The sequence below is a fragment of the Sturnus vulgaris genome, chromosome 8 (genome assembly GCF_052056855.1).
Source record: "Sturnus vulgaris isolate bStuVul1 chromosome 8, bStuVul1.hap1, whole genome shotgun sequence".
In the NCBI taxonomy this organism is placed as follows: Eukaryota; Metazoa; Chordata; class Aves; order Passeriformes; family Sturnidae; genus Sturnus; species Sturnus vulgaris.
Window position 1 is genome coordinate 37843626 of NC_142250.1, and position 245663 is coordinate 38089288.

Below are 245663 nucleotides of genomic sequence, written 5' to 3' on the forward strand. Positions count from 1 at the left end.
GGGGGTGGAATATCCAGAATATCCATGCCCTCATTTCCCAGGGCCTGGCACGTGGCTGCTGAGGTTGGCAGGGCACTGGTGTGGAGCAGGGCACTGGGCACTGGCAGAGCTCAGCACCAGTCACTGGGCTAGCTTATTATAGATGTATTTTTGTGTGTGTAAATAAATACAAACACATATAAAGAGCTGTGTTTGTGTGCATGTCTGTGCATATCCACATGTATATAGAGCTCACTGTGCTTTCACTGAAAAATGGGAGAGCTCCTGCCCACAGTGACTTTGCAATTTCAAATACACCTGTTCAGAGATGGAGGAAATAATAATGGCTAATTTGATGGGAGCAGAATGGGACTTGAGTTTCCTGCAGGAGTTCTGGGAGTCAGGACTGGCTCAGGGGTCTGTTCCTGCCCCTGCAATCCACACTGAGCTGGTTCCGACCTGGGAAGGAAAAATCACCAGTGGGAACCTGGGCACCGTCCCAGTGTGTCTCCTTCCCAAGGCCAGGGTCTGCAGCATCAAATAACCCCAAAAGCAAATAACCCCTAAAGCAAATAACCCCTAAAGCAAATAACCCCTAAAGCAAATAACCCCTAAAGCAGAGGCACCTCTTCTGCTGTTGGCTGTCAGCGTTTCTTGCTTTCCTCATGCAGAGCCCTAGAAATTCTCCATTGGAGCCAAAAGAATTCCAGGCTGCTGAGAACACTCCTGCATTTTGTGGGTGTGGGAACCCAGGGCAGAACCCAGTAACTGCTCACCCATCGGGGAAAATCTCTTGGATCACCATAACTCCAGCTGAGGGAAGCCTCAGGCTGTGCTGGGCTCCCCTTTTCCAGACACCCTGGCTTTACAAATGCCAAGGATCTGATATTAATTACGGAATCGTGCTTTATAAGAGACACGAGGGGAGATGATTCCTGCCTTATCTTTCAGCTTGAGAAATAATTGCTTCACTTAGCAGATGCTCCCCTGGGATGCACTGGTGCATTTCCATGTGCTGCAGCTGCAGGAAAGCCCAGCAGCCCTGGGGGACTCGGGGAGCTCTCACTGCGGGGCTGGGGGCACTCCCTGCCTGCCGATCCCCTTCACTGCCCCGAAATGATCCTTGTACCAACACCCTCGGTTTAGCTGAGGAAGCCTTGCCTGCGCTCTTGCTCAAATCCCTGCTGTGGGGGAGCCCTGGGCGCTGCCCAGGTGAGGGCAGTGCCAGGTGAGGTGTGGCTGGACAAAGGTCCCCGTGTGCAGGGGAGCAGCTCAGAGCCCCGCGGGGCTGAGAGGGGCCTGATGCCCTCAGGCCAGCCCGGGCACACGGGCAGGGCTGTGCCAATGTGACCAGAATCATCACAGCTGGGTGAGCGTTCCCCTGGGGAGCTCATCACAGACAGAGGGGGGCACTGACCGTGACATGCAAATCGGGAGGAACCTGAGCTGGAGGAGACGAGCCCGGGCTGCTGCAGTGCAGGGGCTGCAGGCACCGCTGCTGGGGCCGGGGGGCTGGGACTGGGGGGCTGGGCTGTTGGGGTTGGGGTGTTGGGATTGGGATATTGGGATTGGGGTGCCGGGGTTGGGGTGTCAGGGTCGGGGTGTCGGGTTTGGGGCTGGGCAGGATGAAGTGAGGCAGGGTCACCAGGAGCATTCTTCATCAGCTCCACATAGTGAAGATGTCTCCTCCATCCTTTGTGTGAGGACCAGGGGGGCTCCTGCCTCCCCACCAGCTCCTACCTGATGGTTTATTGTCCTGCAAGGAGCCATTGCTCACTGTGGGTCTCCACACCGGGAAATGCAAATTTCATTTCTTGTGGGAGACAGTTAAAAAATGCTCCCCAACAGTTACCCTTGTTAATAGCTCTTTAATTCCCTAATGAATATTTATGAGCAGTTGCCTGAAAGCAATGAACCTTGGACTGTATGGACTGATATTGATTGTGTTTGAAATTAAAAGAATAGTGATTTTTTTCTCTTTTGGTGGAAAAGCTGAACATGAGGAAGGCAGCCTCAAATTCAGAGTGGGGTTTTTAAATTATGGCAGGAACTGAATTATTGAAACATCTCTTACCAGAGAAGAGCCCTAAGGACGGGAGGTTGGTGGCCCATCAGCAGCATTTGCTCACTTTGGGGACACAGTTGTGTCCCTGCCCGTCGTGGCAGTGGCACCCCCAGGCAGCCCCAGTTCCCCCACAGAGACCCCTGTCCCTGTCAGAGCCCTGTCCCTGTCAGAGCCCTGCCCTGCAGGGTACCTGTCACAGCAATCAATCCTGAGGGTTTGGCCACCAGGGCCCTGCCTTTGTCATTTGTCACTCAGGGTGTCTGGAAATGGGAGGGTCCCTCAGCTGGGGTCACCATGATCCGTGAGATGTTCCCTGCCCAGGCAGCACCATGGCCCAGCCCAGTCACTGATGGCTGATTTTACAGAAATAAACGGGAAATTCAACAACCTCTGCACGCTGCCTGAGCCTGGGGACTGAGCACTGACAATGGTCCCCGAGCAGCAGGGACAGTCCCTGGCTGTGTGTGACACCCAGCAGGGATTGCTGGCCCAGCCCAGTCACTCCCAGGGCTCTGTGGCCACCGGGCTGCACCTGGTCTGACCCAGGTGAGTTGAGCACAGCACTGCTGCACGCACAGTTTGTCACCTGTGCCCACTGTCCCCACTGGGGACACGAAGGTTTCCAGGCTGGTTTGTCCTGGGCTGTGTCAGCTCTTGCTGTCCCTGCATGCAGGAATGCAGGGCACTGCAAATGCAGGGCTTTGTGCTCCGGGAGACATGGGCTGCAGGAGGCAGAGCTGCTCCAGGGTCTTCTTGATCTACTACCAAATTAACTAAAAAATTATTAAAATAACAGATCAGGAAATACAAGTGCAGGAGTTGCAAATTCTCTGGAACCTTACCAGGAAAATCTCCTTTTGCTTTCAGGCTGCAATGCAGTCCAGTGCCTTCTTGGAAGGGCTCAGGGTTATAAGGAAGCCCTTGAGCAGCAGATTTCTGTTCAGAAATCATGAAGGCTTCCAGGGAGGCATCTCAGGGGGGTCCCAGGAACTGAGGGATGGGATGGGATGGGATGGGATGGGATGGAGCAGGGACAGCCCCCCCATGTCCCCACATCCCAGCACTCCCTGCCCAGCTCACAGCTCATGCTGCAGCAGTGCTGTGCCCGAAGTGCTGCTGTCTGCACATCCTCATGTCGGGGATAATCCGAATGTGCTGATGAACTGGAAAGCCCTGGGTCAGGAGCCCTGGATCAGGAGCCCTGGGTCAGGAACCCTTCAGGGACATCTTTCTGAAGCAGAGATCAGTGTTTATAAGCACCTGACAATATTCTGACCCTGAATGGGGGTCCAGGTGTTTCAGTTCTCAGGATGGAATAGAGACACACTTCAGGGAGAAAAACAAACAAAACAATCAAAACACCCCAAAATTTCAGAGCAGCTGTTGGTAGTTTAGTGCTGGTATTTTACCTGCTGGATTCTGCAAAGGGTGCAAGGAAAGGACCCTGTTTTTATAGCATCATGAGGAACCTCCCTCCCCCTTGTGTTTTCTGAGGGTATTCAGCTTTTGCAGATGCTTGAAATCAAGGGACTGTGGCAAAGGCACAAGGTTGGTTATTGAAGGTTTTTATCACTACCAGAAAGATCTGTAGAGTGAGAATTTGTCTCACGAAATTCATGGTGCTCTTTGTCTGGGAAGGAAGGCCAGCCCTTGGGATTGAAGCCTGGGTCAAACTGTGCTCCTTCTCCAATTTGGTGCAGTAAAATGCTAAATATACTAAAAGGCTCCTTATCATGGAATACATGACATGGAATACCCCTCCAATCCTGTCACCCGCTCTGTCACTGTCACCATTTCCCAGAGCTCATCTGGGTCACTCAGAGGTTTCTGGTGCAGGGAAACATCCTGTTTTTCCTTTCAGCTGGATCACTGGAGGGTTTCCAGCCTGTCTGGGAGTTGGATGGGATGTGAAATGGGGGTTTCTGCTGCGTGGACTCTTCCTTGATGCTGGAGCACCAGGAGGCTGCTCGGCTTCAGGTTTGCTTTGCAGTGTCCTGAAGGCATAAATCAGAGTGCCCTGGGTGCCTGGCTGCCAGAACGGTCCTGCCAGGCTGTGCATAACCCGAGCATCCTGAGCATCCCGAGTATCCCATCCCCTGACTGTTCATCCCATCCCCTGACCGTTCATCCCATCCCCTGGCCGTTCATCCCATCCCCTGGCCGTTCATCCCATCCCCTGACTGTTCATCCCATCCCCTGACTGTTCATCCCATCCCCTGATTGTTCATCCCATCCCCTGGCCGTTCATCCCATCTCCTGGCCACGGCTGGGAACAGCAAGCAGGAGAGCTCGGCAGCCTTGGGGGATGCTGCAGGAGAGCAGACTCCAGTTTTTTGTTCTATTTGCACAGAACGTTAATCCTTTGGAAAATGCCGGGGTTTTTTTGTAGAGAGGGAAGAGCGGTTTGACTTCCCCATGTGACTCACAGGTCCTGGAGAAGAGCTCTGGAGCTGTCAGAACGCGTCCCTCTGGCCGAGGATGCTGCAGAGCTCGGGCAGGGCCCTGCACACGGGAATTTCTCTGTCCTGGGAATTGCTCACAGCAGCAGAGCTGCAGCTGGAGCCCGGGGGGCGGTGGGGACCCAGAGGCAGAGGCAGAGGCAGGTATTTCCCGAGAGGGTGTCCAGGAGCTCCTGGGGAGGAGCAGGCACCTGGGGCTTGCAGCACCGGGGCTCTGCTGCTGCCCGGAGCCGTGGCCAGCTGGTGACAGTGGCTGGTGGCCGTGGGGTACCTGATGTCACACATGGCAGCTGTCAGCAGCGCTCAGGAGGTGCTGAGGCTGAGGTGGTGCCAAGGCAGCACCTTGTCCCTGCAGCCCCTCAGCGGTGCCCTGCAGGCTGCAGCTCACTCTGAGCTCATGGGGCCGGGGAAAACTGCACTGTACGTGGGTGTCCTCACTGCCATGACTTTGCTCGGGACTATGAAGTAGGAGCAGAAATAACTCCCTCAGGAGAAAGGGAGAAATAACAGAAATAACTCCCCTTTCCTATTCTTCAGGCATGAGTCTGCAGCCACAAGGCAGAGCAGATAATTACAAAGGAGCTTCTGCAGGCAAATGAGGCACTGAAAGCCACTAATTATGTGTCTCCACCCAGCCCCCCCAATGTCCTGCAGCCGAGTTGCAGTGGGTGGCTCAGGACAGCCTCTGTGGGGCACTGACCCCTGCCAGGCACACCCACAGACAGGGCTACAACTGCCCAGACATTCCGGGAAACCCAAAGACATCAAATTACACTTGGAGGCGTTTGCAAGAGGAAATGGGGAGGTTTGAATCCACAGCAGTGTCTGCTGTGGGGGCACCGCTGGAGACTGGCACAGGGCACTGCCCACACACAGCACTGCTCCCATTCCTCTGCTTTCTGATCCCAGGGGCTTTGGTGCTAAAACCTGTGTTCTCCTATGTTCCTGTGACACACAGGACTGGAGAGCTTCAGCGAAATTCCATAGGGGGTGTCAGGTTTGAACAAGGAGCGCTGCCTTGCCCGCAGGGTTTGCAGGCAGCAGAGGACTCGGGGAGCTGTGAGAGCAGCTCTGGGATCGCAGGGACCTTGCTGCCCACACCTGTAGCACAGACAGCGGCACCAGCAGCTCCCAGGTGGCTGCAGGGACCCACGCCGTGCACTGGCTGTGCTCAGCAGCTCCTGCAGGCAGGATTCCTGTGGTGCCATGGATGTGGACCTGGGCAATCCTGGCAGCAGGCAGCACCACCAGGGCACAGCCTGCCAGGAAAGTCTCCTTGCACAGAAATGAAGTTTATTAAAATCACTCTGCCCACGGGACACCAGTGTAGCCGGGGGAGATGCAGAGTCCGGCTGGCCCCGGTGCTGTCCACAGGTGGGAGCAGCCAAGCTGGCCCTCAGTGCTGGGCCCACAGAGCCGGTGGCCCTGGGGACAGTCTGAGAGGCTGGCTCCAAGGGCTGCACACGCTGGGAACAGAAGCAGCAGAAGGAAGGGTCACTTGCCCTCAGTGTGCTGTGTGGCCCTGGCTCAGGGATGGCAAATCCCCCCCTGAAGCTGTGCAGCTCTGCCCGCACTCCCTGCTCACTGTGCCCCACGGCCAGGCCCTGCCCCGGGCTGGCAGCGGCTCCTGAGGAGCTGCCCCCGCCTGTGTCAGCTGTGAGCGTGGAAAAGGGCTCAGAGCTGCCCTCAGCCACGGACACACCGAGCTGCCAAGAGGCTCCTGTGAAATGGGACCCCATAAAGAACATTCCTGGGCAAGCACGGAGCTGCTTCCCAATGGAGCAGTGATGGAGAGCCCCAGGGGTCACTCGGGCTGTGGACACGGGTGGTCACTCGGGTTGTGGACACGGGTGGTCACTCGGGCTGTGGCCATGGGTGGTCACTCAGGTTGTGGACACGGGTGGTCACTCAGGCTGTGACCATGGGTGGTCACTCGGGCTATGGACACGGGTGGTCACTCAGGCTGTGACCATGGGTGGTCACTCGGGCTATGGACACGGGTGGTCACTCAGGCTGTGGCCATGGGTGGTCACTCAGGTTGTGGCCATGGGTGGTCACTCGGGTGTGGCCACTCCAGGGCTGCAGGAGCAGCAGCAGCTGCTGGGAAGGGCAGTGGGAGCAGCAGGAGCTCCCTTCAGCACTTTGGAAAAGGCCTCTGCTTTGAGATGCAGCTCCAAACACTGAACATTTAAAATTTTCTTTCCGAGTTTTCTTCTTAATAATGGTTTTCTAAAACCCATGGGAACACGAGCTGGTACTCCAGAAAAAGGCTCAAATGAATAAGCATTTTAATAAGAATTTTATCTCGTGTCATAAAAAGGATTACATGAAAACCCCACCGGTTTATGTGCAGGAACTGTATTTACTACGGGCAATTGAAGAAGAAATAAAATTCAACTTCAACCTCATTTCGATTTGCAAGTTATGAGAAATGTTTCTGGAAGGAGCTAATAAATGTGATGAATGCGCCCAGCGGTAATTGATCATTTATATAAAAAATTCTGGCAAACATTTAATTCCACTATTCATTAAAATGTTGCCCTTGCGAGACATAATCCATAAAAATGATCTATTTAATAACCAAGATGTCAGGGAGCTGAGATTGAGGGTGAAGGTAACCTGGGATTGCAGGAGGCAAATTCCAAACGTGATTCCCTGGTGGGTTAATGCAAGCAGTGCCTGTGCCTGCCCAGCCCAGTGGAACAGATGAGGAGCAGCCTCTGTCCCCTTGCCTGAGTGCATGATTTTTAAACGTGATTTTAAACATGATTTTTAATCGTGATTTTAAACACTTCTGCACAATGTAAGGTTTGTGGTGCTGGGACAGCAAACACAAGTGCTGGACACGTTTTTCCAGGGCAGCTGCATTGTGAGCAGGGGCACGTCCTGCTGCAGCTCTCAGCGTGTCCCCAAGCCCCCAGTGCAGCCCAGCGTCACCTGAGATCCCCAAAATCGTCTGATTTCAATAAGTTTTTGCTCAATTTCAATAAATTTTGTGTCTCCGGGCAGATGGATGTTCACTTCCCAGGGCACTGGGAACTGGCAGCCCTGACACAGAGATCTGTCCCTGGTGTCCCTTGGGCTCGTGACAGCACAACCAACCTGCAGAAAGGTGAATTATTGCTGGGTTTGATATTTTCCAGTGAGCACAGGTCCCCACTGTTAGCCAGCACGGCAGCGGGGGGGGGAGCGAGGTGAGCACAGCCTGAGGCAGGGACAGGGACCACCCACCCAAAATCAGAGATGGAATCATCCCCACCCACCCCAAATCAGAGATGCAATCACCCACACACACCCAAAATCAGAGATGAAATCATCCCCACCCACCCAAAATCAGAGATGCAATCATCCCCACCCACCCAAAATCAGAGATGTAATCACCCCCACCCACCCCAAATCAGAGATGCAATCACCCCCACCCACCCAAAATCAGAGATGCAATCATCCCCACCCACCCCAAATCAGAGATGCATTGGGGTAATGGCTGAGGGGCTTGGGGGGCAGGACTGGACGGGCAGGTGGCAGAGGGACAGGAACTCAGAGATGCTCAGAGGAGCTCAGGGGTTCTCAGAGGTTTTCAGTCTCCAAGCACACCTTGAGCTCTGCCCAGATGGGCCTGTGACCATGTCAGTCCTCATTTCTCCTTAATGAGAGGGCAAGTTTATTTTAACAGAATTGGTTTTTTAATTCCGTTATTTAGAGCTTTATGAAGAGCTAACATGACTGCCCTTTTGAAGCCACCATTTATATCATTGTGCAACCGTACTGCAGAGCTGTGGTAGAGATTTGATGGTTTTCAGGACAAATCCTCCCATCCAAGAGACATGCATTCCCCAGAAATGTATCCGTGTGAAGTTACAGTGTTTTCTGGAAAACCTCAAGTCAGTTATGACGATTAAGTGGATCATTATCATTTTGAAGCACTGTGTGGGATCAAGGGGTGTAAAAGACATTCTCTGAAGAAAGCTGAATGCTGGGGCATTTCAGGACGAGGTTGCAATGAAAGTTGACCTAATTAGACAATTTATAGATATTCAGTTACCTAATTTAAATTGGCTGCAGTGCAAGTGCCAAAAAAAAAAAAAAAATCCCTTTATACCTCCCCTTGCCAAGTCTTCTCTTTGGAAATTTATTATGTTTTAAAACACCACTAGAGCAGCATTCCAGGTTTATTTTTCAAGGCTCCTTCATTTTAAAGCCATCACAGTGTGCTTCAAACAAGGTGGGAGTGCAGTCCCACAGAGATGTTTCCAGGGAGCAGCTGCCACAGCTCACCCTGAGCTGAGTGAAGACCTGAAGGCACATCAAGGGGTCTCAGGGATTGATTGTCTTAAACCCATTTCATTCAAGGATCCCATGGAATTCCAGAGTGGTTTGGGTTGGAAAGGACCTTAAACACCACCTGGTTCCAAACCCTGTCATGGGCAGGGACAACTTCCACTAGACCAGATTGCTCTGAGCCCTTTCCATGAAGAAATGTTCCCTAATAACCAACCTAAATGTCCCCAGCCCAGCCTGGGGCCGTTCCCTCTCCTCCTGTCCCTGTTCCCAGATCCCAAATCCCCCCGGCTGTCCCCTCCTGCCAGGGAGTTGTGCAGAGCCACAAGGGGCCCCCTGAGCCAGGCTGGACCCCCCGAGTTCCCTCACCCCCTCCTCACCAGCCCCAGACCCTTCTCCAGCTCCTCTGGGCACAGGTTTGGGATCACGTTAGCCCTGGGCTCCTCGCCAGCTCTGCAGCTGCTCCATTAACCCGTTCAGTTCCCGTCCCCAGCCTCCTCTCATTTGTGATGGGGGAAGTGAGTTGGAAGTCAGGCTGGCAGTGGGCATTAGAGGGAGCAGTGAGATTTGGAAGTCCTGGCAGACACACTCGATCCTGTGAGCTCAGTGGGTCTGGGTGGTTTCAGGGGTTTTGTGCTCAGCACTGTGACTCCTGTGACCTCCTCAGGTCAGGTGTGTGCACAGGGCACACGAGAGGAGGTGACCCAGGCAGTGTCCCCGGGGAGCAGCGTGCTGCACGTGTGAGCCATGTGCCTGTCGTCAGTGTCCTCAGTGGCCCTGCTGAAAACCCAGCCTTGCTCTCAGCAGAAGGAGCTGCTGGGGCCGAGCACTCACTCTGGCTGCATTTCATTCTGAAAAGTGCCTTCCTAGCTTTCATTTGAGGGCTTGGTACATGGCAGCCCCTGTGGAAGAGCTGATTTAGAAAAGACCTGGAAATTTTGCTCTGTCCTTCAGCCCTGAAGGAGGTTCCTGTCTGAGGGAGCTGAGGCCAGTGGGACTTGCACCCCGTTGGGCAGAAGAGCAGGACACAGAGGGAGGGAACTAAAAGCAGGCTCAATGCTGCAATGTCCAACTGGTGTTTTTAATGTGCAGTGCATTACACTGATCCCCTGAGCAGTGGCTGGGACTGTGAAACCTTTATGTAACTCTGGAGGAAGCATTTACCCCTGAGTGGGGCTCTGCCCCAGCCCCAGTACCAGGCACTGGCTGGGTGATGTGCTGGGGAAGGAAACTATTCCTGTAAATCTATTGAGCTCTCTGAAAGGGTCAGTGGGAGAGGGGGGCTGTGTTCAATAGAATTCACCTGGATTTCAAACAGCTTTTAGTGGTTCTGCAGCTGATGTCAGCTGTAGCTCCCAGTGGGAAGAGAGAGTTGGTATTAAAGGGAAAAAGGCAAAACAAACAAACAAACAAAAATCCACCAACCCCCAAAACAAAACTACAAAAAAACAACTGTAAAAGAGTGGGAGTGAGGTGCCACTGCCTGCTGCCTATAACACACTCGTATGGGTACCAAGTAAAACAAATACTGAGGAACTGCTCAAGGTGGGCAAAAAGAGGCAGAGGACAGGAAGATGAGAGGAGTTAGAGGCAGCAGTGGGTTGTGGGATGGTTGTGGCCAGCTGTGGAAGAGGTGTTGGCATCTCTGAGAATGTTCTGGCAAACACCAGCTGGATCCTGAGCCATCACTGCAAGGGCAAGGGAAATGCCAGGGGAACACTGGCTGGGGGGGAGCTCCAGGACATCACAGGGTCACAAAGTCAACAACTGCTTTTCTGGTCTGGCCTTCAAAATGCTGCTTTTTATCCCGAGGTGCCAGGCCTGAGGCACAGTTTCTGTCCTGTGCCCAGCCAGGGGCTCTGTGCCATGCACTGATGCTCACACGTCCTTTTGTCCCCTGGCCTGGGCCATCCCCACCCCTGTGATCGTGCTGAGCACTTCTGGCAGAATCACCCACACATCGTGCTGGAACTCGTTTTGAGGCCATTCTTAACAAGTTTGCTCCTCATGTACCATGTCCCAAGTCTGTCACTTCCTAAAAGCCTGCAGGACACTCACAGTAACTCACAATAACTCACAGTAACTCACAATAACTCACAGTAATTCATAATAACTCACAGTAATTCATAATAACTCACAGTAACTCACAGTAAATCACAGTAACTCACTCCCAGTAACTCCCAGTAACTCCCAATAACTGGTGTGATCCGAGCCGAGGCTCTGGCACACCGCGGGGCTTTGATTTGGGGACACCGTTCCTGGACACTCCCCAGTGACAGTTTTGTGCAGGTCTGTGCAGGGGACAGCAGGCACAGGACTCTGTCCTGTATGGATGGCACAGCTGGGAGCAGGGGCAGGCAGGGACAAGGGATCTTTTCCAGGAGATTGTTTGTGTTCCTGCAGGCAGAGGGAGTCTGAGCCTGCTCGGGACTGACTCGCCTCCTTGCTCGGCGCTGATTCCCCGAGACTTCGGGAGGAGGAGGAAGAGGTTTGAGAACACAAACTCAGCCCAGGATCAGCCGTGCAGGGAACAGCAGAGCCCGCGGACCCGAACTGGTCACTGCTGGTCACTGCTGGTCACTGCTGGTCACTGATGGTCACCGTGCTGGTCACTGCTGGTCACTGTGCTGGTCACCGTGCTGGTCACTGCTGGTCACCGTGCTGGTCACTGTGCTGGTCACTGATGGTCACCGTGCTGGTCACTGCTGGTCACTGTGCTGGTCACTGATGGTCACTGTGCTGGTCACTGTGCTGGTCACCGTGCTGGTCACTGTGCTGGTCACTGATGGTCACTGCTGGTCACCGTGCTGGTCACTGTGCTGGTCACTGATGGTCACCGTGCTGGTCACTGCTGGTCACTGTGCTGGTCACTGATGGTCACTGTGCTGGTCACTGTGCTGGTCACCGTGCTGGTCACTGTGCTGGTCACTGTGCTGGTCACTGCTGGTCACTGTGCTGGTCACTGATGGTCACTGCTGGTCACCGTGCTGGTCACCGTGCTGGTCACTGTGCTGGTCACCGTGCTGGTCACTGTGCTGGTCACTGTGCTGGTCACTGATGGTCACTGTGCTGGTCACTGCTGGTCACCGTGCTGGTCACTGTGCTGGTCACCGTGCTGGTCACTGTGCTGGTCACTGTGCTGGTCACTGATGGTCACTGTGCTGGTCACTGCTGGTCACCGTGCTGGTCACTGTGCTGGTGTGAGCAGTGGGTGCTGAAGGGTCACTGCCATGGGATGCTCAGAGCACTGCACCGACAGCTGAGCACAAACCATGGCAGGGCTCCTGTGCCACAGACAAGGAGTGGGCAGTGAATCGCCAGTCAGAGCAGCTCAGCTGTCCCAGCAACACCTCTGTGATTCGGCTTCTCTTCTCTTCTGAAAGAACAGCACATTTTATCTCCAAGGATTTGCCCTCTGTGCATTAGGGGTGTGCAAATGGTGAAGGGGTGAAGGGAGGGGGAATCAGTCACTGCTGGCAGAGCCCACCCTGACCCCTCGCACTGGTGGGAGCAGGGAGCAAGTGCAGAGGGCACAGAACAAGTCCCAGATTTCCTCCCAAACCTTGGCTGGGGACAGGCCTCGTGCTCAGATCCTGCAATGTCCCCGACACTCCAACAAAGGTGTGACTGAGTTTTCCTTTCACACACTTGAAGATTCTTTTTCATAACTGTAAAACGCAGCAAAAAACATAAATAACACCATAAACTCTAAGTGTGGGCCATTAGTCATCTGAAAAGTTCTCCCCCTGGAAATACAGTGGAGATTGTGTCAGCAGAACATTTTGAAGCGATACAAATAGTGATGCCAATTCTTAGCATGCAAACATCGATAAAATACCTTTTGTCTCTATATCAATATTGATAAACATGTCTTGAAAAGCTATAGCACTAAAGGTTAAAAAGTAAAATTAACTTGTGCTTATGAAATTCACTTGTTTTAATTTATGTTTATTCTTTAAAAACAGCCATAAAAAGCTTCTTGTCATAATTTATTCTGGAAATGAGCATTGCCTCTAAAGTTTCCATAGTTACAGATGTTTCTGGGTTTGTAATGTTTGCACATTGACATTTACTGCACAGTGAAAACCTCTGATTGATTTTTCTACCTGGAGAGGAGAGCACGAGCGCTGGGTGATACAGGGGTGGCCAATGGCCACGTTCTGGGGGCTGGCGCCGGGACAGCACGGGGCAAGTCCCATAAAGGATGTGACAGCGCCCAGGTGAGATGGTCAGCAGAGAGCAGCGGAGAGGGGGCAGCCGGCACTGAGCCCCCCAGCCCGGGGCTGCCAGCACTGTCCCCGGGGTGTGGCATTGCCACAGCTGCCACGGGCACCGGGCAGTGCCATGGCCCTGGGCTGGCACCAGGCACTGCCCCCACACCTGGGACTGCCCCCCACACCTGGGACTGACACCCACACCTGGCACTGACACCCACACCTGGCACTGCACCCCACACCTGGGACTGACACCCACACCAGGCACTGCACCCCATACCTGGGACTGCACCCCACACCTGGGACTGACACCCACACCTGGCACTGCCCCCCACACCTGGGACTGCCCCCCACACCTGGGACTGCACCCCACACCTGGCACTGCCCCCCACACCAGGCACTGCCCCCCACACCTGGGACTGCCCCCCACACCTGGGACTGACACCCACACCTGGGACTGCCCCCCACACCTGGCACTGCCCCCCACACCTGGCACTGTGCAGCAGCGCTGTGCTCCAGCCACCAGGGTGCCCAGCTGGACTCCCATCGACATTCCCAAGTTAAGGATGTACATCAGGGATAAAGGAAATGGTGCAGGGAGAGAGGGAAGGAGGGAGCACAGGGAAGCCCTGGGAGGTTCCTGCAGCCCTGGCACAGCCCCGTGGGCTCAGCCGTGGCTTCAGGACCCTGCTCCCACCCTGCTGGAGCTGCGGGCTCGCTGTGGGGGGAGAAATCCTCCCGGAGCTCACTCAGCATGGCTGGGTGTTTGTGAGGATGGAGAAATCCTCCCGGAGCTCACTCTGCATGGCTGGGTGTTTGTGAGGCTGCTGGGAAGCTACCCTGGCATTCCAAACAGGGTCCAGCCCCTCCCCTGCTGGTCCAGCCAGCCCTGTCCCCATGTGGAGTCTGTCCCTGTCCCTGTCCCTGTCCCTGTCCCTGTCCCCTCTGCTCCCACACAGCCAAACAGCCACTGCTGCTCACCCTCAGGTACGCCCTGTAGGGAGCTCAACTGACCAAAAACACTGTCAAAGAAAAACGTCTTTTCACTATTAATTCTTTTAAAATGTTTTTTTTCAAGTGTTGGCCCTAAGCTAGCTACATTGACAGCAATCTCTAAGTCGTACAAGTGAAGATATGGATATACAGTGCATTAATTTTCTCACTTGCCTTGTTCCATCTCCAAAATAACAGGAAATGATGACGCATGTTGGGGATAACAGCCTCAATTTATACTGAGCAAAGTAAATCCATTCTCAGCTGCTGTAACTCATGGGACTGTTCCTTCTGTAAAACATGGGAACTCTTTTTTTTCAAATGTAGTCCCATTTTCTAAAAACGCCTCTCACTAGGATATTCCTCTTCCTTCTTCCCTGGCTGTTTGATTATTTTCAACTACTTCTAATCAGGCAACAAGGAGATCAGCAGAGAAGTATCTGCAGGAGAAAAGGTGGATTAAAGCATTAGGGCTGTAGCAAATCAGAAAAGATGAGGAATTCCAATTTATAGTCCCAGAGGTTAATGCTGCTGAGAGCTGCAAGAGCAGTTTAATGGGCTGATGTCAACGCCATCAGCTTAAACTTCTTGTCTCCCTAAATCCCTTTTCCTCATCTCATTGTTACCCTGATACTACTATTTTTTTTCTGTTTTGAGGAGATTCAGACCATGAGATAAAAGCACATTATGTAAAGAGACATAGGGTGTGTTTTGGGGGTCACTGCTGTTGGGAGGATGCTCAGGGTTGTTCTGGGCTCCAGGGGCTCTCAGGGTGTCCTGTCTGTCAGGGGGTGCAGCCCTAAAGATTCCTCAGCCAGCCTTTCCCACAAACCTTATTCCTGTGCAAAGCTTTGATGATTACAGAAATTCCTTAAGAAAACTGAAATTACTTCTGAAAAGTATTAAATATGGCTGGAAAAGTGCACAAACCTGAGCTGGATTCGAGGGTACTTTAAGAATTAAAAAGCATTTTTCATGGAATGGTGACAGAAGCTTGTTTACTGCATGGAGAGTTTCCTGGGAGCCCACAGGGCTCATGAACTCAGTGGGGTTGGATATTAACCATGACCTTACAGCCTGACAGAAGGAATGGGGAACAGCAGCTGGACTAAAGGTGTTCCCACAGAGAGCCCCGCTGGAAAGTGGGAAAAAACAACAGAAAACACAAAAGGTGATGGGGACTGAGTCTGTGTGACTTGAGTGTGGGAGCTGAGGGCAGGGTGAGGGCTTGGGGCAGAGTGAGCAGCACTCGAGTTTGATGTGGGGAAAGAAGAGGAGACACACAAGGGAGGGGCAGGAAAATTGCTGTCATGTCCTGGGGCCTTTGGCCACGCTGCCCTGTGTCAGACCCCTCCTCAGTCCCTTCAGTGTGTAGCTCAGAATTCAAACTCCAGAGTAATCAGCAGCAATATTGCCAATAACAGTCAGGGCTAATTAGGATTCTCCTTTTCTATTAATTTCTGTTTTCCAGCTCCTACACTTTAATTATAGCTGGCAGTTCCACAGAGCAGGGGTCACTGCTGGGCTGGGAAGGAGCCCAGGTGAGCTGAGAGCAGCCCCTGTGGCCCCCTGGGCTCACAGCAGTGCCAGCCCTGAGCCAGGGGAGCAGAGGAGCAGCCCCAGCACAGAGCCCAGCCGGGAGCACATCCAGGGGACTGGCAGGAACCACTCACCTGGCAGCAGAGAAATCACATTGCAGGGGACTGGCTGGAATCACTCACCTGGCAGCAGGGAAATCACATTACAGGGACTGGCAGGAATCACTCACCTGGCAGCAGGGAAGCCCAGCAGTGGCTGCTGGGGCAGTGCTGGTCCAGGGGCACTCTCTGCTCCATCTGTGCCCTCCTCACACAGGGCACAGGGCTGTGCTCCAGCCAACAACGCCTGGAGCATCTCCAGTGCTGCTTTCCCCACTGTTTCCAGCCTCAGATTTCAACCAGTGTTTATTTAAATTGCTTGGTCATAGCAGAGTTAATTTGTTTGAACGCCGAGCCAGAAACTCTTGGCAGCTGGACAAGAAAATCTCAAACAAACAAACAAAACCTCCTTAAACCGTAGGCATTGCTTAATTCTTCAGTCCTAAGTACAAAACACCTTCGAGAAATGACCATTTCTGTAAGAGTGACGAGGCCAGAGCTGTTCCATCCCAAGACACAGCCTTGGGGATTGGGTGGTGGCTGCTGTGGGCACAGCACTGAGCTGGCACCGAGTGCCACAGAGCCCCGGGCACCTTCCCCAGGGCACGGGGCAAGAGCTGGGGCAGCCACACAGAAACACAGAGCATCTTTTCCTCTGCATTAATAAGAAGAAAAGAAAGGAAAAAGCATAAGCAGCACTCTCGTGTGCATTGTGCAGGAGCACAGCCCCGTTCTGGCGATGGATGTGAGTGTGCACAGAATCCAAATGGGAAACCAGGAAGGGAAATTGGCCGGCAGAGAACGTTCAGTGTTTCCTTTGGAATGCTTTGTACACAAATACCCAGCTCGTGGGTTTCATGCCGATTTGGTGACTGGTGCAGACTGAGGTCGATACCCTGAGGAGATGCTGCAATAGCCAGTGGGCTGGGGGAGCTGTTCAGGATCCCCATCTCTGGCAGGGCAGGATAACCCAGGTGGCTCTGGGCACTCCGGGGGCTCTGGCTGCTGCTGCAGGCTCAGCAATGCCTTGGTGCCCCAGACTGTGCTGCCCTGCCAGGCCAGGACCAGCCCTGGCCTTTTACCTGCCATGTGCCCTGGGAATATCCAAGAGTGCAGACACAACAGAGCCCCTGGAAAGCCGGTGCTGCCTTCAGCTGAACTTGCTCTGAGTTTCCTTGTGTGTCAACCCAACCTTTCTTGGCCAGGCTAAGCACACTGGGTTTGTCCTCAGGCTGCAGAGGGAAGCCCTGTCCCTGTCCCTGTCCCTGTCCCTGTCCCTGTCCCTGTCCCTGTCCCAGTCCCTGTCCCTGTCCCTTCCTGACACCTGTGAGTGCTCCAGGCTGGCAGTGTCTGCTGTGGTGGCTTTCAGCCCCAGCAGCCCAGGTCACTGCCTGTGGATTCTGGTTATCATCCACCCTGTCCTGGGGACTTCAGCCCTGCTGCCCTGCCCTTCTCTGCCAGCCAGTGGCCGTGCAGGGGACAGGGAGCAGTTCCCCCCTGCCCAGGGTGCTCCTGTGCTGCAGTGATCTGCTCTGGGGGTGCTGGGGACAGAGGGGACCCTGTCTGTGCAGGGAGGGCTCCCTGGGAGTGTCCCAGCACTGAGCAGTGACACCCCAGCCTTGGACTGCCTGGACACGGCTGGGACAATGACATGTGCAGGGTGGCACCAGGCATGGCCAGTGTCCTGCCATGCCACCACATCCTCCCCACACAGCTCTGTCAATCCTGCTCCCCACACGCCTTCGGGGAGAAAACTGCTGATGCTGAGAAAGCCCCGCAGCACTCGGTGGTGCAGACAAACATCTGTCAGGATCCAGACTCAGAATCCCAGTCTGGTTTTACCTCAGCCCCGAGACACTTGAACAAAGTTTTCAGAAGGAGAAGACTAATAAATCAAGACCATACTTCTGCAGCCCTCCTCGAGGGAGCTGGTTAAAATTAGCAAGGAATGTGTGCCGGAGGAGCCTCCCTCAGCCCAAGGCTCGGCGCCGCCAGCCCAGCCTGGCTCTTCCAAAAAAGGCCAGAACCAGTTCTGGGCCCTGTGCCCCCACATGGGACAGGTGCTGCCCTGCCCACCCTGCCAGCCTGGCGGGAGGCTGACTCCTATTTAAATATTGGGAAAGGGGTGGGATGAGGCATGCCCGGGTCCTGGTGGGCTTTAGGGTTTTCTCTACACGTCACTAAATATGAATGGATCATTGAGCCCAAACAGGTGAAGGGAGACTGCTGAGACTGCTCCCTGCATCCCATGGTGATGGAAGGAGCACCTTGGCCATGGCAGCAGCCACAGCATGCAGAGAGCTCAAGGAAATGTCCTCTGGATGCTCCAGAACAAGGTCCTACAGTCCCAAGCATGCAGCAAAAATCAGGGCAAAACAAGTTATGGCAATCCTGACAGAGCCAGCAGCAGGTCTGGGGGAGGCAGGGACGGGCTGGGTGCTCACAGAACCCCAAGACTCCTGCTCCAGTGCAGGGAGGGCAGGAAGGGCCCCCAGAGGCTTCCCAGGATTTACTGCTTCTGCCAGTGGGGAATCGAGCATGGGGAAGGGTGTCAGCCTGACTGCACTGTGCTGGCACGTCCTGCTGGGCACACAGCAAAGCCACTCCAGCTGCCCCCATGTGCTTCAGGTGTCACAGAGATCACCTCTGCTGAGCAGATACCTGTTTCAAAAACTGCATGCCAGATAGTCCTGCTTGTTTCCAGGTAATCAAATAATAATTTTTAAAAAAATCTTCCGTTCTTCTTAAGCAAAGACACTGATGGTGGCACGTTCACCAGGAGGAGTGTCCCAGGCCAGGCTGGACAGGGCTTGGAGCAGCCTGGGACAGTGGAAGGTGTCCCTGCCCGGGGCAGGGGGCTGGAATGAGATGAGCTTTAAAGTCCCTTCCAGCCCAAACCCGTGTGTGATTCTGTCACTGATTCTATGTCAGCCAGGTGGCAGTGCCAGCTACTCCATGTCTGCCACCACGTCACACAGCCCACCAGAGAGGGGAGAAACGCTGAGAGGGGAATGAGACCAGGACCAGCTGCTCCATCCCTTCCCTGTCCTGCTCCTGTGTCTGACCATGCAGGACCAGCTGCTCCATCCCTTCCCTGTCCCTCTGCTCCCTGTCTGACCGGGCAGGAGGTGGCACTGCCCTTCCCCTGTCCCACAGGGTGACGTGGCTGTCACCCCACGCTCCAGCCCTCTGCAGCCTTGGGGTTTGCCCACGTTGTCTCCTCCAGGAGTTGAAAGCAGGAGCCCTGGAGCAGGCAATGCCAGGAACCCCAGGGCTCTCTCCACTATTGCCTTTCTATTTAAAGAACAGCAGATTATTGTTAATACATTTCTTGTGTTTGGTTTCTATCAGAGTCGGTTTGTTTAACTAATAGGCAGATTTATTTACTGAAGGGAGGAGGAAAGCAGCAGTTAAAAGGATACGGCAAATCCAGCCAATATTAATCTTGTCCCCAGAAAAACCACTGGCAGCACCTTGGAATCTCTTCAACTTTTCTACAAGGTCTTTAGATTGTAGTCAAAATAATGCCTTAATCTGCACATTCCCAACTCCAAGGTCTGGAACAGGAAGGGCTTGTGCTGAAGAACAGTCTTTGCTGTAAAATGCAATGGAATTCATTGAGCAACTCAGGAACGGGTGCCAAAAACGTAATTCCCATTTATCTCAACGGGAGATTCCTTACTGCTGCTCAGGGCCTACGGTATAGGCACTTTTCCAAAAGTCTCCAGCAAGAGAGGACAACAATTCCAAATTAATTTTATCTGCTCACTTTTACCAAACACAGCAGTTCCACTCTGTTTCTTGGAGACCACTAACATGAATATTATTCTGAAGCTAAAATTGCCACTGACAAACTTTGACCATCCTGACAGTCTGACAAGAATCAGTCAGACTGTGGATGTGATAACACACAATTACTGTAGTTTATTTGGGATGAATGGTTTATAGAATCACACTCTCAGAATTTGGGTTTGAAGCTCAGCTCATTCCAGCCCCTGCCATGGGCAGGGAGTTTCCAGCAGCCCAGGCTGTTCAGAAGCAGCTGTACAGACAGGCACACGATGTTTACCTGCCTCCTGTGTGAAGGCACAAGGTGTGAGCATCACTGAACCATCCCTTCTGTCTGTGCTCACACATAGGGTCAGGGAGGGCTGGGACACTTGCTCACTTCCTTAACCATTTCCCTCCCGAGTGCCCCAGGACACAGCTCTGCATCTGGCTCAGCATCCAAGAAAAGTGAATTAATTTTTTCAGAACATAGAGCAGCCATTTCTTTGCTCACAGAATTTGTCAGTGAGAGCTGCCTTTCTCCTTCATTTGCTTTACAAAATGTTAATTTTGCTTAGCCACCAACACACAACATTTTATAAAAGAGAGCCATTTTATCCTCATTACAATGTTTATGTTAAGAAGAAGAATGAGCAGCTTTGTGACAAGAAAACATCTGAATTTTCCAAAGAGGAGAGGAAAGCTGGCTGTCATTGCTTTGCCATTCTCCTGTTTGCATGTCAGCGTGATCTTTGTTCAAGTTTGCAGATGAAACACTCGAGATCCGTTTTTAGAGCCCAGCTGAGGGCAAGAAACCCCGGCCAGGGACACCGGGGGGCAGGGGGACACGGTGCCATCCTGCTCAGGTGCCATGGGCAGTGCCAGGGGCTCCCCCCTCCCTGCTCAGCTCTGAAGGAAGCTGCAATCTGTGGATTTGCCCCAGCCCATCCTGTTGTGGAGGTGGAGCTCGGCAGCTGCCTGCTCTCACCTGTCCTAACCTGTTCCCAGCGCCCCTGCTCTGTCTCACCGCAGGTTTTCTGTCTGCTGGACTGTTCTGCTCCCTCCACTGAGAGGTTTTTCCAGGAGTGAGCTCCTCCCACTGCCCTCCCCAGCCTCGGGAGCAGGTTTGGGATGCAGGGAGCAGGTTTGGGATGCAGGGAGCAGCTCCCCTCCTGTGGTGACTCAAGGCACTCCATGGGGAAGTAGATGTGGAAATATTCCTGGCACCACGGTGGAGCCCAGGGCTGCCCACCCAGCAGGGCTCCAGCATCACACCCCAGTGGGGATAAACCCCTCCTCAGCCTCAGTGCATTCTCAATATCCACCTCCCCCAGGAGCTCCAAGAACCAGCCTTGGGCTGAGTTGAGTTTCAGGCTTTTTTCTTTTATTCAAGCCAATAATTCTTATTTCTTTGATGCTGCTCCGTGCTCATCTTTTGTACATTCATTTTACCCTCTTTCTGTTTTATATGTTCCCTAAAGCCCCCAGATCAGAGACACGATGGATTTGCTGAACCCCAGTCTTTCTTGCTATCTTCAGGACCCAACAGTTTCTCACCAAAAAGCTGAAACGTTGCTGGTCCTCAGCCCTCACCCTGTGCTCCCCATCCTCACAGGATCCCTGCTCCAGAGGGACAGGATTGATGCTTTCTCCTGTCACCTACACCAGGCCCCTGTTCCCAGAGCTCCAGGCACAGCAGGAACTGTAAAACCCTGTCTGTGAGTCAGGATCAGGCCTTGCTCCTTCTTGAACCAGCTGATCATTGAAGGAGACTTTTTAATCGAGACACATCCATGATTTGAGAGGTGAACCATCTCCTCATGTCAGCACAGAGCAGCACCTGGGATCCCTCCATCTGGAACGTGATGGTGCACTGATCTCCAGAAACCCAGGACACTCTCCTGGGAATCCTGATTATCTGCTATTTTGAGCTGCATTTTTTCTGCTCTCTTTCACCCTCTTTATCTCCTTGCACCCTTTACAGTTCCTCTCCATCCACTGTGCTCCTCTCCCAGGAAGGCTGTGTTGGAAGGGCAGATTAAACCTTCACACAGGTGGTTGTGAATAAATGTCTGGGAGATTTTCCAGCAGCTTTAGCACATCTCCTGGGAGGTGATGTCTGTGTGTGAAATACAGCAGGCTCCATCTCAGCTGATCCAGCAAACTGCCTCCATGGAGAAGCCACCTTCTTTCTGTGAGTGCATTGAGTCCTCTTTACATTGGTTTTTGTTTGCTTCTTTTGTTATTTTGTTTTCTTGTTTGCTGATAACAGGCTGATAACTCTGAAAATCAGCTCCTGAACAGCAAATCTGGCAGGGCTGGTTGTCCCTGGTGGAGCCACAGCACGCAGGCATCAGCCATGGCTCTGCCAATGCCCAGCACTTCTCTGGGGAAAGGCATCTGTCCCAGCACTCTGGTTAGCACCCCTTCCAGCAGAACATCTCTGCAGAGTTTTTTCAGGCCTCTTTCCCAGCAGCTCTTTGAAGCTGAGCAGTGGCTGGATGCAGAGCCATGTGAACCAGCCCTGAGAGTGCCAAAACAAACGAGCTCGTGCAGTGGGAAAGCTCAGGCTGCATCCCAGGGGTGAGCCCTTCCCTCCTCCTGCCAGCAGCACACGCTCCTGCAACTCAGTTTGGTTTGCATTCACTCCACGGGATGCTCTGAAAAGCCAGATTCCAACACTCAGTGCAGTTCACTCCCCTCTTGCTTGTCCCCACCTCCTGAGAAAACACAAATCTGAACAGAAAGGAAGGTGGTAAGGGTAGGTATATGTTTATGCATTAAAAAAAACACTCAGGAAAAAGAAACAACATGAGTCAATGGTGAAGTAGTTTCAGAAAAGAGCACAAAAATAATCTCCATGACAGTACCAACATCAAAGGCTGTGTGTGACAGAAGGGCACAGAAGGTGCCATTAGACACAGGTGAAGGCACACCTGGGAAGGGGAGACAAGGGAAGGCAGCAGGGCTGGGTCCCACGGCTGGGGAGGTGTCTCCCGTGGCACTGAAAGCCTCCTTGCTCGGGCAGCAGCCACAGCACGAGAGCAGGCAAGGCTGAGCTGCTGCCTCCCCCTGCCCGAGGCAGCTCTGCACGGCTCCCATGGCACAGCCATGGCTGAGCTTTTGGTCCTGGTGGCACTTTTGTGCCCCATCTGCCGTGGAAAGCCCCAAAGGAGCAAAGGCAGGAGCCCAGAGTGTGTCACAGCGAGGCCCAAGCCCTGCTGGGCACCTCTCTGGGGCTCCCTTGTCTGAAGGCAGTGCTGCAAAGCCCACACCTCACTGCATGAGGATGGTGATGCTGCTCACAGCAACACGGGGCTGGGACACAACACCATTGTTTAAAGAATTTCTGCTTTATATAAGTCCGAGTTAAAAAAAAAAAAAAAAAGAAAAGAAAAATGCAGAAGACCAGTTATATTTGTTGACATCAGCGTAGAGGTAAGTGTGGGAAAGAAATGGCATATCCAAGGACTCAGGGGAAGGTGGGAGGGGCACAATCTAGGAATACGGGGATCTTTTTGCCAGAACCGTGGGTTGCGTGTTCCTATTTAAATATGTTGTTAACGTCTTTATATAATTAATTTCTAAGTTGGTCACCATGGCAGCAATGGCAGACTCACATGAATGAAAATAGACTTCAGCACAGATGAGACCAGAGAATAGCTGGATGTTGTTTTTGCCATCTCTATTGGTCTTGGATCCACTCGTTCCCAGGAGAATGAGTTTCCCCAGCCAGGGCTGGTTCCTCTGCCAAGCTCCTGGGAGCTGGGCACCCTCTGCCTGCCTGGGATCACCTCCCAGCATGGCACAGAGCTCTTTTTCATCACACTGAACTGAGGACCCAGGCTCAGCTTTACTGCCATCTTCCCAGGTTTCTTTGATCAGCAAAGACAAATCTGCTGCCACAGCAACACCAACCCCCTGCCTGGTTTGTTCAGCTGGCACCTGTGTAAGGAGGAAGTGAGCCCTCATCCTGTATCCTAAATCCAGAGGGCTGATAGTCCCCAGGGACATCCCCCAGCACTCAGAACATCATTTCCAAACCCTTCTGCCGGGGATGCCAGAGGAGAACAAGGCAGGAGGAAGCTGATGAAGGCACAGGGCCGTGGGCTCAGCTTTGGCACTGGCCTCTGGCCCCTCAGCATCACCCCTCCCCATCAGCAGGGTCAGCCCTGTCTGCACGGGTGCAATATTCACAGCTGGAGAGGGGGCAGCACACACACCCTTTGGGACAGCTGAGTGGCTGGACATGAATTAAAACAAATCTGGGGATATTAAATTATCTGTGACTGGTTAATGACACTGCAGAGAGCTCGCCAGTGAGAGAATTAGAATGTTGCCATGGGCTTGTGGCCCTGGCAGGGACAGCAAGAGCAGACATGGACACCGGGAATTCTCACACCTAAAAAAAACCCCGAGATGTTCCTGGAGTCGTGTAGGAAGGGTCTGCAGTGCTGGGGCACCTGGCGGGGCCACGGAGGGGACACCTGGAGCCTCTGCTGACACCACGGGGGGAGTGGGGCTTCCTCTCACTGCCTGCCCTGACCCTCCTGGAGGGAAATCTGGTGGAGATTCACGAGTCTGTGAGTGCCAACACGGAGTGGGACAGGGAGTTTACACCAAATGCAAAGAGCACTTCTCCAGAGGGGCTTTTTGCTGAGGCTCGGGTAAAGGAAGCAGCCGTGCTTGGCTACCCAGGGAAGGTGCAGGAGGGAGCTCTTGGCTGGGGGTCACACGGGCACAGGGTGCTGGGGATTTCAGTGCTGCACCCAGAAAAAATGGATTGAGATCAGACTCATTGGGAATTAGGTAAATAAAGTGCTTTCCTGTTCTGCAGAGAGAGACTGGGCACCCAGTCATTAGGCAGAAGGGAAAAAAACAGCTAAAAAGGAAGGTGGTGTCAGCCGTTCATCCATTCCTAAACCACAGGTTCCCAGCAGCAGCAGCAGCATTTCTGGACTGTCAAGGATGAGTTTGGGGATTATCTCAGGATAATTTATTGCCAGTCCCAGGGCCTTGTTCCTGGCTGGGCTGGGCAGCTGGGGGTCCATGGAGCACCCTGCTGATCTCTGGACCCCGGGCTGATGTGGAGGGCAGATTTTGGGGCTCTCTGGGGGGCACTGCAGCCAGGTGAGGGCCAGGCTGTGCCCCCCATGCCAGCAGCCACAGAGCCCCTCTGGCACAGGCTCCACTCGTGCTCTCCAGCCCCCCGGGGCTGGGATTCCCTCCCTGCTCCGTGTCCTGGCAGGGGTGCACACACCAAATCCCCAAACAGCCAGCTCTGCAGCCAGGCAGGGGGAAAACCAATATTTGTTTATTCCACATTTTTAAACTTGTTTCTAGGAAATTGGAACACAGCTTTCATCAGAGGTAAGTTTGCTTCCGTGACCATGAAGGTTTCTGCCACAGGCGAGTGCTGCTCTCCAGGAAGGGAAGTTCAGCCAAAGGCTGCTCTGGGCTGCCTTTGTTTCCAGACCCTCTGCACTGGGGCTTTTGTTTCCAGACCCTCTGCACTGGGGTTTTTGTTTCCAGACCCTCTGCACTGGGGCTTTTGTTTCCAGACCCTCTGCACTGGGGCTTTTGTTTCCAGAGCACTGCTCTGCATGGACAGATGGACACTGCTCTGCATGGACAGATGGACACTGCTGTGGACAGAGGGACACTGCTGTGGATGGACAGATGGACACTGCTGGGAATGGACAGAGGGACACTGCTGTGGACACACAGACACCTCTCCAGCAGACAGACAGCCAGCCAGTGCTCCCCAGGCCAGGCTCAGTCCTCGGGCACGAGTTCCTGCTCCAGCCCTGCTGCTCCTTTCAGAGTGCTCAGGGATTAACGAGGTGATAACTTGGGCTCCCCAGCACAGGCTGGGCCACAGCCCAGCAACACAAAGTGAAGAACCACACTATTTATGTTCCAGTTCCTACAGCTATTTTTAATAGAGCTTCAGAGACTTGCTGTATTATCCTGCCTTTTTAGTGTCTGCTTCTTTTCTTAATCTCATTTCCCCTGCCCTTTCTTTATCTTTGGATCAATTTATACCATCCTTTTTATCATGCTCTAATCAGAACACACTTTATGATTTCAGATAAATGTAGTCATGGTAATTTTCCACTCCATTTAGGTCAAGTCAGGATGAAACAATTTTTTAAAATCTTATCTAGTAACCACCAGAAATGGCTCCTTGTTAAACTAGCTGTCCCCTTGCTTTTCTAACTTTATTAGAGTTTAATGTCAACTGTCAGTCTCCTTTTTTGGGTTCTTCAGGAAACTGGTTCTGCACTGAAATCCAACCTGTGAACCCTGGAAAAGGCAGGGTGTCCTTTTTCCTGGCAGGGCTGGCTGGGGAAGCTCTCCCATCCCTTTGGGCCCACAGGCACAGCCTCCCCTGCTCCTGCTGAGGCCACAGCAGCCGTGTGCCATCAGCCACGGTGCCCATGCTGGGCTGGGCACAGCTCCTCACCCTCCGGACCTGCAGGAGAGGCAGCGGCCGGGGGAGGGATGCAGCAGCACTCTGGAGATCTGCACTGACCCACAGGGACCTGGGGTCATCCCCACACCCCCTCTGGGGATGGCCATGCCTGCGTTTATCCTTTTGGGGTGCCCGGGAACTTACAGCAGCTTTGGGAGCAGCAGCACCGGCTGGGCAGGAATCCCATGCCCGAGCTCTGTCCCAGGAGCACAGGGCCAGGTTCTGGTGCCATCACTCGAGGGTGGGGCTGGGGGCACTCCTGGGGACCCTGCCTGGGCTCACTGATGGTGCCAGGACTGTTGGCACGTCCTGTGACCTTGCCTGGGGCTCCACTTGCAGCCAGCTGGAATCTGCCTCGCTGCTCTGAAGGCTTTGGAGCAGGACTTTGTCAGCTTTGGGTGACACGTGCTGTCTGAGGTTTAATAACATCTCTGAGAATGATATCACTCAGCTTTGTGCAAGCTCTCAGAATGTTAACAATCATTTCAGTCCTTATTGCATGATTTCAGAAGTATTTATGTGCCAAAGTGTCACACTGCCCCTCTACTGTGTCCTCGGAGGATGCCACTGGCTCCAGCTTTGAAGAGCAAATACCAAGCTCAGAGCTCCCACTTGCACATTTATCAGCTGCTCCTGGCTGGCCGGAGACAGGGAGGAGCTGGGCACTGGGATGGGGCTCTGGCACAGCTCAGTCCCAGTTTGGCTGCAGGGATTGGGCACTGGGATGGGGCTCTGGCACAGCTCAGTCCCAGTTTGCTGCAGGGGTTGGGCACTGGGATGGGGCTCTGGCACAGCTCAGTCCCAGTTTGGCTGCAGGGGTTGGGCACTGGGATGGGGCTCTGGCACAGCTCAGTCCCAGTTTGCTGCAGGGGTTGGGCACTGGGATGGGGCTCTGGCACAGCTCAGTCCCAGTTTGGCTGCAGGGGTTGGGCACTGGGATGGAGCTCTGGCACAGCTCAGTCCCAGTTTGGCTGCAGGGATTGGGCACTGGGATGGGGCTCTGGCACAGCTCAGTCCCAGTTTGCTGCAGGGGTTGGGCACTGGGATGGGGCTCTGGCACAGCTCAGTCCCAGTTTGGTGCAGGGGATTTGAAACTCTGCTGGTTCTGTTGTCCCCTTGCACTCAGCTCATATTCTGTTCACATCTGAGGAGCTGCTTTATCGAATATTGTCGTTTTTGGCAAAGATATGTTTGAGACCTCTGAGCATGTGTGAAGTGAGCACAGAAGTATTTGGGATAAACATTCCTTTTAAACCTCAGTGTAATTCGGGTAATTAAACATTTTGACTTTAAAATCACAATGGCACTTTTGGCCTGGGTGTTCTGAGGATGGACAGTGGGGCACAGATCCCCTGCAGATGAGGGGCTGGACAGAGTTTGGGGCACCAGGGGACTTGGGCAGGGGACAGCTCCTGTTCCTGGGGACCAGGCACACCTGGCCCAGGTGGGTGCAAGGCAGGGGAAGGAGGCTCCGTTCTGCAGGAACAGTTTTTGTTTGTGGGGAGCTCCAGGGTGAGCTGGGAGGATGCAGCCCCTGGCTGTGGGATGGGGATGGGGCTGCCCCAAATGTGTCAGAAATTCTGAGATGGTGTTTGAAGGGCTCATCACAGTCAGTGCCATCATCTCTCTGCCGTTCACCTGTGTGAGCTCCTCTAGAATAAAATAACACCTGTGCTGCCCAGTAGTCTGCAGAATTTAAATTCTGTGGGTTACACCACAGATATTGCTGCCTAACAATTAAAGGTGGCAGCACTAGGCCCAGGAGTGCTAAAATCAAAGGGAAGCAAAAGGGAAATTACTTGCTAATGCTTTTATTGGACTCTAACTGCTGTCAAACCATGGCATAAAAGGCTTAAACTGTGTAATTGCTACTTTCAAAATGAAACTGGACTGGAAGAGAACAGAGTGGCTCAGCATTAATCTCTTGTCTTTCACTGAGCTACCTGAGACACAGCAGGACTCAATGCCACAAACTCCCTTTCAGGGAGCCACCAGCCCCTAAATGATGGAGTCCTGTGCCCCAGAAGGGTCAATGAGGTCACTGAGGTCATTTAACCCGAAAAAACTCTCTAAGATCCTCGAGTCCAACTGTTCCAACCAGCAGTGCCCCGTGTCCCCAGGTGCCACATCCACATGGCTTTCATGTCCCCCGGGGATGGTGACTCCACTGCAGCCCTTCCCAGACAGGAATTTTCCCTGATATCCAACCCAAACCTCGCCTGGTGCCACTTCAGGGGCTCCCCTCTTGTTCTGCTGCTTGTTCCTTGGGAGAAGAGGCCAAACCAGCCCAGGGCTTTGCCAGCTGGGATGGGGACAGGTTTGTCATTTCTAAGACATTTGTGATTACCCAGGGAAGGCAGCTGACATACGAGGGGATGCATCCAGCCCTTGCCAAGTTCCCGTGTCCTGCTTTTACAGAAAGAAAAGATAATGCCAAATGTCCTCATGGCTCTCAGCTCCTCCTGCCTCAAGGGTGCCACTGACACTTAAAGGTGGAAAAGCCTCGTGCTGAGCCCTCCTGCCCAGCTGTGGTTACAGCAGCAGCAGCAGCTCTGTGGAAACTGCTCTCCTGAAAACTGATTTAATGAGTTTGGAGCAATTGGCTCCTTGTTTTGGTCTGTGCTGTGACAGGGGACAGGGGAACTGTTCATTTGAAGGTTTGAAGATTTCTTCTAGGTACAAGTTAGGAAGTAAACAGTCTAAAGACGAAGTGAATGTTATCAGGAGTATGGTGCTCTAATTATAATTGCATAACTCATATTTCAATTTTATGGGAATATTAAAAGGATTCCTGGGAGAATTTTGAGCAGTCTAAAAGTGCAACAGCACAAAACCCAATAAACCTTGCCTTCTTTTGGAGGACATTTCCTTAAAGGGCCCAGCTCAGCTGCCAGAGCTGCAGTCTGTGCACAACTGAAATTTCCTCAAACTCCCTAAAAGATAAACTGCTTCCACACTAGAATTTCCTCCCCTCCACGCTCTGGAGTAATGATAGCTTTGGCTGTCAGGGGCTGGAATCCAGAGGACTGTGTGAGTGGATGCAGTGTATAAATATTTTCAGTGCATGCTGATTTGTATAGAATGCAAGATGTATTTATAGCCCTCATGAACACAAGATGGATGTGAGCTGAGGGGAGCCCTGTCTGTGTGGGCAGCAGCCCTTGCTGACCTCCACAGCAACTTCAGAGGGGTTTCAGGGGAAGGAACACCATCCAACCTTTGCCCCTTGCCCTCCTGGAGCTGCTGGTGGGTCCAGTCCCCACGGGCAAAGCCAGGACAATGAGGAATCATTCTGTAAATCTGCCTGTCCCTGAGCTGTGCCTGCACATTTGGGGTGAACGTGGCCTCATGTGGTTCACAGCCCAGCACACACCCCAAGGACACTGCTGGCCCTGTCACACTTCTGGCCCTGTCCCTGTCACACTGCTCCTCCTGTCCCTGTCCCTGTCACACTGCTCGCCCTGTCACACTGCTGTCCCTGTTCCTGTCCCTGTCACACTGCTGACCCTGTCCCTGTCACACTGCTGGCCTGTCCCTGTCACACTGCTGTTCCTGTCCCTGTCACACTCCTGACCCTGTCCCTGTCACACTCCTGTCCCTGTCCCTGTCACACTGCTGACCCTACCCCTGTCACACTGCTGTCCCTGTCCCTGTCCCTGTCCCACTTCTGGCCCTGTCCCTGTCACACTGCTGTCCCTACCCCTGTCACACTGCTGCTCCTGTCACACTCCTGTCCCTGTCACACTGCTGACCCTGTCCCTGTCACACTGCTCGCCCCTGCCCCAAGCACTTTGCTGCTGTGGGGTGATAGGGAGCACAGTGTCATGGGGTGAGGGGGAGCAATGGGGTGCCCAGTGTCATGGGGTGATGGGGTGCCCAGTGTCATGGGGTGATGGGGTGCCCAGTGTCATGGGGTGAGGGGGAGCACTGTGCTGCTCACAGGGAGCACATCTTACAGTGAGATCAGAAACCTTAACCAGCCCCTGTTTCCCTCCTTGTTTCCCAGCCCTTGTCTCCTGTGATGTCCAAGCACTGCCCGTGCTCCCCAGAGTGGCAGAGCTGTGGGTGAAGGAGGGAATGAAGGGGACGAGTCCCAGCTCCTACAGCCATGGCCTGGCAGCAAAGGAGCTGCAGTCCCCTGATCCCATCTGGTCCCCAGCTCCCCTAAGATTCCACAGGTCCTCAGTGCCCCATCCACCCCTGACTTCTTCAGGCTTAGCACAGTGAGAAAGACAAAATGTGGAAGCTTCATTCTAGGAAATAAAAAATAACCTTAATATCTGGGCTGTCATCATCTTTTAGGTCTTCAGACACTGCTATTTCATGACTTGGGTATTTGTGCTCCAACTGCTTCAGACCCTGAGGCACTTTCTGAAAGGAATTCATTTGGGAATCCTCACGAGTAGGGTCTGCTGGCATGAGCGTGGGAGGAGACCAAGACACCTGAGCAAATACCCTGGCTTTCTTCACAGCTTCCCTGCTAACAGTTTTCAGGGTTAAATGAATTTTCTGCATCTCTAGTTATTGGTCTAATGAAACTGCAACATACTTTCTGTGTTATTCATCTCATTCTCCACGTACTCCCAACCCTGACTCAGTCACAGTGGCAGCTCCTGCAGGAGAATAGGAACTCGATAAAAACCATGCTCTGAGATGGTAAGCCTTCCCAGGAAAGGATTAAGCCTTGCCTACAAGCAAAATTACATGTAATATTAACATGTTCGTTCTGTTGTGATAAATTTTAGACAAAATAAAGCTCAATGAATCAATTTGTGTAATACAATGCAATGCTCAGTTTTATATACTGAGAACCAGGGGATTGAGTGGGAACTGGGAACTGATCTGAAATGTGCACTTGTGTGTAAATGCATGCAGTCAATAGAGGCACAGATTTGGGCATTTGAAAACATTCTGTGACCTTTCCTGTTCAGACACATCCTCCCAGTGTGCAGCTCATGGCTCCAAGCACAGCTCGGCCGGGGCATCCTGCAGGCAGGGGATGAGTTTTGGGTGAAGTGGCACAAAGGGAGCCCTCCCCACCAAAATGCTCTCCCTGGAAATGCCCTGAGCTCCCAACAAACTGCAGAGCTGCAGAGCAGACACTCCCCCAGCTTTCTGTGCTGTGCCAAGGCATCCATGCAAACCCTTGTGGACAAGTTTCCTCTGTTTCCTTTCCAGAAAATTTCTAGGCTTGCTCAGCCTATGCTAAGCTCAGAAATGAGGAGACAAATTAACCCTAGGAGATGGAGCACAAGTGTGGGTGCAGGGCCAGAGGAACTCCCCAGTCCATGGCAGGGGGAGCCCAGCCCTGTGCTGATGCTGTGGTGTGAGGGGTGGCTCCTGTCACAGCAGGAATGACTCAAACACCGAAGCAGCCCCAGCTCAGGGCCTGGCTGCAGGCACTGCAGGATCTGGGGTCCCTCAGGGTCACAGCCTGCCTTGTGCCAGGGCCGTGTGCCTGTCCCTGGTGTCACAGCTTTGGGAATCCTCAGGTGCCACCAGGTGAGACACTGGTGACAAAGTGGGGCTTGTCCCCTGCACCTCCAGGGCCAGGCTGCCTTCCCCCTGCTACCACAGAGGGGCAAATCCTGGCAGCTGAAGAGCACTTCTGCCCGAGAGATTGTGATTTAGATTAACTATTTTTAGCTGGATCTAGTGGGAGTTGAAGAAGGAGAGTGAATTCCAGGAGATGCAGAGTACCACGCTATATCGGGCGCCAAAATCGGAGCACATGCTTCCAATTACACTTAATTCACCTCAATTAGGGAAAAAGGGAAAAAAAAGAATTATGGTTACACTAAGAATATCCTTTCTCTGAAGTTACAAGTGTTTGGCACTGCAGACTGTCCGTGTTGAGGAGCAGGGACACTGTGACACAGTGTGAGGGGTTTGACTGACACACAGCCAGCCTGGGAGCAGCTTGGGACCCTGCACATCCTGCTGCACTGCTGCTGCATGGCTGCACTGCTGCAGTGCTGCATGGCTGCATGGCTGCACTGCTGCTGCTGCCCTGGTGCTGCCCCAGGGCACGGTGCTGGCTGCAGGGCGTTTTCACGTCGCACTCCCTCTGTGGGACCCTTTATCCAGGGGCTGTTTCCCTCCCCAGCCAGCCCTGTGGTGCATTTGCACGTCCTGGGAGAAGCGTTTTGTCAGAGCTCACATTGTAACATGGTCTGGTGCTCATGCAGAGCATGTTGTGCCTGGTGGCAGCACCGTGTCACCCTGCCCAGGTGACAGGGGCTGGGACCACTGGAACCACAGCCCAGCTGGCCTCAGCACAGGCACAGCAAACAGGAACAGTCTGTAACGTGCTTGGGGCTGGGAGATGCTCCAGTGCCCACGATTCACACCTCCATGTCCTGCTTGGAGAAGAAGAGCTCTCCCAGGTTCCTGGGGGCACCCCAGGTAGGCAAGGGGCTGGTGCTGGCACCCTGTGACTGGGCTGGGATGGCTCTTCCTCAGGGCCAAGCCATGAGTCACTTTTTCCTCTGGCTTTTCTCTCTGACAAACTGTTTCCTCCAGCCGTGCTGCCCTGTTTATCAGCTGGAGACAGACCTCAGAGCTGGGGTTTGCCCCCTCTCCTCGCTCCCCAGGGAGGGCAGGCAGCTCCAGCTCAGCCCAGGCTGTCCCTGCTCAGCTCAGAAAACAGGAATCAGGAATTGTCTCCAGAGGCTGCCAGGCACGAAGGGTCCCTGGCCACCCTGTGTCCTGGCACACCCCACCCAGGACTGTTCCTGGGCCCCCATCCTTGTGCTGCAGGCTGGACAGCATCTTGACATTTTGTCAGACTTAAAGGGGAAAAAGTCGTTCAGTCAGTGCTGATTTCCTAATTCAGTGTAACCTTTTCATATCCAGGCTAAGGACAGCTTGACATTTCCTCTGCATCCCAGGGAGAGGCTGCAAAGCCTCTCAGCTCTGCTCCTGATGCTGCTGCACATCTCTGTGACACACTGTGCATTGTCAAACGTTTGGAAAATATTAAACTAATTTTTAAAGCCTTTGTTCACCCACTTGAGTCACTGTCATGGAAAACCTGCAGGGCATTCCACTCTGCTCTGGCCACTCCTCCCCAAAATCCTCCAACTTACATCTTCCCTGGCAGGGTGGGCAGGGCTGGCACAGGGTGCCCAGAGCAGCTGTGGCTGCCCCTGGATCCCTGGCAGTGCCCAAGGCCAGGTTGGACATTGGGACAGTGGGAGGTGTCCCTGCCATGGCAGGGGTGGAATGGGTGGGATTTGGGGTCCCTCCCAACCCAAACAATTCTGGGATTCTGTGATTTTCTCTAAAACATCAACAGAACCTTTCCAAGAGACAAAGCAGGACAGAGATGTGTTACTCTTGAGGAGGTCAGGCCACTGTGCAAGCCCTACAGAAGGGAAGGGAAAGCCATGGAAAAGCACCAATCTTGGCTCCCTTTTCCAAGCTTCCCTCCAGCAATTTAACACATGGCCAGAAACTGCTTTGTCCTTACCTATTGCTCTGCTCAAAGGCAAATGTTATTTAACACGGCAGAGAAGCCTTTGAAAATAACATCTTGGATGAATTAACATTTCATCTCTATGCCTGATTTGTTGTCCCTAGATAATGTAACAGGAACGAGCTTTTGCCAGGCTCTCCCATGGACCCTTTATGGGATTGTGGGAACTTTTAAAGCCTCCCTTCATCTGAAAGTTCTGCAGGTGGTGTTGTTATAAAAAGCAAAGGTATCTGTCACCGTTTATTAAATCACCATGTGGGAGATTAAAGGACAACTTTTCTTCCACGTTTCTGACATCCCTTTTTGTTCCAGAATCAGCCTGTGTCCTGTTCCCAATTGAATAAGTAGATCTTTTTCCAAACCTTACAATTTGCAGAGAAACTTTACAGGCTGATTGTCCCTCAAACTGGCTGGAGTTGTTTCTCTTTTAATAACCATTTTTCAAGCTGCCAGCAGCTCTTAAAAGTAGTTTTGGATTAAAAAGAAGGAAGACATCCCAGGACTTCATGTTTCTAATTATGCTCCCAGAGAGCCTTGAAATGACTTTCATGAATCTATACCCAGAGCAGCCAAGTCTCTTGCTGCTCACCATGTTTCTGTCCTGATAAAAATCTCTTCCCTTTAATGGGACTATGACTGTTTTTAAAAGGTTTACATAAGGGTGAGCCAGTGGGTGGTCTCCAGCTCATACCTCTTCCCTGGTTTCAAACAGCTCCTGGAGGAACGAAAGTTAGTTGGTTAAAACAATGCCAAAAAGGCTTCTGCACGTGTAGAAAGGGGGGCAGCAGACACCCACCCATTGCCCACCCTTGGTCCACAAGATGAGATGGGCTCTGTTGAGAGCTCTGAGCCTCCCGAAGCCAAACATTGCTGGGGGCTCAGGATTCCCATTCCCTGCAGCTCCTGGGTCCACCCAGTGCCTGGAAAGGGAAGGGAAATCCCATTGGCCATGCCAGGCTGGTCCCAGGGCTCCTGAGCAAACCCACAGGAGCCAGCTGGGTCAGTCTGGAGAAAAACGTATTCCTGAGTAATTGTCTGTGTTTACAATCAAGGGAGTGGTGTCCTTATAACAACTTTTCTGCTGAAGGCTGGACTTAGAAAAAGGCACTTTGCACTTAACCACATGCAGGTCTTGTCCATTCCTGGACCTCTCTGTGCCCTCACCAGTAACGTGGGAAGTACAATTAGTCCATGCTGGAGACTGATGCCAGCTCACCAGGTAACCTACAAATATGATGTCTTGCAGAATTTTCACGTGAAGGGAAGCACTGGATATTATTCTCAGATTCACTTTCCTCGAGGCTTCTTGGCAAAAGTGGAAACAGGATCATGAGAATACTGTTCATCTGGTTGTTCTGTCTCTTGACAGCTACTGAAAAAGAAAAAGAAAGCTGTTTCTTTGAAATTGCAAACAATTTTGGCTATGAGAGGGACACTAAACAATACAGGTTCATAAAGAAATGGAAATACAGCTCTGCAAATAAACCCATGGTGAGGTGTATCTGTGGATGGTTTCTGGAGAACAGGGAGGAGGAAGGAAGAATTCACTGAAAATAACCTGTGTCTTGCCTCGCAGTTACTGCAGTTCCTGTTCCTAGCTTCCTGCTCTCGTGTTCTGGAGCAGAAGAAACAGAAGAGTGGTGCCTGCATCCCTGCCTGTGCCTCCAGCCCAGCCTGGGCTGTCAGAGCTGCAGGGAGCTGCCCGTGTCAGCCATGGACCCTTTGTGAGCAAGAAACGTGCTCTGTTCCTCTTCAGGACACCGACAAACTTGTCAAAGCCATTTCCAAGGGTTCCTGTGGGGTGGAAGGTCCTGCTGGAGAGGAGCTGCTGCTGCAGTGGCAGCCGAGCAGAGCTGGATTTGGGAGCTGGGCTCGGGCTTTGCTCCCACACTCATTCCCAGGGGCTGTGCCTGCTCAGTGGGGCACCCGAGGGACAAGAGGAGTCCTGAGAGGAGCTGGCTCTCAGTATGAAATGCTTTTGTTTTGGAGCATTCCTTTGCTCCCTGTCAATGTAACCATGTGGAAAGTCCCAGCTGGAAGTGCTGGACCTGACCTGGCCTGGACCTGGCCAGGAGCTGCCACAGGATCGTGTTTGCTGGCTGAAACACAAACTGTGCTGTGCTGGAGGGGCCCAAAATCCACTGCAAGGGGAGATGCTGCTCCCAGCACTGACACCCCGGCACTGCCATCCCACGACCCTGGGACAGAGGCAGGGGGACCCAGCCCGGCTGGTGGCAGGGGAGCAGCCCTGGGGCACCCCGGCAGAGAGCAGAGACTGCCCGGGCAGGGTGGGAGCCCCTGGGCATCCCTGCCTGCCAAACGAACACCCCACAGCATCCCAAACATCCACGGGCCAGCCCAGAGCTCGCTGCTCGGGGTGCAGAGTGGCACATCCACAGCCGAGGCTCCTGCCCTCCAACGAGTTCTCCCGTGGCCACGAAACAGAAAATGTAATTGATACAGGAGCCCTGGCTGTGCACACACCACAACCTTGCACAGTGTGGAGGCGCAGGGTGAATAAAACCCTCACCTGGTGTCAATGTTTGCACACAGGGAATTGTAAGGAAAGCCCCACGCTGACTAATGGCACAGGTATTGAGGACTGGGGCAAATAGCTGTGAATGCCGATTGAAGCAATCCATTGTCTCCACCGTAGGCTGAATAAAGTTCAGCTTTACCTCACTGTGAAGCTGTCATACTTTAAATAAAGTGGCACTCTTGAGCCCGAACAATTCATTGGCATTTGTTGTCAGGATCACTGTAATTCTGGTTTGGTTTTTGTTTTTTAGGAGATCCTTGCTGTCCAGCTGCGGTTCCCAGCACAAGCAAGGTCTGTAATGTGAGGTTTGGGGTCAAGAACAGCAGCTCCATCAAGCAGGAGTCGCTCTGGGCTCCCCTCCAGGGCACGTTGCCCACTCAGTGCCATTCACTGTCCTGTGGGGTTCTACAGGTGTGAGTGTCCTCAGCTTCATCCCCAGCTTCATCCTCAGCTTCATCTCAGCTTCATCCTCAGCTTCATCCCCAGCTTCATCCTCAGCATCATCCTCAGCATCATCCTCAGCTTCATCTCAGCTTCATCCTCAGCATCATCCCCAGCTTCATCCTCAGCATCATCCTCAGCTTCATCTCAGCTTCATCCTCAGCATCATCCTCAGCTTCATCTTCAGCTTCATCCTCAGCTTCATCTTCAGCTTCATCCTCAGCTTCATCTCAGCTTCATCCTCAGCTTCATCCTCGCCTTCATCCCTGGCTGTGCCTTCAGCTCAGTCATTTTTGGAAGACCTGCTTCCTGCTGGCTGCCCAGCTCCCCGCTATTAACAGGATTTAGCTAATTAGCTGTGAGCAGCGCTGTTCTCCCTCACCAATGTAAAGGGTTTACTATTTTTATCTGACTCTGGATGTTTTTGGTTCCTAGGGGATTAAGGTCATAGGGCACATATTTATTCAGATGCTGGAATTCTTACATCGTTTTTCCATTACTCAGTTGGGAAGGAGGAGCCTCAGCCTTCAACTCCCTCTTCCTCCCCGCTGGCTGCTCGCCCTCCTGCCTCCCTCCCTGCTCTGCATGGGAAGCCATTTCCTCTGAAACAAGAACGTTCTCTACTTTCACTAGTGGTACAGAAACCAAACAGCTTATTTTTAAACACAAGTGGTGTCCAAGAGAGCGACAGAGCCGTGCAGCCACTCCATGCAGTGCCCTGTTGTTTATCTGCAGCAGGAGAGGTTATTCCAAGCATTTTTGAAGCTATTGCTCCCATGTGCTGCTGTAAAACAAGGATTGTGCCTCGCAGGACAATGCTGTTTTCCTTCAGGAAAGCTCTCCCTGGGTACAACCCCAAAGCCCCATGCCCTGAACTCCCAGTGCTGGTGGGATTTCAGTGATTTCAGTGATCCCAACGCTCCTGAGAACATTCCTGATGCACACACACCTTGGTTAGCTGAGTCCCACCACGCCCTGAGCCACACTCAGCAAAGGAACTTCCCATCAGCAGCTTTACCAGCAGTGGAATCACAGCATCATTTCAGGAGCTGCCCCTGCATGGCTGCTGCCATTTCAGGCAGCTCCTGACTGTGCTTTGGTGCATGAGGGACTGCCTGCTCCCTGCTGCAGCAATCACACGTGTGGGGGGCATTTTCCTCTGGTGTGCAGCATTCAAACATCCACGGGGGATGTCACAGCACCCCAGTGAGCAAGGCAAAACCACTGACACTCATGGGGAGCCTCAGATCCTGCCGGGATTTCTGCAAGAACCTCGAGCTGGTGCTCCCAGTTCTGCTTTCTGCTCTTAAGTTAAAGCTTTCCAGGTCAGCATCTCTTTTCCAGACGAGCAAAGCTCCTGATCATCACTTCCCTGCACATGCCCTGACCTGCTGCTGTGCTCTGCAGGGCCTTGCAAGGAACAAGGAGATCCTGCTTCGATGGAGGCTCCCCAGAGCCTCTGCTGACCTGGAGGGGCCGTGCTCCTGCACCCCAGCCATGCCCTAGAGCTCATCTTAGGTACAATTTCCCACTGATGGCTCTGGCCTCAGGGAAGCTGTGTTGCTGCAGCTCAGGTGAGATGTGTGTGTTCCACATCTTTGGCTGAGGATCCAAAACCTCACCAGGTTATGGTTTACTCCTGATTTTCTGTTCATGCTGAGCTCATCTTTTATGATAAAATAATTTACAAATGATGGCCCATTTCCTCCCATCTTCCCACACAGTGGAGGCCAGGCTGGACAGGGCTTGGAGCAACCTGGCCTAGTGGAAGGTGTCCCTGCCCACGGCAGAAAAGTGAATGAGATGAGCCTCAAAGTCCCTTCAAAGCATTCTGTGATTCTGTGATTTTATCAAAGAACACAGGTTGTTGGTCTTTAAAGCCTGCATCAGCTCTGAGTCTTCTCTCCATCTCCTTCACACTGGAAAGTATACCACAAGATGAAAATGATTGGGCAAAGAAGGCAGAGAAATATGGTACACATTTAACAATAATGTTTCTATATAGAATTCCATAGTGTATTGTATCTATTTAATGAGTTTTCTAGATTAAGTAGAAGTCTGGGGAATTTTTATTATAATGCCATATCCCACAAAAATATCTATGGTCCTGGGAGAACAGACACCATGTTAATCTATTTCTTTAATGCCAGGTGATTAGGTAATAGCCTTTCTGCAGCAATGATATTGACACTGTTACTGCTTGTGTAATTCAGTTGAAAAGTTCTGTTCCTCTAGGCCTTCTCCATCCCAGCCTCAGGGCAGGGGAGAAAGGGTGAAGGTGCCAGTGGCTGTGCAACCCACAGGCTGCAGACCAGATGTGTGGTATCCCCCATTCTAAACTGCATCCAGATGTTTCTATTTCTGTGTATTTTATGTGGGCAGTTCAGGGAGGGATGAAGAAGCCCTGGGCTCCCTGGCTCTGTGGGGAGGCACATCCCAGGACCTGCCCCTCCTGCAGGGGTCCCAGACCCCAGCAGGACTCTCGGTGCCCACCCCTGTGCCTCACCCACACTGCCTGAGGGTCTCTTAACAGACTTGAGGGGAAATCGAATTTCTATAAAAAGTTGGGTGCAGAAAAAGAACTGGAGTCATTTTGCTGGAGACAGCAGCTTTGGTCTAATCACAGGGACAGGACCCAAATGACCTCATAATTCTTGTTTGAAAGAAACCAAATTCGAGAAACAGAAAGTGGCTTCAATTGCAAATTAGTTTCTTCCATGTGTGAAGGATTTGCTTATGAGATGGGGAATTTCCTTGTCATGAGCCTTGGGAAGGGGCTGGGGCAGCCTCACAGATCTCTCACCAACCACTGCTGCCACCAGCAGCACCAGAGCAGGTCCTGGTGCCCCCGTGCAGCACCTGCAGGGCTGCAATCCCCAAATCCCTGCAGGGCTGCAATCCCCAAATCCCTGCAGGGCTGCAATCCCCCTGTCCCTGCAGGGCTGCAATCCCCACATCCCTGCAGGGCTGCAATCCCCACATCCCTGCAGGGCTGCAATCCCCAAATCCCTGCAGGGCTGCAATCCCCACATCCCTGCAGGGCTGCAATCCCCACATCCCTGCCCCTGGCCCCAGCTGCACCCTCAGGACAGTGAGACCCCCCTGCAGTGGGGACCCTCAGGGTAATGGGGACCCCTCAGGACAGTGGGACCCCTCTGTGGCACCATCCCCCGTGTTCTCCCTTTGGCACACAGCAGGGTCACAAAGCTGCCAGCCCTGCTGACAGCCGGGCACCAAGGTGCCTGAGAGTCCTCCAGAGACATCCAGAAACAATTCAGTAAGTTGAAATGGCCAAAGAAGGGTTAATTCTTCTTATCGTGAAAACCAACGGCCTTTAGGGAAGAGGGTTTTGAATTTTTTCATGAGGAAATTGCTCAACATAAATTCTTAATTCCCTTCGTGTGCCACTATGCATCTCACAACCCTCCCATGGTTTCCTGTTTTTTTCTTTATTTTTAGGGAATTGTTTGTTCTACCAGGTATAAATGGGCAGTATAATAAATCCAGATTTTCACAAAATAGTTTATAAATATTGTGATACCTGCTGTGTGAATATACTCATGCTCAACAACATGGGCTTGGTGTTTTTTCCTTATTGCTTTATCTGAAATAGAGGTATTGGTACCACGGAGCAGAACTGGGCATTTCTTAACATCCCCTCAAGTCCCTCTTTGCTTTCTGGTCGAGTCAGCTGAAAGTCCTCAACTTTTCTTTTTACACTCTTTTCACTCTTCACAAGAGATGGAGGAGCTGGTGCAGTTCACACCTTGTCTCACAGGTTGCTACTGGGAGATTGTTACAGAATGATCAATGCTTTGCTCTTTACATATCCTGCTTTCTCTAATCTCTTCCATATATTTATGAAATTTTCCATTTCACACCTTTCTCTACTTACAGCGTTTTTGCAACAGGGACTAAACTTCAGCCAAGAACAAACAGAGACAGCTCATCCCCAGCTGGCAGAGGCCCAAACCCAACTGTATAGTAAGTTTTGAATGCTCTCAGCAGAAAATCAGGGTCAGAGCTGCCCCGTTGCTCTGCCAGGGAATGGGCAGGTAAAGGTTTGCTTTGAAAGCCCTGTGTCCTCACTCTTCTACCACAATGCCAATGGTTCTCAGGCACTTTCTCATTTTTGTATCAACAAAAGATCCAGGAGACAGAACCCGAGTTTCACACCCTGCCTGAGAGAGCAGGGATGAAAAAGGAAAAGCAAGGAAAGAAGAGCCAAAGGTTTTCCTGCTTGTGCCAAGACCACTCTGGCTGAGATGCTGCACTCACAGCAGAGTCCCTGCCCACCCTGCAGCCCGTGGCAAGGACAGACGGACAAAGGACAGACGGACAAAGGCTGCTCAGCCGAGCAGCCATTGCTTGGTCCTGAGCATCCGTGCCCTCGAGAGCTTCCTGGAGCAGGGCAGGGTCAGACTGGGGCACTGCAGCAAACCCAGGGGAGGCAGAGGAGTCCCAGGGTCCTTCACCAACACTCTGTGTGCTGCCACAAACCCCCAGTGGTGACACTGCCATCCCCATGGCTGCTAGGGACACTCCCCAGCACCCTGCTGTCCCTGCTGTCCCTGCTGTCCCTCCTGTCCCTCCTGTCCCTGCTGTCCCTGCTGTCCCTGCTGCCCCTGCTGTCCCTGCTGTCCCTCCTGTCCCTGCTGTCCCTGCTGTCCCTGCTGTCCCTGCTGTCCCTGCTATCCCTCCTGCCCCACTAGGAAAGCTGAGCTCAGGGGAGCTGAAATCCACCGTGGCAGCACCACATTTATTGTTGTATTGTAATAAATCACTGCTCAAGCCACATTTGTGTTGAACAGATAAATGGTGCTGCAGCTTTCCAACCTTTCCCCGTTGCTGGTGCTTGGGATGTGGATTCCTGCTCAGCAGGGTGAGCAGAGCTGGGAATGGCACGGGAGGTTTCCCAGGCACTGCTCTCCTACCCAGCACTGCTTGTAAAGGGTAGTGGCTTGTGAGGAGCAGTCCAGGAGCAGCTGCACCTCATCCATCTACAAAACACCCCAAAACAAAGCCTATACAATGCTTTAGGGTTTCTCAAGGAGTGTTTGCAAGGTGTGACTCTTTATGAGCTGTAAAAAGTAAATATTTGGACAGCATTTAGCAGACCAGAAGGATCCATCTGGGGCTAAATCCTCATAAGGGAAAGAACTGTGAGAAGAGAATAAATATGAGAAACACAAAGAGGTGGAAGAATGTACAAAAAAATATTTTATTCAGCAAAATGTTTAAAAACGAGAGCAGCAAAGAGTTTGGGGGTAGGGCTATTGTTTGGTTTCTACAATAATGCAGCTTTTGGCTGAAGTTTAAAGGCTCGAAGCTTTCTGTTAATCTTTATTTGGTGAGTGACAAACACAGAAAGAACCCTCCTAAACATGTGTAGGTTTCCTTTTGCTGTTGGAGGAATTACTGTAAGTTTCATTTGGATGCGTGAGTTGCACTAAACACTGAAATAACCATCCTAAACATGTGTAGGTTTCGTTTGCTGCTCCAGGAGTTCCAGTAAGTTTCGTTTGGGTGTGTGAGAACACAACAAAGGCAGCCAGAGACAAGGACCCAGCAGAGCCCTGCACGACAGCACCTGGGATGGCCAGCAGCAAACAGCAGCACCACGGCAGAGCTAAGCTAAGCTCTCCTCCAAGCCAGGCTCAGTCAGCACGCTCAGCCTTACTGAGGCTCCAGGAAATGCAGGGACGGCCACGTCAGTGCCCGTGACCCAGAGCTGGGCTCCACACCCCACTGTGGGCACCCACCGTGCCACTGACCTCCCCTGCTCATCCAGTCACTGGAAATACGTTTTAAAGGGTGAAAAAACACTGACGTGTGTGGGGTGCCTGTGTCCAGTGACAGCAGCCACGGCCACCAGAGCTGGGCACCAGGAATGTGACAGTGACAGGGAGGCAGTTCAGGTGACTGAGGAACAAGGAAAATCATCCCCACCCCGACCCACAATGGGCTTTTGGCAATTTCTCTGCAACTGCCTGCACTTGAGAGTGACAAATGTGCATCGTGGCCACTGTGCAAGGAGCACACACCCCCAGGCACCGGGGGACAAGGCTCGACCTGCATCCTCCCAAAACACCCGGAGGGAAGAATGGAAAGCTGATATTACTGGTGTAATTAAATCTTTACTGAAAGGGTGGTCAGGCCTTGGCAGGGGCTGCCAGGGAGGGTTGGATCCCCATCCCTGGAGTGTCCCAGGAATTCCTGGAGGATTCTGAGTGCTCTGGGACAAGGTGAGGATGAGCACAGGCTGGACTCCATGGGCTGGCAGGGCATTTCCAACCAAATGATTCTGTGATTCTGTGAGTACAGCTGACATAGCTGATTATCAGTGTGAACTTTCCTTATTCCTCAATAGACTTTGGACACGGGCCCTTCAGCAAGCTCTGTGCTGCTAAAAGAAGCCACCCGACGGAGCTGATGGCAGCAACGCCTCCCGGGGAGCGCCGGGGTTATTGCTGCCTCTCTGCCTCCTACCCCGATACACAGATGCTCACCAGCGGCCCAGGCACCACCATCCTGGGGACTGCATTCTGCTTCTCACAGAGTGCTCAGTGATGCAGGAAACGCGACTGAGACCCTGCAGGGGCACTGTGCTGAGCTGTCACAGCAGGGGATTTGTGAGCCCTCAGGTCTGTTCCCATGTGTACCAGTCCTTGTCTTTAGGATCCCTTTACCCGTGGACTTTGTCACTGATGGTGACAAACGCTGACACAGCTGCCCAGGGCAGTGAAGGTGCAAACTTCACCCTCTGTCCTTTCCCCTGTCCTGATGTGGTGTGCAGTGGGATGAGTGCTGCTCCCCAGCCTCACCTCACTGCAGGAGCTGCACCAGGCTCCACTGGGCTGCCTCTGCCAAAGAGCAGCAGCAGCAGCATCTCACTTCTTGAGCAGCTGAAATCTCACTGAACACACCAGCCTGTGATGTCCTTTCTGGCCTGATTCACTCCTGTACCCTCAGCATAAAGTGCATCACATCCTACCCCCTGCCAAAGTCACAGAAGCTCAGAATCGGGAGGGACCCCCCTGCCAGGGGCACGGACACCTGCACCAGACCAGGCTGTTCTGTGCTCCACCCAACCTGGCCTTCAACATTTGCAGGGATGGGGCAGCCACAACCTGTTCCAGTGCCTCACCACCCTCAAAGTGTACATTGTCCCTCCTGTAAATCACCCTGGCTCTAAACACAGAACAGAAACATCCACATCGTTTCAAGCACACTGGGAAACATTGTGGTGCACCTGGAAATTGTTTTTGAATAACAAATTCAGTAACTATATTTTATTTATTTGTTTTAAAGGAGTGTTTTCAGTGCATAGCATGGACTGCCACTGGATTCAGTGCTTGCTGGGGTAAGGGACATCCACTTCAGGAAATACAAAGAATCTTCTCATCTGTGTCGCAGACCTGATCAAATGAACATTTAAAAAAAAAGAATTTTAGAAAAAGAAATGGCATTTGTAGCAGTTGTGGGAAACAGTCGATGTCTGTCAGAAGTTACATTTGTCCTTGTTGCCTCCCTCACGGCTCGGAGTGTGAGCAGACAGCGCTGGTCTCTGCCGTGCTCCAGACACAGAACAGGCAGCCCCGGTGTGCTGGGCTGTGAGCAGCTCCGCTGCCACCAGCGCAATGTCAGTGCAGCAAAAGGCGTTCAATGCAGACGGCACGACAGGTGTGGGACACTGAGACGGGAGTTTCACCCTCAGGGAAAATCCCGACAGCTCATAGGAACAATCCTTAGCGATGCTTAAAGGTATTTGGGCTCCGTAGCTCAGCCAAACCTGCAGACAGTTTCCCCCTCCTTGTTACGAAGTTCCTTAGTAAAAACTCCCCCGATTCTTGAGCTCTCTTGCTCAATCTTAGCATTCAAGGCAGGCACCAAGACTGGAGATGCTCAGACTGCACGGTCTGGGTTTTCAGCACTGGAAAACGAGGAGCTGTGACAGGAAAGTCGGGCAGCCCTGGCTAGCAGTGTTTTCCCTACAGTAACACACCGAGCACTCCCAGCGGCCTTCCAGCTCCGTGTGGGGAGGAGGAGAAACATCCTGACCTGCAGGGTCAGAGCTGGGGATGCTGTGGGCACGGCTGGAGCAGCCTGAGCCCCTGCTCACTGAACAGACACACGGTGCCACTGTCACACTTAACCCCATCTCCCCACCCTGACACTGTGCCATCCCCTCTGGGACTTGTCCTCTGCAGGATGTGACAGAAAGCATCAGCTCTGCAGCACCCACTGAGCTTTAACATTCACATCAGGACACTTAACTCAGCCCTCACCTTTCATGAGTGCTTTACTCACTGCTCATCTCCCCATTGCCACGGGCAAACTTTCATATTCAAACGGATTTGCCCAATTATTTTTTTTCCCACACAGCACAGGTACAGATCTTGTTCATCCAAATTTAACAAGTACCAAACTATGAGCCCTGCACAATTTGCCTTGCAAACCAGCTCATGTCCCCCCTCTCTACCCCTTCCATCATGTTTGTCCCGGCTCCTGGAGCAGCCCAGAATCCAGCTTCAGTCATTCCTGTCATGGCTCACTGCTGGAGCTGCACGTCTGGGCTGCTCCTGTCCCTTTCCCCGTGGGGATGGGGGATGTTCTGGGATGTTCTGGGATGTTCTGGGATGCTCTGGGATGTTCTGTCTGGCCTGTGCCTCCCCACACACAGCCCTGCTCTCATGTACCACTGCCGCTCACTCTGTTCAGCACTCCTTGCTGTTGGAAACAGCTTCCATGATAATCCCTCGTTGGATAAAGCAGGCTCTCGGGAACTCATCTGAAAATGCTTTCTCTGAAAATACTGTGATACTTTATGCTCCTTTACCCACTCCCCTCAGTGCAGAAGGTGTGGATTCCCAGCCCTCAGCCAGGCATTGGTCAGACACTGCTGTTCTTGTGTGCAGCTCTGACCCTCTCACACTGCAGAGCTTCCTCTGCCCAAGAAATTGCCAAAGTCCCTGCAATCGCAGCGGCGATTCCTCTCTGGGTTCTTTTCACTCTGGTTTCCTGTTCCCGAGCACTGCCAAACTTTTCACCTGGATGCCATATGGCCTGGGATCCCTTTCCAGCTGGTGTAATCTGACACGGCTCCCTCCAGCACAGCCTTGCCTGCCTTTGATGTAATCGCTGCTGGCCGAAAGCTGCAAGACCGTGCCAAAAACACAACAACAGCAAAAGTTCCCTCCCCATTTTATTTTCTTTTTCCCTGTCTGTGAATATATGAAGGCACACCAGGATGGTGTATTGGATCTGCTCACTTTTGACAGCTCTGATGGCTGCTTCCAGGTAAGATCGTATCTACAGTGCAGCTTTCTGCAGTGGTCTCAGGAGCTGCACAAAACCTTGGAAAAGATTTTCCAGAGAAGTCCAGCACTGTTCGTGTCTCCGCATTGCATCTGTCTGTGTGCCACAGATCACTGGAGGTCAGCAAGTATCCCATGGATGAGGCAGAATTCCAGAATTTCAATATCTTTTTGATTTAATTATATATTTAATTTGTACTTTCTGACAAAGAAGGCCGGTGCTCTGGATCTGGCAGAGCTTTTGCCATTCCAGTTGCATCCCTGCCTGATGAAGTTTGCCAGAGAGGAGACTTGAGAGGACTGACCCATGGGTTCAGCGTGGCTTAGGCTGTGCCCAGGGTGCCCAGCTCGGGCACGGGCTCGCCGCGTTGTGTCCCTTTCTGGGACGGCCACAGGGGATGCTTCGCGCAGAGCAGCAGCGACTGATCTGTCATTTCTCAGGTTTCTTTGGCAAAGTTACCGGGGAGGTTCCTTCCGCAGCGGGGGTTGCCGTGAGCTGCGGGAGACTCTGGGGTATCCACGGGCTCTGCACGGATCCCCAGAGCCCAGGGCTCCGCCCCGGGGGTGTTCGCTGCCGGGGGAGCGGCGGGATGCTGGTCCAGCATCGCCCCCGCCACTGTTCCCTCCCGGCACGGCCCCATCGCCGTGCGCTTCCCGGAGGAAGCTCCTGGGGACACCGCGGGGAACACGGGCCGCCATCCCCGGGGACAGAGCCCGGGACAGAGCCCGGAGTGCCCGGAGGGGCCGCCGGCCCTGGGGAGCCGCTCCCCGCGGGCGGCAGCGCCCGCCCCGGCGCAGGTTGGGCACCGCGAGCACCGCCCGGTCTGCGGGCAGCGGCCCCGCGGGGACACGGGGACATCCGGTCCGAGGGGACACGGGGGGACACGGGGGGACACGGGGGCACACATGGACGCGGGGACAGCCGTGCCGTGCCGTGCCGTGCCGTGGGACAGCGCCGCCGGGCGGGTGCGGGTGCGGTTGCGGGTGCGCTCGCGCGCCGCTTGGCGTTGCCCTTTTAAGAGCGGCGCGAGGCGGCCGTGACGTCGCGCGCGCAGAGCGCTATCCCGGCGCGCCCGCCCGCCCGCACAGCCGGGAGCGGCGGCGGCACCGCGGAGCGCCCGGACCCGCCCCGGCAGCGGCACCGGCCCCGCCGAGCCCCGCACGGCCCCGCACCGCCCCGCCGGCACCGCCGCCCTGCCATGCGCCGCGGCCCGGCGCCAGCCTCCGCCGGCGGGAGCCGTCCCGGCAGCAGCAGCAGGAGCAGCGCGGCGGGCGAGCGCTGAGCCGCGGCCCCGCAGGGCGCGGATGTTCGCGGGCTGCCCGCGCCGGGAGCTCTCGCTGCGCTGACGGGGCGGGCCCGGCGCCCCGCTCGCCGCAGCGCCCCGCGCCCGCCCCCGGGCTCCCCGCAGCGCCGCCGCTCCCGGCCGCGCTTCCGCCCGCGCCATGGCGGGGAAGGCGGCCGCGGCCGGCGCCGGGGTGCTCCTGGTCACCGCCAACGTCGGCTCCCTCTTTGACGACGTAAGTACCGGGGCACCGGGGGGAGCGGCGGCTCCGCGGCCCGCAGCTGCCGCCCGGAGCGCGGTGCCGGCGGCGCTGCGGGGCCCGGCGGGCGTCCCGGCCGTGCCCGGCGCCTCCCGGGGGTGGGACGGAGCCCGGAGCCGGGGCTGGGGCTGGGGCGGCGGCGCAGCCGTGGGAGCGCCGGTGCCGTGCCCTGTCCCCGGGGTGACACCGTGCGACACCGCCCGCAGCGTTCGGGCCCCCGGAGCGCCCTGCCCGGCTCCGGGCACGGTGTGACGCGAAAACGCAGCGTGGTTTGTGTCCGGGGCGGTGTGCGAACAAGCCTCGGAGCGTTTCTCATCGCGGCGAATGGGGCAAAAGCCGCAGCGGCACAGGCGGGCAGGGCGAGGAGCGCTCGCTCCGGTTCGGTTCGGTTTGTGAATGAAGGCAGGCGGTGCTGCCAGGGCCCGGCTCCCGCAGCCCGGACACTGCCCCGAGAGCCGCTGAGAGCAGCCGAGCCCCTGGGCCCGAGCAGGGCAGGCACATCCCGCAGCGCGGGGAGCGCTCCCAGGGCTTTGCTCCTTATAAATGCACATCTGGCACAGAACTGGGTCCAGGCTTGCGCTGTGTGTTAGGAGCCCCGGGATGCAGTAACGCAAGGGTTTTTGGTCTGGTCTTCAAAGTCTGCTTTGCTTTTTTGTTACTTTAAATGCTGTTCTGATGTTCACACTTTGATTGTAACTACAGTAGTCCAATGATACAGTTCACCTTTTCTTCAAGTTAAGTAGGCTTTTACTATTATCAGCACAGTTAGTTTTACGCTGAAGCGTGCTGCTTTGTATTAAATGAACGCGGTCAAGTTGTTAATTTCAGTGAGTGCCGTGGCCTTGGCCATGTTTATGTGTGAGTGATGCCGGTGTGTTCAGCGGGGTTTCAGCAGGTGGTTCCTGCCTTTTTCCTCCTGCGGGGCTGGAGCCCCGGGCTGACAGGTCTGTGTCACCCCTCGGAGCGCGGTGGGAGCCGTGTCGGTGCAGGAATGCCCGGCTATGTCCATGTCCAGCCATTTCCTTCCTGCTCGTCCCTGCTCGGGCAGCGTTTGCTGGAGCCGAGGGAGCACACCTCGGTTCTAGGCTTGCCGTGAAAAACTGGGCTTTCTAAGCGACAAAAGCGGGCTCGTTTGGACCAGTGTCACTGCAGGGTGGGAGATGGACAGAGTGCTCTGCACATCTGGGGCTGTGGCTGCCTGCCCGGGCCCCTGGAGTTACATTGGTGGCATTAACTGGGTTTGGGGACTTGGCTCTCGAGCTGTGTTTGGGAGCTGCCAGTGGCTGTTGTGCTTGCGGGGCCCTTCCCCTGCAGGCGAGGAAGATGTTTCTTTGCTGTGACCTGGAATGATTTCAGTCCTGAACAAGGACTTGCTTTGATGGACTGCGCCAGAGCTGGGCTGGAAAACCGTTTTCCATCCCTTTAAGTCACGTTTTCTCTTTGTAATTTCAGTGGGTGACCCGTAGTGTAATTAAACCCTGCGCTGTCAGTCGGGCGTTGCCTGGGCTGGAGGCAGCGTGGCAGTGAGTGCTGGCACAGGGCAGTGCCAGGGCCAGGTACCCCACGCGGGGATCCCGTGTGCTGTGGCCACAGCCCCGTGGGGAGCATTCCCACCTGCAGCTCGGCACAGGTGCCGGTGGGAGAGGGGGCCCTGCAGGGAGGGGCTCCTGCCCCCTCCCGCCCAGCGAACCCCGTGCTGGCTCTGGCTGCCCCCTCCAGGTGTCCCTGAGTGCTGTGGCAGCACTCCAGGTGTGCTTTGTTTGTGCAAATGCTCTCGAGACCAGCGTTTTATAGTTTTAAAGGCCTTTGGTAGGCAGGTTTGCCTGGTGGGACAGCCTTTCCTAGATCTGTGGTGCTGCTGACCTGCCTGTACTTTTGCAAAGAGGATAAAACAGCTTTTTTTGCTCTCTGGTTGCCAGAAGCAGGTTATGATAAAACATGGGTTTGCTCCTGCCAGCCATCCCCATCCACTAATTGCCTGTTGCAGTGGTGACCTGGGAGCTCATGAATAAACATGGCAAAGTGAAGAGGGACTGAGCTGGGTTCATTTCATTCCTCTAGTAGTTTTGCTGCTTCATTAAAAATGTTAATGGAGTATTAGATCTTCAAATATTCTTCCAAGTTGCATGAGTATGTGCATCTCATGAATATGAATGTGTATGATTTCTGGTATCTTTGTGTTTACTTAAGCATTTAATAATTTTCTTCCTATACAATCATTTCCTGGTTTTGTCACAGCATACACAGTTAAAAAAAGATGGAGTTCAGGCTACCCATGAGTCACTCTTTCTCTTTTCTCTCTCCTCTGATGCCCCTGCCTGTGGCAGGGGAATTCATTTAGATGATCTTTAAGAGCTCCTTCCAACCCAAACCTGTGGTCCCATCTTCTCCCTCTTTCTCTCCCTCTCTAATTCTTTGCTTCCTCTCTCTCTGCACTGACAAAATTTCACCTGTACCCTGTGATGAGCTGCGTGCTGTGGTGGGCACAGAATCCATTTACCTGGCACTGCTCTGCTTTTGCTGTACAGGGGTTTAATTTCTGTCCTGAGGCTTTTCCCAATCTGCTGTATCCCTTTCATTCTGCTCAGTTGCTTCTGAGCAGCTTGGTGCTGCTGTTTTTGCTGAGCAGGGGAGGTAGGCACTGGGCACAGCTTCCCTCAGCACATGGCCAGTGCAGAGCAGGAGCTGGGGCAGGTGACATCTCTGCCTCTCTGTCACCTCTGTGGCTGCCCCACAAGTTTTGTTACCGTGTGTGTTTGTCTGGGTGCAGGCACAAACACTGGAAAAGCTCCCTGGTGCTCACACCTGAAAACCAGGTCTGCCTGCAGATCAGCTCCAGGTGACTTGGGCACTCTGAGCTGTTAATTGTCTCCATGTCGACCTTTAGGGAAAGGATTTCTGAGCTGCCCAGCTGATGTAGCTGTACAGGTTCTGACATTTCTCCCCGGGTTGGAAAAGAGTTCATTTGTTCCAGTTGTCTTCGAAATTGCAGTGTGAGAGCTTCTGAAACCCTTCCATCTTCATGCACTGGATGTGTGCAGTTCGTAAATTCTCAGGGCAGGTTTAGTCAGAGCAGGTGTGCAATGATGACAGGGTAGGTGAAAGTGAACCAGAACGTGTTAATTTATTATTTTACAGGAGAAGCTGGGGAATTGCTGTGTGCTGCTGATACCCAGGGTTCTGAAGGACTAACAGCATTGCTGCCCTACCTGTGCCCATTCCTGGACTCTACAGAGCACTGGCCTTCATGTGACAGTGCCATGGCAGGGCACAGAGCTTTGTGCCAAGGTGGCCTTCACCTCCCCACATTTGGGTGAATGTGTCCCTTTTTCATACAGTACACAGAGGGCGTGGATGGTGTTTCAAGCCCTGCTTGTGGTATTACCATGAATAAACTCGTTCTTTAATTCTGAGTATGAACTTGAAGTATTCTTTACTTCTGTTAAAAGATGAAGTCTATCAATTGAATTTGAAATAGTTCCCATAATAATTTTTCGAAACAGCCTTCCTTTCTGATGGATGGTGATCACAGTGTAGTCTCTCTTTATCATGTCTGATGCTAATTTTCTGATTCTGAAGCAGTGGGTGTAAGTTTGTTTTGGTATTGGACATCTGTATTGGTATTAGCTGATAACTAGAAAAGGTTTTTTGGCTTTCATTTTGATTTTTTCTATTTTTTTCCCCCATGAATAATTATTTGAATTTTGTGGAACGTTTCAAATGTTTTGATTTTTAAATAAGCATTAAGAGTAGCGTGTTGCAATTCAAGGCACCCCCTCTTCAAATTGCAGCTATGGGATTGAGTGAGAGGTAATATTTGATTCATTGTGACTTGTTAAAATAAAATCGTTATTTCACTGCTGTCTTACCCATGGGTCAGGCAGTGCTGGTGTTACCTGGAGTGGAAGATCAGACCAGCCCACCTTGTGCAGGTCAGGTGATGTTTCTCTGGGATGCTGCAGTGTGGGGGAGCATTCCCACAGGTGGGCTGGGCTCTGGGCAGGTGAGGCAAGGGCAGCACTGGGGACAGGAGGGAGGGGAGCTGGGCTGGCTCACAGATTACCCAGACTCGGGGTTTTTGTCTTGCTCTCTTTGGTGCTCGCAGCTCAGACTTGCATTTGAGGGCTGTGTACTCACTGAGCAGTAGCATAGGAGCCAGTGGAGAGTATTTTCCAGTATTCTCTATGATGGGAACTGCAGAAAGAAGTGAACTCCAACTTCTCTTTATCTGACTGTGCACTCTGTGCTTTCTAGTTTCTGGTCCTTTCGGTGTCTGCTTTCAGTTTTTTTTTGTTGTGGGAGGGGCCATGTTCGTTTCTCAAGTATTGTTGCCGCCTTCTGTTTGTTTGCTTTTCTGTGGCAGACTCTGATGTTTTTCTTTCAGTTTCTGCCATCCTCGTGTTTATGTTGTGTTTCAGGGGCTTTCTTGTTTGACTCCATTCTGCACTCCCTGTGTAAAGGTGGAACTTTGGGTAGACCTGGCTGCAGAATAGCCCAGGCTTTGTGTGCCCTGTAGAATGATGTTCTGGAAAAGGATTTTGGTTTGGAATTCCTTCTCTGCTGCCCGTGTTGAGCGCTGGGGTGAGCTGGGGGGTGGGCAGTGCAGTGCCTAGGCTGCCCTGTGCCGCACAGGTGCCTTCCCAGGTGCCTTCCCAGGTGTCTGGGGACAAGGAGCCGGTGCTGGCACCTGGAGCAGCCTGGGCTGGCTGAGGGCTGCTGCCGGGTAAAACTCAAACTCCTCCTTGGTTTGTCTTGGGAGGGTGGTGCAGCTCCCCAGGGTCAGTGTCCATCCCTCTCCCTGCTCGGAGGGGAGCTGAGAACTCGTCCTGGCTTACAGGTCCCGAGGGCCAGCTCCCAGGGCAGGCTCCTGGCACCCCCGGGCAGGCTAAGGACACCGGGCAGGGGGTTCTGGGGGTCCCGGGTGGCCAGTGGCAGGGGGTTCTGGGGGTCCCGGGTGGCCAGTGGCAGGGGGTTCTGGGGGTCCCGGGTGGCCAGTGGCAGGGGGTTCTGGGGGTCCCTGGTGGCCAGTGCCCTGCTCAGAGCATCCCCAGCTCCCTGCCATGGCCCAGGGTGTGTGTCCTGCTCGCCACCACCATCCCCTGCAGCCCCGGGGGTGGCTCAGGGTCACAGCTGAGCAGGAGCTGCAGAGAAAAATTCTCCTTTAGGTGCAGTGAGGAGCAAGACCCGAAGCAGACGTGCAGTAAGGCAGTGCCAGGTCGTTGTGCATCCACATAACTGTAAAATTTGAAGCTGTAATTTGCTGAAGGTGACTGGAGCACTCACAGTACAGGCAGCACAGAGGGTGCAGGTTTCCTCCAATAGTTGTATGTACTTTTTTCTTTAGCAAAAAATCCAGCACTTTTTCTTTCTGGCAAATAGTTTTACAATTGTTTGAGCAAAAGTTTCCATTAAGAATGGGTACAGTGTTTAGCCTTCCTTAAGGAAGATGCTCAGAGGTTTATTTTATAGGCTGTCTTTTTTTCCATTGATGAAGTGTTATCAGTGACAACAGGAGCAGGTAATAGTGGCAAAGTGCATTGTAACTACACCTTTCTTTAAATGTGGTTTTATAGCAGTAGAGTTGGCATTTTGCACCTTCTTGGGCTTCCACAAGTCACCAGTGTACAGTGTGAGGGTTTAAAAGGACTTAGTTCCTATTTTATTTCATATTTGAGTGTGAAATTATGCAATGTGGCTTGGAGACCACGGGAAGAAAGCTTTACATGCAGGTTTGATATTTTTTTTTGCTTGGACGAGTGCTAGGCCATATTTTACAGGTTTTATTCCTATTCCAAAGTTCTCGTCAGTTTTCCTACCACAAAATTTGTCTTCAAAGACAGCACACCAGTCAAGCCCTCCGATTTCATGATTTACATAAAAAGCTGATCTGTTTTTTGCTTGCTATTTCTCTTTCCCTTTTTCTGCTATTTATTTTGTCATGCTTTTATATATTCTACCCCATGAACGTATTTCTTTTTACCTCGGACATCTTCTTTCCCTTTCTGGTACCGTGTGTACTCAGCTTCCTCTGAAAGCTCTTCCCTTACCCCTCGTTTATGATTTAAATGAGTCATTGAAGGGTTTTTTTGATTTGCAGGGTGGGAAGAGCAGATGCAGTGGCTGAAGGACCCTGGCAGCCTCAGCCTCGCTGGCTGCAGCTTTGCCCTGTCCTCTGCCCCAAACTCCTACCTGAAACTGGGAGGGAAAAAAAGTCAGGCAGCCAGATGTGATGCAAGCCAGTTGTATGCTAAACATCTGTGTTAGTGCAGGTTAATTTTTTTTTTTATATTCTCTAACCTTCTTTCATTCTTCCTGGAGAACAGGAAGTGGTCACGGGAAAAGAGGATCCTCTGACTTCAGAGGTTGCTTGAATGGCCTGTCAGAGTCCTTTAGCAACCTTTTGGCATCTTTATTGCTGAACTGGTATCTTCCCCTGCTGAAATTCCCATGAAATTTTGTTATTTTTCATATTGTGGATAAGGTTACATTAATACAATAATCATTATTCTGGGGAAGAGCAAATATTAAAAGTAAAACTTTGGCTTCTTTTCTTCCAATGGTGTGTACTAGTTATTCAACACTCTAACACTACTATCAGCACACCATTTTAAAATGTAAATATTTTATTTAATCACTTTAATTTCTAATACTTTTCCTGTTATTGGCAGAAGTTGAAGAATGTATTGAAGCAAACAAAAGTGTTCATTGTTCTTATATGATATTTGAAGTCAGAGATAATTGATGGTTTTCATTAATGTCTCCAAGTTGTTAAGCACTCATCTTCATGAGTCAGTCAGCTGTACCCACTGATATCCTTGAGAGCAGAGCATTAAGGAAAGCAATTCAGCTCTGCTGGTGTCCAGGGTTTGTTCTCTCCTGGTGCCTTGGGGAGGCTTCCAGCAGCTCCTGGGGTGTGGCTGGCCCTGGCACCTGGCTGATCATTGCCCTGCAGCTCTGGGCTGGGCTTCATGGCACCCCTGGCCCAGGGATGTGGTTCCAGCTGCCGAGGGGGAGCTTTCCTTTCACTGGTGCTTTGTCCCTGGAAGGATTTTCCCTTCAGCTTTTGCTTTGTCTGCAGTGAAGCAGCTTCTGATCTTTCCTTGTGCTGTTGTTTCCCAGGCTGGTGGAAAGCTCTCCCACCAATATTCCTTGCCAAATGCTGCTGTCCCTGTCTCTTCTTTTCCCTGGTTTCACCTTGGTTTCTTTTCTAATGCAGTTCTCAGCCAGGAGCTCGATTCAGGGGAGGCTTTAATGTCACACGCAGTTGTAGCAGAGGCAGAAGGAAGGGATGGGTGATGTGTGGTGTGCAGGGCTGCCTGCCCTGGCCAGAGCCCAGCCCGGGCTTCTGCTCAGCCACAGCTTTTGGATAACGTGTGGGTAAAGGAGAAGAAATCCTGCCTTCTCACACACAGGCTTTTTTCTGACACATACACGTGGTTTTGCATTTGCCTGCTTCCTGCATCCATGCTGGAGGCTGCAGGCAGCTGGCTCTGCACCCACCCTGCCTGGCCTGGGCTTGCCTGCTCCTTGCAGGTCACTGACAGCTCCAGAGGCTCTGGAATCATGGCATTTGCTCACATCCTGCTTGTGCTCAGTCTTTGAAAGCCAGGAAGAAAAAAATGTTGGTTTGGGCTGGTTTGCACCTGGAAGCCGTGCACTGTTCCTTTTAGACAGTGTACAGGATGGTGCTGGAATGGGGGGTTTGGAGGTCTTCCCTTGCAACAAAAAATCTGTAGTGTTAAATTAGGCTCAAATTTGGCACCCATGGTGTTGGACTGCAGCACTCATGGCTGCAGATCTCTGTATGGGACACCAGTGGCAGCCACAGTTCAGACAGGGACTGTGTCCCTGTGCTGTGCAGCAATTGCCCAGGACTGTCCAACCCTCAAAACAACCTGGAGAAAAAATACCTGGAGAAAAAATACCTGCCCGGGGCAGAAGGTGTGCTCCAGGAGGAGTGCTGGGCTGGGCTCTGGAAATCAGGGCTCAGTTTGCATTCAGCCAGGAGCATCCTGCGTGTCCCCAGCAGATGCCCAGACTGCTGTCCCTCCCCAGGGACATCCCCACGCTCGGGACAGGCTGTGGGCACGCAGGGCTGGCTCTCCTGCCCCAAAGGGGAGCGTTTTGGGGGAATGCTCTGGAGGGTGTGAAGTTGAAGCTGGTGCAGTGCAGGGCTGTGGTGGCAGCAGGTGAGCAGGGCTCTGCAGGTGTGCAGGCAGAGCTGTTGGCAGGGGCTCGTTCCTCCAGCTGGGGCTGAGACAGCACAGCCTGTGTGGGCAGGCAGCACCCTGCCTGATGGGAATGCTCCTGGCCAAACAAAGGCTCAGCTAGTCAGGGCTCTGAGAGCCTTCTGCTCAACTGGAGCTTCTTGGCTTGCAGGAGCTCAAAGCAAGAGCAGCTCCCCTGAGCTGTGGGAGAAGTAGAGGCAGGGAGGGATGCTCCGTGTGGCTCTGTGCCCTGGGGAGCTCACAGACACTGTTTACAGGATGTGCAGAACGTCCCCTTCTCTAGAACGTGCACCTTGGTACGAGGCCTCACTCACACAGTCACAGGCTCTGGGTGCCCTGGGAACACACGGGACCCAAAACCTGTTTGTTGTGCCTCACCTGGGGCAGAGCTGCCTCTACATGTTCACTCCTCACTTTCCACTGCGTTCTTGAAAAGAAATTTTTTAATTGTCCTGGAATGCCTGAGTGTGTGGGCAAGGCACTGGGTACTATGGCTGGGCTCTTTGGAGCACCTCTGTACCAGGCTGCTGGCACTGCACTGGCTGAGCAGCGAGAGGCACACAGCATTGGCAGCAGCACCTAATGCTGGATTCTTTTATTAAAGCTTTTAAAGTGATGTGGTGGGAGTTTGCTTTGAAGCTTCTTGTTTTCCTGGTGTGGCAAACTCTCTAAATTTAGAGGCTTTACCAATCCTTTTGGAAAAGCAGAACCAGTTTTTCTGTAGGAACGACTCAGTGTGCTGAACTCTGTGTATCAAGTGAACATGAAAAGAAATGGTACAGAAATCACTTGAGGCAAGTCTGTATTTATAAAGTACCATCAGCCAGCATTAGCTCTGTTTTAATTACTTCAGAATTTTTATTTAAGGACAGAATTTTTGCTTTTCTCAGACTGTCTGGGCAGAGAAGACACTGCACTCTTGGGCAGACAGCTGTCCTTGGGTCCAGCACTGCAGCAGATTTGCACAAAAAGGTTCCCTTGGACAGGAGCACTGGTTGTTTGTGTCCCTGACCTGACCATGCAAAATGTTTTTAAAAACCATCTGTTCAGAGTGAGAGTTTTGATCTAGAATTCTTATTGTGCTTTTTATTGGAGGAAGAAATTGAAAAAGTGTTTGGGTGTTTTTTATATTTATTTTTAACTTCAAATGCCGCCAGGCACATGAAGAAGTCAAGAACTGGGTGGGACAGTGTGATAGGACCAACCCACGCACTTCAGAGAACTGGATGTGACCCAAAAATCTTCTGCTAAGACAAGTTTATTTTCATGAACTGGCAGTGTTGTTTTTCTGGGCTGGGAGCACAGGCCTGCTCCTGGCTCCACTGCTCACCAGGGCTCTGAAGCCAGTTCTCATTTGTCTTGTGGGACAGCCTTTTAGCAAAAAGGGAACAAACCCTTTTCTCTTCAGCTGTCCTAAATATTAAAGTATTTGTTATTTATGACCATTGTGCACCTTTTACTGATCTCAGAAAAGAAAGATCTGTAGTTCCTTTCCTGCCTTTTCGTAAATTATATGAATGTTGTGTGGATCTGCCTGTTCTTGCAGGCATTGTAGTGTCACTGGGGTGTGTGAACAGAAGGCTGTTTCCCAGGATGGATGAAGACAGAACTGTATCAGTCAGGTGAAGGGACATATCCTTGATAAGCAGGTGAATTTCAGTGCAGAACTTGCTTGTGTTCCTTAAAAAGAATGAACTTGTGTGAGCATTGTGTTGTATAATGGAAGTGCACACTAAACAGATGGAGCTGCTGCACTCGGAGCAGGAGGTGCCAGAGGTGGTGATCCCTCCATGTCTGGAGGTGCTGGGAAGCCACTGGACAAAGCCCTGAGCAGGGACGGGCCCTCCAGAGCCCCAACACCTCCTGTAGCCACTCATTGTAGTTTTACCTTGGTTTTATCTCTGTTGCTGATGCCATTGCCCGATGCTTTCCAGCCCTTGCTAGGATGAGAGCAATCTTCTCTGATCAGCGTTTTGTGGCAGATCCTCATTCCCTTTTTAATGTGCATTTGCTGTGGATGTGGACCATTTCCAGATCCTTTGCAGAGTGACTGCTCCAGGAACTGGAACATGTGCGTGCTTTCCTAAAAATTGGAGGAAAACCATGCATGTTGTCTGTCAGCTCGTAAAGTCTCTAAATATTGTGAAAGTTTCCTCATGCCCTCTTAGTGTGTGGGAACTGGAATCTCCAGGTCAGGCTCGCAGCTCCGATGGGTTTTGTTTGTTTGCTTTTCTGTTGACATTTCAGTAGCAAATAAATTCGCTGTTCCCAGTTACTTCAGAAGTGGGAAAGAGCCAGAAGAGCATTCCAAGAGCCGGGGCCAGTGCGGGCAGTGGGTCCCAGGGTTCGCTGGCAGCTGATGCGATATTTACCCCAGAATGAAGCTGCAGCAGGGACCCGTGCTGGGAAGCGATTCCAAAGCACAGGAACCGCTTCTCTCTACGTTTCTTTTCGCTTTAGCCCTGTGTTTGCAGCATTGCTGGGTTTTGCCTTGAGCGTGATTGCTCCAAAGAACTGTGCTAAGAACCGGGACGGACATCACAGGATAGAGAGTGAACAGCAAATATTGCCCTTGCTGCGCGTTTTTGTTGATCCCCGAGTCACGCACAGCACAGGGGCTGCCGCTTGCTTTGGGGCGATTCCCGGCACAGCCGGAGCTTCTGCCGGCGCCGGGAACATGGACCGGGCCGGGCCGGGCTGGGCAGGACCGGGCCGGGCCGGGCTGGGCAGGACCGGGCCGGGCCGGGCTGGGCAGGACCGGGCCGGGCCGGGCTGGGCAGGACCGGGCCGGGCCGGGCTGGGCAGGACCGGGCCGGGCCGGGCTGGGCAGGACCGGGCCGGGCCGGGCTGGGCAGGACCGGGCCGGGCCGGGCTGGGCAGGACCGGGCCGGGCCGGGCTGGGCAGGACCGGGCCGGGCCGGGCTGGGCAGGACCGGGCCGGGCCGGGCTGGGCAGGACCGGGCTCGCCCGCTGTGCTGGCGATGCCGCCGGCGGCCGGGCAGGTTCAGACCCTTCCTTGCCTCTGCCGGGAATTCCAGGGCTGAGCCCTGGGGTGGCTCCCGCTGCCTTGGCGCTGTTGCCTGAGCCGGGGCTGGCTCTGCGGGGCTGTGCTCCCTGCGGGGATGGGGATGGGGTCGGGGTGCGGAGTTCCATGGTTCCGTGGCTCCATGCCGGGGTGTTGTGCCGGGTGTCCCGGTGCACAGGGGCTCAGGGCTGGGGTCGGGCTGTGGAGCAGGGGTCCCGTGTCTCCCTGCCTGGCTCCCCGGGCAGCAGGTGGCTCAGGTGCAGCACAGGTGTGCAGGTGTGTGTCCCCAGGGGTGACAGCAGCTGGCCGGGCTGGGGGGGCTCTCGGGGCCGTGCTTGTCAGCACTGCTGTCTCCCCATGTCCCCAGACCCTCTGTGCGGGCAGAAAGCAGCAGTGTGAGTTCTTTGCTGGAGGAGTGTCTGTCTGTCTGTCTGTCTGTCTCATCTGCTGCTCGAGGTTTATCCTGAAAGGCTCTGCAGGGTCGTGTCCTGGGAATGGGGAGACCCCCCTGTGCCACACACCATAAATGCACGGGAGCTGCTCAGCTTTGAGTAGTTTGTGACTTTTAGGTTCACCTCTGCAGTGGGATCCAGAAATGGGAACAAGGACTGGAGCAGAAGAGGATGGGCAGGAATCACAGCAATCTCCCTGGGATGTCACACACGTGCTGAAATATTAACGTATATCCTGGATAAGTTATTTAAAAAAGGTTTTAAAAACCAAACAAATAAAACTCAACCAAGAAAAACCCCCAAGCAAATCCTCAGACAGTTAAAAGCGAATGTTATGTAGCCTCATACTTGGCAGGAACGTTGTTACTGTTTTTTCTTCCAAACACAAGAATAAGCCAATGGTGCATCTGATCTTTAGTGAAAAGCTGGCTTTGCTGAGAGCTCTGGAAGTGCTTGGGTCATGTTGCTGTGTTCCTTAGAGCTCCTCAGAGCTTTCCTTGAGAGCTGGAGAATGTGTCAGACAGCGTTTTGTTTGCATGACCTGTGCTCATGCTGACACTTCTGTGCATCACACGGTGCTGGAGGGAGACACTTCCAGCTGCCCAGCTTGTTCAGAAGGTTCCGTAGTATTTTAATTAATTGAAAAATGTGAGGCATTTTCCTGAGCTTTTGGCAGAACTGAAATTCTTGCTTTGTCTTTGCAGCACTTCTTCCAAAACCTCTTAATTAAATCCATGAACCTAAAAACATTAAGAAAATTAAAGTTCTCATTAAATGGGCATGTAAAAAAGTTGGGAAACTTACAACGTTGTTTGTTAAAGTAGTAATTTCCGATTTCTGAAATGTGACATTCACAAAGACAGCTTGTGAGACTATTCCATGTGTTCTGTTCTGTTTTTTCATGCTTTTTTTTGTTTAAAAAAAGGGTGGTTTTCCTTTAGTACCTATTTTAAGGTAAAGAACAGGAGGTGTGTGGTGTCAGTGCTTGTAGAGGAGAGGTGCTCACACCTTCCCAGGCTGTTTGCCTGATTTTTCAGGGCAGTGCACATTTCTGTTGTGTCCCAACCTGAGGTGTGTCACTGGGGGTAAAATCCTACATCCTATAAAAAATCTGTGGGATTGTGCAAGTGTTTCTTCTGTAGAGCATAACCAAATCAAAATGTGAGAATGCAATAGGTGGATTTGCCAAAACCCCATCTGGAATTGGGGGATTTACTTTGTTTCACTTTTGTGTGTGTCTCTATGCATTAGCTGTGACTTGCCATGGGAAACAAATGAGTGCCTTTTCCAAATAATTTAAGGAACCATGAGCTGAAACAGCATTTTGGAAATAGATGTTAGATCTCTGGGAAGAGGGAGCAGAAGCTGCATTCTTCCCACAGCACTCAGTTCTGTGTCACAGGGAAGATGCTGGCTGGAGGTTTGTGTTTGCAGCACTGAGAGCTGGGGATCAAAGCCCTGCTGGCAGCTCAGCTGCTCTGGAATTCTGGTTTTGGTGGAGCTGTGACCCTTCCTTGTTCCTGGGAAGGCTCTGAAGGCTGAGGGGCAGCTGGGTGGGTCTTTGCCCCACTTCTTGTGAGTGTCACATCTTCCCTCTGATCCCTGAACAAGGCATCTACAAAGGCAAATTGGCCTTTATAATAAAGTGAGCTTGTGCTAAGCCATAAAGATACCTGGGAAGGTGCTTGCCTTGTAGCTGAAGGGGGTTGGCAGAGCTGTTGGAGCAGTCTGCACTAACCAGGCCGAGCTCTCTGTTCAGGAGACACTGAGCTACAGGGCTGGCTTTGGTCCTGGTTCCTGTTGTGGTCAGTGGGGCTGGGGTGTGCTGCAATGGCCTGAGATGTAGAAATAGCCCTGAGCCAGCCCTGCTCTCTGCCTGGGCACCCAGTGCTTGTCCATCAGTGCCTTCAGGTGTGCTCCAGCTGCATTCCTCTCCAGGGTTTGAAATGCACTTGGCTGGTTGTGTGACAGGGTTTTTGTTTCTTTGTTTGTTCACAGGGTTTGGGGTTTTTATTGTGCTGGTGGTGCTTTTATTGTTTTGTTTTGGGGGGGGGGGTTGTTTGTGTGGTTTTTTTATATTTTGAAAGGGACTGACTTCTGACAACGAACTTGAAGAAAATGTGATGTGAACAGGTCACAGTAAATACTGCCCCAGTGAACTGGGCTTCAAATGAGTTATTAGAGGTGGTAAATCTCTTTGGTCCTTTTAACCCTCTCCTGGGATTGTAAAGGTAACTCGGGCTCCGTGGTAGTGAGTTTTCTTGGAGCAGTGTTCTCCCTTCTGTCTGTCTTGTACCTTTCTCCTCCTTTTATCATTGCCTGTGCCTCAAAGACAAATAAAATGGGTTTGCTGTGGATGGGGTGAAGGATTCCAGGGCAGCTCTGGAGATGAGCACACAGCTGGGTTTGCTGTGGATGGGGTGAAGGATTCCAGAGCAGCTCTGGAGAGGAGCACACAGCTGGGTTTGCTGTGCAGGTGAAGGATTCCAGGGCAGTTCTGGAAGAGCCTGTGCTCCCCATGGCACTCTGGAATTGGCTGTGCTGGGGTTTTATCAGCTGCTGTGCTGATCAAGTTGAGCTCTCTGGAGTGTCCTCTCTCCAGACTGCCTGACATTTGCTCCTCTGATAAATTGCAGAGCACAGACCAGGGCAGGGAGCAGAGCTGTGCTGCTTTCACTGGAAAGTGCTTCAGACTTTTGCTGGAATTTATGGCTGCATCTTGTTTACTTCTTTGAGTGTTCTTTGCAAACAGCTGCATCGGATTTGGCCTTAAAAAAAGGAGGCAATGTGCAATTTCTGTTCTACCTCGTTTTGTTTAATTGAATGTTTTTTGAAATGTGTCTGCCTCGCTTGCTTGGCAAGGCCCCCTGAAATCTCCAGCCACAAGCTGTGTGTGCCATGTGTGAACTGGACATTGTTGTAGTTTTCTTTCTCAAGTTGCTGTTTTAAACTCGGCACAGCCATTGCCAGCACTGGGGTTTGTGAGAGCAGCCGTTGTGCTGCTGGCAGCCTCTGTGAGCAGAGCCCAGAGCTCTGCTAGGAAAACATGCCAGCTCCTGGATTTTTACCAAGTAACTGCTAGTTTTGGTAGTTCAACAGTGTTTAGGACTAGCATGTCTAAAATAGGCCTTTTTTAAATTTGTCAGGTAGAATGTGTTATTTTCAAGATAAACCAAGTTTAATACTCTGCTGGTTTATAAACCTGACAGATGGCTGAAGGTAAAAACCCCGAGCCCAGTTGCTGCATTCTTCCTTTGGGAGGATTTTTTGGTTGGTTTGTTGCAGCAGTGTGTGTCTCTCGTGCTGATGTCAGTCCTTCCTGCCTGTCAGGGAGATGAATGTCACATCTTTCTGTTTAGTGAGCAGAAGGTTCAAGTGCAGTTCTCAGCCGTGTTTTGAGCCTGGTGTGTGGTGTTTTAGAGCAGGAACCTCACAGGGGGACAGATGGCTGAGGTGGGGTTCCTGTGCTCCTGCTGCATTCCTGGGGCACAGCCCTGGGTGCTGGTGTGGCCCTTGGGTACCAGGGCTGGGCTCAGGGCTCTGGGCTCAGCTCAGGACTTCTCCAGGTGCTCACCTGACTGATCCCTGAGAGCATCAGAACTTGGTCCTTTGAGTGTTCGAGTGAACTGTAATGGCAACCTTCATGAAAATGATGTGAAATTATTTATGCAAGTTTTGACCTTGGCATGGCTGCTTCTCTTTCTTGCATAAATTACTGGGTTTTCATTAAATATCACACAAAAATGTGATTGTGTACAAGGGAAGACAGGAGAGGGAAGATGACAGGACCAGTATCTGTAGTATCTGGTCTTACTGGCTTATCAGCCCTATTTATTTTTTTTTAAACTTGGTTGATTAGCATGATGCTGTTACATCTAGGAATTTTTTTTTGATGGGAGATTTCCTAAGGTTTATCTATGTAAGTAACTTCAGTGAACCCTCAAGCCTCTTGATGCAAAGAAAACAAACAGGATTTTCCACAAATACAAGCAGCTGAGGATTGGGCTGGGGGATAAGGTGTGCATTATTCAGGAAGGAAGCATTGGAGTGAAGCTGTGTGTGAATTCTCTCACTCTTCTGTATAAGGATAACCCACAGAGGTGATGTTTTCCTATATCTGCAAATATTTATTATATTAGATGGACTGATGTTTTAAACAAAGTAAAGCTCTTCATGAAGTTTAGTGTAAATTTCCATATGGAAACTATGTCAAATATAATCAAAGCAGACAGGCAAGCTATTAATAACTGTGCTTAGCAAATCTTTCAAGGTTTTGATGAGACCTTTATGTGCTATGCTTCTTTTTCCAGATGCTCACTGAAATGACTTTTTCTTCTCAAGCTGTAGTAATGGCTGGAAAAGTGATTGTGTGAAAACGATCTCCTGCATCAGTGGCTGTAAAGGACTGGCCATGTGTGTTTCAAACTCTGCCATTCCATTCCCACGCTCCTTGGGAGCCTTTCCCGTGATGTTCTGACTGCAAATAATGTGAATTTCCAGCTGATCCTCAGGCATGAATGTTGTGACTGCAGTTAACAGCTGCCTGAAAGTGCTGCTGGATTTTAATTTTTTTTTCCCTGAACTATCTCCTTGGACAGCCTTCCAAAAATTGATAAACCAAGTTTTATACTCTAGTGCAATATTTTTATTGTGTTGTGTTTGTCTTCATCAAGTATTGTCTCGACTGAGAGCTCTGTATATTCAGGTTAAGGCTGTAATGACAGAAACGTGTTTGTGCCTCCAGAGATGGAGAGACTGAGCAGAAGGCTGGGTTTGGAGTACAGGGTGCAAAGTTTACTAACTCTTACAGAGGAGCTTTTTCCCATGGACTTCTGTAATGTAATTCAGGTGTTTTCAGTGCAGGGAGATACCTAGCAAGATAAAAACTGCCATTTTGGGTTTTTTTTTCATCTTTCACAAAGGTCCTTTTGTGCCAAAGGGCTGAAATTCTGATAAATCCTTCTCTTTGGAAAGTGGTTTCAGCAGCAGCTGTCTGTGGGATGTGCTGCATGTTAAGAGATGAATTCTGCAGTGAAATTATTCAAAGCCAGAGCTGCAGGTCAAGGCTTTGTGGCCAGGTACAGTGAAGTGTGTGGGGTGCACAGCCCCTCCATTCAGAGTTTGTCTTCATCCAGTCCATTTGGACGTGACCTGATCCCTGCTTGTTTCCTCTTCCAGCCTTCCTCTGGCTTCTCCCTTCTCTGTGCAGCTTTGCAAACACTGGTTAGAGCTGTGCTCTGCAGGAAGATCCTTTTCTTTTCCCTTGGCATCACATGTGGCCAAAGCACAACAACCAGGGTGGCACAAACAGAACGGGGGCAGCTGTCTGGAACTGATCCAGGCTTCATCCTGAACGTGCAGATTCCCATGGCAGTGAAGGAGGAGCAGGAGCTGAGCTTTGACTGAGGGGGATGGTGGACAGGTCACTGTGCTGTCCTTTCCTGGGAAAGGATGGCTTTTGGGGGATGGTGGACAGGTCACTGTGCTGTCCTTTCCTGGGAAAGGATGGCTTTTGGGGATGGTGGACAGGTCACTGTGCTGTCCTTTCCTGGGAAAGGATGGCTTTTAGGGATGGTGGACAGGTCACTGTGCTGTCCTTTCCTGGGAAAGCTCCCACTGAGCAGCTTTCTCTGTGCTGGTGAAGGGAAGAGCAGACTGCACTTGTCCTACAAGCTGTTGCCAGTGTTCCCCACGTGCCTGGCTCCCAGGTGCCTGCCCAGCATGTTTTATTCATGTGTTTTGGGGCTGAGCTCGATTTCAGGTGTGCCAGCAGACAGGCTTTGCAAAGCTCTTCAGTGTTCCTCCCCTTGGCTTGCAGCAAAGCCTGTGGGTTACTTCATGCCATCATCTTCATTCCTATCTCACCTAATTAACTCCCAGGCATTGCAGGAGCCCTTGGCAGTAATGATGCTCCCAGCTCTCCTGGCATCTGCTTTCCCTCAGCAGTCTAATCTGCTGAGAATAGAAATATTTAATTTAAAAGTTCCACAGCCAGTGTATGGGAATGTAGGTGAAATTTATCAGAGGCCAGCTGTGATGTTGTGGTTCCTTTGGAACTCTGAAAGCTATTGCAGAATGTTTGTATGTACTGACAGGAATGAGAAATGGACGGGGGGAGGAGAGGCAGAGACAGAGAAGACTGCCTGTTTTAAATTATTCAAGAATGAGAACCTCACAGAAACAGCCTGCCGGGGTTTTAGAATCTACAGAAAACTCCTGTTAGTTGGTATCATGTGTGAGATTAATTGGAAGATTTATATGAAGTTTGGATTTAATGTCTGGTTCTGGCTGCTGAGTTTAAGCCAAGCTTGGCTCTCTACCTGTTGGGATTGGTGGCACAGTTGTGTGGGCAGGGTGGGAAGCACTGGGATGCCAAGGAAAGAAATGATGGCTTGGGGTGTGCCCTGAGTGAGGGTTACCTGTTGTGCTGGGACAGGGGACAGGTGGCAGGGAGCAGACAGGCACTGTGACCCTGAGCTGTACCCTTGTATCCAGACAGAGTCACAGTGAGGGCTGGGATGGAAGTGACCTCAAATCTCATCTTGTTCCACCCCTGCCATGTCAGGGACACCTCCCCCTGTCCCAGGAGCTCCAACCCCAATGTCCAACCTGGCCCTGGGCACTGCCAGGGATCCAGGGGCAGCCACAGCAAATTTCCAACCCAAATCTGCCCTCTGGCACTGGGAGCCATTCCCTGTGTCCTGTCCCTCCATCCCTTGTCCCCAGTCCCTCTCCAGCTCTCCTGGAGCCCCTTTAGGCCCTGGAAGGGCTCTGAGCTCTCCCTGGATCCTTCTTGAGTTCTCCCAGTCTGGCTCCAGCCCTGGGATAGCAGAGAAGCCTCCTCTGGCCTTCTCCAGTGTTTGACAACACTGACTTTTTAAAGGTGAACTCCTGCTTCTTTTCCTGTCCATGGAGTATCTCATGTGTCCTCAGGAATTCATCATGTGGTTTGATTGATTGCATATTTTCCCCCTTTTCCTTTAGATGTGGAAATGTACAGTAAGCTTTTTAAGCTGGAGAAATTAATTGAAATTGCCACTCTTGTTACTGATATCCATCCTTAAAACTGGACTGATTAAAAGTCTTTTGAAATCAATGAGTTTATTGAACCCAGGTCCAGTAAATGGAGATAATATTCTTTGTTCTCTAGAATTCAGGGCCTGGATGGAGGGGTCTGTCAGCATCAGACAGGGGGGTCTGACCTGGGATATCCAGCACTCAGCTGCTCAGGGCCATGGGTTGGAGGAGGGTGCTTTGGCTTTCTGTTCATTTGCTTTTTATACTAAGGATGTTCTTGGGAAATTTGGTGGTTTCTTATTTCAAAACCACCCTGTTGCCTGGTCTTTTAATATCTCTCACTGATGGTTGGAATATCAAGCTTTCTGCAAGTCTGTGCAGAGAATGTATTAATCTGGGATGATTTTTTGTTAAATCTTCTATGCAGGGATATTTTTTTTTCTCTTTTTGTCTAGGTATCTTCTTTTGTACATGTCCTCATTTTTACACCCTACCATCCTTTCTCTTAGCATTTTCCTGCTGTTCACATATCAGTAGAGCATTAATCAATCCGTTGTACTAAAATAAGGCAAATATTTCAGAAACATTCCAGTGATGCTTTCTTCTTTGAAAGATTCAAAGCAGGCTCGGCTTTGCTTCATGAGGATCCCAACGTCTTGTAGGGTTTGTTGGGAGCCTGGTGGCACAGTCAGCAGGGCTGTGTGCCTGCAGCGTTCCTGGCTTTGAACAATGGCTGTGCTTGATGGTAGGATAGGAAATGGAACGGGTTCCTAATAATTGTCCCATCCACCAGGATGGGGTCGTTCCTAAGCAAGGTCGTGTGTGGATGAGCTGGTGCTCAGGTGAAGCTTTATGGGGTACCTTGGGATGTAGGGCAGTGGTTTCTGTGGGTGTGTGCCCTATAGAAAAGGACTCTCCTCCCTTGTTGCTGTGCTCTGGGGCAGCTCTGGGGCCGGTCCCCAGCCCCGCAGCCCGGGCAGGGGAGGAGAGCTGGCTGCAGCCGTGATCTCCCGTCCATCCATCAGGAGGTGATTTCAGGGCTCCATGCGCTCCTGCTGATGTGGAGGGATCTGTGGGGATCCGCTGGTGCCATCCCTGTGGTAACCACGGCTCCACCTCCTATGGAAAAGGGCTTTTTAGAAAGGAAAGTATTTTTAGCTTCCCTGACTGAGCTGCAGCAGCTGGGAAGGTGGAGGGGCCAAACCAGCACTGGGAAAATCTTTTCAGGATTGACCTGCTCTGGGTTTGAGCACGCTGGTCCCAGCACTGCAGTGCCTCTGCCTGGGGCCAGCTGTGCGGCCTTTTGGGGGCCAGCTGTGCGGCCTTTTGGGGCCCAGCTGTGCGGCCTTTTGGGGCCCAGCTGTGCGGCCTTTTGGGGCCCAGCTGTGCGGCCTTTTGGGGCCCAGCTGTGCGGCCTTTTGGGGGCCAGCTGTGCGGCCTTTTGGGGGCCAGCTGTGCGGCCTTTTGGGGGCCAGCTGTGCGGCACATCAGCCTTCGTGCTGGCTTTGGCGGGGCTCGGGTTGGCTCCAGCAGGAGCACGAACTGTTTGGCCGTGAGCTGCGTGCTGGTGCTGCCATGGGGACGCTGCTTCCCTGCTGAAAACAGGGCTGAGGAAAATCCTGTTTAACTTCAGCTCAGGCTCTCCGTGTGCTTACAAACTCCAGCTCTGTCCTGTTACATTCATGTCTTGCTCTTGTACAGAGGATGAGTGAGGGAGATGCTGCTGCCTGTACCAGGGAACAGATAAATCATCCCTGCTGGGGCAGAACTGAGGGCACTGTGGGGGATGCTCCTCCAGGAGGTGTCTGGGCACATCTGGCAGCAGCTGGCATTGGCTGGCAGCCACTCTGAGGCTGTGCTGGCCCCAGGGCCGTGTCTGGGCAGTGCCTGCCAGGGCAGCCCTGTGCCCAGGCTGCACATCCCAGCACAGCTCTCCTGGCATCCTGGGCAGCAGCACCAGGGACCTCGGTGGCTCTGTTCAGTGTCAGTGCTGAGTGCCTGGATAAACCAGCTCAAAAGTGTTTTCACAGTTAGGAAGCCCAGGTAGATGTGTTCCTGTTTTCCCTGTGGAATTCCTTTAGATACCAATCTCTGCTGATTAATGCACGGTTGAGGACCTCTTTTTTTCTGGTTTGGTTTCAAATACTGTCACAGAAATGGGATTTGCTCTAGAGAAAGACACTGGGCAAACTGGGGTGGGGGCTGAATTTAGGGCAGGTGTTCTCAGTTCATGACCCCCAGTGTGTCTCTCTTCCCCCACCACCCTGCTGAAAAGCTGAATTCCTGGTTTTTTGGGGGCCCATGAGCCTGGGTTACCTCTGCAGGTGAGGCAGAGCTGAGTCCATGGGGAGTCAGGGCAGATGTGCAGTGCTGGGAATGCACTGGAGTGACAAAGGTGCTCCTTGGCTGCTCCTCTGCACCCTCCTGTCCCCCTTGTGCAGGGTGGGGCTGGCTGGGGCACCTGGCACATCTCAGCCACCCAGGGGAAGGGACAGTGGCAGCCGTGGGGCCAAGCCGGGTGTGACCTGTGTGCAGGGCACAGCTTGGGATGAGCTGCCAGCTGAGAGAGTGGGATTTGTGACTTAGAGAAAATTCCAGCATTTCATGAGATCTGAAGTAGGTGAGGGACGTGTTTGGGGGTTAATCCTCTCTGAGGAAAAGCAGAAGCTGCATCTGGGGATGTTTTGTGGCTTGCATTTCCCTGATTTCCTGGGTGGAATTCACATTTCCTGGATGGAGTTCACTGCTCTGCAGCCTCACAGAGCTGTCTGCTGGGGGGCAGCAAGCCCGAGTTCAGCATCTGCTCTGGCTTTGCCTTGGGCACTGGTGAGGTGTGCTGAGTGCTTGGTGTCTATGGGAAATAATGTACCTTGGATAATACCAGGATGGTGCAGGTTAAAATGCTTCAAAAACTCCAAAATGCACTGGAGAACAAGTCCTCAATATTTTTATTGGTGTTTAAAAATTTAATTAAATTGGTGTATTTGCTCTGTTTCCTGTGGTGGAAACGTCTGTTTAATGTTTAATCTCTTACAAGATATGACACTTCGTTAAAAACTCTGTCTTTGCACTTTTATACTATTTGGTAACAGTGCTTTTGGGAAGTACTGTTGATTTTGAGCAGCAGTGTTCAGACTACCTCCAGTTTGATCTTGTGGGCTGAATACCTGTGTAAGGCTGGAGTGCATCACTCCTGCTGGTTTCCTTTAGTGAAAATTCAGCAGGCTCACTCCTATCAACAGCAAGGGGAAGAAATCAGGATTTTGTTCTTGTTTTGTCAACAAGAAATCGATAGGAAGGAATGTTTTGGGATGTGAGAGCCTTCTGGAAGGGAAGGAAAACCATGATGAGATGTTTGCACAGGTACAGGAGGCACAAAGGCGTTGTGCTGTTGTTTGCCAATTATTTACAGTAGATGCAAGATTTGGCCAGTGTGGGAACAATGGTGCTTTTCTGTCCCTGTTCCTTTCTGCTCGTGGCTGGAGTGTCCCACAGCCCCACTGAAGAGCTCTGAGGAGCAGGCACTTGCCTTCAACAATGCCCTTGTGTTCTGGAAGCCTAGGGCTGCTTCCAGGATCACCTCTGATGGAATTACAAGGTATTTCCTGAGGAACCTTGACTCTGAGTGAAGTGGTTTTGTCTCTAGTTTTGTGATTGTGTTGGAACTGCAAATGAAGCACTAAAAAAAAAAATTATCCATAGTTATCCAAGTTTTCTAGGAAACTCCTTAAAAATACTAATGAAGCTGGGGGTTTTTGCAATTAAAAAATGAAAATATTCTCTTTTGTAAATATGGAATGATGCTCTTAGAACCTTGCTGCTCATACTTTAACCATGTAATAATCCAACCTGAAATGGCAGCTAATTGGAAGTAAAATGGATTTAATTAACTTCTGACCCTATCAATTTGCTTGGCTTTTAAAAGTCAGTGAAATCTTCACCTTGGTGCTGGCAGTGCTATTTTGGGTACACACTTTTTTGCTGCAGGGTGTTGCTGTGTCCCCTCTGTAATTAATCCCAGCAGCACCAAGGGCTGCCTTGCTGTTCCAGCAAATCTGCCAGTGCCAGAGTTTGCACCTCAAGGACTTTAATTCCTCACAGCAGGTATGGAGGTGGATATCCAGGTGCACACCCACCCCATATGTGTAGGCACAGTGTTCCTTTGGGGTCAGTGCATTTGCAGGCTGTAGCTGGAACCCAGCTTGGTCCATTCCTACCAGTCTGTAGCTAAAATCACGGTTCATTAACTCATGGTTAATTTTATCTGTGTGGCTGGGATTTGAGAATCTGCCCATGTACACTGGTGCCATTGGGCTGTAAATAGAATTTCTGAGCTGTGCACTCTGGGTCACTCACTGCCTGCCCCAGTGTGTGGGATGGTGCCAGGGAGAAGCCCAGGCTGGAGGATGCTCAGGGAGCCCCAGCTGGGCTTTGGCTGGGGTTCTCTTTTCATCCTGAGCGTTTTCTGATGTAAAGCTGCACAGAAGGGTGTGCCCAAGGATGGCAGCAGAGCTGTGCTGGCCCTGGCTGTGGGACAGGGACAGTTCCCCACAGGAACAGGCTGCAGAAACCAAATTGCTGCTCCCTGGGGACGTGCCTGGCTCCAGAAGGACACAGGTCCTGTGGCTGGGTTCCTTGGCACATCCCTGATTGCTGTGGCTGGTGGCTCTGGAGCAGCACGTGGCAGCCACACATCAGAGAGGTGAGGAGACCCAGAGCCCTCAGCAGTGGTCACAGCTTCATCATTTAATGTCTTCTGCACTCTGATCAGGATGGACTGTGGAATGATCACCGTGGCTCATAGCCTCTTGTCAATCAAAGACTGGAAACGAGAATGGGAGGAAAATTCTGGAGTTCTGACGTGGTTCAGACATCTGGTGTGCCTTTAAGGATGTCTGGCAGGCCAGTTTTGGTTGAGAACAAGGGCAGGTCTGTTTGGGTGTGTGAAGCTGTGCCCTGTCACTGTGAACTGTCTGGAAATAGAGTCAGTGGCAGAGCAGGTGAGCTGGCACTGAGCTCCAGTGTCAGCACCTTCGTGGTGTACTTGGCACACACACACCTGTGCTGGCAGCTGGGGGCAAAAATGAGCTCCTGGGCCCCAGGAAAAGAAATATAAAAACTTGGTTTTGCTGTGGAATTTGGGAGAAAGTTTGAGGGTTCTGTTTTGATGTGACTCTGATTTCTGAAGTTGGACAATGTACAGGGATGGATGGAGCTAATCCCAGTGTATCAAACTTTTCAGTTTTTAGTAGAAATAGAAAACAGATATATGGCAGCCTGTATGTACCAGATACTAACTAAGAGTACATTAATAAATAATTCCAATTAGTTTTATTAACCTGTATCTGCAGTTGAGTAAATTTTGTGTTTTTATGGAAAATATCTGTGTGAAAACTTAAGAGGGAAACAAAATCCAGTTGGGTAGGTAGGAAGGGTTATAAGCACAGGGCAGGAAGAAAATCTTCACTTATTCAGTTGTTTCCTTAAAATACCAAGTGAAGTGCCCTGATTTGTACTTCACTTCATGAACAAAGAAAGTGTTCCAGCAGTCCAGTCCAGGTCTTTTTTGAGGGAAGAAATTCCATTTCTCGGGTGCACCTGAAGTTTGTCAGCATTCAGGTCACCTATGAAAACTGCTCCTCGTCCCTCTGTGTGTCAGGGGGGTTTGGGGGGAACCCAAACACCCTTTGGCTGTGGCCACTGGTGGCACACTGGTGGCACTGGCTGCTGGGGTGGCTGTGTTGGTAAATGTCCCTGCTGCTCTTCCAGGAGGGCTGCAATTGGTGGGAGACCAAGTTTTTAGTGCTGGGCTGCTCTGAGAAATGAAATCCGTTTCAAGGATGGAAACAGTTGCTATTGTTTAAACTGAATTAATGTGAGGGTGAATTATTTGCTGGAGGTTTTGAGAGTTTCCATAACTCTTTTCCTGTGGAATGGGCTGTGGATTGTGTTGGTGCCATGAGGTGCAGAACAGTTTGTCCATGTAGAGAGTGTGGCACAGAGCACAAAGGACAATATAGAGAGTGATGCACAGGGCTGCTCCATTCCCCCATTCCCCTCCTCCTGTGGCTCTGCTGGCAGCAGCAGCTCCAGCCTCAGCACTCAGGGCAGTTTCCAGCCCAAGGGAATGGCTGTTGGCCTCATCATCCTGATTCTCAGTCCTGAATTGAAGGACAGTTTCACCCTTGCTTTTTAACTAAAATTCAGGTATTTCAGCATAATGGTTGATATATGGTTCAGTTCAATATATGGTTCCAGAGCTCTCCTAGAGAAGCAAATAAAAGCATGTCCAGCTGTCCTTGTGAGTGTGTCCTGAAGTGCATCCTCAGGCCATGATGAGCCCATTGCAGTTCCATCTCTTTCAGGTGATCAGAGCAAACTCAAGGTGGCTTTTCCCAGTGTAACCCACAATTCATTTGGGACATTTCAAAATATGAAAAAAAATGTAATGGAGAAAAGTAAGGACAACTTCAGTGACTCTTTCTCAGAGTTTAACTGAAGCCTGAAGCCCATTTTCCTAAACAGGAAAAGAACCATTCCAGCACCATGAGGAATGTTGATACTAGGTGAAGTGCACTTCCTTGTGACAGAGAAAAATAGAGGTGTTACCTCACTGCAAACAGGATATCTCTGAATAGTCAGGTTTAAATATACAATATTTTCCATAGTGGCTTTGAATTTCTGGAGCCATGGGGACAGGATGAATTTTGGCTGCTGTAGTGTTACTGCTGCTTCTGGGGGGGTTCCACTGCTGCTTCACAGAGACACACATTGGGTTTTAGGGTCAGGCCTGGCTGGATAAACGTGTCCACAGCACGTTTGTGGAGATGGGGTTTTGTGCTTGGCTTTTTAAATTTCTCGTGCATAGAGCAGGGCTGTGACAGAGCTGCAGAATGTGCAGGGGAGTGCAGCTGGAGTCACCTCCCTTCCTGGGGCCATCCCTGTGCACACTCAGCCTCACTGCTGCTTACAGGGGCCCTGGAGATGGAAAGGGAGTTTCCCAGCTGAGGATGTCTTCCCTGTGTTCCCTCCAAAGTCTCTTGTCGGCAGCCGTGGATGGTGAATGCTGTGTGACAAAAGGGAGTGGTTTTCTCTGGAACATTTTCTTTTTGGTAAGCAGGTCCCAGAGCCCGTGCTCTTGCAGTGCTTGACTTGCATTTTAATTTTCAAGCATGTGCTTGTTCAAGTCCAGTGTGCCAGAGTGTGTGTGTGCAGGCTGGGAGGAGTTCAGTAGTTCAGGGGAAATGGATTCATCAGTTCTCTTGCTGCAGTCTTGTCTCTCATCTGAGCAAGACTTGGTTACAGTGATGAAAAACATTCCAGAGATGCAGCTTGTAAATTGGAAGTGTCTATTCCTGGCTGTGTCATGAATAATTTTGTAAATGGATGTGGAAAAGCAAAGTGCTATTTAATGAATTGGGGGGAAAACATTTCTAGGTGTTTTGTTGTTTTGTTTTGTTCCTGTACCTGTGGGGTTTGTATAGTGCTAAGCCTTGTCATTTTTGTTCTGCCCTTTTTATCCGTGCTGCTTTCTGCCAGTAGCAGCTTCCCCCTGAGCTGCAGAATCTGCCCAGGAGTGCCGGGGTGCCTCTGCCAGCCCCGGTGCACACAGTGTTTGTCTGGGCTCTTGTGACCTCGCTGTCCTCTCGTGGGACGTGCCAGGCTCATGCTCAGCCCTGCTCAGGTTCTTGTTTGCACCTGGTGCTGGGGAGGGCTCTCCCCACCTTGTGTCCCACCTGTCCGGCCTGACGGATTCTGTCTGTCACGTCTTTGCTCCTTGCCATTCATTCATTCATTCCGTGCACATTCCATTATTTTGAGGGTGCCTCACTTCGTGTAAAGCCCCGTGCCTTGCTCAGCCTTGCCAAGACATTTTGTGTCAATAGTGGGAAACTGACTTCTGGTTGCTCAGTTTATTTATTTGTTTTTGGCCAAAGTTTCCTGTCTCGATTGCTCTCACACTGGATTTGCCAGGAGATGTTTTTGCTCTATTGTAGGACAAAGCCTTGTGGAAATGTACAAAACTTTCAGGGGGACACTGTAAAAATCTGAAAGGATTAAACGTTTGTGTTCTTGAACAGCAGCCTTCTCTGCTGGCTTCAGCCTGCTGAGCTCCCTGCACTCTTACATTCTTCACAGTTAAAATCATTTTAACATATATTTGCATATATAAAAATGCATGTATGTGTTTATGGTTAAAGAATCAATTGGGGCATAGGCTGCAGTGCCCGTGCTGGGTGTAGTGCCTGGCACACCGGGTGCCACTGTGGGGCTGGCAGCTCCTCCTTGCTGTCCCAGGGATGTCCCAGGGACCGTGTGCTGGAGTGAGAGCTCCCGTGGCAGATGCAGACAGGAAAGAAGCTGCCAAGCATTCACCTGTGGAATGCAGCAGGAGAATGTGAGCCCCACTGCAGGGGATGGGGGTGCCATGCATGGGGAGCAGATCAGAGCAGCCTTGCAGGAAAGGTGCCCTGGGCACTGGGCTGGGTGGCACAAGTCTCCCTCTGCCCGAGCAGTGAGGCTTTGTTGTCCCAAGCACGGACACTTCACATTTCTGCCATTATGTGTGGAACTTGTGCAGTTTATTCTTGTTTGTCCAGCTCACTGCCCTGCTTCACCCTTTGCTTGTGTGAAACTAGCGCTACTGAATGTCAAACACGTGTAAAGGATGTTTTACCAAGCTTGGCAAATTAATTTGCTTTTGTTTTTTACAAAAAGGATACTTTGAAAAGTAGTTTTGCAGCCCCTGGGTGCTTTGGAGCTGTGCAGTCTGTCAGACTGCAGTGAATGGAGTTTTGTTTTCTTTTCACACCTGGGGCTGGAGTTTGAGGTGTTCCTGTCCTTGCCATGGCATGAGCAGGGGCAGCTCCCAACCCCCAGCCTGGTGCTGTAATTGGGGCAACAAACCTGAGATCAGGAGATCTGAGGTCTTATAAATTTGCTTTCTGTTATTATTCCTTAACAAAGGCTGGACTCATGTTTTCAAGTTCTGTAGCCACAGAGAGAAACTGGGAGAAGTTCACATTGTCCATAGGAATGATGTCTGAGGTACTCACCTGGCCATTGGAGTTTTCTTTAAAAAACAATTTTAAAAGGTCTAAATCACAACCACGAGCAGAAGTTGAGGGTGCTGAGGCAGTGGATGAGCTGTAGCAGCTGCCTGCAGGCTGCACTAAATGCCTGTGAAGGAACCTCAGTTCCCAGGATGAGCTCCTGCTTTGCAGGTACCCTCAGCAGGTGTGCTCTGAAAATGTGCTCTCATTTCTGTGCTCTTCACTTGCTGCCTCTGTGACCCTTCCCCTTCACCAGTGTTCAGGAAAATCTGCAGAAGGGAGGTTTGGGCACTAATTCTGCCACACATAAGCATGGGGTTAGCTGTGGGACAGGGGTGCTTTAGCTCAATGTCTGTTCTTGTTTTGCAGAGTTACATTGAAAATTGTGGAAATAGCACACATTATTACCTTCGTTAATATCTGTCCCTGTTTTCAGTTAGTTTCAAACAAAAAGCCTCTTGCCTGAAGCCTGGAAAACTGTACAGGAAATGCAGATGGGAAGTGATGGAAGCCCAGCAGCTCTTCCAAAACTTGCTGTGACAGCTTTTCTCTTTGCAGTAGTTGTGGTAACAGCTACCACTTTGGTTTTCAGCAGCCCCTTTGCAGCCAGGAGGGTTTAGATATTAAATACCTTTTGCATCTCTAAGCACTGGTCACAGGTTTAACAGTAACTGAATGAATCAATCTGTTCACAACTGTAAATGCATATTACAGGTAACTTTATTGAGGTGGAGCTGGGCCTGTGTGTGCTCTGAGAGCTGGGAGAGCTCTGGGGGTGGTCACGGCACCTCTGGGCTGTCACATCCCCAGGGGTGCTGGGGAGAGGATCCCTGTGGAATGCTCTGTCCTGCTGAGTGTCACGGCTCTGGAACAGCTTCCCTGGGAGACGAGTGGCAGTTGGATCAAAGGCACCAGCACTGTGTGAAATGAGGGCAGATGTGGAGCAGCTGTGTCAGGGACAGGAGCAGGGAAACATCTGGGCTGTGCCCTGAGCACAGGGCTCACCTGGCCACTCACAGCTGGACCAGGGAACGAATCACAGCTCCATCTCTTGGCCCTGCTGTTCTTGGATAAACTTTATTGCAACACTTCGGGCAAAAGCAAAGACTCTTGGGCTGGGTCTTCAATTAGAGTTTGTTGCCGTTTGTTTTACACAAGAAATGTGCTCTGTTGGTTTTGTTTTCCCTGTCTGGGGATGCTGGCACACAGAGCTGGGGGTGTGGGCCAGGCTGGAGGAGGCTGTGCAGGAGGGAGGGTCCCTGCAGGCAGTGGGGATGTGCCTGCACTGGGAGCCCAGCGCTGGGGCCCACTGGCCAGGGCCAGCTGGTGCATGGGCGAGCTCCAGCATCCTCCTTTCCCTGGCACAGGTGTGAGTGGAGATAATGCCAGGGCTGCAGCAGCTCCCAGTGTGGTTCCAGTGCTGTTCCCTGTGTCCTGGAGCAGCCCATGGTTTGCAGGCACGGCTGGAGTTGGATGTCCCTGTTCCTGTCACATGGGGCTGGGCACACAAACCCCTGGGGCTGTGTTTGGGTGTTCTGAGTAAGGTTTCACTTTCCCAGGGAAGGATGTGGGTGATCAGTGGAGAAGGGGCACCAGGGAGCGTTTGCTGTGACACTTCCCAAAGTAAAACAATGTACAGGTTTTGAGAGCTGAGCAAAGTCCTCGTGCTTAAAACCATAAAATACTTGAGTGAATGTAAGCATTGGTGTGATCCTGTGGGGCTGGAGTGCTGAGGGTGTCTTTCTGATCTGTGCATGATTTTGTTGCTTTGGATATTTTTTAAAATTTATTTTCAGCCACGGTGGATTTTTTTTTCCCCCTCAAACTCAAGAGAAGCTGTGATCTCACTGTTGGTTATTCTGGAGGTTTTGTGCTAGCAGAGTGTGTTCATCCAGCACTGCACACTGACACTCCTGGCTGCTGCTGTCTGCCTGATGTTTCCTTCCTTCAGAGTCTATATTTAGTGTTAAACTGTATTCACTGTGGCACAGGGCTACAGGCAGTTTGCTTTCAAGCCAAAGGAAATGGTTCTCTTTAAGGATAAGAGTGAACAAGGGGCAGGATTTCCTGTGGAAACGCACCCACGGGAGAGCTGACTTTTACTTTGAAGTTAATGGCAAAAAGGCAAAGTGAAACCCTGAAGAGTTTGTGTGCACAGGAAGGATTTTTATTTTGCCTGGTGAGGAAGGGTCTGGGCAGGGGCTGCAGGGCCAGGGATGCTCCAGCCCCTGCCAGCCTGAGCCCAGCCAGGTGTGCTTCCAGCCAGGTGTGCTTCCAGCCAGGTGTGCTTCCAGCCAGGTGTGCTTCCAGCCAGGTGTGCTTGCTGCCCCTCCTGGTCCCTCGGGAGTGCAGAGCTGTGCCCATCAGTGCTCAGTGCACTGGAGGCTGGCTCAGCTCCAGAGCTGCCAGCAGTGCAGCCTCTCTGACACTGCAGTGACCTCAGGAATTAATATGATGTTGCACAAATTAGTTTGGAATGTGCTTTTTGTTTCATCTCACGTGTTTAGTCTTTATTTCCTTCTTTCATGAAAGCTGCCAAAATTCCATTTTATACCATAAAATGCATTTTTGTCTGAGGGATGAGGGAACAGGAGAATATTCTCTTTCAGAACGTACTGTGTTTGGGATTTTTTTTTTTTTTTCCACGGTAACAAGAGGATCGAGACCTGCTGTGTTATTGTAAGGTGTATTCTGGCTGAAATCAGAAACACTGACTGTACATCCAGTTTCTGTGTGTAGAAGCCCAAGGACTTTACAACTGTGAATGGATCCATGTAACAACAGACTCTTGTCTGTAACGGGGGCCCAAACACAATCCCTAAGATTTATCTACTCAAATAAATATGTGGGGATATCTGCATTCCAGACGTCTAAAAATGCCTGTTTCATTATTGCTTATTTATTTATTATTTAGGTTTCCAAATGAATATAAATGCCAGATTTAAATGTACATCTATTTTAAAAGCAGTACTAATGTTTCTGTGCATTTCATTTGAGATTTTGCTTCTGGCTGCATGAAACACTTCACAAAGTGCTGCACACATCTCTGCCAATTGATTTCTTTTTAAGCTTGTCTCTCTGCCAGATGTCTGATGGGCTTCTGTGGAAACTTAAGGGAATATTGAGGATGGTTATTTCCAGTTGCATATATCAGTTCTGGTGCTTTGGCTTCCTTGAAACTGCATCAGCAATGTTTTATTAATCGAGCAAAACTGTTTTCCTTTCAGGACTTTCTCTAAATTGTTTTTTCTGAGTTGTCCATGTTTTTGAATATTCCTATTTCTCCTTGTATGCTTTATTTTTACCATAAAGAATCATCTAGATATTTTCTCCATAAATTTTTGCTCTTATAGCAACAGCATGTAAAGTGCAATTGTAGCACCTAAACCTTGTTCTGGGCATCCCAAGGGTGTAGGAGGGAAAAGGATTTCACTCCTGAATAAGCAAGGTGTCAGTAATAACAACACACATGGGACAAGGGAGGCTTCCTGTGTTCACTTGGTTTGTTGGTGGGTGCTTTCCCCCCATCCTTCCTGTGTGCAGCAAACCTGAAAGCCTGGCTTTGCTGGAGGACCCCTGGCTGTGACAGCCAGCAGGAGGAGGTGTTTGTGTCACCTGTCAGGAGAGCAGGGCTCAGCTCCCTTCCCAAAGCTGAGCAAGCCGTGCCCACACTGCTGCCCTGGGCATGGCTGGTGCCAGCCCTGGTCAGCTGATGGGGCAGCAAGGCACAGACCCCTTCCCCCGGGGAGGGCAACTGCAGGGGCCCTGCAGGGTGCCCCGTGTCCCCCCCCGGCCCTGCAGGGTGCCCCCCATAGCCCTGCAGGGTGCCCCGTGTCCCCCCATGGCCCTGCAGGGTGCCCCGTGTCCCCCCATGGCCCTGCAGGGTGCCCCGTGTCCCCCCCCGGCCCTGCAGGGTGCCCAGTGTGTCCCCCCATGGCCCTGCAGGGTGCCCCGTGTCCCCCCATGGCCCTGCAGGGTGCCCAGAGTGTTTTTTTCCAGCCTCCACAGAGCTCAGCCCAATGGAAGAGCTGTTTGGGTGTCTGGCCTTGGGTTCCTGGCAGCTGTGAGTCAGGGTGCCACTGCTCCCCTGTGCACGTTCCTGGACCATGCAGATTTAAAGAACAGTTGTAGATATCACCCGTTCAACCTGGGGAGTTCTAAAGGTTTCACTTAAAACAAATACAGAAAGGAACCCTACCAATACACAGGACAGACCATGGTGGTGGTTGTGAGTGTGAATTTTACCAGAGATCTATTTTATCTATTCACATCAAAAGCAGATTAATTTGATTTAAACTCTTTCAGTTCTCCCGCTGTCACTCAAAAATTAGGACACAAATCAATGGGAAACCTGAGCATATTAATGGGGTTAATCTTGCTATTTGCAAACAATTAGAGTTTGTGTGGTGTTGGATTAACTCTCGTTAATGCTCTTAACATGTTGGTTATTCAAATATCCAGGAGCTTTTAAGCTTTCAGTGAGATGTCAGTAATAGAAGTTAAATTTGAAGAACATGGGCAGGTCCCTGGGGTTAGCAGGTTGTGTCATGGCAGTGTGGTTCAGCCCTGTGCCAGGGCCAGCCCAGGCTGAGCAGAGTCTGTGCTGTGCACCTGCAGCAGCCCTGCTGCAACACAGCCCAGCTTCCTGCCCTAGGGCTGTGCCCCTTTGCCATCACATCTGCTGCATCATTTTCTACACCAGCACTTCTGAAAAGCTGCAGCTTTTGCTGCTCCATCTCAGTGTAATCGAATGTAATGCTTAAGAAAATTACCTGTTATGTAAATTCTACTAAAAATGTGTATCTTCAATTAACTGTTCTGTGGGAATGTTATAATGGAAAGCTGAGCTCCATTAGTGCTGAGAGAAGTATTTTTCTTTTGTTCTGTGATACTGGATTAGCCAAGAAAGGAATAGACTTGGGACAGACATGAATACTTTGTTTGGAATATTGTAGAATCACAGATGGATTGGGTTGGAAGGGACCTTTAAAGATAATTTCATTCAGTCTGGGACACCTTCAGCAGAGCAGGGTGCTCCAAGCCCCGTCCAGCCTGGACTTGGGCTCCTGGTGCTGACTCTAAAGCTCCACAGCCTCAAGGTACTGGGAGTGCAGTTTTCATCTTTCTGCTTGGGAGTTAAAATCTTGTGTTACGACCTTGGGTATTGTATGTGACTGAACCTTCTGAGATTTAGTTGTTCTTATGAATGGCAGATTGCTTTTATTCACTGCCCTGAATAATCATGTATTAGATGCAAACATTGTTTATGCTGAATTAGGTGACAGTTTCAAGTTTGTCATGTAAACTTCACTTTTTTTCCATTGGTAATGAGTAGTTTTCTGGTTTTATTTTTTTCCTTTCCTATTGTCTTTGAGGGATATTTTTGAGTTGGCCTTGTTCCTTTGTCTCTAGAGTTTAGTTGGGGCTCCCAAATATCCACATTGGGAATCTGAGGCAGAGCTGCTCAGATCTTGTTGAACAAGCAGCGTGTTTGTGGTGTTCCCTCCTCACTGCCCTGCCCTGTCCTGCCTGCAGGGAGCTGCTGGTCACCCCCTCCTGTCACCCCCTCCTGTCACCCCCTCCTGTCACCCCCTCCTGTCACCCCCTCCTGTCACCCCCTCCTGTCACCCCCTCCTGGCACTTGTCCCCACTGGGCTCAAGGTTGCAGGGCACTCTACATCCCAGCCTCCAAATTAAACTAAACTGGTGACACTTTTACAGACCCAGATGTTCTTTATCAAAAAGCATTTGTTGTTCTGACCCATTTTTTCACTCCCATGCCCACAGGAGGATGTTTCAGGTGGGCTCAGAGCGTGTCCTGTCCACCTCAGCTCTTGGCAGGGGTTTGTGGGTGCCCCCAGAGTTGTGGGTGCTTTAAGGGCAGCTGTGGCATTGCCGGAGCTGCTGTGAGCTCTGTCCAGCCTTGCTTTCGGGGCCATCTCGGTGGCTCTGTGGGTGTTTTAGGGTCTTAAAACATGCAGGGGTGGTCAGCGAGGCTCTCAGGGTTAGAAAGGTCCTGTCCAGGGGGGAGTGCTGCCAGCACGTGCTGCCTTATTCTATAGACACTGAAGACACTGAAGACAGGCAGCTCTGTCCCTGCCCTGTCCTGGGCTGTTTGAGGAGTCACTGACTGTGCTTGTGGTATGAATGTATGATATAAATATATTATACACAGTGTGTGTAACATATATAAAATATATATATGTGTTACCCACACGCTCTCTATATAATATATACGTGTGTTACCCACACACTCTCTATATATTCCATATATATGTTACACTCTAATATATATAATGCATGGTGTGAGTGTGTAGCATATATATAATATGTTACACACTCTATATAATATATATGTTACACATGCTCTCTCTATATAATATATATATGTTACTCACTCTCTACATAATATATGTTACACACTCGCTCTATATAGTATATATTGCACACTCGCTCTATATATTAAGTATATATATTACACACTCCATATATTATATACATATTGCACACTTGATCTATGTATTACAGAGCGAGTGTGCAACATATATATATACACTATATGTTATATATATGTTGCACACATGCTCTGTATATTATATATATGTTACACACTTGCTCTCTCTATATTATATATATATATATATATGTATATAATGTTGCACACACTCTTGCACCTGTGTGTGTCTGGGCACTCAGCTCTTTGGGAGGGTTCAGCACTGCCTGCTCCCCTTGGCTGCTGTTCCATTGTTCCCGCAGCTCTTTGGGAGGGTTCAGCACTGCCTGCTCCCCTTGGCTGCTGTTCCATTGTTCCCGCAGCTCTTTGGGAGGGTTCAGCACTGCCTGCTCCCCTTGGCTGCTGTTCCATTGTTCCCCCAGCTCTTTGGGAGGGTTCAGCACTGCCTGCTCCCCTTGGCTGCTGTTCCATTGTTCCCGCAGCTCTTTGGGAGGGTTCAGCGCTGTCTCTCCCCTGGCTCCCTCCAGCCCAGTGTGTGTGTGCTCTGTGTGCAGGTGCAGCTCCCGGCTGTCTCTCACAGCCTTGGCTGTTGCAGGAGCTGCTGCTCTGTCCTGTGTGCCCGGGCTCAGCTCACACACCCCCCTGGCTGTGCAGAGGCACGGAGCCTTCGGGTCTCTCAGTGTTTAATAAAAATTTGGGTTTTGAACAATCTGCACTTCTCCTTCGATGTTTTTTCTTGAACTCAGAATTCTAGTTTTCCTGGTTGGTTTGTCTCCATGGGCTTTGAAATGTTGTGAACTGGTCATGTGAACGGAACATGCAGATTATCATCTTTTTGTTTGTCATTTAAGAGTGTGAAGTTGGTACAAAACTCACATTAATGGTACCCAGCTATGGGAGGGTTTTCCAGTGTCATCTGTGTAGCTCAATAAAGCATAGCAACAGCCATGCTTACAAGCCTATCTGAAAATAAAAATAGATTAAAATCCCGTGGATCTTTGAATATAAATGTCTAAAGGATGCCAGTAAATTTACAAAAACAATATAAGAGATCAAAAAATCATGGTATAAATAATTCTGCTGAAACAATTGTGATGGTCACTCAAATTGACAGACTCGACCGAAGTTTTTAGGAAGCCTGCTGCTGCTCAAACAGAACTTGATCAAACGTTTTGCTTTTCATTAAATAAGCAGAAAATCAAGTATAGTAAAAGCAGGGGGAAATAGCCTGTATTTGCTATTTTTCGTGAAGGTTAGGATGAAAAGGCTCGGGGTCCTGCCTGGGACTGCACCCTGGCACTCTGTGACTGCTGAGGGATGCCAGGAGATTTCTGGAGCTCAGCTTCCAGGGATCCCTCAGCCCATGGGGGATGTTGGGGCTCTTTCAGTCAGGCTAGGGTTAGGGTTAGGTTAGTATTTGTATATTTTTTTTTTTTAGTAAAAATTGGGGTTGGTTGTGCCTTGTGAGTTCAGGCAGTGTGCAGAGTCCAAGTGGCCACTTGTCCTCTGATTCATTTTGGAGCCCAGTTTTTACAAAGTGAGTCAAGATTTTTTTTTTCCTTTTAGCTTAAAAAATGAGCCTATTCTTTGCTAAAAATAAACTTCACAAAATAGAACCTGCTTTCTATAATTCATGGGCTTTCTTCCATTTCCCTCTGAGCAAAGCTGAAAAGAAATTTTCCAGGCTGTTAATTTAGCTTCATTTAGTTCTCTTCCCTTTTTCCTTTTGAAGGAAAGGCTCCTTACCCTGTCTAAATATATATTCTTTCTCGTTTTTTTGAAAAGACTCCTTCCCCATCTGAGTATATTTTTGCAGCAGGGTTAAAGCTTTCCTGTTGGCTGTGGAGTATAATTTTGTAGGAAATAGAAATAGTGGGGAGAAGAGGGACTGCTTGTGTGCTGGATTTGAAAAGCCGTTTGTTTTCAGGCTGTTCCCAGCTCGTGTGGTGTTCATGTGTCCACAAGCTGACTGGCTTTCCTTAGAAAGCTGACCATTACAGTGACCAGTGTGACATAAATAGGCTTCAAGTGGAGACTCCGCATGAAAAGAGAGAGTTTGAGTGGGATTTGGAATTCCAGGAAAAGGTCAAAACTGTTTTTAATTGCAGGGAGCAGTGCAGGCAGGACGCCTGTGCTGGTTTTCCATATGGATCCCATGTGGAGCTGCCTGGGTGCTGTGCCTGTTTGAGGGGACAGTTTCTATTTGTGGCTCGGTGGAGTCAAGTGTGAGCCTGAAGGCTGGGATGGAAGCAGAGCTCCCGCAGGCTCAGGGAATGGCAGAGTTTGAGGAGGAATTACCCTGAGGAATCCCTGCTGACCACACCTGGTGTTGCCAGGGGAACACCTGGGGACACACCTGGAGCAGAGACTGCGGCTCCTTGAGTGGCAGGAGAGCTGGAGAGGGGCTGGGGACAGGGATGGAGGGACAGGACACAGGGAATGGCTCCCACTGCCAGGGGGCAGGGCTGGATGGGATTTGGGGCAGGAATTGTTCCCTGGCAGGGTGGGGATGGAATTCCCAGATTTGCTGTGGCTGCCCCTGGATCCCTGGCAGTGCCCAAGGCCAGGTTGGACATTGGGACAGTGGGAGGTGTCCCTGCCATGGCAGGGGTGGCACTGGGTAGGATTTGGGGTCCCTCCCAACCCAACCCATTCTATAGCTCTACACATTCCTACCAAAATGTTCATGTCTGTGGGTATTTTGCTGGGGAGAAGGACTGGATTCAGCCAGCAGGAGCAGAGCTGGAGGTGGGGATAGCCAGAAAGAAAGAGATTGAAAAAGTGGGGCTTGGATTAGTGACCCAGCAGAAATTGGTTCATTGGTGAATGGGTATGAAAGGATTTAGCATCAAAGAGGACAGAGAAAAGATTAATTTTCATTATGTTACAAAAAGAATGAGATAATTTAATGAAGGACAGAGTGTGGAGGGAAAGGATAGGAAGAAGTCTAAAGCCTGTGGAAGACATGAAATATAATGTGCCTATTTTTAGACAGAAAAATAAGAGGAAGATAAATTATCTTTCTACTTGATTGTTATCTCCAGTCCTTCAAAACTTCATGTTGTTTCATTTATGTGAGGTGGCTGGAGAGGAGGCCGAGGGCTGGGTTACAGAATTGTACCACGGAGTGGGGGCAGTGGAAAGGAAGGATGTGGTGGTGCCAGAGGAGCCCTGCTGGGCTGTGGGCACGGGGCCAGGGGCTGTGCCAGGGCACAGGGGTCGTGCTGGCAGCCCCAGAGATCTCCTTTGCTCCCTCTCTCTTGGAACTGGTTACTGAGCAGCTGAGATGGGCACCTTCCAGGGCTGCTCCAGCTGCTCCAGGTTTGGTTTGGAAGTTGGATCCAGCAGTGAAAACAGCACACGTGATGGGGGAGAGAAGTTTGGTGCCTCTGGGCACTTGGTGTCACAGGCTCAGGGCTGAGGTTCTGGTTTTCAGTGAGAGCTTCTGCTGCCTCCCTCTGATGGCTGCCACTGCTGTGACAAGGAAGTCTGGATTGTTATTCCCCCTTGGATGAGAAATTATCAGAAGTCTTGCTGAAGATAAAGCTCAACAGATGAATTCTCTCCCTCTGTGATCACATCTAGGCTGGGATCTGTTGCAGTTTTGCTGCTTCAGTTTTCATAACTTCTGCAGCAATCTGGAAATGCTTCTCCCAGTTTGTCCTTGGCAGGTGTGGTGGGATGAGCATCCCCAAAATCACTGTCATCCCTCTGGCCCGTGCTGTGAGGAAAGGGGGGTCAGGAGCCCAGGGGCTGGCACCTGGGCAGGTTCCTGATGCCCAGGTGGGGAATGTGCCCTTCCCACAGGCACAGTTCAGCTGTGCCATTGCCTGAGACGCCTGTGGGCACAAATGCTGAGCAGTCCTGGACAAAATGCACTTTTGGTGGCAATCAGGGGGGAGCTGGGAATGAAAGGTGAGGTCTGGCCAGTGGCATCATGGAGGAACATCCTCCTGTTTGTACTTTGTGCTTTAATTGGGAAAAAAGCTCCCTCCTTGAGTACACCGAGGAAAGCAATGAGATCACAATACTGATGTAAAAATAGATTTCTCTTGTTCTTAATTAATTTTTTTGCCTTTTGTTTTTCAGCCAGAAAATTTACAGAAGAATTGGCTTCGGGAGTTTTATCAGGTAAGGTAAAGTTTATTTTCTCATGGAGTTCTGTGCATCTTTGTTTATTGACCTAATTAATAATGTCAGCATCTTTTGCTTTGTGAAGTGAAATTACAAATTATTTTGTAGTGATTTTATTTTGTAGTAAAAGACAGCCCTGAAAAATATGTCTCTTTGTAGATTTTTAAGTAGTCATTATAAAAATCCAACATATATAAGCACAGTTTGTTGTCATCAGCAATTATCTGCCTAAAGAAATATATTCAGGTTTTATAAAATTGGCTTCAGTTTGGCATGAAATGGTCTTTCAAGTCTGCTGAGTAAGATACATATTTGAGTACTTCTTTAAAAAAAAAACAAACCTGTTTGGAAGTCTAATTTACCTTAAAATTGAAATATGACAATTTTGGGCATTGGTTTGCAATAAATCAATCCTGTGTCTGCTCTTTCTCAACAATTTTCTTGTTTGGTAATGTGAAAATATTGGCGTTGAGCCCACGTTATAAAATGTGCTGTAACCTTCTGGTGTGAGGGGTTTTTGAAAGTGTAGAAGCCCCTGTCCCCCCCGTGTCACAGCAGTAGGGATGGGCAGGGAGATGCCATCCCCGGGAAGCAGTGGGAGCTGCTGGCAGAGCTCAGGGACTGCCCGGTCCCACCCCGTGTGCCCTGGAGGGACCTGGAGGGACCCTGAGGTCCCTGGGGAGCCGCCCCGTGCCAGGGGCAGGGACTTTGTGCCACAGCAGCTTTGAGTGCCACGGCATTGCTGTACCCAGTCCTGCAGCTCTTACACAAAAACAGCTCCACAACAAAGTTGTGCTCTTCGAATTTTAAAGTGAAACTGTGTGCAGAAAATATGATCAGCAGTATTTCATCGTTTGCTTCTGTAAGTGAAAGCATCCCACGAGTGTTTTACATGAGCCTGTGACCTTTATTACACTGATGTAAAATACCATTCACTTTTACTGGCAAATGTAAGAGATCTGCAGAAATCCAAGGTGCAGTAACCACTCTTAGATTCTTTATTATCTGCCAACTTCACGTTCATCTCTGTCGTTTTCTCCCATGCTGGGTGGTCACTGCTGTGTGTACATGCAGTGTGTACACGGTGCCTGCACTGATCACAGCTCGCTGTGATTCCAGCCCTCCACAGCTTCAGGAAAAACTCTTCCTATGCTGGAAATACAAATAAACAGAGAGAACTCTCTTCTTTTTGGTTGGTTTTTTTTTAGATGGCTGCATGTTTTTCGTCATCACATTACTTACATATCTTTATCAAGGAGACTCCTTCTGTGTTCATTGTTTACTGAAGTGGGATGAGCACTGCAGAAACACTTCAGAATAGTTTGTGGAAAACAGGAAGAGGAGGGGAAGAACGAGCTGCTGCTATCTTAGGGCAGGGAGCACTGACACGTGGCTGAACGTGGTCTGTCTTGGGCCCAGTAAATATTATTGTGTGTGCACAATTCCAAAGAGGAATAAAATTATCCAGGAATTGCAGGCTCCAGCCCAGGTGTTGCTGAGGCAGAGCAGACCCCAGCCCATCCATCAGCTCGGGGCGTTCTGCTCTGCTCCCTCTCCATACCTCTGTCCCTGCATATGAGAATTGTATCTTTAAAAAGAGAAAGAAAGGAAAAAGAGGCAGAGGCCAAAGCTGGCAGTGCCCATGGCTGCTGCTGGCCTGGTCCTGTTTCCCCTCTGGGCTGGCTGCTCAAGCTCTCCGAGGCAGGGGGTCGTGGGGCAAAGCTTGGCACAGAGCTCCTTGGGGAAAAGGCAAACCCTGTCCCCAAAGCCCCTGAGCGCGGCTCAGCAAGCGCCCAGCCCAGGGGATTATTGTGTGCAGCCCTGGGGGAAAGCTCTGCCAGCTGCAGCCTGGAAAACGCCTCTGTGTGCTCCTGGCAGCTCCAAACCAGAGAAACCACAGGCGGCAGTTTTTCCATTCTTCTGAGGAATTCAATTTGCATATGCAGTTGTGTCAGGGCAGTTTGCATAACTTCTGAGGATGAGGTGCTTGTGTAAGCAGGCAAAACGCTCTCCACAGAAAAGGAAGCACCATTACCTCTCTAAGTTTAAAATGTTTCTAGAAATAAACCCCGTCATGAACGGATGTCGAAGAGCATTGTGTGGACTTGTTTCTAAGTTGCACTAAGTTACAATAAGGGGTTTTATTTGCTGCCATGGGAGAATACCAGTCACTGATGTGTTCCCGTGGACTGACGTGCTGCATGCATTTCCAAGGACAGCACAGCATCCTGCCCTTGGCCTGGTGCTGCTCAGGCTGTGCCATCCACCCTGTGCTCTGTGCCACCCTGTGTGCCACAGGTGACACTTCAGCACCTGAACCTGTGTCCCATCAGGGATAGAAGCAAGCACTGTGGGGGGAAGGTGCTGCAAATCCCAGAGCTTTCAGAGGTGGCTCTGGTTTCTAATGTTCAAAGCAGAAAGTTGTATTTGCAATTGAAGACAATCTGCTGGAATCAAAACCACAGGAAAAAGGCTTTGTGAGCAAGTGTGTCACAGTGTGGCCCTGAGAATTGGGAATTGCACTGGATGGTGGAAAAGCTGCTTTACAGGGAGGCAGGATGGAGTCCTGGTGCATCTCCTAACTGCAGACAGGTGCTGGTGCCTTGGGTCTGAGAGAGCTGAATTTGGACTCTAGTTCTCTTTCCAGGAAAAATTCTCTTACCCCAGAAACCTACACTGGAAACAAGGAGGGAGAGGGATTGTTGGGACAGAGTGGAAGCAGCCTGAGGACAATGTTTTGGAGTGTTTAATGTGTGACAGGGAAGAGTTCAGTTCTTACCCAGAAATGGGATGATGGATGATCTGGATGTTAGTGCTTAACAAGCAGTGGGGTGATTTGGGGAACTGGCTGCCATGCAAATGAGAATATTCACAGAATGTGCACATGGGAGTTTTGTCCCACTCGTGCCAAGTGCCCATGCCCTGGTTTGCAGCCTCTGGGTCAGTGCACAGGAAGAAATCCGGGGGAACGAGCTCCAGGAACGTGAGGGAAGCTGTTGGCAAGCAAAGGCTGTAGGAGCACAGAGAGAGGACTTTGGCTTATTTCTTTTCTTATGACCCCTTTCCCTTCTCACTCCCTCTTTCCCCATCCCTTGCCCTTTCTCCATCTGCCCTGGGTCTCATGTTTGGGGCAGCAGGAATTCAGGAGCTGGAGCTGCTGGAAATCTGCACTGATTTCAGTAACAATCTTCTTGTGTCACATTTGTGGCACATGGTCATTTTAGATGCAAACTTGGAGCCAGAGGGTTTTTTCCCCTAATGCAATTTTCCATGTTGCCTGATGTGTTTGAGAGTATTTTGAGCCTTTATTTGTAGTAATACAGAAGTTAAAAGTTTACCTAATAGCTAAAGGTCATCTTGGTATAGCTGCGTGGGAACTTCGTGTGTTACCCTTTGCAGAGAAGGAAGGAAAACAAACAAAAAAAGGCCAAAACCAACCAAACAAAAAAATCCCAAAACACAAAAAAACCCCACCCAGCCACTCAAAGCTTGTTTAATTATTTTAGTCGACTTAATTTTTTAATTAGAGGGGGTGATTAAGTTTTTTTTTTAACTAGAGGGGGTGGAAAAACTCTGCAGCCCTTCCAGGCTGAAGTCTCAGCCCTTTTCCAGATGATGTTCTCCTCAGGTGGGGCTGTTTGGGCTGCTGGTTGTTGGTTTGTGTCCATGGGCTGTGTCCAGGGTAGGGGATGCTGGTTCTGGGTGCCTGCTCCCCAGGAGGAGCCTCCTCCTGGAAACTGGAAGTACTTGAAGTGCTTTAGGACCACATTAAATTGTGCTAAATTGTATTTCATAGCCCAGAAGGAAGCTGCAGCTCGTATTTTGCTATTTTTTAAGCAATCCTATTTACACAACATCAAGGCTCAAGCTGCTCTTCTCCACTCCTTGCTTGGGTTGAGGTCCAGCTCTGGTGCCCCTGTGTCCTCGGAGGGAGGCCTGGCCAGCAGAGTGGGCTGTGTCCTCTTGTGGCTGCTGGCCCAGTTCCAGCCCAGCCTGGCCCACCCTGCCATCCTTGGGGCCCCATCCCCATTCCCCAAACAGGCAAACACCTGCAGAATGAGATGTCAGCCTTGTCCTCTTCACCAGTTCTGTGCTGGAGCATCTTGCTTAGTTACCACATCCCCCAAAATAACCTCCTGATTGTGGCTTCCTTTACACTGTTTTTGCATATCCAGAATTGAAAATAATGCCCAACTTTGTAAATACATTGTGCTGCTGTGGATGCAAATTCATTATTTATGTGGTCTCATATATGATCTTTAACCTCTGGCAACTGGGAGTTTTCAGCTCTGAAGCATTCATTACTCATTATTATGTACTGTTTGTTCTCCCATAAGAGTAGAAAACTAGTAAAAGGTAATGAAGCAGAGCCAATTTGCTTTTAGTTGGAGGGTACTTACTATATGAGAGGACATAACCAATATTCAGGTATGTTCTAGTGGTTTAACCTGCAAGGAATGCCACAAGGACCTCACTGCTATTAAGCCAATGCTGTTTCCCCATTAAAAATGACATCATTTTTTTCCCTTTTTTTTAATACCAACTATGATTTCAAGTTCTCAAGGATTTGTATGCAAACAAAAAAACCTGTGTCCTGCATCTCCAGAGGCTGGAAGTGTTTTCTGGTGCTGCTTCAGCACAGTAGAGTTGTTCTCCAGTGTTGTCTCCCTGCTGGACTCCCCATTCAGGGCTCCCCGTGGTTCATGACTGTGGGATAGTTTGTGCCTAAATCTTACTTGAAATAGTTCATTATGTTTCTGTCTTATCAGTTTATATTTTCATGAGCTGTGTGAGAAGAGCTGTTACTGCAGCAGTTATTTAATGAGTGACAGATTTAATGAGTGACAGATTTAATGAGTGATGGATGCTCAGGGTGCTGCTGCCTGTGCTGCCCTGGCACAGTGACAGTGGCAGTGGCTGTGTTGGCTTAAAGGGTTAAACACTTCGAGCTGCTTTCTGGTGATGCTGACTTCAGAGAGCTCTCCAGGTAGACAAGATCAGGACCTGGAATCTAGAGCTGATTTGACCAATGAAGCACAATGGAGAATTGGGCTGGCCTGGGGTTAGGCTTTGCAAACAGAATGGCCCAGGCAGGTAAATCAGTGCTGCCATTCCCTGCTGCTGGCTCTGATAGCCAGGGCTCCCGTGGGCAGAAAGGAGCACCTGGGCAGGGACACCTTCTCAGCAACTGTGCCTCAGTTGTTTGTAAATCTGTGGTAGGAAATATATATATATCAGAGGAAAAGCATGTCCCAGTTAGTTGGGTATCATTTCTTGCATTTCAGGTATGTTTTTAGACATCTAGTCTGGCACCTGATTTTTTAATTACTGTTTTTATTTTTTGTTCTTTAATTTTTCTCCCCCTCCTTCCCCCCAGTTAAACTTACTGTTGGGTCCTGCTCTGGTTCATTCTCCATCCCTACCGATGATGGCATGCTTTAAAGCAAATTGCTAATAGCTCTGTTGGCAGAAACCCGCATTAATAATCTAATGGAATCTAATCAAAATTTGCATTTTCCCTTTACCCAGTAACACTGCCAGCAGCTCACCTCAGACTGTTCCCCCAGGCAGGTCAGTGCCAAGATGTTCCAGTGACCGGGAATCTGAGGTGCAGGGGAAGTGACTGCTGGAAATGACTCAGGAGCCCACGGCAGGACATTCCCTTCTTTCTGCAGGGCTGGCTGCCGTGGGCTGGCCCTGCTGCAGTTCCCTGTGTGCCCTGGGCACAGCAGGACACCGAGTTCTCCTTGCCTTTGGTGTGCATGAACCTCTGCCAGGCTTCCCCTGGCCGGGCTCCACAGCTGCAGTCCTGAGCTGGTCCTGAGCCCCCTGGCCACTGCAGGAGCTGTGCTGGGCACTGATGGAGAGCAGAGTCCAGAAATGTCCCTGGGGAGGCAGGGACACAGGCACTGATGGAGAGCAAAGTCCCAGGAACTAAGTCATAGCTTAGAAAAGGAAATATTAGTTAAGAATATTTAAGATGATAATTGGGTATTATGATCCTTTCTGTGGATAGCAAATGATGCAGTCACCTCTCAGGTGGAGCTGCCTGTCCTGATCACCTGGATCTGCCGTTCATGCTGTGTGCTGAGCCCTAAAAGTCGCTTTTCTCTCTGTTCCAGGTTGTCCATGCACACAAGCCCCATTTCATGGCTCTGCACTGTCAAGAATTCGGAGGGAAGAACTATGAAGCTTCGATGTCTCATGTGGACAAGTTCGTGAAGTAAGTGGCATAGCCTGGCCCCCGAGCCGGGGACAAGGGCGATCAGTCAGCGGAGAGCCATGCCGCGATTATTTATTCCCATGTAATTAATTTGTAATTAATTTATAATTAATTGATCGCGCCGAGGTTGGCGGGGTCGGAGCGAGCCCGGGGCAGCGCCCGCGAGCCGCGCGCGCCCTCTGCTGGCGGCGGCGGGAACGGCGCGAATCCCAAATTCCCAAAATCCCAAAATCCCAAATCCCGGGAAACAAAACCCTGTTCCCTTCCTTTCCCAGTCCTGTCCGAATGGCACCGGAGCGCCAATCCCAAATCCCGGGACACAAACCCTGCGCCCTTCCCAGTCCTGTCCTGTCAGGATGGCGCTGGGCAGCTCTCACCACGCTGAGGATGCTGTGCTGGGGACACTGGGGACACTCTGTCCCCGGGGGGACACTCTGTCCCCGAGTTCCCCCGAGGAAGAGGAAGGTGCTGGGTCCCTCTGGGTGATGTGGGGATGTCACAGCACAGAGCAGTGCTGGGGCAGTGCCGTGCATCCGTGCCTCCCTTTACATGTTCTGTCTTCCCTTTCTCTTTCAGAGAACTGTTATCAAGTGATGCAATGAAAGACTACAACAGAGCTCGAGTTTACCTGGATGAGAACTATAAATCACAGGAACATTTCACGGTAAATTTCTTTATTTCACTGGTGTAGTTTAACCGAAGGTCAGTTTCTTCTGTTTGGGATTTTTGACCCATGTGGGGCTGTGAGCTGTTTCCATCTGATGCTGAGGATGTTTTTACTATGTTGTACTACTAGCAGTGTTTATTCTGTGGCATGTGTGCATGCTGATTTCACAGAGCTGCATCCATGTAAAATGAGCAGAATATCAGTGTGCAGACAGTCTTTTGTTTAAATTTGTTGTCAGAGTTGTTCTTTCCTCCCACAGCCAGCTTTGGTGGCTCAGAGTCACCTCCCATTGCCGAGCCTGGCAGTGTGAGGTGGTGCCAGCACTGGGTGTGATGAGCTGGTGAGGGCTTGGCAGGGGCTCAGGGTTTGTGTAGAGGATCTCCAGAGCTGGCTCCCAGCGTCCCTGGCCTGAGGCATGGTGACAGCAGCCACAGCACAGGTCTGCATGAGCACACCAGTGGTGTCCAGCACATGCAGGGTGATGGTGGGGTTGGGTTCGGGTTTTTCCTGCAGAGCACAAAGGCTGGCGAGGTCGGTGCCAGGGCTGGGCACTGTGCCAGCACCTCTGCTCTTTGTCCCAGTGATCCCTGCTAGGTTGTACAGCAGCAAACAAGCCTTTGGAGGTCAGTCAGTGACATCTCCCAGGGCAGAAGCTTCCTTGTCCCCCAGTGTGCTGCTCAGTGGCAGTGGTGGCTCGGAGGAGCCAAAAGCAGCACCTGGAGCACAGTGCAGACAATAACAAAACCAACTGCCCAGCTTGGAGGCATCTAAGACAGCTAGTACCAATGTTATGGAATTATGGAAATAATGTAACCAAAATAATATGGAAATAATTATGGAAATAATATAACCAAAACCATGTTCTTGTTGTTTGGTTAAATTACCCTCTGTTGAAGTGGTGACTTTAAAGAAACAGAATGGGTTTACAGAAGTGTTTGATGTGTACTCCACATGATAGGCTGTTTGTAACCCTTAAGAACCTTCTAGAGCTGAATCTGCTTAGTGTGGAAAAGGCAGAACCCGAAGGAAGAGCAATTACTCAATGATGTTTTGTGTTCCTATCACTGGGAGGAAATGCTGAGTGCTAGAGGAGTGTTTTATACCTTAGACTGTAGTAGTGGCTTGGAACCAAAGCCCAAAACCCTGGAAAGGAGAGAGGGTGAGCTCCTTAACCCCTGGCTTGTTCGAGTCTGCATTTTGGCACTGAATGCTCTCAGTCCTCACTGACAGATCCTGGCAGGAATCAAAGATTCACAGAGATGGGTTTTCCCACATGTGATTTGACCTGGCACGTGTCCAGCTCCTCTGCTCAGTGTGTGTGACTGTGAGCACAGGTCTCACATGTGCTGTGTCCATTTAGGGTAAAGTTTGGCTCTGATCTCCAGTGTGGTTTGCCTTGTACCATGTCATGTCTCCACGTTTCCTTGTGAGTTCTGTTTGACTGCAGAGTTCTGTAACTTCTGTGGGCTTTTTTCCATCCCTTCTAAGGCACAGACTTGGCAGTAGATGCCAGCTTGGTCGTTATATTATTACTCTGAAATAGAAATGTTTATCATATGTATTGTTGTATAATGCTATTTGCTTTAGAAAGGGAGAAGCCCAGGTAGTTAGAGTTTGGCTAACCCTTATCCCTGCTGCTCTCACGTCCCCTTTTTTACCAGTTTTGGCATCACTTCCTCTGTAAGGCTTTACTTGGCTTGGCTCCTGCAAAACTCAACCAGATTTTGCTGCCCAGTTACTGAGCTTGGCTGCTGGCACTGTCAGCAGCCTCTGAGTCCAGCTCACAGCAGCACAGGTGCAAATTCCACATGAGAAATAAGAAACCAGTGATAATGAGGTGTCTCTGGTGGAGCAACTTGGTTTTAAAAACTAATAATCCACATAGTATTAAGGATCAAAATGGATCATTTTGCATCATCCCAGACATAAAGCTTAGTATCAGGATTTGTCATTTATGGTCACATATACCAAATCTGGTGTAGGAGCAGCTGGTTTAGGTCTGGGATTTGTGGGGAGCAGGGCAGGTGCTGTGATGAGGGAGGGAGCTGTGGTTCAGTGGATTGTGTTTGTTCTGCCAGCAGTGATGGTAGGGTGAGACTGCTGGGATTTCCTGCCACTCAGAACTTATTAAACACATGCACAGAATAAACCCAGAGCAGTGAGAGCAAGGCTGGGGAAGGTGCTGGGACAGCAGGTCCCTGTGCCAGGGAAGGGGTCAGGGTGGCAGTGACAGCTCTGGGCAGGTCCCTGTGCCAGGGAAGGGGTCAGGGTGGCAGTGACAGCTCTGGGCAGTGACTCCTGGCCCAGGGAAGGGGTCACACTGGGATTGGCAGCTCTGGGCAGTGACTCCTGGCCCAAGGCTTTCATGAGGGCCAGGCAGGGGTCACAGGGGGCACAGGGCACACGGGGACACAGCAGATGCTGTCACTCTTGGGAGAGGCACAGCTTTATCCCATTTTCCAGTGACCTGCAGATGAGTCTCTTGGCAGGGAGCTGCTGCCTGTCAGCACTGGGAGGTGGCAGTGCTGGAGCTGCCAGCAGTTATGGATGAGGTGACATGCTCCACTGGGTGACATGCTGGGTGACAGCCTCCTCTGGGCTGACACTGGCTTCCCAGAAATGCCAGATTAACTCAACTGGCAGCTGTGCTGCTGTTCCAGCTCTGACTGGAAATACCCAGAGCAGTGGAGTGTGGATAAACTGGCTCATGTGCTACACTTCAGACACTCAAATCACTTGGCAAAGCTTTGTGAAACACAGCCTCCTGTAGAGCCCTGTTTGAAAGCATGGTACTTTCTTTTGTTGTATGACATGTTATATAGATCTTGATTTCTGTCAGAGAATGTATAATTAATGAAAAGACATATATAAGAAAATATCAGTCAGAAATACATTGATGTTTTCATCAGATCCATAACTATTTTTATATAAAAACATATCAGTATAATCAGTGGCATTTTTATTGTAATTAGATCAAGTCTAGTTTTGCTTTGTGCCTTGTATTTATTGATTTTTGGAGTACTCAATTAAGGTCTTACATTGCTTAGCAAATCCTTGGCTTTTCATTGTTCAGGGAAGGCAGAGGAAACTCCAGTGTAGCTGAGAGCTTTGTGGCTGTGTTGGCCTCGTGGTTTCTGTATAATCTCTGCTGGAGTAAATCAGTGCTGACCTCCAGGGATGAGCTGAGCTGCTGTCCCGAGTGTGCAGGAGCTTTTGGGAGCTCCGGGCTTGGCACAGCCCTGGGCTCATGGCAGAAGCCCCTGCACAGTGGGGTGACTGCTCCAATTCCCAGCATGGGTTTGTTTTTAAAAATAAACAGAGTCCTGCACTGTGTGTGTGCCTGTCAGGCCCACGGGTGACCTTGCAATGAACAGATGGCCCTGGGCTCTACGTGAGATGTGCTGGGGTTCACCCTCCTCCTCCTCCTCCTCCTCCTCCCGATAACGGTGCAGTCAGTTCATTGGGTAGCAGCCTTTCATTCAGATTTTATAAAACCAGAACAAAAGGCATCCTTTCAAAAGCAGCATTTCTGACATTAGAGAGATGTGTTTAAACACCAGCAGAGCCTCAAGCTGCAAGCAGAATTTTATCAATAGCAGTGGATTGAAGGGGAGGGGTTGCTGTGCTCGCCCAGCTCCCCGCGTTGAAAGGGTGAGACAGTGATTGAAATGAAACTTCCCTGCAGTGACCACCTGGGGGGACAGGGGTAAGGTACAGATAAACTAAACTGTACAGTGAGTTACAAATAAACTGTACAGTGAGTTACAAATAAACTATGCAGTGAGTTACAAATAAACTGTACAGTGAGTTACAAATAAATAATACAGTGAGTTACAAATAAACTGTACAGTGAGTTACAAATAAATAATACAGTGAGTTACAAATAAACTGTACAGTGAGTTACAAATAAACTATGCAGTGAGTTACAAATAAACTGTACAGTGAGTTACAAATAAACAATACAGTGGTAACGGGTAAATTACAAATAAACAATACAATGCTAACAGGCATTTTTGTGACGAGCTTTCTTCCCACAGCCCTGCCCATCCTGAGTTTCAGTAGCTGAGGCTGAGGTTTGGGGTGCTGGAGGTGGCAGAGGCCCCGCGGTCACTCGTGCCCCTCACCCCGGTCCATGGCACGGTCCTGGGGGCGTGGGGAGCTCAGTGTCCCTGTGCCCGTGTGCCCAGGCTGTGTGTCCCCAAACCATGTCCCAGCCGTGTCCCCAGCCGTGTCCCCAGCCGTGTCCCCATGCCGTGTGTCCCCAGCCGTGTCCCCATGCCGTGTGTCCCCAGCCGTGTGTCCCCAGCCGTGTGTCCCCATGCCGTGTGTCCCCATGCCGTGTGTCCCCAGCCGTGTCCCCATGCCGTGTGTCCCCATGCCGTGTCCCCAGCCGTGTGTCCCCAGCCGTGTCCCCAGCCGTGTCCCCAGCCGTGTCCCCAGCCGTGTCCCCAGCCGTGTCCCCAGCCGTGTCCCCATGCCGTGTGTCCCCATGCCGTGTCCCCAGCCGTGTCCCCAGCCGTGTCCCCATGCCGTGTGTCCCCATGCCGTGTCCCCAGCCGTGTGTCCCCAGCCGTGTGTCCCCAGCCGTGTCCCCAGCCGTGTCCCCATGCCGTGTCCCCAGCCGTGTGTCCCCAGCCGTGTCCCCAGCCGTGTCCCCAGCCGTGTCCCCAGCTCTGTCCCCATGCCGTGTGTCCCCATGCCGTGTGTCCCCATGCCGTGCAGCCCCCCGTGCTCCCCACTGCGGGTGGGTGGCACCAGGCAGTGGAGCACTGAGGATAAAGCCAGAGCAGGCATTGCCAGGGTGTGCAGGAAAAGGCTGTGCTTTCTCTTTTCCCCCTGGATTGGTTTTATTTCACACACTCTGTGGTATTTTTTCTCTGTAGTATTTTTTCTCTGTAGTATTTTTTTCTCTGTAGTATTTTTTTCTCTGTAATATTTTTTCTCTGTAGTATTTTTTCTCTGTGAAGTGGCTCTTACTCTGGGGTAGATAAATCCCTGGTAGCCTGCAGCAGCATCTAGGGCAGCCCTTTGCTCCAGCCAGTGTCCTCAGGAGCAATAACCTGAGGCAGCAGATGGGGAGAGTGAAGCTGGGAATACAGATGGACAACACGGTATTCGAGTGTGTTATTGTACCTTAAAATTATATCTGCTCGTTACTGAGAGAATAGTAAAGTTAATTTTTGTTAGATTAATGATACTTGAGTAATATTTTTGGTTGAGCTGAGTTCAAATAATCGGCCATTAATTGAAAAAGGAAATTGAAATGAATTTATCTTACACATAAATCCTGTCATAGTTATTAATGCATCTTAGAAAATATCGTCCTGTTCCCAGAAATGGATGGTGTACACTGATTCTCCCGAGCTTATTAGCTCTGTCAATTTAGAGTTTGGTTAAGTAAAAAAGATGATTTAGGAAGAGAGTTGTAATTGAATTGAATATTGAGGGAATTCACATGGTGATGAGTTCTCAGCCCACTTCTTCATTATCAGTTTTACAGAATGCCCAGGCTTGGCAGGAATGCAGGAATGCAGGATTTCCCCAGGAGATGGAGCTGCAGCTCCAGGCTGCAGTGGGGCAGCTCCAGGCTGCATTGGGGCAGCTCCAGGCTGCAGTGGGGCAGCTCCAGGCTGCACTGGGGGAGCTCCAGGCTGCATTGGGGCAGCTCCAGGCTGCACTGGGGCAGCTCCAGGCTGCACTGGGGGCAGCTCCAGGCTGCATTGGGGCAGCTCCAGGCTGCACTGGGGGAGCTCCAGGCTGCAATGGGGCAGCTCCAGGCTGCAATGGGGGCAGCTCCAGGCTGCATTGGGGCAGCTCCAGGCTGCAGTGGGGGAGCTCCAGGCTGCAGTGGGGGCAGGTCCAGGCTGCACTGGGGCAGCTCCAGGCTGCAGTGGGGGCAGCTCCAGGCTGTACTGGGGCAGCTCCAGGCTGCAGTGGGGCAGCCCAGAGAAGGAGGAATTTGTCTGAGTGGTGCAGCAGCTGCATGGCACAGGTGTGATGATCTCTGATCTTCTGTGGCATCAGGTGATGCAGGTGGTGCCACAGAGGAGCCAGGAGTGTCGTTCAGACTCTTCCCAAATTAACTCCTGCGAGGTTCATCCAGGGAACAATTTTCTGGGATGGAGAAAAGCCCAGACTCCTTTCCAAGAGGCACAAATGAGAAAGCTGCAAGTGCTCGGTCATCATCAGTCTCCCACATCACTCCTGTCCCACTGTTGCTTTGTTTTCCCTAAGTGATAAGTCAGTGTTAATATTTTTAACCAAATCTTGCTCTGCCAATCCTTTGGGATGTTTTTGTTGGTGCTCAGGCACATGTGGAAGGCTGGTGGCAGCAGGAGGCTGCCCGGGTGCAGGGCTGTCGTAGCCTTGGGCAGAAGCTGGCAGCACAGCTCTGGTTGTGTGCTCGTGTGATCTTTACACTCTCCTCGCTCCACCATAAAAGGAATAAAACCGTTTTAAAAACATGATGGTATTCCTTCTAAAGGCCCTAAAATGCCCGAAGCAAATCTCCAGCCATGCACAGAAGTGCTTCTAGCGAGGTGTGTGTGGTAGAAAAAGGGAAATGGAAAAAGGAGAATGTTAACCCTGTTTGCAGGGAAAATGCAAAGCGGGATGGAGCCTCGTGGTGGCAGTGCCTGCCCGGGATCAGGCTCTGCACATTTCCCAGCAGCTCTTACCTCACTGTGTCCATCCTCCTCGTGTTCACCATCAGCTCCGAATCCCTTCCCTTTACAGCCTCCTGCTTTTTCAGGAGTTTTGGTGACATACACAGTTGGGAGCATCTTGAAATGTGTGTCACAAAGTCTGACCTCTTCATTGTCTTCTGTCTTCTTTTAATTGAACAGAAGCCAGTCCGTGATGGAAGTTGGTGAATGTCAAAGTTAATCCTACAGCTTCTGGAATATCCAGGAAAAATGCTTGTAGAAGTATTGTCATGCTGTGGACATTTACTTCCATCCCTGAGCAGTCTGTCTCTTCCCCAGCCCATCCCTGAGCTGCTCCTCACTCTGAGTGTTTGGATTGTGCTGAGTTTGGCACACTGGGAGCACGTGTGGGGCACTGCAGTGCTTGGAGTGCATCCCCTGGCACCTGACCCTTCCCTTGTACCCACAGGGATCCTGCAGCCCTGAGCTGGGGCTGTGGGGCAGCGCTCAGCATCCCTGTCCCGTGCCATCCCTGTCCTGAGCCATCCCTGCCCTGAGCCATCCCTGTCCCGTGCCATCCCTGTCCTGTGCCATCCCTGTCCCGTGCCCAGCATCCCTGTCCTGAGCCATCCCTGTCCTGTGCCATCCCTGTCCTGAGCCATCCCTGTCCTGTGCCATCCCTGTCCTGAGCCATCCCTGCCCTGTGCCATCCCTGTCCTGTGCCATCCCTGTCCTGTGCCATCCCTGCCCTGTGCCATCCCTGTCCTGTGCCATCCCTGTCCTGAGCCATCCCTGTCCTGAGCCATCCCTGTCCTGAGCCATCCCTGTCCTGAGCCATCCCTGTCCCGTGCCCAGCATCCCTGTCCTGAGCCATCCCTGCCCTGTGCCATCCCTGTCCTGTGCCATCCCTGTCCTGAGCCATCCCTGTCCCGTGCCAGCCCCGTGGACCAGTCCCCATCCCCATGGGCCAGTCCCCATCCCCATGGGCCAGTCCCCATCCCCATGGACCAGTCCCCATCCCCAGTGGACCAGTCCCCAGCCCCATGGGCCAGTCCCCAGCCCCCGTGGACCAGTCCCCATCCCCCATGGACCAGTCCCCATCCCCACGGGCCAGTCCCCATCCCCACGGGCCAGTCCCCATCCCCACGGGCCAGTCCCCATCCCCATGGGCCAGTCCCCATCCCCGTCGACCAGTCCCCAGCCCCATGGGCCAGTCCCCAGCCCCTCACTGCCCCCCACTGCCCAGGCTCCTCACAGGGGCTGAGGGCTCAGGGAATTTTGAGGAAAGGTTTGCCAAGTGCTCAGGGATGGAGCATTTAATGGAAAACAGTGTTACCTGCTGAAGTAATTGAGGATCTAACACCAATAATACAGGAAATGCTTTAAATTGATGTTTTCAAAGCCCTCCATGGTGGTCCTCTTCAGAAATTTGGGCACCTAGTTCCCAAGTTTTGTCTTTTTACAGAAAAAAAAAAAAAAAAGCCTAATGACTGTATGGAGCAGTCAGAAATGCTGTTTGCATTTGTATGTGGTCGGGTGAGTTACACATTGGTCCAGCAGAGCCTTCATGTTATTAACAGCTGTTTTCAGGTAATGCATGTCTGGAATTTGGTTTGTGTGACAAAATGTTTGATTTGGAATAGCTCTGGCTCTCAAGAAAAGATGTGAGGTTGGAAAATACGAAAATAATTGCTTGAGAAATTATGAAATGCTGCTTAAGGCACTTGCTAATGTGTTTGTCTGAGGCAGTGAATTAATATTAAATAAGATCAGTGTGGCTGTAGAAAAATCAGATGTGTGGTGTTTACTGACAGTAATTAATGGGTTTATTAGTGTTTGAAATAATGTTATAGTGCAGCATTTGTAGCCAAAAAGAAAGCAATCCATGAGACTGCTCAGCCCTGACTGTGAACATCCCATGGCAGTTGGGTTTCACCACTGCTCACCCACCATTCCATGTTATTTCACAGTGAAAAAACAAAAACTAACGGCAGCAAAAGATGGAGTTGTGTTGTCCCCGGCTCACATCTCAGCATGTGGTGCTGCTGTGACAGACACTGAACATCCCAGACTGGCAGGGAAGAGTGCAGAGGGGCTGCTGGGCTGGGGGGGGCTGCTGGCTCTCCTTTCCCTCCTGATTTCTCTCCTGATTTCTCTCCTGATTTCTCTCCTGATTTCTCTCCTTTCTCTGGTTATTCTGATTTCTCTCCTTTCAGCAGTGAGCTGTTCCCAGGGGCAGTGTGTGCTGCCTTCAGGAGTGTTGAAATGCCTCAGACACATTTCCCCACTGCTCCACTGCATTTAGCAACGTTTGCAGCATGCAGACCCAAACTGGAACCCTGTGACACTGAGGAAGTGTTTCCACTTCGTTTTAGAGGGCTTTCCAAGTATCTATTGATCAGTGTTCCCTAACAGCACAGAAATAATGTGTCTAATTTAACTGGCCACATGGAAGAGTATAGAAAAAACATTAGTTATCCCTTGAAAGGCTTGGAACGTCGATAGGAGGACATAACATTAATGACTTTCCTATACACAAGCTTCAAAAATGGCTAAATGAGGAAGAAATTACAAATTTATTTTCCTATAATTTCAGCAGTTGTCTTGTTTTACTGCACCAGTAAAGCATTAAGCAATGAAATGTCAAACAAGGAGTATTTTCCTGATAATTTGTCTGACATGCAAAGTGTGTGAAACAAAAGAGGAAAAGGTAGAAATGTGGGGTTTAGTCATTTTGACAAATTTAGTGATTTTTACTCATGAATTCTGGCTGAGACGCTGCTGCCTCTGTCCAAACAGTTGCAGATATTGCTGTTTGCTGAGTGGCTCCCTGTACAGGAATATCTTTGTGTCTCAGTTCTGGCCTTTACACTGAACACAGATTGCCATATTGGCAAATATATAAATGTAGCAAAACAAAAAACAACTGATCATAACAATTTTTTTGAATAAACGGGATAATCAGCAGGTCTCCAGAGGTGAGTGGCAGCAGTTGCAGTTGGGAAGAGTTGTTACCTGTTCCCTTCTTTTGGCTGTGCATATCAAAGTGTAAAGGAGTTTGGGGTTGGTTTCATTCTATTCCAACTTTTCAAGGCGGACAAAAGATGTTGGAGGAAAATGTAAAATCTGATTTCTGAATGAAGTAAAATCGCTGTGAGCAGTGGTTCCAGGAGTGAGGGGCATTACTCCTGGATTAGCCACAAACCCTGCCCTGGGCAGGGGTCCCTCCCTGGCAGGGGTGCTGGGGGTGAAGTGCTCTTACACCTTTGTAACAAGCACAGGAGAAATTGTGCCATAAACAGGAACTGGCATCTGGAAAGCAGATTCTGTTTCTTCCAAATAACAAGGTCAGTAAAAGAGCAAAGTCTCATTTGGGACAGTAAAGGACCTCAGGCTGTCCAGGAGGGAACACTAAATCTGTAAATGCCATGGAAGGTGGAAATCTGTCTGGTGCAGTGTTAGGGCTGATGTTTCAGTCTGAAAGCCAGATGTGCCAGGGGTGAGCCTGTCCCTGTGTACAGCTCACAGCCATGGAAGGTACAGGGCTGCCAGAATTCACATGGCCCTCGTATTAAAATTCACAGCTGATGGTTTGGCCGCTTACAGGGAGCAGTTTGGGGGTTTGGAGCTCGGAGTAAGGAATCCTGTAAGCAAAAGGAAGTTGGCATGGGTGGGTAATGTGTGAGAATGTTGGCAACAAAACCCTAATGATCAGTGAGTTTGTGTACCCTGAGGGGTAGAAGAAGACAAAGCAAATCATAACTTTAATCTAAAAAACCCCGATCAAACACATACACAAATACCAGCAACTCACAACAAAACACAAAACCCTCGAACTCGTTTGGCAAGAATTCTCGTCTCTCTCAGCTAATTACAGTAATGGCTTACTAAACCCAGGGAAGGCTGCAGTGTTGTATGCCTTGCATTCCTGAAAAGGTCTCCAAAAAGATGGAGTATTTCTGAACTGACTCATTTCTCTGTGAGACAAAGAACAGAGAGTGTGAATGTCTGCACGGGGACTCTGGAGCCAGAGCTAATCTGCTGCACACACTCTGCACCTTCACACGTGTGTCCTCTCTCCAGGCAGCACCCAGGGCTCCCACCTGCTCCTGCCTCCTGTACCTTTTGGCCACTACTGGACAACACTTGCCCATGGGCCAGAGGCCTCAGAGGTGAATGGGGAGGGAAGGGATGAAAATATAATTTGGAGACTGCTGCTTTCTGTGGAAGTGCCATAAATTCGTATTGACTGTAATTTCTCCATGTAGACAAGGGTTATTCTTCTGTATATGGAAATGATTTTTTGATAGACAAAAAAAAAAAAAAAGAATATCTCCCGTGGTCCTGAAAGAGTGAGAAAAATCTGAGCTAAAAAAATTAGAACACTTGGAAGATATAAGTTGAAAAAACTTAGATGAACCAGTCCTAAACCAGGTTGTGAAACGAGACAGTCACTTGGCAGTCATTTCTTAGGATTTCCAGTGCACCACAGCCCTGCTTCATTGTTTTGTCTTTAACCACGAGCCAAGAAAATTGCATTTGCATAGTGTTTGTGAGTGTTCTGCAGAGATGCAGTGGCTATGACCAGGCCAGTGAAATGCTGTGTCTGTGCTGGCTGAGCAGCAGGGATGTGTCCCTTAGCAGGGATGGTGCAGTGGGGAAGTCTGGGGAGCATTATCCAAGGTTTGTGGCTGCATCAAAGCACAGGCAGTCATGGGTGTTTCTGCAGTGGCTTTGGACACGTCCTCAGTGTCCAGCCTTTCTCCCAGGTGAGAGATACCAACTCCCAGGCTTGTTCCCTGCCAGGCTTCCAAACAGCCCTGGGAGCACCGGGATCCTAGGGCTTGTCTCAGGCAGCTTTTAGTGTTTGTTTTCTGAGCTCCTAATACTAACATAAGAGTAAAAAATGTCATTTGTCACCTTGGATCCCTTTGGTTTCTGACTGACAGAGATCGAGAAACCAAGAACTCTGACTGAGTTGTGAGATATAATTGGGAAATTAGATGCTTTGCAGTGAAATCCAAGGGCTGTTCCTTCTAAACAGTGTCACAAAATCAGTGGTGACCGTGCACACGTTTGGGTTATTTGTAAGTCACTGCAGTTCTCCACTTGTTGAATGCAGAAGCTGGGTGCTGTGCATGTCCCCACGAGTCCAGAGAAGTCTCCTTACCCTGACTTTGCAGGGCTCTGTCAGTGAGCCAGAAGCTGCTGCCTTTCAGTTAATGTCATTACATAAAGCTGCTCCTTTAATATGACCTTTAGCTCGGATACATAATTTGGAGAAATAGTCCTGCATTTACTTTTCAGTTAGTATTCTGGAACACACCCCAGGAGGATGACTGTCATTTATCACTCTTCCAAGCACAGGACTTCATGAAGGCAATTTTTTAAAGAGTGGGAGCTATTAATTATGCTAGAAAAGAACGTGTTCCTTGGAGCAGCCCATCTCACAGAGACACATTTCCTCCTTGTCTCTGCTGCTTGTTTTCTAAGACACACGAAGAAGAAAGTGTGGGATTTCCTCATAAATGCTTCTCACTGGTAGATGCTTCTCCCAGTTTGGTATCCATCTGGTTTCAAGTGAGCTGTGCTTTTAAGGAGCTGATTGCTGCAGTAAATACCTGGTAACAGATGTTCCTATCACCAGTGACTTCTGGGGTCTGGACATCACCATTTTGTTACAGACGTACTTGTGGTGTCCAATCAGTGCTTGGTTTTGAGGTGTTGTTCTGTCCTCATGAGGTGTCCAGAGAGCAGAGTGAGCCTGCAGCAGTTACCTGTGCACTGCATGCGTGCCCAGGTAAGCGTGGTGAGAGAGCCTCGAGTCCCACAGGGCAGCTCTGGTGCCACACACATCCCATCCCTGACCTGCACATGACTGACCTGACTGCAGTCAAGCCTGCAGTCAATGCTCCTTTCAGGATTTAGGAGCACTCGTCCCTTTCCCAAAGCGCTCTGTGGCTGCTTGTGCAGCATCCGAGTCTCTTGCCCTGGGAGGGTGATGGTGCTGCAGGGGAGCTCCGGAGCCCCAGGAAAGGTGGAAGGTGCCTGTGCAGGTGGTTGGTGTGTCCCAGGTGCCTGTGCAGGTGTCTCTGTGTCCCCAGGTGCCTGTCAGGATGGTTGGTGTGTCCCCAGGTGTTTGTCCAGGTGACTGTGTCCCAGTGGAGGGAGCCAGGCTCGGGCTGGAGCACTGCTCTGAGTGCCCGGGGCTCCTGGAGCTTCTGGAGCTCCTGGAGCAGCAGCAGCGGATCCTGCAGGGCAGGACAGGGCTGGGCTGGGCAGAGCTGAGCTGGGCAGAGCTGGACTGGGCTGGGCTGGGATGGGCTGGGCTGGGATGGGCTGGGCAGGGCAGGACAGGGCTGGGCAGGGATGGGCAGGGCAGGGATGGGCAGAGCTGGGCTGGGATGGGCAGGGCAGGGCTGGGCTGGGCTGGGATGGGCTGGGCAGGGATGGGCAGGGCTGGGCAGGGCAGGGCAGGGATGGGCAGGGATGGGCAGAGCAGGGCAGGGCTGGGCAGAGCAGGGATGGGCAGAGCAGGGCAGGGCTGGGCAGGGCAGGGATGGGCAGAGCAGGGCAGGGCTGGGCAGGGCAGGGATGGGCAGGGCAGAGCTGGGCTGGGCAGGGCAGGGATGGGCAGAGCAGGGCAGGGCTGGGCAGAGCAGGGCTGGGCAGGGCAGAGCAGGGCAGAAGACGCTGCCCGGGCTCTGGGGCTGTCCCTGCCCGCTCCCCAGCCCTGCGGCACCGAGTGACAGAGCCACCAGAGGCACAGGGACCCTCCCTCCTGCTTCCCCTGTGCGCTCCGCTTCTTCCAGCCGCCACAACAATATTTTGAAATTTATGGAAAATTAATTATCGATTACAGATGTGGCCTGGTTCAAGGAAGGTAAAAACGAATGGATGCATTTACGATGAGGGACGTAATCCGCTTTGTGAAACTGATTGTCTTTGGCTCTGCTCCTGCCCTCCCTTTCCTCCCCTTCTCTCTCATCCTGCCCCCTCCCCCTTCCCGTACAGCGGCTCGGAGACAGCCCTGATAAAGTGGGAGAAGCAAGATTGGTTTTGTAAGGGCAGCGGGCCCTTCAGGAGCAGGTAAATCACGGGCTGTCTGGAGCTGGGGCTGGGTGATGACCTGGAGCCGAGGCGCGGCTCCGCAGCCCCCGCGGGATGCGGTGATGTGCGCCCGTGCGGCTGCGGGGGGCTGCAGTGAAGGTGAAGCTGTCATATCGATCTTTTTAGCACTAAAATATGAGCCACTTTACTCCACTCCCCGATGCTGTGATGTGAAAAATAATAACTCGGATCCAAATTAAAAATATTGATCTCTGGAAGGTGTTGAAAGTAAATAAACACCTTCCGAAGTTTTCGGGTCAGCCAAGAAATGGTATTCAGCAATAAATGTGTCGGCGTGTCAGAATCCAGGGTTCTTGATCTGTTTTTCCTTTCAAATTGATTTTTCATTACTTACTTCCTAAAAGTGTTGGAATTTGGTCCTCTACCGTTAAATCTCAGTGTTTGGGCAAATTATTTCTTTGGGGCTTATGAGGTGCTCCTAATCCACTCGGTCATTGATTGATTGATTTTTGACTCAATAAACTTGCATTACCCTTGCTTTATTTAAGGCTTCCATCATAATTTTTTGTACATTTAGGCTTGACTTTTTTATTTCCTTCTAACAGATGAGCTGACATTGGTCTATCAAACATGTGGGAAAACAATTGCCACAAGGTTAATTTTATTGCTAGCTCCATGCATTTTAAGTAGGTGCCAGGTATTTTCCACTCCAGGCTGATAAATTGCAGTTGAACCACTAAAGCATAAGAATGAACAGAAGCACTGTAACAACAACAATAGAAACCCCATAGAAATGCATCACAGAGCATAAGCATTAAATGGATTATTTTTGCTTCATTGGTTTAAGTTCGTTTGACATCGAGCAGCAGCAGGCATGCAGCAGTGCACTGAGCCCTGGCACTCCAGCGTTGGCTACTCTGGGGTGGAGGTGTTTGGGTCTTTCTGGTCACTGCAGAGGATCAAATGCAGTCAGCTGCGTTTTCAAGAAGTGTTTTTCTCTGAAAAAGCGGCCAGTTTTGGAGTTTTGGATCCCGAGGTGTTCTGCAGAGGTTTGCTGATGCTGCTGCTCTCTGGCAGCTGTTGCAGCAGCTCAGGCTGAAGGAAGGGAGGGAGAGCTGCAGTGCCATGGCAGGGGCTCTGCTGGGCAGGGACAGGAGCTTGGGCAGGCTCAGAAAAGACCCTGAAGCCGTTGGGTCTGTCCTTGGAGCCCCCCAGTCACTGTTCCCTCCTCCAGGGGTTCCACAGGCACAGGGTTCTTTTCCTGGATTTACTAGCCAGGGCCTGACAGTTCAAATGCAGTTAAAATAATGTGTTTATTCTGTTTAATTCAAGGAGACACGATCCATTAAGAGGAATAAAAGTGGATCTCTGTAAGTTACTTGTTGGAACCGATGGCAATTTTGGTCATTGTCCACTTCCCTCCATAACTGCATTTCATCAGCCAGGTTATTCATCAGCCACTGTTAGAGTGCAGGAGTTTGATTAAAGTTCCTGGGGTTCATATTATTTATTCTTTTTTAAACCTGTGTGTGTTTTTCTGGTATTCCTGTGACATGGCAATTAGGTTTGCTGGCAGGGCTGTCAGGCTCACACAGAGGAATCTGTAGGTAGCCCCAGCTCACAGCTGGGGTTCCCCCTGTGCTGGGAAATCTGGCAGCTTCATGTCCCTTCAGATCACTTGTGCTGAGGGGAAAGGGGAAAAAAAGAAATTGGATTTTTTTACTAATGTGAGTGTTGTAAATGCAGTCTGTAAACCTGGTATTCTTGTCTTTGTGTGTGCTAAATAGCAAAGATCATGTGTTTATTTTCAGGGACATTTTTTTTACTGTGAGTTAATGGGTATAAAAGGTCCAGTTCATAAAAGGTCCAGTTCAGCAATCAAAAAAATAGGAAGGGAATAAGTCTTTAAGAGTGTAGGCCAAGGAACCAGTAAAAGAGCAAAAATCCACAGGTTCACATGCAGTGATGCAGAGGTGGAAAGCGAGAAAGAATTTGTAATAATCTTTAAATGTTGTCTCCCTCCTTCATAGCTTTGCAGTCATTGTCCTGTGGGCATCTTTGACAGCTGTGTCTAACACAGCAGCACTAAAACTTTTCTCCTTTCTTATTTAGGAATATTTCCAAGTGGAAAAGCAATATTAGATTCTGTCTTACTTTGGAAATTAAAGAGATCCCACTATCAGTCCCGCTATCTATTTGGGTATTTTTCTCTGTTTTCATAACTGTTTCTATTTCATTGGCAAAAAGGAGAACTTTAAACGTTCTTATCCTGACACCTGATGATACCAGTGCCAGGGCTGAGAGATGACAGGGCAGGAGCATCCTCAGCTCCTGCAGCACTGTGGCAGAACCTTGGTCACCTCACGTTGTCCTCAGCAGCCTCCCCCCAGTCCTGGTACTAAAACAGCCAGGAAGCAGCAGCTGCTCAGGTCCTGCTGGTTGTGTTCACTTTGTCTGTTTATGTTAAGATCAGTGTTATGCCCAGATTGTCTTTTAATTCAATCACTTGTCACTGGACTTTCCTAAAGAGTACAAAAAATGTGTAACTGACAGTCTGGCAAGGGCCTGACCAAGTGTGTCGTGGTTGGACAATACATCAGGGCAAAAGACAAATATGATTGAGTGCTGTGTCATGGCACCACGAGTGGGAAACAGATATTCTGCACGAAATCTATAGGAGCAAACTGAAAATTTGTTAAGCTCTTAAAGAGCTTCTGGGCTTGTTAGCATTTCGTGACAGAAGCCAGTGAAGCAGTGAGCAGAAAGAGCCAGGAGTCACAATGGCTGGTTGGGAATTCACTTTGGTGGCTCAGAGTCCTGCTCCATACAGGCACTGGTGCCTCGTGCTGGGACTGGGGCCAGGATGTGTCCTGGGAGCTCTTTACTCCATGGTCTGAGACCCCCTACAACTGAGCAACTGTTCCCCCTGCTCTGGGAGTTCATCCAGTTCCTTTATCAAACTCTAGCACAGGCTCAGTAATTTCCTATGAAATGCTGCTGTCCTTGTGTGTTGGGGTGGCTCTGCTGAAGTGGCTGAGCTCACAGTGTTTGGGTCTAATGTGGCCGTGTGCTGCCTCACTAAAAAAGGTTTATTTGGGTTTACTTTGCCCAAGATTGGTAGCTGATGTGAACAGCTCCCAGTGGAGCTGCCAGCACAGGACAAAGACCCTCCATCACCCAGATGAAGCCCCTCATTACTGCAGGTGCTAAATGAACCAAATATGCATAGGAGGAATGAAGATCAAGGTACATTAATAATCTATTAAAGCACTTGGTTTTCCTTATCTCTTCACAGATTAATAAAAGCCTAGTAGAAAAAAAATCAGCTCATACTAGATAAGGTGTTAAAAGAAGGAGTTGTTTTCAAACAGAACAGTGGTGAGGATAAACAAATCTGATGGATTCCCAGTAATGTTTGGCTTGTTTCTACTGACCCGTGTTATTTCTTTAAAAGCCTGCCAGTGCAATTTGAAAAGCAGAGTGAGGTTGAACACTTTTTCTATCTTCAACAGCAAAGGTATGTTTAATAATTCTGAATGAATCTGTCACTTGGGGTAAATTTTACCTGTGCTTCCTTCATTCTTCAGGCACTGAGATCAGTGATGATTATTAAGCTTTGCACAGCCAACATGGGTCAACATGTGCATGATAAATGGAGCAATTATTGTACATAGGGAAACAATTAATGTGTTGCTCCATTTGGTGGGATGTTCATTAACACGCCCTACCAGTAATGCAGGCCAGAAAAGCTGCAGTAGCATGTGCCCAGGTTTTAGGTGAGGCACAAAGGAAAATATTCTAATAATCTATTCAGGCACTCGTTGGAAAGTTGTATTTTTGGGGAGGAGGCAGGGAGCTGTGCTCTGAACAGAGCTGTCCCCATGTGTGCCCCTGCTCTGCCTGGAGCCAGCTGGATGCTCCAGGAGAAGAGCCTTGTTCAATACTCTCAGCACGTTACTCCTGTTTAATAGATATTCTGTGAATTCAGCTAGCTAGTGTAGAATCCATCTGTGGGCTCATGGATTAATTTTTCCTACTGTGTGACGGGGGAAATATTTCAAGCTGTCAGTGCAGATACTGCATAAAATTATTAGGGGCGATAATTTCACTGTGGTATGAAAACAGTGCTACTTCATACTTCCTCATTTAATTTTTAAAACCTCCAAAAGATGTGTGTTTAGTTTCCTCTCTCAGGTTTGTTGAGGAAGAGTGGCCCGTGCAGCAGCCAGGTCTCAGGGCTGTCACTGCTGTGGGAGGGCAGAGCAGAGCTGGAAGAATTGGGGAATCCCAGTGACAGTGGATTTGTTCGATGTGCTTTCTGCTCAGCTTTTAACCAGAGCAGTTTGAGTCTGTTTTGGTGCAGAAGCTTTAGAATGTAAAGCTGTCATTATCAGAGCAGGATGTAATTAAGTCACAGTATCATTCCTGTGGCCTCCCAGTCTGGAATCTGCAGAAGGATTTTTTTCCTCCCATCCGGTGGCACTCGGGTTTGCTGCTGTGAGAGAGGGAGCTCCAGTCCTGCTGCACATCCCTCCTTGGGCTGGAATAAATGGCACAACTCTGCCTCTGCTACAGTTAATGAATTTCATTTCCAAACTTCGGCTTGTTTCTAAAGCTCAGTTATTTCTTTCCGTTTTCTTCATCATTGTGAAAAATTTTTAATAGTCTTTGGTTACCCGTTCAGGGTTCTTTGTTAGACAGTTCATTTAAGAAAATCTGTGGGTTGATAGATTTTCTGATTAAATACTTGAGACACAGTAGATGTTTTAATTGTCCTGAGATCCATTTTTCTTGAGAGTCCGTGGCAATGTGCAGTCTGCTTTTTAGAAACACTGATTGATGAATTCTGCTGTAATTTAAACTAAAAGTTAATAAGACAGGCCTACATGGATCTGATGCAAGTTATTAGACCTGTAAGGCACTTTAATATATGCCATTTATTATTCAAAGAAGTGAAAGCCAAAAATGTTTCATGTGCACTAATAAAAATTCAATATAATTATTTCAGAGAACTTTGGGAAATGCAAACGGTCAGATAAACGGAATTTATTAAACAATGTCAGTGACAGGAATGCTGATGGACTCTCAGGCTGGTGCTACCTTTGCAGTAGGAGTTTGATGTTGTTGAAACTTCCTTTGCATGAGAGGTTTTGGACTTTTCCTTACCACTGAGTTTAAACCATGACATCCAGTGTTTCATTGCTGCTTTCTGCTTCAAAATATAAAATGTTGATGGCTCTGTCTGAATTGCTGTGGGTTTCTGTTTTCCTGGGGTTTAAGATGAGCTCAGGTAACAATGACTGCACTTTCCACTGCTCAGCCTGAGACCCAAACCCACTCCTATGGCTGTCTCATAAAGTTTAGAGTTTTCTATTATTAAAATCTTCCTTTGAAATAATAAATGACTGCATGCTGTCAAGGTAGGGTCTGGAAAGGCCAGCACGTAGAATGGGCTGAGATTTCATCTGAGTGTAGTTGAGTTTTATAGATCTATTTATGAGATCCAATACTGTAATGATGTAATTTTACTTGTCTAATAAATGTAGCTGTACAACGAAGGATAGCAAACATTTCCATTGTGACCAAAATCCTTTAAACTGCAGCCACTTTGATCTTAGAGCTCATGCTATTTAATAAATGCTGGCCATTCTTCTAACAATCACAATTATTTAAAGGGTTTTCAAAAGGGATAGAGCAAATCAAATAAAACAATTACTGTTGTATCTCATTCTGAAGTTAAGTGTATTTTTTATGTGAGTCTTGTTTAGTGTCTCCTCCCAGTTTTCATCCATTATCACAATAATTGAGTTTGTAGCTGGAATTAAATTTATCAAATTGTGTTATCCTCTTTTGAAATTGGATAGGTATCCTGGCAGTGGGAGCTAGAAGTTAATCTGCTTTGCTAAAGCCTCCAGTGGCACAGCGGCAACAGGATTGAGAAGGCTCAAACATTTTCCTGTCACCCTGGACACGATGTAATTTCTCCTCAATCCCTTGTGCAAATAATGACATTTGAATCGAGCATTAACAGGCTTAATTACTTTAAAATTGTCATTTTAATTTACACTGATATAGTATTGATCATACAAGCAGAGATTAAGCTGTTCAGTGGAGCAGATGATGGGGAATTAAACATTAAAGGGTCCTCGTGGGGCTGAGAGGCCGCCCAGAGAGTGCCAGCAGAGGAATGATATTTCTCTGTAATGAACTGGCGGCATGCAGGGACATGAATCTTTGGCCTACTGGAAAAAGGGAAATAATGGGGTTTGGGAAGCATTTGCAGGTTATTCATTCGCTGCCATGCACCAATTCTCCAGTGATTCATCCACCTCACCAACATTTATTTATCTAGCAAATTCAGGAGCTCTGACCTTTCTGCTAAGTACATTTAACATAAGACAGAGTGGAATATTTCAGGTGTAACTTTTTACAAATATTAGTTATTGTTTCTTATTTCTGACTAATATTAAACAGAGTTATTTAATCTGCCATCCATACTTGCACCCATTTGTGTGACTCATGATGAGCAGATGGACTTCATAAAGAGATCCAGGTATTGTGGGGCTCGATGAGGTCCTCAAAGTCCTTGACCTCATTTAGTTACAGTCTGATTTTCTTCTTTGGCAAACCTGAATTAAAGTTAATTTAAGGCAAGCTGACATGAGTTTACATGGGTGATTATACAGCGTATAATAGCAAAAATGATGACTAATCCTTGTAAAACCTCCAACATAAAAATGTCACCACTCGGGTAGGGAGCATGCTTTAAAAGAGCAGGCAGATATATATGGAATTTTTTAAGGCTAAAAATTCCATTTCAGTGATTTGGATTTGTCTAATAATTTATTGAAATGTTGCTAAGAAACAAGTATTGCTGGTTTGATAATTTACAGTTTAAAAATTCAAAACTAAATGTGGATACTAAATTGCACAAAATCGATTTTGTGTTTTTATACATAGCAGCAAAATTATTTTTTCCCTGTCCTGAGCTAGTAGGCTAGTTTTCCTTATGCCTTGCATTTTATTTTTAACAAGGAAAACCATGACCATAACCTACAGTGTAACTGTACAGGATACCAGGTGAGACAGGGCACCTGCAGTCATTGCAATTCAAAATCAAGAGTCTTCTTTCTGAAAATGGACATTCTTCTTACTTAAGAGAACAGTAGGGCCAGATCACCCCCATTGACTCCAGGCTTTTTTTTTTAATTTGGTAAAGATGTCGGTTCCCAAGGAAGCCCATTGCACTCAGTAGCTCCTATGGACTATGTGGCTTCCTTGGGAGGTCACTGCCCTGGCAGGTAACCAAGGGACTGATCTTCACAGGCAGGAACGTGGTGCAGTGTGGGAAGCTGAATTTTCTTATGGCTTACATTTTTTTTTTGTTTCATTGGAAAATGCTTGGAATAAAACTGTAAGGCGTTAGGGGTTAGGGTTCTGAAACACATAGCAATGAATTGTGCCAGTTCTTTTTAGAAACAACTTCTTTTTGAAAGCTGAGGAAATTTGTGTTTACGTATTTCTTTATCTGAAAGGGTGTTTGGATTGGGAGTTGGGGGAAGATCTTTGTGTTTGGGGTTTTTTTTTAATTACAGACTTTTTTTAATTACAGAACATACTTGGTTGCTGTCGGTTCAGTGCGGGTTTGGCTGATTTTGTAGGTTTAGTCATGTTTGCTTAGAACTGTTGCTGTTTTCACTGCAGACAGCCCTGCTGAGCCGGCACGGCCAGTGAGGGAGGCAGTGCTGTGCTGAAGGGCTCTGTGAGCAGAGGGAGTGTGTCCGTCTGTCCCTGTGTCCGTCTGTCCATGTGTCACTGTGTCTGTCTGTCCCCGTGTCCGTGTGTCTATGTGTCCCTATGTCCCCGTGTCCGTGTGTCCGTCTGTCCCTGTGTCCGTCTGTCCGTGTGTCCCTTTGTCCCCGTGTCCGTGTGTCCCCGTGTCCGTGTGTCCATGTGTCACTCTGTCCCTGTGTCCGTCTGTCCCTGTGTCCGTCTGTCCCTGTGTCCCTTTGTCTCCGTGTCCGTGTGTCCCTGTGTCCATCTGTCCCTTTGTCCCCGTGTCCGTGTGTCCCCATGTCCCCGTGTCCGTGTGTCCCTGTGTCCCCATGTCCCTGTGTCCCCGTGTCCGTGTGTCCCTGTGTCCCCGTGTCCGTGTGTCCCCGTGTGTCCCTGTGTCCCCATGTCCCCATGTCCCCGTGTCCGTGTGTCCCCGTGTCCGTGTGTCCCCGTGTCCCCGTGTCCGTGTGTCCCCGTGTGTCCCTGCATGGCTGCAGCACTGCTGCAGAATCTCCAGTAGCATTAAATGCAGCAGAGCTGTTTGTCCGAACAAGACAGAGCATGCCCTGACTTCATTGGGCTGGGAACATGGAATTAGCATAACCCTTCTGGATGCTTGTTTTATCATTTGCAATATAGTAAATGATTGATTACTGTACTGTACCTTTTGAATGTCATTAACAGAATTGTTTTGTCCACTTGATTAATACGTTGCCTCAACCCCAGGATAATCAGATTAAACGAGGGTGCCCTGTTCTTTGTGCCGTGCAGCATTCCTGTCTCCATGCAGGATCTTCTCACCCAGGTCCCCTGCAGATTGTCTGTGGTGCATTTTGTTCACTCCAGTGTTTCAGGGTCCGTCCAGCTGGGGATCTCTCCTGATGTATGGAATGGGTGTTGCTATAAAAATGTATTTTTATAAGTTATTAAACTACTGTCTTCTAAGCTCAGACAATGGGCAGTGGAACTGGGGTTCCTGTGGCAAATCAAGTATCTGGTGTCCATACATGTTTAGATCTTTCAGATATTTTAGGTATTATTTCACATCGGGGATCTCCAGTTTTGAATGTGTGAGCCACAAGACATGAATGGTTTGTTTAATTTTTTGTCTTATTTTCTAAACCAAACCAAATTACACAAAGCCCTGAGCCTTGTTCTTTGCAAGGATCACTATTACAGGTTTCCAGTTGTGTGATAAGTCACATTTGTGATCCATAAAGTGTTGGCTGCATTGAATTGCTGATATCCCAGCAGCTTTTGCTGCAGTGATATGATCTGATCTCAGATTAAGGAATGTTTCTTTTCATTGAACACATGCATTTTAACACATTTAGGCTGTTTATCAGGAGAAGGGGAAGTGTCTGAGGACTGGGCAGCTGTGCAGAGCAGAGGCCAGAGCGTGGCTGAGCCTGGTGCTGGCAGGAGCTGCCTGTCGTGAGCTGGGCACAGGCAGGGGACCCCGAGCTGGCCCCAGCAGGGGCACCCTGTGCACTCACATCTGTGCTTCACTGATGGAAAAACACAGAACAGCCAAAATGCCTTGACAACAAAATGTGAATGAAGCATAAACTTATGCTCCAGGATTAAGATTTAAGTTTCTGTCTATCTGGGTCAATGTTTGAGGTTACTAAGTGTTTGAGTCATTGAACTTTAAGACTGCATTCATCACAGCTTCCTAGACTAATATAAATTTCTTCCCATTAAGTCAATAAGCATGGTTACATCAGACAGCAGTTCTGTCTAGAAACTAAGATTAATGTCCATCATAAAAGTGACATGAAGAGACAACTTGTTTGATTTATACAGATTATTTTTATCTTCTCAGTTTTAAAATAAAATTCAAGTTATTACTTCTATTTATATAGAAGTTTTCTTTCTCACTTCCACTGTTATTGAAACATTCCTTTCAGATGGTGGCTGCTTCGTCATCCAGGTGTGAGCCTGTAGGACAAGCAGCCCTTGTGCAAACCAGCAAAACTGACAGATACCTTGCACTCCTTCAAAAGACCCTTTTTTTTTTTTTTTTAGGCCTTTTGATTAATCTGTTTTCTGTAAGAAAGCATATTCCAGCTTAAAAGCAGAGATTTGTTTCCATTCATTTGTGCTCACATTGATGTGTAAAAACCCAGTAATGCTGGCAGTGCAGCAGCCCAGGCTGGCTCCTGAGCCCAGGCTGGCTCCTGAGCCCAGCTGTGGCTCCAGGATGGTTCCTGAGCCCAGCTGTGGCTCCAGGCTGGTTCCTGAGCCCAGCTGTGACTCCAGGCTGGCTCCTGAGCCCAGCTGTGACTCCAGGATGGTTCCTGAGCCCAGCTGTGGCTCCAGGCCGGTTCCTGAGCCCAGCTGTGGCTCCAGGATGGTTCCTGAGCCCAGCTGTGGCTCCAGGCCGGTTCCTGAGCCCAGCTGTGGCTCCAGGATGGTTCCTGAGCCCAGCTGTGGCTCCAGGCTGGCTCCTGAGCTCAGCTGTGACTCCAGGATGGTTCCTGAGCCCAGGCTGGCTCCTGAGCCCAGCTGTGACTCCAGGATGGTTCCTGAGCCCAGCTGTGGCTCCAGACTGGCTCCTGAGCTCAGCTGTGATTCCAGGCTTGGAGGCTTCCAGTCCCCCTCACCAAAGCTCCCTTTTATCAACTTCATGTGATCAAGAAGCACAGAAGTTACAGAGCCATGAGCTTTATTTGTACAGTGGCTTTTTGTTATTGATGGATCAGCTTCATGAAGTATGTTACAATGCTCTGCTGTTCTTGAAATGCTTAAAATATATTTTCTTTATCATTTTCTAGCTCAAAGCTAGAAAACAGTGGTGCTATGGTGGTGCTAGCAAGGCCAAAACCAGGGTTTGAGCAAGGCAGTGGTGACAGGACGAGTCAATGAAGTAACCTCACTTCACTTTTCATATGGCCTATAGAGCCCTTTGGTTTTGTTTTTCTTTCTCAATTTGTTTTTTAGAAGTCAGGAATGCACGTGGAAAGGCTGCCTTTGTAAGCCAGGCCCCACCTGAAGCTGGTAAAGCCTTTGGGCACAGTTGTATTGTTTCTAGTTCAACACCTTGAATTCCCTTGTGGCTGTTCAACAGCTGGAGTTCATCTGAGACTTCCAAAGGTAAAGCATTAATGGCAATGATGAATTACAGTTCCAAGCAGAACATGGCAAACGTATTTCTAGCAGGTTCTTCCCAAACTGTTCATGATGTTTGTTTGTGAAATGAGCTTCTGCAGCAGGGGGGGTGAATCCTTCCAGGTTCCCCAGCACGAAGCTGGATTTCTGCTTCAGGATAAATGCAGGCTGGCATGCCTGGGCTGCTGGCAGATTTGGGCACTTCATCCTCGTCTCCAGGCTCTCAGCAGGACAGGCAGACCAGGAGGAGTGAGCCAGCCTTTGCTTTGTGCTCACTGTGCACAGGATGTCTCAAACTCACAAAATGAGTTCCCTGTGCATTACAAATGTCCCATGCAGTCACAGAACCACTGGAGTTTCTTTTCCTAGCGTGATGTAGGGGTTTTTTTGGGGATTTCCACAGTGAGAAGCTGCCTTTGCTTCTCCCTGCTTCTCGTAGCTGCTGCTCTGGGACTGGTCAGAGTGGGACAGGGAGGGGGCAAAGAGGTCCCAGCAAACCTTCCATCCTCATCTGGCAGGAGGCTGGGGCTAAACAGCATCAAGGGGTCCTGAAGGCAGGCAGACAGGGACAGTTTGGTGTTTGTTTTTGAGCAGTTTGGTTGCATTGCCAGAACTTTCAGAGGATAATGTTCTTGTCTGCCATCAGAGCATCAGTGGAACCTGTAACAAACTTCAAGGGAGTGTGCTAAATGCCTTCTAATTGCAATTAGTCAATCAAGAATGAGTTCCTTTGCAATATTGCTGTCTTAAGGCATTGCACACATAATCCTGGTATTTGTTCGGGCTGAGATGCAGGCATGGCTGGTTTGGGGTGCACAGGGCTTTGCTTTGAGCTTTAAATCCAGGCTCTGCACTGGCCACGAGTTTGCAGTGGTGGTCCCAGCAGTTCCTCTGATGCTGAAAATCACAGCCCAAGCAAAGTACTTCTGAATGTACAAAATGCATGGTATTATTGAAATTATAAAAATCAATTAAAGCTCTTTTGTAATTGTCTACAGACATTGCATGCTCTGGTTGAGTGGCAGTAGGTAATTTGTAAACTGGTTAGGTTCATTGTTGGCCATCTCTTAGAATTGATTGTCCTTTAATTAACTTATCTCTGTCATGCATGTAATGGGATTCCCAATAAAAATTACAGGATTTTAATTGAAATTGAAAAGTTCTGAAAGGTAGAAATATAAATATGTATTATATATGTACATACCCCGACTTGCATGGACATTCTGAAGAGACTTTAAAAACAAGGCAGGTTTTCCATGTGATTTAATTATCAATAGACTTAACTGAGTATTTAGATTACAGGAGTATAATCTGGTTTGTTTCATAAAGAAAGGCTTTACATCTTTATATCCTTATTGATTTGCCAATACCATTTAATGAGTTTCAGTTCACAAAAGTTACATTAGTTGGAATGCATCTTTGGGGTTGGTCCATGTAGCTTTGTTTGGGAAATGCAACCACTTGAAGAAAATACTAAGCATAATTTAAAGTTAATTACAATAAAATATTGCTCTGAAGTGTACATGAAGAAATGCAGAATGGCAGCATGCATTCAGTTATTCTGCATAATGCAGTTATTCTGTATAATTCCAGGAAAATTAATTTCTTGTCAGTAATCCTGATGTTTTCTTACATTTGCTAAACCAAACCTGCTGCACATGCTTTCATTTATGCTTTTATTATTAGTTTGCATACACTGAAATTTTTTTAGGATTCTTTGTAACTCAGTTTTAGATATTTTTACTGAACTGTGATAGAGTAAGCTTGAATTGTTCTACTATTGCTGCTTTGGTTTGTATCACTGTTCCTTTATGAAACCAGTGTAGTGACTGGTGCAAAGGGCACAAGGGCTTAAAATATCACATAAATCACATTGCTCTTCATTTCAGTGAAGCCTGTTAGGAATTATCAGGTTTGGCTCCTCGTTAGCAATAATAATAACTTTTAAAAGCTTATAATGTGCATCTCTGTGTCCAGCTGGGCTGGCAGCAGGCAGAGCAGTCCTGCACTCAGTTCTGTTTGTTTGCTCACTCAGTCCAGTGGCACGTACAAGGTTTAGCACTAAGTCTTTATTAACAACATCAAATACAGGCCAAAAGCTGGGAGAAAGACTTTCTGGTTTTTACTGTAAAATATTTGTATTAAATTGGAAAAAGTCAGTAGAGATTTCTTCTCAGATGTGGGCGATTCTCATTGTCTTTGTTACTCAGTGCACAGTGATGGTACAAGCAGGCACTGGAAACCTTTGGGTTTTGGTGTTTTCAGGGCTCTCAGAGCCCTGCACAGCAGGCTGAGAGCAGAGCTGTGTTCCAAAGGTCACAGGCACCTTCCTTCCCCTGGCCTGCTCTGTGCCCAGGGCTCCGGGCTCATCCTTAGCCCTGTGCTGCTCCCAGTGCCGCGGGGCAGTGCCAGGTGCAATCCCAGTGTAGAGTAGAAAAGCCAGTGACCTTGTGGTTATTTTTTCTCCCAGTAACCCCGTGGTAATTTTTTCTCCCAGTAACCCCGTGGTTATTTTTTCTCCCGTGGGATGTGGGCTTTGTGCTGGAGTGTGGCTTTGGCTCGTGGTGGTCACTGCTGTCCCCAGCAGTTCCTGGACAGTTTGCAGTTGTTGGTGCTGGGTTTGCCCAGGAGCACTGGTGCAGAAGTGCCAGGTCAGTGCAGCCAAGGCAAAGGCACCAGAGGGGTACAGCTGGCATGATGAATGTTGCCAGCTTCTCCAGCAGATTGCCACAGCGTTGTGTTTTCTTTCTTCATCTGTGCAAGAAGGAGAAATGATGATTTCAGTGTCCTCAAGGTTGATGCCCTTGCAAGAAGCAGTTCTGTGCCTCAAACCTGTGACCCTCTTTCGAGGCTGCCTTGTTCTTCTGCAGTTCATCTTTGTTATGTTAATTTAAAAATTTAACAGGTTTATTAATCCTGCAGAATTTATTATAGTCAAACATGAGATATTATTAAGTTGCTATTGTACAGAGCATTTACCTTCGCTGTTGGAATGACTTGTCCTCTGCTTTGGCAGACACAGAAACATTCATTTTGTTTCCTAATTAGGAGAGCTGCAATCAGGAACCATGACAGGGTTCAGCTCCTTGGTGTACAGCATGCCAGCTTCCATAGTACAGGCTTTATAAAATTCTCTTTAATTCAAGAACAGAATATCATTAACTTTGTAAGTGGATGAATACAATGGACAAGCAATTTAATTAACTTCTAACATTGGATGTTGGACAGGAGACAAAATGAAATTATGCACATATTTCTTATGCAGGCAGTCAACCTTGAAAGGGGCTTGATTGTGATGGGTCAGACAAGGGGACAGCTTTGTCCAATTATTTGATGTTTAGTCCTAGAATATGAAATTTGAAATTTGGTACTTTGTAAATCAATCATCTCTTATTTTGAGGCAGCTACAAAGGTTGTCTGAGATACAAAACAACCACCAGTGACTGTGACACGCTAAATACAACCTTTTACCACATGGTGCTTTCCTATTTGCAGATGACCTGTATAATGCTAAATGAAATGGGCATTAATGCCTCCTCATCAAATTGAATTTGGCATCTGGAGTGTATTATGTTAGAACGTATCAATGAAATACTGTATTGATTTCAAGTTTTCAAAATTATAATTATTTAGCATCAGCTCAATGTAGCAGGAATCACACAGCTTCCCAGTTTCCCGCAGGATAAAGTGACTTTTTTTAACTAGAAGAAACCTGTGCTGGAGCACTGAACATCCCGCACTTGTTCCATCTGCTCAGACTCCGTGCAGGTCATGTCCCAGACCCAGCAGCGCTGCTGAGGGCACACCCTGTCCTGTGTGACACCGTGTGACACCTGTGTGACACCTGTGTGACACTGTGTGACACCCTGTCCTGTGTGACACTGTGTGACACCCTGTCCTGTGTGACACCGTGTGACACCTGTGTGACACCCGTGTGACACCCGTGTGACACCTGTGTGACACTGTGTGACACCCTGTCCTGTGTGACACCTGTGTGACACCGTGTGACACCTGTGTGACACCTGTGTGACACCCTGTGCCGCCGTGTGACACTGTGACACTGTGTGACACTGTGACACCCGTGTGCCGCCGTGTGACACTGTGACACTGTGTGACACCCTGTCCTGTGTGACACCTGTGTGACACCTGTGTGACACTGTGACACCCGTGTGCCGCCGTGTGACACCGTGTGACACTGTGACACTGTGTGACACTGTGTGACACTGTGACACCCGTGTGACACCCTGTGCCGCCGTGTGACACTGTGTGACACTGACACCCGTGTGACACTGTGCCGCCGTGAGCCGCCCTGCCGTGCCCAGCTGCCCGTCTGTGCCGGGCACACCGGGCCGGCCGCAGCTCCGGCTGCCGCAGCTCCGTGCCCTGTGCCGAGCCGGGGCGCCGCCTCTCACCCTGACCGGGGCCTCCGGAGTGCCTGGCTAACAGAAATATGAAATAACTGCGTGATTAATGGCTTTGGCAAGGCTCCACTTTGCCTTCAGGAATATTGATAAGTGCTGCTTTTTATAAGTGCTCGGCACACACGCACTTCCTTTAGCTTGGGTTGTTCCTAGGTCTGTCGCTAATCTCGGTTTCCAGAAAAAGAACCTCTGTCCGATATTTTTTTTTTAATTTAATGGATTTGTAATTAAAATAGGAAATGTTTTTGTGAAATGTGTCAGTATCAAAAGCGGCATTAAATATTCTTTGTTCATACATTAAGTTACATCAAGGTTACTCATTTACTCACTGGACATGTTTATATAAAGCTCAGAGGTTTTGTTTGTTAATTTTTCTCTTCTTAAATTAATTGATCCCAAATAATGTTTTAAATTGAATATGACTTTCCCCTTGCTGTTAGAAAATTATTAAGAGGTGATAGAGGTGGATTATGTTAACTGAAGGTCCCTCATTTTTCTATTAGTCTCCAGAATGGGAAAATGAAAGCTCCTGGGGCTACGTTTTTGTTCCAGAAAATGTGCAATGCTGGATGCTGCTGGCAGAGACCTCTCTGAGCTATCTGTGATGGCCAGGACTGCAAGCAAGTTCTTCTTTAGGATGGTCTCTTGATTAAGCATTTAAATGGGATTTAGATATCTTAGAATTTTTAAAATAGTTACTCCAGTTTGCCATGTGGACAGGTCCCAACCTTGAATGAAACCTAAACGGATAAACCCATCTGAATATACCAAAATCTTGTGAAAGGGACTAGAAATAAACAGTACAAATATAAAGCTATGTGTGAACACTTACAGATCAGTTGTTTCCTCAATTACATTTAACTTGACTATTACAAAAGCAAAACAAAAAAAATAGGATTTATTTATTTAACGATTTGTATTTTTTTAGTGGTGAGATTGCAGTGATTATCCCCCTCGATAGTTCCAGTGTTACTGGTCCCACACTTGCAGGGCTCTCTGAAGAAGGCAGAGTGAGGAAGCAGGGCTGGATGTCACCGCTGATGCTCAGCGAGGGCACAGCAGGGACGGTGGCATTGAAAGGAGCCAGGGATGCCCAGTGAGGGTTCTGGCAGCCCCCTGAGCCCGGGGGCACGGCAGGGGGAGGTGAGCAGGGCACAGAGCCCTCCACGGTGCAGGTGGACAGCTGGAAGGGTCGGGCTGAAACACTGGCAGATCCATGAAATAAATGGATTACAAATAAATCCGGTTTTTTTTTAGGGCAGGAGAACTTCTAAAGGCAAAACCAGTATGTGGAAATTATTTTAGAAATGCAGAAGGATACTTGGAGGTACAGATGTAATACTTACAGTCAAGAAATTCCCAGGATTTAGGGACTCCTAGAGCTGGACACACTCTTTTATCCCCCCCTGCTGCACCTGGTGCTTCCAGAAGCCTCTAACACTCCAAGAAAATTGAACTGGGAAGGGGGCACTGGAGACACTGCCAAGATACATCTGCAGGTGGCTTCTTCACAGCGTGGGTATTACAAATAAAACATAGGAATTCTTTATTTATGGACATTGTATGTTTAGATGATGATGCAATTATTGGCTTAGGTTTTATGGAGTAAGAGAGTGCAGTGCCAGTCCTGCCACTGGTTTTACTCCTTCGAGGGGACAGTTCCAGTTGGTTTAATGGAAATAGCACATGTAGCTGAACAGGGGTTTTTAATAGAGACCAAGGTGTTTTTAATAGAGACCAAGGTGTTTTTAATAGAGACCAAGGTGTTTTTAATAGGCCTGTTTGGAGAGTTTCTGAAGTTCCTCAGTGAGTATTTGGAGCACACTCGCTGTGCCACTGTTGAAGGGGTGATCACTGAAATGCTGTTGCAGTGGGGCTGTTGCAGTGGGGCTGTTGCAGTGGGGCTGGTGGGTGTGTTGGCCCTGCAGGCTGCAGGAGTGGGGTGTCATTGTTTGGAATGCTCGGACCAGGCTCCGTGTGTCTGTGCTTCAGGTGGAGCAGGGCTGTGCAGCCAGCCTCAGTGGCACTTGGATTGTATGTGCTTTAGCTGATAAGTCTAATTCAGGAAATGATAAATTGCTGGGCACCTAATTTGTTTGCAAATAAGAAGTGATAGAGTGTTTTATAATGAGTTGATCAGTGTACCCAGCCTGGTTTTTTAACCTTGAATGGGTATTAGACGGTTGGTGTTAATTCGGCTGTGGATTGAGTGTGCAGACAGAAACTGTACCAAGCCTCGTGTGTGTCCCTGTTCAGGTGTGCTGGATCCAGCCTGTACTGCAGCCTGCCATTCCTTTGTTTTTGGGAAAGTGGCAGTTGTATCAAAACCGACATTTTATGGCAAAGTAAGGGCAGGTGTTTGCACAAAGCATTTCCAAACTGCCACAGAAATCCAAGATAGCCGTGGCTTGTTTCCCAGCAGAATTCCAGAGCTGCTGTGCTGTGGCTGTACCTGTGTCAGGGTACCCAGGGCAGTGCCCATCACCTGAGCCGTGTCAGGTACCCCCAGTCCCTGGGGCAGGGGGGCACCCACAGCCCTGCTGGGGTGGTGGCAAGCAGCCCCTGGGCACAGGCAGCCACTGTGCTGGTTCTGGCCCTGCTTTCTCCCGTTTTGGGTTTTTGTTTGAAGGCTCCCCAGCATCCCTGGGACATGGATGAGCCCAGACTGGGACAGGGTTGATTCCAGCCCGTGCAGTGCCCGTGGCAGCTCCAGTGTGACACTGCTGTCAGCCTGGCTGGGCTGGCCCTGCCTGAGAGGGGGCTGCTCACAGACTCCATCTGGCTAATGGGAAACTAATGCTGCTCTTGATGGTCGGGTTTATAAACATGTGAAATACTTTTTTAATTGTTGGTAGCAAAGCAGGCGGACAATCAATAGAGTCAGGCGTGCCAAAGTCACTGTTGACATTCAGCAGGGCCAAAAAGGCTGGTGGCAGATAAGGGCTTCCTGTCAGCAGTGCTCGTGCTAATTCATATTCAGACATTGTCATGTTCCATGATAAATGAATTCCTTGAACCATATTGATATAGGAGGTTAAACATTGAAAAAGTTGGGCTGAACTTTGACTTTAAATATTCATTAAAGCTAATTATGGATTTTATGACTACATGAATTACAGTTTCTGTGTCATCATTGGCAATTTATTTTAAATATATTTAAAGCAATATTTATATATTAACTGTCACATTTAGTGAGGTAGTGCAGTAAATGTTTACTCTGTACAGTAATTAAACTTTTATTCATCTATTTCCTTTTTGCATTAAATATCCACAGTTGAAATTGTGGACTTTAAAAAGAAATTATGCCAATTAACTGTTTAAAAAAACCCTATAGCTATTAAAATCTTCACATTTTTGTGGCAAAATTTCTGTATAATTAAAGGAATAGTGCTTTTAATAATGCTGTGATCCATCAGAACCAATTGTTTCTCTTGCCATCAGCACTGCTTTTCCCAGACGAGTCTTTCTGTATGGAATCATGAAAGAAATCTCTAATGCCGTAATGAGAATCATTCTGGATCCTAATTAAATGCAGTGAATGTTCAGCCTCAGTGTGTTTAACAGGGACAAGGTGCCTGGGTTTTCCTGCATAGTCCCTCTGTGGGGGATGTGAAGCTCCTCTGGAGAAGCTGCTCCCCCCAGGTGAGGCGTTGCTGTCTCCAGTGCAGTGCAGGTGCGCACGCACACCTGGGAGGAGCAGCCAGGTGCTGCTGTCAGGCCGGAAAAGGCTTTTTGTTAACAGCAGCAGCGCCTGAGATAAAGTGCCTGGCCTTTCCCCGAGCTCCTGAGCGCTCCATAAGGGCCGTGCTCACAAAAGGCAGGATGTGTTTGCCTGTGTACTCTGCAGTTAGTGGCTGTGATATCGAAAAAGGTCTCGGGAGTTTACAAAGGGAATTTTCCCTGCGGTGCCTACAGGATCTTGGGTGCTGGTCTGACTGATTTCAGGGGTGTTAAAGCCAAGCTGTTGGTTTTAGTGAGCAGGGGGACAGCAGAAGAATCTGTTTTACCATGTTGTGTGTTTCTTAAGCACTTGGCCAAGTGTTGTTCGTGGCTGTGCCCTCTGCCTTTCTGTTTTGGCACTGAGTTACTGGCAGTGCCTGGGTGGTATTCCCTCATGGCCACGGCTGCTGCTCTGAGGTGTCCCTGTACCTCTGGGCATAGCTGGGCACCTCAGACTCATCAAGTCCTTCGTGTCTTGTCAGCTCCTGATTTATTAGCAAGCTATAAATCAAGGATTCATAGAATCATGGTTTGGGTTGGGAGGGATCCCAAATCCCACCCATTCCACCCCTGCCATGGCAGGGACACCTCCCACTGTCCCTGATCCAACTCCAATGTCCAACCTGGCCTTGGGCACTGCCAGGGATCCAGGGGCAGCCACAGCAAATCTGGGCACCCTGTGCCAGCCCTGCCCACCCTCCCGGGAACAATTCCTGCCCAGTTCAGCTGGCTGATCAGTCCTGGGAGTAACATGTGCTGTCCCTGTATCCCTGAGGCACAGGTTGGGCTGGTCTAGAAACCTCTGGTGGCACTGAGTACAATGAGCTGGGTTTAGTTACAGACCAGGGGCTGCCAGGCTGGCCTGATGAGCTGGGAGCTCTCTGATCTGAGCCTAACTGTGAGCCATCCATTCATCACTGCCCCAAGGCCCCTTAGAAATAGAATCTGTGTTTGCAGACTGCTTGGGAAATGCAGCAGAGCAGCTGTGGCTGCTGCCTGCATTCATTGCAGTGAGACAGGGCAGCAGAGCCCGTGCCATCCCTGGGCAAGCCTTGGGGCAGCAGAGCCCCGTGCAGGTGACAGGTGTGTGTGTGTGAGCAGGTGACAGGTGTGTGTGTGTGTGTGAGCTCCGTGCAGGTGACAGGTGTGTGTGTGTGAGCTCCGTGCAGGTGACAGGTGTTGTATTGTGCTGTGTTTTTTGTGCTGTGCTGTGTTTTTTGTGCTGTATTTTTTGTGCTGTGCTGTGTTGTGCTGTATTTTTTGTGCTGTATTTGTTTTTTGTGCTGTGTGTGAGCCCTGAGCTCAGAAGTTGGGCTGCTCTGGGTGCTGCAGGTGAGCTCCAGGCTGATCTGTTCAGGGGAGGGCAGCTCTGTCTGGAGGGCACAGTGCAGAATTAATCGTCCCTGCTGTGGGGGCGGGTCAGCCTCAGTGGCCCTCGGGGTTATTTTCCAGATTTCTGCCCCAGAAGGGCTGCAATATTCCAGGTGTGCTGTGGTGAGGCACTGGTGTCACTGGGACTGAGGAGGGACAGTGACAGCGTCACCACTGAGCTTCCACCTGAGCAGAAACACCTGGTTACAGGTGGTGTGGAAAATTACTCCTAACAGCAGAAGTCATCCATCTCAGCAACCTTTTCAGTGGAACAAATAATAGCTTTCTTTCCTTATGTTTGAGATGTTTAAAAGTTGTTTAGGTGGTTTATAATCTGTAATGTGTTCCTGTGTTCTATCACTTAGATATTGTATGTGCTGCTGCTGCTGTGTGGACTAGTATTGCTTTTTCCAAAGGATACTGAAACTGTAAATAAGAACATAAAGCAAAGCTCTTAGACTTTAAATTAATCTCATTTAACTTTATTGTTAAACTGGCATTTTATGAGAAATAAATTGAATTAACATAATCGCCTCAACAAAAGGGTCTAGGCAGTAGGCCCTGGAAGGTTTTTTAATATATTTCATTGTGTTAGGACAGGGAATTAAAAGTGCATTCCATCACTTTTACAAGTGTCCATTTATGTACCTAAGCCTGATTAAGTCTATAATAATGTGGCAGATAACGATAGCTGTAATTTCCATTCCATTCTAGCTTGGATTCCTTTTAGTGGAGTGTTTGGAACTGCACAGTCCCAGCCAGTCTGAGTGTGAGTGGTACCAGCTCCTGGAACCTGACACAGTTACTTCATCACTGTCACACATTCATTGTGCACGAGTAGCTGATACTCCTGCCACAAGTGTAGACTCTCAAACCAAACTCCTGCTGCATAAGTCTTAAAAATTAGATTTTAAAAATGGGATTAAAACTGTACAAAGTTGAGCAATGAGCAAATTGTGACACTCAGAAGTGAAGTTGTAGCTTCAGCATGAATGGCAGTACTGTTTTTAATGGAGTTATGACACCCTAAGTGAGACAGGGTTTAGAGCATCTGTTTTTTCTTGGTTTACTTGTTGATATGCTACACAGGGAAGCTTTGGGGTTCACAATTCTGTCACCTAGATTTAAATGGTCACCTGTTTTTTAACATTATTTGTACCTGATTTGGATCGGTCACTATTTCCAAATACTTGATTTCCATCTCAGCTGAGGCATGGGGAAATATTCCAATGAGAGCGAAGGGAGAGGAGGGTGGTGAGGCTCAGGATGAAGAGCAGGCTCCAGCCCAGGAGGGCTCTGGGTGTGCTGGGCAATGCCCTGAGCAGCCCGGGCTGGGGCTGGGCACCTCCAGGCTCCCTTCCCAGCGAGTTCTGCTGCCTGCCCCGGGGCAGAAAGGAAAAGCTCACTTCAAATCATCACTGACATCTTCCAGGTCGGCTGGGTCACCATGTGTTACTGACAGGGCTTAGGATTTCCCATGCCAGGATCCCTTTTCCATTTGCTTTGAAATTTGTCAGACTTTTGAGGCATTTGGGATGAACTTTCCAGATGCTTGCCAAGGCTCCTTTCTATTTCTTCTGAAGGCCATGGAAGAAAAAAAAGCTGCATCCTTGTGAGTTCTTAAAGAGTGTTATTATTTACCAAAGGTTACCTGTATATATGTCAGATTTTGCCCTGGCCATTGGAGAAGCAGCTGGGCCAGGTGGCAATATCAGTGGCAGTGTCTTTGTCCTGTCCCAGGATTTATTTTCTCCTGGCAATGTGTGCTGGTTGCAGCACACCCAACCTCGAGTCTCCTGCAGTTCCTCGCTTGCCTCCTCCATGTCAGAGAAAAGAAACCCGGAGGGATGTGCCTGGGTCACAGGGACGTGTTCTCATCCATTAAACACGTGGCACTGTTTTCTCTTGGGTGGCCTGATGTGCCAAGGAGAGGGGCAGGACCTCAGCCAAGGGCTGGGCTCTGAGTGCAGCATCTCCTCAAAAATGCTGGGCTGGGAGGGGCTTTGGAATCAAATCATCCTGGTTGGTTAATGTGTTACTTCTTTATTCTTCTTATTAAGAGTTTATCCAGTAACTGGCTGGTTTTTTTCTCCATTTCTGTTGGGTGTATCAGATGTATCTAACGGCTCAGCAAGTCCTCCTTTCAATATTTTTTTTTCCTTTTAAATATCCCACCATAAAATCTATTTGCCCTGGTTTTTTTTTTTTTTTTTTTTTTTTTTAATTCTTACTTGATTTTCATTTGCTCTCTTCTAATATGTAATTCTCCTCCCATGAGCTGGGGAAAGGCAGTAAATGACATGTCTGTGGAGAGGACAAAGCCAGCAGCAAAGTGGTCAAAGTGGCCAAGCCCCCGTGACACCAGTGGGGACAGGGAGGGACCCCAAAGAGATCCCAGAGGGACCCTGTGAGCCCAGGGATGGGCAGCCCTGCAGGGGCACCTGGACAGGAGCCTGCAGCAGGAAGGCAGGGGGGGATGTCCCTGTTGAGGAATTATTTCAGTTTCAGGGTAGGGAAGAACCACGTCAGGCTGTGCTGGGAGGTCCTGGAGCCTCGTCTGCAGAGGCTTTAGGTGCAAGTTAGAAAACTTCCAAAGTGCCCTCATTTCCTGTACCACATGCTCCAAAAGCTTTGGGTTTGCTTTGAAGGTGAAGAAGAAATTCAGGTTTTTATAACAGAATTGTTATAAAATTATAAAAGTTATAAAAAAGGGCCTATTTTGGGGGCTCAGAAATGCATCTGTCAGTGTCACCAATCACATTTATTTGGTGTTTAAATGTACACCTGGCAGTGCCCTTGTCATGGTCAGTCAGCTGTTACAGATCATCCTTATAATGGCAGAGAAGCAGCAAAAGAAAACAATATTTCACTAGATCTCAGAAAATGTAAACATCAGTAATTTTATTGATCAGTCTTTCATTTCTTGAGTTTGGGTTTTTTTCCAATTGGAAAGCCTGATGCTCTTTTGGGTTTTATTAGCCAAAGTGTATATATTTTTATAATTTCGTGTTTTATTGTTTGGTTTTTTTTACAGGCTCTAGGAAGTTTTTACTTTCTTCATGAATCTTTGAAAAACATCTACCAGTTTGATTTTAAAGGTAAGCAAAGGAATTAAATGTTTTTAAATGTTTAAAATGTTTTAAATGCTTAAGATGTTTTTAATATCAAGGCAGCTCTTCCATCCTCTTTTCTGGTGGTGGTACCTGGCAGTGTTTCCATGTTAAGCACACTCCTGTAAAATGCAGGCAGTCCCTTGGTGACAGGTGTTGCTTTTCTTACCTTTCCTAGACCTTTTAGAAGAAGTCAGTGGACCAGGCACAGAGCATTAATCACTGCCATGCACCTTTAGGTCCACAGTGATCCCTGAGCATTGCAGAAAACTCTGAATGGCCACAAGGTTCCTCCATGTAGATCAGATCAGGACCAAGACCTTAACTGCCCAACAGTGGTGGTTTTTGCAAAGCAGCTGAGCTGGATTTATGGCTGGAATTGCCTGGGAGCAGAGCAGGTCAGCAGGAGGGGGGCACTGCTTTAACCCACAGTGATCCTTTGGGTTGGAGGTCTTGCTGTGTCTCACAAGCTGGAAAGTAATGCTAGGCTATCTACATTAAATATTAGAAATATCACAGAAAAGATTATAGAAAATTTATGTCATTTCAGTTGAGAACTGAATGTATTTAATACAAAAATATCCTGAGATTCATTTAGCTTACTGAGCTGAGTCACATTAATACTACATCTAGCATCCCATTAATGTGAGGCACTGTTGAAATGGCAGTGACTCTGGACTGAACTAATTGCCATAATTATACAGATAAATTCTTTTTGTTCTCAGCAGACAGCTTCTCTCTGCTCGTGTAATTGAGGATACAGGGTCTTCCTGCCCTGAAATATTTGAGCAGTATTTCTGTGTATGTGCAATTCAAGACTTAGCCAACATAAATCCTCCTGTTAGCACTGCTTTCAGTGCTGCAGGAACATTTTTGCTGTGATGTCCCAGACAGAGTGATTTGAGTGCCAGCCCCTGGGTGGGACACTTTGCTGTCCCCTGTGTGACTCTGCTGTGCACATGGCTTTGTGTGCCAGGGGTGGGGGAGCTGTCTCAGCACACCTGAGCCCTCAGCTCCATCCCAGCAGCACTGGAGGAGCAGCAGCAGCTTCTCCCCAGACTCCACCTGGAGGTCCCTGCCCGTGCTCACACACACAGGTGTCCTGCTCCAGCAATACCTGACAGGGGAGTCACAGCTGCTGTAGGAGCAGAGGAGCTTTCTGCATTTTCAGTCTTTGTTTGCTACTGTACAGCTTTTAAAAGAAAGTGTAAGAACTTTTAAAAAGTGAGAAAATGGAAGAAAAAAGTGTAGAGGAAAACATAAACATAAACATTCATAGGAAAACCATAAACTGGTTCCAGAAAAGAAATGCTTTAAATGGTCACTGCTTTGTTCTGCTTGGCAAAACCTTAGCAGAGCCAACTGGAATGTGAACCATGCTCATAAGGATGGCTTTGGCCCAAACATCATTTAGAAGGAAAAAACTCTTAATAAAACTCTGGGGAAATGGGTGAATTGGTGTTGTAAGTCACACACTCTTCTTGTAACAGAGCAGAATCCATCTCCCAGCATAGGGTTTGTAAAATATGACCCCAAAGGCTCCCATCTTTCAGGGGAAATGTAAAACTTGCCTCTTCTCTCATGACTATTGACGTTTTCACAGTGTATTAAGCTCTTAAATCAGAAGAAAAATCCAAATGGATACAAACATTCTCTGCACAAAAATCATTATGAAATTCTGGTTCTGCTCAAAAGCGTGCAAAAAATAGATGTTTATACACGATTCAGTATTCCTGGAACATCACTGTTGCTTTTCAAAATTCACTGCACAGTTGGATGTGACTGAATACAGACTGGGAAAAAAAAGATTGTTGCTGCTTCTGAGATCTCAGGAAGACCTATCTGCATCTTAGCATAGGACCAGTTTTCTCCTGCAGCCTCACATATTATATGCTGCAGTCGATCTCTTGGGCTTTTTGGCAGTGGTCAGAGGCCCAGAAGTTTTCTTTCCATTTAAAGTGGTGCCAGGCTGTCTGTTCAGGGGGTGTCCTCGCAGAGGGGGGTCAGGCCAGTTTGCCCACTCCTGCTCCCAGCCAGGATCTCGTGCTCGGGCAGGGCCAGCAGGGGCCAGCAGGGCAGTGCCCTGGGCTGGCTGGGGCAGCCTGTGCTGCCCTGCTGCCCACGAGCCCTGGCTCACAGGGCTGTCAGTGCCACGCAGGGGATGGAGAGGTGTCCCCTCTGCCAGCTGTCACTGAAGGGCTCCCAGCAGCTGCCTTCAGTCCTCGCAGTTCTGCCAAGTCTTTTGTGTAGCTCAGAAGGCATCAGGATCTTTGCTGACACTGTTAAACGTGCTGCAAGAGGCACATCCCTCCACCATCTACTCAGAATGATGCCAGATCAGTTTATCAGGATATTTGTTCAGTTGTCTTGTGGGAGCCAGGCCTCAGAGGGGTGGGCACATAAAAAATTACAGCTTTTTTCCCCAAAAAACATAGTGCTATGTTACAGTAAATGCTTCCTCAGATATCCAGTAGGACTGAACAGTTTAGGGCTCTTGATAATACTTGGAGTTTTTCTCTCACACATTCCCAGTTGAAACTGGATCCAGTTGAGTAAGTCCAGCATAATGGCAGCTGTGTCAGAGGAGTTAAACTAAGTCAGGTTCTTGCCTTAGGTGTGCCAGTACATGGCTCTCATCAGGTGAGAAACCAAGTCTAAAGTGGATCAAGGAGGAGAATCTCTCATTCATGAGCTGAGTAGATCCATGGCAGTCTGTGTTGTTTCTGTCTGTGGTGGAGATTTTGGAAAGGGATGTGCATCACCACCGAGTCTCTTGTACAAGCCCAGCACCCATTCCTGCTGAAATAACCCGAGCTGGTGCTGATGGCCAGGAAGGGCTGATCTGAGGGAGCCCAGGGGCTCCAGGGTCAGAGCAGTGAGGTGGGGTTGGAGTGCAAAGGTGTGCAGAGACCAGGCTCTCCATCAGAGCCCAGCCCTGCACAGGCTCTGCACAGCAGAAATGACAAAGCCAGCCCTGTGTAGCTTCTGTGTGTCTGACAGAAACAGAGCTGTTCATTTCCCCAGAGCAGTTCAGTGCTTGCACATCTTTGATAAGATCCTGTTGATTTTCCAGCTGTTTTGCAGATGCTTCTGCTTTGCCAATAAGCATGAGAAGATGCTCAGAATGTTGAAGTTATGGATGTTAATTTTGGTTTATCTCTCTTCCTAGCTAAGAAGTATAAAAAGGTTACTGGGAAAGAAATCTACTCTGACACTTTAGAAAGCACACCTATGCTGGAAAAAGAGAAGTTTCCACAGGATTATTTCCCTGAGGTATGTACAGAACTGTGAAGCATTCCCAAATACTAGGTTTGATTTTAATTTCCTCTGGCTACTCTTGAGCAGCTCCTCTCAGTGATAAGGGCAGGATGGAATCTTGGAATTTTGTCTGTTGTTTTTTTGACACCTGTAATACATGTTTTAAGTCATGACATGATCTACCAAAATCCAGTAAGAAATCCTTGTGGAGAGTGAGGACAGTGGGGAAAAGGCTCGTTTGTGGCTGTAAAGGCCAGGAGCTGCAGCAGGGCTGGCCCAGGAGCTGCCCTGGGGGGGGACACCTGAGCCGAGCACACCTTGGTGCTGTGCTCTGAGGCTGCCCTCAGCTCCCTTTTGTGCTTGAGACTGATGGTCTTGTCAAAACCCAAGCACAAGCAGAGCTGAGGGGTTTCTTGCACTGCACCTGCAAGTGCAGACCTCTTTTCTTTGATGTTTTCCCTTTTGATGTTTAATTTTCTCAGTTTTAATTTCTTAAGAACATCTAGAACATAGGTTTTTAATGGTTAATGTTCTCCTCAAACCAAGTGAATAAATTTGTTGAACTCCTGTAACATTTGTGGTTCAAACAGGCAAGTCACTACTTTAATAAAAGGAAGAACTAAATAAACTCCTAAAATTAATTCAGAATTTGTACATATACACACTTAGAGTTATTTACACAGTGCTTGTGTGCCTGGCAGAGCATTGCATAAATAGTTACAGGATTGATAGGGTGAAGGTTGTTCTTTTTCCTTACTTTGACACTAAATTATTTATTTTTATATCTCAGTACTGGAAAGAAAAGCGCCTTTGACATAATTTTGCAAAGCATTTACTTCCTGTGAAAAAACATCTGAAATACTTCTTTGAAGTTAAATGTTACAGCATTTTGAGGGAACTTGAGCTGGCTCCTCAGGTGTTTGTTCTTGCTGCAGTTGCAGTGAGCTGCAGCAGTGACTGACTGCAGTGCTGTGACTGCATTGCTGTGACTGCAGTGAGCTGTGACTGCATTGCTGTGTCTGCATTGCTGTGACTGCAGGTCTGGAAGGTGACTGCATTGCTGTGACTGCATTGCTGTGACTGCAGAGCTGTGACTGCAGAGCTGGAAGGTGTCTGCAGTGCTGTGACTGCATTGCTGTGACTGCAGAGCTGGAAGGTGACTGCAGTGCTGTGACTGCAGGTCTGGAAGGTGTCTGCATTGCTGTGACTGCATTGCTGTGACTGCAGGTCTGGAAGGTGACTGCATTGCTGTGACTGCAGAGCTGGAAGGTGACTGCAGAGCTGGAAGGTGTCTGCATTGCTGTGACTGCATTGCTGTGACTGCAGAGCTGGAAGGTGACTGCAGTGCTGTGACTGCATTGCTGTGACTGCAGGTCTGGAAGGTGTCTGCATTGCTGTGACTGCATTGCTGTGACTGCAGAGCTGGAAGGTGACTGCAGTGCTGTGACTGCATTGCTGTGACTGCAGGTCTGGAAGGTGTCTGCATTGCTGTGACTGCATTGCTGTGACTGCAGGTCTGGAAGGTGTCTGCATTGCTGTGTCTGCATTGCTGTGACTGCAGAGCTGGAAGGTGTCTGCAGTGCTGTGACTGCAGTGCTGTGACTGCAGTGCTGTGTCTGCAGAGCTGGAAGGTGTCTGCAGTGCTGTGACTGCAGAGCTGGAAGGTGTCTGCAGTGCTGTGACTGCATTGCTGTGTCTGCATTGCTGTGACTGCAGGTCTGGAAGGTGTCTGCAGTGCTGTGACTGCAGTGCTGTGACTGCAGAGCTGGAAGGTGTCTGCATTGCTGTGTCTGCATTGCTGTGACTGCAGAGCTGGAAGGTGTCTGCAGTGCTCGGAGCACTGCTCAGCACCCTGAGCGCTGCCGCTGTGGCTCCCAGCAGCAGCACAGGCTGCCGTTGTCACTGAGGGCCAGGGGAATGATTTCCTCCTGCATTTCCTTCGGTTTTTGTTTCCTGGTGGTCCTGGCCGGGCTGTAAGTGGCTCAGTGTTGTTTATTGCCCCTCCTGAGCAGCCCTCCCGAGTCTCCCGGGGCGCTGCTTGGTCGTGGGGCTCTCCCCGCAGTTCTGGGAGCAGGAATGGGGCTCGTCCCCTGCGGCTGCTCGGGGTCACGGGCAGCTGCAGCTCCTCAGGGCTGTGTGATGTGGATATCCTCCATGGCCATGGGGGCTGTGGGGCTGGCAGCCAAGGGGCAGCTTCTGGAGGCTGTGACCCTGCTCCCTTGGCTTGCAGGGCTTCAACCCCTGCTCTGAGACCCCGGGGTTTGTCAGGGACAGTGTTTGCCCGGAGGAGGAGCAAACGGGAAAAGAGAAAATCCACAAATGCATGAAACTAAGTACTGAGCAAATCTCTGAAGCGCCCTGGAAGCTCAGTTGAGTTCCTGCCCCCAGCAGCTCCTGGGGCTGCTGTTGGGACAGGCTGGGGCTGTGCACACCGGGAGGGAAGGGGATGTGCAGGGGTATCAACAACAGCAGCACCTGCCCTGCACCCCGTGTGCCCTCCTCACCTGCGCCCTGCCGTGTGCCGAGCCGCTGTGTTTGCATGTGACCTGAAAAGTTAGAAAATAATTGCAGTGATTTCTAGAATACCCTGTTTCTCTTTGGAACTGGAGACCAAGAAGTGTCTCAAACACACAGGCACAGCAATAGCAAAAAACAACAGGGAGATAGTTTTGATTCTATGTTTCTATCTTGCTATCACGTTTTCTCTCTAGACAAACGTTAGTAAGAGCAATAGCAATTAAAAGGCCACAAAGTGATGTGCATTTTGGAAATTTGGCTTTACCCAGCAGAAGGCATGAGCAGCATATTTGCCCAAACATTGCACTGACATGCTCTTGTGTGTTTTAGCCAGACCTTCCATATCACATCTGCAATTTTTTGTGTGAGAAATGGTTTAAGACTGATTTCTTTTTATTGCAGTTGTTTAAGGATGATCTAAAAGTAATTACAGTGATTGAGGCATAATGCAATTCAAAATAATTACAGCCCACTGCATATAAAACTAACAAAACTTTCTGCCTTGATTTATGGGTCCTCTTGGCAAGGCATAAACCTCAAATGATGCCTCTGGGAGCAACACTCTAGATAATGTTAGGCCATTTTAAAAAAAGCAGATTTGTGTAGTCTATCAGGCCTGAGTAATTTTTTTTTCTCATAGTGAGAAATTGGTTGTTATCATAGATCACAGATACTGCTCAAAGCTCTTATGAAAGATGAATTAATTTCACTAATGCTTTAATGCAAACCTTTCATGGAGGAGGCTGTATGGTGATAACCTTACTGCGGTCTCTCCTTTCTCAATTATGATTTATGTTGTCTTTTAGTAGATGAAACTGCCTGTATTCACAATCCATCTGCTGGCTAAAGGAATCCTATTAACAGAGGATCTGAGAAGAGACTTAATAATATAAGGTGAAAGATGTGGTATCCCCTTTCTGGGACATGAAGCAGGATTTTTTTTTTCCTATTTTAAAATGTAGATCACTCTCTGAGAGCATAAGATGACCTATGTCATCTCCACCTGGTTTTATGCTGGCTTACAGATGGTGTAGCAGCTAGTGACTATTTGTTAAAGTAAAAATAAAGATTGTTGCTTTGAAATCTGCAATCAAAAGCAAATTTCTCTTTCCTCCTTCCCAAGCTATAGTTCTTCCTTACATTCTGTTTCCAAAACTTCCTGCATTCCGAATACTTCATTTAGAAATACTAAAGCACATACATGATCCAAGACATGTAAGGCATGTGCTCAGGATGTATCTGAGCTCATGGCTCTTCCTATCAGACTCCAGCTCCTGGAGCTGCATTAGGGGCATTAGGAGCCCTGAAAGCTCCTAACTTCTGCACTCCTAATGGTCAATAGACAAGTTACTGATAAGTGAATTGTTTCTGAGGTGAAAGGAATCAAGTGTGTTCAAGTTATGAGTAACTAAAGGTGGTTTGCAGGTTGGGGTCTATAGCAGTTGCACAATGAAAGAAGTGTTATTTCACAGTACAGAGGCACAGGTGCTCCTGCTTTATTCAGCCTCAGCTCTGGGACCTTTTCCAGTGGGAGCTGAAGCTCCTCCTGGCCTCCTGTGCTGCCTTCTGTCTGGGCCAGGTAAAAGCCCAAACCCTCCTGGTTCTGTCCAGCACTTGTTGCTTTTTGGCAATGGCTCAGTCTGGAGCATTGTGGAGCTGCTGACTTCAAGTAGTTACTGGAGCAGCTGCTGTAAGGGAAGAGAGGAAGTAATTCTGAGGCAGGAGTGACATTGTACATTGCTTTTATGGCAGGCTGCCATAACAGAGCTGTGTTTCCTGTCAGGGGAACACTGAGTGTGCTGAGCACAGGGGTGTGGGCTCCTGTGTGAGGCTCTCAGTTCTCACCACAGCAAGGGCAGCTGCTCAGTGCTGGCTATTGCTCAGTACCTTGGCTGCCCTTGCTGCCAGAATTTGGCTGATTCCTGTTTCAGGTTTCCCCCTGGGCTGTGGTGTTCCTTTAAGGAGCTGCAATTACACTGCAGTCATCACCACTTTAATATGTCTTTCCTTCATGCCCTGCTTTGTATGGTTGAATAAACCCTTTCTGGGTCACTATTTAATTTGATATGGTCCCCCTCAGTAAAATGATGGAGAAAAGATGAATTAAGGCTCTGTGCTGGTCATTATCAATCATGGTTTGTGTGCATTACTTATTGCTCACAGTGCTTTTTGACATTAGCCCTCTCTAACCTCTCTCTTCATGTTAATGCTGCCTGCAGGTCCTTTCCCCCGATGTAGCAGGGGTTATTTATGTAGGTGGTGGTTCTGGGGGGTTTTAAAAGGTCAGCACAATCTCCTCAGGGACTCTATTCACAGAGGAAAAACTGGCAGAATGTAACTACCAGTTTTCAAACTGTGTTTTTAAAACCCATATTATTTTGGTGAGCACTTGAGACAGTTACACCTTGGCAAATACCTTGGTGGCAGTGGCCTCAGTGGAACTGCTGCCCTTAAAGCCCTGCTCAGGTGGGTGAGCAAGGCTTTGGCAGGAAATGCTGTATTGTATCTGTCAGGAAATACAAATGGTGCTGCAAATATAACACAATTGGTTTGTATCAGCATAGGCTTGTGATAAGCAGATGTGTTTGGAAGATGATAATTCAGCACTGCTAGAGGAGATAATCCAGCACTGTGCTGGGATGGCAGAGAAAATAATCCAGCACTGTTAGAGGAGATAATCCAGCACTGTGCTGGGATGTTAGAGGAGATAATCCAGCACTGTGCTGGGATGTTAGAGAAAATAATCCAGCCCTGTTAGAGGAGATAATCCAGCACTGTGCTGGGATGTTAGAGGAGATAATCCAGCACTGTGCTGGGATGTTAGAGAAAATAATCCAGCCCTGTTAGAGGAGATAATCCAGCACTGTGCTGGGATGTTAGAGGAGATAATCCAGCACTGTGCTGGGATGTTAGAGAAAATAATCCAGCCCTGTTAGAGGAGATAATCCAGCACTGTGCTGGGATGTTAGAGAAAATAATCCAGCACTGTGCTGGGATGTTAGAGGAGATAATCCAGCCCTGTTAGAGGAGATAATCCAGCACTGTGCTGGGATGTTAGAGGAGATAATCCATCTTGGCTGCAGTTGCTGTGCTTGTGCCTAAGGGGAAGGGGAGGGAGGTGGGTCCCTTGTCACTGAGGGGTGGCCAGAGGGTGCAGACTGGCTTGGCCAGGGCTTGGAGCAGCATTCCAGTCTCCTGGAAGGTGTCTCTGAGCACAGCACGGGAACAATGTGAAGGTCCCTGCCAGCCCAGGGCAGGCTGTGATCCTGTGTCAGTCACTCGGCCTGGATTGGTTTGTTGGGGCCCTTCAGTGTCCCAGCAGTGCTCAGGACTGAGGACAAATACACCTGGCAGTGCCTCGGGAGAGCTGGGGGGGAGTGCTGCCCCTGCTCTTCTGGGACTGGCAATTTATTCACAATAAGGAGTCGCAGTCTTTTGCTACAGAATCATTGGCACCATTATTTAGGTCTGTGTGGTGCAATATTCATTCCCAGAGCACAGCAGCCCAGCACACATGCATTGTGAACAGGGAATTACAGGATGCAGAATTGTGTCTTTTCATGGGAGGTTGTAGTTCGTGGCAGTGGCTTGGAAGTGGTGCTGAAAAACCTCATTTTGTGTCAAAAGTGGCATGTATGGGCACGAGATGAATTGTGGCTTCCTTGCTGATGGTGTGGTTATGATGAATGGAATCTTTTACCATTAGTTAAATTCTTAACTTTTATAGAAATACTGGGTGGCTTGACTCAGCAAGAAAAATCACTTTCCAGCAGATCTCATTCATTTTAATTTGATGTAAATCTCTGATGACATTTTACTGTTCAGGTAAAATTACAAAGAAAACATCTGTGCATAGGCAATAATAATTTGCAGGTTTAAGTTGAGCATAAATATAGTTGGAAAGCTCTCCTTTGGTTATTTTTCATCTAGAAACAACTGCCAGGGCTTTTATTAATTTTACACCTAAGTTTGTAACTGCTGCAGGACCAAAAATAAAATTAATTCCAGGATTTATAAAAGACACAATATCTGTTTTAAAGGTACCTCAGCTTGTATTCAGTGCTTCTTGGTTATAATGTATGGATGAGCTCTGCTCCAATTTGTTCTCTTGTGTCAGTACATTCCACTTTCACAGTAATCTTTACCTAAAGTGATTGGTTCTTATTCACTTATTTTTCAGTGCAAGTGGTCCAGAAAAGGTTTCATTCGAACGAGATGGTGTATTACTGATTGGTAAGTTGCCTCTAGAAGTTGTTTCTGATGGCATTTGTGTTGTGTGTGTTTGTTAACAGCAGTTTCAGGGAGGTGTTTCCGTGTGAGGGGTCTGTCCATGGAGCAGGTGTGAGCACAGTGCCAGCACTGCCTGCTGCCCACAGGGGGGCTGGTGGTCACACGTGGCACTGGGGGCCAGGGCTGCAGCCCCAGGGGCTCTGGGTCAGGGCCAGGGTGGAGCTGACACCTGAGCCCAGGTGCTCCCCTGGGCCAGGCCCCGTGGCCAGGCTGTGTGCAGCCCTGAGCTCTGGGGCTCTGCACAAACAGCTGCACCCGTGGGCATGGCTGCCATGGGCACTGATCCCATGGGCACTGCTCCTATGGACCGTGGGCACTGCTTCCATGGGCACTGCTCCTATGGGCACTGCTCCTTTGGGCATTGATCCCATGGCACTGCTTCCGTGGGCATTGATCCCATGGCACTGCTTCCGTGGGCACTGCTCCTATGGGCATGGTTGCCATGGGCCATGGGCACTGTTCCTATGGGCACTGCTCCCCTGGGCATTGCTGCCATGGGCACTGATCCCATGGGCACTGCTCCTATGGCACTGCTGCAGAGTTCCCTGATCCTGCCTGCCCCTCTCCCTTTGCCTTTTTTCCTTGGAGTCTCAGTTTTGTTCTTCACTGCTCACCTGTGTCACAGTCACCTACAGGTACAGAAACGTTCAGCACTTTTCCCTTCCTCAGGTCTTATAAGTGAAAGCTTGATTTTGAAATCTCAGGAAGGTCCATACAGGCTGGCCTTTGAGTACTGAACAGTGTTCAGGCTTTGTTGGCATGTTTCTTTAATTAAGCAGTCTGTGAAGACAGAAGAGGTACCAGGTTTTCCCAGGCAGTTGGGGATAATGTAGGTTCATGTTAACTTTTCCAAATCCTTACAGGTGGGGTGTGATTCCACACCAGATAATTGCAGAAGTGGGTGTTAACATCAGACAGTAATCTGGCCTTTGCTCTTGTGCCATGACTTCCCTAGGTTCTCTCTTCTGTCCTCTGGGATTTTTTCTTTGCTGAAAAAATATGAATTTATTTTTAGGCCTTTCCAAGAACAAAAAGTTCTTCAGAGACAGATTTAAATGTAATGTTTTCTCGTGGAGGTATTAAAACAGGACAGTCCTTGGCTGCAGGGGATGTTTGGGTGAGTGTCTGCCAAGGGTGCCTTGGGCAGTGAGGATGAGGAGCCTCACAGCTTCTCCCAGCCTGTCATGAGCTGAGCCATGGTGCCAGTTCTGGCTGGAATAATTTGCAATTATGATCCCCATGATCTAACAAGGTCTCAGATGTTTCTAAGGGGAAATTGAAGGGATGAGTTACTTTGAACAATTTCTGTACAGTTTCAATGCCATGGAAAATACAGGGGGTTATAAAATACACCTGAGGAGGTCTGAGTACATAATGTGGCTCTTCAGGGGGTGGAGAGTGTTTGCACTCAGTCTCTGTGTATGTGAACAAAGTTCTGCCCATTTTCATAATCATGAAAACCAATTTTATAAATCAGGACTTTTGATCAATGCATTTCTGCATTCTAATAGGTCAATAAAAATAGAGCCCAGGCACTTGTTGTTAGTGCTTCTGTGTGAGTCCTTGAAGGGAACTATTCCATTTCCCTACCTAGGAATATATTGTTACAGAATGTACCTCATGCCACAAACAGGGGGCTCCCAAAAAAACAGAAAAATGACCTTACCAGACTTCAGAGAACTGTCCTTTTCCCTCCTCTGTGATCAGTGGTCTGCCCCAGCTGAGTTTCTCTGTGAATCCAAATTTTTCAAATCCATTATTCTTCATTAACTTACCTTTGGTGTGGACAAGGAACTAGAGAATCCTTGGGCATTCATGAGTTTTCACATTATGCAGAAATGAAAGAGAACTCCATAATTAGATGTACTTTTATTTTGTGGGGTTTTTTTTAGTATCTTGACGTGTTTGAAGTGCTGAAGGTGTTTGTTTCTATTACAATAGTTCTCAGTGTTTGTGTTGTAGCAGGTGCAAGTAGTGCACTGAATGCTTTACAGTATTATAGTTAATGTAATAGTTGATATTTGCTAGGGAGAGTGGAGTAGAGAATGCACTTACAATATTCAGGTAGGGCACCAACCTTGGGAATGTTTGCAAGTCTATCAGTGGTCAGAATCAGCAAGCAGAATAGTTTTTATATTCTCGAGGAAGTAATATTGGAAGATGACAGGGAAATGCAAAGCATTGCACTTTGAGAGGAGAATTAAAAGCACCTATACTATTCTGGGAATAACTGACTCATTACCCCTGCTGTAGAAAAGGATCAAGGGAGAAGGAATTGAATATGGATCATTATTATCTTTCTGAGATGTGTTAATAGGTAGATCCTGTGAAGGACACGAAGGGAGAAGGCACAGGAATTATTTATGTGAGTGCTGCCAAGGCTGTGATAGAGTGTTCTGTTTGGCTTTGAGTGCTGTGCTCTAGGGGTGCTGCAAACAGGACAGCAGGGTCAGGATGTTTGGGCAGGAGTGAGAAACTCTGGCTGACCACAGCAGGGAAACTGGTTGCTGTCAGCCCTGCAGAGGGGCAGCAGTCAGTTGAATTTGCAGGAAAATAGGTAATAGGATGAAAATTTGAGTTTGAAGACAAGGCAGTGGCAGGTGGAAAGTCCTTCCCCAGTGAAGTGTAAGGGCAGGCATGTTTCAGACCCATGGGTGGCTTAAGGATAGGTTTGCACACGGGTGAGCTGCTGATGTGGGACCTCCTTGTCCTGCAGGGATTCTCTGTTTGTCCTTCAGACAGGGCTGCAGATCTCGAGCTGTCATGTTCTCTAGGTCCATGATCATCATCTCTCCATAGGGAGGTTGGGGCACTGCTCCCAGCAGTGTGGGCTCACTGGGCAGGATGTGCTGGTCCCGAGATTCCCGAGGTTGTCAGCAGGGTCTCTGCAGAGCCCGTGGTGCTGAGTGACCTGTGTGTGTGTCCCTGCTCTCACTGCTCTCACTGCTCTCTCTGCTCTCACTGCTCTCACTGCTCTCACTGCTCTCTCTGCTCTCTCTGCTCTCACTGCTCTCACTGCTCTCACTGCTCTCTCTGCTCTCACTGCTCTCTCTGCTCTCACTGCTCTCACTGCTCTCACTGCTCTCTCTGCTCTCACTGCTCTCACTGCTCTCACTGCTCTCACTGCTCTCACTGCTCTCTCTGCTCTCACTGCTCTCACTGCTCTCACTGCTCTCTCTGCTCTCACTGCTCTCACTGCTCTCCCTGCCACTGTTGCTGTGTCCAGGCCCATCCCCAGCTGTGCCATGGGCTGGGAATCCTCTCTGAGCACAGCTCGGGCTTTCTGCTCGGTGTCTGTGCCAGCCAGAGCCTGTCCCTGTTGCTGGCAGGCTGCAGCTGCGCTTGGGGGGCTTTTCTGGGCTAAACCAGCTCCTCTGGTGTCCCAGGCATGGCCCAGAGCTGTCCTGTTCCCTGAAGTGCTGTGTGCCCTGGCTGCTGCTGGCTCAGCATTCCCCACGCAGGGACACATGCACAGTCACACTGATGTCATTTAGTCCCTAATGTCACTAACATTCTCCTCTCAGTAGCTTTTCCTGTTGTTTATTGCAAATCCACAGTTCCACTGACACTTAGCTGCAGCTTTGAAAATGAAAGTTATTTGTTTACACATTCAATTCTGTTTTAAAAACATTTTAGTGAGAGGGTACTGCCAGATTTCTGGAATTGTAACTGACAGATAGCTTTTCATTTTCATGTTATACATCCTTTATGCAAAAGACTTGATGGAGTCTTACCTGTGGATGAGCTGTAAGCTGGATGGCAGTCTCTGACAATTCTCTGATTATGATAGCTTAATCTGCACAGTTCTTGTGAGTAAATATTAAAGTAACTTAAGAGTGAATGCAGTAAGTGCTGTGTTGAATGTTTTGCTGATGCAACAAATGTTTTTTTTTTCTTTTATCCTGAATCATTTTATTTTTTTCCTTTTTTTGTCATAGTGCCTTTGACTTGGTAAACATTCATCTTTTCCATGATGCTTCCAATTTAATTGCTTGGGAAACAAGCCCATCGGTTTACTCAGGAATACGGCATAAAGCTCTTGGCTATGTACTTGATAGGTATGTATTAGCCTTTCCTGGCCTCTTTCAATCTCTGTCTTCATGAGCAGCGTGTGGAAGATGTTTCAAATGGCACACTCAGAAATGTAGGGGGCTGTATTCTGGCACCTGAAAGTGGTTACTGCTTGCCAGAGTTTTCTAGACAGTGCTGATTACAGATCACTTAATGACACTGATTCTTTAAAGCCGAATTACTGATCTCAGGGATTGCAGAGTAGGAACCACACTTATTTTCGAATTGTGTCAGGTAGATTAGCTTATTTTTAGGCCATGTGCACTCTAATAAAGGTGCCATTCAAGTGCATCTTCAGTTGCAGAATAACAGAGTAATTCCAGTTGGAAGTGACCTCTGGAAGTCCCTTATTCATCCCCGTGCTCAGAGCAGGACTGGTTTCAACAGCTGAGCTTTGAGCAGCTCCAGCATGGAGGTTGTAGCTCCTCTGGGCCACACTTTGCTGTTTTTGACTACCCTTAGTGTAAAACTTTCTGTCCCTATTACCCAGCCAGAATTTTCCTCAAGTGCTTTGTGTCCATCACCTGGATCTTTTGGCGTGCACTGCTGAGCAAAGTCTGGCTTTTTCCTCTCTGTAACTACCAAACAGATAAAGCCAGCAGCAGAGTCCTCATGTGGACAACTCTGAGCAAGCCCAGGTCCTCCAGCCTGTCCTTGTGGGTCCCTCCCCACAGAGCTGCAGGGCTTTAATCTCCAGCCCTGCAGGCACTTGTGTCAGCAGCAGCACAGCGTTTGTGTACAGGCACCAGCGGTGGTTACAGTGGGGGCTCTGATGGTATTGCACTGCTGGGTCATCTGTGAGTGCTACAGTGTAGGGGAGTCCCAAAAATACCCAGAAATGTACAGCTGCCCTAATTATAAAGTCAGGAAAAGGACAGCTTTCTCTGGAGTGAGAGAAGAATGTTTCTGTGTGGGCACTGGTGTGCTGGCAGAATAAACAGGTATTTCTCTAGGGAGGTGCCAGTCAGCCTGGTGTTTGCCTGAGCAGCAGAGCTGTAACCCGTGTGTTCAGAGCAGCCGTGGCACACCCTGCAGTCCCTGCACCGTGGGGAGCTCACAGCCAGCTCATAGCCTGGGGCAATACAGCACCAGAGCATCCCTGCTGCCTTCCTGCCACGGGCCACGGTGCTGGCTTCAGTTCCAGTGAGCTGGGCAGTGTCACCTGGGCAGTGTCACCTGGGCAGTGTCACCTGGGCAGTGTCCCCCTGTCCTTCCCCAGGGCCAGGAATGGGGGTGCCAGCCCAGCCAGGGGTGCTGAGCCCGTGGTGCTGCCCCAGGCACCTTTGGGCTGAGCGGTGGCAGGGGCTGGCCGGGGTGCAGCAGTGCCCAGGGCGCTTTGGGTGCCCCTGCTGCCTCCCCGGGCATGCAGGGCTCTAAGGCTCCCCTGTCCACAAACAGCTCCCCTGGCTCCCGCCGGCAAAAGCCTGGAAGTTACAGACACTCCTGAAAAAAACAATTTATGTGTTGGAAAATACATCATTGCCATCTTTCCCTATGTAGCTTTTCACTGGAAAAGGTTCAGAAATGTTGCAGTGGAGTTTAAATGCCTTTCCAGGCGTGTTCTTTCCTTCCTCCCTGTGAGTTTCTGTCCCGTAAGGGGCGGTAGGTGGGATAGTAGAGACTGCCTTTCCCCCAGCAGGGGGCTGAGCAGGAATTTCTCCCAGCAGGAATTTACCATCACCTTGGGGATGATCCAAGGGTGAGCAGGAAAAAGCCAGTATTGCCTTTCTCTGGTATATCACTTGTAAACCCGCTCACACCGTTCAAAAGTGCTGGAGGCACTTGGAAGGCTTGCATAGGTAGCATATATATAAATAAATCAAAGATCCCTGATTTACAGAGCAGGGACTCGGGAAGATCAGGGTCAGCTCTCGGTGAGGTCTGAGTGTATATTCTTGAGTTCTGTTGCATAGAACAGTGTGGGATTTTTATTTCATTTTTTCTCGGCTCCATTGGTCTCCTCTCCTTTTCTAATGCTTTGCATTTGAGGGAAACCTGTGCAAAGCTTTTGCATTTTTTATTGCACACTTGTTTGCAGCGTACAGTGTGCTTCATTAGCTAATTTTGCCTTTGGACCTCCCACGATGCCCTGGCCAGGATAAGGTAGTAGGAGTGCAGTATTAGTGTCAGCTGTGGGTCAGGGATGTCACGATGGTCTATCATTAAAATGTGACACTGCCAAGAAGTGCCCCAGCTCGGCTGTCCTTAGAAAAGGAGCCGTGGCTTTGGGGCTGCACAGCGGCCAGGGCTGCGGGGATGAATTGTTCATTTTGAGCGAGCAGCCAGCCGCAGATCCGGACCTCCAGCGAGCTCTGCTGGGCTGGGGGCACCGGGGGGACTTCTGCGGCACACTGAATAATGGGAAGCCCCTTTCAGGGGCAGGAATAACCTTTTGGCAGCCACCAGCACACTCTATTCTGATCTGCTGATTGGGGAGGACAATACACTGAAGCTTACTTTGAATGAATGCTGCCACCAACAGTGTCCCCATTCAGGGGCTTTGGGAACCATCTCTGGCCATTGTCCCCCAGCACTCCCTCAGACTGCAGGAAAAGGGAAAGTGAGAGCAGCTATAGGGGGAAAAGTACTTCTTTTCTTGGCTTTAATCTCTCTTTAAAGCTTCATAGATCTACATTTCCAGCTGAGCTACTGGAACTATGCAGTGTCAGATAAATACAGAAGAGAGAGGTTTCAAGCTGAGCTTTCAAATCCCCTTATCTGCATGAACTAATAATGCAGATTTAGTGCTGTTAAAAACAGAGACTGATAAGTCTTTTCCTTTAAAGCCTTTAAACTGCTAAAGAGCATTTAACAGCGATGCAGTTCAAACCCAATGAACAATGCTGAGAAGGAAAACAGTTTAATGAGCTAAACCTTCACTGAATGAAACAGAAACACCTTCTCACAGTTGATTTAGGTCACTGTGGGAGTCAGTGAAAGCTCGGTTGTGTTCACGCTGCATCTTCATAAACATGAGTTATGTACAGCCTTTTATCTGGGCAGCAGCTACCACAGGAGCTTGGGATGCAAACCAGAGGAGGGTTTGCAAATAAAGCTCAAACGGATCCGGTTAACAGATTGCCAGGGAAGTTGCCATCTCCAAAATTGTTTTAGCCACAAAGTTTTAACGCATATGAAAAAAGCTGTGCAACATCACAGGATCGGTGGGTGGGGGGAGGTTGGGGGAGAACCAAGGAAAAAGCACTGGGGAATGATACAAAGCTGTGCTCAAAGTTTTCTCCCGGATCTAAAGTCTGTTGGTAATCCTAATAGCAGGAGTAGAAAGATTTGTTCTTTTAGCTTTAATAAAGCTTCTGCTTTAATAAAGTTAGTCCTGAAGTGACTTAGCTTTAATAGCATTAAAATTAATTAAATAGAAAGGACACTTTTAAAGGCAGCTCACTGGTATGAGCTGAGCCAGATTGCATTTAATATTTGCCACGTAGCAAGGGAGAAGATGTGGTGTTGGATTGTTGCTTTAAAGACCAAGAGGACTGGAATTACACTGTTGTTAAACAAATATTTGCTTGTATCTTTGTATATTTAGAAAATTGAGGTGTGTGATGAGTCTGTGACAGCACCAGTGTAAACCCAAACTGAGCTGGCACAAGTCAGTTCTGTTGTTCAGGTAGACACAGGTCTGCAGTCAAAACTGAATTTGCTTTAAAATGAGATAAGAACATCTGCTTTTATGTTTTGCAGGGGAAAAAAAATTCTTCAAAGCCTGTTTTGGATAATTCCCATGTACAGTTAACCCTATTTGCATAATACTTGGCTTTTTGTATTTTCTGAAGTTGGAGGATGTAGGCTGCAGGTGAGAGTAAAAGAGGAAAATAGCTCACATTTTGGTTTAATTTTTCTTGCATCTGTTGTAACTAATGGCTGTGCATTTAGTATTAATTAACTATATTGGCACATTAGTCAGGTCCTGTAGCCACTTGATGGGGAAAAGTGGAGGAATGCAATACCCAGGCTGGGGAGTGAGGAAAAAGCTGCAGGATGGGGCCCTGCAAGAGTGGAGAGGAGAGTTTGGGGAGGACAGGACGTGAAGGGTTAGCCTGAGCTCTGGCTCTTGCTGTGCCAGCCATCTAAACTTCCTGAAATTATCTCCAGCATTGAGATCCATAAAATGAGTGTGGTGTTTTTTAATGAAAGTGACAGTGCTCTTCTGTTTTCCTATTGAAATGTTCCCTGGCCTAGTTCAACAGAAACATTTTTACATTACAACTGTGAAATCTTGGCATAAAGCTCCCCTTTGTGCCCTTCATTATTTTCTCACAAATATAGTCCATTGTCACATAGCTGAAGTTAATTTGATCAACATTGGGACATTTAACTTTTATGTCCGGTCAAAGGAGCTGTTTCATGCTGATTTTGAGTATTGAAAAGAGATGATTGCCAGAAAAATAATGTTACTATTAACAATTCAGAGCAATTAGTTTCCCAGGGAGAGGCGATGTGATGCACTGGCTCCACACAACTATTCTTTGTCATTTTATGGATGCTCATCAGTCAACTGTCACCTCTTCTCAAAGACCCCTCCAATCTAAATGTTTCTCTTTGGGCTTTTCCCAGAACTAGCAGCTGAATGAGCAAAAGAAAAGCCACTTAGTTTCTAGGCAAAGGAAAACTTTGCTCTAAAGATCTGGGTCATTTGGGAAGATCCTCAAAGCAGCTCGCTTTTAGGAGGGCTTGGGATTTTTTTTGTTTTGGTTTGGTTTTGTTTTTACTTTATTTGTTTTTTGCCACAGTGATTCTAACATGAGCCTTCAAATGAGTAGTGAAATTTCTGTGTATTCAGATAGAAATCACTCTCAGGGCAAATAAACCTTCCAGCCAAATGTCTTCTAACAAAGGTTTAAACCCCTGGATCACATTCAAATCGAGGGCTTTTCATTAAACACCCAAGCTCAGCTCATTAATATTCAGTCATTCTCCCCCTTAAAGGAAGGTTAAGTGCTCTCAAAATTAGCGTGTTTGGATAATATGCTCCTTAAAGAGTAAATCCAGCAAAATTGTCTTGTTACTCCCAGCCTGTCAGATACGGCCAAAGTCACTTTTCCTTGCTCCTTGTTTTTCTGCTGGCTTGAGCTTTGGCATCTTTGATGCAGTTGTCAAAAATTCAACTCATGTCTCCTTCCCCTCTGCACAGACACATTGTGAATTTTATTGAGGTTATATGTTTAGCAGGAAAATATTTTTGTACTGGTATGCGTTGTAGTGGAAAGCATACACTAGTATAATTTTAAGGACACAGTTCTGTATCAAGTGAATGATCATTTTTGGTCATCCTAGTCAGTAATGTTGCCCTTATTCTGTTATTTTCAGCATTTTGAGCTTTTTATTTTCTTCTCTTTTTGGCTTTATAAACTGAACAGATTGTAATAAATTTTCAGTATTCATTATTCAAATGGTAAATATCTGCTTTTTCTCTTGTGATAAATCTGTGTGAACAGTACCAGGCTTGGAAGCAAAGATCTGAAATCCAAAACCCAGAGCCTGAGATACTTGCAGGTATCACGGAGAAAGGTGTCATTTAAAGGCAGAACAGAGCAGATGCACCAAGGCAGATTTTGCTGTGCCTGGCCCGAGTAGGAGTGTGGCTCTTGCAGAGGAAATGCTGCAGGTGAAGCTCTGGGGATTCCTGCGGGGGTTGAGCCAGGTGTTTGCCCACCTGCCCAGCCGTGTGGCTCTTGTGGCACTGGAGCCTCCACCTCGTCTTCCCGAAGGGCTTCGCTCCTTTCTGCCACTTTTCCATGGCCAGGATCTCTGGAGCTGCCCTGGTGGCTGCTGTGAGCACAGGCAGGGCTGGGTGTGCTGTCACAGCCCTGCTCCCAGGAGAGTGGTGCAAGAAAACAGAATACTCCTTAAAAAAGAAATTACTGCAAGTTACTTGTTGCCTGCTTGATTTTGCCCAGAAAGTGGCTTTGTATGAGAATGTGCAGAGTGTGTCATGTTCTCATTGAGTTCTATTTCTCTCTTTACTGTAATTTGTTCCTGAGAGAGCCTGGAGCTGGACGAAGATAAGTCATTAGTGTCCAGCTAAAGGTGACACTGACATCAGCATCCATTGTGGTCTGTGCCTTTTCAAATCTCCTATCCTATAGCCATATCTTCTAGGGTAGCTGTGATTCAATTAAGAAGAATCTATATGGGCTGTTGATCCAATTCTTATTCATTTGCAGAGAAATGAAAATAAATTGCTATTGTGATTTTATTTACAATGCTGGCTGTGAGCTGCTAGTTCTGAAATGGAGAATGGTTGACAGAGCCCCATTGTGGCCCCAGTAGCCACCTTGGAGATTCTGGCTGGCAGAAGGTGGGAGCACTGTGGGAGGGGGCTGTGGGCTCCGTGTTCCGTGGAAAGGTTTGGATCATCCCGAGCAGGGCAGTTCTCAGCTGGGAGGGACAAGGCTCAGCCCCTGCGGTGCCTGCCAAGAGCTGGGGGCTGGGGCTGCTGGGCAGACCCTGCTCAGGGCTGGGCAGCTCAGTCCAGTGGCTGCCTCACCTCTAGTGGGGCTCCTTGATCTCCATCCCATCAGAGCTGGCTTTAAGATGCACCCAAGATCAGTTTCTCACTCCAACGAGGAAATGGGTCCTGCTGCTTTTATATCCACTAGAATTTTCATTGTTCAAACCTAACGTTGACAGCTCTTAACTTTTTTGATCACTGTGCTCTTTGGAAAGAGGTTGTTCCCTTCTCTTTAGCACTTCAAACGTTTCTGTCCTCACCCCTTTTTTGTTCCCTCTCTTAGCTCTTGGTGCTCCACTGTAGTGTGATTTTCAAAGGGATAATGTAAAATTGGTTGCTCGTGAGCTTTTCTCAGCATCGAGCATTGTTTAGCCCTTTGTTAGTGAATTCTCTCTGGTTCTGAGCCATTTGCATTCTTTTCTCGACACATTTGGGTTTATTTTTGATTCACAGTGGCCCTGAGCCCAGCTGTTAGCCAGGCTGGCTGGTGGCAGCCTGCAGGTCCCCATCACTGGCAGCTCTCTGTGGATGGTGTGCCCTTGTCCTGTCACCATCTGCTGCCCAGCACAGGAGATGGAACTGGACAAGATGCTCCTTGTAGGTCTGGCAGGACCCAAATCTGGCAAAATTCCTTAAGCATTGCAGAGCCATTCCTATCCATGAGCTGTTTGGGACCGGCAGTGTCTTCAGTCTGAGTTTCTCTAACTACATCACAAAAAATACTTTTCTAAGCCTTAACTATGGGTCAGGATCCTGTGGCCACATGTCCTGGTTATTTCTGTCTCACTATTTGTATTTTTGACACTTAAAGTGACCACAGCAGTTTTGCCTTTGCTCCCCACACGTGAGCCCTGTGGAACAAAAAGGAAGAGCTGGGATGGCTTGGGCTTCATGCAGAAGGAGAGGGCAGTTACCTCTGGTGTGCTGAGCACCAAGTGTCACCAGCACCGAGGAGCTCAGAAACGACGGGGAACGATGTTAATACCCCATGGTAAAGCAAACAGTCGAAAAGACTTGCAGTTTCACTGGTTTCTCCTTGGAGTTTTCTCTTGTATCAGCCGAGGAGCACGGAAATGTCTTTGTGTGATCACTCCAGTGCTGTGTTGTCCTGCAGCAGAATTGACAAGTCCTTACATCATTATCCAGGGCTGCTATTTCATTAGGCGAATGTCAGTGTCAGGTAAGATCATGGGTTTGTCAATATAATGAAAATACCAGTCAAGTGAGGAAAAAGTCACAATTTTCCAGCTCTAAAAATTGATTTTTATTGCTCTTCTTGTAATCCTTTCTTTGGATTAAGTATTTATTATTGATGTGGTCTTTCTTTTAATCTTAATAGCTGCTGACATTGTAATTAATTAAAAAATACAACATTTTTGCCCAAATGGCACTATATTGAAATTAAAAGTGAACATCACATATTAGTTAAACAGCCCTGGCAAATGTCTTGAGTGCTAAGATGATTGCCTAAGCTTCTTGACAATTCCCTTCATCTTGCTGTATGGTGCTTGACCTTTTGAGATATTTTGGTGTTATTAATAGGTTTTAGCCATTATATCAGAAAGAACAAGGCACAAAAATATTATAAACTTTATCTTTTTAATGACAGCACTACACCACCTTGGGCATGCCAATGAAGGCACTTCCATTATGGCTTTTGAGGCACACTAAAACTATCAGTCACCAGGTAACTCGTACTCAGAATTGATGAGGGTTTTTCTGGAATATGTCTCCAAATGTGTATTTGAAATTGCAAAAGGGTGCGAGCTGAGGCCACTGGAGCTGCAGAGGGAGGTGGTGCACGGGGCAGGGCAGGGTTCTCTTCCTGAGCTGTCTCTGAAACCTCTGCTGGAGGGGACCGGCTCTCCAGGTGTGAGTAAAACGTCAGTAAGAAGAGGCAGTGCGATAGGAGCAGCAGAAATCCGAATGGTCTGGGTGGTGTAAGGCAGAACGTGGTGATTCCATCTCCCTGGGCTTGCTTTCCCTGGCGGGGCTGTGGCACAGCTTTCAGTGCTGTCGTTCCTGGCCTTTCCAGCAGAAGTCACTGCAGGAGCTGTTACTGGCCCTGGTTCCGGATCCCTGGGGAGAGGCTCTGGGGAACTTTGTCATCCAGGGCCACCTGCCAGCTCTTGGCTTTGCCAGCAGCGTGGCCACTCGTGTTCCCTGCTGGGCTGGCCAGGAGGGCGAGTGCAGTGCCCGGGGCAGTGACCCCTGCCATGGTCAGGGTGGGGGGTCCGGGGCTTCCCTGGGCACTGCAGCCCTGTGAGAGGATTTTCACAGCCCCTGTGGGACCCAGCCCGTGGCAGCTGCAAACAGAGGCTGTGGCTCCAGCCCTGCACGGGTCGGCAGGGAGCCGTGAGCAGCTTGTCCTGGTGGTCAGGAGGGAGCTGATGCTCTTGTCGTGGTGTGTTAGTTCTGATCTCCATATTCCTTCACTTAGGAGAGCACGTTTCATACAGGCAGCCGCATGTTAAGGTTCCTTCCAACCCAAACCATTCTGTGATTCTCTGTCCTTTGTAAAAGTTTTTGTGTCTGTAACTCCCATGCGTGGATAATGCACAGAAATAAATAGGTTGTGGAGAGACGTGTGAGAAAGATGGAACGGCTCATATCAGCTGGTATTTATCTTAAACACATTCAGTTAATATAAAAATTTGCTCACTGAATAAAATATGGCTTGACCTTTGGATTGTTTCTTCCCAAGAAATGTGACAGTGTCCCTCCTTCTCCCCCATTCAGCCTGCTTGGCAGAGCTGCACGGTTTTTGTTTTGTTTTGTTATGTTATTGTTGTGTTTTAAAAAAACCAGAACCCTCAAGCCCCTCTTTTCAGCGGTGTCAAGTTAGGATGAATTGGCCAGGGAGGCATGTTTATAGACTGTGTGAAGAACTTTGTCTTTGTGTGGGAATGCTGGTGACACTGGTATGGCTTGCCTGAATGAACTGTGATGCCGTGGCTAATAAGGTGTCCTGCTGGGCGTCCTGCAGCCTTTCTCAGACCTCCCACCTAATGCCATTCAGCTCCAGCTCAGTGGAGCTAATTTTTCCCATTCCCTCAATTCTTTAGGCCTCCTTACAAACAGAAAAGTCAACTTTCACACCGAGGAGAAGATAAGTGCTTTAGGAAATAATCGTGTAAACAGAATGTTACCTTCTGACCTGCTGCTGATACCTTGGTCTGGGACAAAACCCAGCTGGCTATTGCATTCGACATGGCTATTAAAGGAATAATGCTGCTGATCCTCCTTACAAAGTGCCCTGAGAAATGGTTTAGCCAAATCACAGTGCCTCCTGTCACACTGAATCATGTTCAGCTGCTCTCTTCCATGACCAAACTGCTGATATTTAACTGCTTCCTTGTCTTCTCCATTCTGTGAAGAGGGGACAGTATAGGAGGGGAAAAGTATGAAAGCAAGGGCAAGTTGATCCTCGAATTTTCTGGCTGAATTTCAGTGCTTTGAAGTATGTATGCAGTGCCCCGTGAAGCATTTATAAAAGAGGTGCATTTCATCAAGTAACTTTATTTTTAGCTACTACAATGAGTACTTTAAATAAATTGCAAAAGGATTTCAGTGATTCCAATTGAACAGAATTGTTCACTTTAGGACTGCACTGAACTCTGTTCTGTGCGGCAACTGAAATGAATAAATAAGCCCAGATTTCCAGTAGTATTGAGGAGAGGAACCTCTGCCTGTTCCTGGTTTTACTCTTGGTAGGGATCTGACATTCCCTAAGTGGCTTTGAGGAAACTTTGCCTTCCCAGTGGGCACAGCTGGCACTGCCAGCCGGGCTGGGGTGTCCCTCTGGCAGAGGAGTTTGGGGTGCCCAGGCTCCCGAGCCATGGCATGGGGGTCCCCCCTGCCCCGACCCCTCCCCTCCCAGCAGCAGCACAGCTCAGCCAGGTTCCTCAAAATTCACCTGAGGCCCCCAGAATAACAGATGGATTTGTCACAGGACAGGGGGCAGGCTCTGCTGGGGAATGGGATGGGTTTGCCCAAAGCCTGACTGACACAGGGAGCAGGGGTGCCTCCAGTGCCACAGCCTGGGAGGCTCTTGATGATACCCAGAGCCAGCCAAATTGCAGTTGTTAAACCAAAATAGAAATTATATTTATTTTGCAGCAAAGAAATTTCAGCAGTAATTTGGTGTTAATTTGCAGTGACAGTCAAGTTTACTCCTTAAAAAAAGTACAAATTGTGGATTTAACTCATCAAAACATTTCAGCGTGGGGATAACTTGGACTGTAAACTCTACTTGAAAGTAACAATTGCTTGAATGTTTTCTTCTCTTACTGCCCTGTCATGCCTAAAAAGCTCTTAGGCTCTTTCATTCAGCCTGTCTGCCACTTCTCCAAATACAACCAGATGTGAAGATAGACACAAACCTGTTCAGTGCAGAAAGCTTTCAGACTAGTGCCATCAATTAAAAAAGTAGAATTAGTTTGAAACTGGCAAAATAACAAAGGTAATGTGTTCCAGGCCTGAAGAATCTGCTATCAAGGACTCCCTGTGCAATTACAAGTTCTGTGATTTTGGAATTGGTAGAGGAGAAATCATCTGTGGTGTTTATAGTTGTGTGCTCTAACGTTTACCAGGGACAGCAGTAAGCCCAGATGGGAGCATGCTTTTTTCCCAGTGCAGCTGATTTGCCAGTTTGTTATATTGATTGATCTGCCAGTTTATTATATTGATATCCAGAATGTGCAGAAGTAAAGATCTTTCTTTGGTGTGTTTTCAAACATGTTAAGAACTCTTTTCCCATAAGCAATTCCTTCTGGAGCAAGAGCAAAGGATGAGAAGGGTGAATGTGTTCTTCCACGCTTCTCAAAACGAAGATTTCTCGTTCTGGAAAGGAGGGGCTGGCTGTCATGTGTTGCAAGAGTTTTCTGTTCCATTTGCTTTGGAGTTTTGGATCCACTCTGAAGCCCTGTCCCCTCGCACAGGTCCCAGCAGCAGCATGGCCAGCAGTGGCACTGGTGACTTTGTGGCTTGCAGAGCTGTGGAAGGGAAGTCCTGTGCCTTCTGTACAGCCATGAAATCCTTCACTGACTCACCTGTTGTGTCATGAGCTGTCCAAAGTTGTACAGGAGCAGAGCCTTCAGGGAAACCCTTTGGGATGAGCTGGTAAAAGTTGTTAAAGGAAATGGCACTGGGTCCTCCCACTAAAACCATAGGATTTATACTGGTGACATGGGCTGTCTGCTTTCTTTTTTTATGGTACAGATTTATCACTTCATTGAGTGATTCATGGTGGCAATTCAAAGGACTATTTGATTCGTGGTTAAAGGAAGGATATTTTTTAGAAACAAAAAGCAAAGGAGAATGATGGAGATTTGGAAGCCTTCCTAGTTTTTCTGCAATAACTCTTCTTTTTTTTTTTTTTTTTTTAATTGTCTTCTGAATTCTCAGTTGCCTTTACTCATGCTGGACTGTACATATTTATGGCTTAGAGCATGGAAACACAAGGAGCAGAGGACTTTAGCTGAGGTGCCACCCCAGGTTCCCTGTGCCCCTGGCCAGGCTGGCTGTTTGCAGTGCCCCATTTCTGCCCCAGTGCCCTCCTCAGTGACAGGGCACATGGCTCTGCTCTTCTCACTGCCAGCTCCTTTGCACACTTGGGGTCTGACTCTGAAAGCACATTTGGGAAAACTGGTCCTTGTGCCATTGATTCAGGGCAGTCACAGAGCTGTCAAAGTTCCAAACTGCTGAAAGATTTGGGAGCTCTTGAATTAATAGTAAGCTCCACTTACTGATAGTAATGACAAGGACAGTGGGTTACATACCTGTGTTGAGTTGAGGCACTTGAAGGAATTTCCATTGTTAGGTACCTCACATCACTTAGTGCATAAATGTGTGCATCCTTTGCTGTGCCACTGTGGGAATTTTCTCGTGCACCTGAATTGATTTCAGCACTGTGAAAAGAGATGTGTCAGAAGCCACTTGGAGCATCATTCTGGAGAAGTAACATTTGGACTCTATGGTGAGACACTCTTTCTAAAATGTCCAAATGAGAAAGCTACGAGGGGAGAAACTGGATAAAATTATCAGTTGTAGAGCTGGCATTGATTTGTATGCAAATCATGTTTAAATCAGGTAATGTGCTATGGACTGTGAAATGGCTGAGTTTGAATTAACTGATCAGAAGCAGACTGATCAGCTGGTTTGGTCATCGGTCTGGAGACATTTTCAGAGATTATTTTTGGAATGGTCTGTTTATTTGGAAAATCTGTCTGCATAATTCAATCACAGGCATGGTTCTCATAATCCCAATTTGTTTCAAGAGGCCTTCAATGGACCTTGATGACATTCCTGCAAAATCTGTCACCCCTCTGTCAGCAGAAAATGGCAACGGGCAGAGCCAAGGCTGATACTTGACTCAGGACAGCTGCTAAAGCAAAGTGTGTTGTTGTGATGTGGAAATTGCAGATCCCATTTTGCAATGATAGTGTTAGCAAACTGTGGCAATGTAAATGGTTTCACTTTTAAGTTCTCATTTTCCTGCAATTTTCCATGAGGGCACTAATCAAAGTAATGTTTTGTGCAGGTCAGGAGTGACAGCTTTTTCTCAGGGCTTGCTGGGAGCTGACAGTGGGCAGTATTTATTAACAGTGCCTGCAATAATCTGTCAGCTAAATGGAGGACTGGAGATTTTCATAGGGGAAACAGATAAGTCTTTGCAAGAGATTTTCTTCAAATGATCAGTGTCTTAGGCCCAATGCACATTATTTTTTCTGTGGAATAATATTCCTTATGTAATAGATTAGTGTTGATGAAAACGGTGAGGTTTTCAGAGGAGAGGCAGTATCTCATTACAGATCCAGTGTTACATCTTTCCTTGTAGCTTTGGTGATAAATGGGTGTAGTGGCAGAACTAAAAGCCCTGTGGAGCAATTGCCTGCTGGGGCAGCAATGCTGGGCAGCCTTACCTGTCTGTGAGCCCCAGGCTCACCTGCACTCACTGACAGTGTAATAATGCTCTCATATTGGTGTGTTCCCAGCATGTTCACAGCCTATTGCCTGCATTCATTCCTTAGCTCTCACGTCTTGCACACCCAGGGGGGCTCTGTGCATTTTGTCTGTATGAATTCTTTGTGGCTGTGGCAGTCGAGTTTTGGGTGTTTCATATCTTCTTACTTATCTTTACTGATAGGAGATGAATTCTATTGATTCCTGGTTTGAAAGTAAGCGTGATGTGGTGGATTTCTAAATGCCAAGATCTCTGGCAGCTGTAAAATTGTGTATTGTTGAGAGTACCTCCCAACTGTTGTTAATAATAGATCGGCTAATAATATAATGACACTTTTTAATAATACAAGATTTGAAAGGTGGATGGTAATGCTGCATCTCCCTGGGCAGGACTGAGCAAAGGCTTGAGGAAAAAGTCAATCTTCATAGCTGGAGCAATTACTTGTTAGGTGTTAGCTACAGCCTCAGCAAAAGTGAGCTGTGAACAGCAGAGTCTGGAGAGAGCTGTGGCCACTCTGGGATGCTCAGTGTGTCACATGGGATGATTGATCTCTAGCCCTGCCATGTCGCTTCTCATGTGCTTCACAAAGTACCCAAAAGCACTGGTAACATTGCTTATATATCAGTTATACATTGGTTATATATAAAAAATATATATATTGGTAACATTGCTTAAATATCAGAAAACTCAGACATACTCTGAACTCACCATTCATTCTGCATTCCTAATCCTTGCCTGCCCAGCCCAAAACCATATCCTTAAACTTTCCAAGGTGTGAGGGAGCTCCATGATACCCTCAAGATTTCCATGGTCCCCAAATGCCACTTCTGCAAGATTCGTGTGAGCTGCTGCAAATGCACTTTCCCCAGCTTGCTCTGTCAGCCAGGCTTGGGAAATCAGATGCACAGGGGCTGGAGATAGAATTGCCCAAGCAAAGAAAATCAACTGGAAAATATGGGTAATATATTTGTCCAGTATAAACTGGTAGTTTTGATGGTTCCAGTAATTATTTCTGAGACTGTGCTTAAGGATAACTTGTGTGTCTTTGTACATTCTTGCATATGTGTAAAGCTGAATGACAGGTTTGTTCTGTTTTCTTTTTTCCAGAATTATAGATCAGCGGTTTGAGAAAGTTTCATATTTTGTCTTTGGAGATTTCAACTTTAGACTGGATGCCAAAGCAGTAGTAGAGGTAGGATTTCTCTTTTTGTTCTGTTGTTGACCCTACCAGTTTGATTTATCTTTTTTTTTTTCCCTGTAGAAAACGTAAAAGTGACTTAACAAAGTAATGTTAATATTGACATCAGACTTGGCCAGGACTACTTCTAACAGGAACATCCAACAAGTAACTAACATCGTGTAGTTGTGACTTTTGCCATCTCCTTATAGCTCACAGTGAATCAGAATAATTTCCTGCAGATGGAGGAAGTGCTGCATTACCTTCCTACTCTGAGGGAAAACAAGAGGCATTTCCTAAATGTCCATGATAGAACTGCACACTTCTAAAGTACAGGCAGTCATCAGTACAGACCTTTGTGCCAGTAACATCTTGATGTGACTGGGAGATGTGGATAAAGCCAAAAGAATGTACTAAACCTTTTTCATTATGAGTTGAGATAACCTTGACTTGAATGCTGAAGCTCCAGGAAAGGTGGTGTCAGAAATAACACCCAGACTGAAAACCAGTTGAATCTTCTGTTTTCCCACTTTAATTCTCTGAAGTATTGCAATGTCTTGGTGTCCTTGAGGGTAGGCATGTATCTTTTAAGCCAAAAGTTTTTATTTTGTAAATCAAACTGTGGGAAATGTCCTGTGTGCCAAAGGCTTCCCCCATTGAGGTGCTGTGCTGTTCTCCTTCCTTACAGAATGGGGAGTCCAACTGTTGGAAAACAGGAGTTTGATGTTACAGCATATGGAACCAATATCTTCTTGGAATCCTTTCTGTAGGGCAGTCATTTAGGCCAGAAGTTTAAAGCACAGCTGAAGTGAAAGTCAAGTCACTCATTCAGAATTTGTAGCTTCACCCTGCATTTGTTAAAGGTTAAAACCTGCTCTGCTTCCCTGTGGCTACCACAGTTATCATCAATGTTCAGAGAACATTCAGAGAACTATTAGCCCTTTTCCTCTCTAGTGGTGTGGTGGTGTTGCTGCTGTCTGGGAGCCCCTGTCAGTCACTCTGCAGCACAGGTACCTCTGATGAAGGGTGCCCCAAACTTTCCCTGGCTTACAAACGGCCAGCAGTCTGCAAGACTGGAACTGCAGAGGGTGTTTGCTTTGGTACCAATGCATTAACATTTCTCCCTTCATGTCTGTGAGTTTCAAAACCATCCCCATCAAACAGAATAGTGTCACTAACCCCACAGGATGGAAACTGAGTGAGCTGCAGAGCGAGGAGAGTGAAGCCAGGGGTTCTGCCCTGACACAGCACTCTGCATCCTGGGAGTGCCTTACCCTTGCTGGTTTATGTTGCTGCATGTGAGCACAAAAGGTGTCATTGGAAGATGAATCAAATTCCTGTTCTCATTCTTGCTTCCTAAGGTGCAAGCCTGTGTGAGTGTACAAAGCACTAGAATAATACAGATTTTCTGTTGTTTTCTTGGAGAAGTGGCATAGCCCAGTAATCAGAACTTCACCAAGCCACTCTGCAATTTTAATTAGGCATAATGGAAACGGATTCAGAAACTTCCACTTCCAGTTTATACATGGTCAGCTAAAGCCACAGTAAGTTTGTTTTGTAGTGTTCTGTACTTGGTGCAGTTTATAAATCTGTATGTCAGCAGACCCCAGAGCTGTAAGAAACAGTTGTGTGATGTGTCTGGGGCTGCTCTGGGCACCAGGGCTGTCCTGGGGAGTTCACAGTCAGTGCACAGCACTGGCACCAGGGGCTGGCTCTGGGTGGAACATCAGTTCCTAAAGTAGAATTTGGAAGGACAGAGCTATAGCCCACCTCCGGAGGGAATTGTACTGGATAGGACCTGGTGTTCTGGTTGTGTTTAGGATCCAGGCCCAAGCCACGAGCAGCTTGTGAAGGCTGTGACTCCAGATGCCATTTTTCTGGAGCTGGCAGAGTGCTGTGACCACAGCGTGTGCAGCTGGCAGGGGCAGAGCAGCAGCAAGAGCAGCCAGAGCTGCTTCTGTGCCAGGGCTCAGTGCCAGCCCCGGGGTGAGCCCTGCCCAGCTGGGAGCCTCCAAAGGCTCTCCCAGTCCTTCTGTGTTTAAACCTGGGCCCGTGCACATGGGTGTTCACCACTCCTTGCACTCTGCAGCATGGAGTTCAGACTGGGAATTGTAAGGGTTAATGCATTGACCTGTCATCTTTGTGTATGTTACTAAATTTATCTCTGCTTTTCCTGCTGACCTTTTGAATTCCCTCTTGAGACCACAGCCTCTGAATGCTGTAACACTGAGATGCTACGAGCAAGGCTTGTGCTGTGTAAATGCAGACTGTGCTTACATCATAGACATGGAAAGTGTTTGTAAATAATCTCCCAATTAAGCCGTTGAGAGGGAGAATCTGAGAGCTGTTCAGAATGTGCAGTGTCCTAAATCAGATGCAAAAAATGTTGGGCGTATTAATTCATAATTAATTGACTATAAATCATTAATATGTAATTTATTGAGCACTTATGGGAGCCTTAATTTAAAGTCACATTGATTTCCTTGCTAGGAAAATCTGCTTTCCTGTTGTTGGAGCCATCCAGGGGAGGCTGTTGGCACGTGGGCAGTGCCAGGTGCTCTTTGAGGTGGCCCCAGTGAATCTTCAGCTGGGTTTGCTGCTCAGTTCTGACCTTGGCAGCATCCCTGGGGCCAGACCCCAGCACATCCCACTGGGACCAGTGCCTCTCTCTAAGGAAGGTGAATACCAGTGCTTTTATGTTGTACAGAAAATCTCCCATTAGAGTCCAGCCTCCTGGAGGACAGCACCCTGCTCCAGGCAGCAAAAACAGCCCTTGTGGTTACAAAATGTGTTTATTAAGGCAGTAACTGCAGAAGGAAAATCTACCTTTCCTTGGGTTTTGGTCCCTTTAAGGTGTGCTGTAAGACCTGAATCTTCTGTCTGACAGCCAGGTAAATTCACTTAATGCTATATTGGCAAAGGTGGCTGAGGATTTGCTGCTGTTTAAATTTAAAGTTTTGCCTACTGATTTTTTTTAATGCTAGACTTTTTTGGGTGTTACAGCATTCTGATTATTTGCCCACTCCTTTCAGATACCTTCCAGCACCTCTATTCCCAGCACATATGGAAGTGTTTGCAACATATAAAAAAGAATACAAACTTTTATATTGGTTCAACTACAAATTCGAGTCTATAACTTCTCTGCAGTGTCTCTATACAAGTGTTGTCACAGCATTTCACAGAAACATGAATGTGTGATGTTTCTTTGTGCAGGAGACAGCTTTCCTATAATTTTCCCGAAAGTTCTGCTCTCCCCTTTCAAAGCTGACACAGGTCACTGTAATCTTTGCATTTACAGAAGTACATTGCAAATGTATCATTGCATGTGTGCCAAAGGTACTTTTTCTGCTCCTGGAAAATTATCTTCTAAAACTCAGTAGAAAGGAGATTTGATGAGGTGATTTCAAAGAAATCTGCAGCAGCAGTGAGACATACCATAGGCTGAACTTGAAGAACATTCCAGAAATTTAATCATTATCATGAGTAAGTTTTGGTTCTTTAAAAGCTAATACATTACATGCTTGAAAGTTCTGAAATCAGACAACCTAACTGTCACCTGAATAAAATCAGGATACTAAAATCTCTGAGCATGTTAAGAGTAAGAAGGGAGCAGGAGTTTGGAGGGGGATCAATGATGGGGTTTATTACCAAGAGCTGAGGAGGTCCTGTTATTTTTGTTTGAGGTGAGAAATGAGGGCAGTGAAGTGACTGTGGGTGACCACATGGAAGAACAAGTTAATTCTCTCTGCTGTGGTGGCTGCTGCAGAGCTTATGGGGTTTCCTGTGTGACAGGTCCAAGGCCACTCTGATCCCCACTTTTACCTGGTTTTTTACTGTGAACAGCTCACTTGCATCTCTCGTGTTCTGTGAGCTGCCCAGGCAGGTGCTGGTGTTGGTGTGGAAGCAGAACTGGAGCCGTGGCCACTGTCTGTGGCTGCTGGTAGCCCTGTCCCACGGGCTGGCACCTGGGGCTGCCACAGGCAGGACTTTCCTGTTCTTTGGCACAGAAGGTGCTGAAGAAAGAGAGAGATTTCCCGTTCCAGCTGGCCCAGGCACTGTGCTGGAGCTTGGAGCTGCTTCTCTGCTGTGCCTGCCCCAGCCCAAAGCATCTCAGCTCGCAGCTCTGGCTCTGCTCATCCAGAGATCTTTTCTGCTCCTGTCCCACTTTACCACTCTTGCTCTGTTTTAGTCACCATTCAAGTGTTTTAAGTGGTCAGTTCTTAAGTTTTCAGTGGCTTTAGACCAAGGAAGAGTACTTTTTTTCAGTGACCTGGCCGTAGTAACAATCTGTATTAATCTCTGAGAATTACTTTAGTATTTAAATAAGTTATTAATTGAAGCTCTAAACACTAAACTTCTTCTTCCAATACATCCATTTTAGGAAAGTATAAACAGGCCTGAGAAACTGGGCTTATTTTAACTGTTGGGAGTAAAACTCTGACACTGCTGATTCAGGAGTCTCTTAGAAAAGTACCTTGTACTTCCAAGAAAAAAAATTAAAATTGTGTGTTTGCTCCTCAGTCCCAAGAACAGCAGCTCAGTAACGAGTTCAGCTTGTCAGGCCTTAGGAGAAAGTCACATTAATCACAAAATCCATTTGCTCAAGGTAAACCATAGCCTTGCCTTGTATCCAGGAAAAAACAGGTTTGATTTTTTTCTTCACTAAAGCACATTTTGTTAGGGTTGGTGGTAGCTTGGTAGGCTGGAGCAGGATTAAGTGTATCATATATGAAAATTTATAAAGGTAGCAGCAGAAGTGGGATTTCAGGATTCCAGATATTTTGGCTTATAAAAAGCTTTCAAGCTCTACCTGCAGAAAAAGAAATCATGTCCTCATCTTAAAACTCAGAATTAACCTTGTCCACCCACCCTGTCTGCTCCATGGGTTCCAGTCAACCAGAATATTTCCTTTCTAGACTTCTGCCAAGGAGCCCTTTGATAAGCCAGGACTGGAATTGCTGATTAAATGTTTTTTAAAAGGTAATAACTGCTCATGAGAATTTACATGTCTGGCTCCATCATTCACTCTCGCTGTGCCTCTCTGCCACCTCTGACCATGTGATTTTATATTATCTGATAAAATAGGAACTTCATTCTGGCTTGACTTTTTAGCTCCCACTGTAGTGCTGATGCTGCAGCCAATGCCATAATTTCCATTTGCTCACGCTGCCTTGGCACAAGGTGCTCCTTGACTGGGAACAAGGCAGAGGGATGTGGAATCCCTTATCCAGGGCTTGTGCCAGCAGAGCCTGGAGGAGCTGTGCTGGCACTGCCACCGTGCCTGCTGCACAGTGGGGACCCTTCCTCTGGGACAGCACTCGCTCTCTGCAGCAAACATCTCTGGGGCACAATAAAAGCTTTTCACATCTGAATGGTTGATTTCGATCTTACTCAAATCTGAAAAAATATTTTAAGTTGAATTTGTTTCATCCCGTGCATTGGACACTAATAAGGATCTTTGCAAACTCCAACCAACAAATGATCCATTAGTAATTGTCATGAAAAAGATTAATAGTTAATTAGACAATAATAACTGATTTGAAAAGCTGATTCAAGTGAGGTAGTCAGGTGATGGAGACTGAATTATCTCCTGCTTGGTACAGATGTGCTTTCCTGGACAAAAACAGGTCACCTGTCAGGATGGAGCTCTTGCTGTCCTCGTGCATTCAGGAGACACCAGCAACCAGCTGGCTGTCTTGTCAGGTGCAAATGTGTGTGTGTGTGTGTTTTATAATCTAAGTAGTATTTGCAGAAGGTGCTTTGAATGCATCAGGAAAAGGGCGTGAAAGATTTGCACATTCTCGTTGATACAAATACAGCAATGATTTTTTTTTTTATTGTGACTTACTTTGCTTTGAGAAATCAATAAAGTTCCATTGCATTAAAAATACTGACATGGCATAAAAAGCAAGTGCCTGTTGTTGTGGGTGTACTCAATTGTGCCTCCCTGTTCCAAACCAGAGCAGACTGTTACCTTTCCTGGGCAGTGATAACATGCAGGTTGTCACTGGTGCCCATTTGGGATATCAGGTGCAGCCATTGAATTCATGGCCAAGTGCAGAGCTCCAGGAGGTCTTGCTCCATAGTGGCTGGTGGTTAAAAACTGTTACAGGGTTCCCTTCCCCCTGTAAAGTGATACTAAACCATTCCTGTAAGAGAAAAAACACATTGCTATATTTCTTGGATAAACCAGCACATGATGGAATAAATCAATAGGCTGCAAGTTTCAGGTCATGTTTTCATTCCAGTTAGGAATGTTAGAAAGCATGTAAAATCCTGGATTGGTTTTATAATCTCAAACAGTTCACTGTAAAAGCCTTCCTCACATAAAGATTTGAACATTCTTTGCAAGCTCAAATGCTTCTAGGAAATGCTGGAAACAGCATCCTTTGTAAAATGAAAGTGTAATAAAGATTTGTTAAATTAAAATGCATACAATTTCAGGTCTAATAAGGAGAGCCTTATTAATGTAGGTAAATGGCAGCAACACATCTGAGGCACCTGCTAAATGTCCATTATAAATTACTCTCACAGACATTATGATGAGTTTTATATTGTAGCCAGACTTACAAAAAGCATGCAGATTGCTTCCCCGGGGGGCTGGATATATTTACTTAACAGTGTAGTTAATTGCAATTATTTATTTTCCCGTGATTGCAAATGGCCTCTGCGTTAAAGGTACATGTGGCTACGAGGAATTATTCAATTACCTCTGTTAGAGGCTCGGGCAAAGCCGAGCTGGGGCTCCCAGAGGCCGGGCTGCAGTGTATTAACTCAATCTGCTCCACAGCTCTCTGCAGCCACGAGTCCTCTCAGCACAGCAAAGCCTGAGAAATGCTCATTACCCTGCAGCTGATTTCGTGACATCTTTCATCCCATGCTGATGCTGCCACACGCATTGGCAAGATTCATAGGAGGTTAATTAAATCCATCTTCAAAACAACGAGGGGCCAATGAGCCATATCCCCGTTGCAATAGTAAATTAAATGATGCAATTGTTTCTACTTCCATCACAGATAAGGGGAGAGATGAGTGAAGGGATTGTTCCCTGGCTGCCTCCTCTGGGGCCCCAGAGGGTCTCAGAGCATGTGGCCAGAAACCTGCTTTTAATTTGTGCCTGCAGGAAGGGATGGCACTGCTCTCAGCAGGCAGGGGTCCTGCACAGCGTTATCCTGTGAGGGATGACTGAAAACGGGATAATCCTGGGAGGGATGGCTGAAAACGGGATAATCCTGTGAGGGATGGCTGAAAATGAAGTTTATGACTCTGTGTAAACGGGGTTTACCCCGTGTAGGATGGCTCTGTGTAAATGGGGTTTATCCCGTGTAGGATGGCTCTGTGTAAATGGGGTTTATCCCATGGAGGATGGCTCTGTGTAAATGGGGTTTACCCCGTGTGGGTTGGCTCTGTGTAAATGGGGTTTATTCCGTGTAGGATGGCTCTGTGTAAATGGGGTTTATCCCGTGTAGGATGGCTCTGTGTAAATGGGGTTATCCCATGGAGGATGGCTCTGTGTAAATGGGGTTTATTCCGTGTAGGATGGCTCTGTGTAAATGGGGTTTATTCCGTGTAGGATGGCTCTGTGTAAATGGGGTCCCTTGGCAATGGGGCCGAGCCCTCCTCAGCCTCTGGTGCGAGTTCAGACAACCACGCTGAGAAAGCACAACAGAAAAGATGATCTGTTCATCAAACCTGGCACTGCCTGCTCCCCTAATTAAAACGCACACAAATTAAATACAATTATCTGGTGCTGTCTGACAGGGCTTGGTGTCATTCGGCCGATGAATCCTGCGGTCTGTGCCGTGCCCACGGTGTCTGTGTGTCTGTCTGCGTGTCAGTGTCAGTGAGTGTCTGTGTGTGTGTGTGTGTCAGTGTGTCTGTGTGTCTGTGTGTGTATCTGTGTCTGTGTGTCTGTCTGCGTGTCAGTGTCAGTGAGTGTGTGTGTGTGTGTGTGTATCTGTGTCTGTGTCAGTGTGTCTGTGTGTCTGTGTGTGTGTGTCAGTGTGTCTGTCTGTGTGTGTCTGTGTGTCAGTGTGTCAGTGTGTCCGTCTGTGTGTCTGTCTGTGTGTGCCCTCAGCTGGCAGCTGTGCCCTGGGCTGGCAGTGACAGCGGTGCCAGCAGCGCCGTCCCCAGCCCCACACCTGCCACCATCACCTGCCGGCAGTGCAGGGACGCTGGCACGGGGCACCCTGCAGTGCTGGCTGTCACCGGGACACCTGTGGCACCTGCCAGCTCCTGACCAGGTCCTGCAGGGCGCCTGGCAGCTTTTCCTGGGCTCAGAGCTCCTGACCAGGTCCTGCAGGGCACCTGGCAGCTTTTCCTGGGCTCAGAGCTCCTGACCAGGTCCTGCAGGGCACCTGGCAGCTTTCCTGGGCTGCCAGCTCCAGAGGCTTTGTGCAGGTGCAGGGACAGCTCAGCAATGGCTGCAGGTGATGCCGTGCTGATGCCAGGCCAGGGACCCAGCTGGAACTGTACCTGTCTGTCTGCAGGAGGCAGGTTGGTGTCTGCTGCAGGACACACTGAGATGTGTCTGCCAAACTTTTTGACGTGCCCGGGGTTTTTCCCGTGTGACATGGGGAGCGTTGGAGGCGGAACAGGGGGAGCAATTCATCCCCAGATTATGGGGAGCAGTTCATCCCCAGATTATGGGGAAGAGTTCATCCCCAGATTATGGGGAGCAGTTCATCCCCAGAATAAAGAGAGCATTTCATCCTCAGATTATGGGGAGCAGTTCATCCCATGCTTACCTTCATTTCAAGCAAGGGCACTCATCTGTTCTTGGGCAGGGCAAGAGGGCTCGTGGTGCAGCAGGGAAGGTGGCTACAAAATCACACATAAAACCAACCAGTCATAAGAGCTGGGCTTTCAAGTTACTCTCACCTAGGCAGGTGTAGTTTGAATAACTCAGTCGAGTATTGTAACACCTAATGCAAATCTGTAAGAATTACTTTAATAAAGCCACTTGTTAATTGTTTTTTTGCTTATCTCTAGTGTAGAAACTTACCAGCTCAAATGGGGCAAAACATCACCTAGATAGGGTAGATACTATAATATCCCTTTTAAAATAATTATTTCATTTTAGAAGGAATAGATGTACCTACAAAAAAATGCATTCTTTTTACATTTCAGTTTATTCTTGGGTGTTACTCAATACAAAATTCTAACATCTATCATGCACTGGTATTTGAAAGGGACCCACTGGTGATCTAAAACAAAAGGCAAGGGGAAGGGGAGGCTTGCACTCTCTATATTTGCAGTGTATGAAAAGCCTGTGTATACCTATGTTCATTGCCATAAATGGAAGCCTGGAGGGAGTTTTTTTCCAAAATAAATCACACTGTATATTAAAGAATGGTATCAGAAATGCTTATCAGAAACAAAATTGGGTAGAAAGAATAAGGTATCTATGTGAAAATCAAGGAACAGGATCATGTTTGCCTCTATCATCAGCAGCTCCTGTTCCAATGGCAAATTTTATTCTTGAGTTGGAATCAGAAATACAGTGAGAGTTGCTGATCCAAATGCACAAAATCTGGATGTGTGTGCAGATATGTTAAAACATTTTAAAAATTATTTATTTTACCTGAAAATATGGAGTCTCAAAAGTTGTAGAAAAGAGCACTAAGATACCAAGATAGATACTCTGTTAAAAAAGAAAAACTTTATTTCAATTTAGATTTGACCAGTGCTAAATGTGAGGATGGACAAACGGTGATGCCTGAAGTGTGTAAAGCTCATTTGTGGTAGGATGTTGTGTGGGCAGCAAATGATGGTGGTGAGAGACACCAGTTGCTGTTGCATTAAATCGTTGGGCTTGTCATTGAAACCTTGGTCACATGTGTTTCCACTGCAGTTAAAGGCTCCTTACCAAACTGGGGTGAAGTGTCTGGACAGATGCAGCCCCCCAGCCTCCCCAGCTGGGCTTTGTGCCTGTCCCAGGGTGCAGGAGCCTCCTGCTCAGGGCACCTTTGTGGGGTCAGTGCCTTGGAGCTGTGGGGATGAAGGTGTTCAGAATATTGTTGGGCTCTACCTTACAGTGCAGCCTTGTGTTACTCTTTGGCAGACAGATTTTTATTTGTTTCTCTTCCTTCCAGCTCCTCCAGCCCTCTCTGTTCTTTCACTGTAAATCAGCATGGACCTCAGCATTAATTTTGAGAAAGTTCAGGAAACACACCCTGAACTGCTTGGCATCTTGGGATAAGCACTTGCAGCTTGTTCATTTCTCTCTCGTGGTTCTTGCTCTCACAGTTCTGGGGCAGAGGGGTAAGACAGGACAGCAGCTTCTGTTCCTCAGCCCTTCTGAGGAGGACTCACACAGTGGGAATTTTCAAAAAAAAATTGTCTTGGATACAGGTCTCCACTGTATTTTATCACGTGCATTGTTAAATGGAACTTTGACTTTCTAATCTACATGATGTGTCTGCAAATCTGTCTTTATTAGTATTGATAATTCAGACAGCAATTTTACCTTTGTCAGAATAGGATTTCCCATAATGTGCCATTTTTTCCCAGTCCCAATCTGAGATGAGAATTTGACATTTCAAAGCAAAATATGCAAAGTGGCAATCTAATAATAATCTCAAATCAGCTGTAATAATTGCTGTAACGTTTAGGTTGCTCCTTCTCCAAGGAAAGAAGGATAAAGCTTCCTGGCCCTTTATGTAGTCATGCAGCAATGGGTCACCTTTGCCTGGCACCGCGTGGCAAGGGAGGTTCTCCATGTCCTGCACTGCATGAAATCCCTGTTCTACCTTAGTGAGCCCTCGTTTCCTCTCACACAGAGGCCAAAGGAGTGGGGAGGGGGCAGGATGCAAATTCTAGCAGTGACTGAGACATTACATCCTGTGAAAATTTTATTATCCTATCTCCGCCTTACTAAAATCTCATCCTGAATTCTCACATTACTGCTTACACAAGAAGTGTGTTAGGATGTAATTTGCAGCTCTTTCAAGCTTTCACAAGGGTAATTAATGTGTAATATTTTAATATGTAAAGCTGTTAAGGGGTTAAAGCCAATTGTATGAAAAGAGATTATAGGATCTTTATCACATGTTGTTTATCTGATCAACAGTTAACAATTTAAGACAGTATTATCCTAGTAAAAAGAAGATTTGTTTCAGATACTGACATAAACATCCCCTCATAATAGTGGCTTTTCATTTACTGCGTTGCAATGTACCATAAGCTTAAAGGCACAACAGCTTCTTTGTGAGTCTCAATAATGCCCGTCCAGAGTGATGTCAGTCAATTTTTGACCTATACAGTCTGATGTTATTCTCAACGATCATGGAATAGATTTTTTTTTTTTAATGAGTGAAGAGTATGCCAGTAAAATCCTTGAAAATTATCGTATTTCTTCATGGCATCTTCCTCTGGAAGAAAAAGGTTTATTACCACACAGACCTTTCTGTGAAGTCGTGTTCTGGCTTGGTTTTTGTTGTTTTCTTTGTAGCTGACTTTACACACTTTCCGTGTAACTTGCCCTTTCAGTGGGACAAATACTCACAATTAAATAGCACTTTCTGGTAAAGGCAGGAAAAGAAACAGGATATATGAGCCAGCCCCTGGTAGGAGCAGGTTCAGAGCTCAGCTCTCCTGGTGTGGGGGGTCAGCTCCCTTGTGCTCCCTGGAGCTGTTCCTGCAGGGTGGGCAGCGAGGCTGTGGGGTGGCCAGGGCTCATCTGGGGTGCACAGAATGCCTGGGGGGACTGTCCCTGCTGGCACAGCTGAGGGGACACTCCCCATCCCGAGCCAGGCACGGGGAAGGGGCAGCTCTGACCCCCTGGCACAGAAAGGTGTGCTCAGCCTCTGCTGCTGTCCTGGCACAAAAGGGAGGCAATCAGCTTCTGGGGAAAAACATCCCAGCACCTTCCTGGGGAAACACACCCCAGCATCTTCCTGGGGAAAAACATCCCAGCACCTTCCTGGGGAAAAACATCCCAGCATCTTCCTGGGGAAAAACACCCCAGCATCTTCCTGGGGACAAATATCACAGCATCTTCCTGGGCTCTGGGTGAGGAGTGAGTGAGGCACATCTGCCCAGCCCTGCCAGGCAGGAGCACAGCAGAGCACGGACTGAGGCACAGCTCTGCCGTGTGGTGCAGGCAGCTCTGACAGGTACAGGCTGCTCTCTGACAGGTGCAGGCTGCTCTGACAGGTGCAGGCAGCTCTCACAGGCACAGGCTGCTCTGACAGGTACAGGCTGCTCTGACAGGTACAGGCAGCTCTGACAGGTGCAGGCAACTCTGACAGGTACAGGCAGCTCTGACAGGTGCAGGCAACTCTGACAGGTACAGGCAGCTCTCTGACAGGTACAGGCAGCTCTGACAGGTACAGGCTGCTCTGACAGGTACAGGCAGCTCTCACAGGTGCAGGCAGCTCTGACAGGTACAGGCTGCTCTGACAGGCACAGGCTGCTCTCTGACAGGTACAGGCTGCTCTCTCTCCAGCCTCAGCAAGGCTGGCATGGATTCCAGGGCACTGCTGCTGGCTGCATCCAGCTCTGCTCCTCACAGCAGCTTCTGCAAGCCTCAGATCCACTGCTCCCTCCGAGACAGGCAAGCAAGGCATGTAGTGCCTGAAGTGAGTTGGACTCCAGTGTGGGTCCTGTATTTCCCCCTCAGTGTCATTTGGGGCTTTTTTAGTCATGGGGTCTCTGCAGTGCAGTCCCTGAGCTGCTCTTGGAGAAGCATCTCGAGATTTCAGCTGCACTGCTGTGTGTTCCCTTCAGAGGGAAGGTGGCAGTGTCACAGGAGGTGGCACTGTGCTACCCCATCACCACCAGCTCCAGAGCAGCCAAGTGTGTGCTAAGTGCTTCTGTGACAACAGCTGAACTAAAGCAAGCCAGACGTCCAGAGTATACAAGAGATTTAAATTAAGATTGCCAGAGTGGGATGGAAATTTGTTTTTCTTCTGTCTGCTGGGTATTTTACATTATATAAAATAAATACTAGATGATAATTGCCAGTAGGGTGTCTTGTATTGATTTAATTCAATAAGCAACTTCACCTCCACCTTTTGCATGCACTTGCTTTAAAGTATATGCATTATGAAGGCAGTGATTCAAAGTCTTTAGGAAATCAATACCCAGACAGGATTCTGTTCTTCAAATATTGACAGCAGAATAACTCTAAGAAACAATGACAAACAATAAAAGCGGGGTTAGACGAAATGAAGGCTGCAATTCTTCTGTTGTTAGGCTGTGCAGAGGGCTCAAACCACTGCCTGATGCTGCATATTATATGTGCTTCAGCAAACAGCTGTCAGAATTTCTGGTGAAACCTGTGACCACTGAAATAAAAGCCAGTTTCTGCCAGTGATTCCTCTACAGATGGCTGTTTCATCTGATTTTTTGCCGTTAACTGGTACAGATTTCTTTCAGCCATGTGTGTGCACTGGGAAAATACAGAAGGGTATTGATAGACTGTTAGCATTAACATTGTTCCCACCTTTGATAATTTCTCCAGAAGTAAATGGAACTTGCCCTGAAGCTGGTGAAGTACAGATTTTTAACTGATCAAATCTATGTACTAGTTCATAGTGGGTTTGTAGTGGTAATTTTAAAATCCATTAATGTGGGCAGCTGAAGTTCCTGTACACTGAGTATAGTTCTCAGAAGTCAAAGTATATCTTTTATGGAGTAAAACATGTCACAGTTAGTGCAAACTGCACTGGTTGCTTAGCTGACAGCAGTTGTGAAATCCCAGTGTAGATTGTTCAGCACTGCAGCTACAAGCAGTACTGCACTATTAGCACTCATGCAGAAAAGACATTCTCTCAATGCCATTCAAAAACATCTTCTGTTTTGGTTGTCTCACTCTGAAATACCTGAAGGCAGTCCAAAAATTCAGATGGATATAAATTTTCTTTCCCTTAGGTGTGGAAGGCTTATGAAGGATAGCTCTTTACAGTATTACCCCACTTGTGAATGTCATTGAAAGAGTCACCCTTATTTTTGTTTCTGTCCTGTATTTTTGCAGTTTTAACAAGTGCTGAATTTCACAAGGACGTCAGTACTGTAGCCATAAAAGGTTCAAGAGCTCTGTTCACATCTGGAAGCAGAAAAATCATTACGTTTTTCCCTGAATGTACTGGAAATCTCCTAAACTTGACGTGTTTGTGTATCATTTAAAAATGAAGGAAAGTTTTGAGCCACCAGTGCCTGAGTGATGTTTCCTGACAGATCAGTCAGGAGAAGGAATTTAAAGAGTACGAATGGCTGATTGTAATTACCCATCTGTAACCAACAGGCTTGAAAGTTGATTTAGAACAAATTGGTGTACCTGGGACATTACAGAATTTTAGAAGAAAAATTTTTCCTGTAGTTGAGGGGGAAGAAAGGAAGGAGGCACAAGCAAGGTTTTCAGTAGCTGAAGTCTCATTAGCTTGGTGTTCGTTTCAGGCAACGTAAGGCAAGAGTTGATAATGAGAAGAAAATTGAGAGAGAAAATGCAGTCACAAAACATGCTTGAACAAGGCAGTTTGTCCTGAGATTTACAACTTGGATGAAAGTGGTGAAGTGAAATCAAGTGATGCTATGGCAAGATGAGTTTGTTGCAAACACCAGTGTGTAACTTTGTTTGGCTGTGTTGCACATGCAGGAGCACCAAGGGCTCAGTGGCAGGGACACCAAAGGCAAACAGCTGAACTCAGCTCCCACAGCAATGCCATGGCACACCCACTCAGGCTTCTTCAGGTCAATTTATTGTAATTGTGTACCTGGCTTTGCATGTGGCTGCTGAGCCCGTGCACTGAGATCCACTGCACACCTCCATGCATTGCAACATCACAGTTTGGTGTGAGAGGAGAGCAAAGCTCTCTCCTCTTTCCCAGGCACTGGGCCAGGCCTGAGTGCCAGGGAGGAGTTGATTTTAGAGCAAAGCTGAGCCTTGCTTCTTTAGAGGTCCACTCCAGTTAGCCCAGACAGCCCTTGCCAGCAGGTCAGAGGCTTTCCCAGGAGTTTGCAGTCACAAGGCTGTGGTTTCATAGTTTGCTGTGTTCACAGCAATGTCTCCCTTCTTTTTGTGTCTCAGTGATGTTTAGAAGCTGCTAACAGACAATTTAAAATGAAAAAATCACGTGTGGGAAATCAGCCACTGGAGTGATCAGTCAGTGGTTCTGTTCCTGGAGTGGCTGCCAGAGGAATTGGTGAGTGTCCTGTGTGTTACCAAGAGGCTGTGCCTTTCTGAAGGTTTGTTTTAGTCAAAGAGCTGCCATTTGCTTCAGTTGAGGATGAAATCAGTGCCATGTAGGATCTGCTATATGTAATTAGACTAGACAAAGGCACAGTCTCTTCTGGATGGAGTTTCAACCTGCAATTTCTTAAAGCTTCCTGAGCAGACTTTTAGATACCTTCAATCTCAGCTTTGTTTGTCATTAAAATAATTCCTACTGAGTTTGATGCTGGTGGAAAAATATTCCACTTCTGTATTTCTTTACTGTGTGAGTGTCATTGATGCTAATAACTATCAAGTGAAATTTGCACCTGACCACAGGCAGCTGATGGAAGATTCCTTTTAGCCATGCACTGCATCCCTGCTAGAGACAGTCAATAGGTGAAATCTGTGCAAATGAGCAGAGTTCCAGTGAGGGCTACCCTAAACAGGACTTAAGCTATGCACCCGCCTTTGTGCCAAATTTTTCAGGGTTTTTTCTCCTGTAATGAATACATGTATTTTGTGCATTGGAGCATGGCACAGGGCCTTTTGGATGGCAGGCTCTTCAAGAGAGAGGAAGAGAGTTTTAATCACAAAAGCAGAAACTTCAGCCAGAGGAATGATTCCACACTTTGTTTCGTTTGTAAATGCTGCGTTTTGGCTTTTGTGAAACAGAACCCAAGTCCAATTCAGGACAGAGCTTCAGGGATTCTTTCCATGGGGCTTTTTGAGTCTGAAATAGTGCACATGAAAAGAACAGGAGATTGAACATAATTTGTTCCAACAGCTAGTCTAAGATTTTTTCCAATCAAGATTCTTTCAGCATATTCCTCTTTGTTGAGCTGTAAGCAGCTTTTAAAATAATGGCATTAGCCTATATTTCAGGGCTTTGCTGGGTGTTTCCAGCTCTGGTGATTAGTTACAAGAAATAGAAATGCCTGTATTGTAACCTTTTAATGGCTATGGGAGACTTGTAAACCAAGTTGAGATTTAAGCAATTTGTAGATTTCAAAATGAGCTGTAGAGTTCATTGAGAAGGAAAAATGCATCATTGAAATTCATGGTGCCACTTTGGTTTTCTTAGCTGAGATTTATCAGTGAAAGCCATATTGCTTTCCCTTTGCCTTTATTTTAAAGCTCTTCAAGACATTGTTTTTAAGGTCCATTTCTTTTACAAGCTTTTCCTTTCAGCTTGCTCAGGGTATTGGGTCCTATGAACATCTGTTTGTGCCTAAAATCAGCCAGGACCTGGACTGTACCCTGCCTCCCTCCTCCCCTTTGTTTCCAGAGGCTTTTGTTTCCGATTTCATGCTATCAGAGGGGCTGCATGTTTTCCTGTGTGAAGTTGTCAGAGAGATAAAAGCACAGGAGCAGGGTCACATTTCGAGGGATGGGCATGAAAAATTGGTAAAATGTATCTTGAGGGCCACCCACAAGACTTGCCTGAAGAAATTCAGAAGTAGAGAATAGAATTGTAATTTTAAAATAGTGCAAATTCCGGGGTGGAATAAGTAGTAATGAAGTAAGTGTTCAACTGGCAGAAATCTCTTAGTCAGATTTACACTTGGTTGACTTATTCCTGTTAGGTAGCTTGGGTGTCTCTAGCTGGACTTTGTTACAAAGAAAATACCTTCGTGTTCGTTGTGCTGCCTGCCCTGTCCCTTCAGGATGACAGTGGGAAGGTTCAAACCCAGGGTGTTTCACCTTTCAGCCATCAGGGTGCACTGGGGAAAGCAGAGGCACTGCTGGAGGTTTCTGCCTGCCCAGAATCTTCAGTGCAGAATCACAGAATCCTTAGGTGGCACGATACAAGACCTGCAAGGAGTGCAGTCAGGAGGAGGACGATGATAAAAGCTCAAACAGTGCACGTTAATTAACCTAATGAAACACGTCTTGCAGCAGGGCAGCAGGGGGCTGTCCTTGCACCTGGGGCTGTGGTTGGTGATGCTGCAAACCGTGGTCAGCAAAGCACGGCCACTCTTTGTGTGACATGAGTTCAGAGGTGGCACCCTGGTGTGGAAAAAGGCAGAGGGGCTCATGGGGTGGCAGGAGGGCAGAACAGGCCCAGTCCCAGCCTGCTGAGCCCTTGGCACCTGCAGTGACACAGCAGGGAGGGCTTGAGGTGTCCTGCAGGTGCTCCCTGGGAGGACTGAGCAGCCAGGGAAGAGCTGTGCCTGTCCCTGGTTAGGGGCAGCAGAACTAAAGCTGTGCCTTGCTGGGATTTTAACTCTTCACTTCGCTCCCTACCACGTATGAAAGGAAGAAAAAAAATGGTTTAAATGGTACAACAGTACTGGTTTAGGTCAGGGATTCACTAAGATGGTTCCTCTTGTTTTAGAAGCTTGTAATGAGGATTTTGTAAAAGCAGATGATGAGGAAACTAATGAAATATGTAAGTTGTGTTTTTCCCAAGGCAGCTGATAGATAAGGGATGCCAAGCAAGGTGTTATCCTGCTGCCATACTGCTTCTGAATTACTAAATTATATATGTGATACAAATCAGCCCAATACTGGAATTTTAAGGAGATTTATTTTTTCTATGTCTTTTTCAAAAGAGAAGTTAATTATTTTTTCTTATATGCATAAATTATTTGCTATTTAATATGACAAGCTAAATATATATTCTGAGTTTTGCTGAATTTAGCAGCATTTTTGGCTATGGAATCAGCAGGGGAACACTGAATATGCTTTGGTTATTATTGAATTTATATCCTTTATGGTAGTAATTTTGGATATGAATTTGTTCATAATCAGAAATAGAAGAAAGCAGCAACACTGCAAAGGGTGTAACAGTAGTGTAGGTGAGTTTAAAGAGGAGCACTCACAGAGTGGTTTTGGCTTCTGTTAGTGCTGGTATTTCAGCCTGCAGTGCCTTTGCTCAGGGCTCTGTGTGCAGCTGCAGGCGTGGCTGTGGGGTGACATCCATGCCCTGGCAGCACGGCTGTGGTGGCACCGAGGGACCTGCCCACCTGTGCCAGGTGAGCAGAGCACACCCATCCTCACACTCTGTCACAGCAGACAGCTGGGCAGGAATCCCCAGGTTAGAGGAGAAAAGGATAATCTGTTGCTTTCTCAGCAGGCTGACCACCGTGTTTTCATGTCTTTCCCCACTTCAAGTATTACTTGTAGAATTTAAAAGCTGCTGATAACACCCATTGTTGGTCTTAATGGGTATAAATTCTTTTTAAAATCACAACTTTCTTATACCAGCAGTTTTCTTTGGCATAGCTGTCTACTTTTGGATGGGTTAAAGAATTTACTTTGTTTAGCTTTGTCTCAAAAGGGAAAAGAAGAAAGGCTAGAGTAAAAATTAATAGCACATCTCAAAATCTGTTACAACATCTCCCTCTTTTCTGACTAAAAGTGAGTGAAAAAGGCCTCAGTAGAGGAAATAAAGAAGTTATTACAACTTCTACTATTTTGTAGAGTATGAAAAAGCTTTCTGTATGTTAAACAGTCTTGTGGACATCTGGCATGATTGGTTTTAATCTGCTGACTAAAAAGTCAGGATTAAATCTTGCTTTACACCTCTTTGTATTGCGGTCAGTAAAGTGACAGAGCTGCCCTGAAACAATGGCACTACTTATTCCACCCAATATGCCATGTGGTAGATCACCCCCTTTTTCAGCACCACTTCTCTGCAAAGACAATGAAGCATCTGGTGGGGTTTTCCTGTGTCCAGGATATTTTTTGTCAGTAATTTCACTCAGCCGCTCTGCTTAGCTCTCCCTCGGTGCTACTTTTTGAGATGGGGTTTGCCAAATCCAGTGGCAAGAGGTCAGCAGGCCAAAGTGATGAATTTTTATGTGCCTGTTCCTTGTGTTTCTGCTCAGTCATGATTCTTTGCTCGCTGTGCTGCCTCTGAAAGGGAGCCACAGTGAGCAATTTGTCCTCGCAGCCCGGGGAGAATGGGGAGGCAGATGAGTTAAAGCAGCGCGGATGAGTGCAGGCAGAGCTGCTCACAAATGTTTTCTGAGGGCAGAACAGAATCCTCCTGTCACTATTCAGCACCACAGGGGCTTGGGAGATTTGTAGCCTGTTGGCTTTCGATCAAGTGACAAATGAATTTAACAGCACTTAAAGATACAGCAGAAAGAATAGCACTTCACAAGGCAGCCCCAGCTGCGAGCTCTGAAATGATGCTGCATTAACACTTCTGTACTCGTGTGGCTCACACATTGGAATCTTGGTTTGCTCAATGAAAACAATTTCATCTCTGTTTCAGAAACTCTGTGGAATGAACCTTCTGGTGGTTTGGCCCAGCCAGGTCCCATCCCCTCTGGGGGTGTGTTTGGTTGTTACAAGCAGGAGGACCCTGGCTGCCTCATTTCTTGTGGAGCTTTCTGTCCTCACTCAGTGCTCTCAGTGCTGGAGCCCAATGAGCCAGGGATCAGCATTCATTGCAGGGTTAAATCCCTCTGAATCCCCAGCCAGTGCTGGGAGATTGCTGTTCCTCCAAGTTGTTCTCTCTCTGACCAGCTGTGCCCTTAGCTGGCTGAGGGCTGTGGTCCTGAGCCCTGAGCTGTCAGTGCAGACCATGTCCTGGGGGTCCTGGGGGTCCTGAACGCTGCTGTACTGCACAACACCTTCACAGCTGCTCTCACACCATCACAGCCCGTGCCAGAAGGAGCTCAGACTGCATCACCAGGGTGCTGAACACAGGCAGGACATAGAACATGCCACCCTGTTTCCTCTCTCCACGCTGACTGTTGTACTCTCCAGATGTTTTTCTGGAGGGTGTATGTCTAACCTGGAGGGCATGTATCCATCCTGGAGGGTGTGTGTCCATCCTGGGGGCTGTGTGTCCATCCTGGGGGACACATGTCCATCCTGGGGGGTGTGTGTCCATCCTGGGGGGTGTGTGTCCATCCTGGGGGACACATGTCCATCCTGGGGGGTGTGTGTCCATCCTGGGGGGTGTGTGTCCATCCTGGAGGGTGTGTGTCCATCCTGGAGGGCATGTATCCATCCTGGAGGGTGTGTGTCCATCCTGGAGGGCATGTATCCATCCTGGAGGGTGTGTGTCCATCCTGGAGGGTGTGTGTCCATCCTGGGGGGAGTGTGTCCATCCTGGGGGCTGTGTGTCCATCCTGGGGGGGTGTGTGTCCATCCTGGGGGACACATGTCCATCCTGGGGGGTGTGTGTCCATCCTGGGGGCTGTGTGTCCATCCTGGGGGGGCTGTGTGTCCATCCTGGGGGACACATGTCCATCCTGGGGGGTGTGGAGGGCACCCATCCATCCCACTTAGGATGTGCTTAGGCTTAGCAAGAGTCCAAGCCTGAGCTGCTGGCAGCTGACAACACACTTGTGCCTCATGCAAGTCACTTACCTGTTCCACATCTCAAATCTCATCTTTTCTAAGAGACTAAGGATTTTTTGCTGTTTTGGATAATAGGAAGAAGAAAAAAGTTTTTTATTTCTTTATTATTTCTAATTTTGTGATAAAATGTATTCAGTGCCTGCCTCAGGAAATCTAGATTTTAGCTACATACATAATTTGATTTCAGAATTGCCCAACACTACATGTTTTAAAAGTCAGCTCCCAATTATACCTGCTGCTGAGAGTCTACTATGTGGGAGCCAAAGGGTCACAATCTCCAAAGGTTAAGCCTTGAACTTGAGCTGTGTCACATCATTGATCTTGTAAAAAACTCCCCATTATTTTAAAGGGCACACTGCTGAATTTACTCCGTTGGGCAGTGCTGGTTGGGAGTGTTCTGGGCTTGCTGCTGGCCCTGAGGTCAGCTGGGAGCTCGGGGCTGGCTGTGCCCACCCTGTGCTGTGTCAGGAGCTGAGCTCCCTGCAAGGCTTGAGGAGAATGGAGCTGACAGACTCCAGTGGCTGCACAGCCCAGTGCTAGAATTAAGTCAAGAAGCACCAAATAATTTTCTTTGGTGTTGGCTTAAATTTCTGCTATGTGGTGTTACTGCTGCCATGTTTGATTTCTCATGGCTGTAAGAACCCTGGAGTTTGGAGGCAGCAGAAACACAAACACCATCAGTGCAAACACAGGCAAACGTTACCACAAAGCAAAGGCAATTCTTGGCACACTGGAGCAGATGGGGCTCACAGGCTGCTTTACTTTTAAAGTGAAAAACAATAGAGGTTCTTGGTCTGCAAGTTAGATAAAGGCAATATAAGGAGAGAAGCTGCCTCTCATTGCATTCTTCCTGAATTCAAGACAGCAGGGGATTTTATGTTTCTCTGCAGAAACAGATTTCCATCACAGATTATATGTGCTTCATCAAAGTCTTTGCTGAACAGAAACAATACACCCAGTCCTCTGCTTGGTCAGCTGGAGTGGAAGAGTGTAAGTGCTCTGAAGGTCTCCAGCGAGGAATTTCTCAAGCTGGCATTACTTCATGGCCAAAGCAGAAAAAATAATGGAAGATAAGTAACAGAACATCTGAGTAGATCTGAAGAGGATTGGACCTTATGGGACAAGACATAGATATTGCAGAGAATTTCCTCAGGAACAGTTGGACTGTCCCAGTTTCTGTAATTATGAAAAAGCAAATATTTCTCTTTTAATACTCCCTCAGGACTACTTGGCATCAAGTAGTAATACAAAATTATTTAGAAGGATGGACAAGAGAAGGGAGGGTATTTTTCTGGCAGATTGTTTCCAAGTTCCAGATCTTGTAGTGCTGTGGGTTTATCTGGATCTGGTCACAGTCTGAATGCATATTATTGATATCTGATGTCAGCAAGTGAATTTAATCTGAGGCCTTAAAAAGAGAGCAGGGGAGCCCTTTACCTTTGCCAGCAGAGACCCTGCACAGTTCCACGTCCTGATTGACACAGGGCCAGACAGCTCCAGGTGAATTCTTTGTGAATCACTGTATGGATGCTTTGCTGAACTCAGGCTTGAGATCATAGTCAGGAAAATGAAATGAGAGAATACAAAAAGATGTGCAACCTGACCAGAGAGACTGAGAGAGAAAATAAGAAGGGAATCAGCATGCAGGGGAATACAGAAAAGGAGTTCTAGCCTGAGCTGTAATCTTGGAGAATCTGAGAGGCAGAGGCCTTTTGGAAGTAATTCAGATTCTTTCCTGAAGAAGAGAATTAAAAAGAGAGCCATCATTGCCACCAGCTGTTGGCACAGAGCAAAGCTGCTGAGGCCAGGGGCCACAGGCAGACCTGGGGAGGGACAGGCAGTGCCACCAGCCCATGGCACTGAGCTGGCCACTCTGGCACTGGGCCAGCTGCTCCAGCTGTGGCCAGCTGCTCCAGTGCCCGTGGGGGTGTCAGCAGTGTGCTGTGCTAAGCCTGGCCACTGCCTCCCGAGCAAACAGGAAAAACTGGCAAACAGGAAAAAAGCCTCCATTTCAATGGCAAGGTAGAGTTTAAAAAGCACAGTGTCACCTGTCCTGGAGGTAAATGCACAGCTCTCACTGACTCAGAAAGTTACATGTAACTTTGTTTATCTCCCTTGCAAATTTTATTTCTCTGATGTCGTGTGACTTGGGGACTTTGCTGTTGTTGTGTTCCCAATATCCAGGAAATCGTGTCATCTCCTCAAAGGTGAGGAGGAATCCAAACAAGACAGATGCTCCTGTTATTCCCAAAGTAGCAAATTTCTTACCTTGCTGATTATTGCAAATACAATTTGTATCCAGATAAGAATAAGAATAAGAATAAGAATAAGAATAAGAATAAGAATAAGAATAAGAATAAGAATAAGAATAAGAATAAGAATAATTTTTTTAAATTATTATCCTAATTTAATTAATGCCAGATTGATTTTGGGTCTTGAGCAACATTTCAGAAGTGTTTCACTTACATAATTAGATGACACATGTGTGTCTGTCTTTTCTGTCCTTCCAGAATCCACAGAGTATGTAGCTGAGAAAAATATCAAGTATCTTAAATTTAGTTGATTTGGTTGCTCATGTGCTCAAGACTTTATTTCACTTGGCTCCTGTCAGGAGTCTGCAGACTCTGCACTCCTCTCCCAGCACTCACAGCCGTGGGCACATCTGTCCATCTGTGCTCCTTACTGCAAATTCCAGTGGCAACTGTTGCTGAGCTTTTTGAATTGTAAAGGAGCAATGTATATATTCTATTTTCTCTTCTGTTTTTTAGGAAGAATTCTAAGTAATAATAAGTCCTAAGAAGTGTATTAAAACAGAACAATAATACACATCTTTAGCATCAGTGGGACAGGATGAGTCTGTGGTTGCTTGAATACCACGTTTTGGAGGATTTCCCTCCCACCCCCCAAAAATTTTTGAGGGACCTACAAGCATGTAATAGCTCACACATCAGGAGGTGGACACAGTCTAAAGGATGTTCAGAAAGCAGGAGTGTGGAATCAATGAAAAATCAGCTGCAGTTTTCAGCCAAGCAGGAAGCAGCAGTGCAGTCCACAGCTGCTCACACTGTTCCCATATAAACACAATATAAAGTGTTTTAATATAATAAACAATATACTGTCACGTGTTTTACGTATATAACAATTGTTTTAATGCCTGTATCCCTATTTACTGGAAGTATGCAGAAATGCAGTCTTAAACATTTTGATTTGTGATGTGTTTTGAAGGTGTGTTATGCTGTGAATCAACAGCATAATTCTGAGAATTGCCAAGTTTAGAAGTCCAAATTTGTCTCTTGTAAATATAAAAAACATTTCCTCCTAGCTTTGTGTAACAGGACGCTGTTATTACGTTCCAAGGCCGTTGTCAGGAAAGTTGTTACTATGTTTTACCATTCAATACACATAAATTATCGCAAAGGGTTATTTCAAAAGTGCTACAAAGCATCTACCTGTGTAGAGTGTGGGAGAACAGGAATGAGATATGGCTGTGTTTGCCAGGGAAAAGCTGCCTGCTGAGCTCTCTTTCAGCTCTGAATACAGCTCTCCTGCAAGCTTTTTTACCAGATCTTGTTTCCAAAGAAAAAAGGATGGCTGTTTTTAAAAAAATATATATGTAGAGTTTGGATATCTGGTTTCCCCTCTTATGCCCTTGTAAAAATATACCTTTGAGGGAATACCCAGCAAGGAACAGTGAGTTTTCATAGCATTTTGATTTTCTTTGCTAGCAACAAAAAATCCCTTCATAAGCAGACTTGCCTAAAAAGGCACATGGTCCCGAAAGTTTTCTGCTTGGGTGACTACGACTGTGCAGAAATTGAAAGGAGGAGAAAAAAAGGAGTGCCTCCAGCTTGTATAAGAAATGAACCTTTGCCCAATCACTTTTGTCTGTGAATAAGGTAACTTTTTGTGTGTGTGAAATTTGAAAGCAATAAGGTATGTGGGTCCTTTCTCTGTATTGGTTCTCAAGAGTCGATCGCGGGGTTTTTCTTTTGGAGCCGGCCTGACGTTGTGAGATAAAGCAGCTCAGGGAAAAAATGTTCTCAAGCAGATGCCTTTAAGAGACAGAAATCATGAATTTGTTGAATTGCAACCACTCTGGGGGTGGCTACAATGACTTTTTGACAGTGACAGTAACTCTGCCGTGTCTTTTCGAGCCCTTCTTTGGCCCATTCACTCTGGAAAGCTGCTTAAGCGCCCTTAAGCGCATTAGCATTTGGATGCTCGGGGACCGTATTGACCCTCATTTGGAAAGTTTAAATGAGTGAAAGATGGAGCGATTTGTTAGGGCTTTAGAAACCGGCTTTAGAGAGCTGCGGGTTTTCCGCTCTGGTTTGTTCGGGTGCTTGTTCTAATCTGGTGTGCTGTTTGAAGGGACCAGACTGATTTGTGACACATGAGCCCAAAGCCTCTTTTTTTTGGGCTTGACCCGATTATCTGATCTGTGCTCTGAATTTCAATCAGGCGGGCTGGGAATGGCTCTGGCCGGCTGAGCTCCGTGCAGTTGGACACGGGGGCACAGTGGGCACAGCCGGCACTCGGAGCATCGCCCACCTGCCCTGGCTGCTCCGTGCTGAGCTCCCAGCTCCCACCGTGGCACCGCTCTGCCAGGCAGGATTCAACCAGCGAGTTCCCCTCTCCTCCCAAGCCCTCACAAAAGCCCCCGAGGTCCTGCAGAGGAGATGATGAAGCTCCCGGAGCAGCCCGTGCCGTACCTGTGCTCTCCTCCTCCAGCCACACCTGAGGGTGCACAGGCACTGCAGCCGTTCTGGTGCTGGGACTGTGCCCAGGGTAAACCCAGAGCTGGAGGGACGTGGCACTGCTTTTGGGGAGGGAGGAAAAAGTCGGGAAAAGTTTGTCAGAAATGGACATCATTTGTTCAGTGAAATGGGGAATCAACACCTGTTTCATTCACGAACTTGTGAGAACAGTAACAGATTGGTGGGCTTTTACCAAATCCCATTCAAGTTACTTGTTAAAAATAAAAGCACTCAACTCGCTGCTTTTTATTTGCACTGTGCCAGTAGGCAAGGGCCTTTATCAAGGATCAGATTTTTATCAAATGGGAGCAGAATGTCCATTGACAGATTGTTCCCATTCTGGCACTGGGATCCTCAGCTGAGATCTAAAGTATTTGGAAGCAGGTGGATTTTTGTTTAAATACATGTTTGGCATGTATTTCTGCCTTCAGGAGAAGGCAAGAATGGGGAAAGGAGAAGTAGTTCATGGTGTTGTGTAGACACTTCACCTCTGATAATGAATCCAAATATAAATATTTCTGTCACTGAGAGATAGAAGCTCGTAGTAGAATGTGGAAGTCTATAACACAGAACATATTTATTTTACAAATTAATACTATGCAAACTGAAATCCTTTTGTGTGGTTAGTATGAAAAGGAAAGGGATGAGCAGAGCAGGGAAATCACCTCTTTGCCTCTCCTTGACTCTGTTATTTTCTTTAACAAAAACCACTTTTCTTAAGAGCCTCTAGCAAGATTAGGTTCAGAAGGAAGGTCTTTGCCAGTAACCATACCCAGGGCTGTGCACAGATCTGTCAGCAGCTTGTGCCTCAGCAGCAGCCCTGGGTGCTGAGTTGCCTCCCAGGTGCGGGGACACTTCTGTGTCTTTGAACAATGCCCAGTTTGAACAATTTCCTCAGTTCCTGACTATTTCCTGGTGGTTCTCAGCAGCCAGGCAGAGGAGCATGGGGAGCTCTGCACAGCATCCAGGCAGGGAGGCTGCAGAGCACTTTGTGAAATGTGCACAGTTGAAATGTTAATATGGAGATCCCTGCATTTCAAAGCACTTCACATACTGAAAGCTTTGCTAACTGCTTTGCTAAAAGCTCTAGATTTCCACCTGTTGTGGAGGCAGCCCTTTGAGCAGCCCATCTCATGTTATTCCCCACTACCTGTCCCAGCCAGGCAGTGGCCAATGGATCAAGACCCAACACTTGCATGGAAATTCACACCTCTGTGCCTGATAAAATGTTGGCTCATAACATATTTTAGGCACCCAGTCCTCAGAATATCTAGAGATGTGATGTCTCTTATTTAAAAGAGGGAATTTGCTATGCAAAGTAAACTGTGAAAATTGCTGTCAGATTGTGTAAGCATTTCTCAGACTTGCAAAGCGTATTTGTAACATGAATTTACAGGGCAGATTGTTTTACAAACAAGGGTGAACTCACAGAACCGGGTCATTGTCTGTAAGCAGTGCTTTGGAGGATGTTTGCAGGCAGTGTGTGATGCAGCCTGCAGTGATACCTGTGAAAGAACCTGCCTGTGGTACAAGCTGAATGTCTGTTTGCCTTTCCTGACTGATATTTTCTTAATATTGCCTGTTTCTCTCCAAGTGGTAATTCAGTTCATTGTTTCAAGTCCATCATAAGTGGAAGTGACTTAAATTAGCAATGCCTTGTATTTCGACCTACAGCAAATTATATTTCATAGGGAGCATTGAAGACACATGTGTTGATAATGTTCAGTTAAATCTGGTCTTCTGCTGCATGTAAACTTGTTTCCCTTTCTCCCCTTATGTTTTTCTTAGACACTATGTGCAAAGGCCACAATGCAGACCATCCGGGCAGCTGACACAAATGAAGTAGTCAAGCTAATATTTCGTGAATCTGATAATGACCGAAAGGTAAACAACTTAATGCTCTTGGCACCCCTGTGTAAATAGAAACAGTGTTGAATGTTCACTTTCTTCTCTACAAAGCACGAATATAGTTGTTCCAAACTGATAATGTAAAGGGAGGGGAGGATATAGATTGTCACACCTAATGCTCAGTTAATTGGATCTGTTTAAGCGATTGCCAGCCAAGCAAATGGGCGAGCTGACAGGGGCTTTGGACATGTGGAAATGTGTGGTTTTAAAGGGCTGCTGTCTCTGAAAGGGTCACTGCCAGCAGCTGGCTCTGAGTCGCTGAGTCCAAGAGCTTTGCTGACCTTTCTCCTTATTTTTTTATTTAGGTTATGCTGCAATTAGAAAAGAAGCTCTTTGACTATTTTAATCAAGATGTATTTAGAGACAACAATGGCACTGCGGTAAGTTCACTGCTAAACCCTTTTACAGGAGTAAGTTGGGAACTCACATACAAATTACATTTCTCTAAGCAGCCCTTTTTATCCTTATCACCCCTCCTGTCTGCAGAATGAGAAAAGATAATTCAGCCAACACAATAACTGCTCCAGATTTCCTCATAACTTAGCCAGTTATTTTGTGTACAGACTCTTAACTTTGACACGTTTGCCTTCTTTTTCATAGAAGAATATTGTAAATTAAATGTACCCAACAAATCACTTTTCTTGTCTGTCCTCTAGTCTGCATTTCTTCAAGCATCCTATTTTGATTCCTAGTTCCTCATTGTGCATCATGCAGTAACTTAGGAAAAGCCCTTAAATGCAAAGCTCTTCTGAAAATACTTGGGTCTTCTAAGTGTCCAAAAATATACTAGAAACACAAGAGTAAGTAGAATAGCAATCTCAAGCTGTGCAGCAGACTGTCACTGTTTGGACAAGCATACAGGGCTTCCCAAGAGGATTAAGCAGACAGGGAACACAAACACTGATTTTTAATAAGGACTCTGATTTTTCTGTGGAGAGGGGCATCGTGTTTTCTTTAATGTAATTTTATTTCAAACGGTAGCCACTTCATTTTGGAAAAGCTTGTATCACTGCTTGCAGCCTTCTCCATTTCATCCAGGGTTCCTAGGAGTTATGTATCCAAGGGAATACAGAGAGGGCCCTGGTCCCACTCCCAGTTTAGCTGCACTCTGTACCAGTCAGGCAGTGTGCTGCTGCCAGGGCACATTGCTGCTTTGTGCCTGGGGGTGGCTTGTGCACAGATCCATGGCTCTGCACCTCCTCTCCTCTCCTCTCCTCTCCTCTCCTCTCCTCTCCTCTCCTCTCCTCTCCTCTCCTCTCCTCTCCTCTCCTCTCCTCTCCTCTCCTCTCCTCTCCTCTCCTCTCCTCTCCTCTCCTCTCCTCTCCTCTCCTCTCCTCTCCTCTCCTCTCCTCTCCTCTCCTCTCCTCTCCTCTCCTCTCCTCTCCTCTCCTCTCCTCTCCAGCCAGGTGCTGGAGGGCTGTCTGCAGGCTCTGGGACATGGAGGGCAGCTGAAGCCTTGCTGCTCTCTCTGATTTTAAGTTGTCTTCACCTGGGAGATTGATTCCATGTGAGACATGAGGTGTCACTCATTTGTTGGGGTCAGAAGAGTTTGATGAGGGAGGTCCATGAGGGATGAAGATGTGATTCCCGTCCAGTGCCTGCTGCTGTCCCACAGCGTGGCTCACTCAGCGGGCAGTGTTCCTTCAGATGCACTCACTGGGGTGTTGGGTTTCAATTTACAAGGTGAATGCATCCCCGGGAAATACTTCATGTTTCTTTCACTGACGTTTTGCAGTTTTGGGGCCATTTAATTCAAAGCAGTAAGTCTCCTCCCAATTCCTTTTTCCATATTAATCACATTCCTGAGCCAGGTTTTTTTCCTCTATGTGTATTATTATGGTAACTTTTCCAGGTTGTTTTTTTAAGCAGCTCAAGTATTTGTCATTTGTGTTTTCCCCCAGTGCATTCCTGAAGCTGTGTAAAGCTCTTCTTGGTGCTTGTTTGCCATGTCCTGCTGGTATTTTGGGTGGCTGCTGCTTGATTTACATACAGGGCTGTAGGGTGTGAAGGTCCAGGCAGAATCCCACTTAAACACATTCCATTTCAGAATCAGCAGTCATTTCTTTCATGCATCAAGAAGTGGGAAATCTTCCAGATCAAACATGGAAGAAAGAGATAAACGATATAATGAGCCATTGGAGATAATCTAATCTTCATGGTCTAGTTAAACACGCAGCACCATGATCACTAAAAACAAACTACCTATCTAAAAGGATAAATGTCTCTGTGCCGAATTCAACCCAAAAAATCCATCGCATCCTTCATCAACCGCCGGTCTTGTACCAGCCTGACAGAAATTTAATTCAAGCTGGCTCCTGAAAATAATTATTGTATTTTAAGAGTAGTAATCATTGGTCGGGACATGATTGAATGTGTCCATGCCTATTGACTTTTTCTATGATTTATAGCTTTGTGTAGTCGATATTCCCATCGAAATTGTATAATTAATTATAAGTGGGGCTGTCAGGTCTGCAGGATGGAGTGCCCTGATGAGTATTTGGGAAGATTAAATTTTCCTTAGCTGTACCAATGCAAGGCTTGGGAATTTTCACAGCACTGGGGCTGTTGGATAAAGATGTTTTCTGTGTGTTTAGCAACTGCTTTAGCTCAAAATCCATTGATTTTTCAGAGGGTATTTTTTTATCAGTGCCGTGTCTCTTCAGTAACATTGGAATGTGTACGGATGTGACAAGACCTGACAAATATTTATTATCAACAGGCTGTTTTATCATTGTCCATACACAGTTATTCCTTCCTTTTTACGTTGTAATCAACAAAAAGAATCTTAATATATATTTATAAAAATGTTTATTTTTTATAAAAAATCTGATATAGATACAAATCACCTGTTTAACAGAAATTCAGTCTGAAATGCAGACTGTAATCTCTCGGGTCTAATTTTTCCAAACTAATCTGTAGCTTATTCAGACTTATCTGTAGTTTATTCCAAAGTTAGCTTAGCAATTACCTGTATTGATTACCTCAGAGTGCAATGACCGTTCTGTATCATTGTATTTCAGAAAGGAACACCCAGATTTACCCCGTTCTGCGGTGATAGAAGGATAAAGCCTATTTGAGAGCAGCTGTTGCAGAAATGCAGCAGTGTTTGTTTTCACGGCCGTGCTGAGCTGTAGGGCAGGGCTGTGGAGCATCATTCAGAGCCCCCAGGGCTGTGGAGCATCATTCAGAGCCCCCAGGGCTGGGAGGGGAGGGGGTTTCACAGGGCACGGCCGCAGCTCCTTGCAGCCTGGCATCTGACACTGCACTGCGGGTTGCTGCTCTTCCATCAGCAGCTCAGACTCTGATTTTGGTTCCCTGCTGTCATCCTGCTCCGGGGGCCTGCCCGTGAGTGGTGGAAAAGCACAAATGAGGTTTCTCACACCTTCCCAGAGGCTGCAGCCCCTGCCTGGGAGCCACCACATCAGCCCTCGGTGCTCCTGCTCCTCCTCTGGAGCCCTGCCTGCGTTTCCTGGCGGGGTCTGCAGGGCTGAGCTCACCCACGCTGCCCCACCAGCCTGGCACCCACACAAAACACGGCTGGAGCTTTGGATTCCCAGCCCTTAAGTGATAAATTCAGCGTGCCAGTGCTCCCAGGAGAGGGGCAGAGGGTTCTTGAATAAGCCTACGCTTTTACCAGGTATTTGCAGATTCTTTAATTGTTCGTGATAGATCAAGCTATAAGTGTTTTTGGTTTTTTTTTTTTCAAAAGGAGTTCCCTGTTAATTTCAAAACAATCAAAATAAAAGCAAGCCAAGGGTAATTATGTAATGAAAAAAATATAATCAGGTTATTGACTTGTACTAAAGAACCACAAGCTAAATTGTATTTCTTCAGTAGTCAATTAAATAAATATATAGTAAGAATGTAAAACCTGTAATGACTACAGAGGAGTGATTTAATCATCAGGAATCATTTTATAATCTTTAACCGCAATTAGAAATGAGGAATAGTACAATTCCTGCCTTTCCTATGGTCTGTATTAAAGAATCAATCCAGGCAGGAGCTAATGCACTGTTCTCAGGACTTTGACCACAGCTGTGTAGTAAAAGTGATCAGTGAACTAATTGTCTGAAGAATAGAACCTGATGATATTCCTGCTCAAATCATGATCTCTTTTTTCTATTGATCTCTGTGGAAGTTGGTGACTAATAGTGAAGCTGTGCTTGTCCTGCAGGTCCTGGCTCCTGCTGTCCCTGCTGTCCCTGCTGTCCCTGCTGTCCCTGCAGGTCCTGGCTCCTGCTGTCCCTGCAGGTCCTGGCTCCTGCTGCCCCAGCCCCCACTGGCCCATCTCCCACAGGAACACAGAGCCCTTGTCCTTGTGGGCTGGGCTGCTGCACGCAGCTCCAGGATCACCAGAGGGCTCAGAGGGCACTGGTGGTGTACCAGCATTCATTCCAAACCAGATCCAAGAATGTTATGCTGAAAAGCCCAATGACTCCCAGCCTGGATTTTCATGGAGTGGAAGTGGTTCTATTTCTTACTTTAATTGTGCAACAGCTCTCTTGGTGCAGAGGACAAACAGTGAACTCGTATAGGGAGTATATTTTGACCCAGTTTCCCTTCACAGAATAAATTCCCTTTATTCTGTGTGTGTTCAGTCTCAACTGCTATGGTATGAGAAGAAAATTACAATGTGCTGAAAGAAGGGATTGAGTTAAAGGTCTCGTTTTCCCGCTGAGAAATCGTGATTTAAAGTGATCCATTATCATACTAGTTAACTTAGAGATGTTATTGCAAACAGCTCAGGATTCAGGCAAACATACTTTTAAATCTTAAGCAATTTATTGGGAGTGGGATAGCATGTATTCCCAGGAAATCCTGAAATGATACACAAATGGAGCAGAAAGATACAGTCTGCAAGGGACCTGGATTAAGATTTTTGTGAGAATATGTATGCTGCTGAAGATTAAGGATCTGGCGTCACTGAAAATGAATTAATCAACAGACAAGATATAGCACAATGCACTCTTGCCAATGGCCTTGGCTCTGACCCTTTTAAAGATAATGGGAATACTGTCCACTAGGAACTGGATTAGGACGATCAAGTGCATTTCATCAGGGTATGACTTGAACCATGATCCCAGAGGTGAAAAGGCAGAGGTTTATCCACTGAGCCAACCAGCCCCTGTCCAGATAAAATCTGGAATATGATGTATAAGGGCAAATTAGGGTAGAGAAAGGAAATTGATTGCTTAGGACCATTGCTGCCTCAGACTGGTCATAAGGAAACCCTGTCTATCCTGAAAAGGCTTCTTTTATTTAAGATAGTCTTCTGAGATGCCTGATTTTCATGAAGTACTAATAGGAAAAATGCTCCATGCTCTGTGTCTTTACTCAGAAGCAGCATTCCTGTGTTTAGAATTGCATTTGCTTAAATTAGCAATTAGTTGACTGGATAAACTGCAAAATGAGAAATGTCAGAGATTGTAAATTGTTCTCACTAGCAGAACATAACTGTGAATCCAGATTGCACAAACAAGTTAATCCAGATGTGCTGGGTTGGCTGTTTACTGCAAGCTTCAAATAGATTAATTATTCTGGTGTAAAATTTGTACATAGCACAAAGTTACAAATATTATTTCATGACCTTTTCCCCCATCCTGTTCTATACAGCTGCTATATGGCCTGAGGATTATTCAGGTGTACTGTGATGTATCTATTTTTTATGCATTGGTTCTTGTTTAAGTCTAGCCCTAAGAGTTGGTTCAGCATCTGTATTTGCACCCTGTAATCCAGCCAGATCTGCTAACGTGGTTTGGCCCTTTTTAACCTGTGTGATGTGCAAGGGAATATCCAGGGAGGCAATGTTTGCACCTGCATTCCAGCCCCCAAGTTCCTGGCTCTCACCATCACCCCTTACAGTTAATATTGGTGCACACAAGCACCATACCAAAGCTGCCACATCTTGCCCAAAGTCTGTGGCAAGCCAAATAAAAATAGAAAGGTGCTTAATTGTTTTTTCACCATCTCTCTGCAGTAGCTCAACCCTCTTGGCTCTCCAGGTACCCCTGGTAACCTCCCAGATGAAAGCTTGCATGCACAAAGCATTGCACAGAGAAAAGCAAATACGAAGTTGAATTTGCAGAGTTCTACCTGAGAGCAGTTTTATACAAAAGGCACATCTGGAGCTGAGAGCAGGGTACCCAGCTGTGGGGATGAGAGGTGGGCTCTGGTCCCTGGCCTGTGGATTTGTGTTACACGGTGTGGGAGCCCAGGCTGCATCCTCTGCTGCTCCCACGAGCTGCCTCCCCCAGCCCCACACAAGGAAGGCACGAGTTTGAATCCCTGCTGGAAGAGCAGCACCTCAGGTTGGGTGTCTGGGAGTTCCCTGGTGAGATCCTGACTCTCTGTGAGGGCAGAGGTGAGTGATGAGAGCTCCCACAGCCCTCGAGCACACCCAGCACTGATGTGCCTCTGTGCCTGTTCCCCTAAACACTCAGGCCAGCCAAGCCTGGGGAGATCTTCAACCCACAGTGGGACTTTTGCCCAAGAAAGAAACATTTCATAGTCGTTCCTCAAGAAAATTCCATTTTTAACCACTCTACAAGTAGTAATAAAACTGTATTGTCCATATTTCATGCTTTTTCCAAATTGCAGCTCACAAGCAATTGTGTAACAGGGTAGTGCATGGTGGTTTGGACTCCCAAGTGGGACAAACTAATGTTTCATAGTAACAGATACATAAAGTTTAATGAAATAATCCGTTGTGTTGTATTCACAATCAGGATATTCCTAATTAAAGTCTTCCAGTTTTAAAGACAGCATCCACTCAGTCATTCCTGGCATTCTGAAGGAGCTTTGTCACAAGCTGTTGTGCATAGTGTATGAATTATTACAATATTTAGTGTCTGCCCCAGCAAAGTTGTGAAAATGGCAATTTGCATGAATGCATTTTTCCAGAGTCAATTTTCTTTTAATTCAAGGTAAGCACTGGAATCCCAGGAGAGTGAGCAGCCAAATCCATTTTTGCCATCATTGAATGGTCAGTGTGTGCTGAGCTGTGAGCAGTGGGTGGCACCGAGGGCACAGTGCCCTCAGGTCGGGTTGATGAACTGGAGAGCAGATCCCTCTTGGATCCCTGGTGCTGCTGGGGCTGGGCTGTGTGTGCTGCCCCTGGGCACAGGGCACCTGAGGGATGGGGATTTTCCCAGTCCACTGCTGCACGGAGCCCCTGGGGTGTGCAGGGAGCCTCAGTGGCCAGCAGGAAGTTCACTGAGCTGCACGAGTGGAATCTGTGTCGCTGCTTTTGGCTTCTCAACCAGTTCACCCCTTACTTATACCTCAGTCTTCTCGTGGAGAACTGATTTCCTAAGGAGTGCAGGAGGTTCTGGGTTTTGGTGGTGTTTTTTTCAAATAACAGAAGTCTCACAGGGTGAGATCTGGGTTCTCTGCTGCCTGTTGGAGAGCAGAGGGGTGGCTGAGCCCTTGAACTGTTAGCAGGGAGTGTGACTGTCAGCTCATCCATAGCAGTGGTGCCAGCCCTCAGTGCCTCACCCTCCTCGTGCTGAGAGCAATCTCTTTGGTGCCATTTCTGTGTGCCACAGATCCACATTTATGTGGGTGTTTGTGATTTGACAACGCTGCCATTCAGGATACATAGAGAGATATGTGCATAAGTACAATATTAAACAAAACCAGCAGAAGTGGTACATTGCTATTCAATGATTTGGGTTTTTTCTGTGAAACGTGATTTTAAAGACTGACAATGAGAGAAAGAAGATTATATGTAGTAATAGATAATTTTACATAGTCTTTGTTAGAGAAAGAAGTAGCTTTAAAATCGGGCAGAGTTGTGTATGGCATTTTCATGGATAAGTGGGAAGCATCAGCACTTCCCCAGGCCTTTACCTGAAGTCAGTAGACTGCTGAATCAGTTTCTGAATAATTTGCTCTGACTGGAAGGATGGATAAAATTACTGTCTTTCCAAAGTCTCTTGGAAAAAAACGTGTGCTCCACAAGGCTGGCAAAGGAGGTGACGGTGACCAGGGTCCACATGTTTTAATTCTCTGAGGTCACTTCTGTGTGCTCATCTCCTCCTTTTGGTCTGAAACTTCATTTCCCTTTCACAGCTGTGAATTCTCCTGTGGGCCCTGCAGATGGATTTGATGAATGCTGCTAATATCACCTTCTGATCTACCAGTGCTCTGACTTTGGTCTGTAGGTCTTGATGAGTAATTGCCATTGTTCTACTCCAATGACTGAATTAAGTTGCCCTGTTTGAAGGGGTTCATATGTGTATGATTTTAGCCAAGGTGGCCCATTGCAGTGTGCCCAATAGATGCTGACCTTTTACCAGTGCCTCATTGCTTTAAATTGAAGCAAGCAGAACCTCGGTTTCTGCAGCTGCCTAAATATAAATATCTCTCATATCCCTTTGATTACTGGCAAGCTGCATAATGTAGAAATTTAGGATTTTGTGCACTGCTTTCTCCTCCACCCTGGCACATAAATGTATGCTGCAGTGCTGCCAAAAGAGGGGAAGAAAAAAATGAGACTCCTACAGCAGGTTTTACAGAATACACAGCACCCTAGGAAACCAGCAGTTTTGATAATTCCCTTAGGAGCTGATGGGCACTGCAGCTGACACAAACATCAGTCCTGAATGCTTTTAATTCTCCTCAAATTAAATAGGAAATATCCTTTACTGCAAATGCAGTCATTCCTACACACACTGCCTGGCTGCATTCCCCAGAGTGTGGGGTCACAGTGGCTCAGAGGAAGCAGCAAACTATTGCTACACTGGGTGGATGGATGGATGGATGGATGGATGGATGGATGGATGGATGGATGGACAGTATTTTCATTCAGGTGTTCATCAGACATTCTTGTTGGGCAGGTCACTGGACACTGTAGAGCAAACATCTTGATGTGATATCATCAATTCGGTGTTGGAGCAGATAAAACATAGACCCTGCATCATATTCACTCTTATTTAGGTAGAAATACATTGGTGAAACTGAGTTTGGAGAAAAAAAAAAGTCTTCTGAAAACTGCCTATGACATATAATTCTGAAATGATCTGCCAGTCACAGCATTTTAAAATCTCTGTGCAATTGCTCAAATTACCACAGCGTGTCATGTAACACCTTAAAGATTTGGTTCTTAAGGATGATCTTATTATGAGTAAATTAAATAGAACAATATATTGATTTTTAGCATTTGAACTTAGTTTTTTAATCATTTTTAAGGCATTTAGAGTGACAGACATACTCGTGTTTCCTGTTCCAGCAATGCCATTATTCATGGTGCTGATTGGTGTACAGTATGGAAATGAGTGAGCAGTTTGTGGTGAAAGTGCCATGAAAGCAGTATGTTCCAGGTGGGGTTTTTTAAAGATAATGTTTGATACTTTAAAAGTAAAGGCATTACCCTGTGAAATTCTGACTGCTCCTCAGTATCATCTTGTCCATGTTAATTTTCATTCATTTTCTGTCATGCCAGGTTGCTCCAGGCACCCGTGCACCTGTCCTAAAGCAGATAGAATTGACTGGTGCCTGTGTCAGGCCCTGTGCCTTCTCTTACTAAAGTTGCTTTCAGGGCAAGTGACATTTGTAATTGTTTGTGGCAAGACCTAGTGAGCACCTTGCATTTCCATCAAAAATCCCGCATTTTGGGATTATAGGCTTAAATGAGAATGCAAGTGCTTTTCATACCAAAAAATAATCGTTAAAGCATGCTGTTCTACCGAACAGAATAACTGCAGTTTTCTCAAAATGCACAGTTCAGGTTTTCATCATCTCTTCCTTTCCTCTCCTCACTGCCTGCAGTGCTGCCAGGTAAGCACAGAGAGGTTGTGTGGGGTTCCCAGTGCTCACCCTGAGCACACAGATAACCTGGCCTTGCCCTCTCAGCTCTCTGTCTGCACTCGTGGTGGACGTGTTTGGACACAGGGGGACAGGTACTGTAACACACTACCTGTATAACCAGGAAAAATCATTTCTAAAAGTGCGTAATTATTTAACATACAGGAAGTAAAAGCTTTTGCAAATAATCCAATAAAAATATTTGGCTGTTTTACATGGCAGGATGAATTCTTCACCATGAGCATTCCCTAAATCCTTCTGGGCACTTAGTTGGGCTTTGCCTTCAGGTTGAAGCTGTCCCTTTACCTGGGGAAGCTGGGGAAACTGGCAGCACAGTACACAATGCTGTCTTGTTCCTGTTATCTGTCACCAGTGTCAGCAGCTCATCTGCATAGCACAGGCACCACACACACAACTGCAGCAAACAAACACAGCAGAAGCTTTTGTGGATAATGATGCACATCCAAATGTTTAGTCCTCTAAACCCCAGGCCTCACTGAGTTTGCAAATATCATCATAGCAAGGGCAATCTGAACGTATAAAATTTTGAAAATGTGAATTGGTGTGAGAGGACAATGCCTCTATTGAACTTTGCCAGCCCTTGGGATGCCCATGAGTAATTTATACCATTGTGTTCTGTGGAGTATTGTTCTTTCATTCAGTCCTCGCAGTTTAACACTTCAGAAAGAGCCTTTCTCCTCCCTCCCCTTCCCTGCTCCGAGCTGTTTACTTGGAGCAGCAGGAAACATGTATAGACATACATTTCAATTAATAGTTCTAACTGGGGATGGCAACTTGTTCTCCTCTCCCAGATTCACTATTAGGTTGATACGTTTAAGGTGGAGACACGTGGAGCAGGGAAGGGGTGGTAACATTTGTTTTCGTAGCCAGCATGTGTGTATTGTGGCTACCAATGTGTTCTGTTTACTGGAATACAGAATCACAGTCTGGAAACATTCACGGTGATGGAAACATCCATTTATTCTTAAAGTATGTTGAGCTTGCTTCAGTTAGACCAGCGAGTGCTGGACCAGCCCAACTTTTAGGATTGATACTGCAAGTTTCCACACGGATATTTCAAAATACTTATCCAAACATATAAAATTCTCAGGCTTTCAACCAGATGTTAAAACAAACACAGATTGTCGCAGTTATTGGTACTGGGGAATCTTTTCCAGCATTCACAGAGTTTGGTGTCAAATGAACTAAAGCAGGGAAAGCTGCCCATCATCTGGCATTTTCATGTGAAGGTACCCACGTCTGGCAGCGTGGCAGGAGAGGCAGGACAGAGCTGGGGGAGCTCTCAGTGGGGAGGGAGCTAATCAGCAGTGCAGGTGCTTCAGGTAACTGCTTTTCACACAGATAATTAATGTGTACAAGTAGCTGCTAATTACACATTTCAGGAATGATTTATGAGGTGACAGAGGGGAAAGAGGGACACGATGCAATTTCTTTGGGAAGCTCTGCCATTGCTACAGTGGTATCAGCACAGCTGTGAGATGGGACATGATTAATGAACAGTGGGCAAACACAGCCATGCTGGGGGACAGGGCTGGGACACTCCTCAGGACAGGATGGGACACCCAGGACAGGGCTGGGACACTCCTCAGGACAGGATGGGACACCCAGGACAGGGCTGGGACACCCAGGACTGTGCTGGGACACTCAGGACAGCACTGGGACACTCCTCAGGACAGCGAGTGGCCTCAGAGCCAGGGCCAGCACCTTGTGATGAGCAGCTTTTGTCTTGAGCTTCAGTTCCCAGACGTGGGGCTGCAGCCCAGCCAGGTCCTGGAGTGAGACAGTTTGTGTCCATTAGAGCAGTTATGGGTTTAACGGGGGCAATTATCACTGAATTGTTGCGAGTGGTTTGTGTTTATTAACAAACTTTTTTTTTTATATATTTATTCTCTCTGTAGAGGTCCAGGGGAAAACAAATGTGGCTGGCACTAATATTTATACAGGACATTAAATCTAGACTTATGAACATGTCTGTTAAACACCAGCGCTGGTGCTGTGTCTTGGCTGCTGCCTGGGAGCAGCCTTTAGCTGCTGGCACATTTCCCTCTGTGCCCTGCTCCATGCAGCTCTGCTGGGGAACAGTGATGTGCACATCCTTGTGACTGTTGTCCCTGCCGATCTGCACCAGACATAATACAGAGTAATATGATGCATTTCACTGACATTCTCATGGGCTCGTTAGCATATCGGTTTGCTGTTCTTTTTTAATGCTAATCTGGTTTATCTCTGAAAAGACTGCTAATGAAATTTCAAGAAACGCAGCTTTCCTGCGGTACAAGGGCTCTTGCAGGCAGGGCTGTGAAGAGCTGGTGTTACAACTTCCACCGAGGAAAATGAATGTTTCAACGCTTCTCTCAAGACACTGTTTATGTATCAAAATAGTCCAGACGGTTTTGCACTGTGTTACAAAAACTGTTCTACGGAGGCTATCCCTCAAGCTGTGTGTGATCATAGTCTCTTTATTTCCTTTTATATAACGTAGTATTTTTAAATTGCCGCAGTTCAACATTAAAGAGTGAATGCATTTATTTCTATCTTTTATAGCTTTTAGAATTTGACAGAGAGCTGTCAGTCTTTAAAGACAGATTGTATGAACTGGACATCTCATTTCCTCCCAGGTAAGATTCATATATAATCCATTTATTTAACTAGCTACAACATAATTGTTACTTGCAATGTTGGTAAAATGTGAATGTTCCCATATTTATTGCAGAAATTATAATGATCCCTGTTCCTTTCGTGATTGTTTATTCTCCCCACATCCCCTCCATCACTAATAAAGCACATGCCAGTAGTGCTCTGCAGCTCATCATTCGGGTTCCACTCATCCTGTCTTTTATAGCTGCTCTTAAAACTGACCTGGCAGCACTGTGTGCTCAGAGATGTGGAAGGACTTTGAAGCACTGGGCCCAGACCACCTGTTAAATCACATTATTGCCACCATAAAGACAGTTTTTGCCTCAAGCTGTTTGGTGACTGCTAGCAGTGGCACTCAGCAGGAGTGCAGAGCCTACTGCCATCACTCAGGGAAATCCAAGAGGAGTATCAGGAAAAAGGACAGGAACTTAGATTCTGCTTTTCCAGTTTCAATAAACATCATATAACTATTAAGACTGTTAGAATAAATTGGTTGGTTTAATACACATGCATGAGTTTAGTCAGCCTGAGGTATCCCTGAGGTGTTTCAGCCGTGCATGGACAACTATTGCTATCATACAAAACCAAGCTTTTTGCAAATGGCAGTCCTATTCAGGAGAAATCTGGAGGATTTGATGCCATTTTATACATGTAGGGTCTCTTTCCAAGAGTGAGGAAGGCAAATCTCACAGTTGCTTTCAAGGGGAAGAAATACTGCATTCACAAAGAAAAATTTCAAAAAATAGTAGAAAAAAAGGCAGATAAAACTATGCTTTTTATATACTTCTTTGTTAATAGATATAATATGTTTAAATACTGCTATTTTATGCCTCATGGACAGATAGAAAAGTATGATGTTTTGGCATACACTAAGAAAAAATTTAGGAAGCTTGCCTTTTGTGATCATAATCTCATTACTTCTCAGCACCCAGCTGTGATACTGATTTGTGTTGATCCCCTGGGACACTGGGAGTATGCAGGGAGCTACCACCACTCCAAATTGTCCTCACTGATTGAGTATGATCACAGTAGATGAGCAGGGTGTGTACATCCCCGAGTGTGTCTCGCTCATCATGTAGGTCAGGGTAGATGAAGATGAGGGGAAGTGATTCCATTTTTATACCATACTCTTCTACTTCATTTCTCCAACATCAGTGCTTTCAGCCAGAGCAAGGTTTGCCAAAAACACGTTGTTCCATGAACAGTTTTCAGCTTCTTCAGCCCACTCTGAAGCTTTGTCAGAGCTCTTTGGTGTCACACTCCCCTCAAGCAGAGATCAGAAATTAGGTGTGAGTAGTGTCTGTGTGTTTTAGTTCTACTCACTCTGTTTCCTTCTTAACAACTAGATAATAGTAATAATAATAAATAGTTCAAAACATTTTATACACTGAAAGATGGCATGTATGTATAAAGAGCAAACTGGCTTTACATGCTTTTTTCACCCATCCCTTCTTGTTTTCTGTGTCATGAGGCAAGGACGTTCCCATGGTCCTTGTATGGCCACAGGCTCAGTAATGGATTTTTAACAGAAATACATTATTACTGTTTTTAATCATACATCATTTTTGGCACGTATAAATAATTACTTATATAATACTTCTGTGAGATTTACAATTACAAATTGAATTTGTACCTGTAAATTTGTACCTTAATACCAGCATTAAGGTATTAAGGCAGCACAGCAAATTAATGTTCCTGTATATGCAAAGGAGTTTCCACAGGGTCTTGACAGACGCTGTGTTAGTGCACATTAGGACTTGTTAGTTAATTTGAATGTGGGCAGGATTGGAGTGCTGCTTCTGAGCTCTCCTACAGCCACATCTAAACCCAGCATCTCTGCAGGCATACGTAGGGAACTCAAAACTAATCTATTGCTCTTCCCCAGTGCAATACTGTCATTTAAGACCAATTGTCTGCTTGATGTGCTGGGAATTCTTCATCGTGCAGTGGATGACCATGGTGCAGAGGGAGGGGTGCTCAGGTCACCCCTTAGAACCATCTAGACCAAAGCCTTGACTGAGCTCAAGGGTTCCTCCAACCCAAACCATTCCTCCATTCTGTGATTTTATAGCACTGACAGCAGCTGCAGGCCCGTCAGTTATCTCCTCTCTGTTTAGCAGCCCTAAAGCATTTCCTAAACTTCTCTTCAATTCTGAGTTCCGTCTAATTCTTTAATGAATGTGCCTAAGCCGTATGAGCTCTCCAGTGTGTGCCTGTGCCCAGAGGAGCGTGCCAGGGCTGCAGGGAATGACCTTGCAGGGAAAGGAGGCTCATCCCACCTGCTCTGCACCCGGACCTGCTGCTGCTGTGTCCCCAGCGCCTCCAGCACCTTCTGTCCAGGGTGCTTGGAGCCTGCAGGGCAGTGACAGGAGCACAGCCTGGGCCAGGCATTCCTGTGGCCCTCTCCAGAGGAATTCCTTCCCACCCTTCCCTCACAAGCCCTTGCTCTGTCCTGCTGAGGCATTCCAAAGGTCAGGGCAGCATGGGAGGGAAGCCACAGTTTAACAAGAAGCCACGGGCTGGGTGGCAGGTCTGCTGTGTTAGGCAACCTGTAAAAAAAATCTTTCCAACAGAGTATTCTCCAGACATTATTCACCCACTCCTATATTCCTGTGTTTTGAGGTCTTTTATTTTATATAGTGAATATTCATGTTTTCATCTTGTTACCCTCTGTGCCTAGTGTAGCCCGTAGCAACCCAAGCCACGGAAGACTAAATACAATTGAGAATTTTAAACTCTGTGAGCTCTGTCACTCACAGGCTGAGCAGTCTGGCTATGAGCAAACAGCCCAGTGTGAGGCTGCAAAGGGCTTCATGGTAGTCAACAATCACTGCAAAAGGCAGGAGGTGTGAAAAAAAGAAATAAAGACATTGTGGTCTGTCAATATACAGGTGGGCAATTGTTACCTTTATCGCTGCTCTCCATTAATTATTGTAATTATTCTTGTAGCTGTTGTATAGCAAAGATAGGAGCTGACTTTAGCAGGAGTTCACACCCACATACAAGGTTTGCTCTCAGATAAGGCTGCATGCACAGCAATCTCATGTATTAATCATTCTCTTAAAGTGACCTGTTCTTGTTTGTTGTAGAATTAGGCTGTCATGTAATTTACTGCTTGGACATATGTTTGTGTCTTAGATACCCTCTGTGTGAATTTGTCTCGAGCAGACCCTCTGCACTGGCAGTGCCTTGGCTTTCGATGCCTCTGAGCAGGACAGGGGTTGAATCTCATTTCCTCTCATTTCCTCTCATTTACAGCAGAGTGTTCCTCCTTTGGAATTCTCTCTTGCACTGGCTTGTTATTCTGCAAAAATCGTATTTAGTCCATAAAATATTTTTTCTCTACCTTGTGTTTGTCCCATGACCCTTCTCTGTTCTAGGAGGTTGCACAAGGACATACATTTTTCTGGTCTGATTGGCACTGAGCCAGCCTGCTCTGCATGAAGCAAAGCCCAGAGCACTCCCTTGATCCTTCCCTTCTGCAGAGACCATTCAGAGCAGAACCTCTGGGTGCCATGCACAGAGCCCCGAGGTCACCCTTGGGTGTGAAATGGAAGGACAAGATGATGGTTTAGGTGTCAGCAGGCTTCCCTTCCTGTCCAGTGTTCTCACTGCATGTTCTGTGATTGTACAGACTGCCTGCTGACAGGGCAAGGCAGCAATCATTTCCCAGAACATCTCAGTGATGCTGCTGGGTCCTGTTGTCTCACAAAAGGGGAGTTAGACACTCAGATTAAAAAGCCCTAGGTTATTTTTATACTTGCATTATCAGTTACTTTTATAACATGATATTTTTTTTGCAATTAAGAAGTATTTTCCACTGAACAGAAATACTTCAGACTCATTCATGCACTGTAAAACACCTTCCAGGTATTAGTGAGATATCTGAAATCACCCATGGATCTCTCAGACCCCAAGAAACAAATTCCCACCTGACATGATGCAATTGTCTGGGTGCTTACAGCATCTAAGGCTGAAGCACAGAAACAACTTCCCAGCTGGAAGCAGAGACAGCTGTCATTTCCTCCAAAACAATTAGAATTTAATCACTACAGTGTTTTTTTCAGACAGATCTTGCCTCCATGTTTCTACTCACATTAAACCAATGCCATTCTCACCAATTCTCAATTTTCAAATTGAAATAGGGTGTTTCTTTATTTTGTGAGGAACTGGGGAGCATTACCCAAGGTTTGGTTTAAGAAATTGTGGCAAAGGGGATAAGAAAGGAAAGCCAATGAAGTAATGGAGTTTCAAATAATTACTCTACACCATGTGTAAGGTAAGGAGCACAGACCCACTGTGCAAACAGAAAATAAAGCATATTCTAAAGAGCTTATGGTCCTTGCCAGCCAGACTGTCCTGTCTGAATGTACTGCTGAAAAGCCCAGTTTGGACCCATTTCTTGCCTTATCTTCCCAGTTATTTTCTTCCAATATGAGACTTTGTAAATTTTAGCCCCATAGTAATGTACTTTTGAGAAGTACAGGTAGGGCAGGGCAGGGCAGGTAGATTATTCCCACATAAGACATCGAGCTCAATCACAGTTATATAGAGTAACATCAGGCTGTTCTGGTGTAACAAGTCAGCACTGGTTCCTTCCCAACAAGCCAACATCATTCAAAATTCCATTTATCCACTTGTAATAGTAGCGGTATTGGATACATTGTGTGGGGTACAGCATTGCTGTTGTTAAAGCAATGGAGTGCATCACTCAGTGTTCACTTGCTGGGGCACTGCTGTTGCCAAATAATCCATTTTAGTATTGCCAAATAACCCATTTGTGCCAGCTGGGCTCCCCAGGGCTCTGGGCTCACGGGGCAGAGCACAGGGTGCCCATCAGCCGTGTGCCAGCTCTGGCCCTGGCCAGGTCCCAGTGCCCTCCTCATCTCCAGGCTTTGGCCACAGGGGGCTTTTCAGCAGCCAGGGGAGATTTTCACTATGGACAGCTTTGTGGGTGAATGTTCTTCACAGAAGATGAAGGGTTGCATTATGCTTTCTGCAAAAAAAAAAAAACCAGGCTCTGGGTTTTTGGTGTTTTTTAACTGGGAAAGGTCCTGCAACACTGGTGACCCAGGAAGTGACTTCACTCTGAAGCATATTGCACACCAGTATTTTCCAAGGAAGCGTGTTAAGGCAAGGAGCAATATGCCCAGCATCAATCTTAGAGAGGATCCCGGTGAAAATGCCGTGCTGTTCACCCCTCCTGCCCTGGGCTGTGCCCAGAGCCAGGGCTCCAGCCCTGTTCACCCCTCCTGCCCTGGGCTGTGCCCAGAGCCAGGGCTCCAGCCCTGTTCACCCCTCCTGCCCTGGGCTGTGTCCAGAGCCAGGGCTCCAGCCCTGTTCACCCCTCCTGCCCTGGGCTGTGCCCAGAGCCAGGGCTCCAGCCCTGTTCACCCCTCCTGTCCTGGGCTGTGCCCAGAGCCAGGGCTCCAGCCCTGTTCACCCCTCCTGCCCTGGGCTGCGGGTTTGCCCCGGGACCCCCCCTGCCATTGTCACCTCTGACTGCCATGGCTGGTGCTGTCACCATGGTGTTGGTGTAGCCTGTGCAAGCAGCAGCTGTTGAGCACATTGCTCTATAACCACTGTGTTTGCAGGGCTCTGTTTGCCCTCCTGATTTGGTGAAGTGACACACGTCTCGTGGCCAGTGGGCTCGCAGAGCTTCACCAAGGCTTATGAGTGTTTTGGTACCTATGAAGCAGGTAATCTAATTCAAACAGAAATGTGTCTTACTGCTTAGCTTAGGTCTGCTGCCTAAGATGAACATATGAAGATAAATTACATGGGGTCATTTGTTAGGAAGAGAAAAGATCTGGGGAATCCAACTCTCCCTTTCAGGTTCAGGGAAATAAAAAATGTCCATTCAATTTTGAGGAAGAAACTAACACTCTGGTAGCTGATAAAAATCAGATGTCACCCTTTGATTGGTTGAATGGCATTTTGTTGAAATCACACTTATGTACCAACTCACACTAATGCTGACTGTAAATTAAAAATATCAAAGTATTTTTATTTATATCTTTGGCCTTAAAACTTTCAGAGCACTCAAAGATTGTATTGGCAGTCCACATTCATCATCTTTTTCTCAGGTAAAAGTATCTTAGACAATCTGAGAGCACATCAGAGCTGAAAGTAAGTTGATCCAACATTTTCTCAGAAAACATGAAAATAGTAAATAATTTTCTTATGAAGAGTGATTGGGGTTTTTCCCCTTTTGAAGTTGTCTGTTGATGTCATATGTAAATAGAAAGACCTAAAAGTGAGAAAAGATTTAGTAAATGTGAGTACTTATACCTAAGTTCAAAAATAAGATTAACCAAATCAAAACTGTCTCTCAGCTCTTCCCATAAAGAGTTCAGTTTTCATTGATAGTTCTATTCCATCTTAAATATTTTGTATTGTAAAAAATTCGGTGATATAAAACGTGGGGACAGTTGACAGCTGAGCAAGCACAAGGAGTTTTTGAACAGGAGGCATTTCCACTCCCTGAAACATGATAAAGTTTGTTAATGCTCTGCATTTGAACCTAGATGTCGGCTGCACAGTTGGACTAAAAAAGATCAAATAGCTGCATTTTCCCCGCTGTTTCCTGTGAGTGCTGCCACAGTTCCTAGAGCAGCACTGGCAGCGTGCTGTGCAGAGGGCAGGGTCCCAGAGCAGCACGGGCTGTCCCAGCACAGCTGGAGCACAGCTGGAGCACAGCTGGAGCACTGTGGCTGCTACAGGTAGCACCCTGCAGAGGCAAAGAACAGCTTCCTGTTAGAAATCCATTTCACCCGTCTCACTAACAGATTTTATCCATGCTTGCACAAGAGAAGAGCTCATGAGGAGTATTTTTCCTAACTGGAAATGCCAGTGAAGGAAACATTTCTATACACAGACTTGTTGGCTTGTGCTTTAAGGCACTGCTGACAGGATGCTTTACAATGTCAGATGACTTTTCACCCTGCAGTAAGCATTTCTGGAAAGGTGTCTAATCATCTCTGACAATGCCTGTCAACAGTAGTAGTGGTATTACTGACCCTCTTGATGGTTTATTTTCCCCAAACAGTTGCCAAGTAGTTCCCATCCTTATTGACTGCGACAGCAGTAGTTCATTGGATGGCCTGCTCCTTATTAATAGAGTAGATTAGTAATTCATCAAAGTGTGGGTTAAATTTCAACAATATTGAACATTATATTAATGATGTTGCTGGAAGTTTTATTCAGAAAATCCACCTGACAGTAATCCTGGTTAAATAAATGTAATTGAAACAAAAGTTTGTGAAATAGTGTGGAAAAGCAGGTAGAAGCTGAATCTTGGGAAAGAGTAATCCTAAACAACTACATATAAATTGTGCAAGATTTTCACATGGATGTGCCAGAACTGTCTGCACAGCCAGCAGTGCCTGCAGGGGCTCCCTCCTGGCCCAGCTCTGGCTCTGGGTGTGAAACAAGAGCTGCCTCAGCTCCTGCTTCTGAGGCTTTGGGGTTTTCCCAAAGTCTTTGATTCTGCAGCATCTTTCTGTAATGGCTGCACCAGAAGCATCATCCTTCCTGAAACACCTGCATCTGTGGGCTCCTCCTTCCACTGCTGCTCCTGACTGGGTTTAAATCTTTTCAGCTGGTGGGAAGACATCAGACAGAAGTGGCATTATGTAAGACACCAGAGTATCCCTGGGGACAGCACTCCAAACAAGGAAAAGCTGCTGAGTTCACCTGCAGATGACTCTGGAAGCAGTCACACTATTTTCATGCCACTGTTCACTTAGCTATGGAACTGCATGATGGAGACAACTCCTGGGGCGTACAGAATTTGAAAAGTTTTGTTCTGGAATAGTATATATTCAGCAGCATGTTTTACAAACACTTCTTCAGTGACAGTTGTATTCCAGAAACCTCTAATAGAGCTTTTATTTGCTAAAATCTGTTTAAGATCAGTGGCATATAATAAACTAAAATATCCCCACAACTCAGAAAGGCACAAAAAAAAAGAATCCCTTATGGGAATTTTGAGCCATATTTAGCTATGACTACTATTTGAGCCCATCTAAAAAGAATTTTGCTTATTCCCCTCTAGAGTATGAAAGAGGAGAGCAGATAGTTTTCCGGATTCTGGGGGCATGTATCTTGTTAGGATTTTTTATTATGATAGTGTGAGCATTTCACTGAGATGAGGACTTCCACTCGCCAGAGGGAATGGAGGGAGGGAGATTTTTTCATTGGAGTGCAGTGAGACAGAGCACTCCATGCTTCTTGCTTCCTTCAAAGGATTCTTTCGTACAAAAAGAAGAGATTGCTTCGCTTTATTTTGTTAAATTATTACCTGCAGGTCATTTTGTCTGGATAATTTTGCAGCATTTATTTTCATCTCTGTCCCAGCCATTAGAAATCTGATTTGTCAAAGATACTTGTAAACTACAGTAACTTTTTGACTGGGTGATCAGTGCTAAGGACCTTGAAAAATTGGCAGAAGTTTTCACCTTGTGAAAACATTAAGATAAATAAAGCAAATTGATAAATACCATTTCATAGAATATAGGCTCTAGGATTTAATGCTCTAACACATAGCAGTAACAGATCATTCCAGGTGCAGAACATCATATTTCAAAAGCCACACAGCTAATGCTGTAAGAGGGTTGTATGAAATGTGATGGATTCTTATACCTTTATGTCATAAAAAGTAGCTTCAGTTATGTGGGGTTCTGGAGTAAGTAAAGGAAGAGGTTTTGAGAAAAAGTCAACCCTTAAGTTGCAGACAAAGAGCTTCTACTACCAATATAATATTACATCATCAAAATAGTTGACAGACACTCAGAAATAAGCTGTACTTCTGTATGTCAGTGAAGCAGCAAATTGAATTCTCATAATATGTTTTGAAAATGAGTCTTGTTAGGTTTGATGAGGTGGAAAACGTACGGAGATCACTGGTTTGTTCCAATACATTCAGTACACTTTTCTTGGATGTTTGCCATGGCTAATCTTTTTAATGGCAGTGTAGCTTGTAAACCCATTTGCTAGAGAGCTGTATGTCTCCGTTTCAGAGTATCACACCAAGCAGGATGGTAAATAAGTTTCTCTTCAAGCATGCAAACCCTTTTTTTACAATACCAGAAATTATGTTTTAAGATACATACCAGAAAAACCTCAGTATTTCCTTTATGAATTCAGTGAGGAGCAGAATAAAATGCAAATGTCTTTTCAAATACACTCTCACATACATATGTAGATGTTTGGGGCTTTTAGAGTTTTATAAAGCACAGATTTCAGTTGATTCAGGCCCAATATTCAAGAAGTTGAGCCAGTCATAAACCCTCTGGATTTCTCCAAAATCCCTTCTTAGCTACTCCCACATGCCATTTTGGAAATGGTCTAAGAAAACAGTGTGCTGAGCCATCATCAAAGGCAAAGTTCTGTCTTAGTAAACTGATGAGGAGATTTGGATGAGACATGAAAGATTCTGGCCTCAGCTTGTTGTTGTTGAGCCAGAGGTTGCCTTTCAGGTGCTTCAGATGATCTCAGCCCATGGGCTCACACCAGTGTGTTACCTCTAGTTATATTCTGTAGATTAAAATAAACACCTTCTGTTGCCCTTTAAAGCTAAGTTAGAATGCACTGGAGATGTCATAGCATGTTTATGATGGCCCCAGAGCGTAACTATCACTTAATCTGCTTCTATTCATGATGTCTTTACAAAATAATGTACTTTTTCTTAACAGAATTTCATAGGTATGGTATCTTCTGTAGTCAGCATCACTTTCTTTAAATCACGTTCCTGATTCCTTGGTTCTGAAGAAATCTCCTGCGAAGCCTGCTGTCTTGTCCTGTCTTCTTTTCTGTCACCCTTAAAGAATCCATATAGGAGAGGTTTGTCTACAGCTGCAGTGATCCCAGCACTCTGAACTCTGTTTTCTGTTAAATTATTCCTGGATAACACCCCTTGAGAGAATCCTGCGAAGTAATCGCACTAGATGAACTTTTTTTCTCTAGGTTTTATTTTTCAGCTTCTGCATGTACATTTTCTGCAGTCACTTGTCTATTCTGAAGTTGTTGGACTGATTTTTGTACTTCTACACAGATAAACAGTTTGCTGTCTTTAAATGCTCTCACATGCAAATGCACAAGGTAGGAGGTGAGAGTTTTGAAAGTGTGTGTCTTAACTTGTTAACCATACAGTAGAGTTGTAGATCTGAGAGGGATGTAGAGAAAATGCACATGAAAATGAAAGAGGGAGGAGAAAAAAAAGATAAACATGTCCAAGTGTCTGGAAGAGCTGCTTTTTAACAGTGAAGTTTTGTAAGTAATATGGCCCTTTGAGCCAGAGGTTGCTTTGCCAAGAGTCACTGATGGTTGTGGTTGGGATTTGTTTGCAGTTATCCCTACAGCGAGGACTCTAGCCAGGGAAGGCAGTACATGAACACGAGATGTCCAGCCTGGTGTGACAGAATCCTGATGTCCCACTCAGCCAAGGAGCTCATTCTGAAAGTAAGTACAGCCCTGCAGCCCCCGATGCCTCCACACTGCATTTATCTGCACCAAAGGTGGGTGGGGCTGAGACTCTGTCCTTGACCTTGCCTGTGGCAAACACTTGCCAAGCTGGAGACAGCACACCGTGGTAGTAAACGGAGGGGTGTGCCTCCAGTGCTTTACACCCAAGAAGGGGGGTTTGTTCCCCATAAACCTCCTGACAGTGACTAAAAGATGAGATGTCACAAGCCCTTCTTTTGGTATCTGAGCTGCCAGTGATGATGACTGAGTGTCTCCTGTCCTGTGCCTCTTCTGTGTGGGGATGCACAGCACTGGGAGACTGACTTTAAAGGCTTGCCTTAGTGACAATAACAGAAAATAAAAATTCCCTATAGAAGTCCCCATTAGTCCCCCAGCCCAGTCCACCCTACAGTGAGCATAAGCAGCAGCACTGCCCCTACCAAGGATGCAGACAGGAGCAGGTACAAGTGGCTGCAGGTTAAGGAGTCAGCAGTTGAGAGGAAAACCTGAGTTACCAGAGTGGTAGATTTCCTAAGAAAGAATATGTCAAGTCCTACACAGGCCAAATCTGTTTCTGTCCCCTGAATGAGGATAGTCTCCAGCGGGTAGGATCCCAACTTTGGTACAGCAGTTAGGTGCCTAAATTTAGACACCATTAGAGCTTTAGAGATAAGCTTGTGCAACATTTTTAGAACATGCCATTCCCGTTGGGATTTTAGTGTTTATAAGATAGGGTTAGGATTAGTTGGTGGTGCTCTACCCAAGCTTAAATGATCTGAATATGGTTCAGGAGCCTTCCAGTTTTGCTCTCTTCTTCTTGTTCCACTCTGCCCTCTTCCTTTTCTTGGAAGCACTGGACCAGGTCAGCTGCTTACCTGTGCCAGCTCCCCCTGCCTGTGTCCCTGTGTGCGTGCTCCTGGCACAGCCCCTGGTTCTGAAGGACCAGGAGCAGGTCAGGAAATGGGATGTGACAGGAGATCTCCCCCACCCCGTGCTCCGAGCTGGCCAGCTGGCAGTGCCGTGGGCAGCTGCAGAAAGGGATGTGCTGCAGTGAGGTGGAGCTGGCCAGACTCTGTGACTCGAACAGACTTAGTGAACCCAAAACTGCCAAAAGTCATGTGTCTGCCTGTGTGCTCCTGTATAATTAATGCAGTTCAGTGGGAGTGAATTACAGAAAATAATCTTCCAAGTAAGTCAGTGTTCTATAGCTTCATGGCTTTTTTTTTTCCAGTTTAAATTAATTACACCCTTGAAACTTGCTCTCTTGAAGTTTATAACCTTCTTTTTCTCTCTCATCAGGGTTATTTATCTCATGATTAGACTGTTTGCTTTGCAGTATATAACTCACTGAAAGGCTGTGTTTTCCACAGCTACTCAAATTTCAAGTCAATTCACTTCCTCACATATTTAATGTGTAAAAACTGTCTGCATGACATCATGAAATTTTACCTGAAATTTTAGACAATGCATGTACTGCAGCATTCAGTAAAAAAAGTGTGAAGCCTAAGGGCAATACAGGCTTTATAGTCAAATAGCAATGTCAAAATCAGTGTTATTTGTTTTTCTTATACAAGATATCATGTGAAAAAGTGAGACTTTACCCAAACTGTTACCGATAGTGCTTGGCCACCATGACATTCCTAAAGAACAAAGGACTAAAACCATGAAAAGAGTGGCCAACGAGGGAAGATTTTTTTTTTAAAGCTATGAATAAGGAGATAGAAGTGTACACAAAAGCTTGAAGAGTGTAAACAGTACAGAGGGAAAGGAATTCTTTCTGATTATCTAGAGGGCTATAACTTGGATATAATGGGAGAAAATGAAACAAGGGAAAACAAAGTTAGGGCACTGAAGAAGTTTGTAACTGTGAGGTCAGTTCCAATTTCCAGTCTCTGTGGAACAAACCCCATCAGCTGGATCGTTCAGAGCTCACCTTCTGAAGTGCACACAACTCTGCCTCTGGAGTTTGCATTTGCAGATGGTGCTCAGGCAGTCTGGGACACCTCCAGCAGCTCGTATGCAAAGTGACAGGGGCTGCTGAGGCCACACTGGCCTTTGACTCTGTGCCAACATAGGACTTAGCTTATCCAGCCCAAAGCCAGGCCGGCATTCTGGCCCATAAAACCTAAGGAAAATTGGCATTAGAAAAGAATGCCAAACTGATAGAGGAAAGGGCAAAATGACCCTACAGGTTTCTGTGGTCCTAGGCAAGAAGCAGTGTTGGCCTTGACTGAGAATTTACTCCACTGCAGAGACCTATACTTTGAAGCTCTTAAAGGAACTCTGAAGGAAGTAAAAGCAAATTTTAATTAACTGTACACTTAATACAAATATACTTAATTTTAATTAACTTAACACACTGTAACAAATCCTTAAAATATAAATGTATATTAATTTTTAAAGAATTTTTTCAGTCGTAACTATCTATTGAATATTCTTACACAGGCAATTATTTTGCTATATTAATTTTTCTTACAGACAATTAAAGTGTTTATTTTTCTGCCTAGGCAATTCTATCTTTTATTTCAAACAAAAATTGTAGTAAATCTGCATTTAAATCCTAGGTAAAGAAAGGATAGGGTGCACAAATTGCCACTGTAGAGAGTGCTCAGCTACACAGTAGGCATTACAGATTGTACTGACATGGGGCTGTAAACAGCTTTCATGCAACATCATCTATCATGCCATGGTCGGTTACCTCACCATCATGTTATTTTCTGCTTCCTGAGCCCTAAACCACCAAAGGTTGCCCAGTGCTCGGGAGCTGCGCTGATGCCTGATCGCATGAAGTAATGAATGCTCAGCCAAGTGTATATTGTTTCTGCTTGTGCACTGCTGTAATTTGTTTATCTGTCTAAAGATTATGCAGTTGAAAATCCACAATTTTATGCTGCCTTTGTAAATTATCAAGTCGCTTTTGATGAATGTATCCCCACTTCCGATGCTGGTGGCATTATGATCTTGAAATATTGGAAAGTGCTCATGCATACAATGCAGAAGGTTATGTTTTTATATTTTTGGCAGACAACCGTGCTGTAAAGTAAATCTGACCTTAAGCTTCCTTACTGCATTAAAGATAATTCAGTTTTAACTTTATAGTCCTAAATGCTACTGTTTATATAAAGTTATTGCCCAGTCAAACTTGACTGATTACAGATGAGAAAGTCTTGGCTGTTTCCTACAAAATAAATTAGTATTGCCAACTAGTTTAAAGCACTTCTACGATTATATTAGAGACGGGAGAGTGTGCAGATTACAGATTTAATTAGCTTATAGAAATTGTTTAGCACAATAAGAAATCATTTTGTATGGCTATGTATTTGTATTTATTCCTGAATTACTGTGCTAGAGAATCAAAATAGCTCCCCCAAATCACGTTTATTGCAAAAGGCAGAAAGATGAGTACATTTTATTATTCATTAAGATAAAAATGCTAAAGAAGTCAGTGTATAAGGATAAAGTTCAACATGGAACAAAATGAAAGCAATTCATAATGGAGACTGGAGGAATGTCATCCGTCATTTGCTGCTTTTCTTAAAATCATTGAATGCTTTTTTTCAGATGAAGAAATTTATCTCAGAGAAATGGTTAAAGATTATACTCATAACCTGAAAGTAATCATTCATCTCTCTGAACATTTAAAATCCCCTATATGATGAAATCAAATGCTGTTATAAGGCAGCATGGATTGCATTTAATTCAAAGAACATTTATCTCACCTAATTCAATAAAAATTGTGTTGTTCTTGAAAAAGGACTGACCAAATGTTCTTGTTGAATTTTGCAGCAGAAACCTGGAATGCAACTACAACGAGTCACTCATTTCCCTTAGCACAGTTAGCCACGAGTATTTCCCAAGGTCCCATCAGCAGGGAGGAGGCACAGAGATCTCAGGGGGGTTTTTATGCAGGCAAACTGCACAAATTACTGCAAGCAGTACTGGGCATAAAAGTTCATTTTACACATTCTTTCTCTGGAGAAGCCAAGCAAAGATGTGTTAATATCACCTAATTCAGAAACTGGTTTCATCTATTTGCACGATATTTCCAATGTTCCTTTTGGTGTGTGTAATCTGGAGAACTCTTAGACTGACTAGTGTTTTATTGTGTTCTTTTTTTTTTTTAAACTAGTCAGAAAATGATGAGAAGATAGTAATATATGACCACATTGGGCCAAATGTCTGCATGGGGGATCACAAGGTAATTAAATTAAACATTTTAGTCTTATATCTTCTAAGTTTTTTTATTAGGAAGGAGAATGTATTAATTGTAAGTCAGCTATATCTCTGCCCTATTTTTAAGTCACACCTTGAAAACGTTTCAAAATGGAATTCAGCTGCAGTCAGTCTGTGTATCAGAATAGCTGCTTGTAGGAAATCAAAGAACAGGACAACGGGTGCTAGAATGAAAGCAGGATATGGTGCAAGTGAAGAGGAGCAGCCATCTGTACACTTAAAACTCTTCTAGCAAAACACAAGTGATTTCATAGCTTCAACCAGGTTGATGCATAGGTGTTTATTAGTAAAATAACATAGTGGGAATTCCATGTTCAAACAACAAGTGATAAAAAGAAAATAGAAAAAGGATAAATAATTACATAAATACCAGTTGTTAAAATTAATAAAATACCTGAATTTACTGTCTTCTTTGCTGAAGATACCAGATGGAAACCTAAGTTAGAAATAAAATAAAACAGAGTATTTGCTTTCTTTGAAAAAGCCAGTTGAGGAGTAGGAGGAAACCTGTGAAAGCCTATCTAAAAACAGCACTGAGGCTCTTGAATGATAATTCAGAGAGGGATAGTGGGTAACTGTATATGTGGATGCATGTGTACACACAAATCTGAACTCACAAATACATACCCCTATTTAATGCCATGGTCAGAGCTCTTGTGAGACAGAAAATTGTTTTCTATGGAAAAATGCTCTTAAGGCATTTGGTCCAGAATTGTCCAAGGTTTTAAAATAGAGCAGCTGACTAACTTATGCAGTAAACAAAAGGCTTTGGGTCAGCCAGTTCAGAAACAGCAGGTTTTGTTTCCTTCATCACCAAAGTGGTGCAGCACTGTTACAAAAGGGAGATGTGTGTGGGACCTGAGCCTCTTCCCACAGAAACCTGTGGAAAATTTTCCCTTAGGTTTCAGTGGGAGCAGAAATCTGTGAGGAGATGATGTTGTTCCCTTGTGCATTTTGTAATTAGATTAATTCAAAAACTTGTTGCAACATTTTGTTTCCAGTCATAGAGAAGTTTTTGTTGTATTTACTACTGACTGTAAAGAAACAAAAAAAAAAAACCACAAACGTATATTTCAAACATGTAACTTCTATTTTTCCCTAACTTGCTGCAGCCTGTGTTCCTGTCCTTTCGAATAGCTGCTGGGGCAGGTAAACCTATTGCAAATGTGCACAAGTGTTGTGTCGTGCAGTGATGTGGTGGTAAATATCATCTTTTTTCTTTACGTTTCTATTACATTTTCTACATCATTTCCCCTGTGTTTATCTTTCTTTTTTTAAAAATGCCAATTCTGCAACAGGAAAAAGATGCCTACGAGGTGAGAAGATTTCCCGTGAAACCACACTGTAGCCAGGAGGGAAGGCAGCACACTGAAATCTGTAATCCTAACAGCTGTATTGATAAATCCAGTCCTGAGTGCCACATTTTTAGACTGCTGATCGTACACTGCTTCAGCATCTGGACTCTGTTCAAGAGAAGCCTCACATACCTCACTGTCTTGTATGTTCATGTGACATCAAGTAGAAATGTGGAATTATTTTTTATATATATGTCACAGTTCTGTTGCCAAAACTCTAAATAGACAGCAGAGATGTTACTAGATGTATTCTAGATTTCACAACCTTCAACTTTTAATAAGTGTTTGTCGATGTGGAAAAGCTATTTCAGCATATTACAAACTTTTAAAGGTATCATACCCATTATATATCTTTACCACTTTGGGATTTTGTACATTGGATTGTATAGATAGAGATATTGATGGTTTTAAATGGTATTTTCTTTTTTGACCAAGGCTTATGGTTTGTGTTTTAGTTTTAGTATTTTGGTTTGCATTTTTAATTTTTTTTCTCATTTTATTTACTATACTGCCATGTTACATGGTTTTTGAATCACACAGCAGCTGCTTTCTATACATACATATATATGTGTGTGTATATATATGTATGTATGTGTATATATACACAGATATATAAATAATTTATAAACCTGACCAAAACTTATGCTAAATATACTTTCCAATATGAATGCTTGAGAGTGCCATATCAGCAGTAAGTATTGGAGTCTTAGCAGGTTTAGTTAAGTGTACATCAACAGCCAACATTTATATAATAAATAATATATAGCAGTGCCATCCTGGATACAGATATATAGCATACTATATAGCATATATATTAGCAGTTTCACTTTGTTACTCCTATAATCTCTTCTTTCTATGTAATATTAAGGATTGAATGTGAAGTTCTTAGCTAGGTTTGGGTGTAACTTTCCAGAATTTTGTAAACTGTTTTTGTCTGTCTTTTGTTACTGTTTTATGGTGCCATATTCTATATTGAAACAATAACAACACGGGAGAAGAAAACAATAGTCTGCTTCAAGCAGCAACTGTATTGGACACAGACTGTATTTATACAGTATTAAAGAAAAAAAAAAAAAAAGAAAACAACCATCAACCCAACTGTAAATTTTCCTGGTTAGTAGCTCAGTGCAGCCTACAATATAGTCTTGTTACAGACATTTTCCTCCCACCACTAAATACAACATTAGAAGGTGATTAGGGAGTCTGTTGATGAAACACAAATGTATGTTTTATTGATTTAATTTAGAACACTACGGAGTTCATGGACTGCGTGATGGCATTAGACTGATGCTTGATTTTGGTATAAATCACTACCATTGGAAATGATTTGATGTCCGCTTGCAGAGTTTTCTCAACAGTACAGCCCAGTTTATAGCAAGTATTGTTGCCCAAAGGGTGTCTGCAGCTCTGTATTGTTACTGTGCCATGTTGCATTATAACCACACAGTAATTCTATTTAAGCGAACTCAACTCATGATAACTCTGAAGGCCTTTAGAAATGAGTACTCTGGTTCTCAAGCAATAAAACTAATCATGGTGAACATGGCTGTGTCTGCCCCTTTAATTTGGTGACTACAGGGAAATTTTTAAATTATCACATTTCTTATTGAGATACCTTTTAATCTGCCAATTAACAAGGGTGTTTTTCACATGAAAACCTCTATGATAGGATGCAGTTCTGGTGTTAATCAAAACACAGTACAAACCGAGTAAAAGGCGCTGAGGAGCTGGTATGGGAGTGCTGATGAGAGGAAGGTGATGCAGCTTTCCGAGCTGTTCACAAGATGCTAGTCCTCAGTAAATGTGCCACCATAAACGCCTCCGTGATTATCGCGAGTTTCAGAGGAAACCTGTCTAGCCTTTTCCAGCAGGGACCGAAGCCCCGAGTACAGATGAACTCGCTGTAGCCCGAAGCTCCCCGGGGCTGCAGCGGTGACCTGCCGGGGTGAGCTGCTGAGAACGCCCCGAGCTGAACCCGCAGAAATTCATAAAACGCAATTTTCACATTTGAACAGGCCCGGGAGGCGAATCCGGGGGCGCGGGGTGAGCCGGGCCGGGCCGGTGCCAGCGGAGACCCGGGACAGCCCCGGAGCCACCGGGGGCTCTGGGCCCGGGCTGCTCCCCCTCTGCCCGGGGCCGTGGCTCGGGGCTGCCAGTCCTGCGGTGCCCCGGAGCCCCCTTCTCCCGTAACGCCCCCTCCGAGCTCGCTCCGTGTGAGAACCTTGGGAAGAGGAGGTGGGAATGATCAGCCTCGAGCACAGGTGTTCTTATCCAGCCGCTTCCCCCCGGGAGCCCCAGCACCGGCCCGGTCTCAGCGTGCTCACTGCCAGACGAAGACTAACCTGACCTCAGCTCGAATTTTTCCTTCTGTAAGCACGGCAGAACTGGGCGCGGTTCAGTGAGTAGAGACCTGCGGGACTCTCCGCAGGAGCGAAGGGGAATCAGACACAGCGAGCGGCGGCACCGGGACCCCGCCCGCAGCAGAACCGGACCCGTGTCGTGCCGCGACACTCCGGGAGCTGCTGAGGGCTCCCGTGCGGGCCAAGGCACCGAGAGAGGGTGAGCAGGGCAGGCCCGGGCGATGCCCTCCGCGCTGCGGGGAGCCGGGAGGATGCAGAGCGGGGGCCGGCGGTGCTGCAGGCGCTGGGCCCGCACCGGACCGGGCAGCAGGAGCGCCCGCGGTGCAGCCGCTCGCTGCCTTTGCTCGGGCTGCGAAGCTATAGCTGAGACACTAAAGAGACGCTCTCGTTCCTTTAAAGAAAAATAAACGCGGCACAAAAAAAGCGTCTTAACAACGCGGGCGTCTCACAGCCACCCGGACTCGCGTGTGCCAAAGGGGAGAAATGCGGAGTTCCGGGCGGCTGGGAGCGCTTTAGCTGCCGCGGAACCACGCGGAGCCCGGGTCGGGCACGGGTACGGCCCAGAAGCCCGGCGGGAAGGCGGGGGAGGGTGGCGGAGCTCGCAGGCCGCTGCCGGATCTCAACAACTTCGGCCCCGTTTTTGCCGCGGCCGGTACTCGGGCACGGGGATGTGTCCCGAAGCGCTGCACGGGCCGTTCGGGTGCACGCTCAGCCCGCCGGCCCCCGGGCGCAGCTGCTCCTCTTCCCTTGCGGAGCAGCATCGGGCACCCTGCAGAAGGCTCTGGTGGCCCCGGCACAGAAATGTGGGAAGAAACTCGCTAAAGGAGAAGGTTGTTAAATAATTTATTGATTTATACAAAGTCTTTCCAACACGTGTGGAGACATTCTAATGTAAAATCAAGTGTCCATTTTCCTCTCGTGCTTTTTTGGGGCATTGGTTTGGCTTTTTTGGTATTATTAAGCATAAAATCCAGAGGCAGGAGAAATGAAACTGCCAACACACTGAGGGACGGAGTGAAAGAAAACTGCCGTTTTTTACACTAGAAATATACATCACAAATTGTGAAATTTACTATATACAAAGTGGCTGAGCTCGGACTTGGGACCCATAGAAAACGTAACAAAACCTGATTGTTAGGAGCAGGAAATTAACAGGAAAGCTAAAGTAAAGAACAGGAAACCTTAAAGGAACACAAAACCCAAAAAGTTGAAAAAATTTCTCTGAAATTTACATCGACGAGAAAGAAAATAAATTCATAACTTATTCTGTAAAAAATATATACATTTCACATACATCTTAGGCTGTACAACACACCACTTCAAACACCCAGTTTACACTCACCCCCGCCGCGGCCGTCGGCCCCACGCCCTCACAACGTATCCGAGCTGGTGCTGCAGGGGCTGACGAGGGACAGGTTCGTGGATTTGTGCTTTTTCAATAGCCTCGTGATTTTTTCATCGTCTGAGTTGGGGTCCAGGGGCTTGTTGTATTCGTCATCGTCCTCATTGTCCGAGCTCTCCTTCAGCTTCTCCGTCTCCGAGTCGTGCTTCTTCTTTGCCGAGGCCATCTCTGCCGCGTGTCTCTTCCGCCACTTGGTCCGTCTGTTCTGGAACCAAACCTGGGCACCGGCACCGGGCACAGCTCAGCCACGGCCTCGGTCCCGCCGCCACGTCTGCCCCCGCCGACCCCATCCCATCCGCACCGCGGGCACTCGGAGCGGAGCCTGCCCCGGGCAGAGCCTCGGAGGGCTCCGGGAAGGGGGCACCCCCCTGGGGACACCTGCCCGGCTCTGCGGGGCTGCACGACGGTTAAATCAGCAGCTTCCCGGAACAGTCGTTCGTTGAAAACAGAATATGATAGCCAGAAAAATAAGAATTTTTGACTTACAGTGCACCCCAACACTCAGATGCACCTGCAGGATTTGCTAAAAAATTTGCGGGATTACACAATGTAAAGTAGTGCCAGTGGATACAATCCTTGTGGAGAAGTGACCCTTTACAAAAAATTACCTGCGGGAGGCTTTTTGTCGTTGTTGTGATGGGGGTTTACATTAAATATAATATGTCTATTTATTTTTAATCGTTTACAGCACAGAGAGCTCTAAGCACAAAATAAGTAGAAATTAGCCTAAAATCTATCCAATATCGAAATGTAACTTCAATTCTAACTGACTCTAAAAAAAAAATAAAAATCCTGAATAATTGCACGGTGTTCGTGGCTACTAGTAATTACCGACATGGCAGAAAGCGGCCGCGGCAGGGAGCGGGAGAGACCTACCTTCACCTGGCTCTCAGTCATCCCCAGGGAGTAGGCGAGCCGGGCGCGCTCTGGTCCTGCCAAGTATTTCGTCTGTTCGAAGGTTTTCTCTAAAGCGAATATCTGCTGCCCAGAGAAAGTCGGTCGGGAGTGTTTCTTCTTGCCGTCCTTGTCCAAAACCATCCCAGTCTGAGCTGGAAGCGGAGAAAGAGCTGCATCAGGGATGAACTCTGCCCTGCCCCCGGCCCGTAGCCGGGCCCCGCCAGGCGCTGCGGAGCCGCTTCGGGGATTCGGTTCTAAAGCAGGGCTCCGTCCAGGACAGACCTGGGGCCGTGAGGACCGAGTGACCCGCACCGGGCCTTCCTGCCGCCCGCCCCGTCCACCGCGCTCGTCCGCCGGCTTGGGGCCGCCCCGGCTTTTCCCAGCACCCTGCAAGAACCGGCCGCACTTACCGGGACAGGCGAGCCGGGGGTCTCTCCAGGGAGAGCCTTGCACCACTCCCGGCCAGAAAATGGGCGGCCGTCCCGGCAGCTCCGCCAGAGGCTTCGGGTAGCGGGAGACGGCAGCGGGACTGAAGTACATCCCGGCCGAGGCCGCCAGCCCGTTGATGCGGGGCAGCCCGCCCAGTAGGTTGCTGGCACTGCCCACGGGCCGCCCCAGGATGTCGCTTATTCCGTGCGGTGTCCCCAAGGGGAGCTGCGTGTTGAGTCCGCCCAGGGCCGGCGCCTTGAAACCGGAGGGATTCTGCAGGGCGTAGGGGAACAGGGAGGTCTTCATCTCGGCCATGTTGTGCAGCGCGGCTAGCGGCGCACTGCTAAGGACGAATGCGCTCTGGCGATTAGCATCCATCTGTCCCACCGCTAACATCTGCGGGCATCAGCGAGCGTGGGTCCTTCCCAATCGCGCCGCGGCCGCTCCGCTGGGGACCCTCGCCGGGAGCGCGGCCGCGGGCGGGACGGGCTCCTCACCGTTCGCGAGATCTCAGCGACAGCAAGTGCCGAAGTTTGATAGGAACAAGAAAATCCCGGCGCTTGCCCGCCCGCTCCCGCGGCGCGCACCTCCAAAGTCCGGGCTGAAGAGCTGCGAAAGCCGAGCCGGGGCAGCGAAACAACAGACCGTGAGTCCCGGGAGAAAGAGCCCCCACCGGCGGCGCGTCCCAGCGGACTACGGGCAATGCGCTCCACGCGCGATCCGGCGGGAGGGGGATGCGGGACCTGCAGCTCCGCGAGTCGCCCCGGCCGCGTGTCCGGCGGCCACGGGGACGCTCCGCGCCGCGCCCCGCGCGCAGATAACCGCGCGGGCACCTGCGCGCCCCGCGCCCATTGGGCGGCCACCGCCCCGCGCCGCCAGCACCGCCCAATCGGCGGGCGGCGCGCGCCTCCACCCCGACACGTCACGGCCGGGCCGAGCCGTGGGAGCGCGCGGGGCTGCACGTGGCCGCGCCGCACCCGACGGGACCCCCGGGCCCGCCGCCGGGTCAGCCGGACCCGCCCCGCACCGGCCGGCCAGCCCCGCTCTGCCCAGCCAGCCCCGCTCTGCCCAGCCAGCCCCGCACCGGCCCAGCCAGCCCCGCACGCCCCAGCCAGCCCCGCACGGCCCAGCCAGCCCCGCACCGCCCCGCCAGCCCCGCACCGCCCCGCCAGCCCCGCACCGCCCCGGCCCGCTCAGCTCAGCTCAGCTCCGCACCGCTCCACCCCGCCAGCAGCCAGCGGCTACACACCTTCCACTCGCCGCATCGGGCCCTCCCGCCGGGCAGAGACCCGCAGGGACGGCCGGCGCCTCACCGAGCAGCCGGGCAGTGACCGCGGGGCTCCGGCGGCTGCGCTGTCCCGGAGCACTGAGCGGTAATGCCCGCCCCGATCGCTGTTCTGCCGGGTAATCGGCTCCGTCTTCAGCTGCTCAGCGGCTGCTCTCTCGCGTTAGAGCCCAACGTTTTTAAAACTGTTGTAAAAAATTATCTTACGCCCTGGGAATAACTGTCTAGCTCAAATTTGTTTCCTATTCTGAAACCCACTGGCCTCGCAGAGGGCTTCCTTCCTTCCTTCCTTCCTTCCTTCCTTCCTTCCTTCCTTCCTTCCTTCCTTCCTTCCTTCCTTCCTTCCTTCCTTCCTTCCTTCCTTCCTTCCTTCCTTCCTTCCTTCCTTCCTTCCTTCCTTCCTTCCTTCCTTCCTTCCTTCCTTCCTTCCTTCCTTCCTTCCTTCCCTCCCTCGACCCGACACAGGGGTATAGACTCCGGTCTGTAAAGGGAGAAAAACTACCATTTCATCACCGCGGAACCAAGGTCGTGCGAATAAATAAAATGACCAGCGATATTCCTAATCGAAAACAAAATTAATTGTCAAGAAAAGAAGAATTCGGATTTGAGGCTTATACAGAAAATAATTCCGGAAACTAGGTTTATAGCATGTTTTCCGCCTTGCAACTGCTTTCTCCTAAGTGTTTGATACATTGTTATACAAAGAAAACATTAACCACAACAAGCAAGGAACGAAATATTTTCAAAGTGTTCATAAAGTAAACACGAATCGACTTGATCATATCAGTACAATTATTAAAAGCGTGGTCCTTTGGATGTGGTCATGTCTGTCGTCAGAATCGTTTGCAGGTGAACAGGGTTTCGTTTAACCTGTAACAAGACCGTAATGTCAGTGTGGGGTTGGGAAGTAATTATTCGGGCTCGTCCATGATCTTTGTTTTCAATCGTTGGAATTACAGGATGTAACCGTGCGTCTTGTTTTGCGTATCTTTGTAAAAAGCTTAACATACAAAAGTGAGTTTAAAAACGACGCTGCGCTAAAGAATGATAAACTACTAGTTTTAATGAACTACTTCATTGTTTTTCCCTATGTCTTTTGCACACAGCAGCAGCGGAGGGAACAGTCACGGTGTATCGGGCTTTGTGAGGAGAGCCTCATCAGCTCTGTGCAGACTCGTTTCCGCGACGCCTGCTTGCGTTGGGAAGGGGCTGGCAATGCCACCTGCTCCCTCCGCCTCCGGCTCACGGCGGCGTTCAAAGCTGCTGCAGGTGGCCGCAGTCGGGGCTGATCGCCCCTCTCGGAGAGTCGTGGTTTCAGCCGGGCATCGGGGACCACCCGTCCCGGGCAGGCAGGTGCCGGCGCGCAGCCAGCCGGGGTTCGGCTCGGTCTCTGCCAGCCCGTGCCTCTCCGGGGCGTAGACCGCCGGGTTTGCCCGCATCCCGCCGGTCTGCCCGCCCCAGTGCGGTGCTGGGGGCTAGCAGCGCCTCTGTCCTCCTAGCCCGCACATCCTGCGGCTCCGAATGCCGATCCCGCGGCTCGGTTCGCCTCGGCTAACGAGAGGGACGCCTCTTGCCCCGCCCGGCCGGGGGCCGGGTGCTCATCCCGACCCAGGGGCCGGCAGCCGCTCACCGAGCAGCGGCGACGCCGCGACGCCGCTTTTTGAGCGGGACCGACGGAACGAGGTAAGCGCTCGGCCTCCGCCATCCGCGCTGCGGCGGGGCGACACCGAGCCCCCCGCCCTTGATGGGTGAGCTCGCCGCCGGGCTGCCGTGCCGCCCGTACCGGAGCGCCGTGGCGGCGCGCCGTGTCCTCCCACGCGCCTGCCGCCTGCTTCCCCGGGACATCCTAGAGTGTCCGTGTCCGCGTCCGCGTCCGCGTCCCGTCGCCGCCAGGAGAGCGCAGAACTCGACGCGCGTTGCCCCCTGTGGCCTCTGGGCAGCGGCGGCCGGTGGCCCTGCGGGTGGCTGCTGCCTTGGGAGCCTCGCCTATCGGCGTGCGGGTCCCGGGGACAGAGCCAAAGCCTCCTGCTCCGTCTAAAGCCGCCCTTGGAATCCGGTTGGCGCTTCGTATGTTATCAGTGACACTTGTTGCACGTTAGTGGTGCGTTTGTCCATTTCACTGACTTTCCTGAAATCTCATACCCTCGTTTTTCCACGTGGAAGTATAGGGGGGGGGGGGGGGGGGGGTTTAACCTCTATAGACCCCGTGGCGTGATAAATGTACTTTTGCGTCTGTTCTTCAGACGAGGTGTGACACCGAAAGAGGAGACCACGGGCAGGCATCGGCGGGTGTCTCCGGCTCCCCGGGCAGCTCGCAAATCCCCTTTCCGCCCAGCTGCTCCCTCTCCCCGATGCTGTTGGGTCCCAGGAGCTGCCAGGTTGCTCCGGGGCCAAGGACTCCCCTAGCCCTTAAGCTAACTCCGTTGGAGGGCAAAGCTCGTTGCCCTCGGAGGCGTCGCAGTGGCCAGGCAGTGCTCGGGGCCACTGCACCGGCCGCTACGCTCGCCCTGGCTCCGGCCCGGGCCCCGGCCATCTGACTGCTCGCCCCCGGGCTCTGCGCAGCTCCCGCAGTCACGCCCGGCAGGCTCTCGCAGTGGAGAGGTGGTCTCGGTAAAGTAAGTCGGGGATTCCGTCCTGGAGAGTCAGCGGCTCAGCGGCTGCCGGAGAGCTCTCTCTCTCCGGTGCTTCCTCCCATGGCCGAGCTGAAGTTACTGATGAAAGGGTTACCCGAGCAGATAGAAACCAGCCCGAGGCGGCTGTGACGGCCAGTGCAGGCGCTTTCCGGGTTAGTCCGGCAGCGCTGCAGCGCGTCCCGTCCGGCGGACACGCCACTGGCACTGTTCGTGTCGCCTCCTTCGGAACGTTCATTTCAGCGGAGGAGAACAGGGCCGGGCCGCGGGCAGTTCGGTCACCTGGCCGGGCCGGGCCGCAGGCAGTTCGGTCACCTGGCCGGGCCGGGTCGCGGGCAGTTCGGTCACCTGGCCGGGCCGGGCCGCAGGCAGTTCGGTCACCTGGCCGGGCCGGGTCGCGGCCCCTCCGCGCCCCCCGGGGCCCGCCCGGCCTCCGCGACCCGCTGGCGCCCCCTGGCGGCCCAGGGCGCCGGGCCGCTGCACCGAGCGGTTCGTCCGCCCGCCCGCCGGTCCCGCTCTCATTCCCCCGCCGGTCCCGGTCTCATTCCCCCGCCGGGCCCGGTCTCATTTCCCCGTCGGTCCCGGTCTCATTTCCCCGCCGGGCCCAGTCTCATTCCCCCGCCGGTCCCGGTCTCATTCACTCCGCCGGTCCCGGTCTCATTCCCCCGCCGGTCCCGCTCTCATTCACTCCGCCGGTCCCGGTCTCATTCACTCCGCCGGTCCCGCTCTCATTCCCCCGCCGGTCCCGCTCTCATTCCCCCGCCGGTCCCGCTCTCATTTCCCCGCCGGGCCCGGTCTCGTTTTCCCCGCTGCCGCCGCTTCTCTCCGTGCCCAGTGAGCTGTGCGGGGAGCCGGGGTGAGGCTCGGGGGCTCCGGGACACTCGCGGACACACTGTCCCTGCGGGCGGTGACACCCGCGGCACTCGCCGGGCGTGGTTACAGGCAGGGCAAAGCACGAATTCCCGCCGTGTGAAGTTAACGATCGTTTTGCTTTGCAAAAATGAAAAAATGAAATCAGTACCATTTCTTAAAAAGGCCGTAGAAACAGAACTGATATCAGTAACATGAATTCGTCTGGAACTTACGCATTCCAGCATACGAAAAGAGGAATATTGCAGTACGTGGACCAGAATGAAATTCTACAGTACAAATAACTTCAAACAAGTTTTGTTTAACCTGCTGGTACTTTTTTTTGTTATGCATACAGCCAAAGTACCTTTTCTTGTAGCTTCTGTGCAGCTGAAAATGTCTGAGAGGTTGTGGACTGGAAGAAAAGAAGCCACGAATAGATTCCCCACTGCATTTTACGTTATTCCAAAGTGCAGCTGTAAAATCCATGTTAAAACAGAATGATTAAGGAAGCAGGAGCTCAGAGCAGATTGCCTCACAGGTTTCCTTCCCTGAGTTACTCTGTGGCTGATGGAGATACCAGCGGAGGAGCAAGGGCAATGATACCTTGCACGGAGTTACATAGAGCAGCAGTGACAAGAGAGCAGGAAAATCCATGTTCCTGGCCCTCTGATGCTACTGTCTGCCTGGGTTCCTGAAAGGATGGAAGCTGCTTCCTCACAGCATACCTAAAAGAGATCCATGTATTTAAAAATGAGGGGTATTTTTGCCTAATAATTTCGTCACTGGAAAACAGAGTAGTTTTAGACTAGATGATCTCTATTGAAACATCTTCACGGATGATATATGTTCTGGGAAAGGCCATATTTAATATTTTCCATTATAATCCTTGGCACAAAAGGTAGGAATCTGCTAATGGGGCAGAGCTGAGGGTGTTCATAGTCTAGAACAGCAACAAGAGAAACTGGGTGACCTTGAGAAGAATGTGACAGAAATGTGAAGAAATGTAAAATTTCTATTTCTAACTGATGTCTTCCTGGGAAGCCGGTTAATTTCAGGTATACCAAGCACATAGATGAGACTGCTTTTTAGTGCTTTCTAGAAAGAACAAAAACAAAAGGCTCGGTATGTGTTGTAATCTTGTGACTCTCTAAGGCTTTAATGTCATTGCTGGGGTGGAGGGAGAGCTATATATAAAAATCCTTTTTAAAAACTTATTCCTGCCAAAGACTAGAGTGAGATTTTAAAAGTGTCATGAGGAAATTTTCAGTGCCTCAGTGTGAATTGCTCTACTTTGGATTTTAAGCCACAAGTTTTTGAAGCTCTGGAAAACATGAAAAGGTTTAAGGAAAGCTTCTGATGTTATAATCACCAATCATTACTGTAAATATTGATGGAAAATAGCATGGACGTGATTTTATACATACTTTTAAGACAAGTAATGAAACAGTATTTTTGAAGGTGAAACTTCTGAAAGGTTTAAGATAAGCAGTTAGTAACATTAGTTTTGTTCTCACTGTTATGTATCTTGACAGGCACTCTTAACAAGGATATGGTGGGCAGGGTGGGGGTGTTTTTTGGTTTAATGTCCTTTTCAAAATGAAGGGCTTTTCCTACCCTAGTCAATCTCGGATTCAGTTTATAATGGACTGAATTGTTGGTGCAGCTTCCAGCACCACCAATACCAGCGGATCACTGGTATTGCTGACATTCCCAGGACTTTGATTTTTTCCCTCTGTCTGGGGAAATCCTGGTTTACCTGTCACTTTTCTACTGCCAATGGCTTAGATGGTTGTTAATATTAAGAGCATTGAGTTTTTAGATCACGTCAAACCCAGTGTCCATCCACCAACCCTCTCCCACTTCCTTTGTTCCTGCAATGCTGTTCTTTTCCTATTTGTCTCCACTCTAATAGTTTATCCTTCTAATGAGAGAAGGCTGCAAATTATTCTTTCTAAGTGAGATAAACCCTTGCGAGCTCTATTTTATCTAACCAAGACTGGGAAGTCGTTTGCCCTTATTTGTATTAAACAGATGTATATACTTTACCGCAAGTCATTAGTGCTATAAAGAGATTCCTGTCCTATTGATAGCCTGGATGGGGGAACTCAGGAGTAAGTTGCCAATAAATAAAGAGTGTGCTTATAAGCACTATTGATTCTCTCCGAGCCACAGAGAATTGTTTTGTTAGTAAAACTCTTCCTGAATGTGTAAGTGAGGATAAGAAAAAAGGCAGGGATTACTGAAAGCAGAAAGGACTGGGGTATGACTAGGGGTGAGAATCTTACGTTGTTTTTCTTTGAAGGGTACAGTTTGTAAAGACAGATGACAAAAATGTGACAGCAATTTTTCTGGCCATCCTCAGAAATCCCAAAGGCAGTCCTTGGAAAACTGAAGGGTTAGCACAGCATTTCATGTGGCACATGATTTCAGAGTGATCAGAGTTCCCCAGATCATCATGAAAGACAATGAAAATATCATTCACATAGGAAATTAAAGACTGGTGAGATTCAAATTCCTTTTGTCCTGTCTGGGTTTTGCAGCAGTTTGAAAATGCTTTTCTGAGCTGTTTGAGGGATATTTCAAAGTATGCTGTTAGCTATTAGGAGCCAATTCAGGAGCAGGTAAGAAGAGGAGCACTGAGCTGAAGGACAGCAGAGTCCATTTACTGCGAGTTGGAAAAATAGTGCATTACTCAGGTCTACGATGCTTGCCTGTCTTGTGTGTTTCTTCCATATTCACACAGCTTGCTGAAAATAAGTATTATTGACAGAGCCATTTTCCAAGAAAGACAAGAGGACAGAACAGGATGGACAGCAGGACAAAGCCACAGTGCAGTGGTGTTCTCTGTGAAGCCGTGTTCAGTGGTAGGAGTCTCATCATCTTCAGTGCACATATTCCATGATGTAATTTATATTTGTAAGCTGATTCCTTTCAGGTTATTCCTTTAAGAGTATCTCAAAGGAATAACAAATTACATTATTACTTCAACTTTGGCAAATCTTTTAATTGTGGTAAGTTAAAAGATTCTCCTGGTGATGTGCTGATCTTCCTTACATTTTTTCAAAGAAGACATAGAAGAGTGATCAATTATGAACATACACCCACCATTTAGTTATGCAAGACACAATATTGGAATTGCCCTGACTGTGGAGCAGTAGATCAGCTAAATAATATCCATTTTATATTGTTTGTCTTAGTAACAACAACAAAAAATTATTGGACGGATGCACATTAAGGATATCCTGTGTCTTCAGGAAGCGAATTTCCTCAGACTAAAATGACAATATGAATTCAGAAAGGTTCAGTTTATTGCAAATTCATCAAATGCTGCTTTCCTTATGCAGTTTTCCTCATCATTAAGACTCGTGCTAGAGGTGAATGTATCTCTGAAATTCTATGATATCTGTGGGGGTTTGGTTGGTTGGTTGGTTGATTGCAGTTTGGACTTCGTTTGTTTTGGTTTCTTGAACACTTATCTCGTGTTTTGTTCCAAATATCTCTTACAGCCATCAGGTTTTATCTTCTTTTTTTCTTTTTTTTCTCTTTTCTTCTATTATTTTTTGTTCCTACATTCAGTGATGATGTTATTTAAGGGTTTTTTTTTTTAGTTTTGTTACATGAATTCCACAGTATTTAAAAATTAAAGAATGCTTTTTAAAAATCAGTTGTCAGAAAAGAAAAGAACCTTCCTTGGGAACAAAACTGCTTATGCTGTGATTTACCTTCCATATTCACCCAGTCTGCTGAAATTAGTACTCTCTAGAGCTGTCTTTCTAGGGAAGACAATAGGACAGAATTGAATTTACACCACCTGAGGGCACTGTAATACTATTTACTTTAATTTTCAGGGCAAATACAAAAGGGTAGTATTTGAAACAGTCCCCATTTTTCTTCCTCTTATGATCACTATCAACTTCTAGAACAAGCATACCACTGAAATGAATCAATGAATCAATAGTATTAATAAAGAAAAGATGTGTTGTTAAGGCAGGCATCTTGGAAAGAAGGCCATCCTTTTCTTCTGTCACTAACATTTTTTCCTTGTATCCACGGTAGAATGATGGTAATTTTAAATACAATGCTATTAGTAGTTTAAATCATGTGTTACTAGTTTGGCAGTGGTTGCTGTATAAAATCATGGACTCGTTAAGGTTGGAAAAAACCTCCAAGACCAGGGAGTCCAAGTGCTAACCAAGCACCACTGCATTGTGCACTGAACTGTGCTCCTGGGCTGCACTTCTGGCTGTTTGCATCTGCTGCCTCTTGTCTGTGTGCAGAAAAGTGCAGAGCTGATGTGAAAGCACCCCATGACTGAGCTGTGTCCCTGTACTTGCACTGTTTATTCTGCTTAGCTAGAATCATAGAGTCACTGACTGGGTTGGCTTGGAAGGGACCTCAAAGATCATCCAGTTCTGAAGGCAGGGAGTGCCATGGGCAGGGACACCTTCCACTAGACTGGGTTGTTTGGAGAATATAAAAAAGTGAGGAACAGCAGCAGTAAATGGACACTCCTGATGTGGCTCGTTTTCTCTGTCTTGCCAGGTTTACGTTCTCTCTCAGCACTTTCCCCACGGCCATCTCTCTCTTTTCTTTGGTCTTTACTGTTTTTCTGTCTGCTCTCTAGTAATTTGATTTCACCATCTTGTTATTTTCCCTGCTGGTGCAGGAAGAGGGTCTCCAAGTGTGGCTCTGTGCAGGTCAGGAGCTCTGTGCAGGGAGAGCCTTTGGTGCTGCTCACTCCTCCCTTCTGACAGCAAAGTGGCTGAACTCTCCCAGTGGATATTCACTTGAAATCACATCCTGGAGCCTTTTTGTTCTCTTTATACAGCATGAAACACAGTGAAACCTCAATGTCAGAAACTAGATAGTATTTATGATTTTGTTAGAATAATAACCAAGTGCATTTCCACCAGAAAAACGCCTCAAAACTGTACTTCAGTTTGGTCATTTCAGCAATCCAGGAGAACATTCAGGTAGAATTCTATAGATAATCCATTCTACAGTGACCAATTTGACTGACATAAATAACATTTTTAATTTGTATTATTTTTTAATTGGTGTATGCTAATTTTTAATTTGAGTATGCTAATTGGATTAACAAGGGAATGATACTGTTTCTTTTGCAGTTGATGACAGAAGCAAATGAGCTCAACTGTGTTTTGCATAACAGCATTTCTTAGAACACATAATGGAAAATAAAGTTGTGTCAGATAAAATAGCTTAAAAATAGAACTGAATAACTCATTGAGAAATTATTCCACATAAAAGAAAAATGAAAGTTAAAAAGGATTTTAAAAGCTTCATTTAAAGACAACTCTACCTTTAAAAGGCATGGTATGAGTGCTCTACTGGGGACAGGAACAGATATGTAGTTATTTAAGAGATCTTAGCTCTTCTGATAAGGCAATTCCAATAAAACAGAAGAAGACAAGAATGTCCTCTGTAACTAGTCCTGTTGGTTTGTATGTCTTCAGTTGTGTTTCTGGATACTTTAGTGTCTTGAAGCAGTGAGACTGATCTCTTGCAGAGACTTTCCTTCCTTGAAATCTGATCATTATTTTATTACATTAAGGTCACCAATAAGAAATATTGAATTTACATTGCTGAAATCTCACAAGGAGGTTAGGTTTTGCTCTAGTCAGAAACTGAATTTCTTTGAAGAGGGTAGGTGCTGTGTTTCACAGCAAGTGTTCACTGAATGAAATAGATGTTTGGGCAGTTTTATTTCTAGCAAATTTTTTTTTTAATATGTGGTAGTAGCAAACACTTTCCAGTGATAGTCTATCAGCATGACTCTGTACGTAAAATAATGAGGCTTAACTTTACTTTCACATATTTTAATGTGCACTTTCTATCCTCTCACATGCCAAATGACCAATACCCTTTTTTTTTTCCTGGCATTAATTTTTGCTCATTTGACACCCAATTTGCCAAATGAATTATGACAGTAATCCTTTCTTCTGTGCTGTTGCTTCGCTTTATTCCACACTATGTATTCAGGTTTTCTGGGGTCATTCTTCTCTCCCACTGCCCCTTGTTTTGGTAATGAAAGATAGGATTTATTTATGCTGGTTAAAATAATTCTGAATGGTTTTACATTCATTTTAGCTCAGATAAACTGAACTGCAAAAAATAAATGTATCTTATGCAGAACATAAGGACTTTTAAATTGTTGGTGATATAGAAAAATTCTGTATAAACTTACATTTGGAAGGAACAAAATTACTAACAAAATTTGCCACTGGAACAGGGGTTAAAAGACTAAGAAGCAATACTTATAAGATCTCATGGAAAGAAGGGTTCAAAAGGACCTTCTCAAAGGGAGAAAAGATTGTGGAAAGATTGTTGTTTCTTTCCAAACACAAACATTTTCTAAATGTCTGCTTCAGTGGGAAAGATAATTAGAATGCTAAATTAGACATCTGTAAATGTGAAGAAGGCAAAAAACATCACACATTTTGAAGATGAAATCCTTCATTTCTCTGTAAAGACTATTTCTCTTGAAGTACATGCATTCTAATTCATCCACAGAATAGGCAGAAGGAGATGTGCTTAGTGCTTGTCTGTCAGTGCAGTTAAGGCAGACGAGGAAATGTCTCACTCGGTGCATGCACAGCCAGCAGGAGGGAGGGGAGAGCCCTGTGCCATCAAAGGCTCCTCTCATCAAGGCTTGCGAGCCTGCCCATCCACCCAGGCCAGTTCCTAGCCACTCCCTGCTGTGGCAGTGCCAGGTCAGCTCAGTGACAGCTGCTTGCTGGCCACTGCTCAAGTTGCACCATGTGCTGAGTTTTTTCCATGAGTAGAGAAGCTTACTCTGTGCTGGATCTCAGTGTTACTCCGGCTGTTCTGACTCTTAGCCTGAGCTTTTGCAGTTCCCTGTGATTATGCAGGAAAGCTCTGTACTGGAGTGAAGCACTTCTGGTAGAGCAGTCAACCAGAGCAGGACAGTTATCTTTGTGCACTGCCTTTCACTATGGCAAACGCACAGTCAGTCCACCCTGCATGTTTGCCTGGGAAAGCCTCCTCTCCTCTCCTCTCCTCTCCTCTCCTCTCCTCTCCTCTCCTCTCCTCTCCTCTCCTCTCCTCTCCTCTCCTCTCCTCTCCTCTCCTCTCCTCTCCTCTCCTCTCCTCTCCTCTCCTCTCCTCTCCTCTCCTCTCCTCTCCTCTCCTCTCCTCTCCTCTCCTCTCCTCTCCTCTCCTCTCCTCTCCTCTCCTCTCCTCTCCTCTCCTCTCTCAACACTCTTCCTTTGCTCTTCTCTCCAAAGCACTGAGGAGCAGAGGTGTTGTAACAGGGATTTCACACACGGGATGTCTCGGGCAGGCTGCTTACCTGCAAGATTTCTGCCCGTGCTCTGAAGCAGTCTGTGCAATTTTAGCAAACTTCCATCTCCAGTTCCGCAGTCCTGGGCTCTGCAGGCTGTGTGATCCTCTGGAGTCCCTCCCAGGCTGCCTCCTGCTGACCTGCTGGGCCACAAGGGAGAGCTGCAACTGCAGCATTCCTGCAGCACGAGGAAAAGGTGGTGCCACTGGTCCTGTCTCCTTAACAACTCTCTTCACCCCATCTTTGCCCTGATTATTGAGACTCACTTTAGGTGATAGAATTTAATGGCATTTTGAACAGTACAAGCCTTTAATGGGCTGTAAGATATGTAAACTTTTTATTTAGGGCTGCAATAGATACCATTGTTTAAAAAATTAACCCTGAACAATCTGAGGCATACAGGAACATATATCTGTGATATTTGTGCTAGGAATAAGAGAGTCACTGAACTGGGTAGTCATTGTTCTTATTTTCATGGAGCTTTGTGTATGATGAAGTGACATATGGCTTGGTTTATGTAGTACCTAAACTCTCTTAAAGTAGTATCTCAGAACATTTTACTTTTTTCTCATAAATTCTCAGCAATAAATATTCTATTTCAGTACAGACACAAAAATAAATTTATTAGGTAAAACCTAATTCGATGGTCAAGAGAGTACATAAAAGATGCTATGCTATCAGAAAAGTCCAATCACAGGCAATTATGAGCTCCATTGGCTCCATTGACACTGGAGGAAACAAGATATGTGGATGCTAACTTCTGGTGTATCTCGAAAGGAAGTACTCAGGAAGTATTTCTATGTTCATTAAAGCACCTGCAAGTATATTCAGTTTGCAGAAAAGGAACTTATATTCAGATCAGTCCTACTTGGGGAAACCATCTGCAAAGAGACTGAAAGTAATTATTTACTGATAGGACAGGAGAAATAGAAAAATCCCTTTAATTTTTCAAATTTCAGACTGATTTTTTCAGAGCGAGCAGAAAGGGACAGGAATGTTTTATGTAAGCTCTTGAATAGTCTTAATAATATCCAAAATTACTATTTAGAGCAGAAGCACATATTAAGTCATGTAGGATCAAGTCAGGGTCAAATATGGATTTGCAATTAACTTTCAGTAATGCCTCAGTTCTTACTATTCTGTTAAATTCCACCAATTTAATCAGAGGTTAGATGACACGTTAAGCAACAAACTGACAAAATCTGCCAACAAAATGATACAGCAGATACAGCTCCTCATGTCAGCCACATGCAGTCAAGTCCTTCCACCAGCTACCTGGGCTACAGGAGTTGTTTTGGGTAAAGATAGATTCAGTTGTTGGTATGAAGCAAGAAACTTTGCTGCTTTTTTTCCTGTTGATGCTGAATTTCAGTTTTTAATATTGTAATTATATTTAGTAGGCTTTCAGAACATTTTTCAATCATCATCAGATCTAAGAAAGCAAGACTACTCAGAAGTTGAGCTAAAAGTAATGCATTTTGGGGCTAGAAATTAGCAGCAGAACTTTGCTAAATATGACATGTATGTAATGAGGCCCCATGTGTATTGCACATATCACTGCAGCCAGATGTAGGTTATCTTTACATCAGTCATTACAAAGGCTTCTGAACAAGTGAAATATTTAGAATATTTATTTTCATTTGTTGGTTATCAGAGATAGTCAGGTTAATTAATAAAAAAATAACTGCTTTGCAAAGAGACAGTGGGATCTAATCTTGTGCAGCTAGAGGAAAGGAGTCCCTAGGTCTGGTTTTTGCTCCCTGATGGTTCCACCTGTTGCCTGATCTCTTGGTTTGCAGGGTCTGCAGAGGAAAGTTCATCCATAGTGAATTCTATGGGAGCCACTCGAAAAGGGTCAGTATAATGTCAAACATGACATTATTTTGATTTCAGCATTTACAGTCCCTTTTCCCAAATTCCTGTAAGCTCTCTGGGTCACCACAGACGTCTCCCTCTCACCTTTCCTTTTAAAGTGCTGGAAGTGTGGGAGGCTCCCAAGCAAGCACTGACTTTTTTCCCCACAGGGCAAGGCTGAGCTGAGGTGTGTTTCAGCACTGCTGGCTGCTGCAGGAGGAAGAAACCTGCAGCTCCTGCAGCTGGGCTCTACTGCAGATAAAGGCACAGCTGCAGAGAGAGGCAGTGGGCAGAGAGAGGCAGAAGTTGCTCTAAGAGATATTCTTGCTAATCCCTATTCACTCTGCAGCACTAAACTCTCCTCCAACCAAAGCATTTTTTCCTCGATTATTATTGGAGAGCAGAAGGAAGGGGAGTTTGTTCACACTTTTGTTGGAGAGAGCAAATATCTCCTTTTAATCCTGAATATTATCTACAGATTTGAAACTCCAATATTGTACGATATTACTTTTGCTACTGAGCAAAGTAATGGATGCACTGAGAGCATTTGAAAATGGGTCTCTCTTGTCCAGTTACTCTGCTCCTGCCAGGTGGGATCCCTTCCATCGTCCCTTGGACTCCATCCAGCCCTGGCAGTTCAGCCTCCTGGCAGCAGTCATGTTGGTGGTGACCTCCCTGTCACTTGCTGAGAACCTGGCTGTAATCCTGGTAACTTTTAAGTTCAAGCAATTGAGACAACCTGTCAATTATATTATAGTCAATTTGTCTGTGGCTGATTTCCTGGTCTCACTGACTGGTGGTAGCATCAGCTTTTTAACAAATCTAAAAGGTTATTTTTTTATGGGATACTGGACTTGCGTATTGGAAGGATTTGCTGTCACATTTTTTGGTAAGCTTGATTTTGTTTGTTGTTGTAAGTTCTTTTCCTTCAACTTCCTTCAATGTATTCTACTGCAGCTTCCTAAGTCACTGACTTTGCATGCTTTGAATTCACTGGAATTTTCCCTTGTTACATATATTCTGTAGTGGAGAGTGAAAAAATTCTCTGTCTGTCCCTGTCCTATACATGGCCTGTTGCATGTGTACTTACTGATCATTGAATATGTTTCATAGAATGAGGAAAAGCTTGACAATAGCATAGCAGTGTTGTGGGGCTTATGGTAAATTAATTTCAGTAAAAAAATCCTTATGCATAGCTATTTTCAATATTTGTATTTAGGTGTGTGAATATATGGATAAATAAGAGAGAGAGAGAAAGAGTGAGTGGCTGCCCATAAACGGTGGAAGATCTCAGGAACATGTTGTGTTCTCTGTGCTCCAGGGGCTCTGAGGAGCAGGGACACAGCTGTAACAGTCAGTCTGCAAACCTTCATCTTTTTGTGTTTTCTTTTCATGGCTTTGTTCACTTACCACAAAAATATTAGAAGGACTCTAAGAGGAAGAATCCTCGTCTCATAGTACTGTGTGTAAATACACCTCTGCAGAATAAATGGGATGTTAGTTTAAAATGGGGCGTCTACTCACTTGAGCCAGACACTCATTCCTGCGTCCTGCCCGTTTCTAAAGCTGCCTGAAGACAGTCAGTAATGCTTGTCCCTGCTCTAAATCACACACAGTGCTGATCCTCAGCCTCAAAAGGAGTCCCACAGCTGCTCTCTGCTGTTTAGGTCAGACAGAGGGAATGTCAGTGAGGGACAATGCTTCTACATCAGTTTCTGGCACTAAAGCTGTGTCCTATGGAGAAAGATCAGGCTATTTTGAGATTTTGGTGTTCCACCAGGTAATATGATCCTACATTGATAATTTAATGTTATGGGCAGCTGTCTGCAGGTTTGAGTTTTCTGATAGCCTGAAATCATTTTTGCAAAGATAATGTTTTGAAGATTTTAGTTAATTAATTTGGATGCTACACGGAGTTTGCAGCTTTTCAGAGTAGAACCGAATGAAAAGTGTAAGTCCTAATCACTTAACTGGCCCGATTAGCTGCTTGGTTTTGTAGCCCTTACACTGTAGACTGGCAAACTGGACAAATGTGAAATTCCTGTGCTCTTTATTAATATTAGAATAAGGCACAATACATTGCCCATCCTTTCATAACTTGTGTTGATAGAAAAGGTGTCTGATGTTGTGGGTAGTCAAGAGTGTAACTGGTTTCTCAGAGTGCTTGTGGGGTCTCCATCTCCAAAGATACTCAGAGCCCAGCTGGATTTGGTTCTGTACAACCTGCCAGATGGACAGTGCTTGAGGGGGAATGACGACCTCCAGAGATGCTTTTCAGAACAAACAGTTTGGGGGTTCTGTAGCTGGCATGGTGTTTGCTCTCCAGGGTGTAGCCAGCAGTGCTGCTGGCTGTGCTCTCTCTGCAGGCATCGTGGCTCTCTGGTCTCTTGCCCTGCTGGCGTTTGAGCGCTTCGTCGCCGTCTGCCGCCCGCTCTGGAGCACCCGCTTGAGGGGCAAGCACGCAGCTCTGGGTGTCGTCTTTGTGTGGAGCTTTTCCTTCGTTTGCACCATTCCACCAGCAGCTGGTTGGAGCAGTTACACCACCAGTAAGATTGGAACTACTTGTGAGCCTAACTGGTAAGGCCACTCTCACAGGGTATGGTCAAACAGGAAACTTGCAGCTCAGGATGCCTCAGGGCCAGGAATTTAAAGGAAAGGGTTAAAGATAATGTAAATATCTGAAAAAAACCAGATGTAAAGAAAGCTGTAAAAAAACTGATCAAAATTTTCCGTGATCAGTTTCTAAAATAAAAATTTCTAAAGGGTGGAGCCTCCACCTCTGATGAAAATAATCACCCTAGACCTTGTGCTTTTTGTCAGGAGTCAAAGGACAAAGAGATTTTTTCAGAAGACTGGACAAAGCTCTGAGCAAGCTGGTCTGATCCCATAGCTGGCTCTGCTTGGAGCAGGAGGTTGGGCTACACGTCCCTTCCCACTTAATCAGCCCCACAGCTCTTTTGTGCTGACCCTGTAGTTGTGGGATCCTCTCCTAGCCCTGGGCAGGGAGATGGCCCAGTGCTCCATCTGGTGATATGACTGCAGCTGCAAAGGGCCACTCGAATAAAAACACTTGACAAAAATACTAGTGACATCTTTGAAAAGAAAGATTAATATTCCAAGAAAATGATGAGAGCATGTAGTAGTAATACATACCCAGGGTATTTTGTATTTTATACAGGTACTCGGGAGCTTATGCTGACCGGACGTACATTATTACATTCTTCACCACCTGTTTTATAATACCCTTATTGGTGATTTTGGTATCCTATGGAAAATTGGTGTGGAAGCTAAAAAAGGTAAGAAGAAGCACTCACAAGTAAACTCTAAAAATGCGTATGCAGGCAAACGTTTGGAATTACTGTGTTTGATTTTTTATAAAGATCAGACACAAGCTGATCAGATTTGCAGGCAGCAAACACACTCAGTTACATCCCTTGTTGCATAATTCTCCTTACAGAAACTCATGCTGTGGCTAGACGTGATGTTGTAAAGTGTGGAGTTCACATCACTTATCAATGCATTTCATTAGTCAAACATCATACAAATGAAAGAATGTCTGCCTCATAAATAAACAGAATGATCCAGCACTGCTTTATTCACCATTGTGCTGCACTTCAGTGACATTTCATAAGACCCAAACCAGACAAATTAGAATGCAGCTTAAAATGACTGCAGTTGTAAATTTTAAGAGTGCTGCCTACTACTTAGTAATATGCTCAAAATAAGATGTAGCCTTTGTATATAATGCAATGCTGTTTAATAAACAAAATATTAGATTGTACAGGAATATTTAAAAGACTTGAGAAATACTTTTGAATTTTCTTTAATGTTTGTATTGACCTGATCTAAAGGAGAAGCTGAAAAAATGTGACAGAGAAGACAACAGAACAGGAAAATTCCTATTTGGTACAGGATTTGGGGACAAGATTTTTCGACAATATTGATATATCTATTTACTGCAAAGCTCTGAAAAGCCAGTACCTGCAACATATTCTGTAAATCTATAATGAATTGCCATATATAATTGTCACATCTCAAAACTAGGCTCATTTTCAAAAATCTGACTACAGTGAACAGAGACAGATCCAAACATCAGAGTTGGGCTCTTGATGTTCCCAACCACCCCTTCCCATGCATTTTGTCCCACGGTTTCACAGTGGAGGTTTGCTCCTGAGTGGGATGGTCTGCCAGTCCCTCCGTCCCAGTGACCAGCTTTACAATGCCAATTGCAGCTTTCACTGCAGCATCAAAGTTGATGAAAGAGATTAATCTCTGGGAAAATAACAAATTAGCAATTTACAATAGAGGCAATTTATTATAGCTGTATTCCTTTGTTTGGAAGGTAAAGCAGCAGTATGTTTTTTCTTTATCAGTATTTAGAGACAAAGGAAAAGCTGAATTTGAAAAAAAAGACCAGGCTGATACGAGACAAAGATGAAACAGTTGAAAGTGCAATAAAGGAGATTGTGTTCCTTTTCCAGGAACAGTGTAGGAGCAGCATACATGAAAAAATGCTCTAGAAATCTCTAGTATTAGCAGGGAATATCTTATCAGTACCAAACACAGCCTTTGTTAATGCCTAATAACTTTCAGTTATTGTAACAGTTCATTATTATTGTTGTTGTTGTTGTTTGTTTATTTATATTTGGTAAAAACTGACACGGATTGCAACTTTCTACAGAGGTGAGGACATTGCCCTTCCTAGGAGGAGCTTCTATAGCTCTTTAAGTATAAATACTTGATAAATACTAAATAGTTGAATTCTCCAAGTGCAGTTCAAAAGTTATTAGAGAAAATGTCTCCATAGAGTTCTAACATTACTGCAGGAAGTTAAAAGGCCACGTTATGCAAACAAATCTTATTTTATTAGAATGTAATTTTGCAAGACCTGGCATCAGGTTTTTCTGGAGCTATACAGAGTTATTAATTATTCCTCATGTAAAATAACATTCCATAACAGTGCCTTGTTTCACTAAGTCATCAGAAACCAAAGAGGCATGTTTTCCAGAAAGATGCTGTTTGACATCAGCTAAATCTGTATGAACATCAGTGCTTCAGCTTCTTGCATGATCACTGAGGAAAAAAGGGAGAGCATTCCGACTAAATGGCCCAATCCCACTTTAATTCTGATACCATTAGATTGTAAATGTTCTTCTGAGGAGGGCCATAAAGCATCACTGAGCCAGAGAGACTCCCCTGGTGGGAATTTGCCCCTCCTGTCTTGTAATACCCATGTCAGACACCCAGTTGTCTGCAAAAGCTACATGGAATAGAAAGTGCTGGAATTCGGCTCACTATCTACCTATGACTCACCATGATGTCCTTCTTTTTCACTCTGACAATAAAAATATAAGGATATTTAAGCAAAGCAAAATTTACTAATGCTGGTGTATGGTAACTGATGTCCCTCAGCAGTAACTTCAGCACCCATCTCTTGGGAAGAGCAACTGGACATCTCACTGAACAACCTTGTTGTTTGTTTTCTGGAATCTTTTCTCTTTTCTTAAAAGGTGTCAGATGCACAAGGCAGGCTGAGAACTACCAGGAGACCTGAAAGACAAGTGACTAGAATGGTTGTTTGTATGATCATTGCCTTTCTAATCTGCTGGATGCCATACGCCACCTTTTCTCTCCTCGTCACTGCATATCCCTCCATTGAGCTGGATCCTTGTCTGGCAGCAATTCCGGCTTTCTTTTCTAAAACAGCTACCGTTTATAATCCAATTATTTATGTATTTATGAACAAACAGGTACTGCATTCTCTCAGAGTGTCTCTAACACTCATATTTTGCTGTTTTGTCTAGCTTTATAATGAATTATTTCTACCTATTTCTATGTGTTAGCTAACAAGCATTACAATATCTGGCATTTAGAATGAAAAAATAATCTGCCTGGTGGAAGATAGCATAAACCTCTGAGTGTTATTGAAATATAAGTGTTAATAAGTTTAGATATTATAAAGGAAAATCAGCCCTTAGGAAACATGAGTTAGTTTCCTGTATGAAAATTATATTCTTAAGACTGTCCCAGTATATTTCAATAATTCTTTAGGAATGCAATACCAGTAAGCTGATCTTGAGGTGGGGTGCACATTTTCAAAACTTGAATTTGTCTTGGGGAAATGAGGCTTTTTTTTTTTTTTTTTTTTCTGGTTTATGTGCAGAGGGGTAGAAGTATTGCACACGCCCATTTAACAGGGAGCTTTCTTCTCTGGAATGAAGGCAGAAAAATAGAATTGACATGGGGATGAACCAGAGTGCTGTGTGCTCACAGTGATAACAGGCATGATAATAAACACGGGCAGATTTCTGCAATGAATGCAGCCACTGAGAGTGGTGGCATCAAGCACATAAATTAAAGAAAGAAAAATAGTTAAGTGACCGTTGAATAAGAAAAGGTGAATTTATTTATCCAGTCCTGCTGAGAGTTTTGCTTATCTCACATCCTGTGGACAGCACCCTGATCTCCCAAACTAAAATGTAGATGTGTGCTGCACTTTATCCTGTTTGTAGAGGAGAACAACAAAAACCCATCTTTGAAAGCATGAGTCTGGAGAAATGGCCAATTATGTCCATTAGATATGATTAGCTAAAAGCAGAAAAGAAAAATTGATTTTTCGATAAAGATTGACTCTTTTCAGAATGTAGTTAATATTTAAGTTTAGAGTTCTTCATGGTGGTACAGGCAAATATATTTTATGGGGTTATCCTTTATATTCCCAACTAATTAATGAGAAAATTTCCAAGACTTTTAGTTAATATGAAGATTGACTTATAGAACTGCTTTAAAATTTCTTATGTGTTTTGATCAATCTCCTGTTTTTTCAACTTTTTAGTTCAGGCAGTGTCTGATTCAAATGTTCAGTTGCAGTGCCATGAGAACTGCAGAGCCCAACATGAACCTGACTCCAGAGGGAGCAGTGCTAACCCAGGGCAGAAGAGGCAGTGAGATGTCCCCTGTGCCAGTTCACAGCACCATTTCTAAGAGAAAAACTGCAGACGAACACAGAAGCCAACAACCCTGGCTCTGCTGACAACTTCAGAAAACAAGATGTGTGCCATGTGACGTGGGAGATGAGATGGTTCACGCAATGCTGCAGTGCATTTCATTGTCCCAGTCACCTAAAAGAAAGATCTGTTGTCACTGGGGACAGGATGGACCCTGGTGGACACCAGCTTTTGAGATCCCTCAGTGTGTGTAAGAGCTTCTTGGCTCTCCAGGTGCACTCCAACTCCAGCCATAAGGCGAGTCCCTTCCTCCTCTCCTCTTCCCAATCCACAGTCAGCTTGCAGCAGGCAGTGGCACCACTGCTGTGTGCCTCTCTCCCTCCAGTCCTTAGGTCCCTGCTTCTGCTTAAGTCACATCCTCACTGCTTTTATTGGGCTGCTGATTCCAGAACAAATTATTAACTTGTTATGACATCTCCACTTTCAGAAGCAAGGACTAGAACACAAATGCTGCTTCTGTGAACAGTGAAAACTAATGGAAATTGCCAGCTTTCTGTGGTATTCCACCTCATATTGAATTCACACAATGAAGTGCAGCAATACACTTAGCTTTAGTGGAATGCCACTTGCACATGACAAGCCAAACCAGGTTATGAGTGTAATTAAGACAGACTTCTGTTTTACACAGTGTTTTACACAGGGATCCTTGTATGAAAGGTTGCTAGGAACTCAGTTTGTACTAAGGCACATTGGAATTTTAATCCTGTATAAAATCTATCTTTAATTGAATGCATTTTAGTAGAAAAGGCAAAGGCTGACTGTATTTAAATGCTTTAGGATGGAAAACCATTATTTCTAGAGAAGACATTAGTACAATGCCAGTTGAAAGAAATGTTGTTCTGTAGTGGTATAGAGAAGCTGCACTAGCTCCACCCTCTACAGGCCTTAGCTACAGAAATGTGTTCTGGAATAAATCATCCATGCTTCTTCAAAACGTTTTTGAAGTTTTTCTTCAAAAAAATATAATTATTTTACACATAATAAAGAGATTTTCTTTCTATCAGATTCTTTTCTGCTTTCTGTTAAGTTAATGTTTGAAAAACTATATTGCCTTGTAAAAGAGTGGGATTACCTGAGTTACCTGTGGTCAAAGCTTTTACAGTGTAATTTTGGCTTGAACTTTTGCAGGGCTCTGTCTTAAACCCAAATGTTGATCCTTATTCTGACAGGCACATTCTTTACCATTCTTTAATCCTGTGTTATCTGTGACAGAACAATGTGCAGACGTATATGCCTTTTAAAATGTTTTAGAAATCCTGTGAGATAGGAAGAGTATGGTATTCAGTTCTTAATTTATGCACTTTTTTGTGCTCATTAGCCCGTTAAAACAGTCAGATATGATTTGAAAGTGAAAATTCTTGCATTTAAGACTCAGATTTTCTCTTTCAAGGATATATTGACCTAGGTTAATCACAAGTTAATGGTATTACATCTATTAAATCATGAAGAATTGGCAGAAGTGCTAATGTTTAATTAAAAGTAACAGAATTATTTTATCTCCTGAGAAGGTGAGGATATATAAAGTACAGCTCTGCAGTACAAAATATGCAACAAAAATTAAGTAATTGCAAAGCAAAAAACAATGTACAAAGGCGTGGAAATGAAGTAAAAATGCATGGGAAAGAATAGAAAACAGCAAGCTGTCTCTGTGAGATAGAAACAAGGAATAATAGCATCAATGGGTATTTTCATCTTAAAATGTCTTCAAGAATGCTTTTCAGGAGGACAAGGATACCTTTATATTTTTTTTCCTTCTTACTGGTCAGAGAGTACATTTTAAAATGTGTGAACACCTTGACACTTTGCCATAGTGGGCCAGTCAGAACAGCATCAGCCTGGGAGAAAAACATTACAGGGTTCCCAGGAGCTGGTTGTCAAGTCTGTCAATGTAACACAATAAAAAAATTTTAGAACCAGAAACAAAACTAAGGGCAAGGGAGAGGGCTCTTTTTTGTTTTCTTTTGGTTTTTTTTTTCCTCAGAGTTGTGTGCAGTAATTAAGGGGACACAGTTTTGCAGTATCTGGTAAGAGCATGACATGAACATTTTACTGTACACAAAAAGTAATTTAGGCAATGGATGTTTTTAAGACCTTAAGATTTCATTAATGAAATGTGTGAACACTGCCAAAGTCAGCTTGCTTACACTTAATTGGGAGCTAATAAACAGCATCTTGTGCCCTTGAATTTTCATTTTGCCACCAAGAGTATGCCTAGAAATCACATTTCTCAAAAAAAATGTTACAGCATTGTCAATTGCTCGCAAAACTAGCAACGTAACACTACACTACATTGTGATCATTGCATTTTAATGATGTAACCTGGAGAAAGATACTGCCCCTCCTACAAGCCTTCCATGGCATAGGGTGATAATTGTCTTGTAGTTTTTCTTTAAAATGTCAGCAATACTTCATCAATCTTTTTGCTTGTAAAGGAAATAGGGGTTTGTTTGTTTGTTTGTTTGTTTGTTCGTTTTTTCCTAATATAAATGATGGTTGCCATAAGAGTTACTGTTTTGTTATGAGGTCATGTTGGTTCTTTTGAGATAACAGCAAGAAAGGCACCAACACTGAAGCCTAGCTGAATGATTCCCTGGACATTCCTTGCTGCTTTTTAAAGATACAAACGTCTTAATATATGGATTTTGTTTCTCCTAAAACCACATGTACTGCAGAGCACTGCTGGAGGAGATATTCTTGTTCAAAGTGCAAGGGCAGGGAGAGGGGCAGAGATTGTTATTGAAGATCAGCTCTACCAGAAGTTCACCATAAACCAGATTACTCCAGCATAGCTCTGATGCAGATTAACTTTTCAATCATCTATTTGTAACTCATTATCAACAAGTTGAAATATTTTTGCCTTATTTTTTGGTAAAAATGCACTTAACCACATATCTGAGTTTCTTTCACTTGAAGAAAAAGAAAAGACCTTCCCTTACCCACACTGAACCTTTATTGCCAGGGGCTCTGAAAGCAAAAATGCAACGAGCAATCAAACCAAGTCTGAGAAACACCCTTCCCTCTGTTTCTGAATTTGGATGAAATATTAATTCCTGCTTTTTCTTTGTTTCCTGCTTTCTCTTCCATGCATTTCTTCACTGGGTTCAGAGAAACACCTCCAAACCAAAACACTTCTAATATTCTCCCTCTGATTGCTCTTACCTGCAGATCTGACATCCCACTCAGAGGAGACTCCTTCCCCCAGCAAATGCACTTGCAAAGGAGAGAAGAGTTTGACAGTGAGATGAGGTCTAAGCCTAAGCAGATCCAGCATTCACATGTTTGGAGTGTCCATGATATTCCTCCACCACTATTCCAGCCTGAGTGTTCCCACAGATATACACAGGGCAGACATATCTGACATATTTGTCCACAGTTCAGCTGGAGGAATAATATACATATTATATGGCTAGAACATTTCTGTTTAATTATGACCTTAGTGAAAATTATTATCCAAGAAAACAAAGTCATGAACGTTAACAATCATTCTCATCTCAATTATTGAGAAATATAATTTTAAATGATTGGTGAAGAGAAGATTCCTAGAAAATTCATGATAATGTCCTTTGTTATAATACTTAGTATTATAGATTGTACTATTTTTTCTCTTTATTATATTATATTGAAGTCTATTCCCTTTTCTATGGCACAAATAGTTAAAAATCTGCAAGAGACTTTAAGGGCCTTTCAGCAATTTGGCACACCAGTTTTATCTCAACTACTATCTAGCTGCATCAAGATATTAATGTAGTCATCTCTCTTTAATCTCAATGAATTACTATAAAAATGTCAAACGATTAGATTATATTGGCCAACATGGCCCTGTTTGATTGAGCACAGATGTAGGCCATGTCCCTTGAATCACACTGATGAAGAAGCAGAAAGGTTTGTGGAATTCCAATGCAAATTTATTTCAATGTACATCTCACTTCAGATTCTAAAGCCAGTACTTGCAATAATAATAACAAAAAAAAGCTAAATAGGTATTTTCAGATGGAATAAAAGCCAATATTATTCAGGAGAAATAGCAATGAACTCTGTCTTCACCCCCTTCTGCCATCATGTGTGAGGCTGAAGCATTATCTGAAATAAAGGGAAATCGCAGTAGTTACTCAGTGACAAAGAAATATCTTCCTAAAGATTTCGCATAGTACTGGCCACTGTCACAAACCACCCTTTTAATTTATTGTGCCTTCCCAGCCCCAAATACTAGCGTTTACTTCTGAAAGGGGTCTTTATTTTGTTGGCTTCAACTGTTTGAACTCAGCACTGACTTCCTGCACTCTTTTGGCAGAGAAAAAAAACCATCTCTTCATCGATGGACTATTGCATTTACAATGTTTATTTTAATATATTTAAAAGTGTACATAATAAGCATCAAGATAAATATTTCAGGGAATATTATAATTGATATTTTATTCACTAGCAATATTGCTAACATTCCATACTGCATTTTTATAAAAATAGGATTAAGTGAGCTAAAATTGTTCCTCTTAATTAAGTCTTAAGTAATCATCTGGAAAACTGCAATATATTAAATATGTTTCTTCTTATTCTGAAATGAAGACTATTTTGCCTGCTATTATTAAAAATGTCACTACCATGTCCATGAAAGACCCCACAAATTCTTCTGTCACTGCCTGAGAAGTGTTTCATCAATTTATCACCTGAGTACCAATTTGGGTCTTCTACTAACCAGTAAATACTTCAGAGCACATGCCTTCAGTTTTAACTTGACCACATCCTTAAAACCCATGCTGATAACGATCTGTCACTATATCCACATGAGCACACTGCAATTGGAGGCTTGAATTAATACCCAGGAGGGACTTTAAGAAGTTCTTCACAGTGGTGAGCTGGTCTTTCATCCACACGCAAGAGAAGAACGGATTTACACTCACAGGATGCTTGAATTCCCTCTGCTACCCTGTTTTGGGAGAGCTTCCAGGTCGGATGGTGCCAAAGCACAGGTGGGAAGGCTCAGAAGGTTGTAAAATCACTAAATTAGTGCTCAAACTGAAGATGAATGCTCTTAAATTATTATGGAAATGATCTGTAGAGCACACTCAAATCTGCTCCCATTTCCCTGCCTGCAAACACCTGGAGCAACAGCTCCTGCTCCCTCTGCAGCATCTCCCTGGAACATCTCCCTGGAACATCTCCCTGCAACATCTCCCTGCAGCATCTCCCTGGAACATCTCCCTGCAACATCTCCCTGCAGCATCTCCCTGCAGCATCTCCCTGCAACATCTCCCTGCAGCATCTCCCTGCAGCATCTCCCTGCAACATCTCCCTGCAGCATCTCCCTGGAACATCTCCCTGGAACATCTCCCTGGAACATCTCCCTGGAACATCTCCCTGCAACATCTCCCTGGAACATCTCCCTGGAACATCTCCCTGCAGCATCTCCCTGCAGCATCTCCCTGGAACATCTCCCTGGAACATCTCCCTGCAGCATCTCCCTGCAGCATCTCCCTGGAACATCTCCCTGCAGCATCTCCCTGCAGCATCTCATCTGGAGCTGTTCCCTCTGGCATCTGCTCCAGCACCTCCCTCTGCCTCTC

At 47.4% G+C, this 245663-nt stretch overlaps 3 protein-coding genes across 5 annotated transcripts; 2 read left to right on the top strand and 1 right to left on the bottom strand.

The window, feature by feature from the left end:
* Nucleotides 1–47043: 47043 nt before the first annotated feature.
* Nucleotides 47044–215606, top strand: INPP5A (inositol polyphosphate-5-phosphatase A). Of its 2 annotated transcripts, none has more exons than XM_014890666.2 (16): nucleotides 47044–47160; nucleotides 85503–85544; nucleotides 91670–91770; nucleotides 92347–92434; nucleotides 129586–129649; nucleotides 132831–132934; nucleotides 139617–139669; nucleotides 143665–143784; nucleotides 158341–158425; nucleotides 185432–185527; nucleotides 185857–185931; nucleotides 197921–197994; nucleotides 208363–208474; nucleotides 212607–212675; nucleotides 213823–213910; nucleotides 214009–215606. In XM_014890666.2, exons 1-15 carry the CDS (start codon nucleotides 47086–47088, stop codon nucleotides 213901–213903), a joined length of 1239 nt encoding a protein of 412 aa, XP_014746152.1. In that variant the 5' UTR covers nucleotides 47044–47085; the 3' UTR covers nucleotides 213904–213910; nucleotides 214009–215606. The 2 variants fall into 2 exon arrangements, with proteins under 2 accessions (XP_014746152.1, XP_088025613.1); XM_088169487.1 differs by having other exon boundaries at nucleotides 213823–213859; nucleotides 214009–214196.
* Nucleotides 215607–217251: 1645 nt separating this feature from the next.
* Nucleotides 217252–219945, bottom strand: NKX6-2 (NK6 homeobox 2). 2 transcript variants are annotated; one of them, XM_014890667.2, is made up of 3 exons: nucleotides 219135–219945; nucleotides 218704–218876; nucleotides 217252–218044 (listed from the first exon to the last, which is right to left on the bottom strand). In XM_014890667.2, exons 1-3 carry the CDS (start codon nucleotides 219547–219549, stop codon nucleotides 217796–217798), a joined length of 837 nt encoding a protein of 278 aa, XP_014746153.1. In that variant the 5' UTR covers nucleotides 219550–219945; the 3' UTR covers nucleotides 217252–217795. The 2 variants fall into 2 exon arrangements, with proteins under 2 accessions (XP_014746153.1, XP_088025614.1); XM_088169488.1 differs by having other exon boundaries at nucleotides 218704–218894; nucleotides 219135–219606.
* Nucleotides 219946–234152: 14207 nt separating this feature from the next.
* On the top strand, nucleotides 234153–241105 carry LOC106861934 (opsin-VA-like). The gene is made up of 4 exons (XM_014890665.2): nucleotides 234153–235672; nucleotides 236274–236391; nucleotides 238606–238845; nucleotides 239931–241105. The coding sequence occupies exons 1-4, from the start codon at nucleotides 235347–235349 to the stop codon at nucleotides 240126–240128; spliced, it is 882 nt and encodes a 293-aa protein (XP_014746151.2). The 5' UTR covers nucleotides 234153–235346; the 3' UTR covers nucleotides 240129–241105.
* Nucleotides 241106–245663: the final 4558 nt, after the last annotated feature.

Excerpts from the sequence above, each read along its gene's own strand:
- NKX6-2 (XM_088169488.1), bottom strand. The coding sequence starts at position 219,549 with ATGTTAGCGGTGGGACAGATGGATGCTAATCGCCAGAGCGCATTCGTC. Across the intron at positions 218,895-219,134 it reads CCCCCGGCTCGCCTGTCCCG|CTCTTTCTCCGCTTCCAGCT; the intron begins GTAAGTGCGGCC and ends TCCCTGATGCAG. Across the intron at positions 218,045-218,703 it reads TGACTGAGAGCCAGGTGAAG|GTTTGGTTCCAGAACAGACG; the intron begins GTAGGTCTCTCC and ends GCCGGTGCCCAG.
- LOC106861934 (XM_014890665.2), top strand. The coding sequence starts at position 235,347 with ATGACGACCTCCAGAGATGCTTTTCAGAACAAACAGTTTGGGGGTTCT. Across the intron at positions 236,392-238,605 it reads TGGTGTGGAAGCTAAAAAAG|GTGTCAGATGCACAAGGCAG; the intron begins GTAAGAAGAAGC and ends TTTTCTTAAAAG. Across the intron at positions 238,846-239,930 it reads ATGTATTTATGAACAAACAG|TTCAGGCAGTGTCTGATTCA; the intron begins GTACTGCATTCT and ends TCAACTTTTTAG.
- INPP5A (XM_088169487.1), top strand. The coding sequence starts at position 47,086 with ATGGCGGGGAAGGCGGCCGCGGCCGGCGCCGGGGTGCTCCTGGTCACC. Across the intron at positions 132,935-139,616 it reads CACAGGATTATTTCCCTGAG|TGCAAGTGGTCCAGAAAAGG; the intron begins GTATGTACAGAA and ends CTTATTTTTCAG. Across the intron at positions 197,995-208,362 it reads GACATCTCATTTCCTCCCAG|TTATCCCTACAGCGAGGACT; the intron begins GTAAGATTCATA and ends ATTTGTTTGCAG.